The 288,358-nt window shown below is 30.1% G+C and overlaps 1 protein-coding gene across 1 annotated transcript; it reads left to right on the top strand.

Annotated features, from left to right (window-relative positions):
• The first annotated feature begins 108,693 nt into the window (after positions 1 to 108,693).
• LOC129956814 (nectin-2-like) lies at positions 108,694 to 234,148 on the top strand. The gene is made up of 4 exons (XM_056068762.1): positions 108,694 to 108,697; positions 150,110 to 150,448; positions 210,168 to 210,278; positions 233,931 to 234,148. Exons 1-4 carry the CDS (start codon positions 108,694 to 108,696, stop codon positions 234,146 to 234,148), a joined length of 672 nt encoding a protein of 223 aa, XP_055924737.1.
• The last annotated feature ends 54,210 nt before the right edge of the window (positions 234,149 to 288,358 follow it).

Genomic DNA, 288,358 nt, shown 5'->3' with positions numbered 1-288,358 from the left:
GCCAGGATTCGCTGCCTTACCCAAGGTCCACCATTGAATGCCGGAAGAGGGGTAAGGATGAAAGAGTAGTGAGGAGGGCGAGAAAATTTCGGGGTGATCACTAACAGTATGTTAGCGAATGAAACATTGTATTTAAAAATGTAGTGTGAAATTATATTATTTCGCAGCTTATTATTTTAAAACCAACTGCAGGCTGTATGTATTAACTCTTACAAAAAGTGAAAGAACTGTTTAAAGAAATTGCAAAATAGTAATAATAATAATTATTATAATTTTATAAATATATACTATAAAAATTCTTTAAGTTTTCACTCCTGCATAGCAGCGCACCTCTCAATTGCCTCATTTTTCTTGGTACAGAATTTTCAGCACGTTGTATGATATAAAAAGCATTTCTACGAGTATCCGTGCGAATCTCTCGATTCAGCAAGGGTGGTTCCTACACAACTTCAGTCATCTCTTCTTCTCTTTGTCTTTAATAAGAAAAAGGGAGAAAGGAAAAGAAAGGTAAGAGATGATGCAATAAAAAATCATTAAAAATCACATTGAATTTAACTCTGTCTTTCCCACTGAGAATCGAAATGCATTCTGCCTTTTACAGGACTGGGAGATTCAAACAGTCATGAATACTATTGATAAATAAATAACAAGGAACCATTTCAGATATAAGCATTGTTTAATCGAAATATATCCAAACGTTTTTCTGTATCTAGACTGGATTTTTAAAAAAAATGACACACCCATATGATTGCGGGATCTAGATAAGAAAGTTAGTGAAATCTTATAATTACAGAACAGTAGTAAATCTATTCATGAATCATTAATTTAAACAACTTCGGTTGAAATTTTGACACATCTACAGCAGCAGAATGATTAAAAAAAAACTCAAAAGACAACTAAATCAATTTTAAGATAAAAAATTACATTTAATAACAAATGTTTTTAAAAATACATTCTTTTTATTGTACTAAAAAATAAATTTATTCAGTTTATTTTCTATTATCAAAATACCATTATAATTATTTCCTATTATTTAAAATACAATTTATTATTACAAATATTAAGATATTTTTACAGTCATTCAGCTTAAATTCCTTACAAGCTGAAGCAAAGCGTAACACAAAATTTTGAATTTTCAAAGATGAAACAAAGCAATTTAAATCAGAGTATGCAAAAAATTACTTACCAAAATTGAAAGATCCAAAGAAAAAGAAACAAAAAAGAAAAGAAAGAGTAGCAGGATTAAAAATCTTCGAGGAAAATAGTTTTTAATTTAAATAAAATTAAACGTTCAGTGTTATAGTTATTATAAATTAGGGCTTGTTTAAAAAAGGCATTTTTACCTTCAAAATTTGAAAAACTCTGACCTCTCTGAATGGCCAATTTTGTATCGTTAGTAGCTGCTGTAGAAAGGTGTCTTTGTAATATTTCATCACGTTCCAAAGAAAATACATTTCTTATTATTACCGTTTAGATTTCATATCAGAGTTTAAATTTTCGTATTTGCACTGTCCCTTTTCATGCTTGTTTAGTGTTTTACCAAGACATTTTAGTGTTATGAAATTATTTATAAGGTGTTAAAATGTCAGAAGATGTACCGCCGTTTCTTCGTCAAATTTTGCTACCACGGATGTTTAAGAAATTGCAGGTATATTCTCTAATATTTCCTTTCAAATTAAAAAAAAAAACTCTGCATTACTGATGAAATCAATGCAAACTTCTTCTTTGGTCTTTCTAAAGTTTTATCCATTTATTTAAATCATGATTATATTTTAGAGTTTCTCCTCATAGTCCCTTCGATGAATGTTTCAAAATGGGATCAGTTGACTTATGGTTTGGCTGAACATGGTCAACATCATGGTTTTTGAGCCAGAAAAATAATCAACCGAACAAAAAAAACAAATCTATTGTCTTTCATATTTTATTGCAAAAATTTGCTTTGGAAAAGACCTTTCAATAATTCTGAAGACGAATAACCTTATTCATCTCAGAACTAGAAAAAAAAATGATTTCCCGGGGTTTTTGTTTTGTACCGTCTTTATTGTACATATTATGAATAGCCAAAAACCTGAAGACAATGACTTCATTTTAATTAGACAGGTTGCATAGAAAATAAGCTAAACTCAAATGACTATGATACAGAAATACGCAATAATGATATACATACATGTTTCATTGATATGGAATTTTATATTTGACCCGAAATAGTCATGTAACATAAATTTATATCATTACTTTATTGTTTGCTCCATACGGTTATCTCATCTGACTGTGTTTTTAGAAAACGATATTAACCTACTTCTATTTAAGTTTGTAGTGTGTGCGAGTCTGTCGGACATCCATTATATCAGCAGTGATCAATCAACCAATAGCGTTGATTTGATGCATAAAATTATAACTGCAGTACATTTTATTACAAATTTATCACTTGACTACCATTTGAAGATGACAAGGTCATTCCTGACGAAGAGCACTCTTAGTTCAGTAAACGGAATGAATCAAAAACTCTTATGGTAATATGACTTTAAACAAATGACACACCGACAGGAGCCACGCCTCCCAAATGGGAGCAGAATCATTTTTCTCAATTTCAAAGTATGCGTCAAATAGATAAATAATGGATGTATCGCTGGTTTCTAAAATGTATTGCCATCATTAAATAGATCCATTATTTTTTTCAACCTCTATTAAGTGTAACTCTGTTTTTACCTCATTTCGTTTTCGTAATTCAGACATGAATAATTGATTCACACATATCTTGCCGGAACACAATAATATAATCAAAAGTAGGGGGAAAGCTAATTGATGAAAGGTTTCACAATTTATGACATCTGCTTGCACACACACAAGTCCGGCCCCGAAGTAATTGAACACTAATTACCTTTCCATCGGAACCCGGTTCGATCAGAATCCGGTAATAAAGTTTATTCATTGTTGGTAATTAATGCCCGGGCGATGAGTCACCGAACAGGTGATTGATTTCGGATAGCCCCATCTCTGGATGACCAATTATCAGAGTTTTATTTATGTAGCTGAGGATAATTAGTGATTCGGAACAATCGTGTGCGCTGGCGAGAGCCCTTATTTGTTAAACAGAATCGATAGAGAATGTATTGTGAAGGGATGCGTTACTTAATATTATTGACAGGTGAATATCATGTATCAAAGCGAAATGGTAAGCTTCTTCGGTTTGTGGAAGGTCGTTTCTCATGAAACGGAATGCACGCGATGTATCAATTCAATTGGTTAGAATTGATGTGGGCAGTTCTTCTTTCTTTTTTGAAGGATTGTATTTAGTTTTGGATTCATAAGGTGGACGGCGTGAGCTATAGTTAATAAAAAATTCTAGGATGTCAACAAAAACCAACGAATACTGATGAAAGTAATTTCTAATTAATGATCATTTCAATTAATTTCAAGACATTTACATCAATAGAATCAAGAAAAATATGATGATTCAGGCTTCAACCTTAAACTTTCGCGTGGCCTTTCCAAAAGAATATTTGTGATCTTTCAAAAGTAAACTTCAATTAAAAAAGACCCTCAGTCATCTGGGCAATACATTATAATTTTTATTTTGTAAAAATAATACATATTAAAGTTGACTATCTGATCAAAAAAGTATTGTCTTCCTGAAACATTATAAAGAACCATGACGCAGAAACAGCTTAAAAACTCCATTGAGACAGCTAAAAAACCCTTTCCCCTTTCTTCATCATTAGATTATTTAAAACATTTTTTAAATCTGTATTAATATTTTTAGCGCATGAGATGGATTTTCTTGCACTATTTCATTGTCGGAAGTCTGTTTCGTTTTATGTTTGATTGTTATACCTTTAAAAAATTTGAAGGAAAAAGTAATTAGTGGATTTTTTTTCGATGAGTGTTAGAAAAAATAATAATTAAGGATTATAAATAATAAATTGTGAATATTTCTGCGAATCATAATTAATATAAAACATTTCTTGAATTATTCATTGAATCAATTCCGCTAACAATCACTTATATATGTGAGAAATTAGCATAAATTAAAGTTTTTTTCAAACAAAGCAAAAATTCCGAGAGGATTTAAAGTTCTAAGAAAAAAAATCCAATTTTAATCTGATGCATTCATTTTAGATGACCTGAAGATCTAAAGAATATCTGATTGAGGATAGTTTTTCCTTAAAACATTTATATTCTTTATAGAATATTGAATTTTTTAATAAAATGTAAAAAAAATCATTTAGATTACATGGTATAAAGTGAGAAAAAAGCTATCTGCACATAGTTTGATATCTACAAGCTGGATTTGATTTATTAAAAGACAATCTGTCACATTTGGCTTTTTGCACGAATCTCTGACTTCAGACTAAACTAGTTACTTACCATATCAGTTATGATCCGTTGTGATATCAGTTATGATTGTAATACAAACTAATAAGACTAAGAGGTAGTTTAAACGTAGTAAAAATAAGCAGAAAATATAAATTCAGTAATCAAAATAACTGACTATTGCACAAATATTAAATCAACCAACGTATGATATATAACTAAAATAATAATTGAACTGAATTTCAAGAAGTTTTATGATTTAAAATCATTTCAAACCATATATGGTAAAAGAAGGTATTTGTGATAAAAAGTAATTTTTAATCGGCATAAATTTACTTTCAATTTTACTTCAATTCAATATTTCAGATTAAATTTCCCATACGTCTTGTTCATTATATTTATTCATTTAAATGATTCATAGAAATTATGAGATTCATATTTGAGTGGGCATTTTAAAAAATTACTCAATCTTAAATTTTGCAACAAATGTACTTTGTTATGCGATGAGTGTATAACATATCTTGGTATTTCTTATTACGAATAACTCAAAAACCAAACATCCCATTTATAAAGAAATTCAATTCTCAATATATATATAACCTTATAAAAGAAAAGAAGGTAAATTAAGAATCTTTTGTTAACTGAACGCTTGAATGCTGATCTCTGAGATCCAATTATAAGATAATTCTCAAAGAATAAGAACCTCCCACTACGCCCGCAAATTTGCGCAGGTAACACCCGATTAGACTTAGCGCGAATGCATCAGCAAAAATGAACACGAAAAGTAATGCGACATACTTTCGAATCAGAGTCCACTAAGCCTAATTACATTAGCTCATCCGGACCAAAACCATTGAAATCCAAAACCAGAACTCCGCTTCTGTTTCATTCTCGAACGACAAAACAATTAATATCCTCATCGACATATCCTTCGCCGCTTCCTGTTTCATTACGACGACTGTTTACCGAGTTAACTCGTGTCTTCGAAGCAATTTTCTGTTTGAATAATGCTGGATTCACTGAGTTTTGCCGTTGCATTATCTTTTCGACTTAATGATAATGCAAGGCAAAGCTTTGCTTGAAGAAACAGTTATGATTCTCCCACTTTATTGATTATTCAGAAGTAATTATGTCTCCACATGTAGGAGACAAAATATCGAATCGAATTACACGTGGGTTTCGATTGGTTCTTGTTTATTTAAAGGTTCAGCTGCCGCTTTTCCGAAATCTTATTGCAGCTGCAACGTAATTGGAGTGGAGTTGTAGTTAGAAATAACATTAATAAGAGACGAAGTACACTTTAAAAAGAATTCGAATAAATGCATTTTCATGGTTGAATAAATAAATCCGACTTCTTTACGAATGAATATAATAGAATTGAGCATCGTGCACCAGAATATATTTCATTGGTAATTTACATTGTTTATTTTTAAGAGTTTCTATATTTAAAGTATCCATTTTTTTTCATTAAAATAATTTTTATTTGTATGATATGTTATCAAAATCATTCATCCATTTTTTTTAAATATTGGTTTTTGCTCTCATTGTTCCACAGAAGATTATCTTTTTTCGATTGATCGGATTTTTAGTTTAAGAATTGCTTTTTAAATTTTTAATGCTTTTAGGATCAAAACATGACATCTCAGTATATTGCCCATCTTCTTTGAGATTTATTTTCAGACCAGTATTATGGAAAAGACTGGGCAAAGATGAAAGTGTGTGTCAGGAGGAAAGCTCTGATACCTTTATCGGTTGAATTAACACTTCAAATGCGCATACATTTCTATTGACGAAACTGCAAGAAATTTGCATCATGTATTCATACATCATGTATTCATGCTTATATTAATTATTCAATATGCTTGAAATGGAATTGAAATTAAATATTTTAGGACATTATATTATTATGCCTTTTTTTATTTTTATTTATTTATTTATATCGAATTTGCAATTTATCGGTGATTATTTTTTGCAGCACTTCTATTTTCTGAGCTAATAAGTCGCTGTTGTTTCTAATAGATGCATTATTAATTTTTTTCATTAATTACTGCTAATCTATAATTTTTCTTTTTTGTAATTCTCGATATTACTTATCATACCAAAATTATTTTTTCATTTTTCCTAACGGGTTGTGTTGATGTTGTCTCAGTAGATTTGATTTATGTTAGGACTGTTGTAACTTCTGTATTGTTAAATTCTTAAATTCATTTTTAATCTACCTCTAAGTTCCTAAATTTTTTCTTAAAATTGGAGAGCAGGAATAATTGGCTTGAAAGGCAGACAAAAAAAAAAGAAAGAAAGAACACTGATATTAGCTTCTACTTATCATAAAATGAAAAGCACTTTTCTGTTTCGAATTAAAATTTTCATTTGAAGATGATTCCTGAGATTTTATCTATGTCGCAATGTAGAATTGTGCCATTTGTCCAGATAAGAATTAATATCTGGTTTTTGTGAAAAAAATACATATTTTGAAATTATTCCTTTAAATCAGATGGTCTGAAAAGATATCGGTATTTAAAAATGATAGAGCCCGAACCGGGGATTTCCGTTTTTCATTTTCTGACTACAAACAGATTACTCGCAGTTTTTGTACATTTCCTTTATTTCCACCGATACAATATTCTGATCAATTCAAAGTTTTATTTCAATATCGAAATTATGATTTATATGCTAAACGAATAAAAAATAAATTATAAAAATAATTTATTGATTTCTAAATGTTCAAAAGAATTTAAAGAAATTAGTTGGTCGATTGGAGGTTTAATTTAATGATTGAATAAAATGAAGTGAAATAAAAAAAGAATTTTTATTACTTTACAAAATGGAAGAAAGTTGTTTTCCTTTATTATTTCCTTATTTTAAAAGTAAAATAATAGAATCGTGCAGTTAATTTTTTTTTCTAAAATGGGATACTTGGTAATGTATTTCTGGAATCACAGTTTCATATAATGAATCTGTAAACTTACATTAAATTCCGAAAATATTAAAATATTGCATTGTCACCAAAAATACAAAAATGTACAAAATTTTTAAGTCATTTATATCAAGTACGTCGATGAAATTTCGATTGTAAATTCCATCTTAACAAATATGAAAATTTTCAAATAAACCAGTATAAATTTAGCTTTTTTTAATGCAATAATAATTTTATTTTATATAATGTCTTAATGAATAAGTTATTAATTTCTTTAAATTTGAGTCTAGCAACTAAACTGCTTTGCAGAAAAAAAAATAAGAATTACAATGTCACAGTCTTGCTCCTTTTGCATTCGATTATTTTCAAGAACAGATAATGTCAAAATATATCAGAACAAAGAAAGAAACATGAATCAGAAAGAATTGCAAAGTTTGATTCTGCTAGAAGAGAAGAAATGTTACGAACGTAAAAAGAAATGAACACCGAGAATTCTAGAAGCATTTGTATTCTAAAAATATTCCGTGAGATTCAGAATGGCGTAATATTCCAAACCTGCGCCGTATGCATTCGCACCATTAAGAAAATTGCTCCTCGAAACAGAAGGAAAAATCTACCTTTAGAATAAATAATTCAGAACAGCACCCCTTCTGCTGTTCCTGCGCATGCTCCAACCCCCACACGTCGAAGTAAAAGAAGCAAAAATTCATTAAGCCTTGAGACTGGAGAATCGTATTAAAGTTTCCGTCGAACGAACGTCATTTTGCTTTAACAGGTCCATGGCATGGAACAAAAGGGTTGATGGTGGGGTGTTGGTATTGTAACAGTCACGGGTACAGTTTTCATAGCTCAAGGCTAGACAAATCCGATATCAAGGCTGAAGTATCTGATTGCAGCTTTCCCTCCCCGTTTGATAAACAGACACTCATCAAGAAAGTCGAATTTTAGGTATTGCCAATTGTTTGCGCTGAATTTGAAAGGTTCGTCGCGTAAAGTATATCTTTGGTTATTGCGAGTTGAATGCTTTCTCCAAATTTGCCTGCCTTCTGGGCGGATTTTCGGTGCTGCTGTTTTGCCAGAGAATAGATAAAAGTGAAATGTGGGATATGATTTTCGGTCGAAAATAATACCCTGCGGATTTGGAAAATATGTTCGTTCTGCCAGTTCTTTGTTTGCTCTTTGGTATCATGACTTTCTTCTGTTCTTTTATATTTTGTAAAGGTTTATTTCTGTCTTTTTTTAACTAAAAATTATATTTCTTTAAATCATTATCTATGTACAAAACTTTTACAGATTTTTTATTTATTGTTAACATTTGGTTTTTAGCTCTGATTTCATAGAATTTTTTGATAGAAAAATGATTTTTCGATATGGATACTATGCTTTGTCCAGTATTAAGGTATATTAACGTTTGGTTTGATTTGGTTTGGTTATATTACCGTCCCGTTTGAAGCAACACTAGTTCTATTTTGGGACAGACCTCGTCATTTTGAACCACGTTCAGATGACGAGGACGACACCTCAGCTGGCACCCCCCTCTCCACACCACACCACACCAGCGGGAGGACGTTTGGTCATGACGGATTTAACGTGCAACAGACCTCCTTACACGACGGTTCTACGGTGGAATCGGGTCACGAACCTGAAACCCTCCGGTTCCGAAGCCGAGACCAGGCCACCGCGGCCCTTCAGGTATATTAACGTGTATAAGAATCCGTGAAAGAAAGAAGTTAAAAAAAGGCATAGGCAAAAATATGTGGGAAAGATGGAAACTGGTAAAGTGAAAATTAAATGCAAGTGTTTAGTCATAAAATATAAAACAATTGTTGTGTCCTAAAGTTAAAACTATTGTTTCATGTTTTTATAACTTTACTTTGTTAAAAGAATAGATCTAGATTGTGGAATATCACATTGCTCATAAAAATTGGAGAATACTACAAAATTAAAATGAAGCTATAAAAAGGAAACTTTTCACATATTTAGTAATTAAATTATCAAGCAAATCGAAGAAAGTTGTTGATTTTGAAAATATTCAGTTAACCTAACTAAGCAGCCAGTGATTACGGATGAACTAGCGCATACCAAGGCGGGAAAGAGTTCCACATTCATTGTTGCCAGGTGAATTCTATTTCGAAATTGTCCAACCTGACTGATAACAATGGAGCATGAAGAGAATAAAATCTGACTATTCTGATAGGATTATCTGACAAATTGTTCCAGGACAATTTCAAGCTCTAAAAGAACTGGAGGCATTAAACGGTTTCTCTGATACCTCGCATTGCATAACCAAAGATACTTGAAGATTTTTTTGTTTAATTGAAATCAAAATAAATAAAATGAAATAAAATTTTTATTTTATCTCTTCTTATGCATGCCTTCATTTTGAATACCTATTTTTTATTAGTAGGGTAGATTCAGCACTTTAACATGAAATTAGTTGCTGCATATTATTTAATAAAAATGAAGAATATTATTCATCCTATCTTTATCCGAGAGCCTTGGATAAAGGCATACCAGTAATATGCAGGAGAATTAGCAATGCGTTAGAGGAGATTTTCACATAATCGGTATGAGGGGAAGTATCAAACACAGGCCTTTCCACGCCTGTGTTTGAATAGGCGACAAAGTCTCTCTTATGCATGCTGTTCATTTCATTCAGTGTTCAAACATGGTTTCAGAAAATTTGCATTTGAATTCGCATAGCACTTGCTCGTATAACTCTGGATTCCATTATTTCTTAATTATTAATGGGAAGGAATTTAAGATATTTCTAATTCAGAAATGGATCATTTGGCATACATTTAATGTGTTGTGTTTAGTTTGGATACTATAAAGAGCGCGGTACAGATTTGAATTCTGGACAAGAGACCGTTGAGTCTAGGACTACCAAATTTCGGACTTCATTATTTATTGGATTAGTTGGTTATGAAAGAAGATTTTCAAAATTCAAATAAACTTTTGTTTAGCTCTAATTGCATTTAAATTCAAAAAATTCAGTTTACACAATACTTTAAGAACATATTATTTTACAAAAAAAGTATTTTCATACCACTTTATCCTTTAGTTTTAGATGAAATTTAAAAATCATTTTAATAAATTTCTCAATATTAATTTTAAATTCAAATTTGTAAAAATATTACTTTCATTTTAGAATTTTATACAACGAAATAGCAAGATTGTGAATATTTTCTAGCTCATAATTGCAAACAAAATCAAATTTCAGAATGTTCGGTTTGTTTTCCATCAACGAATGCTTTTCTTATTTCGAAACATAGAATTTATTGCGAATTTTAGAAAACGAGGTACGTGTATTAATGAATAGTAAAGATAATGAAAATATTTATCTTTTGTAAGTATTTTTTCTGCTTAAAAAGACAGAAAAGGATGTGACATTTTTAGTGTAATTTTCATTTTTATATATTGTAATTCTTTGAATTTAATTATTATTCTCTTAATAAATTGTTTCAATATTTCTTTGATATCAGAAAAGTTAAATTCCCTCAAAATCTATTTGCTGAAATGTTTAATATTTCTTTATGTATACATTGTATATATATTAAAGTAAGAAAATAGCAGATTACATTAGCAAAACATCGAACACCAATCTATCTGAAACCTCCTCTTAATTTCATATTCTCAGTTTTCATCTTTACATTATATTTCTTTAAACTTCGAAGCCTAAACTTTCAAGAAAAAAAAAATGAGGGGGGGGGGGCTCAAAAGCATGCGGAAAATGGAAAATTATCTGTAACGAAAAATCCCTACTTAGATCCACTATTGTCAACTTAAAAAGATGAAAATGTCCACACTGTCTTCGTAAACTTTCCTTTATATTCTAAAATTGAAAAATATTTTATCTTATATAATATTTACTTTAATATTGCTTTTCTTTTTCTGTTTATTGAAGTACAAAAATTCAAATTCTATCGAATTTCGGGACGGGGATTTTTGACAATTCCAAACGTTTCTAAATGTATACTTAGTATACTGAAAGTAAGAAAACTGTCGTCCAGTACTCACGAAACAATTCAAAGCCTTCTCATTTCACAGCTCTTTTACAGTTTCATTCCCTGATCTGAAAGGTGCGAGCTGTCAAAAGTCGTATTCACACCCGGAGAGAAGGTGAAAACTATCCGCGACGACAAATCCCTTGTTAGATAAACTTCCCTCTCCATGTAATCTCTTCTGTTTTTCTTTCATCTCACTGATCTTGTTGGAGAAAGAAAACTAACAGCATTCCCGCTGTCAGCTCTAAATGCCTCAAGGCTTTTCCGTGACTTTTGGAAGGGAGAAGGACAATTGTCCTGACTTCGTTCCGCCTTTGATGGCAATTTTCCCTCGTATCCTGGCGCCTTTGGTCTCGGTAAACACAAACAAGGCGAAAAGAATTTGTTTTATCAACTTCAGCCTGGATTCTTGGTAAAATCCAGGGGATATTGCGAAAAATGGGCTGTTTAAAGAATTTCTGTGCATTTTAAGAGAAAGGTTTTCATTTTGTTTCCTCTCTTCAGGAAATATGATACTGTTTTTGCTTTATTTAAACACACTATTTAAAAAAAGTACTGTGAACGTCAAAAACATTCGCCCATTACAAGGCAATTTTATTTTTCTTTATTTCTAAAAGGGGATTTTTTTTTAGAATTGCTTATATTTTTTCCCTATATACATGTTTATAAACATAACTAAAAAAAGCAACAAAAGAAATTAATTTCTTGTATCAGTTTTAAGAGAAACTGCACATCTTTATCAAAGCTAGCATGATCTATGCCAAAGAGAACGCTTTCAGAGAGCATGTAAATTATGATAACACATAACCGTTACAAGCTAGATAATTGTAATTCAACTCGTAATGTAATTTTGTATCATTATTTTAGGCATGTATCCAATTTCACAACATTTCAATCAACGACAAAAGTACTTAACTCACTACTTCTAAAGAATCACCTAAAGAGACCTCCCTCGAACTCTCTAATATGGTTTCTAATGAAGGTCAATTTGTGTTTTTGATGATTTTTTCCCAACCGAGTGAAAGAAAAAATTGACACATAATTGCAGTCCTAAAATCACATACCAAATTTGATATATTCAAATCATTGCATTTTTGGGTTTTCGTTTTTCCGATCGTACAGACCAACAGACGATCCATCCCATGTTGGATTTGGCCCAAAACCTGATAGGCTTCTCCATTACAGACGTTAAATCAGATATTCCAAATTCTATTTATCTATCTCTCTTCTGTTTGCAGTCATTAGTGTTCAAGTTGGTTAATTTATATGATCAGCTGGACAGACATACTTCTTCTGATCGAATTTTGCACATTTGATAGAAATCTGAAAATTTTGTGGCAAGACAGTGCACTTAATTGCATCCGTCTAGCTCAAAACTTTTTTTTAATTATCTTGTTTACAGACTGACAACCGGACATAATTTTATAAATGTATTTTTCGAACTCCAGGAGGTCTGAAACGAAGAAATTTGAATTTTTTAATGATTTCAATGTTTTCTCTATAACTCTTATTCGAGAAAGTAAAAGTTAAGGTAAAGTAAAGTAAAATTAAAAATGTCTTTGCTCTTTTAATAGGGTATTTATTTGATTTTTAAATGTTGTAATACTAGTTTGAGTCGAAATGCCACCACATTGCATATAAATTTCACAAAAAAAGTTAAGGTATTTAGCCTGTCATATTATGCAAAAACAGACTCGAAAGCACTCCTGATTAATGACAGCAATGAGTGCAAAAGCATTCCTGATTAATGACAAGTGAGTGTCTTAATTACGTTTAACATGCTTTAAACATTGAAGTATACGGTGAAAGTTTTCCGTGAGAACTTAAAGGGGTTCCAGCTCGCAGAGGAGCCCATCTATCCTCTGCCCGTTTGTACCCTTAAGCCCGACTTGGTGGCAAATAAGAAAGACACTGCACTCGTCCTCGATGCCCAAATAGTAGGAGAAGGGGCGGAGCTGGACTCCGCCCACACCGCCAAATGTTTAAAATATAATATCAAGCCACTGGAACAGGCGGTGAAAGTGCAGACAGGCGCCCAAAAAGTTATATTCTCCAGCATAACGCTAAACTGGAGGGTCACCTAAGTCGGCACAACATCTTTTGCGATTGGGTGTCATTACTAAGAGAGACCTATCCCTCCTCGGCACATGCGCCATTATCGGCTCTATGGCGTGTCACCGACGGTTCGGATTTATGAACACCCACACAAGTGGGGGGAGGTGGAGCAGGACGGGTGTTGGTTGACTGACTGAATCTTTTAACATATGTGGTGCTGCCTAGCCCCTATTATTTATTATTTTTACTAACATCTTTTTGGTTCTCCTTATTATTATCTAGGCACAATTTTCCTTTTTCCCATCTCTGACTCTATCAGGAAAAAAATAATAATAATAAAATTCACCCATCTATATCAAATTTTGAGCCTTAAAGAAGCCTCGTTGGTAATAGTGATAGGATTTCGGCTTCGGGTCGGATGACTCCAAATTCGAAGAACTATTCCACAAAAGATACATCGTGTATGTGAAATCCATTCATGTTAAATCTAACGTATTGGCCAAATGCCCTCACGCTGGTGTGGTGAGAAGTTTGGAGGCACAGATACCAGTTCAGGTGTAGTCTCAGGTTTCAGCATTATGAGGTTCGTCCCAAATTCTCCTTGATGTTGTTTCAAAAAGTGTCGTTATTATTATTTTTTTATTTGCAGATCAGCCAAAAGGGGGGATTTTTCCTAAACAAGTTCTTGATTTCGTTCATCATACTACTAAATTTTCCAAAAAAAAAAAAAGTTAATTTTTATTTATCAATATATAGGGGTACATGCATTGTTCTTCTTCTTAAATAAAAACATCAGATAGATTTCTATTTATTCATTTGATTGTCTGTATGTTTTTTTAGGTTTATTGAAAATTAAGAATAAATATTGCGAACAGTGTTTCTCAGTACGAAATGGAATTCAAATAAATAACACCAAAATAATAAATAAGTTATGATGCAACATTATAGCTGTCATTATAAAGAAAGATGTCTAATTAAGAATACATTTTTGAAAAGCAACTTTGCCGAAAATACGTAAGAACAGTTATAATGCATGATTATTATAAACATCTGTAACGAACAAACAGGTATAAATAAACGTTTTCAAAGGAATTTCGATTGATTTATGAATTTTGATTCATTTTTCGTATTTTTGAACTTTAATACAAACTGTGTAAAATGAGTTAAATGTAGTTTTTGTTCATACAGATTTGTTGTTTACAGTTTGGAACCATTAGAATGAAAATAATTTAACAAAGCGATTTAATTATTTATATAAATTTACATATAAAAAGTAAATTTATAAACGAAAATAACAACATTTACGAATAAAACTATTCAAAAGGTTTAGTATTTTAAAATTATTATATTTTTTCGAAATAAAATAGTTCAATAATAAAATAGAAAAATAAAATAAAAATCAACAACTAATTATTAAATAACTGGTAGAAACATATTAAGTTGTGTATTTAATATTATTCAGCTTCAGTCACCAGTTCAGAAATATTAATGACAGAAGAAAATGATAAGTTTAACACAATCAAAATATTTAATTTTTATCATGAATGAAAATATTTTTAAAAGGAAATTAGAAATTACACTCGGTAGTTTAAAGAAGTACTTTTGAGTGAAAGATTCAGAATACTGAAATATAATTTAAAACGATTTATAAACGGAGTAGCACTGAAACATTTTGAAATTTTTAATTTGAATTCACTACTGTTAATTTGTATTTTTAATTTTTCTTCATCTCATTATTATAAATATCGAATTCCAGTTTGAATTAGCTTGTTCTTCTGATATCGAGTTCGTTCGTTTAATATGTAGTTATTTGTATTCGTTTTTTAATTCTTAAATTTAAAATTAAAGCTTAGGAAGTTAATTTCAAATGTTTCTAATGAATTTTACTTCTTGTTTCGATTCACTAATGAAATTCTCTTTCTTTTCTTTCAGGTAAGAATTGATGAATATAAATCTTGCTTTGCCGGAGGCGTTATTGGTATGATATTATCTATGAAATTTTTAACTCAATTTGTACACACCATTATTACATTCATGGAATAATTTCCTGAAACCAATAAAAATATGCATACATATATAAATTTATTCAATTTTCTCAATATGTATGATCTTAATCTTTTATTTAACTATCCCTAACTTTATATGAGTATTTTCAGTTCAAACCATTGGGTCCAAAGTTTTCAGAAGAAAATATAAAGAAAGTATTTCTTGAGTTAAGGCAAATTGATGTAATCTTGAAAGTTCTTGTAAATTAATTTCTTTGAAAATAATTTTTGAATATATAGGAACTGCTTTAATTTTTAATCAAATAATTTACCTATTTCTCAATGTGGTTGATATCAGACATCCAATTAGTATTTTTTCCCTTTGAAGAACAAGATACATTTTGAATCATCCATACCATTTTAGCGTTCTGTACTATTGATAGTATTCTCTGTTATCATTTTAGAGTTCATAATTATCCAGCTGTATTTTTATCTTGCTTCATACATTCGAATTCCATCATTAAAATTCCAGTGAGAATAGAGGCAATTCGTATTGAACTTTAAAATAACTATTCACTGTGAAATTTAAACAAAGCACGCATTTTCAAAATATAGAGTTTTCAAGGTGTAATGTGGAAAAAGAATAATTTAAAATTCAATTTATAGATACAACATTCTGACATTTGTTCCAAATCGGTACATATCTAAACATTTCTCTCTTTATTTTTCTGCTTAACTTCTTATGTCCATGGCTATAAATGGTCTCCGAAATAGCATTTATTTTGAATATAAAACTTTAAAAGTAATAGTTTAAATACTAGTATTATAATAATATTTTTGAACTTGAATACTTTTAACACTATTGTACATATTTTTATTAATAAAGCAAACTTTCTCCTTTCCAGATGCGCGAATTGCAACTTATGAGAAATATTTAATTTATTTTTAATCATTCCTTTCTTTAAAATTAGCAAAGGATTGAAAATGTAACTGTGTATATCGAAATCCTGCATATTTATGAACCTATTAGCAGTTAACTGTAACCGAATCAAATGCAGACATTTAGAATTACCTTAATGGCTACAAATCTGATCTCGCTGCCCTAAGTAATAAACGCTGTAAGCTCTCGAAACCAGCGATTCAATCTCGTTCCAAACTAAAGCCAATCTCTGTCAGCAATTTAACTGAAGCCAATGCCTCCACTCTTCAATCTTGAGCGTTCAAGTCTTTGCTTCGCAAACTGAACGGCCCTTTCCACCCAGAGCGCGAGAACATTCTAGAATTAACCCGAATAAACGCTCCAGCGACCTGAATAATGTACATCATTAATCAAATGTAAAACATGGGGGGCCCAAACAATGCCAGCAGTTGTAAACTAGCGTCTTGCGATGCCAGAATTCTCCGAACTTTGCTGCAGATTTATGTCACAAATTTGAGTTCGATACCGATCGACCCGCCTGTGCTTGGTTTCGAGATTATCGGTCACGTGGCGCGGGCGATGCGGGTTTGATTGGGATGACCGAGGTTTGCATGATATCTTTGATCGGAGAACGGATGGTGATTGGTGGGGATTTGCCGGATTTAAATGTAATAGCTGGGTTTGGTGGTAAGCAGAGATAAGATGATTGGTATCAAGGTAGGATTTTGTTGCATTTCTATCTTCATTTTACATCCATTGTTAAGACGGAGAAATTTACGTGACTCATGAATAAATATAATAACCGAGAAAAATATCCACTATATTCATCTAAATAAAAATTTTCTTTTGCATAAAAGCTATAATTTTTCTCAAAATAATACGAAAAGAATATTATTTTTTCAATCAATTATATATAAAATATTTGCTGCAGAGTATATTTAATACATTAGAAAAGAAATTGTATTGAGCAATTAAACTTTAATATCGATACTTCATCTGTATCGATAATTAGCAAGGACCTTAGTGAACACTATATATATATATAAAGGTGCTCTTCTACTCTCATTTATATAAAGATTCTAAAGGAAGTATGCATTTTTATCACTTTTATGTAGGAGTAAATATAAAGCTAAATCCTCCCCAAACTTCAGGAATTTGTGGAAAAAAGAGAGCGATGTTATTGAATGTAATTCAAAATGAATGTTTTTAGTATTTCTTAAAAAAGTATGTTGTATAAGTATATAGAAATTATAAATCGGTAAAACCCTGATTAAACAGCGTTCTAGCAAGAGGTGTTTCAAGTAAAATTGTTCAAGAGCAAAACGTTGGAGACAGCATGTGGGGCGGGGGGGAGGGGGGAGCGAGAGACAAGCGTCATTTACTACTCTAAGTAATAACGAATGATTTGCATTTGTGCTAGAAATTAGAGATCTTTAAGATCCAGAATAATAGTGGCTTCAAACACACCTGTCCAAAACTAAGAACGATAGAAGGGGGGGGGTAAAAGATGCATGTCACATTCACAACTAAAATCGATTGGAAAGAATACGAACGTGGAAATGTTTTGTTCTCAGCGAAATCCAATAATAGATGCAACTCTTGACTTTCCTTCACCCCAGGCAAAGAATTTTTTCGAAATGATTTTTCTCTTTTACTTTCTCAAACACGAAGTATGCAAATGAAAAGTGCTCTAAGCGTGAAAAAACTTGAGTTCAAATTTTAATAAATCTCCGTGTTTCAGACTTCTCATAGGAGAAAAAGCCCAATTTTGGATTTATGTCTGTTCGTCGATCTGTCGACAGGATATATTGGAAAGGTTTTGAATTAGACACTTCAAATTTGGCATGCGGTTTTTGTGCCAAACGTTTCAACGTTAATCGTACAAATTTTGAAGGATTGAAATTTATATGTTACCAGTTTCTGAGTCTCCTTCAAACTGAGTTCAAGTGTACATGATATCTATGAAACTTAGAGTTAGAATAATAACATTTATTATACAGTTTTCACATATAAATAAAATTTAGAGACAATTCTATAAAAAGTTTGTTTTTCCTTCACTCTGTTGCATTCATATTAATACAATAACTCAAAGACAAGATTATATAATTGAAATTTGCCATGCGATCTTTTTATTAGATTTGCAGTTTAGTACCAAATTTTAGCTTCGGTCGTCCAGTAAAAAGAATTCCAAAATACATTCTTGCTTTTCTTTACTTTACTAGAAGCACAAAATGTGAATATGCGAGATTCCGGAAATAAGAATTTCCCGTATCTTGCATATGAGACTAAGCGTGTCAATCTCACGACCTTAAGTGAGAGAGTTTCGATAGGATTTCTTCAACTTATTTTCAGGTGTTGTAAAATTGCACTTGAGTTTATGATATAGAAACTTAAAACAAAAGAAATTTTTATAGCGATTTTTTTTTAATTTATCGCATTTATTCTAGTAAAAGATATCTTTTCTATGATATGCCTTTTTTTTGAGTTTCAGAAAAAAATGGATTGTTTTACAGTAAAGCATGTGTCCACCATAAAAAAAAAAGAATTTTATCACACAAAATAAAATTATTTCTCAGTAAAACTAGTATGTTCATATAATCAAGCTACTTCTAAATGTATGAAAATCATATTCAAAATTGCTTGATTACAAGTGAACTTATTGAATGATTCGTGTCTCAAAATAAGAACTTGATTTGTTTTTAAATGTATTGTAACCTTTATTTAATATTTTTTTTTAATCAAACGATTTGTCACTTTTTTGTGAGAATGGAAATACAGAAATTTGAATCAGTTTTTCACTCACTATAAATGTCACTTGGTAGACTCATTTAATAAAAAAAAAAATTCCGCGCCAATCGTGATATCTCGAAATTTCTTTCGAAAAAATAGTTACATGATATCATGAAAGTAATGCTGCTAAAATAAAATAGAAAGGTATATTTTTTTAATTATTTTTATACGAATTATTTTAATTGTATATAAATGTATAGCGTGCATATATCAGTTTTTATTAAATTTGTTATTTTTAAAGTGAAATGTGCTTAAATTTTGACACTTTTTTAGGTTTATAATTCAATTTTTAAATAGATTGATATGCTTTGTAAGTAGTTAAACTATATGAAAATTTAATTAGAAGAAATATTTGGGCAATTCAAAATGTAGCATATAATTAGAAAATAAATTTAGCCAGTATTGTTAGTAAAAATCCGCTTTGAATTATTTTGTGAAAATTTTTAAGGGTTTACCCTTACCCCTTCCCTTTCAAGGGTTTACCCTTACCAGTTACCGCTTCCTTCATTTATAGTGCTGCCCATTTCGAAACACTTCATTTTCAATGTCTCTTTATGGTGAGATATTACCTGCATATTATGTAATGCAAAAAAATTTGTAAAACAAAGGAAATAAATTAATATTCTAAGAAATTGTTTTGCTATAGAGCGAAAAAATTTACTTTAAAACAGATGGACGAAGAATAAAATGATATTCTGAGAATTTTGTTGTATAAAAGTTGTTACGTACAGAATACGATAGATGGTGCCAGATGAAGACAAATGAATCAACGAGAAAACAGTATAATGTTAAAGTGTCTCAAAGAAGTGATAGGAAATTTTTCTTTTAAACTCTGCCTTGCTCACTTCTAAAAGCCCCAGAACGTACCAGAAGAATTAACTTACTTTCATCCCTTTTTACAGTTCTTTTAGATCTAGCCATTAGAAATTCGATACCATTCTGAACAAATCTACTGTCTAATCACCTTGAAGATGGTTTTACTCATTTAGCTAATTGAATAATTCTTCTTTTATTAGCTGATCTTATCTCAATGGGGGAAGAAAAAAAACATTGAACTCAATGCGTGATCGAATATCTTAAAAATACCTTATCTTGCATTCATTCGAAAAATCAAAGAATCATTTTGAAAAATTAAGAAAATTTTCTGGCAATATTTTCGCTTTAAAAAATATTTTGTTTATATTTTATCTAAAGAAAAATAAAAATTAATATACAATTAGGATGTTTAGTAATTTTTTTTTGTTAATCTAAAGCATGTGAAAGACTAGGATTATTTGGGATGCAGAGTTATGAAATTTCAACTAATTAACAGCGCTCCTAGTTACATTTTACCCGAAGATAAATTTACATAATGCCAATAACCATATATGGAATATGAGTTGCGTTGTTCAATATTGTAACCATATATCCGTAAAACATTTTAACCACATATTACGATGCAATTACAAGTACTGCAACGTTGACTTATGATCTGTAATTAAAGGATATTGAATTTAATTTGAATATTTTAATGAGGGGGCGCCGCTGTGCTTGAGGTTTATTTAACCTGTCATAATGTGGGTGGAGTGCATTAGCATTCGAATTAATAAAGCAACTCGTGCAGACAGAAAGCTGAGAACATTCTAATCAATATCTGCTCTATAATATATCAGCGTGAATGAACTGTTTCTGAAATGATTGGAACTCATTCTTAACTCCTTCCATGCTTAGAGGAGATTTTTTTCCATGCATGGCAAAAGAACGATTAAAATTACATGCATTTATGGATTTTCCTTCATTTAGAATAGAATCAATGGATTTTCACATTTATCAATTTTTAATATTCTGTTAGTTATATTGACTTTTACAAAGGTTTTATTTTTAAAGATTTTTTTTTTGTATTATACCGCCTTATTCACTTGTCCGAATGAAGAACATGATATGCATTTGCTGCATTAATTTTATTACAGAAAAGTAATCTTGTATTATTTTTCACAAAATTCTTTTTTCAAAAGATATACTCTAAAAAGTTTCTCATTTTATGATAAATTTCGTTCACTGCCTTATTCAGATGTTTTCTCATAAAAGTGATAAAAGTGAGATTTACTTTCTTAAAGTTTTCAGGATTTCAAAAATTTAGAAAGAAAAATGATTAAAATTCATACCAAAATGTCTGGAGTCTGGATTTTCATATCTTTTCTTTTTTCTATTACTTTATTACTAAAAAATATTTTTATTAAATTTCCTTCAGTATTCTTTTATTCTTTCTTCTTTTGTACGGAGAAGAATTTCTCCAAAAAAAAAGATACTTGTCATCCAAAATGGAACTCATCCTGTCGCAAAAGTTTTATGTCACTAAAATAAAACAGTGCCATTGTCGCCGCGTACCTCATCTACGTGATCAACTCATCTGGGAAACATATTTGACATTTTATCTTTCAGAATGCGAGTGAGAAAAGATTTCGTAAAATTCGTCAGATATCAAAATCTTGAAAATTGTTAGCTATTCCTCGAAGCCAATGCGTTGAGAGCTTTATAGCAGAAGAACGTTCTTCTAAAATGGGAATTCTTTCGTTTCATTCCGATGAGAAATTTCTCATGTAGATATTTCTTTGCATGTACAGAGAAAAATAAATTAACAAAGAAATCACGATGTTTGTTATCGTTATTAGCCTACTGAACACAGCATCAGAGGATACTAAAAATGCATTTTCAAATTTTAGATGTGAAAGGTTTTTTATTTATTTATTATTATTATTATTTTGATAATAATTAATCAAATAATACAATAGCTCAACCTATAAGAGTTCGGAATTACAGGATTCATTAATTCATGGATATTTCTAATATTTTTTTTCCTTCTGAATATATTACAGAAGAAAACCTCAGAAATAAAAACTCGCAATAGAACGGAAATAAGATATATATTTTTTAAATGGTTGAAAGCAATGATGAAACCTCTATGTAGTAAAAGATGCCAATCTTTTTAGGCAACTGCATTTTGATCCAATATTTTTATGTCTAATTTTTTTAAATTAATTTTCTAAAATATAATTTAATAGATGCAAACAGTTTTGAAATAAAGAAATATATCAATACTCCGTTGATACGCAAAAATTAGATTTTCAACAATTCTACACACACACACACGTGTATATATACATTTGACAAAATGTTTATTTGTACACTTCAATTTTGGAATATTATAGCAAAATAAAATAAGGTAATTAAGTTAAAATTGCAGAAATATATTCTAGTGAGGTAAAATAATAATAAAATATCAACAAAAAAACAATCACATAAACTTTAGTTGATTAATGAATAAAACTTTATAAAAACTATACAAAGAGAGTATTTGTACACTTACTTAGTGACAAATTTTAATCATAATTATAATTATTTTATAGAAATTTAATACTTTGTATGCATTACATTGGCTTTTACAATTGCTTCAAGACGTCTTGGCATTGATTCTATTAACTTTTTGGTGGTTCCTTGATCTATTTCTTCCCAAGCTTCCATGAGTGCTTCTTTCAAACTATTTTTACTTGCAATATTTTTTTCGGACTTGAGCATCCAATAGCATCCTCAAATTTTCAATTTCATTTATATCCGGGGATTGTGGTGGAGTTTCAAGGCGTCTTGGCGCATTATAACGCAACCATGTTTTAGTAACTATCGCAATGTGTTTTGGATCGTTATCTTGTTGGAATAAGAAAGTGTCACCGATACCCAATTTTCTTGCACTGTCTAATAAGTTATGCCGCAACACATCAATGCAACCTAAAGCTATCATTTTTGTGTCAATAAAGTGTAATTTTCCAACATCGCCATGAGCTACACAGCCCCAAACCATCACATTTCCACCACCATGTTTCAGGGTCTGAAGTACATTTTTACTATCAAGGGCTGTTTTATTTTTTCGCCAGATTTTTCGGATACTAGGGGGTGAAAAAATTTCAAACTTACTCTCATCTGAAAAAATACCTTTTTCCAGAAGTTCATCGGTTTGTCTTTGTATTTCATTGCAAATTCTAGACGCTTCTTTCTCTTTACTTCAGAGATCATTGGGTTTTTTTCTCGGAGTTCTGCCTTTTAAACCAGCACTATGTAACACATTTCTTATTGTTTGAGCGGTCACTCTAATGTTAGTAGATGCGAGAAGGTCATCGGCAATTTTCTGAGCAGAAATTTGTGGTTTTCTAATAGCTGCTTTAACAATAATTCGTTTATTTCTTGAAGTTTATTTACTCGAGCCGCCTGGCCTGCGTTCATTTTCAACGCGTCCAGTATTTTTATATTTTCTTACGATGTAACCAATAGTTGTAAAGGGTAACTTAACCATTTTTTGAATTTCTCGATAAGATTTTCCACTTTTATTAAGGCTAACAATATGAGTGCTCATGTCTAAAAAGACTTCTTTTGATTTCGTGGTCATTTCTCAACTTTTCTCTGCGAGTGATCTTCACTGTTAAAAAAGATAACCTTCAATGTTTAAAAAATACAAACTATCCAAAAAATTAACTATAATGGGAAAAATTACATGAAATGATAGTAATACTTACCGGAAATATAGGTGTACAAATATACTTTTTGCAAGAAATTTTCCAAGTTTGTAAGATTTAGATTTTATTTTCAATTATTTCAAAAAAAAAATTCGTTTACTTGGAAATAAACAAAAAACTCACGCTCACACTTCGCAATGAATTTAATAGCTGCTTATATGTTTCTAAAACTTAAAAAAAAAGTGGTGTACAAATAATCATTTGGCCTACTGTATATATATATAACCAATCTTAAGTAAGAAAAAGTTTGAAAACGAAACTAAAATGAAAACGAAACATAACAGTTTCGAAATCGCAACTAAAATTTATAACCTGTTTAAACTAAAACCAAAAAAGAACTTCATAGTATTTAGAGAGCGCAATTGCAGTTACTTCTAAAACACAGATGAATTGATACAAAAGTATTAGAATCAAGTTAATAGGAAAAACAAAAATCAAATAAAAATTAAACCAAAAAAATTATAAAAAATATAAAAGAAGAATCCGGCCTGAAGACTTTTTCAAGGGTCACCCTCAGGCAGGGATTTAATGAAAGGGATTTTTTCTGTGAGGAAATACATACATTGTCTAATAATGATTCCTCGTGACCCGAAAATCCCCTGAAATTATGCTCAAGGGATATACCATTTTAACAGAAAGGAAATACAAAACAACAAATTAGAAGATATTAACCACAACAAAGTAAAAATACAATAACAAAAATAACAAAAACAAAAAATAGCACTAAAATTAAAAATTAAAAAAGGCCAGTACATACCATCAACAGTCAAGGAAACTTTAAACTATCGATTGTGATTTCCTGTTTTAAAAAACGAACGGTAAATTATGTAAACAGATGTAGGCTCCCAGCGCCATCTATTGAGTGATCCAATATGCAAGGAAAGTTCTATTTTTATTTAAGCCAAAGGATTAATCCCAAACCATACCTTGTTTAATTAAAAAATTGACATTACAGTAATTTCTAGGAAATTCATTTTTAATTAAAATTTTAAGGAGGTTGTTTGATGCTTCAATATAAGAATTTTTATTATTGGAAACCCTTTTTATCCTGTTAACTTGTGAGAAAATTAGATTTTTAAAAATTTTAGAGTTTAGATTGGAATGGTAGTTACATAGTTTTGTTATTTTAAAGTTGAAGTCATCCCTTTTATCGTATATACCAACTATTGTTTTATCATTTGCAATTTCGATTTTTAAATCCAGAAAGGTAGCCTCAAGTTAATTTTTATTTGTATCTATTAGAATAAATCTTTTGGATAGCAATTAGTAATAATATTAGTATTGTCGAAGTTAATCAAAAGTAGGTCATCAATATATCTCCACCCGTTTATTAAATTATATTTAATTATTTTTTTCTCATAGTAATGCAAGAAAATATTAGCTAAAGCACTTGAGAAAGCTGTTCCCATTGGAATGCCCTTGACTTGTTTATAAAAATTAATACCATTAAACACGTAATTTTCAGTAACATTAAAATTACATAACTGAAGCCAGTTATTTTTAGGAATGATATTTTCATTTAAATATTCGTCATATATAAAAGTGTAGACCTTCATTAATTTTTCATGAGGTAGATTAGTGTATAAATTTTCGAAATCAAAAGTATTAAGTTTATTAATGTTGTTATCTTTAAGAAAATCCAATACTTCTTTGTTACTGGAAATAATAAAGTTGTCTTCAATTTTATTTTGTCCAATATAATTTTTAAGTATTTAAAGAAATGTTTACCCGTATAGTAATTATAACTGCCAGTGCTACAGGTTACGAATCTGAATTTTAATGGATTTTTATGAAATTTAACTGTTGGGAATAAATAAGGATAGTTAAGAGAGCAAGTCTTAGTTTTTGTTTTTTTGCGAAAGCTAGCATTCTTTTATCTAATTCCTTTTTCCCGGTGTTCTTTAACATATAAGTTGCATTAGAGTTATATTCATTAATTAAAAGTTCTTTATAATAATATTTACAAATTAAACAGAAATTATTTGCTGATTTATCTATTACCGTAATAATAAATTTTTCTTTTAAATTTTGTATTTCGTTTTTTAAGGTTTTACTAAAATAAATCCCACGTTCTTTAGATCTGTCAAAATCAGTATTCATTTTTAGTTTAATTTCCTTTAAAATTCTCACTTTCCATTCCCCGAAACCTTCCTCAGGCCAATGGTATTTTCTAGATAATTTGGCAATAAAAACATCCAAATCATTACCAATAGAAATCAAAATTTTGTTATGTTCTATTTTTTCTCTTAATCTAAATTTTGTTCCTCTTCCCATCAAATCTCTTAAAGAGTTGGATTCAATAATTTTTAAATTACCTGTAATAATATGACCTTTATCAATATCTATAAAATCTTTATATTTTTCTTTGTTACAGTAACAATCTGTTTTATTTATTTTATCTAAATTTTTGCTATAGTAATTATAATTACAATTTTTTTTTCTTTAAAGTTGAAGTGTAACTAAACGCTATTGATACAGTAGTTTTATCTGCAAGAGGAAAAAATATATTATTATTATGTATAATTTGGGGTAATTTTAGATATTCGAAGTAAATATCCAAGAATTTAATCACACAGTATTCTTTGTAAACATTATTCTTATTATTAAAAAGTAAATCGTTTTTTCCAATGTTAAGTTTACATTTAATAAGATCTAGAATAATACATTTAGTGTACGAATTTTTAAACTCTAATTCCCCGAATTTATTATTTAAAAACCATTTCATTTTATTATTTCTAAGACCAAAAATGTATTTCCTAATCACAATCGATAGTTTAAAGTTTCCTTGACTGTTGATGGTATGGACTGGCCTTTTCGTTTTTAATTTTTAATTTTAGTGCTATTTTTTGTTTTTGTCATTTTTGTTATTGTATTTTTACTTTGTTGTGGTTAATTTCTTCTAATTTGTTGTTTTGTATTTCCTTTCTGTTAAAATGATATATCTCTTGAGCATAATTTCAGGGGATTTTCGGGTCACGAGGAATCATTATTAGACAATGTCTGTATTTCCTCACAGAAAAAATCCCTTTCTTTGAATCCCTGCCTGAGGGTGACCCTTGAAAAAGTCTTCAGGCCGGATTCTTTTTTTATATATTTTTATATTTTTTATAATTTTTTTTGGTTTAATTTTTATTTGATTTTTGTTTTTCCTATTAACTTGATTCTAATACTTTTGTATATATATATATACTTAACATCCGTCTGTAAGTCCGTAAATTCAACGGGTTCGTGTAGTCGATGCATTGAGACACACAGTCAACAGACCTCGGTGACAAGCGGCGATTTTATTGACACGAAGTCACTGATACGCAGACAAATTCACAGCCGGAGACGCACACAAGCAACAGTACGTAATAGCAGTACACAGTACAACAACGATAAGCTTGTCGAAGCACTCAAGGAGAGAGAGCTCGTTCATCTATTAACAAGAGTTGAATACAAAACACTGCCTTCAGCTTGAGACGGCCGATCTTTTATACCCTGGAGGCGACCGGGAGAATTTTCTCGACCAATCAGGCGTATCTCACTTCCTGTTGGATGGGTATTTAAAATTCTCGAAGCTTCCATCATTTATCTATTTTGTCGTCAAAGTTGTCAAATTCACCGCCAAATGGCCGCCAAGTTTGTTGCCAAGTTGTAGGAATACTGGCTAGGCACAAAAGAAGCATCCAATACAAATGATTGTAAATCGGTCTTTCCGGTGGTAGAACTAACCATTCTGGGAAGCAGCATAACAAGTTTGTAGCAATATATATATATTCTGATAGCAGATGGAAGTTCGACGATAGAGCACTTTGCATTTTTAAATTCTCTTTAATCTCTTTAATCCATCCCGGAAAGGTATAATTATTTATAAGCAGGAGCGACGAGCACACACGCACAACACAGAGCGAAAAGAAAGAATGAGAGGGAAGCTGAACATTTTATCCCTGATCTTATATAACATGAGATTTCTGACACGTGTAGATCATGATTGGCATTTCTCACACGTGGCGACCTTGATAAGAGAAACAGAAGGACCCTTTAGAAGAATCAGCGATCTCTGTACCCCTTCACTCGTCACGGGACAACCGCTGACGCAATCATTTTCTCAAAGCTTCAATTGAATCAATTAGAATTTAAAATATCATTACTATTTTCCATCCACCGCAAGATGTGGAAGTGCACCGGGACCCTTTGACACATAACCATACCTTACAGTGCTGACCAAGTAAGAGGCTAAATTCAAAAGTATATTGAAAGTGACACCTACGTTTCCCTTACTTTCACATTATGCAAACATTAAAACAGAAATCCCATTCATCATTTTATATTAGAAACATAAAAATAATTATATTTGTGAAAATAGTATATAAGCTTAAATAATCATCAATAATAACAACAAAATATCAAAAATTAAATAATATGGTGCACACATGTATCCTGGCTATTATTCTGTAGTTCACTTCATTTGGTAAATAATATAAACAGGCTTGCTTATATTATTCTTAAATTCTAGAAAGTCTGACTCAACAAAATTATTAAATTAGAATTAAGTTATTAAATTATTAAATATAATATCAATATTGTTATGATTTCACCCAAATGAAATATCAATATTATTATGATTTCATATAAAGTATTTGAACTTAAAATAATAAACATAAGACTAAAAGCTTCATATGAATCATTTGAAATAAAAATAATAAATGCAAGATCTCATAAATATCGGATGCAAAACTTAGAAATAATTGTAAAATTAAAAGGTTTCATAGAAAACACTTGTAAATGAATATAACAAACACAAGATTCAAAATACTCTTATGATGAATCTTTCGGAAATTAAATATATAATACAAAAAAATATATATATTCGTATTTGTAAACATGTATTTATCACAGTGATAATAGAGGGTATCTTAATGGCTGTCAGAGGTATAATAATTTCCGCTGAGCCATTTACTACATTATTCTAACTATCACGTGCTATTATGTAGTGTATAAAAACCTTGGTCTGTAACCTAAACCTTTTTTCGTTCACAAGGTATGTATGCATTTGTTCGTGGACACACGGGCATTTATGGAAATGAGCGGGCAGATTGGCTTGCTAAAGCTGCCACTAAGCGCAAAATCGACATTGACGTTAATATTCCTAAATCATTTTACAAGAAGATTACGAGAGAAAAAATGGTGGAGTCTTGGAATCAAGAATACCTCCTTTCAAATAAAGGGAGCTTAACAAAGAAATTTTTTCCATCCATTAATAAGAGACTGTCATGCCATCATTTTTATACTAATTACAAAATAACCCAATTTCTAACTGGTCATGGTAACTTTAAAAGTTACTTGTACAAATTTAATTTGTTTCCGTCATCTTCCTGCGATTGTGATATTGGTGGGGAGGAAAATGTTGAACATGTGCTCCTTCTATGTTCCAAGTTTGTCAAAGAAAGACAGATCCTAAGACTGGCTCTCAAGCACATGAATTTAAATTGGCCTACAGAGTTTCACCAACTTATTTCCACTAGAAGTGCTTTTGAAAATTTCTGTAAATTTATTGTTGACATATGTAATCCTTCATAACTGTTAAATTTTCTTATTTTTCTTTTTGTAATGTGTTACATACTTACTTCTGTAAGCCCCGTGTGATACTTTGTGGTGCACGGGGGATTCATAAATGTTCAATAAAAAAAAAGGTATGTATGCATATTAAAACAAAAGCAATCAGACACAATAAATACCGGAGTATAGTTTAATTACAATGAGAGGTGTAGCAAATGTCCTCTGAAGTACTCACTACTATTCTCTGGTATCATGTATCATTACTTTTATTTATTCATTCTTTAATTTTAAAACCTTGGAGTTAGATAAATTTAATGAAATTGGAAAAATTATTTTTGGTGGATTTAATAGCAAATAAATAAATTCATATTCAACACACTTTAATTTTATGCATAAATTTTAAATAATAGATTTGAAAAAAATTCAAAAACTCAATATTTTAAATTAAAACTCATAATATTTTAAATAATAATAAAAAAAAAAAGATTTGCAATTGTATTCAAAATAAAATTAAAAATACAAAATATAAATCTTGACTTTCACCAGTTGAGCCAGGATGATTTTTTTAAAACATTAATCACTTTTTCAATTAAACACAAAAAGCCAATTTTGTACACTGGAGACAATTTGAGAATAAAGCAGGTGACGGAAAGTGATCATCATTATTTTATGCTAATCACGTTATACACAAATTACATCATCTTCGAAATTGGATGGATCAATTTGGCACAGGAGAGGTACAGGAATTTTCTTGAAAATATGGAGCACAAACACAAGGGCAGAGTAGGAACGTCCGATGATGTCTCAGGTTACTGAAGGCATAGCGATGAACAGCAGGGTGATTCAGCAGGATCTGGACCGGACCCTGAAATATGGACGGCTTAGGATATCCCATCGGATGGCATGAAACAACTTAACCGGAGAAGAAAGGCGACGAAGGAGTTCCACCACTGAAACAGCACAGCTGGACGAAAAGCATCAGCGCCGAAAGGAGCTGTTCTATGATTCATTTTCCTTGCCTCTCCCTCAGATTTAATTTAAATGTTTATGGTTAATTTAACAATTTTGTACAGGAAACTATCCTGCCGGCTAATTACAATGTAAGCATGATTTTTTGAAAGCAGGTGGAAGTTTGACGATAGAGAAAACACTTTGCATTTTTAAATTCTTTTTAATCTCTTTAATCCATCCCGGGAAGGTATAATTATTTACATGCAGGAGCGACGAGCACACACACGTAACACAGAGCGAAAAGAAAGAATGAAGGGGAAGCTCAACATTTTATCCCTGATCTTGTATAACATGAGATTTCTGACACGTGTCGATTATGATTCGAATTTCTCACACGTGGCGACTTTGAAAAGAGAAACAGAGGGATCCATTAGAAGAAACTGTTTACCTCAGCGATTCTCTGTATCCCTTCACTCTGCACGTGGCAACCGCTGACGCAATCATTTTTACAAAGCTTCAATTGAATTAATTAGAGTTGAAATTAGTGTTTTATATTATATATATATATATATATATATAATTTAAAAAAAAACATTTAGCAACATTTTTATTGGCTTTGAAATAATAATCAAATTTATCTAATTAGAATAAAAAAATCTGCCCTTAAATAGAAATATAGAAATTTGAGTAGAGAGTTACCGAAATGTCTTGAAGAAAAAACGAATTGCGGTGTTCAAATTTAAACGAAACCATGTAATATAAAGCTTTAGAGATCAAATTAAAAACACATTCACGAAGACAATGAGAAACCGTATCAAAGCAGCGTGAACGAGGGAATTAATTTTTAATTAATTGTCTCAAAGAATTCATTAAAATCTTACTCATACTTCAGAATTTGTGAATAAAATTTGAAGTAATGAAATAACAAATTTTAATAATTTAAGGAGATTAAATACCAGTATTTTTTTTAAATAAATTTTATGGTTCAAATGATATTTTTATTTTAAATAAAAATAAAAACTTTTCATATGGTTATAGAATATTGCGATTTTTAAAAACCGTACAAAATTAGATTTGGTATAAAAATGTTAGATGTAATTTTAGAAATACTAGGCATATTTTTGTCTCGAGAAATGCCAAGCATATGGGTACTTAATATAGAAAAGAAATGAATGATATCTTACCCAGTCCATGAATCAGAGACTCATAATAATGATGCGTCTTTTGTTAATAGAAGAGCTTAGCATTTAGTGCACTTTAGAACACTTAGAAACTTTTCAATCAAATGTATGACTTTGTATTACATTGTAGTATTCTGCGTTCCTATATAACTTTTAGTGGAAGCGTTATTACACTATCGTTTCGCTTAGAAAAAAAAATATCTCCGTAAGTAGGAAGTAATTTGTCACTAAGCTTCGAGTTTAAATAATTCTGGTTGGCGGTCAAAGTAATAATTCTTTTGTCCGATTCCAATTCCTTTGATTTTAGCAACCCTGAAACTATTATGGTATTTGTAAGCAATCTGTTAATGAATATTGATAAATAATTTTATTGATTCATGAAATCAGAATAAAAAAATATTAAAAGAATCTCTTCCTATTAATTATTTTGTGAATTATTCAAAAAAAGTTAAACAAACTCCTTATATTATAATTGGTCTAGTTCCAGGAAAAAAAAAATGTTTAATCATTTTTTTTTTGAGATGTTACTTTCGCTTGAATTTGTCTTATGTGTAGTTTAAAAGCATTAAATTTTTGCTGGATAATTTGTATGTTAAGTTTGAAATATTGTGTATTTTTCTTTTCCGAATACTTAATCTTGAATATCATCCTTAACTGCATCATTCTGATAATTTCTTTTAAAAAATGAAAAAGTCTGCTAAATATTTGATAGACTGATGACTCTAGAAATGATTCTTTATCACCTGAAGTTCTGACAACCGCTAATACTATAATAAGAGCCGGCGTCCTGGCATAGGGGTAGCGCGTCTTCCCCGTGATCTGGACGTCCCGGGTTCGAGTCCCGGTTTGGGCATGGTTGTTCTTCTGTTGCTCTATCTGTGAGATGTGTGAATGTGCCCTCCTGTAAAAAGGGGTTGTGCAAGCGAATGAGTGATGCGTGAGTAGCAAAGTCGTACTCTTGGCCCTAGTTGGCGCTGCTATAAAAAATAAGAGACGTCCCCCTCAGGCTTAAATCGCTGTCTTCGTAACAGCAGGCTTGTCAGTGGCAGGTGCCATAAGAAACAAACAAACAAACTATAATAAGAAATTTTATCCCGTAACTGGAAATGGGAGTCAAAACGTGTTGTTCATTAGCTCTGATTATCACGTGATATTTTGCCCTTGAATACAATCATCTCTTCAATACCTTCAAATTAATTTTTTTCCGCAGTATGTTGCCAAGTACAAAGACGTGGGTATAACAGAGTTATTCTTTTTCAAAGTTTTTGTTGTTATTTATTGCGTCATCAACTCCATGTCTGTGAGCTTGCTTTTAATTTGAATAACGCAAAAAAGAATAAAAATCTTTGTTCATCTTAGTTTGCTAAATGCTAACAGTTATTAACATTAAGTAAATTCCGTAATATCTAACCGAAGTAAATACTCGTTAAAAGATTGTTTAGGTTTTTGTCATAACATATTTCTAACCTTATAACATTTAATATTTTGAATATTGATATTTTTAATATTTTTGATAACTGCACGATTTCCGGATTATACTGTGTTTCTAAAATAAATTCCAAAGCCGTTTACAAAAGTCTAAAAAGAAAATTAACGATGGAATCATTTTGACCCTATGTCTCCGATCGCGAGAGGAAATCCATGTTTTTAGTTACGGATTAAGACATATCAGATGAAATAACTCTTTAGATGTCTATATATTTACTCCTTTCAAACATTTTACAGATAATAAAATGTCTTATATATTGAAAGTTTCATTAAATTTTCAATATAAAAATAAAACATTTAAGTTTGAATTTCAATAATTCTCTGTCAATGCTGACAAAATGATTCGAAGAATTTTTGACGAATTAATCTCAGCTATATTTTTCATGCCAATCCCATTTACATCCATTAACACCTGAGGAAATGTACTACTCTTTAGAAGTTTAATTAAAGGCTCCGCATAAAAAACTATTATAAAAAGAAAACATTTACGTTTAAATTTCAGTATCAATGCAGACAAAATTATTCGAAGAATTTTTGACGAATTTATCTCAGCTGTATTTTTTATGCCAATCCTATATAGATCCATTGGCAACTATAACATTTCTCCCATTAATATTGTTGGGATAATCCTTTCAATCTTTCCATATTTCTAGTATTTTTTTTTTCAAAAAAATGAAAAGAAGTGCTTTTCAGAAACGGATTTCTCTATAGAAAGAATAAACTAATCCATACCCTGGAGCTTTCTCTCTATGTGCACACGAATAAAGCACTTGTCGACCGCGCGTCTCCCGTCTGCGAGATCCGTTCAGCCGTGAAATCCTTTTGACACTTTATCTCCTACGAGACTCGAAAGATTTTCCGATATTTTTAATATATCAAAGTAAGTATATGCTTCGAGGATTTTATGAAAGAGCGTTTTGCTGAAAGTTGATCGCTTCTTTCTAGCGAATATTACTACATATAACATTTTAGAATAATGCTAAGCAGTGAATAGTGTTTCCAACTTTTTGCTTGATGCCTAATTTTATCTGAATGTTAAGGAAAGGTACAGTTAATTGCTAAACAGCTTCGACTGATGAGTGCTATAAGCTTAAATATTTATTTACTTCATGTACTTTTTTCAAGCGAAATCCTTAGAAACAAGCTTCAGTTACAAAGTGCATTGCAAAATGAACGTCAAGCACATATAAATAAAGAATAAAATCTGTGAGAAAGTGAACCATAAAAACACTGAGAAACGTATTAGATGTTTCAAAATGCGAATGAAATTAATTAGAAATATGAAAAAATATTACAAATTTCAAAACTGCAAACTCAAAACTTTAGAAACATTAAAAATTTATAAAGACCAGGAATGTTTTATAAACTTTTTCAGAGAATAGTATTTGAATGAATGCATCCAATTTATTCATTTTTAAATACGTTAAAAACAGATCAGGTACTTAAAAAATTTTAAAAACACGATAGAATGTATTAAAAATATGGACTTCTTCTGGTAACTTGTCTGTGATTACAGTAGACTCCTGCAGCACTAAGTTTTTTTTTTTTTTTTGCTTCCAAGCAAAGAGAAAATGCTTCCAAAGCAAGAAGCAAACACAAACGACTGATTTCTTCAAAAAGGTATAGTTTTACAATTATGCTTTTGTAATTACATAATGCATTATAGTATTAAAACAGTACATATCTATTCATTTTTCTGTGTATCCTTGACGCCTCTCGTAAGTACAAAGCACTTTTCTGTTTTCATTAACAAAATGAATTTTAGGTTAGTTTTGAGTGATATACTAAATTAGTAAGCATTAGTTAAACATTTCCTGTTTAATTTACGTTTTATTGTACATAAAACGATTTTTCAAATTTGGAATGACTGTTTTCTCTTTTGCTATACCCGTTTTTAGCTTTTTTCGGATTATCCGCGATTTTTGTTATCCGAGGCGGCCGCGCCACCCAATTCCGCGGATAATCAGGAGTGTACTGCATTTTATAAAATTTATATAGAGATAATTTATTTTTTAAAATATATTTGATAAAAGCACTTGTGAGACAGTTGCTACCTCGCTGGCCATTCTCTTAGATCATTATATAATATTAAAGTTCTTCATCAAAAGAGTTTTTATAGCCACCAAAAACATTATTTTACATTCTTAAAAATCTACATTTGAAAAAAAAAATTCTTCTGTAATAATGTTTAAAACTTTTAAACAAAAATATTATTCAGTCTTCAATAAGGAACGAATAGTTTAAAGATCGTGAAATTGTATCTTTAGAAAAAGAAGTTTCATCGTGAATTACGTGGTAGAAATAATAATAAACACATTTTTTAGTTTGAGATTTTTTTTTATCAATATAAGTGAATTGGATATAAAACAGAATAATCATTTGGAAGAAAAAATAATATTTATTACCATACTTTTAAAAAAAGTAATTATAAAAGGATAACGTAACGGCAATCTATTATTTTCAGATAAGCAAGCTGAGAATTTGCTGAAATTTCATATACGAAACAATTCTTCACTGGAAGATTTAAGCGTATACAATATTTTGTAATTTTTTATTATTGAAAAAAGGGTGGATCCTAGCATAGCCCACCTCTTGGCGTCTTTTTGAATTCTCGCCAAAAGTGTGGCGATAACGTCACCAATGTGGCAACCTAGACGGATTTTTTTTTATTTATTTTTATTTTATTTTTTATTATATTTATTTTATTTATTTATTTATTATTATTATATATTTATTTATTTATTTATTTATTATTATTATTATTATTATTATATATTTATTTATTTATTTATTTATTATTATTATATATTTATTATATTTATTTTATTTATTTATTTATTTTTTATTATTATTATATATTTATTATATTTATTTATTATTATTCATTATTATTATTATTTACTATTGTTTATTTATTATATTTTTTTTAAATTTTAATTATTATTATTTCTGGCCTTCAAGTATCGTTTTTTAATTGAAAAATAATAATAATAACAAATATTCAATTAGTAGTCAACTTGATGAGATTTCAAATAAGTCGCCAAGAGGTGGGCCCATATAGAATTTTACCGAAAAAAATAATTACACATTTTTTAGAGTTACTTTCAAAGATGTTTTTCGAAAAAGGAAGTAATACTTAGAATTATATTCGCGGAAATTATTTTGAATGCTACTTTTCATTCCAACTGTTTCCCAACTCTTTTCGTCCCAAACATTTTATTGCCTGCGTTAAAACGTCCGACAAAAAAAGGACCAAACATCTCAACGTTATTTTCTATTAAAATTCCTTATTATATTACATTAAAAAATCTTGCATCAATATATTTAGATGCATAATATATATTTTCTTATTTTTCTTCTTCTTTTATTCAATTTTCGGAAAAGAAAGGTATCGAAATGGATACTAACTATATCTTACTTCAAAATGAAATGCAATTATTTCTTGCTTCCTCAAGGGATGTGAATTGGTTATTTTTAGACATTTTATCTCTATGGAAAGAAAAGATATCTCAAGACTTTTAAATTATCTCAACAAGCAGCTGATGTGAGAATTTTATAATAGAAGAAACTTCTGATAGAATCTGATGTCTTGCTCAAAGGGAGGATTTTTCAAACAGCTTTTGCCACTGCATAAAGGTTTTTTACTTCAGTAGCAAGTGATTTGATTTGATTGCTGTGATAAGGCTTAGTTAGCCCAAGAAAGATTTAGATTGATCACTGCAGAAAGTCTTTTTGCCAAAGGGGTAGTCAGTTCCGGTATTAAAATTAAGAATGTTCAAGAGAAAAATTATTTGATTGATTGCTGCGTTCATTAAAATATGAATTATGGTAATATTTGTATCCTAAAAGTAAAAAAAAGGGTAATTAAAACCTTAGGTATCGTATTAAAGAATTAGAATAGTAAATAAGAATTATTTGATTAAAAAAATAAATTATTAGATTATTTATTAATACCCTAAATAATTGTGTTATGAATTGATATTCACCTCTTTTTCTTTTAATTTTCTTTTACATATACATCAAATAAAAACAATTAATACTATCATATTTATTATTTAAAATTATAAAATAGAATTTTTTTGCAGTTTATGTTTTGCCTTATGTTGTAGTAGCAGCTTATTCTGAATTACTTATTTATTTAGAATCAAATCCTAATCATTTAAAAGAACTCAAATACAGATGAGGTTTCCTTAAATTCTTTGAACATATAAATTTTTTAGAAATTTTTTATTTTCTTTAAAAAGTGAAACTCAAACTTGTGTAAATTGTACCTAAATGCCAAAATTAAGAATAAAGTCTTTAATATTTCACTTGGAATATCTGCTATATATATATATATATATATATATATATATATTAATGTTCATGGATTTTTTATTTATAAAGATTTATAAGATTTTTCAATTTAAACAAAAATCTTGCATTTGCTCTGAAAGATTCAACATATTCATTGATAGAAAGTTCAATTAAAAGATAATTTTTAAAAAGGAATAAGATCATTAACTATCAAAATATAATTCATATATTTAAATCACAAATATGTGAATATTTTAAATGGTATCCTTTCTATATTATAATTTTGATTTAATGATAAAGTAAAACTAGAAATTAAAGTTAACTTAATCGACATTGATTATGCATGTAAGATTTTTTTTTTATTTATTGAGTTGATTACATTTGATTTTCAATGAATTGCAAATATAAGTCCTAAACTTATCTACCCTAAAAAAGCATATTTAATTTAACATCTTGTGTAGACCATAACAGAAAGTAAGCATTTGCATGAATGATTACACTTGAAACGATTATAGAAGATGCCGAAATTTAATTTCTTTCTATCAACAGGACCAACTGCAAATATCTTCTGCGGAATTTATATGAATTAATTAGATAATAATCTAAAAAAAATCATATAAAGACCTCTGAAATTCTGAATTTTATACATTTAATTCAGTATTCTAGATGGTATTGTATGATTTATAAAGTGTGCCTCCTCTTTGCACTATCCGCGATGTGCATATCTGTCTGTTTTTAAAATAATTTTATCAGTTGTAAATATTTGTAGCTATACGTTTCTAAGCATTTTTTTCCCAAACATTTTTGGAAATATAAACTCTCTCGCCTACTCGGCTTGAGGCACACGGAAGAATCTGTATGATTGGAACGGTGTGACAGCAATGGCAGGATCTATGGTTGAGTCCTGAGGGCCATCATCAGTCACGGCATAATCCCTCCCGTAGCAGGCAGGTTCTGCCATTAGTAGAAAATAGCCAATAACTTTTTAAAACTAACTAATAGAGCCTTTCACACTCTTAAAACGTAATTCCTATCTTTAGACTACATTAACCACCAAGTCACCATTCTTATATGTAGTATTTCTCTTACCACCATTACGGCGAGAACCGACCTTGATCATTCTTAAATATGAAACTATTTAAAATAAAGATATTTATGTAAAAAATTAAGTCTTTAAATTTAACTTTCATAATTCTCACAACTTAGTAGATGTACATAAATTCTTGTGAAATTCTCTAAAATAAATATTAATCAACACCAAGTATAGTGTTTTTCTTTCAAAAATAAATCCAGTTTCTTTCCTAAACTAATAACGTAACTTGTCTGAAAAGAAATGCTTCAATTATGTGGAAAAATTTCAAAAAAAGACACTGCAGAATATTCATTATTTATAAATACTCATAAATCTAAAATTGTTCTTACTTTTACTTATTTAACCTCTTAGCCTTTATTTCATAAAGATAAACATAATGGATGCTCATTTATACTCTTTAAGACAAATAATGAAACAATGTAAGAAAATTCATTAACTAATATACTTTTTGCGCCTCCCTGATCTTATTTTTTTTGTAACGGATCGTTAATAATAGTAACTGAAATCATAGAGATAAGAAAATTAATAGAATCATTTTGTGCTCATCTAATATTTCATAATTTTATGTTTTTATTTTAAAATGCTATCCATTGCATTACTTTAAGTATGTATGCATATCCTTCGCACATCATAATTTTTATTTCTATAGAAATAAAGCAGAAATTGCGTCAAGTAATCAGGCATTATATGCAGATTTTCTATAATTTTAATAAAAATAAGGAATTAAAATAAAAAATAAAAACTTTTATTTTTCTTTCTATTTAAAACCAAACAATAAATTCATCACAATTCACAGACGGCGGGGTCTTCGGTTTTCTTCAAAATTTTAAACTCACATTAAGAAGCGTATATACGGAAATTGCGAATGCAAATAGCATCGGCTTCTGCATAAAGAACACCCAGAGGCCAGTACGCTGACTTATTTATATTCACTTGCGAGACCTGAGACAGTAATAAAAAAACTAATTCTGCTTAAAAAATAATCTTTGTCATGAAATGACTCCAATGAAAGTTGAAGCGCATACGCTATCTAATTTAAAATAAAATATATTCAAGAATTTAGAATATTTTAAATGAATAATTATTTTTCATAAAAGTGACTTTTACTGTTATTTTTTTTATAATCTGTTTATATTTTTGCAAATGATTGAACAAGATGACAGGCATCCTTTTCCTCTTTGGAGGGAATTTATTTTCCCTATGACCGAAATAGAGAATCTCCAAATAGGCGGAATCATAATAAAGAGTGCTTTGCTGAAAATAAAATATATATTATATGGTGGTTCAGAAGATATTAAATGGATCAAATAATCATCCATTTTGGAATCGTAAAGTAACTCTCAATCTTAATGGTTATAGTAAGCATTGTTATTTCAAAATATCGAACCCCTTTTTCATTAAACACGCATGCTTACACAGATACACACTTGGGGAATTTTTCCTATCGTTCCGTGTGGAAATGGATGCACGTCAAATGTATTTTTCATATCATATGGTCGATGATAAAACTTTTATGGAGCATTTTATTTTTAGGTAACATGGTTATATCTCTAAATAAATCATTTATTTAAACCTCTATCCAATCACAATTTAATCGTCTTAAAAAGGCAATGATTGATCCTCGCCTCAAATTATTATTTATCCTATCAACAAGCATATATTTTTCGCATTTTTACAAACTTTATAAAAGATTAAATCTTTTTTTTAAATAAAATGTTTGTTTTGGTGATAATTAAAGTTGCATTAGTGTCTTACTACTGACGATTCGAAAATAATCGGCTTAAAAGAGCATACATATTTAATATTTTAAATCTTTTAGAATCGTGAAATCTTTTTTTAAGGTACAGCGGAAATTTCACTAGATAAAAATGTATCACCTTTCAAAGCCTCAAAAACAGATTTTTATCATTAATCTTCTCCCTGGGCAAAAATATTTAATTTTCAAATTAAATGAAATGATAAACGCATTTATTATTTTCATTGTTCGGAACAAATAATTGAATTGACTGAAATAGCAAAGGATTGGTAAAAATGCTGTACTCTTTAATTAAAAAAATCTTATAGAATTTTAATTGAAAAAGGATTGGTTTCGAGAAATTTTTATGTAAGCACATTTTTTTCAATAATAAAATGATACACTAATCAAATTTTCACCATTCTAAAACAGTTTCAGCAGTTTATTTAATTTTGATTCTTTAACAATCCTTTTATACTGTTGACAGCTTTTGCTAGAATATTCTCATTTTTTCGTTTAAAATATATTTCAAAAAATATTAGGAAATATCGTTGCCAAAATATTTAGTATATGTTTCGAAATATTTATAATAAGTTTAACGTTGTACTATGTTCCAGAGCACAATTAATTTCATATAAATATCGTTTTCATTATTCTGTACATCCCCAAGTTTTCTTCAATAAAGCATATTTTATCTTACATCATATCTCTCCCGTAATTGAAGCATCTTTCATCCTGAAATGTCAAAAAAAGTTATTCTAAATTATGACCACAGTATATCAGATTTTTGAAAAATATTGCAATACTTTTGCGAAACTTTTCTCTGGAAAAATCTGATATAAGAGGAACTAACGTTATGAAAAAGAATAAATCATTAACTTCAGATAATATTGGAATATGGATGAATAATGTTTTAGACTTTGAATTCCTATGTTTATACTTTAAACATATTTGTACACTTCCGCACCGACCTTGAATGAAGTTTGTAAGTAGTCTTTAATGACATACGGTTGGAGATGAATTTCTGAAGACAGTGTATTATCACATCTAGATTAATTTAAAAACAAATTATTGAAGATATTAATTTTCTTTCAGTAGATGATCTTGTGAAAGTCCATTATAAACTAGAGCATTTGCCATAATTGCTTCGACCCAAATATGTTCTGAGATATTAATTAGGTCAAGAAATCAAGGTAAAATGGAAAGAATTACCAAATATGAACTTCTGATGGAAATTTTCCTATAGACCATTGTTAAGAAATAGTTCACTATTGCTGTCTCATGAAATGTGTTTGGCAAGTGCCATAAGAAACAACAACAACAATGAAATGAGGTTCAATCAAGAATTCACAGCTATGAATTTGAAACCGGTAGAGAAAAACCAACCGAGAAAAAAAAAACTGAACCGGTTTCAAATTCAACAGTATGAATTTGAAACGGGTTGGATAATTTTTTGTGGTTGTGTTATGCACAATGCAAGAAAAAATTTCATATAAAATGAAATCTCCATAGGATAGAATTAAAAAAATTATAAAAAGACATAATGTAACAATTAAAACCATTAAAAATGTTAAAATGCGAATTAAAATTAAACCTTTCAATACAAAGAGTAAGAAAATTCAAACAAATTTAAAATGCTGCATTAAAACAGCAAATTACCGTATCTGAATAATTCAACTTATCAAAATCTTTAATTCCAATGCTTTATGATTTTTTTAAATTCTTTAATCTAGATCTTAATTTTTTAACGATTACATTTTTTATTCCTATTCTTGGAAAATTATATTTTTCTGGAATAAATATAGTAAGTGTAATGATAAAACGTTACAAAGTCATTTGGGATTTCTGCTGCATAAAATTTGTTTAAAATCACTAGTAATAAAATATATAAGAATGTTAAAGCTTTATAAAATCATGTACTATTGTTATTACTTAAAGTTAATGAAGGCAAAAATAATGATATGCAGATAGAGAAGCAATATATATACTAAAATATAAAACAGGGAGTGAAAATCATATGAGTGAGTGAATGCCAACTTTAGAATAACTTTAACACTCGCAAAAACTAGCAAAATTATACTGGATTTTGGAAGATTAACGGGATATTCACAATTTTTTCATTTTAAACAAACTATTTTTCTTACTTTGTGACTTGTTTTTTGATGAATCTCCAATTATCATGAAGATGGGGCAAAAACAGAGTTGTATAAGAAACATGCATATGCGTATACACATAAAAATATAATATTTTATATAGGGATTTGTATTAATTCACTTCATATACAGCATTTCTTATTCTTTCTTACAAAATTATAAGGTTTTAAAGTAAAAAAAACATGGAAAGTATTATTATTGAAATGAATTTAAATATTGTTTTACTTTAAAATGAAATCTCTAATTTATTTTTCTTTTTTACATACTGTGTTTTAATACATTTTAAAATACAGTGAGCCAAAAGTATATTTCATTCTTTCCATTTTCAAGCATAGAATTTTTTTGGATTCTTCTTCACGTAAAACATCAATTTTTACAAGAAACATTACTTCATTTTTTAAAACTCTAAAAAATGCGTTTATTAATTTACTTTTTTACATTGGAATACGTAAAAAAATTGGATCTAAAATTCTGTTTTAGAATTTATATTCGTATGTAAGCATAGAGAGCTGTAAAATAAAAAAAATGGCTTCAGTTATTCGATTATATGCGATATCAATCCACGCAGCTTCAAAACAAAAGTCATTTCTCTTTCCAATACTGCTTCATTTATCGTTTGGCAAAGTACTGAAGTTGCGCCATTTTGTAAAGAACGAAGATCGTTTGTTTCCCCAGTTTTTGAAATATTCTTGGCATATTTTTAAAACTGCCTTCCAAATATGCCTGTATGTTCGTGTCAGAATCTTGTTATTAATCAGAAAAGCGAAATTTATAAAAATGCCTTTTCTGCCTCAAAATGTATTGTTTGAAGTTGTAGCAAAATTTATTATGTTCTGTTTCTAATAAAAAATCCAGAGTAAAATGAAAGGGTTATGCTTCCGAATAAAATCATCCATCACATTATTTGACGCTGCTTAAAGGTTTTTTTTTTTTTTTTTTACAAATAAAACTTTTGCGAGATTGTAAATATAAAGAAATTTAGAAATAAATTTGTTATGTGTTTCTTATGGGTTGTTTCTAAAGCAGTTTCGTTTTCAGGCGATATTTTTTCCCTTCTTTTGATTGCTTTGCTAAAATTATTAGTGATTCATTGTCGGAATGTAATGCCTTAAAAAATATTATTTTTACATGAAAAAATTTTGTATGCTTTATTTCTTTTAGAATAATGCATGAAATGTGTGCCTCGATCAGATGGAATAAAGAAAAAAAAATCGTAATTTTTAAGTGAAAGGTTTCAGTTATAACTCCAAATGACATTGAATTTAACTTAATTTTATGTGACAATACATTGCAGAAACTGAAATTGAACAAATCGCATCGAATTTCATTCATCTTTCGAAAGACAGTTCATGAAATATATATAATTTAATATATTCCAGTAATGCCAAATTCATTTCTAGTACTTCCACATTTAAGATTTTTGTATGCTCCTATAATTACTTTATTATAATATTCTGTGACATCTTTTGCACTAGATAAGAATACTTTATTAAAAATGTCTTATTGATTGATTTTAGTTAAATCAATAATAAAATTTTAATACTACTTTTCAATATTTCTTGTTTATATTTCCAAATTACATATCAATTATTTTATTTCATGGTGTAAAATAAAGAAATTCCATGGACCAAGAACATTTTGGAATAAGAACTTGAATAATGATTTTCCAATAATTAATTTTCAATTATTATTAAAATCAGCCATTTGGAGTGAGCGTATTTATTTTCCAAAAAAGCGTACATTCTTAAAATAATTTTTAAATGGTGCGTTTGAGTATTATGTTACCAATTATATAAATATGGACAATCACGCATGAGATTTTATGGTAGAATTTTGCGAATAAGAAATAAAATCAGTTATTTGTTAAAAGTTCTATAAACGTAAATTTAAATATCAATACAATTTGATTCTAAATTCAGGCATTTCATTGAAATAAGGAAAATATATTAAAATAATGAATATTATTAAATGAAAGCTTGATAATAAAATTAAAATTCCTATACCTATCCCATCAGCAATAATTTTTTTACGAAGGTCAATAGAACAGATCGAGCAACAAAGCTCATTAAAATTTTTATAATTCTCAAAACTTACGTTTCTGAAATGTGAAAGTAGAAACTATCGAGGTGCTACTTATTATTTCCCTATTCCGTCCCTTTGTGGCGCACTACTTTCGCTGACTTCTACACCGTTGTAATTTCAGCTTCTCTACATTGTAGATTCGTCTTTCGATAAATTATTACTTTACAGAAATTGGTGATAATTTTTTAAAATAGTTTTTGACTCCCTCCTTACTGAAATGAGTGGGATCGTCTGTACTTGTCTTTTGGGTTTTCTTAAGGATAATGTTAAAACCTGTTTATAAAAAAAAACGCCAATCAATCCTTACCAAATATTTATGTATATTTATTGAAATAAATGCTTATTTGTTTTCAACAAAATTGTATACCATATTTCGGAGTTTAAATGCGTGGATTTCATAAAATAATCGACCTAGAATCAAATCATGCTCCGCGCGTTCTTGTTCGTGATAAAATGAGAAAATAGATTTTCGCCCAAAATAATTTTCCAAAAGATTAAGTTTAAGTCATTTGTCTCGCAAAAAGTGAATTCAGGAATTTCAAAACTACTCCTTACTTCAAATTTTTTGACCTCCCTTCAAAATACCTTCAAACGTATTTCTGGTCCTGTATAATTTCGAGGCATCTATAAAAGTAACAAACTACACTGCATGAGAGGTTTTACATACGAGATATGAAAAATTCGATAAATAATGATACAAATTAATCAATCATGTGTTCAAAATAATTGTCTTATAACAAAAATGTGTTCAATATTTAGTCTAATATTTCAAATTTTAAATTATTTACGGCGTTAACATTTGATTTTAGAAATTTTGTTTCATAAGATGCAAATGCTTTAAGAATTCAAGTTCAAAGATAAATTTTTCAAATTTCCTCGGTGATTAAACAGCTCTTGTTCTCAAAAATGAAATAAGTTGTTTTTGATAAAAAAAAATAACGTGTTTTTTTTTTTTTAAATTTGATATTACAGAAGAAGTATACACCAGTTGCCTGTAACGTGGAATTATCATACACATAATTTATTTATTTTGTGGATCTCGCTTCATTTATAAATTGATAAATTGTCCTTGAAAATAATATATTGTAATGAAAAACATCGAGTCTTTCAATAGTTGCAGATAGGAATTTTTATTATTACTTTACCCTTTAAAGGGCCATTTTTTTCTAGTCATATGATGTTAAAATATTTTTAGGCTTGAAAATAGATTAAGAAAAGAGATTCATTTAGCTCATTAGATAAATTTAATTTGATTCATTAATTAATTTGGTTAACTAATAATTAAGTAACAAATCAAGACGCGTCATTTTATGTGAGATAAAGAACTGAAGCATCTAAGTTTCTGTCTTTCTAAAGCAATTTGTCAGAACTTACGCCAACCTACATAATTTCATACAAATATTGATAAATTTGGTGGGAAACATACTTCCCACGGCCCTAGAAAGGGGTAAAATAACAGGTTTTATTTAAGAACTAGTGACCCAAAACTCTAACGAAAGCGTAGATTTCTTTCAATTCCGAGAATTTACTTACAGTGATGAGAAACAAGGAGAGATTTAGTTTAATATGTATACCCTCCCAAATGATTAAACGCTGTACCTTTTTCTTTCAATAACCAGAAAACAACTGTGACAGAAATTACCCACTGTATGGCCTTTTCACCAAGATGAAAATGTCTTTTGCTGTAATTAAGTTTTTCAAAAAATTTTAAGGCTGCTTGGGATGGTTCATTTTAATTACCCAGCACAAAATCTGTTTAAAAAAAAATACTTAAAAGTGTTGTGATGTAGGGAGTTCAGTGTCTTGATTTTGAGACTGGATGGTTTTAGGTTCAAATCATCACTTTGTTAGAATTCTACCATTCTTAACTGTAACCTGGAGAATGAAGCAAACATCATCCAGGTATTAAATACCATCCAGATAATTACATTAAAATTTTATTAACAATCATCAGTTATATTAACATCATGTTTTAAAACAACATAAGGGCTATACTGAGTGGATATTGCAAGTTTGAACTGTGGTCAAATAACGACATTTGACTTAGTGGCTTCATTTCTAAATGTCCTCACCTCACCTCACCTCACCAGCGGATAACGGATGAAGGGACTCCTCTGAAATTGGTGTGTACTAGTCTCTTTAAATAATGGGTCTACGATATAACCTGATTTCGAACCAGTTGCACCGGTATTTTGGTTTCACAACTGAAGACCTCCACTCCTGAAAGTGAGGTCTTACCACCAGGTCATCGCAGTACATTATGTCAAGAAAATAATTTTTAAAAAAATACAATGTTAAAGAGAATAATATAATTCTAATTTGCATTTTCAGAGATGACTAAAAGCAAAATCAAAATCCCTCATTTAAAAACATGAAACAAATCTGATTCAATAAATGTGCGCAGCAATTCCATAATTATTGCTTAAATAAAATGCTACAACTTCAGACACTTTTAGCATTGTTAGGTGAAATGCGTAAATTTCTTCGTACAGCAACATTTTTTTTCTAAATCTTGTGATTTAGTTCGACGCGTTTAATCATTCCTGGCACGAAGCATAAAAGAAAACTTCTGTACATTCTGTTACCAACCACATGCTTTCTTTGCGTTCGTGCTATTAGTAAATAAATAACAAAAAAGAGGAAATCAACCTTCCTAAAAAAGCTTTCAAACCAAAAGGAAATATTTTCTGAAGCGTGATCCAATAATGGTTGTGGATAAAATCGCTGATGGTCTTCGCCCACCCCCAAATGCATATGTTCGGCGCGCACAAGTTGAACCTTCTTCCGATTCGTCGACCAAACACACAAACACGAGGCGACGCAACATTATTTGTGCGTCGAGGGGAGTAATGTTGCAGAAAATATGACGATCATACTGTAACCGTACCCACTGATCGTTGCAACTAAAAGACGTCGTAAAAGTGATCGGCGTCTTTGATTCGAACCAATGAATATTGTGACTCGGCGTCGAGTTTTTCTAGCCATTTTCATTTTTTATTTGAGAGATATGTTTACATGCAGAGGGGATTTCATGAATCTTTATACAGTGCTGTTTGGACAAGTTATGTTTCTGTTGCATTAAAATCACTTTTTGAGAAAGTGGATAGAACGTAATGGATGTAACTTGGTTGCATTTTTATGAGGATGTATTTTATGGTAAGGGGAAGTGAAAAGATTTATTTTAAGAAAAATAAATAAATAACTTCAAAATGTTGGCTACAAATGCAATTCAATAAACTTCGCCTGTGGACGATATATTTTGCTCAAAAAGAGCGTAGAATGGGTCATGTTTAATCGTTTTGAAAATAATTTTATGATTTTCAATTTTTTAAAATATTTAATTAGTTCATGTAGAGTTTAAACGATTACTTTCTTTTTGATTTTATTTTTTAATATTGTCATTTTTGGTGGTAGACTTGATAAATCTAATCATTAAATCAAAATAGGCTACAAGTTATAGAGCTTTAAACTGCATATGAGACGGGTGGATTAAAATAATTTATTTGTTAATCGGCTTTACATATTTCATCCTTTCCGGCTCTCGCCACGCAAAAGTGAATAAATCACAAAAAACGCAATTACAAACGCACATGACGAATTTAAGGTAAAACGATGTCAGACTTAACGTTCTTCACATGCAGGGGGGAATTTCGATGAGTTCGTATTTTAAGGGAAGTTCCTGAAACCGAGAGCTTAAAATTTGAACAACACGATTAACTCATATATGGAAATTATGCTCTCCAACTTGTGATGCTGTTATATTAATAAATATATTTTATTTAATCGAATAATAATTGTTAGAAGATAACCATTATTTTTAAGTTCGCATTTTCTGTGAGCATGTAATGCCAGAAGAGTGAATACAGCTCGAACCTTAGACATTAAAGGCGGGAACCTAATATTTCTTATTTGTTTTGAAAATATATAATACGAATATATAAAAAATGTTTTAGCATATTAAACTTGATGTACCTGAAAAAATATTAAGTATTTGAAATCAAAAATGAATTGAACTCTTCTTTGTAATTTTAACTACTAACTCCTGTTTATTACTTGTCCTGAAGTTCAAGATAGTATAAGTAAGCATAATTTTCCAAACAGAGTCGTGGCCAAAGACACAGATGAAAACTTTGAATTATTAAGTTCGCTTTTTCTGCATCCCGAAAGGCACGAAATAGTATGTAGAAGCAGAAGTGACGAGCACAACACAGTACGACACAAAACGAAATGAGGAAAATCTGATGAAAACTTTTTCCCTGGGAATATATGCTGTGAGATTTTAATAGGGATTTCCTACACGTGTAAATCACAGGTAAGAGAATCGTAGGATCTTTTAGAGAAATTTGTTTAGAACAGTTATTTTTTTTCTCACTCGGAGTATGGGAACTTTTCGGCTTTTAGCCTATTCAGCAATTTTAGAACTCATATTGAATTAATTAAATAGAAAAAGTGAAATGGGCTAAGGAAATAAGAGAATATTTTAGAATGAAGTTTATATGGGCTAAATTAAAATGAAAGTTAGGAAATTAATTAAGTTTAAATTTAAGTTTAAATATCATTACACACACACACACTATATATATATATATATATATATATATATATATATATATATATATATATATATATATATATATATATATATATATATATATATATATATATATATATATATATATACTGAACATACCATATTGAGTGTAGTTTCGCGCTTGACATTGTTGTCATGCTCCTTTGCATTCTGCCATATGAGCGATATTATCTAAATTTAACTAGGTTCTTCAATTTTGAAGAATATTATAGGGAATAATACATATGGGCATAATATTTTTTAAAAAGGCAAAACAATTTTATAAGGTAACAAGCAGAAATGCTTTCTTAATCTATTAGAATAAACTAAAAAAGGGAAAAGCAGTATATTCATAAGAATATAACATATTAATGTGAGGATATCCCCTTTCATTTTATTATGACTTTAATATGTGCCAGCCTTTCTACTTCCTCAAAAAAGAATCCTGCAGACGAGTAAATACGAGACTGCATAAATATTTTATGCCCGTGTGTCAGAAGGAAATGAAGAGCTCGTTTCTCAAGGAAAAAGGAAGGAGAGTGACATTACCTTGGAATTGCTCTGCATCAACCTGGGAGTAATGCGCGCTGCAAGCGGAGGCCTGGTTGCTCGTAATGTAAGTGCCATCCAATTTTATCTGCAACCTCGGGAGATGAGGTTTTGGGGTCTTTTTACTCATGGCAGTGGACATTAGCATGTTGTTGCCGATTCAGAGTTTTAGTTGTTGATTCATGAACCTCTCACTTTAAGGGTCGAGCACAAAATGAAAGAGATGTCAAGCTGTTTTATGGCCCTGAGTAGTCTCTATTGTTTTCCTAGCGTGCGCTTTAAGGATAGGTGGGTAATTTCTAATTATATATCACAATATTATGAAAGAAGACGCTTGGTGACTGATATCGTGAACTAAATGACATGTGGAGTTAAAATTTGATTTCTAACACACTTTTATGGCTTTTATTTATTTATTGCATTTAACTCATGCCAATCTTTTCAGTAGGCTTTGCCATTGCTGTCAAATGAATAAAAAAAAATGTACGCACTGTAAAATTCATTCCACTCGTTTCTTATTTAAGAAATCTATTTTATAATGTTATATTTTTTTTTTGTATTTTTTAAAAATTATTTTTCTTAATTAGCTTTTATATTACTTCGAATTTTTGATTATCTTCTTTTATTGACTTCTTTATTCTTATAAGTCTTTCTAATAAATTATTGATCAATTCTTTTTTCTTCATTTCATACCAAATTAATAATTAAACAGGCAAAGTAATTCCTGCTCTAAATCGCAGTTTAACATGACAATTTGGATAAAATTGAACTTCCTGTCAATTAAAATATTAATTTGATTGCCTAAATCTATAAATACTTTATTGTCTTTTATTTTTATTTACTTTCTCTTCTTTTCACTTGTCATTGCATTTAATTTTGTAAATAACTTTTGTTTTCCTCTGACAATTTGTTCGTTTTACTTATCTATTTTTTAATTGTTTTTGCCATTTGCATTTGTATGCTTTTTTACTATCACAATCCTTGCTACTAATATGAATCTGTCATATCTGATAATATAGCACTCAATATCGGTATTATATTGCTTCAAATGGACTCACTACTGACCAACCTTCAGCAGAATCCTGATTTGTCTTCCGCTTCATGCTTCCACTTAAATAACTTTAAAGATACATTTGAAGGTAATGGAGTGATGTTATGCAATTGTATTATAACTCGTAGAAAATTAACTCTTTGCACTCGAATGGTGCCTCTCGATCCCCATTCAAGACGTTGCACCATTTTGATATATATATATAATATAACTTTATTATTAAATACGTCTACAGAGTGATAAGAAGATGTAGATAGATTTTTTTCGGTTAAATTCAAAAAATAAATATGCACATTTGTTTTTCAGAGTAATAAATTAGTCCCTACATTATGCAAATAATTATGCATCGAATTACTTTTACGAGTTCAAAGGGTTAATTGTCAGTTTTAAAATACAATCGCTGCGGTGAACACCATATCAATATGAATTGAATCTATTATTGTACATAAAATTAATTCTGCATATTTAAAAATAAATAAAATCAAAATATTTGATGATATTCCACGTAAATGCACCTTAGGTAATTATACTCGTCATATATATTAAATGATGAAAACTGTTGCGTAAAATGTGGAAAGTTACTGTAAATTGACATCGCATCACCATAATAGCAATGTTAACCTGCCGAAACAGAATGGTAAATTCAGCTTAAATAAATAACATTTTGGACATTTCAGATGAATGCTCTAATTCTAACAAATCATATTAGGGGATGAAAATTTCGAACTTTAAATGCACAAAAAATGCATTTCTGGAGCAAAAAAATCAAACAATGATATCAAATTAATTATAATTAGCACTATTGTGAATCAAGCAAAGATAATTTAAAGACTGAGTAACTATTTCATTTTCCTCTTTAATCATAGAAGGTTTTATACTATTTCTCCAAAACTATTTTCCTTTTTTAAAGCAAAGAAAAAGGCATTCTGTCAGGCAGACAAACGAAGTTCACCGAAGTTACGTTATTACCATCCGATACTATGAAAATTTACAAAGTGTGTAGAAGGCGCTAAAATGATATTAAAAGGCGTTTATGGATTGAATTACAGTTGGACAATGAGGTTTTATTGAGCATCGTTGAACATTTTTTATCATTTCTATGGTCTCTTCAGACTCCGAAGGTAAGATCAGGTGAGTGGGAAGTGGGTGAGAGATCTTTTTTGTCTCGGGATCGGGGTACGTCGACAGTCATATATGATCGTACGTCATCGTGGAATATGAACTTCGAACCTTGTAATTCCTATATAGGTCTCACTCACATTATCTGCTTCACAAGACAATTCAAAATTATAATGTACATAGGTCCATTCAATGTGTTTCCTTCCAGTAAAACATCCTTATAAATTATATCTGCAAAAAAAGGAAGGAAAAAAAAAGAGAAATGAGCATTTTCTTTATGAGAGATTTTTTGCTTCAGACTTTTGTCAATATCGATGAAATACATTCCATCATTCCATGGTTTTCCTTTTTTATTATGAATCGTATTTGACTCATTAATTCTCATCTGTGATAACTATAAAATGAAAGAACTCTAATGTCAATGTATCCCTCACAATGAATTATTTACGCTTTTCACTCAAATGCGGAATCACTGGATGCGTGAAAAGCTTACTTTTAGCTAATTTTTGAGTCAAAAGTGCAAATGACGCACCAACAATGATTCCAGTTCCCTCAGCTATCATTAAATTTCTCTTTCGGCGATATTGAACTGATGAGTCGTGACATTTTTGAGTGTGATAATAATCGTTCATAATAACGGGTCTTCAATTACTTAGGAAGTCTCCCATGCTGTAAGGCCTTTATGAAACCGTCCATACCACTCGTGCACACGTTTCAAAAATGCGAAACTCACATACAGTTAAATATATTTAATGACAAACTGTTTCTCACTTTCTGATTAGAAAAACATAGCATACTAAAATGTCGCACCAAGGAATTTTTTACAAACTATGTTGCATTGCACTCTGCTGCACTTCCAGCTATACTTAAAAAAACGAAATATCAGAATAAAAATTACAACTCCATGCGTTGTGTGCACATTTAACTGCGTACATCCACTTTCACGAAAGCGCAAGATCATTTATCGAACTTTTTGAACGGAGCTTCCATATAGAAGTCAATTTTCTTCCTCAAAATATAAAGTTAGCATAACAAAATACAATGAAGGTCTCAATCCACAGGTACACTAAGAGTCATAAAAAGATAATCGAAACGAAAACTACCTCACATTGCCCAAATAATTTCTACCATCTACTCTGGATTATGCACTTAATATATTCCTCTCTTCATAAAAACCCTTCTCGAGTAAATGCGAGCCCGCATAAATGTTTTATGCCCTAGCGTTAGAAGGAAATGAAGAACCCGTTTCCCAAGGTAAAAATGAGGGAAAGAGACATTATCTTTGAATTACTCTGCTGCAACGTGGGAGTAATGTGAGCAGCAAAAGAAACCTTATTTATCGCAATGCAAGTGGCATCTAATTGTATTTATATCTCCCGACGATGAGGATTTTGGATTTCTTTGTTCAATTCAATACAAATGCCGTAAGTCGTTCCCTTTATTTGTTGTTGGATGTTTTATAGCTTGGCTTTCAGGATTTTTAATTTGATATTGATATCTCAAACTGTCGAATCATCAATCACTAAAAAGTACAAGAATGCAGTCGTGATTAAAGTAGAATCGTTCGTATTAGGTAGATTCTTTCTTGGAAGATCCTAAACAGTGATTCCCATCATAGTATTCACAGAACACTTTTATACAGTTTCTCTAAATTATGGCTTTTAGAATTTAATGTCATTCTTCTTTCAAAAGATTACTTAGACAGTGCGCATTTTAATCGTGGTCGAAATGACTATTATCTAAACTGTTAAAGATAAGCATATAGTTTCGATATTAAAGAAATATATTTTTTTTTCTGCCAATAGACTACTAAAAACATAATAGTACATACATTTTCTTACTATACCTTGCCTTATAAGCTATATTTAGTAAAATATTCTTGATGCATGATATTTTAAACAAAAACAAGTTATAATTATAAGCGATGAAAACATACCAGCCTAGAAAGCTCAGAATATAATTAATTTATTTCATTAAAAGGCTGCCTCGACGAAACTCAGTCCGTTGATTCGATTAGTTTCCTTCAGGCATCCGTTGAAATGGTCTAAAATAATTTAAAACCGCTCTTTAAAAGCTTCATGAATCATTCAGGTTTGTTCCAGAAAAAGTGGTACTATTTTTATTTAAAATGCTAATATTCCAAAACTATTTTACTACACTTAAATAATAAGATCAGAAGACCATTTAAAAATTTAAATACCGTATATATTTATGTAATATATTTATTAACTAATGAGCCATAAAATATAATTATATATATTGTTACGAAATTTTCGGGTTCGTTTGGATAGAGGGAGTTATATGGTGTGGAGAACGCTCAATCAGCAGGCGGCAGTAGAAAATAAAACAACGACGTTTATTTACACGAAGACACACAGGACAGCACAAAGGCGACAACTATATACTGCACAAAAGACGATTATCTTCAGCCGAGACGTGCAGCAACAACCAGACTCTACTACAGACAGTAGCGCACAGCTTAGTTCAGCACTAGCTTCACTCCATCGCTGCTCCGCTTATCTCTGAAAGGCCAGTTCTTTACGTCGATTCCGACTACTCTCCTAGCAGCTGCGGCCGCCTCCTTTTATAGGTCTCAGGCGGCGGGGCTAGAAGTCTCTCAAACAATCAGGAACGTTCGAGGCGTATCTCGGTTCCTACTGGAGGGAACGGGAAAATTCTCGATGTTTCAGGTATAATCTATTTTGGCGCCAAAGTCGCCAAGTTTGTCGCCAAACTCTGGGACCTCCGACGCGTCACACGGACTCCGTCCAATACAGATGGCTGTAAAACATTCTTTCCGATGGTGGAACCAAGTATGCTGGGAAGCAGCATTACATATTCGTAACAATATCATTGAATATGTTTTGTAAATCGAAGTATATGGCTCTCTTAGACGGCTTGGAAACTGTCGATTAAGCCGTAATTAGACTGAACACTCTACATATATAAATAAGTCCTTTTTTTTCGTATTTACTTTTTATAAAAAATATTTCGAGTAGTATTTAAGAGATCTGAGCAGACAAAGAAGAAGTTGTAGAAAATCTAAAGATCCCGGATAAGTTTATAGATGGGTAGCGGGTTGGAATTCTTAATTCTATATATTCTTTTCATCATTAAAAATAAATAAAAATCACTCAAAAGGAGCAAATAATTGTATTATTGTAGCAACTGTATCGTTGTAATGAGCAGCTTTAAGAGTTTTTGATAATCTTCGCTCTCTTGATTTCGCAGGAATTCTATTACATTATATGAAATGGTTTTATTTTAATTCCATTGGGGTAATAGCAAATGAAACAGTATTGATCATTAGAACATAGGTAGATCATTGTTAAAGTTGAATATTAATTGAAGAAATATAAAAACTCAGGGCCATGAAGTAGTTTTTTTTATAACGATATTTGTAAATTCTATTTTCATATTTAATAGATAACATCCAAAATGTAATGCTTGATTAATATAATTATGACATTATGAACATGGAAGTCACTGTTACTGCATAATATCATAACGCGCTAACTCAGTGAGTGTTATTTATCTCTGAATTGGATTTCAGGAGCAGGTTTTCAATTAAAAAGGCTTTTCAAGAGACTAAAACTAGAGATGAATTTTCCTTTTGAAATATACAGAAAAACTTCGCAAGGATGCACACACATTATGGAAGTATATTTTGTGACCCACTTTAGTAGTTATGCACCAAAAATTTAAGTTTCTGTTGTTGTTAGGGAAACACAGCAGATACAATAAAGCACTTATCTGAGGAACAGCTCCAACTCAGATGCCATAGAGCGATCACGACACTAACTCTAAATCTCCACCATATTTACCTTATTTTTTCAAAACAAAGAGGAGTTCTGCTATGTTTCCAGACTCGAGATCTTTCTTTTTAGGTAAGTGACAGCTATATATTCATCCATTCAGCTCCAGATGAACATTTGGAATCATGATTTTTGAAATGCAGACACTTGGATCTACTTAAGGATTTGTGGTCTGTGAAAAAAAAAAGTTTTATTGTACTTAACATCAAATTTGTAAATCAGACTAGTGATTGAACTGATACCATATTTAATTATAATTATTAGGAGTAATTTTCAACAGAAAAATTCTCAAATTCATACCACTATTGTGATTCAACGTGGTTTACAGAGTATTGAGGCATTCATTGCCTTGACCTGCGAAACCTCCAGATTTTTCCAGCATCGATGACTCATGGAATGCTATTGACATTTTGATTGATCAGATGCAAAAGATATGGAAATAACATCACATAAATAACGCATACAGAATCTATATTCCACAACTCATATTGTTACGAACCTGTGATGCTGATTCCCAGCATAGTTGGTTCCATAAGGGGTCCCAGAACTTGGTGACAAACTTGGCGACCATTTGGCGACTTTGGAGCCAAAATAGATTATACCCGAAACATCGAGAATTTTCTCGATCCGTCCAGTAGGAACCGAGTTAAGCCTCGAACGTTCCTGATTGGTTCAGAGGCTTCTAGCCCCGCCTCCTGATGCCTATAAAAGGAAGCAGTCCTGTCGCTGCCGAGTAGTGGTGAACCATTGGAGTCGAAGAGTAGTCGGAAGCGAAAGAGTAGTCGTCGTGATGAACCAGATCGGAGTCGTAGTCGGAATCGACGGTAAAGAACTGGCCTTCCAGAAATAAGCGGAGCAGCGACGGAGTGAAGCTAGTGCTGAACTAAGCTGTGTGCTACTGTCTGCAGTAGAATCTGTTGTATGCTGCTGTTTTGTATGCTGCACGTCTCGGCTGAAGATAATCGTCTTCTGTGCTGTATATAGTTGTCGTCCTTGTGCTGTCCTGTGTGTCTTCGTGTAAATAAACGTCGTTGTTTTATTTTCTACTGCCGCCTGCTGATTGAGCGTTCTTCACATCATATAACTTCCACTATCCAAACGAACCCCGGAAATTTCGTAACAATATGTTTGAATATTTTACTTTCGAAATGAAGGCAACTAAATCGGTTATTTATCGGTTATTCATATTTGAAACTCTCTCCTTGCATGTACTTTAACTTGTAACCTTGAAACTTAAATATTTTAGTAAGACAATTGCATTGCCTAAATTATATTCTGCTAAGGTAATTTCCTATTAGCGCTTTCCTTTTCCATTAATAGACCAAATTATATGGATTAAAATGAATGAATCGTCACATAGGTCTCATTTACTCCCAATAGTAGGTTACTCAGGCATTTAGCATTGCATATGATCTTTAAAAAGTATTGGATATTAAACAGTTCCGTTTTAAGTAAATGAATCTTAAACAAGATATATAGAAAGTAACTCAAAATCTATTTCAATAATTTTCTCTGTGATTTTCTACTTGACATGAGAATTTGAAATTTTAGTCGATATTTTATTTTTTCTGGTCTTTGAAGTACTCATTTGAAACTTGTATTAAAATTTTTCGCTCAAAGCAATTTTTATTATAATAATTTTAAAATAGTTTTCAAAGAAAACGGTATCTTTCTAATACGAGAAAGTTCGTTTTTACATATATATTTTGTATTTCTAATTATATCTGATCAACGGCCATGCTTTATTGAAAGATTTCAAGAATCTATTCTACTATTCCTGAAAGGTGACTTAATTAAGATTTTGAATTAATTGGATCTACAATAGAAATATAAAAGCCAAACTCGGTTGAGTGCCAAAAAATACCTCAGATGGTAACTCCACAGATAAGCCAAATATCGATAAACGGCCACTGAAGAGAACAAACCACATAACCCGACACAACACGTTTTTATCACTTTCTTTTGATTACGCACTTAATATGACCCCTTTTCCAAAAAATAACATTCCACTAGCGAATACGAGACCGCATAAATATTTTATATACAAGTGCCAGAAGAAAATGAAAAGCTCGTTTCTCAAAGGGGAAAAAAGTAGTGTGACATCGCATCTGAATTCCTCGGCGTAACCTGGAAATAATGCGTGCAATAAAAGAAGACGCGTAATGCAAGTGGCATCCAATTTCATCTGTAATCTCTGGAGATGAGGTTTTTTGGGAGCCTGTCCATTTATAGGACAGGATATTAGCATGTCATTCCCGCTACCGATCTGGTTTTTGGAGATGGCTTTGGCATGTAATTTATAAATATCTAGATTTTAAGGTCATGAACCAGAGAAACCTATGATATTAAATAATATAAAACAGTTTATTATTCATTACTTATCTATATTTGAAGGCTAAAGAATTATTAACTATTTATTCGTCATACTATCGTGGAATAAGCTGTATTTCAAGTAGTACGTAATTGAAAATTATATGTTAGTACTATGATCTCAATATTCAAGCATTAAGTTCATTTTGGGTAACAATGTCCAAGAAGGAAGAAATCATAAATAATTTCTAGCATCATTCAATTATACCTAAGACAATAAGGCATTAAAAGGATAAACATAACTATTCGGTGCATTTGCAGTAAATACAAATTACAGTAACATAATCGTAAAATAGAATAAATAATTAAAAGTGATTCCGCAAAAAGTGAGATTAACTTTTAAATAATTTAGTTACCTTGCCATTTTTGAAATAGCTGCTGTATTACTGCTACTTGAATGCCAAAAATATTCGAATAAATTTATGCATACATTCATATCTTGCATGTATCCACTTCTCATCATACATTCTTTTAGAAATATTTACCTGTATCCTTAAAGAAAAAAAATCATTCTAAAAGATTCTGAAAATATTTTTGCATTTCCATAATTTCATCATTTTGCATAAAAATGCATTTTAGCAAACATTTCACAATTACTGTGATTAAAATTAAAGGCTTAAACTTTCGTTTTACATTGAAAACATAATTCATGTGAAACATTTTGAAAAGTGTACAGTTGAAAGATGAAAAAAAATTCACGACACAAATGATAAACTTTTCAAACATATTTCAGTAGTTGTCGACAAAATTAAACCAATGAAGCAAAAACCGTAGAACAGGGCACAACCTGATGTCATAGTTTTCTTTTGATTATGTACATAATACATCAGTCTTTCAAAAAACATTTTTGTGAGTAAAGAGCCATAGATTTTTGAGATTCGAATGCTGAAAGGAAGTAAAATCATTGCTTCTCAAGAAAAAACAGAGCATGACAACATCTTTGAATTACTTGGCAACAACCTGGTAATAAGGAATGCAATTATGAGAAATCTGCTTAATCACAATTTAAGTACCATCATTTTTATTTGCAAGCGTCAAACTTGAAGTTTCTGTGTTTCGTCGTTCATGATAATGGTTGTTAGAATTTCGCTTCTCACTTGGATCAGGTACTTGGCGATGAAATTGGCGGTTACTAATAACTCAAATTCTCTGCAACTTTTAAAGATTGTTTTTAAAATGAAAATATTATTTCTATATCTATGCTAATTTTATTAGAGGGTGCATTTATCATTTGATGATATCTTATTAATGAGGGTAGCAGTTACGTTTTAAATTAAAAGAAATGTATTTAAATTCATATATTTTGGTCAAAAAATATTTTTTATTTGACTATAATTATTTGTCATAAAATATACCAGATACACAAAGCATTTCAGTTCAGCAATTCAAACATGAAAAAGAAAATGACATATAAAAAGTGTTTTATCATTTTGTCAACAAAGTCATATAATTATTGCCAGACATCAAAAGAAATGAAGACTGAAAAGTAAAATCATATCGAAAATCAAGTTTACTCAAGTAAAATTATAAAATTGTGCATCTATGCTTGGATTTTCATGGTAAAGACGAATAATTATACACAAAAATAGTTTTTTTCTTTTTCTTAAATCGTCTGTTTATCACGTTTCTTTATGGTGATTAGCGCTTTACTGGAAAGCAAATTTTGAAAATGATGCGAACGAAATAAATGCAGACTTTTAAAAAGACAATAGAGAATCGTCTACAGACACCTACTTAGAATCGCCTACTTAGTAATGCCTAAAACGATGTAAAATTAAACCAGATGAGCTGGAAGGTTTTTGTTATATTATTGATTCATGTCTCAGTTAAAACTATATTCCATACCCTCTAGCATATTACCAAATTCTTATTCGCAAGTGACCCTAACGCAACGTCTACCGAGGCCAAATATTGCGCTCATGGGAAATCAGGCCTACTTCAAGAACATCACATGATCCCTCTGGAACTATGGCAAATGGTCGTCTTTTCCGGACAACTATTTGCCCTTGTCCCATCCCCCCGAGGGGGCACCTCGTAATGAGGATGAGATGCTTCCGGCATGGTGGTTGGATCTCGCCACCCTGGAGGGTACACTAATAGGTGGGGGATCTGGCTCCTCCCATCGATGACGGGACGTACTTCCTTCGGGGAGGGTTGTACCGTGGCCGGTGACGGCCCTTAGGACTCAACCACAGTTCCTGCCAATGTTGCTTTTGCGGCGGTCCGGTCATTCAGTTTTTGGTTTAAATACGTGTGCCTTCGGGCGGGTCGGAGAGTTATATGGTTGATTTGCCCTTGTCCCATTGCGGTCGCATGATTTTCCTGAAGCAGGCGTGACCTTCTATTGCGTGCAATAATTGGCCTCGTGTGTGAACGCCGCTGAAAAGCAAAAGGAGTGTGGATTTAGAGAAAGTCGGGAAAGGGGCGGGAGGCAAGCAAAAAGATTTGCCATATCAGATAAATACGTCAAATATTACGTGAAAACACATTTATCATTCACCTGACTTTTGCCTTCCATTTCCTCAGTAATCTGAATTTGCATCGATTTTGGTGATTCATAATATCATAAAACATTATAAATATTGTTTCTGAATATACACACTAACAATTCTCAAAGAATTTAGCCATATACACAATGGACATATTATGTGTCCAACTTTTTTTATAATGTTAATTCGATGGAGTTATATAGTCTTTATTTGATTGCAGTTTATAGTTATGCATAGATTCGTCGAATAGGAAAACACGATTTCAATAAATCAGTCAATCATATGATTCTGTTGTTATACCATAATAATCTGTTTTATTCTCAAAATATATATGCAGTCTTGAAATATATTCGTAAATCTAAATTAAGCACGTGTTTTAATTCAATGTATTGAACACATTTTAATAATGTACGATATTTACTTATTGTTAAATCCTATTAAGTACTATTTAGAATAACTTAAAACAATCGGGATTAGTTTTAATTTTTATAGATTTAAATAAGCATCCATAAATTGAAGTAAATTCAAAGAATTTGGCAGAAAAAACAACAAAAAAATGGGTGTCATTATTTTTAATGAGGAAACTTGCAAATGCTTACAACTTTTCATCATATCCCTTAAAGTCTCTTATGCTACAAAAACAACAAATTTATTCACTTGGATGACCCAAACGGAAGAATAACTTTATTTCTGAAACAACATACATCATAACATATATTTATTGGTTCAATAAAATACAATAAAAGTAAATTTTTATATGTAGTAAAATAAATTCTTTATTAATGATACTTTCCGTTATGCTTCTATTTAATTACAGATCTTTATTCAGTTGAATTAAAAAAACACACACACAATAAAATATACATCGCATGCAATTATTTTCAGCAGTTTTAATTATTTTACATATGAAAAAAATTAATAGCTGAAAAAATAATTATACATTCCTTTTAAAATAAATTCCTTTTAATTGCTATGTCGATAATTGGTGATAAAAAGTAACTTTTCGACTACAATACATTTTTACAAAGCGATTTAGAAAAAATAAACATTTTTTTAAGGAATATGCCAGGAATTCTAAGGAAACTGTTTATAGCAAGAAATGTGAGGCAAAAAAAAAAAAAAAAAAAATGTATAATTATCAGTAAAATCACGACAACGAATTATGAATTCAACAAAACCTGGATATTTGCCTCCTTTTTTATTCTTTCTAGTACAGAATACGTTCTTATAAAAACAAAAAACATTTTTCGAAAAAAAATTAAATATATATATTTTTTTTTTATCTAAGTGAACAAAGAAATATTGCAAAAATGCTGAAAAAAACCCATCCTTCTTGGGTTTTTTTATGTGGGCAAAGATTCGTTAAAAATAATTCTGCCTTCCACACTGCCAAATTTTCTAAAATGATATTTTTTTTAAAAAAATTTAAGCTGACGATCCTGTTTTGATTAATTTGCTATGAAACATATTTTTGAAGAATTTCAGTTTCAAAAATTAATAGTTTCACCCTTTTTCAGAATTCTAAAATTGTAAAAGAAAGTATACAGAAGACTTTTTCTTTTTCGTTCCTAAACTTTGGTTCATAATCTGTTGTTTCTTACTTTTTATGAAAGAAATGTAATAAATTAAACAAAGAGCATTCTTTATCCATAAGATATATCAAATACTTAGTAGAGATACCAAATTAATGATTAATCGCTCTATTTCAGAACACATGGATGTAAAATTTGTATGTCTATCTAAATTTTATATACAGGATCTATAATCTATAAATATAGATAATCTATCTATCTATATTTTTTAATCTATAAATCGATCATTTTCATATACAGGATATCTCTAAATTCTTCCAACTAATGATATTCCATAGAAAGATACGCAATCTTTGTGTAAGAAATTTTCATTTCCATAAATAAGACTGTGTCTTCAATCAATTCCAATGTCCAATGGTGTTTCATTTAATTCCCATGAAGTTTCAAATTTTCTAATTTTCATTTTCATGAAAATAAGAAGCTTGATTAGTGTGGTACCAATTAATATTTCAAACTCTTTTCCTGACTACAGTAATCATATTAGATGATATTTCAATAGAGATTTTTAATTGTTTCCAATTATAATGCACAGCTAAAAATTCAGACATTCATGATTTCTAACCGTAACTGCATATTGATGTTCTAACACAATTAAATCTTATTCCGAAATAAATATTCTACAACAGAATGCGAATTTAGAAATGTCAACAACTTATTATGATTATCTATGTCTTATTTTAACATAAATTTGAGGAACATTTTTATATGATCATGTTTAAGTTAAAAGGAGTCAGTAATACCTATAACGACAATATCAATTTGTAGAAATACATGTGCTTCTTCTCTACAAATTTATTAAAAGTGCACGTATAAAGTTTTTTACTATATATTAATTGAACTTTTATCTCTTTTTTATGAAGTAAAATATCAAGTAAAATTAAACATAAATTAGGCTTGTTCATTTTTGTTAATTAAATGCTACTATAAATTCTTTTAATAAATATCATTTTCTGAAATTAAATTTCCTCTATTTTTGAAATATGGCTAAAAATATTTTTCGGTATTTTCAAATATATTCATGGAATATGCGATAATATTTCTTTAGAATATAAAGAATGGCTATTGAGAAAATAATTCACTGTCTAACAGCTGTAAAATACGTGGATTCGAACGTTAATTTTGATATATCTTGAATGAAAGGATATAAACGATATCAAAGAAGAGCCTTGCACAATCTAAAGTAAGACGTTGCGTATAGAGAAGTTGTTACATTTATTAAATAGAAGCTCCTTTATTTACTTGCATTTCTTAAATACTAAAGACCAGTTTGCTTGCTGAGTTTTAAACTTTTAAAAAATTAACATGAAAAACATTTTTTTTTTAAATTTATTTGATACAACTCAAAAATATGAATTTAATTGAATCAATCTGCAATAAATTACTGTGGGCACAAATTAAAAATATATATTCGCTGAAATAAAAGTGGAAGTGGAAGTTCTGTTGCCAAGTTAAAGTCCTAAAAACCAATTTTTTTAATCTTTATTTTAACATTAGTAAAACACGCGATTAAATAATTTGATGGATTTCGAAATTCGTAATATTAAAAACATCAGAAAAAAAATTTGAAGAATTTATTAAAAGTAAAGAAAACATTGTATAGAATTGAAATCAATATCAATAAAGAAGTAATTTTTTGAGTTGCAACTAAATGCCATGGAACCTTTTTCTGAAATAATAGTTTCGGTAGATATGATCATCTATTTCTAAAGATCAATAACCGTCTAGTGACTGTTAAGCCTATTTTTACTTTCGATTGAACTTTGTTCAACTCCTATTTCTTGATTTCTTTCACTTCTGACTGAATGAAATATTTGAAAATGTGAGCAGCATTCTTAATATCATTTTATTTCAATAGTTAATAAGTTGTTAAGCACATTAACTGTGAGCATGATGAATTAAGTATAGCTGTAAAAAATCTAAATAAAACAGTCTGAAACGTTCATATATCGAAGCGTTTATATTTGACTGTTGCCATTACGTAATCCGTAATAAGAACGATTTTTGTACCACGCAAGCTAGCATTTTATATATATTGATGATACACCTCTTGGTGATTATATTTTATTTCTTATATTTCCATCGTGGAATCGGCGTAATATGGCCACTATGATCTCTGGATCTATAACATTCTAAAACTAATTCGAATGAAAATTAATATTTCAAAATGTGTTCAAATTCTTTTCTCTATTCTTAAATGGGCATTTTAGTTTTGTGTAGATTTGTTGACTACTACTACAAACACTTATTTTTCTTGAAACATTTTTAAAAATATCTCCTTTAGCTGTTTTCTTGACTTTCAATCAGCTGCCCCCTTCCAGCTCTTGCTCGAACTCCATATCTCTTCCTAAAACTTTATTTTGTGTACAGCCCTATTGATTAATGAAAGTGCTGGCAGATGTTGCCACCTGTAATATTATATTTTTTTCCCAACATCCCTGCGCTGGTTACTGCTGCCATCGGCATGGGTAAAAAAAGCGGACTGCATTAGCATGATGTCATGCTTATGGCCAATCAATTCCCGCTACTTAATTAAAAGACCGCTTCTTTTTTGGCCAATCGATGATAGCCATTACTTCACCGTCGTTGCCAAATCGATTCCGATACCCTGATTTTATCGATTAGCATTCAAGTATCGTAATCTGTCTTCATAAACTGGCTACTGTTGAAACTGATATGAAATTACTTTCCCGAAATATTGAACAAATGATTGCTTGAGATAACAGATGATGGGTGAGATATGAAATAAGCGGAATCTGCCAATTGTTTCTACGGATTCTAACTGAGAGATGCTTAACCATTTGATGACTGAAAATTCTCTGCCATCTAATTATATATCTCCCATTCTACGTTTGAAATGTTTTGTTATTTTACACCAGAAATGTGTCGATAAGGTAATTAAGGTGATTAAGTTTCCAGTGTTGTTCCTGCCTTTAATAATGGCAGTTACGAATAATTAAATATTTAAGAATATCTAACTCAAGCAATATAACAGGATTACTCACTTTTTTTGGATAATGTGCCGTCATTTTGACACAGTGAGATATCGATAAAGCGATTGAAATTTTCAACATAGTTTCTGTATTTAACAATAATGACAACGATACAATTTTAATTATCCAGTATTAATTCCTATAATTTTGAAATCCATAGAGGGTGCCCGAAAACGGAGGAAAATATGAAATTTCTTTTTATTGTTTCATCACAAAAATATATTTTTATGTTCAGCTAAAATAACGTTATGAAATCATTTTCCTATAAAATGGATATTTAAGGATCTAGATTTAAAAAAAAAAAAATGCAATTTCATGATTTTTCTCAAACCGATGTTCTAATTATACTGAAATATCTTTGAAAAATCCTCTGAAATATACTGAAATATCTTAATTTTGAAGGAATCAAATAAAAATGATAAAGCATGTTTCTATTAAACATAATAATAATAATAATAATAAAAGAAATCTTGGCATTCCTTTTATGTTTCAAGATCTTTTATTAGTTAAAAGCCGATTTTTTTTGATAATATTTCTAAGTGTTGACTTTTGATAGGAATTACAAAATCATACCCAGTTTTGATTCAAGTAAATTTATGTGGAATAATAACGAAAAGATAGTAAAAAAATCATCTGGAACGTTTCATAATTTTAAAAAATATATATCTTTTAATTTTTAAAAAACAATATATTTAGTTTTAAAAAGTATTTTAAAGATATTGGAGTATTTTATATTTTATTACATGTGCATAAATAATTTCATAAACTTCAGTGAATATTTCTGAAAAGCGTTTGAGTTCAAAGTAGCCTTAAGACAAAAGTGATGGATGAAAATAAAAAATTATGTTCGAAGATTTAAATGATAATTATTTTCCTTAAAAAAAAACAAAAAAATGTCATTAATATTTTCTATCTTAAAAATGCTTAAAAAATTATTTGATTTACATGCAATTTGTCTAAATATTATTTTTTTATCGATTTTTTTCTCATCTATCTGATTTTAGAAATAGTCTTTAAAAAATGTTTAAACATAATTATGTGGATTTTAATTTTTTTTTTTTTCAGATTCTATCATCCTTTTCTTTTCCAAATTAGAATGAAAATTTTTAAAATTTTCGCCTCACTTTTAATAAAGAATTATTTTTAAACAAGTATTTTCAAAATATTTCAGATTTAAACTAAATGATTGAGCTATTTTTAAGTATAAAAGTTTTTATTTTTTCTAGAATTAATACTTTTTGACGTGAACACACCATTATTTCTCTGCCAAACAAATGAGATTTCAGCGTATGCCCAAAATAATTTTAATCCCTTATTTCTAAATAAATAAAAAAAACACTATTGCATGTACAGTAAAATGACATTAAATGGCATGTAGTTATTTTTCTCCGTATGCCATGTTGTCTTTCAAGAAAAAGGAATAGTAATCTTTTTTTTTTCGTCATCCTTTAATTTTTTTATGTTTTATGCCAACTTTATTCCTAATATTTATTTATTCTATTTTGTATTTTATAAGATTACCATTCTATTAAATAACATAAATTGCTATGATATATACAGGGTGCTTGCTATATACAGAGCGGTTTTATAAAATCGTAGGCCAATATAACTTCAGAAATTAATTGATCACAATGCCTTTTGCGAGTGTTCTAGACATTCCTCAAACAAAATACACATTTGAATGGATTGCCTCGAAATTGCTTCATGAAAACGATTTAACCTTCCATCTGCGTATCCCACAATTTCCGCGGGTTGGCAGTCAGTCGGTTTTCTGTTGCATCCTGCGTTTTTCTCAGTTTAGAATGTTTAATTTCTACGATTACAGATTTTTACTATATTATTATCGTGTGGCATATATATCTGTTCACTTTCTTTGAAAAAATTTGAATTTATTTGCAAACATTGCAACTAAATAGTGATTTCAAGGAATTACGCAGTCATACGCTATATTATAAAAAAATTACATTGCTGGTTGCTTTTCTATACCTAGTGCACGGTCATTTGATGAAATTTTTACTGTCACATCATTTTAAATTTCGTGGATAATGAACTTAGTAAGATATGCAAGGCAATGGAAGATTAAAATCACCATAATTGTGCATCATCATTATAGAGTGTGTTGTTGTTCAATAAGTTAATGAAATCTTTTATAGTTGCCATTGCACTTTTTGCATATTGTGTCTAATGTCACTAGATTACCTTGATATTTTGATTATACCTATTATCTGAATACTTTATATAACACTATATTCTATTAAATTTCATAATCATAATTTTATTAATTAAAAAAATGTGATTATATATTAGATATATTATGAATTAATACAATTATTTTATTTACTAATTAATAAATATTATAAAACTTAGTATAATTTATATTCATTTTATTTTAATTTTATAAACAAGCAAATTAAAGTCTAATGCCCTTATGCATGAATCGAGTTTGTTAGATTCAAACATTGTTTTGGAGAATTTTGACGTTTGATGTATGAGTAAAATGAATACATTTTATGTTAACATACATGATCATTTGAATTTAGTAATTCAGAAACCAACTGAATATAATTTCTGCATTGACAGAATTGCAATAATTATATGACAAAAGAAAGTAGTTTGCAAAAGAGATGCTCACCTTTCTTAACGGCCATTCTGATTTCTTTCCCAGCCAAAGTTTAACTGCCTGACAAGTATTATAAACATTTCAGCCCCACTTCCAATTACTCCAGCAAACCAGCTCGCCCTGGCGACTGTGTACTTAATTATATATTAATCGAGTGCGCGTCTCATAACCAGTCAAACAAGCAAGTAATTACCCCCTGCCTTGGGTCAACAGTGCTAGGGCGGAGAATCAGCTATCGCCCACTTTTCAAGAATTTAGATTCGAGTCGCCGCAGGAGCTGCGCCACTGCAAGAATTATAGATGAAGGACTCGATTCAGCTCATTTTAAAATTGGAAATGTTGCTCAATTATCCAACGGATCGTCACACTTTAATCCTCTAGTAGTTGAGATCAGTTATTATTGAAATGGGGTTGGCCATATTTCCAGTGCTACGTATAAATGAATCTTTTGCATGGTTAATGCTTTATAAATGGGCTTAGAAGGTCAGTTCAAACACTTAAATGAATACGAGAAAGGCTTCCCACGAATGTCATGGTTATACTTCTTGGAAAAGAAAGCTTCAAGGTTTGTTTTTAATATATATACAAATTTTGCAGACTTATACCTCTAATTATTAATTTAACAGAACAAAACTGTTACTATTGCTCAAGTCAAGATCTTATTTTCCTTTCAACCACTATCTAGATGGCAAGATACACATTTTTTGGGCAATCTTTAAACTATCCAGATAATTTAGACCAGTTAGGATGAAGTTTAGCTTCTTTTACTTATATTAACATCAGGTTTCAAGCAACACTAGCTCTTTTTTGAAAGGGGCCTCGTAATTTTGAACAGTGGTCAGATAACAAAGACGACGCGTCAGCTGAAACTCCCTAGCCAAACTTCCACACCACACCAGCTAGAGGACGTTTGGCCCCGTCGGATTTAGAGTCCACCAGACCCTCTTACACGATAGTTCTTCGGTGGAATCGGGTCACGAACTTGAAGCTCTCCGGGTCCGAGGCTGAGACCCTACCACCAGGCTACCACGGCCCTCTAGTTAGGATGAAAGTAATGAAATAATTCCTCATACTTTAAAGGATAGACTTGTTCAACTCGTAGAAAAATAAATATTTTATTGGAACATGTCCATATTTAAGCAGTTATATTGGCATTAATCTAAATAATCTCCAATATATTAAATTCTTTTTTTTACTATTGTCTCTGTTCTATTTGAATTTAAGCATGAACTCATTTCACTGGTCTATAAACTATCGCATTGATCAGGCCATGGAACTAATTAATGAACCACCTCAGGATAACCCGAACTTCCAAACACAACTTTTTATAAGACCTTCTGAATAACAGTCTCTAATACACTGCAGATTGTACGTGAAATTCTTTTCGTATAAGCGGTTCTGTCTCTTCGAAACTCATATAGAGGAATTTACCAGACGAGATTTTGAGTTATTAAATAGTATGTGTTTCACAGATTCAATTTCTCACAGTTTTATTTGGCTAAAAAATATTTCCTGAAAAATTTAAAAGCTTACAATATTAATACTATGTTAATAACTGTAGAATAAATAACTGTCGATATTACTACAAAGAATTACTGTAGCAATAACGACTGGATTCTAAACGAGATTGACTGTTTTAATTTTAATTAATTGCCTTAAATAATATTGTTAATCATATAGTAAAATACCACCGCGGTTTTCCAAATTCTAATGAAATTATTCTCTTACGGTAAAAAATTTCATTTATTGCTCAGTGAGAGAGTTCGAATGTAGCATTTTATTATACTTACTTTAAATGTAAGTATTAAATCTCATTAATAGAAGAATGGACAGTTAAAATTGTAGCATTTTGCATCACATGATCCATTTATTATGTATTTGAAATAAAATATTTTTTGGATGGTTCTCAAATGCAATTCCTTCAATTAATTAGTTTTTTAAAAAATAATACTATTGCAAAGCATAAATTAAGGTTTATAAAATTTTTCCTGATTTTTTTAATTAGGGAAGAGCACCTGTTTCTTTTTTCAATAGGGAAACTATACTTTTAACATTTTATTTTTACATATCGTGCGCTCTTTTAGCTTTTAAGATTTCAGTATTCGTATGGTTTAAAACTTTTAACCTTGACAACCTTTACTTTTTTTTTCTAATGGATAATTTGTAGAATGTGCTATCCTTCTTAACCAACTGTTTTTTCATCGTTCTCCTTGGCTGATTGATTTTAATTTTTTTACTGTTGTTCTTATTGTTGTTATTTATAGCACTTTACAGCCCGCTGACGACTGTCAGCGATTTAAGCCGAGCGCGCAGTATCTTCTGAGAGCAAAGGCCCCTGAGTACCCGAGGGCAGAATTCTGACGTATAGCTTATATGAAGATGACACACACATTCTCTTGTACAATCCCTTTTTACAGGGGAGATTTTTCACACATTTCATAGATAGAACACAGGATAGAGAACAACCATGGCCGAACCAGGACTCGAACCCGGGACGTCCCGTTCATGGAGAAGACGCACTACCCTAGGCCAGGTCGCCGGCTTAATTATTTACTACTGAAAAATTTTAAGCCAGAGTCCGAACTTCTTTCTTTTCCAATATAAAATTCACTTATCTCACTTCAATTATATTACTGGTTTTTTTGTAAACTTTTTTTTAAATATTCGTTCTGAAATTTAATTGAATTTCTCTTTCCAAGTCTTCGTAAAAGTCGTCAAATATTGAACTGATCTTATAAATTTAATTTGTCCGGCACTTTCACTAAAATTTCATATTCGCCATCAGAATGCAGTTTCAGTTGCTTCTTTATAACTTCTAGAGCATGTCCTCTCCTGTCAGTTTTCTGTGGTTATAACTTGAAAGGGGGAAAATAATTAACATTATGAGTCTCGGATCCACAGTAATCAACAGTGCACGATTTGTGTGTGGCCATGAAACAATGGAGACATGTTAGCAGCTATGACAGTTGATAGGGGTCATTTTTGCAGGTTATATTCAAGTTAACAAACAATACGTAGGCACTTTCCATATTAAATATAACAGTGTAATATAGTAAAATAAATCATTTCCCCTACAATTTGGAAAGTAAACAAGAAGTTTTTATTTTTCAAATTATACTGCAGAAACTGGCATATCGACGCATTCTAGAATATTTCTGGAAATGTTTGTAAAGAATAATTAAAAATATTCCATTTTACATTCAAAAAATTGTTTTACAATTGCACTAATAAATAAGATATATAATAATATGATGAATATGATAAATAACAGAATTTTTTTATCTAAAAACTAGCTGTACTGCTTAGATAATTCAGCTGTATATTAAAGTATGGAAACATATACCGATATAAAACCGAATATTCCAATGTATATTATAATCTGCTTCACACTTATAAACTTTTTCCAAAATATTTACATTATTCCTGAATCAGCAAACTATGAAAAATATAAAACATAAATTTAAAAGTATAATTATTTTCTTTTCAATTTTAATCTCGTTATAAAAATAAAGATTTCAAATATTCTGAGGTAAATAAACTTTGTAAAAATTGCTTCTTATTTTATTAAATTTTTTCCTCGTTTATTTGGTTCAAAAATAGAAAAAGTCATACTAAATATATTAAATCCCCCATTTTTACAATTCATTAAATGTATACAAAATATTTATAGTAAAAATAGCAAATTTAGTCCTTTAAAATGCGATGAATCATAAATGTGCTATTTCACTACTTCGCATGCAAAAGACTCTTTTGATTTAAGCACTGTTATCTGCTTATAGTAAATTAATATGATAAACTCTCGGAAATGAATTATCCAAGATTGAGATAGAACTGAACAATTTATATGCTAATCGGGGGACATATTTTCCCTCGAGGCGCGCATAGCGTGATAAATTTATCAATTTAAAACACATGTTCCTGGCATGTCGGTTACAAATTTTTGGAAATTTTAAACGTAAACAAAACACTTCTCTGCCGATTGTATGAAGAGAAGATGAAGCTGGGTTTCCTGATTATATGGGAAATAAAAGAGCGGTTGACAGCTTGATATATGGCGAGAACATTCACATTTTAAATGCATCAACTTATGTTATTCCGTTAATTGCCCTACATATAATTCCGTGTTAGATGAAAATCTGCTTAAAATCGAAAATTTACAAAATACTTCATGAACATATGTACATTAGTCAGTTATATCAAAGTTCCATTTTAAAGCAACTTAAGACGGACCTCGTAATTTTGAACTGCACACAGATGTCGAGGACGAACCTGAGCTTTCGCTCCCTCTCCAAATTTTGACGCCAAATAACTGGAATGGACATTTGGTCTTAATGAATTTAATGTACATCAGACCCGCTTACATGATGTTTTTTTCGATGGAATCAGGTCTCAAACATAGAATTCACCGTTCTGAAGCTGAGACTTTACTATCAGGCCACCGCGGCCAAATAAGCATGTGGTTCGTATTATATATGACACAAATACCTCACTTTTAAACACACACAAAATATATTGCAGTTTTTAACCATTTCTAGAGGAGGAACTATTAGGCAATTCGTATTTCTAGTTTGTCAAAATATTGATGATCATTTTTTGATGATGATTCATTGATTTTTCCAATGAAATTTTGAAGATTATATATTTTTGGTTTTCACCCCTCACCGGTTTTAAATAAAAATGCAAAATGGTAATTTGAAAGATTCAGATAACAAAAAACAAATTTTGTTGAGATTACATATAGATCTTAAAATGGTACTCCGTAATAATTATAATACAAATATTATGACTGCATACTTTTTGGGGGCTTTAATACGATACGTAAATACCTCTAAAGAATCATTCGATATAATTAGTAAATATCATAAAATTGAAATTTGATAGTTATCCAAGAACATAAATGAGAAATTAATTCTGATTTTATGAGTTGATAATGACATTAACATCCTTTATGCAGCCAAGTTTTCTCTTTCTATTCACTTCTGTATTTCAGCATTCGGCTAAAAATGTGCGTCTCGCCACTTAAATGCACGGACAAAGCGATTATGGACAAAAGCGAGATAAATATGCCGTCTAATAATACGATTCTTAACCATTCCAAACTATCATCGACTCACTTACATCAAATTTACGAGAAGAACATATCAATCCAGTTCTAAGTATTTGATTCACATAATGCTTTACATCTCCGAATATTCATTTCTTATATATAAAAAAAAAAATCGGCTGCTATTTAAAAGAAACAATATTTTTTATTAACTCTTAGAATCACTAGTATCATATAATTGACATTCACAACTTTTTTCAAAATGGAATCATTTAAGGAATTCCACTCATTAATGTTGCTCATTTATTCTCTTCGAAGGAAGTCTTTTCTGAAACTTTCGCTTCGCTTTAAATATTTTTCTAACTAAAAATAAATATATGATTTTTTTTCAAAACATATTCATCATTCACACATTTTACTTGGAGTGATTTGATTATTTTTTTTTATTAATGTCCCATTTTAAAGCACCACTAAGACTATTTTTGGGGCGGACTTCGTAATCTTGAACCACGGTCAGATGACGAGGAGGACACATGAACAGGCAGCCCCTCCGAAAACTTCCATATCACACTACACCAGGATACCAATTTGGCTCCTACGAATTTAACGTCCACCACATCCACTTACATGACGGTTGTCCGATGGAATCGGGTCTCGAACCGGAAATCCACCGGTTCCGAAGCCGATACCTTACGACCAGCCCACCAGACCATTATAAAAGATATGGCCACTAATATATCCACATGGAATTACTCTCATTTTGAATAGAGTTTTGTAAAAAGTAAAAAAGATCATACTATCTGTAATGACATAATATTTGTTTCTACGTGACAGAAGTCTCTTTGAGGCAGCGTGTGAAAAAAGATCCATTTAAATAACATAAATCTATTGCTTATTTAAGTTCTTGTGTTCTAATCGGAACTATTTAACTGTCATAATGCTTTCTACATAACCCTCCGTTGCTTAGAAACTCAAAATACAGGAATATTACGCGTTAGGAAGGCCATAAAATTGATAATAAAAATGAATAACTTTGATCTAAACTATTTAATTCATAACCTCTTTCAAAATATTCAAAAACCTTTTCTACGCAAGAAAATGATCATTTTATCATAATAGTTTTGCACAAATTGTTTTCCCGCTTCATCACTATTTTTTAGAATAATTTTATATTCATTGAATAATTTCATTTGTGTAAATATTCAGGCTACAAAAATAAATGTTACATTTTTTAAGGATCTTATAATTCTCAAAATTTTATACAATTTACTAGACTGTGAAAAATCTGAAAGACATTTTAAAAACCCACTAATAATTAAAAAGTAAGTTGGTGCCCCAAATATTCAAAAGCATTATGAAAATGTCTTTTTTTCGGAATATAAAAAAAAATTCAAAATAATATTAATTAAAAGGGAAACGTGATAGTTAATTTTCATTTTTTTGAAGTAGAATAGTTTATTTTTCATTAATTCACATTCTTTGTTAGAAATATTCCATTTAAAATATGAAGTTCTCAAAAATCTGAAAAAAAAAAATAATAAAATGACAAATTGGATATTGTTATGCTACTGAAAATTCATAAAAATGTAATACAAAGGGATTCATTGTTTCAAAGAATTCACACGTGCATGTTTCTTTGTATAAGAAGATTTAATCAACTGTAATCTTTTGCAATCTTCATCACTTATATTGCGATAGTTAATTTTAGAAAAATGCAAGATACTTAAATGCTATGTGGTTGTAATAAATAAATGGGAGAATTCTCCCTTTAATTTCTTTAACACCTATATAATGTGATGAATCCTTATGAAACGTATTAGATAAAGAGATTCAAGTTTAAATTTGCATGTTACAAAAATCAGAAATAGCTTTGTGTATTTCTTTTGGTTCATAAAATCCTCATCTAGATACAGTTTCATAAATTTAATACTAAGAAGCAAAATGCTTATTCAGAAATGTGTCATTTATATTTCTGGTTGTAATTCTGTCTTTTTACTTTCACTTCACAAAACAGACAGACCAATGAGATGGATTTGGCTTACACATTATTCTGCAGAATAAATTATGTTCCAAATGACATTCACCTCTGTCGTATTTTTAAGAAATGTATTCAGAAGCATCCAAATGGTTTAAGTCATCTCGCTGATGAGATAAATAAAAAAAAAGTGTGAAATAAATCTGCAACAATAGACAACTACCATTACTATTAGCCATATAATTACAAAAATTATACATATATATATATATATAAACATACTTTAGTAATTGCGTGGCTGAATAGAAGAAACCTTTAAAATTTTAAAACTTCGATTTAAACGGAATTCATAATTTACGTACAAAGAATAAGTGGTAAAAAATAGGACAGTCTACATCGCGACACCAAAGCAGAAGACATCAAAAAATTTTCCCTTCAAAGTTTTTAATATGAGGTTTTGATAGGAATGTGCAGATTTAGGCAAATGAAATTTTGGTACCTTTAAATGAATATTGTAAGAATTCTTTTAATTATTTGAAGGGATTTTTATCCCTTGACTCAAAGGAAATACTGAGACCATCAGCTTTTTAGAGCGCGTGTAGAATTAATTAGATAAAAAGTGGGAACTAGATCAGGAAAAAAGTTATCATTTCAGAATGAATTTAGAAGTTAATATTAGCTAAATTAAAATGAAAATTTGGAAATTATATATATAGTATAATTTTGTAGTATATATAATTTAATATAATATATATACGTGGCGGAAATGCAGAAACTTTTTGAATGAACTTCTATTTATTTTACCATAGGATACATCCATTTTACACAGGAACAAAAGGGCACATTCGCACCAGAAGTAGAGTGACATAATTCTCCATTTACAGATTTTAACATGCGATTCCACCATGATTTATTATTTTTATTCGTTTCTATTTATTACGTTTATATCTTACTTATCTTCGAAGCAATAGTACATCTGAATAGGCGCCAAGATTTGTATCCTTTCACTCGTGGCGTGAAGGAAAAAAGAAAAAGGAATTTTTAGAGCGTGTGTTAGCAATAATCAACTAAATGAGTGGGATTTGGATCAGAAAATAAGAGAAAAGTTTAGAATGAAATTAGCATGGGTGAATTTAAGATGAAAATAGAAAATTAATTAGGATTTAAATTAAATAAAGAGATATCATTACATATATATAGCAATCAAGGTGATTGCTATATATATATACGAAAGGTCAAGATCCATCGAAAAATTCTCGAAATGGGTCCCTAGGTTCGTGCCCATACGAATCAGAATAAAATATGCCCATATGAATTAGTATAAAAATTAAAGTGTATTCCTCTTTACACTATTGCATCAGATTTTAAATGTCAAATCATCATTTCATATAAAGAGTACTATCTTTCTAATTCTCTAAAAAAAAGATCTTGGTAGAAATGAAGGGTATTTGAAGAGGAGGAGAATTTAACTTTCCATTCATTTGACAGAACTTGCGACACACTTTTCAATTTCCCCCTTTTCTCTTTGCTAATTCCAAAAAAAAAGTGAGAAAATAAAGAAAAAAATTAATTAAGTGTGATGACTTTTTCCAGAGAAAATTACCTGGAACGCAGCGGAGGGTCCATTTTTTTTGCGTGTCCCTCAAATGCGAATAAAAATAAAGTAGTATATTAAGAAGAAAGAAAAACACGTTTTAGTGGGAACTTTGACGCGTGCTGCACTCCCGTTGGGGCACGGAAAATTATCATCAGTGAAAAATGGGTGTAACTGCTTAAACCAGAAATAACTCCAACCGCAAAAAAAGGAAATAAAAAGGAATTGAAACTCACCACAGAAACGTACCAAAGAAGATACTTTTTCCACTTCTTTTTTTGAGCTGTTTTTGCAACATAGTATAAAGGTTAGCGTGCAAATGTATAATAGGGGTAGTGTGGTAAGACGCAGCCATTTCCCGGTAGTTCATGTCCGACGACTGCCGCTGTGAAAAAGTGGAATTTACCTTTTCGTTTTTTGCACCGAATAAATTGGCATATTTTGTGGAAAATTAGTTTTTGTGTAAAGAACGTAGATGGGTATGCATTATAAAGGACTATAAATTTTAAAGAGTCCGATGTGGTCATGACAATTTTGAGATAATGAGGAAATTAGATCTCGAGTTTTGTGACAAAGGGTACGAGGAACTATATTTTAGCTTATCATTATAGAGTGTTGGATGAATAATGAATGCATATGGGTAACTTTCTAGAAAATCTAAATCTGTTTCCGGGAAAATTCTTCTCATTTTATAAGAAGTCTCCTTTTATTTCATTAAAAAGTCATTCGTTCTATATTTAAGAAAGGGAAATCAATATTTTATGAATAAAATAGTTATGTTTAGGATATTTTCTGGAACGCATTAAAGGGCTCGTGAGGTTAATTATTTTTATCTATTCCTCGAATATCTTAATTATGGAAACAAATAGAACAGTCATTTGCCTATGATTGAATTTAGTACTGTGCTTGAATTTTATTTACTCAGAATAAACACTAATACAGTATTAAACACTATACACAAGTACTGAAGTATCAATGTTCGACATGAGGCTACATTGTCTTAAATGATCTTAGTAATAATACTCTCCTATGTTCAATGTTTCCTATTTTTAAAAATAAAAATAATAAAATATGTAAATGAAAAATATTATAAGAAATAACCAAAAAATATTTCGACATTTTTTTCAAAAATGAGTTGGGAGCAGTGTCAAAATAATAAAACGTGTAAATGAAAAATAATATTAGAAATAAGCGGAACAATGGGTGATTCTTTTTCAAAAATGAGCCAGAAGCATTGCCAAAATAATAAAATATGTAAATAAAAATAATATTGGAAATAAGCGAATGTTTGGAAATTCTTTTTTTCAAAAATGTGCCGAAAGCAATACCAAAATAATAAAATATGTAAAAAATTATATCACAAAAAAATGGAACATTTGGCGATTCTTTTTCAAAAATGAGCTGGAAGCAGTGCCAAAAACCAATCGAGTCACTCGTATAATGAGAAGAATTTGACAATCATGAGAAACAATAAGTAATGACAGGCAATGAGCAATTGCTGGCATTTAACGAACAGCTGGCTAAGCTTAATTTATTAGAAATAGAACAGCTGACTAAGCTTTATTAGAAATAGTCGTGGTATAAATTCTTACGCAAAATGAACGTTTGCATTCAAAATAGAGAAAACTTGACCTCAAACCATTGCTATACATTTCAGGAAAAGTAAAACTCGCCAACTCATCAGCTATATATTCATGGCACCCCTACAAAGATTGGTAGAGATGAGTATGCGAATCACTGCTGTAAGAACCAATACCCCAGCTGTAGATCCATCAAACAACCTTCTGCTATTATGATAAATCTAATCTCGTTCGTAAAACTGCAATCTTGTTTGGGAGCAAAAATTTTTAATAAAAGAAACAATCTGCCAGTAAGATGCGAAATAAAAAGATATAAACATTCTATTAAGTAATTCTGTGTGAGAAAAATGTCACACAATCATCATAAGAGCTTCTTCGAATTTGCTGAAGATATCTAAAGAGATTTCAGTGAAATTTAAAACATCGGAATGACACAGTTTTGTGTGATGTAATGCATACCTTTTACAAATAAAGCAACATGTTTTAACGAATTCTTGCTAAATCATCCTAATTTATCTTTAGTGAGATAAATACTTTTTATTTGCCCTTTTATTAGAAATATTGGTGGCAATTTATCACATCCGGTTATTTTAAACAGGTGCGAATTATTTGCTGCTCATTTTACTAATCGTGTATATTACATTTTTGTTCTCAAAAAAAATAATACTATCACACGAAATAATAGCCTATTGCTGCTGTATAATTGCGTATTGGATGGATGGGGCTGATGGATGATACATGAATTTTACATGAATCCGCATGTGAGATTAGCTTTAATTATCTGGAGAGAAGTGATTTCGTACCAATTTTGTTCAAATTTAACATGATGGATATATGTCTTATCTAATAATTCTAATAAGTTAAAATGAAAAAAAAAATATTTCATACTATTAATCGTATGCATGCCTTTAATCAGACAATCAATAAAGCGTTGATAAAGAAAGCGCAAATGTAACTACTTTGATTGATTTGAGTCGATTTAGTCTCGAATTGGAAAAGCCAAACTGGAAAAAAATAAATTTTTCCGCAGAATTCTGTTACATATTCATTTTAATACAACATTGTATTATGAATACTTTACTTAAATATGGAATATTATATATTCTCTGTAGGCTTATTGGTTTAAAATCCGCCCTTTAAATGTTAATAGTATTTTTGGAATTTAGATTTCATTTTCATAATAAAGGAAGCGTCTTCTACGTGCTTTTAAAATCTTTATTCAGTTTTACTGTTGGAATTCGAATTTATTTTAATGCCATTATCTCTCCCCATCCCCACCCCTAAACAAAATAAATTATTTACTTGTATTTATTTTCTGTTAATAGTAAAAGAAAGTCTAATGTAAATAAATTTATACTAAAGAGTATTACCGATAAATGAGTTGGAACAGGAGACAAATGAACTTGTCAAATTAAAAACAATTCAAATTGCTTAAAATGGATTTTTATAGTTGATTTTTTACACATTTTTTGATGTATTACAGTTAAGAAACTCTATAAACTAGCGTGTCTGCGTTATTCACACACTGAATTAATATCTTCACAACTCATTTATCAATAATACGATTTATTGAATTAAATTATTATATATAGTGGTGCCATATGGAGACTCCAGAAAATAAGAATTTTAAGTCTTTGTAATATATATATATATATATATATATATATATATATATATATATATATATATATATATATATATATATATATATATATATATATATATAATACAATAAAAACTACGATGTTAAAAGTAGAAAATAAATGAAATGGGAAAATTACTACATTTTGGCATATAAATATAAAAGTATTTAAATTTTTATAGCTATAAATATTCTTCAAGAGACTGAAATATTTGTCATATTGATTTTTGTTCTCTTGATTCATTACGACTATTTTTTAGAATAGAAACTAAGGTAACATCATTTGTATGTCCAGATGTCATGTTTTTATGTACCTACCTCCTATCTGCTATATAATTTTCCAAACAATAAGTGCATCTTCTTAATTTTAATTAAAAATGAATTCCACAAAGCAATCAGTAATGATGCAGAAACGATTAAACTGCTTGTTGTCGTGGATAAATCTCACTAAATAGTATTTCTTGTAAACTAGATAAGTACCCTTATGTTCTACTCTTAATATAACTTCTTGCCAAAACATAATTTTAAATTAACTTAACTATTAATTAAATATAATAAGATAATTTGCTGGAAACTTAGGGTCTGTGTTGGCTTGGTGGTAAGGTTTCGGCTACAGAACCGGAAGGTTTCAGGTTTGAAACCCGATTCCACCTAAGAACCATCGTGTAAGCAGGTCTTATGAGCTCTAAATCCATCGAAGTCAAATGCCCTTTTGCTGGAGCGGTGTGGAAGTTTGGAGAGGGGTTCCAGCTCAGATATCATCCTCGTCCTCTTACTGCGGTTCAAAATTACGATTCCGTCCCAAAATAGCACTTATGTTGCTTTAAAACGGGACGTTGGTATACTAAACTAAGCTGAAAACATCCGAAAAATACCTTAATGGGATTACTTATTTTGAACTTTGCAACCTTCTGTTTAAATAAAAATTGCTTCATTTTTTCTGGAATAATAATTTTTAAACGAAATATCAAGTTAAACGAAAGCATAGCAAATACTTTTTATTGATTATAATTTAAATTAAAAGCACATACATTAAAAATACATTTTGTTAATGTATTATTTTTTATTTTAGTTCTACAAGTTTTAATCCTATGATCTATTTTTTTTTTTTTCAATTTGTTACAAAATGACGCTAGTAGAAAATAAAAATATGATATAATTAATTATTATCTGAAAATATTAAAAGTAGTATTATTAAAAGTAATAATCTCTTTAATTTCAGCAAATGGGCGAACGATTTCATCCTTACAAGGGTGAAATAATTCTTGCTGTAGAAAACAATAAATGTGAAGAGACAAATAAGTTAGCGAAATGAGTCACAATAAATTACATTAATTCGATGCCAAAGGCTTTTATTTACTTTACCCACAAAACAACATGTGATTACTTATTAAATAGATATTCAACAACATATGAGCGTATCATTTATTATTAATAAATTCCAATGTTATTAATATAACCAGCTCTTTACTATCGCATCTAATGATGCTTTTCCGTGAGTATATGAGACAGACTTAATACAGAAATGACCCAGCTTCATTAACCAATATTCTAGCTAACATATTACGAGGCAGGTGTCAATGTTTCCTAAAATTTCACCTAATTTTCTTCTCTCCGGTGCACGAGGCATTATTGGCTCCAGTCTTGACCCGCTCTGTCGCCAGGTCAGAGCAATAATTGCGCCAAGTCACGCATGCATTCGCTAATTGTGGAAGTCAGCCAATTTCACACTCCTATTGACTGCGAAGGCTGATTGAAAGAGGGGGCTGTATGCGTTGCCATTCACCATTTTAATGCGCCCCAGCATTGATGAATGATGGGGGGCGCTTGGCGAAATTTCGTTATTGCAAATGGCTAACATTTATACACTAAATCACGTTGGCTGTCAAGTTGTGAAGGTTGCCTTTTAATGGCGCATGAATTATACAGGATTTTTGCTGAGGTTCGTTAATTCGAATGGAGCGTTCGTGTGTTAAGGAAGGTGAGAATGCGATATTGATGGTGGCATTTAATTTATTCAGTGAGGATTTGGTTTTCATTTGAATCTGGGTTAATGTGGACTTTAGAGTGATAAAATATACCGTTGTTCAACTATATGTTAATTAGTTTTCAAGGCAGAGAGGCAATGTGGCTTGTTGGAGGGTCAATGCTTTAGAACTCGCAGTATGGCTCGTAAAGATCGATGCAGACTCATTAAGGTTGCAAATGCCATAGACTAGCAACATTTAATTTATAAAATTAAATACTCGATGGGTCCATTTCATCAGTATGTTATAAAATTTGATGTCATTTCTATTCAATCGTCTTATATTGGAATCAATTCATGGAACGCAACATTGATACAAAACAAATCTAATTGCACCAGCCTTTGTGATATGACTGAATATAGTCAGATCCTATGCTGTGACGTTACAGCCAATTTCATTTTGTAGGAAATAAAACTGATTCCATCATTTAATCGGTACAATTCATTTTACATGCGTCGTGTAAATATAAAATAACTCTAAAATATCCTTGAGATCCAGAATTCGCCCTCAGAAACCTGTAGGACATGATCTGAAAGGTTTCCAATAGGAAGTGGACTCTGAAAACTACAACTTGTGAGCAAAATGACAGGGCAAATTAGCTTCTAACAACACGATAAGCAATATTTCCCATCAATCTTGAATCTGATGGTTCTTAGTGGCTTTTCCATGAGGATATTTTATTAAAAAATAAAATAAATCAGAATTCCTTGATGTTTTGTCTTTTAAATAACCCCATGAGCTCCTAGGAAAAAAAATATATCTAGTTAGATTTAAGGCGTGTCAAGACAAAGCCACATCAATTTTATCATACTATTTTCTTTTTGAATATTACATCATACCGCGTCTTATTCCATGTTAGTGTTCATTAGATGTAATTTCACAACAGCACTTGGATGCATGAATAGATATGTTTATGAGATTTTAGCTTCCATTCAGAATAATCATCTTGAATGACATTTCGATTCCATACTTTGTTTTGCATCTTTATGAATGAGGAATGTAACACAAAACAAATTGAATACAATGAATTATTATCTATGATAAATAACTATCTTTAAAATTTAATCTCCCGACTTTTTCAATGCAAGAATACACAGTTAGCCCTAATAACAAAATTGTAATTTATGTTCATGTATTTCATGTTACGATATATAATAGCACCAATGCAATGCATTAATATCATGGAAAAATAATAATGACATCACAGAAAAATCGAAAAATTATCCAACATAGGGTCTTTTTTTAAACAATTGCAGTTAGTCATCCCGCTGCCATAGACCTAAGCCGTATAAACAGAGATTATTGTGACTGGCTGTTATGCTTATTAACTATCCAAATTTTTGCATAAGAAAACAACTGCCCACAGAAATTCGAAGAATCTTCAAACTGTTCGGAATTGGCTAGAAATCTTTTCTACAAATTCTTTAATATTATTTTAATTTTTAGGATATTGTAATATTGTATTAAAATCATCACTATCCATAATGAGTCTTCCTCTCATTATATTGAGCCTATTTCCCCACATATACATATGTTGTCTTGCATCTCCTTCTGAATCTGTAGAAGTATTCAGGAAATCTTCCATGTCCTGATATATTTTGATCTCAGGCGAAATATTATTTTATTCATCAGGAGAAAGATTATTTTTGCAATTTATGATTTCGGTATGAGTTCGTATGTTATGCGACATTTGCACGGCATTATCCATCTACCCTGTCACTGCAACTTACAGTATCTTAGAGGTTAACCACTGAATTTTTTTTTCATGTTCTAGTGCTTCGGACTCTATAAAAATAATAATAAACCAAAAATAAATAAACACTATAATAATAATAATTCAATATTAATGGATTCACGAAATGAAACATCAAGTGCGGAATTTTCATATTTGATACATAATTTCTCTGCTAGGTTATTTTTAACAAACATTTTTTTTCATAATTGCAAATCAAAGGCTATACATATTATGACTTCCTCTTTTACAACAGAATTTTTTATTTTTGTATAAAGTATGAGCATAATAACTCCTGCAATTATATATATATATATATATATATCATGTTTTATATAAATTGTGTTCATAATTACCAATATAATTAGTCTATATATTAGATATTTCAAATGTTTAAGTTATAATAATTGTTTTATTATTGAGATGATATTAACTAGAGTCTTCGATATAAAGTAACCAAAAGTTTTCCAAATAACTTTGAAGTCTAATAGTGCACATTTCTATAATTTCTTAATGAAATGCATTATCTCAGAAATAAATAAAATAATTTTTACTTTAAGTCTTCAATAATTTCATTCTAAGTCTTCGAAAGGTCTCATTTGATATAATATCCATGTCTCTCATCGTTATAATTAAAATTTTCTGTTCAAAATGATGGCTATCCAAATATAAATATGCTTTCAATATTTCAAAACTTTCAAGATAATTCGCGCATCTGTTCGAATCGGAATTGAAACAATTCCCCTATGTCTTTTAACTAAATTTGTGCTAAAGCACTTCACAGCGACAGATGTTACCTGATTATTTCCCCCATGTGGATATTATTTCATTAAGAAGTTATCCTCCAAATGGTGTAAGCGGCTGTCTCCCGCCTGATATCCTTTATAGTAGCTTTTAACGTAATAATGGTGATTCGTGTTATTGCTTGCCAGAAAATGAGTTTAAATTACTAATATCTCAATCACAAAATTGAAACTGTCAAAAGTACCAATAAGCAACGTGGCGGCGCTGTAATAACTTAATCTAAAATTCTTCTCTTTGTGTTACACCAAGTTTCAATTTAATTCCAGTGATAATTCCCTTCTAAATCATTCATTCCAAATTACTATCATTTCTGACTTTTTCTCTTATTCCTTTTTCCAGTTTTTTAGCCTTCCTCATTAAAACATATGGATATCGTTTGGTTTTAGAATTTTTACTCCGAATGATGGCAATTACGTGTTTTCGAATACATTACGAGTCAATTTGGCTGACGTTTTCCATTAAAAATGTAATGACAGATTCTCGAAACTGGCAACGGAAACGAAGCGGCCATTTTGGAAATGCGTGACGGAAATATGAAATTTTACAGAGGAATTACACTGAATTTATATTAAAGAGAGCGGTTATTTTAAGTGTAAATTACGTCGTGAACATTTCGATATGGCGCCGAGGAATTAATTTGCATTCCATAATCATTTATTCTGTTTAATGCTGTTAATCTCTTAAAAGTCCACTTCCGCTATGGAATTTTGAAATAAATTGGTTTTCTAGAACGAAATCGGATTTTGAATATATATCTGTTTTTAAATGATTCATCGTTTCTGTTGGTTAGAATAGTAAAATGTATCGTTTTTTCCTCAGTAATTATCACAGATAATCTTCTAAACACTTTCTTTTCCAAAAGCTGTTTGGAATCATTTTATTATTTGAAACATTATTTCGTGTTTAAAACTAAATAATATATTTACTAGGGTTTTCCTTTGACTCATCAAAAATGTATCATTTTTTTTCATAGTATTTTTATTTTATGACAGGATTTTTATTTTTTAAATGCTATATCCAAAATTAATTTTGAATACATTGTAGCACACTTCTTCAATGTTACAGTATGGATTATAATACACATCAAAAATTCATAGATATTCATAACATAAAATACATAAACTCTCATTGATAGTACGATAGAATGTGAATTACACCCCATAGATATAATTGAATGTGAATTAATTATTAACTCGAAGTCTTTTTATAAAAAAAGATAGAGAAATAGGAATTTTTAAAGCTTTGTAATAAAATATTTGACTTTCTGAATCAACCGATCTTTAAATTATGCATAATATTTAATTAATTTTATTTAATTGTTTATTTTTTTATCTACCTAAATGAATTGCAATAATTGAAAATAAATTATAACATACGTTCCCTGTTGAACTTATTTAGAAATTTAAGAATATTTTATATGTCAACATCCTCCATGAATTACAGAGATAGTAAACTTAATTGATAATGTTAAAATATATTTTTAAATGTTTAAATATAAAACATATTACAGAAAGAATTTTATTTTGGAAAAATTTCTGGTTCTGATATATGTTTGTATCGTTGAGAAACTTATAAGAATTCTAAGAAAAAAATATTTAATGTCAACAAAAATATAAGTCATTTCTAAACTCTATTGTGCCAAGAATTATAAAGTCAATCTCTAAATAACCGTTGTAAACGATGTTCCAAAATTAACACACAATTTGAATTTACCACGCATTTTCTAATAGGATTGCTAAAATTTGACAATCCTATTAGAAAAACCGTTAGACAGCTGATTGTTTTGGGTTTTTAAAAATGAAGCGTCACACGATAGAAAAAAGTGTTAACGCAAGGTTTGAAGTAATTAAAAAACCCAGTTTTCGCCTTTAAATTGTTATATTTTTGTTGAATCGTAAATTACACAGGATAGGGTTATGTATGGAATAATACATAGTGCAAATGACCTCCATGATTTTGATGGCACATGCGCACTCTTTTGTCAAAATTTTCCATGATCATTTTGCATTAATATGATTGAATTTCGTTGATGCGGCGTCGGATTTCCTCCTTCAATGCACGCGTGTTGTGGACTTCGTGGCATAGGCGTTCGACTTCAAATAACCCCATAAAAAGAAATCCAATATTGTTCAATCATACAATCTAGGGGGGGGGGATTCTCAAATTTTCGAACTGTTGCCGCCAGAATGTCGTTATTTTAAAATATTGTTCATCAACGAAAACGCGTTGCTTGATCGTGTAACATTTCATTTTTGCTAACCCTAAACTATTAGTTGTTAAAGAGTTTTCTTAATAGAGTTACCAACACTTTACTGTCCGAATGGGGCTGAATACAAATCTTGCATTCGTTTTGGAACACACTTTATAAGCTTAAAATGGAATATCAAGCTAGCAAATCTAAATTTATATCTTTTCTAAGCGTTTAAAACGTATAAAAGCATACCAAAGAAAGAATATCTTAACAAATAGGAATCTCAATTTGTTATTATTAATTCCATATGGATATTCATAACATCTATATATGGCATCAATAGTCACTTGTCCACCTACTACCCACTATATTTGAGAGAAATCTAAAAAAATATTTTTTCGTTATACATTCTATATAAATAAATCCAGTCCAGCATCCACTTTCCTTTTCACGATCTCACTATTATATTTATATGAAATTTCATGGCTTCATGGCTGAAATTTCATCAAGCTAGCAAATCTAAATTTATATCTATTCTAAGCGTTTAAAACGTATAAAAGCATACCAAAGAAAGAATATCTTAACAAATAGGAATCTCAATTTGTTATTATTAATTCCATATGGATATTCATAACATCTATATATGGCATCAATAGTCACTTGTCCACCTACTACCCACTATATTTGAGAGAAATCTAAAAAAATATTTTTTCGTTATACATTCTATATAAATAAATCCAGTCCAGCATCCACTTTCCTTTTCACGATCTCACTATTATATTTATATGAAATTTCATGGCTCCTGTCCGTGGTCTGTCCCTCCAATTCTTTCTTCTTTTAGATTAAAATCACAAAAACATTCTCTAGGGAATAGAAATTACGATAGATTCATCTACCTGTAGCCATTTTCTCCATTTTGTGTATTTCATTTTTAAGACATCGGTAACAAGATCTATACTTCGGAGCTCAGTATTGCAGGTTCGAAACCCGATTTCAACGAAGAACCGCCGTGTAAATGGATTCGGTGTACGTTAAATCCGTGATGCCGAATTCTCTCCTGCCGGTGGGAAGCGAAAATTTGGAGGTGATTCCAGCCCAAGTGTCGTCCTTGCCATCTGATTACAGTTCAAAAATATGTTGTCCATCCCATACTATCCCTGATTTTACTTTATAACAAATCATTAATGCATTAACTAAACCATGTCTTGATACATCATCAATGATCGTTTTTCTCCCTAGAAACCTCAAAATAAAAGTTTGGGACAACGTCCAAGTTCTACTAATGGATTGATTTCGCGAAAGTCATCATTTCATGTATATAGTTGATGGGTTAGAATGTTTTGTCTTTATTGTGGAAGTAATTTAAATAATATTTATATTTGGTATAATGAGAAATATTTTATTCCAAAATTATTAACATTAATTAATGTTAACATTTATTGGAAAACAGCATATAATCTGAAGGTGGTTATTTTTTTAAGGAAGCTGAAAAAATAGTTGACCTTCAGTTAATATTTTTATTATGTTTACAATAGATGCAACTTAAAAAAACATCACTCGCTTTATTTATCAGTTTTTCTACGTTAGAAATTATCGTAATTCTAAAATCAAATTAAGATTTAAATTAAAAATACCTTCCAAGGTAATCTGATATTATTAAAGATTCAGCTATGAAAAATAAATGAGTTCCATTAATTTTATTTTGATAGATTTTTATCTTTCATATCTGTTTGGGACCTGAAGAATAGCAGGAGAAAACCTTATTTTAATTAGCTTTGCAGGTTCAAATTACCGATTTAATTGTTTTTCACTGAAGATCGCCATTTAAAATGGATTATTACGCTGTTTTAAGAAGATAATGATTATTAATGATTTTTTGTTCGTTCAAGCAATTATTAATGCATTATAAATGATATGATAAAAAAAGGGTGAGATTTCTAACTAAGCTGTTTAAAATATGTTTCTTCTATAAATAAAGAAGAAATAATTTTTTGAATATTTTAATTTTTTTAAAGCAGAAAACATTTATTCAAATAATTTCAAATTGAAAATAATATCAGTGAAGCAAATGTTCAAGTATACGCTAAAAAAAATCAGTATTAATGTCATTTATAAAGCACATTTTCTTGGATTTGAGGATATTTTCTCAAATTTGCTTAGATAAAAATTAATTAATTTTTTGTTTTCTTGTTATTCTTGCTTTCTGCTATAAAAATGGGACATTTTAAAAGGTGCTGATTTAGAAACTGTTCAGAAAATGTTTCATAATTCAGAAGATTTACAATACAATATAGGCTGACTCTTGACTGTCTGTAGGAAAATGTTTTGTTATCCAAAATTCATAATTTACTGCTCCAAGATGATTCTGCTTCTTTTGGTTAGTTTTATGATTTTGAAATATTCGCTGTTGAAATATTTCGGTGTATTTTTTTTTCACAGACATTGCAATTGTAATTTTTTTTTATCAAGTGATAACACGATGTTGTTTTGGTTTGGGGTTTCTGAATCGTCGAAATGCGATTTATCACTTTTGAGGCATCCATTTTTCGCTTTTATGATTAATAGAAAATTACAATTACTTATCGCCATCTAAAAATTACATTTTGGCGCAAATGTCCGCCATGTACCTGATTCTCCTGTCTGGCCAATAAAGGGCAGGATCGTAAGAGGTTATCTCCCGTTGAAGCACAGAGAAGAAAATGGGAATGAAAGTGAAATAGAGAGGGGAGCTATCGAAAGTTCCGTAAAAGATGTCGTATGCCAATTAGCAAAATTGGTAATTTTACTTTTATGGACAAGTTGAAATGCGTGTCATAATTGTTGGAAACATTTATTCAATGAACTTGCGTTTTCCATACCGATATAACAAATAATTAGTTGGAAATACCCTAAAAATACTTTTATATGCGAACTATATTGATTGTTTTTAAAATTACTGTAAATATCGATAAGCACAATCATAGACATTCAACCAACTTTACTTTCTTAATAGAAGTCTGTGGTCTCCTTCAATTTTTTAGTATTTTAACAGAATACTGAATATTTTTTGTTCATTATATAGTAAAAAACTAATTACAGATTCTAATAATCTTCCTTTACACAAAGTGTATCTAAATTCTTTGTGAACTTATGATGTTACTAATAAGACCACACGAGTGATTGCGTTTCGCATTCAAATATTTGCAAATATACAGAAAAATAATTTAATAGCATCATATTTATTTCCGTAAATATAATTCAAAATAATATAACGTATGAGTTCCAAATTTGATACCTATTTAATATTAAAATGACTGGTCAATTAGAATTCCACCCATCTGCTATTTGCGTATGGGGAGACAGTTTCATATGGAGAGAGAGCTAGAAAGAGGCGAGCAGATGGATTCTCTTCTCCAAAAATTTGAATCCGCGAAAGGTTGGTGAAAATGACAAATTCTGAAGTTCAAATCTTATTTCTAGATGACTGTAACGCTTTCTCTATGTACATATCGTGTATTAGAAAATGCAAAATCTCTTTTTCATTCACACAATATAAAATTCTGTTTCTAAAAAACTTCACACATTTTTAGATGTTTTAAATGAGTTGTTCAAGCATTAGCATTCCGGAAAAAAATAAGACCAAGAAATATAACAAAGTCAATTGTTTCCTATTTTATTTTTCCTCCTAACACAGTATTAAGGGGGATTGTATTTAAATACTAATAAATTATTTAATGCTTTTAATAAAGGCTCTTAATATAGAATTTCTTGGTAGATCTTATGAGGACTATATCTTCACACTCAACAGATTTGCATTCGTTTTCTTTTTCGAATGTTGAATTAGAACAAGTATACCATTCATAAATTAGTTAGAAACGTGAAAATCTGATAAAATATATTCGAATATATTCGCGAGCACTCGCAGCCATTTTCGAACACGAGAACTCGCACCGGGTATCTCATACCCTAATTCATTTCTGCTATTTAAATATTAATTAATACTGTTTATAAGCAAACCTTAGGTAATTAAATATTACAAAACAATGCATTTAAGAATTTAAGTGAATTTAATAATAATTATTTACATGTTTAGAGACAATTTTTACAAATTACATACTGATGCTCTACACAGAGACTCCTTTCACATTTTTGGCACATAAACCTTGATTTTCTGTCTTTATTACATGGACAAAATGCACATCGTTTATAGTTTCCTTTGAGCTTTTTTGCAGGCGGCTCACTATTAGTAAATCCCAATTCCTTAGAAGTGCTTGGATTTGTTATTATTCCTTGAGGCTTACGGTTTCTGTGTTGTTCTGAAAGAGCGAGTCCCAGTGTTTTCAAAAAGAAACGTCTGTTTCTGAACTGTGTGGGAGGATTTTTCGTGGACATCAAGAAAATCCTAGAATTAATACCGGCCACATTCAAAATTGAAAACAGAATAACCATTGGCCAGCGATTTGATACTCTTGCAGTAGTGTATGCTGCAGCCATTTCATCGACAACATCCACAGCACCTTTCGTAAGATTATAAAACGTGATTATATCTGGTTTCTTCAATTCCATGGTAGTTTCGTCTATTTTATCATCAGTGTGCATTGTGGACAACATAACTACATTCTTGTTCTTTTTTGCAGAATACGAAACAATTGTAGTTTCTTTTTGAAACCCAAAGACTGAGGAGTACAACTCCTTTCTAACCAAAAATTCAGGCGGTATTTCTCTTTTATTTTGTCTAAGTGTTCCAACAATTGTAATTTTGCTTTTCAAAAGTTCTTGTGCTAGCTCATATCCCGTATACCAGTTATCAGTTGTCACGTTACGTCCAGAATTGAAAAGCGGTTTCATCAACTGCATCACAATGGCTTTCGAACTACAGTCTATTTTGAAGGGTCCTTCAGGTTGCTTACCAGCATAGATCTCCATATTCCAGGTATAAAAAACTCTAGAATCTACCAATGCAAATATCTTGATGCCGTACTTAGCAGGTTTTTTGGGCATACACTGCCTGAATCCACACCTCCCCCGAAAAGGTTCAAGTTTTTCATCAATAGTGACAAATTCTCCAACAGAATACGCATTTTTACAATTTGTTACAAATGTTTCAAAAAAATTCCTGATGGGAGCCAATTTATCTATCTCTCTTCTACTTTGACGATCATTGATATTGTCAAAGCGTAAACATCTCATCAAAAAGAGGAATCGATTGCGACTCATGGTTTTAGGAAATAAGTAGAATCCCGGTTCCATCAGTGGCATATAAATCTTTCAAATTAGTGTGCGATGATTTGTGAGTTCCACATAAGTATAGTAGTCCAAGAAATGCTTTTATTTCTATTTCATCTGTCTTCTTTGCATCTCGCTCTCGAGTAAAACGTTCTTGAATGGACTCGATATAAATGTTTGTGCACTGCACCATCATATTTAGCATATTGCTATCGAAGAGAATACTCCATGCATCTACGGGAGAAGCGACATTTCTTGAATAAGGTGTATTACCTGGAAGCTTGCTAATTATATTCCTTGAAGGCTTCCTAACATTTTGCCGATATTTTGTCTTTTCCCATTTTGTTACTTTATCTTTACCTATATAACAATCTGTTGTTGACAGTGAACATTCATCTTCTATTTCTGCCTCAATTTCAGTAGAAGAATCGTGATCGCTGCAGTATTCTTTATCCTCAGAGGCAACACTATCGTCAGATAACGGTTCATCGTCACTAGAAACAGTTTCTATAAGGTGTCGTAAATATTCCCTTTCTTCCTCGTAATTCATATAGCGCGTCATACTGCACTAAACTAAGAAACGGAAATGGAAACGTTTGACGAACGCGAGGACTCGCAAGGGTATGACATGCCCCCAACCCCTCTATCTCAAAATCTATTTTTAGAACAGAACTGGTTTTTCCCCTACTGAAAGAATGTGGCCTTGGATACAGCTACATGAAATTCTGGCCTAATCCGAAAAACAGGAAGTAATAAAAACGTTGAATGAAAATGGATCGGGCATGTCATACCCGGTGCGAGTGCTCGCGGGTTAAGTCCCTGTAAAGTCAAATATTATTTATGTTCATAAGTAAAAACGTATTTTAAATTCTGAAGTCTGAAAATTGCACAATTTTAGGATTAGTATATTGAATGCATGGGTATTCTTTTAAATGCATGAGCTGTTTTCAACTGTTTATTAATTACTTGTTCTAACTCCTTTTAATAAATATCATAATATCACAGTAGATAGCATACAATCACATATTAAATAATATGCACGATTACATTTGATTTGAGATTATGTTGGAATTGAATACATTCCATTTAAATAATATGCCAAATTCTAACTAATGTCATCATCTAACTAATCAGTCATTTCAGGATCGATTTCGATATTTCTTTTATTCCAAATTTAAAAATACTCACCAGTAGAAATCTAGGTTTCCCAGCTGAAAAGTGCTCCCACAGACTAATGGCTCAGAATCGCTTATCATTCTAATAATTAACAAACAGCCCGGTAATCACTTTCCGAACTCCACACTGTCATCCAGAAATAATTCAAACCAGCTTCAACGAATGTGTAACCCATGCTCCACTGGAGGCTGAACAGACAATTAAATTTTCATAAGGGCCAGAATTTCGATGGGCCGCTCTTTTACAATATATAAATTTATAATTAAATCAGAATGCAAGCCCGCCATAATTAACCCAGCTGGAATATTTAATGACGAAAGTCATGAGAAATGGACACAGAGATTAGCGCTTCCCTCGAACGAAGGTTAGATATTAATACTTTCGTATGCGATTCCCTCTGCAACATGGGCTTATAATTAATGGTAATCATTCTGGGATGAATTCTTATGTTTCTGAATTAAATGGAGCTGTCGTTTCTGACAAGTTTGAAAGCTCTTTAAAAAAATCAATGTTTATGTGAATAATAACGTTAGAATTCAAGAAATAAACATGAAATAAACTTAATAAAAATTAAACTGAAATCGGCAAATTTCAGATAATCATATGAGAACACTATTGTTTTTAAGTGATTCTTGGTCTTAATTGATTTAAGTCCTTAACCAGTTTAATCCAGTTTGAAACAATCACCTTAATATCAGATTACGCATGCGTCAATATTTAGAAAAACGATGGTTTTTTTTTTTTTTTTCATCTAAAAATTGGTAGAGCTCCAAAATGTTTTTTTTAAGTCAGAATTTTTTTTTTTTTTTTTTTTTTTTTTTTGTCAAAAATTTGGTTTAAACTAGTTTGAAATAATCACGTCACTGTTGTATTACTCAATCGTTAATTTTTAGAAAAGAAATGGGTTTTATCATCTCAAAATCTTTCGAGCACAAAAAGTTTTTTTTCCCTACTAGAAAAATTGAAAATGAAAGTTTAAAAAAAAACTGAATTATTATTATTATTATAATTTATATATATATAATGATTATTACTATTGTTGTTATTATCATTATAATGTATACCTTTCGATAACTCTCCTCGTTGTTCCGTATTGATTCCCGTTTTCTTCTACGTGCTTCTTTGATTGATAACTTTTTATTTCCCTGCCCTTTTATTAATCAGACAAGAGAATCGGGTGCATGGCGCACACTAGCGCTAAGTTATTAACGATAAGTCGCCAAATGTAGCAACCTTCTTTATCATTTTCTAATAACTCTAAAAGCGAAAAATTAATCCCTCAAAAGCGATAAATCCCCAGTTTTCTGCCCGTGCATTTTGCGGCTTCAAAACCCTCAAACCAAAACAAAATCATGTTCTCACATGATATTAATAAATGCATAAAAAATAATAATTTATTAACTGCATATTTATACTTTGATGTACTATTAAATGCACCGTTCCACGATGGTTAGATGAGGAGAAGATATTTTGAACATGACTAGTCATACAGAAATCGCCATGCCTCACCAGTGATCGAAAATTGACTCTCGAAGCGAAATTATTTTTTGAACATGGAATCTACTAGGGAACTATACAGAACTGTTCATTGTGGCATCAAGTCGAAAATTTAAAAACTGTATAAAATGTAATGAGTCATAGAACAAATGATAAAAATTTTAAGTACATCGAACCGAATGCAATAAGAAAACTAAATTGTTATTGTATACTTTTGAGAACAAGGAGGAAGCAAATGACGCAAAACTTTTACAACATTGAACCATAAGGAAAAGCGGTAGAGCAGACACTGAAATATAAACAATTAAATCGATGCTATACTGCTGCGATCAAAAAACTCGAAAACTTAAAAAATATTTTAGACCGGTTCCCCTGAAAGACGTAAAGTGTATAATCAGTATATTTTTTTCTAGTTCATACATATTCAAGATATGCACACATTTATGAATCAAACGATTCAAATTTATTCTTCTCAAGAGCTGAAAAATCATTCATGTTTCTTTAGAATAAGCCTTCAGGATCGTTACGTTGTTAAATTATATGCTCAAACAAAGTTTCCATCATTTCATAGGCAAATGATTTCGTCAATCCGAAACGACTTTTCTTAAGTCGAACATTTATTTTAAAAATAGAAACAATTAAGATATAAGAAGGGCAATAATGAAGACTTCATTGGAGAAGGAAAGAGGGTGCTCTATTCTTATTCATTTATTTATTATTACTTACACCTTTGAATAAAAGATGGCGGAACTTCATTTTTAGAGGGCAGTTGCTTCAAAGAAAAAATCAAAGAAGTTAAACACATTCTTACAACAAATAATCAGTAACAAAATTAATTCCCGGACTCTTTAATTATGGTAGTATATTAATTATGAGATTTAAATTGTATAAAAGTAAAAAAGATACCAACTGTTACCACTATATTATATGAATATCCAATTCAGTTTATTTTCACTCGCAAATGCAATCTTCACTTCTTAAAAAATAAAATAATCTCTTTACTATGGAAAAAACAAATTTTGTCATGCAAAAAGAAAATATTGAGAACTGGTGGATCTGCATGTAAATGGTACAGCATTGTGAAACTACTTGGAGCTATCCTGGCGGCAAAATGCAGAATGTAAAGATCTTATCGCAAAACTATTCAGGATATGGGAAAGATGTTACTGGAAAGTAGTTTAGGGTCATCAAGTTGGAAGAAAATATCCAGGTTGGGAGAAACAAATGATTTGAGTACTTTGCTCTTCAACGGAATCGGCACAGCGTGGAACAGAACTCGTCTTGCATTTAAAGTAACTAAACTTTTTGTCTAGTGATTATTCTTCAAATTTGGTAATCCAGACCGGTTATAAATCATAAACGTTTTAGTGTTTATTTGTTCAACTTACTCGATTTTGGCTTGGTTGGAGAGAAAATGAATCTTGTCTTTAAAGATGATGGTAAAATTTAAAATTAAATTTGATGACAGTGAATTAATTCCCATTGGCATTTTTCCTACATTTTCGATCATTTTGAGGCGATATATTTAAGTATTTTACTGTACCACAGATCGGAAAGCTGTCCCATACCCCCATATCCGCATCCCTTCTGGTCATTGAAAGGATTGATGGGAATGTTATGGAAATTTTATTAAATATCAGAATAGTCACAGAAGAAAAAACAAAAATAACTATACAGAATTTGCAAATATGTAAGAAATGATAATAATATGAAACCATTTACAACTATTTTCTACTTTGAAATAGTATAGAAAAATTATCAGAAGTAGTAATATGCAGAAAGATTATGTATTAAAGAAGCACATGGGTTATGTGATTTTTTCACTTGTTATCATAACATAGTAGATGAGATGCAGCTAAAAAAAATCTAATGTAAATAATTTGATTAATGGTGATAAAGAAAATCTTTATTTGAAAAATATTTAGGATTGAAGAAACTGTGGTGCTTTTTCTTTCTTTTTCTCTTTTTAGTCCTTGTGTGTATGACACTTAGAGGTACAAAAGGTGATCGCACTTTTTATACACTCTTACTCTACAACATTTAGATACTTCTTTTAGGATTGCAAATATATTTGTTCTCAAATGAATTGTGTTCATAATTTAATTATTTTCCCTTAGTTTATTTAGAAACAAGATTTTAATACAAATTGATATTTACGTAACTGGAAAAATAGGAAAAATTCTTTTTCATAACAGAAAACACTTTGCAAATTTTATGTTCAAAACATATGATTCTTTACCGCATACTTAAAACAAAAAATTAACTAAAACTTGAAGTTGAGCCATTTGGGATTTAGCGTAGAAAGAAAAAAAGATATAGTTCCAAAGAAAAAGAAATAACAATAAAAGACGTAGGATTAATTCGTCAATTTAGAGAATTTCTTCAGTATCCCATCATTCCTAATATGCTTCATACATATATTTCGAAGAGTACAAGAAAACATCCACAGAATTGTCGTTTGGATCCGATGAACCGAAAACGATTTTCGGTCGGAAGAACTGGAATTATTCATTTCCAGTTGCTCCGTAAAAAAAAAGACGAGAAAATACGCTTTAGTGGATACAAATAATAGGTTTCCATTAAGTCTGAAGAACAGATGGCGAAGAAGAAAGTTTTGACGCCCATATACACCCGAACTATACGAACTTGAAAATTACAAAAAAAAGGGGGGGGGAGAGTATCGTTTGATTTCGGAAGAAGCAACAGCTAATCTTTAGAGCAAATATGGTTCATAATATCGCTAATTACTTGAGTGAAATTTGGCGGCAAATATTAAATGCATATATCTACTAACACCCAATCACACATTGCCTTGTCTCCTCCTCCTATTACTCCAAGCACAGCATTCCTAGAACGTAACCCCCCCCCCGGAACGGCTGTGAGTGGGCGGCTATATATATTATATATTATAAATACAGTAATTAAACAATTATTATATAAATATAACAATTGTTACTAAATAACCTCTTTAAACGCCAAATCTTGTATTTTTTTCCGTGACGAGTATACTCGTCAAAAACAGAAAACGTCGTTATGTATAGGGTGTTCATTAATTATTGTCGGGGTTTCCGTACCTCATAACTTTCGAATAAAAAATATTACGCAAAAACCGATTACATATTCGTAAATTACAACTCAAAGAATTTTATTAATGATATTAAAATGTAAAGCTTGCACAATTTGCACTTTGTAGGCATTCAGTTGAAGGCGGTTATGGAGAACGTTCCATATCGTCGTATGTGCTCGGTCTTCCCGCACATATTTTCCCGCTCCCTTTCGGTGTAGAACGCTACCAGTTTCCTGAAATTGTGTTAGCCAGCGTCTGATAGAATTATCCGAAGGAGGATCTTTCTTGTACGTGGTCCTGAAGCGACGTTGAGTAGTTATGACTGATTTAGTTTCGAAAAACCACAATACACACATTGCTTTTCTTGCACGGTCGCCATTTTTATTTATGACGTCATAATTACCCAAACTGCAAATGCACTAAAATCGCATTGTTGCCACGTAAAATTCTTTGAGTTGTAATTTACGAATAAGTAATCGGTTTTTGTGTAATATTTCTTATTTGAAAGTTATGAGGTACGGAAACCCCGACAATAATTAATGAACACCCTATATATTAACTGTTTAAAAGACAAAGAAGACAATTCACCGGGTTTCAATTGGGGTTTTACATGCAATTTATTAATCCTTTGAACTCGGAAAAGTAATTCAATGTATAATTATTCACTAAAAGCAAAGATTTGTTTATTGCTCTGAAAAATAAATATACATAACAGTTTTAGGTCAATTTCTTTCAAAAATTAATCTACATCTTTTTAACCTTCTTTAGACGTTTTTAACAATCAAAACTGAAAAATAAATAAATAAATAAAACGTCAAAATGATGCACCATCTTAAATAGTAAGTGAAATACATCATCCTGAGTGGAAAAGGTTAAATGCAGAAAAGAAGGAAAGAGGGAATCTGTAAGTGTATACAAATCCAAAATTCCACATCAGATTTGATATGTTTTCTAGAATAACTTGACACGTAACTTGGAAAATCAAATTTTAAAATATTAAATTAAAATAAGGAAACTATAGATATGTAACTAAAAAAAAAGGAAATGTGAACTACAACAAAATGCATGATAAATTTTAGAATTGAAAACAGGATGACGTTTTAATGATCTACATTATGTTAACTTTCTTTCCTTCATATATTGATTTTATTGTGATGAGTGCTAAGAAATGCATCTAAAACCCAAATTCGATTTTCAAGTTCCTATTGCTAAATGCCATGGGTCAAATGATGCACTCAATAAAAATTCTAAATTCACACAAAGATGGATATTTCGTAGTTATTGTTTGTGGCCAAGAAGAAGGTTCACAATTTTTTGGGGGTGAGGAGGACAACCCTTTACTACAGAGCATACGATAAATTTTTGGGGCGGCCACTTCCAATGATTTTCGCAAAACTTACCTTTATCTATCACTTAAGTTAACTATCCGTTTTCAAGATTCACCATACTTATGAGTATATTTCTATCATTTACTAAAAATCGCAAACAAAATATTTGAAATGATTATATTCTAGCTTCAATACTGCATAGAAAGAGCGGTTGTAACTATGATCACATCAATTAACTGTCGTTGCTATTTCATATTTGTACTTTATTGAATATTTATTTTCAGCAACCTACGAAAAAGACTAATCATTTCAGTGGAAATGGGGGGATGGAGAAGAAATAGGCAAGTGGTTCTGCTGGTGTAGTAAATTTCATTCAACATGAATGATAACATGCATGAAAGTATGAAAAAAGGATCCCAGGGCAATAATCTATTATTTTTAGTTATTCTTTTTCTACCACAAATAGAACGAAAAAGTGGAAATGTAATTTTCATCTCAAATCGAAGCTATTAACCAAACCAACACCTAATTAAGAATGGATTGGAACTAACCAAAAATAAACCAACCCCCTATCATGCACCTCGTTCTCCATTTCTTCATTTTCGTCTGCATAATCAGGCAATTAGCGAGAAACACGGAGCGTGCGATGGTCCGTCCGTCGAGATGGTACCATTTGCATGGGAGACGAAACCCGAAAAATGATTACACTCATGTTCCGGCATGTCCTACAATTCGTATTTCATTCTAATGATGATGAACTATTCAAATATGAACAGTCATTATCGAGTCGGTCGCCGAGTCATTTACATATTTCTGGAATCCTTCTTTCGGGAAGCTCCTTACCTAAGAGACGATCGGGAGTTGTCGTTATGCATCGTTAGAAGTCGGAATTTATTTCCCGAGGTTCTGGAGGCTAATTTGGTTATTTGGTAGTTCTAATTTAAATTACACATTATGCCTTCATTAAAGATTGAGGTTTTAACGTTTCTTTAAGTATCCGATGCCTTATTACTATTGCATAATTATGGGTTGGTTTCGAAAGCAGAATTTCATATCGCTCAGAGTAAATTTAATGTATGGAAGTTTTTACTGCTTGTAAGGTATTCAAGATTTGTAGTTTATGATCTTAATTTGTCGGAAATGTTTCGGAAAATGTTGATCGTTTAGTTCATTTGAAATAATATCTAAGAGATTTAAATACATGTTGCCCAAAAATTATCTTCGTGCACTGAATGTAATTGCATAAAAATTAATCATGTATAATCTTCTCTCTTCAGCCAAATATTACTTTCCTATCCGCCAATTTTTTTCTTATACAAATTAGAAATATGTTTTTTTTTTTCGTAACAATCAATGTATGACGAATTTATTTATTTTAAGTGCTTAAAAACATACAAATTACAATTTATTGCTTTTGTATTGCATATAAATCATACTAATTAATTAAACCAGTGATAATTTGTGGCTTGTGGCAGCATGTCTAAATCATATATTCTGAATGGAGTTGACCCTTTACTTGCGTACTTGATTAACTTATTATCTTACATAGTTTTTTTTTTTTACTTTCTCGTATACGTAGTATATATAAAGTATAGTGATCATCAAAAAATTCGAACTGGAGATTTTGACGAATCATGAGTTCGAAAACACATTTTTGGAAAATATCTGCCAGCCTGTGACAAACATAACTCCCCACAACACCCCACTTTTGCTAACAGTGTTTATTTGGTCCTAGTTATAAAAATCACTCTGTGAAGTTTATAGTTCTTAGAATTCTCCGATTTGTTCCCGATTATATTCTTTTCAACCGTCATTTAACGTATCGTCACTGTTATGTAAGCATGTTGCCCCGCCTCTCACTTGTAACGCCCTCTATCGGTATATGTAAAAAACTATCAGTCCTTGTAACATCATCGACGAAGCAGCACGCCGAAAGGCAAAGCTCAAAGGAACTCCCGAAAGCGGAGAAACAATAAAATCTTTACAAAACTAAAAATGGTCCGTCATCATTGATGAACTTCTCCAGTCCGTATGTTATGCCCCTATCGTCGTTATAACCTTTAACCATTACGATTTTAACCTTTTCACGCTAACCATAACTCTCGTTGATTAATTCTTTTATGGATTCCAGTCACTGTTTTCTATGACATCTAGAAGCCCCTTCTTAACATGTAACACAGCAATAGAGCATATTTTTAGTTTATTACAAAAGAAATTTTTGTTCTAATGAGTTATTTCTGATATTCAAATATCTTCATTTATGTGCATGACTAAAAATATAATTAAATCACGATATTAGCAATCACATTACTAATCACAGAGTGAAATTATTTTACTTTCAAATCATATTTTTTCAGTAAATTTTATAATAAAAATACAAAAAAAGACCTCAAAAAAGAGCATTTATGGAATCCAATATTTTAATTCAATTTTTAACCTAAGAGTTTTAAGTAAAAAAGTATTTGACTCTTAATAAGGTTAAAATGATTGGTAAATGGAAAATACACAATTGAAATTTCAAAGCGAACTAATGTATAAATGGAAGTTGAAACTTTATAATATATTAGACAAAAATATAAATAAATTCAATAAAAGATGAGAGTATCAAATATCTAACCACTGGAGGTTTCAAAATACTTTCTTTCTTTATTTTTTTTCGCTTGAAATTTATTTTTCAGTCATATGAACACAACAGCGGCATTTCTTTTTGCCTGAAGAAATCTCTAACTTTTCATCACCGCGATAAAATAAACTCTATGATAAAATAGTTCACTTTCCAAGTATAAATAAAAATCCATTTTCCTTAAACGTTTCTGCCGGAGTTTAAAATGATTTTCAGAATTTCTCATATAAATCTCATATGAAATATGAATAACAGTCTCTAGCAAAATCCATATACCACATCGGTACCGTAAAAACCACCTTGCATTTCAAACCGAAAGCTATTTCATTCCATTTCAAATCCATAAAAAAGAAGCAATAATTTTTCACTTCCCTAACCGAAATGGGGAAAAAAGAATAATGCAATTGAAGTGGAATGAAATGAACATCGATAAAATCAACATTCGGTTGAAAACAATCAGAGATTCTTCTATGCATTATGCATTGGAATCATTTATTTTTACCTTCGGATTTATCCCTCCCCGATTTCTGTAGGGTCGTCGTAAAACGCTTATAAATTTCCCCGAGTAATCTTTGATGCAACGCGACTCAGTGAGCCGCTTCGAAGCTTTCGTTATTTAGTTTCAATTCATTGCTTCAAACAGCATTGAATCGCTTTCTGTGTCATTCGAAATCGGAGCAAATAAGATGGGGTCCGATTATTTTATTTCCTCTATCACTGTACATATATTTTTTTTTGTTCTATTTCCGCTGATCTTTTTACCCGGGTTTTCGGGTCAAGACATTTCGTGGGTAAACAAACCTGGTTTCACTTTTGTGCTTCGGATGGGACATATGCGCTTTACCCGTTGGGAAGTATTTTCACAAACACAGCTGAGACTGGAACTAGAGCGGAAATAGAAAATGTAATATCTTTAGTCAATTTTCGGGTTCATGTTTAAAGGGAAAGAATAACAACAGCCAACTGAGCACGAAAATAGAATTTAGTTTCGTAATCTGCTAGCTAACTTTTCGATGAAAAATAAAAAGGTGAAAGAAAAAGAATAAAATAATAATGATGAAGCCTATTTCAAACATGAGCTTCAATTGTTCAACACAGACATCCTCTCGACCACCACACACATGTATATATATTATTAAATATTAGAAGATGAAAAAAATTAGACTGTTATAGAAATGCTATGAGATAATTAGAAATTAAACCGTATTTAGAATACAGTTTTAGCATTTAAGGAAATTTTAGAAACTATTCTATTTCATTTTGTTACAGAATTATATTCGGCATCCATACATTTGATTTTTGTATGTCCACGCACACACATATACATGTATATTATTAAATATATGAAGGTAAAAGAAAAATAGAGAGAGAAATGTTGTAAGATCATTAAAATTTAAATCGTATTTAGAATACATTTTTACCTTTTAATGAAATTTTTGAAACTATTCCTAATGATACTCATAGCGATTCATTTTGTTACAGAATTATTTTCGGCATTCATCCTTTTGATTTTTGAATGCCCACACACACACATGCACAGGGTGGTTATAACTAAAATACAAGTGATTGAAGGACTGTAAAAAAAAACTACTGGGAATATGTTGAAGAAATTTGGTATATGTTATATTTACAACATGGGGAAAGGAATTACACAATAAAAAATTAATTCATTTTTTGATGGCGCTGATTTGATTTTTTAAGATGGCACTGTAGAATATTAAAACGTTGTTTTTGCTCTTTTCTATGTCAACACTAATACCAATTCAATTTGAAAATCATTATGATGATAAAAGTCATGTATCCTTATGCTATAGCCATGACTTTGTCAAAGGTAGAACGTGCTCTATTAGTAAAATATTATTACCAATGAATAGCAATTATAGTGCTGCTTTGAAAGAATATCGCCGTCTTAAGGATTTGAGAAAAAGATTGATATTTGTGAATGGCTTAAAGAAAATGATTAATAAAATTTGAAGCTACAGGTGAACTCGGAGTGCTCCTTGGAACTAGAGGAAGAAGATCTGTGAATCAGGAAGTAGTGGAAGAGATTAGGGAAGTTGGTTTGGTTATATTAACGACCCGTTTGAAGCAACACTAGGGCTATTTTGGGACGGACCTCGCAATTTTGAACCGCGGTCAGATGACGAGGACGACACCTGAGCTGGCACCCCCTCTCCACACCACACCACACCAGTGGGAGGACGTTTGGTCATGACGGATTTAACGTGCAACAGACCCCCTTACACGACGATTTTTCGGTGGAATCAGGTCTTGAACCTGAAACCCTCCGGTTCCAAAGCCGAGACCTTACCACCAGGCCACCGCGGCTTCAAGAGGTTAGGGAAGCAATTGATTCAGGGTTAGTGGATCTGCGACCTGTAAGTTCTAGAAGTGTAGCAAGGACTTTATCAAAACCATGGGCGATTGTACGCTAAGTCTTGCACTACATTTTAAGATGCTATCCGTATAAAATTAAAATTTTGCAGCACTTGCAATCAGGGATCCACAACAAAGAATTGATTTTTCCAACTTCATTCATGCCAAAATTGATGAAGTGGATTTTACTTTATCCGGACAGTTCAACACCCATACATCCAACACCATGTAGGATATGAGGTTCATCCAAATCCGCATACTGTTTTTGAAAACCCTTTCATTCAACGTTTGTTACAGTTTGGTGTGGTATAACTACTAACTTTATTATTGGGCCATTTTTTTTTCGAAAATCTTATACCAGCAGGACTAGTTCGCTGCACCTAGGTCACACTCACCTAGTTACACTCAAATTTTAGAAAATAATGTGATTCCTGCTTTGTAAGAAAGAAACTGCCTCGATTCAATAATATTCATGTAAGATGGAGAACCACCTCACATTGCTCATGGTGTTACATAACTGCTTCACTGAACTTTTAGTAAGGATTATATAGTTATCAGATGTTTCCAAAATGCGTGGCTACCTCGGTCACTTGATTTAAATCCTTGTGATTTCTGGCTGGGGGGATATTTAAAAAATATCGTCTACAAGGACAAACCTAACTCAGCTGTTGCTTTAAAAAGCAGTATTACTAGACGTGTCTTAGAAATTCAGCAGGAAACTTTAGGTGCTACTGTGGATCACGCTTCCTTGCGTTTTCAGCATTTGTTAGAACTTGAAGGATCCCATATTGAACAAATGTTGTAATACATTACGCATTTCATATTTTAACAAAGAAAGATGTAATAAGTACAATGTATAAAATATTGTCATTAAAAAGCGCCACCTATAACAAAAAGATGAACTAATTTTTATTGTGAAATTCATTTCCCCATGTTGTAAATATAACATTTATCAAATTTCTTCAACATACTCCAAGTAGTTTTTTTTACAGTCCTTTAAACACTTGCACTTTAATTATAACCACCTTGTATGTTATTAAATATCTGAAGATCAAATAATTAGGCTATTAGAGAAATGTTATGAGATAATTATAATTTACATCGTCTTTAGAATAAATTTTACTTTTTAATGAAATTTTTGAAACTATTCCTAACGATGCTTATTGCGATTTCATTTTGTTACAGATCGGCATCTCTACTTTTAATTTTTGATTGACCCCTCATGTTTTCTACACATTTAGTTAAAAACTTTTACTTTAACTCTTTTTTTATTGTGTTACAGTATTTTCTAAAAAGATTTTCAATCCTTAATATATTTATAATTTTCATAAATATTACATCATTTTTGATTCCATTTTTTCGTCATATTTACAAAAAGAATATGTATCTTGTATGGAAACTAATCTAAAAAAAACAGTTAATTGACTGTTATTTTCAGAAAATATTGAAAAATTATACTACTATTGAGAATTTCATAATGAAGTTTCAGAATTCCAGAGAATCATTAACTAAATAAAAATTCGAATACAATATTTTAATTTTATGAACATAGAAAAATTAATTACATTTGTACAGATTTAATCAAAATGAAAGTATTTTTTTGTTTATAGTCCCTCAAATACAGGTTATTTCCTTTATTAAACAATATATATTGGAAAATTATGCCATATAAAAAATAGAAAAGTTGAAATCTCGTAAATAAATACATTTAAACATATAAATAACAGGCGTTTCTGCGATAAAAAGGTACATTTTTACTATATTTCTGAAAATAAGTCTTTTTATTCAAACTTCAGAATTCAAATTTAACACATAAATAATATTCCATTCGATGCATTTGTATGACAATTGTATGTATATTTGTATGTATATTGCCTGTGAATACTGTAACACAATAAATGTTACAGTATTTACAGACAATATACATTGGTTAAATGTGCTTCTGTAGAATACCAATAAACGCTTTTTTTAATAATAGAAAAGAATATAATATGGAAATTTTATTTATGAAGGCCTTTTTATTCTACAAGCATCGATTTAAAATATCTTAAACATTCTAACATTTTCTATAATTTCACTAAATGCAATGCATACAAATTACATGTAAATCAGAGACTATCGAAACCAGGTGAAAATTGTTACTTCTTTCCCGTTTATTTTTTTAAAAGATCAAATTGTTTCCTTGTATGTTCCCTTTCAATCGTTGTTTTTCTTCTTTTCGTTTATATTCGCTTATATATATATATATATATATATATATATATATATATATACATATATATATATATATATATATATATATATATATATATATATATATATATATATATATATATATATATATATATATATATATATATATATATATATATAATGGCACTTAAAGACAGCCAAAATCATCGAATCATCGGATTTTAATTGGAAGCAAGAAAGTTTTTTTTCGCAAAATAAATATTTATTTGATGTAAAAATTAGTACAAAAAATGAGCTGATACCATTAGTACGAAAATGAGTCGACTGATGCATAAATTATGAACCATTTTAATAATACCATAGAAAAAATCCTTCTTTCTTAAGGCATTATTTCTTAAGGCACTGCAATAGTCTTTAAGTTCGTAATCACAATGCATAGAAAATCTTTCAGGTACATTCAAAACTAAGAAATTTGTATAAAATTAAAAATGTGTTAGTAATTGTCACTTTAAAATTAGTATAATATGTGGGTAAGGGTTCAATAATTACAGTAAACTTATTTTCATGTTAATGTGCTTAAAATATTTTTATTAGTCCATGTAATTTATTTTTAATAGCAATTTTCGAATTAATTCGTGCAGTTTGAAGACCGAAAAATTAATGATGTTTTTATAATCAGTACATTTATAGAATATATTACTGTTATTTAATTATGATTAAAAATTAGTAATTGAAAATATAAAAATCAAAGATATTTTTTTCTCGAAATTTATATTAGAATTTCAATTAATTAAAAAAACAAATTTTAATAAATTTTTGCAATCATTTTGAACTAATCATAAATGAAACTAATTCTACATCATGGAAAAATTCAAAATGTGAATGATACTTAGATTTGGAGAACAATTTTGATTTAATATACCCTACAATTAATTTTTTAAAATTATTTTCATTTCGAATCTTTAGCAGTACACTTCATTGGTGCTATTGAATTTCAAACATTTCCACAGTTTTTACTGATATTTAATTAAATGGATTTCTTCTAATAGTGAAAATGAAAGAAAGATTTCATCCGCTTTTTTGTATTTCTTAGCAATGTCTTAATAAATATTTTTTGATTTTTTTTTCATCAGAGTTTTTTAAATCCAATTACAAAGTCCTATTAGCTCATGATCTCATAAATCAACCTATTAGTCGAGAGCTCATAAATCAACATTTAACTAATAAGTATTTCTCCGGCGTGTTTTAAGTTAATTAAATTCTTAATATTCATCAATATTTTTGTCGGTTTTGTTCTCCTAACATGCCATTAGATGCTATCATATTATCAGTAAAAGATGCCACCTTCATTTAATGGTTATCAAATGCGGAGAATGAACTTTCCACTTCGGAAAAGACAAAGTGGAATTAGATGCTAGAGGAAGCTGGCAATTAGTGTTTCATGCCATTGTAATTTTACGCTTGTAGAATGAATAAGTACTGATCAACTAAAATCAAAGATTTAAATGTCAATTGACTGTTTAAAAATATTGCCGCACAAATCAGAATAATTAACACTCTCCGTGACTCAATTGGCAGAGTGTATCATTTCTGATTGTTTGGTCCAGGGTTCAAATTCCAACCACGATATTTTATCGAAAGTCTGGAATTCTTTTATTTAAGTTGTTATCTATTATTTATCTATGATCTTGAAGCTTCTAGATCTTTCTTAAATACTCAAATTGGATTGTTTTCGAACATTCTATATACGAATAAAAGCTCAGATATACAGTGGCTCCCAAAATTGAGTATACACTATACTCTTTCACCTTTAATTTTATTCTTTTTGGTATTAACATTTCTATTTATTGCTAATATTTATAAAAACGACAAAACATACATTAACAAAAGTATTAGGCTAAAAAGCAAAACAGAGGAATCAATAATATTTTTATTACAGTAATTTTTATGTCAAAATTGCGAATTCCAAAGTCACAAAATTGAGTATACACCTTATAAAATATGCGACTTGACTACCATTATTTATTTTCAAATGAATAAGCAAAATAGTTTTGTTACTTTAATTGGCAGTCATTGATTTCCAAGTGAAAACAAACGTTTTGGTTATCATAATGAGCTCCAGAAATGAAACAAATGTTGAAATTCAGAAACTTGTTATCAGATTGTCTGAAGATGGTACATATCTATGAGAAATTGCAAGGGAAATTCAATGCAGTCACAATGCATTCAAAAAATTATCCAAAAGTATAAAATGTATGGACAAATTGTTAATAAACTTGGAAGAGGAAGAAGAGAAATCCTCAGTGCCACGACCAAGAGAAGAGTTATTCGAGAGGTAACAAACAATCCTAAGGTGAGTGCTACAAAAATTGCTACATCTACTTCAAGAACAATTGGAAAGTGTGTTTCTGCAGAAACAATTCGAAGAGTAATCCAAAAAGCAAATTATAATGGTCGCGTAGCCAGAACAAAACCATTCATTTCCAAAGTAAATCGAGAGAAAAGAATTTCATTTGCTAAAAGTCATATTTCAAAGCCCTGTGACTTCTGGAATTAAGTAATATTCAGTGACGAAAGTCAATTCAATGTTTTTGGTAGTGATGGTCGATATTATGTTTGGAGAAAGCCCAATTCTGAACTTCTTCCTAAAAACACCAATCCTTCTGTCAAGCATGGAGGTAGTTCACTTCTTGTATGGGGCTGTATGTCTGCAAAAGGAGTGGGAAGTTTAGTTTTTATTGATGGAATGATGGGCAAAATTAAATATTTGGATATGTTGAAGAACAATTTAGAACAAAGTGCCCAGAATTTGGGTTTAGGGTCAAGTTTTCTGTTTCAACAAAATAATGACCCAAAACATACAGCTAAAATAGTTAAGTTATGGTTGCTGTATAGTTATAAAATGCAACTGCACACCCCTCCTCAATCTCCAGATCTCAATGTGATTGAAAATATGTGGGCGCAATTAGGAAAATCAGTTCAAAAACACGATATTATGGGCAAGGAATACTTAAAAAGAGTATTAGAAGGAAAATGGTCGAAAATATCCGGCCAAACAACTCAAACTCTTGTCAACTCAATGCCACACCGTTTACAGGCTGTTCTAAATGCAAAAGGATATGCAACAAAATATTAATTTATTTTTTTCTCTTTTTGTTGACAGATTTTGCTAGATGAATACTCAATTTTGTGACTTTGGAATTTGCAACTTTGACATAAAAATTACTGTAATAAAAATATTATTGATTCCTCCGTTTTGTTTTTTAGCCTAATACTTTTGCAAATGTATATTTTGTCGTTCTTATAAATATTAGCCATAAATTGGAATGTTAAGTTCAAAAAGAATAAAATTAAAGAAGAAAGAGTATAGTGTATACTCAATTTTGGGAGCCACTGTATGTATAAAAGCTCATAAATCAGTGATGGGTAAGTTCTCAGTCTCGTGCTGTTGTGAGTTGCTTCGTTCTAATAAATTTAATTGTTTCTTTAAACCAACAGTGTAGTTCTTTACATCTTCGTGACAATATCTTGCCGAGGTAACTATGAATATGATAATATGTATAAGATAGTTAATTGGATTCAAGTCAATCTATATCACAGGCAAATTGTGTTACCACTAAATGCTGGTGATTGATCTATTAATTAAATGTATCGGTGCCATAAATTCAAAGAATAATTATAAAAGAGCATCAGAGTTAATTGAATATTCCCAATTTCGTATTGGTACACTTATTTGTGATATCCTAGTTTAGAGAAAACATTTCATCATCAGGAAGACAAATGGCAATTCTCAAAAAACAGGAAAGTATTACAACCTTTATAATTTGTAAAAATTATTGTACATAAAATATAAAGTAAATTTTAAGGTCCTGAAACACACATTTTTTTTATTAAAACGTCATACTCAAAACCCACATTTCGTAAATTATACATAATTAATTAAAAATTACCAATTATATTTAAAGTTATGTGCTAAAATACTGTAAGCCCTATAACGCCAATGTTCTTCTTTCTAATCTGTATAAGTGAAACGTTTTACACCAGACCAAACCGGAACGGTGGAAATCAGACGTTTATTTTATTCTCCATCTTCCTTCCATTATGCTTTCTTCAAATTCGCAGCTACTCCAAAAGTTGTAAATAAAAAGAAATGAAAAACAATGGAATAAATTGTGCTATTGCTGCCAAAAAGCAAAACAAATTCTCGACAAAATGTGAATAAGAATTAATGTCTGACACTCAAAGGTGGAAAACTTAACAAAGTTCAAAAACCGTGACGAAAACCAAGAACGAAAAATTTAATTCCATAAAGATTTTTTTTTCATGTATTCTTCTTTCAACTGCTCTCGTTGCATTTTGAAGAAAACACTCGGCAAACAAAGAAATTGAAATGAAAAGATATGAAACCGAACAAAAATCCATTAAAAAGGAATGGAATGAGGAATTCTGGGAGATTTCATTGTGGAGTTCGAAATGATTGTTACGACTGCCGTTGAAAATTAAAGCATTCTTTTGACTAGAGAACTTCATTAGAGCAGGAAATCCCATACCAAAGAAGTAAGAATCCGTAGTATGAAATTTTCCCTTCCTTTCTCCTCTTCTTTCTTTTTTCTCCCTTTCTTTGCTTCTTTATCCCTTTTTGAGGCTCTTAATGAGGGCCGATAAATAGCATCCACGATGACACGGAATAAAAGAGGGGAAAGATACAAAAGGTATTGTTGGGGGAGAAAAGGGGGGATCTTGCTTATAATAAGGAACAAAGATACTTGAGGGGAGGGATGCAGGTATATGCTAAGTTATTCAACTATTAGTTGGAAAGATATGGCCAAGAAAGAGTTTCATCGGAGTCCTTAATGAAATTCGTTGAGCATTTTGAGTGCTTTCATTTGTGGATTTTTTATAAAATAAATTCATTATAAAACAGTAAATATTAAACTTTATTTCTATTTTTCATCAATTTTATTTTTATTTTATTATTACGATGTACTTTTATAATAACTATAACTGTCACTTACGTTGCCTTATGGAATCAATGCATCCTCGTGTAATATGCGTCGAATCAGCAGTTCTTTACGCATTTAGTTTTGTCTTGCGATTGCACTGTCTGCCACTCACGCCCTAATTTATGCAAATTTCGAGAGGGACATCTATCAAAATATTTAATCAAAATGTCTGTTTGTTAATCAAACCTTTCATTGTCATATGGCTGACACACAATTCCCTATGCTTGATAGGATGATTTATGCTCTCAAAAACTGATTTTTTTATAATTTTATGCCTTTAAAATAGGAACAATTCACCGATTTCTGAAATGTAAAAGTTCGAAAAATGCAAAAATCATAAATTAACTTATCAAAATATTATCAATAGAAATCTCAATGATAAAAAAAAGATACTGCTTTTTGCATTTTTCTCAAAATTTCTTTCTTTTGAATTTCGGTATGCATATTTAAAACTCTTTTAAATTAATTAAAATAAAATTTTATACTATATGCTTACAATAACTATTCATTACTTAAAACAATTATTCTATTGATCATGTATTTTCGTATTGTCAAGTGAAAGAACTTTTCTATAGAAAGTTTGCTTTTATGTATTTTTGGATGAAATTACTTTCATCGTAATTATTGAACATATGTTTACATATTAGGCTAATTTTAATATGATACGTGCTGAATCCTCTTTTAAGCATTCGATTTAGTGTTATTGATTTCAACAGGATTATGGCTTCAGGAGACATTTTCGAGTTGCTATCAAATCAAACGCATTAAGAAACAAATACCCTTATGGTGTTTTCTAATGAAAATGAAATCATACCTTTCTACAGGGTGCGCAAAAAAACTCGGACAAAGTTATTACATCATAGAATAGAAATGAACTAATTTCTTTTTAATTTGTGTTCCTTTCTTTATATCTACCACTTCAATTATAAGATATTTTATAATGTCAGGTGGAAGATCCGCTATCTTAGTTTTGTTTAAACAAGGAAAACGATGGTGCGAAATCGTTCGTTTGCTTAATGTGTTCTCGGCAACAAGAGTCTGAATGCAAATTTTCAATAGCCGTTTCCGCCTCTGCAATACTGCAAAAGGCGGCCACTCTGAAATAATTAAATTTATTTATTAGTGAATGTCTACCCTTATTATTATTTGTTATATTTTGTTAATTTATTTATTTTTAATAAATTAATATTACAAATTGTTTGACCCGGTTTTTCTGCCGCACCTTGTATATAAATTGAATTTCCTATTTTTTTCCTGTGAGAAAAATATATTCTATTCACAATTGAAATATTCGGATTTTAGCTGTTGGGAGAGCCCGTTCCCTTAACATGTTCTATGAAGTTTGAAACTACTGATTTTGTAATTTAATTGTCCACATTAAATGACCGAAATTATTTTCATAAACACATAAATAAGTGATTATTATTTTCAATAATATCTACTATTTTTTCCCTTTCTCGCCTGATAAATAAGATAACATTTTTATGAGCTCCAAGTTTTTAGCTTCCTGAATCTGAAGGAAAATTCTTTTTGGAAATGTATGTCTATCCATTCATTTGTCTATGAGCGTATAGCATGTATAAGAAGGAGATACTAGACAAATGAAATTCGATATACACCTTTAACACTCAAATTACAAATATACGTAAAAATTCGAATAAAATCATTCCATAAAAATTGTACCTGCTCATTGATATACATATGCGCACGATGATAAGCTTCATGAATGACATAGTGAATATGAGTTTTTTTTTTCCTTAGAAATAAAGAAATCTTATAGATCTCAACATTTCAGTTCACTGTCCACCGGCCGGGGCCTTCAGCTGCATTCGAGGAAAACTTTTGACTTGAGGTGAATGAAATTCCGTGGAGTGCAGAAAAACATGTGCAATGTGGCAAGCAGAAATTATTTTATAGAAATATGACTAAAATGAAAATAAGAAGTTAAAATAGAAAAATGTAAAAGTAAAATACGAGCATGAAAATATTTACAATGAATGAAAAATTGAATGACAAATATTAGGAAGAATTGATAAAAATTGATTTATCGGGTCTTTGGAGACTTACGAAAGTAAAACTTAGGCTATCATCGAAACCTAAGGTAAGGTTGAAAGTCGAGTTTATGTTCATCAATCTACTTCATGTGCGCGTAAGTACAGCATTTCACAGCAATAGTTACTTCATGTCTTATCGCTTATGGCAAAGTAAACCGCATTATATTCTAAAGGAATTCAGGCTCTTTCAGGAAAAATATTTCTAGATGACTTAATATTTCACACATGTTTTTACTACAGATTTCCTTTAAAACTTTTCAATCTAAGTACCATTTGATGCTAAATTATTTAACACATTATCTGAAACCGAAGATCTTGGGGAAAAACTTATGGAATGTTTTCTAATTTTGCTAATAAAGGAAACATGACCTTTTTTATTCATTTCATAGAAGAAATCCTGTCACATAGTGTCATAAACGAGATAAACTATGCAAATAGAATAAGAGCTTGGCTTATATTTATGTCAAGAAAATAAATTCATTTTTTTTCAGAAACAGTATCTGTTCTAGCCCATATGAAGAGGAAAAAATTATTATGTTTAACATTTTATATTTTTATATATTAAAATTGGTTCATAGTCATTCTATAAATTTATTAAATAGCGATCAAAGTCTGATAGCTTAATTTGCTTTGAATTCTATACCAATCATTTCTTAGTAAATAATTAACTTGAATTTTCAAGGAATTCATAGAAGTACAAAATTAAAATCGCCAGAAACATTTTTATCATCTGAATTGAAAAGCCTAAGCATGCAGTATACAATCTAATCAATAAATCGACATTTATGGCAACATTTTATCTTTGTCATAAATGTCGAAAACCTCGGATAAATCGAGCAGCATTCATTTTCTCTCTGAATGTTGCGATAAACAAATGTTGCAGGAGCGCTCGATCGCCGAAGACAGAAAATGCGGGCCACCGGAGAATTCAGTTATGTGATTTACTGAATCAGTTATTGGCTCCGGTCACGGGATCAGTTCTTTATTTTATCCGCTCGAAGGTTGTAGATGATAGAGTTGGAAATTCTCTGAGAGCGAAATAAATCATTCATTATTAATAGCTTTGAGTTTTCATAAAATGGATCATCTGAGGTATTCATACTAATGTACGGCGACAGCTCATTTGTAGGGGTCATAAATTTAAGAGATGGCAGCAATTACGTTTAAAACCTTTAGCGCATTTTGATTCAGGAAAATCAATAACATGATTAAAATTTAATCTATAACCTATAGTTAATTTTAAAAGATCTCTTTAAAGTATGGAATTTTGAAATGATGGTATTTCCTCGATGATCCGCTGTTTACTGTGGTCTAAATCTTGTTAGAAAATTTAAGCAAATAAAAATGAGCTTTATCTTTAAAAAAATAATTGACCAATATCTGATATACAGTTAAACGAGTAAAAACGTTTTTAATATTGATCTTAAGACGTTTGTTACAATTATATGTTAGAAACTTTACTATAAACATAAGTTATACAAAAGCATTTCGCATTATATGTATGCCAATTTTAGGTCCATTTCCAGATTATCTGTGGTTGCCGTGGCACCCAGTTCTACGGATTGGGAATTTGCTATATTATTAGAATCATATGAAGAAAAGAAAAAAAATCTACTCCTATCTTCAAGTCATTGGAAGGATATATATCTGGTTTCTTTTTTTAATTTCAAGTGAATGTATACATTTCTTGTCATTCACATAAGAATTAGTTTTTGCTTCTGATCTTGCTTCATTTGAGTTACATGGCCAAGACCACGAATCAAATTATCATGATGAAATGGAAATGGGATGCCTTTTATAATTAATAACAACCTTGGAGGTCATATGATGAACTTTGATTCAATTTCATTATATAAAAGTAAATTTTCGGTATTGAAGTTTTTATGGGAAACGGGTCCACGTTTACGTTTCTCTTGGAAAAGTCATACAACTTCCAACTCAATCACAACGAATAATTTGCTATCAAAGCATACATGGTCATTTTTTTAAGCAATAAATATTCAGTCATAAAAGTTGATGTTGAAAGTAAATCAAAATATATATCTGCTGGTAAATTAGAAGACAAGAAGAATAGTTTGAAAAGGGGAGTAAATGAATGAAGATTTAGAGATATCTGTGAACTAATGAGGAATAGCGAGGTGCACCTGCGCACAGTCATTGAAAGAAACATTATTCCATCGATACAAGTTTTATATTGCTTTGAGAAAGAATTAAAAAAAAATGCTGACACAGACGAAAAATGAAATAACATTGACATTTCATTCCTTAAAAAATAAATTTATTTAACATTCTAAGTGGCTCGTTCCATTTAGGACAATTATGATTTTATCATTCTATATATAGCTGTTGCGAATAGTTTTGTTGACTTTTTTTTATTAAATAAAATAATTATTTCTCTAAATTAATGAAATAATTAGAAATTCATTTTCTGATTTCTTTGAATTGAATATAGGATTTGGTGATAATTTGTTAGAATGTTATGGGAATACAAATATGTTCTTTATTTGAAAGCAAATAAATTTTTGCAATATATATATATTATTAATTTAATTTAACCATTTTGTAGGGCATTTATTGGGGAAGGTTTTATTATATTGAAGGCATGTTAAAATAAAAAAAGGAGTTTTATAATTGTGATTTTAATTATTTTCCTGCTGCGATTCCCGCATGCGTAAAGCAGCAGTATCTGTGCTTTGCACTTAACAGTGCATGTGCAAAAACCTTAAATTGCGCAAGTGTAAATAGTAAGAGCTGTAGTATGCATATGTGATACATTTCTTTGTTTATGTCTGATTTTAAACAGCGATTCAAAACTCATTATGTCCAATAAAAGGAAATCCAACCTTGGCCGGAGCACATTAAATGCCAAAACGTTTCGTTTGTTGCGCGATAATAAAAATGTAGAGGAAAAAGTTCGGTAACGAATATCAGAGAAAGAATGTCCACACGTAGGGAAGGAGATTCTTCTTTTGACCGAAGTAACAGTCTGTCTTTAAATCGCATCGCAACTGAATTACAGAGACAGAATGAATCTCATGAAAAAATTTTAAAACAGCTTTTTTATTGTATATTTTCAGTGAATTGCTTTGTCTATGAGCACATAGTATTTTTATCTTTTTAGAAGTTAAAATATTTCTGAATGTGTGTTATAAAAAATTGTTTTGTATTCAAAATATATTTTTATGCTTCATGTTACGTGACATGCCCATGTCATTATCGGGTGGAGGCTAGACTTAAGTTTAAAGCAAATTTTTCCTCTTGGATATTATGTCACTAGCAACACTGTGCGAGTATTGCTAGTATATATATTATATATATATATATATATATATATATATATATATATATATATATATATATATATATATATATATATATATATCAAGTTAATAGGAAAATCAAATTAAACCAATAAATAAAGAATCCGGCCTTGGCAATTCCCTCAGGCAGGGATTAAAAAAAAGGGATTTTTTTTCTGTGAGGGTATGCAGACTAGACAGTCTAATAATGATTCCTCGTGACCCGAAAATCCCTTGAAATTAGGCCCAAGAGATATACCATTTTAACAGAAAGGAAAATACAAAACAATATATTAGACGAATATATATATATATATATATATATATATATATATATATATATATATATATATATATATATATATATATATATATATATATATATATATATATATATATATATATATATATATATATATATATATATATATATATATATATAGTTTTTAACAAATGGGTGCCCTACAAAACAAGTTTTAATTATTTCTTTTGGAGAATTATTACTGTTGGCAGCAGATAATTATAGATTTTCCCTGAATGTGACTATATTTAATAGCATAATATATTTGATAATCCATTTATTACGGAAAAGTATTGCTATAACGGAATTTAGTGTCTTGTCTAGTGATGACATTCAAAATTTCAAAGTATAAGTTAAGAGCGAATGATATTTGACCATCCCCTTCTTGTAAACTCATCGAAGCAAGAGAAGAGCACCAAGACCGAAATCCGAAAAGTCACGTTTGGTCAGAAGGGCTTATGCTTGAAGTATTTGTATCGTACTTCCAAATATGTCTATATATGGTAGTTACATTAGCGAAAAACATTCAATTATAACTAAAACAAGAAGATTTCAGATTTGAAGTCCCGCCACTTCTTTAAAACTTTCTTTTTAATATTTGTGTACAAGAATTGTTCAAATTCATTCTAGTGTGTTAATGATTTATTTGTTAAGAGTATATTCATTGAAGGATACAAGTACAATAGTAATTAAATACGGATAACGCACTTTTTCTGTTTATTGAAAGCAAGCATAATGAAATTACTGAATGCATGCACTAAGGATTAATAAATACTGATCAAAGTATACTTACTTTAATTAGATCTAATTTACTTCGAGAAAATGAGAAAATATTTAAAATTTAATTATCTTGTTAAGTTTAATTAGGCTGATGACAGATCGAATAATGAAATAATATAATCGCAATAGAAGTCTGAACTCTATCCATTCAACTGGAATTATATTGCTTGCAAACAGTATTTAAATGGATCGACTTAATGGACAGGGCATTACATTTAGCTGATCACATATGAAGAAAAATTCTAATCATCTTATCAAATGTCTTTTAATATATAAATAAAAAGTTTTTGCCAAATATATAAATCTTAGACCTTTCCGAATAATAAGAAAACATCTTTGAAATTCTGTTTATGTATCTGTGAGAACAATGACTCGAATGTGAAAGACGTTATTTGAATGGAATTTCGTATGCTGCTTTTATTCGGAAATTATAGAATAGAATAGAATTTTGTGTGAAAATGTCTCAAGAAAATATGTCCATTGCTTCATATTATTCAAGCACCCCATAACCGAAAAATGCGAAATACTACGTGCATGAAATGCAGCATATAGTTTTATTCTCAAAAAATATTTTACATATTTCAGCGCTTGGATCAGATTTGCTCATATGCTAATAGTCAGCCTCTCCGTGCTTTAAAATGAACTAAAAATGTTAGAAATTGGACGAGAGAAATTCTTCGTTCTTAACCTCTTCAATTCATCTAGACATAAACCTGTTTTATCTGGCGTAAATCCAGAATGCATTCTTTATTTTGTTTATCATGCTACGGAAGTAATTCAATTGTACAAATTTACCAGAGAATAGAAAGGAAAAAAACTTCCTTTACAGATAAAATTGTCCGTATTGCATAAACTTAACAAGCATTTAAATTGGATGATAGTTATGTTATTGCAATGAATTGAAAGAGGAAACCAATCCTATCCTTAGTTCACATAATTCTGTATTTTTCAAATGAAATCTTCAAATAAAAGGGATTTTGAAATTTCATTGGCACACAAACTAAGGTTACATCTTAAAAATGTTTTTATTATTATTATTTTTTTGCTTGTTTTGTCGTTGCCTATCCTAATTATATGTCCTATCTTATGATTAGAACTTTTTGAAATTTATGTATGTGCGTGTATCCGAGCTTGCGTGAGTGTGTGTGTGTGCGTGTGTGCGCGTGTGTGTGTTAACATAATTTTTAACGTGCTCGTAGAGAAGACACTTTTGGATTTTTAATCTACATTTATTCCATATCGGGAGGTATATTATGTACAAGAAGCTATAACGAAATTAAAGTCCGTTCATATCGAAGTACAAGAGCAAAAGAGCGAAAGAGACCTCCATTTTTCCCTCATTATGAAATTTTGATAGGGATTTCTTTGACATGTGTAGACTTAGAAAAGGAAAATGTAGCTATCTTTAAAAGAATTTGTTAAGCAGTAAGGAATTTTATCCCTTCACTCGGATCCTATAAAATGATGAATTTACAGTTTTCTAGAGCGCGGGTAGCATTAATGAAATAAAAATTGTGGAATTGGATCGTGAAATAAGAGAGCATTTTAGAATGAAGTAAATTTGGGCTAAAATAAGATTAAAATTAGGAAATAAATTAGGATTTAAATTAAATAAAAAAAATATCATTATATATATATATATATATATATATATATATATATATATATATATATATATATATATATATATATATATATATATTGCATGCTTAAAAAGGAAATAAGACAGTGCCAGCTCTGAAAGCTATGATTTCAGATCAATCATCCAAAAAAAGGCTTTTGTGAAAAAAATAAAGGGTAAACGTATGTTATTCCTGCCAATACAGTGTTTGACAAACAAAAGTGGGTCTTTTTCAATACAAGATCGTCAATAATCTCTGTCAATAGCACCATGTCACATCTTGAGTAGAGGAGCATTATTTCTATGACAGCGTCCTATTTCCATTGATACATCCATCCAACGCCAAGACAGGCCTCTGATGACAGGAATTGCCATAACGAACCATCAGCACACGAAACACCAACCCTTCAAGAAAATCACCGTAAATACCAGGCCCTTCCTTTTCTCCCTGTCACTTTTGAGCAGACACACAGCCAACAAAACACCCCCACCATCGGCATACATTGTGTCCAAAACTTCTGTAATACATCACTTGGCGGTTTCGGGATTTTTTTTTTCTCTTGGCAATTTTTTTCCTTCTCCTTCTTTGGCAGCTTTGGTTATTGACCGAGGGTACCTTATGGCAAAGTAAAAGGGATGGTAAATCTGTTTCGGCAACCGATAGAAACATCAATCATAAGAGTAATCCTTCAGAAGAGGACGTAATCTGACCAATCCTTTGAGGATGATCTTTCGCCAAGAACTCTCCGGGCAAAAGATAGGCATGATCTGGGGCGCAGATTGTGTTAGCTTTATTTTAATTGAATTAACAGGACATTAAGTTCAAGAAAAAAAAACTGTCATATCTAATAGATGGGTAAGGTTTAAATAAGTACATAGACCCAAAAAATATTTTTAGTATTATATATGATCAGTCATCAGTTATAATCAATCGTTAAATGTTTTAATTATATTTAATTTGGTTTGTTTCATTCAAAATTAATTGTATCGCCCAAATGTAAACTGGAAGTTAAAATAATTCTTCACCATGCTATTAATCTATAGATAACAGGCTAAAGGAGTTTTCAAATACCTTGCTAAAACGGGGGTTTCGATAGAAAAATCAAAATAGTGAATCTTTTTCTTTTCAAGGTATTGGATATTAAGATGAGATTTGTTTTTCTTTTAGAATATATGTGAAATCTTACATTTATTCTTTAGCGTTTCACAATAATTCGAGGAAGTAAGAGAGTAATATTATCCGCTCAATGATTGTACATCCTACAAATAAGTTCCGCAATTAGAAGAGCAATCAGAATAGATTAGGAGATGGATTTTTAAGTCTATGGGAAATTCTGCTTTCTGATTTGCTTTCTACTTTTGTGACCTTTATATCTATTGCACATATTATAAATGTATAAATAAATCAATCTGCATTTTATCTTTATTCTGAATTGCCTTAACTAACTTGTGAATAACTGACCATACTGTTAGCATTGTCAGTTTCCTCTTCTGAACTAATGTTAATTTGTCTCTTTGTTCTTTCATAGTCCAATTAAAAAAGATGAAATTTCTGTAATTTTTATTTTCTTTTTTAATTTGAAATTCTTTTGCTATGGGAAGGCAGGTTGGAGTCAATTTAATAATATGCATTGTTATCATATCAGTTTAATAACAATTAGCATGCATTCACTTGAATAATTATTTTAAATTTTAATAATGCATAGGGCTTTTTCAAAATGGACACTATAAACGATTCAAGCTAAAATTTTGGATGTCTATATTCCATTAACATCATAACGTTATCTGCTTTGCTTTTGCTTATATATATGATAATAAAGAAAATAGAAAACACGCATTTTCTTATGATATATTTAAATTGTTATTTTTATATAGCATAGTTTTAACTATCTTGCATTGCTAACTTTTTCATTTTTATTTTTTCTTCATTATTTCCAATACGAAATTCGACTTTTTTTTCTATATCTGGCACTTACCTCACACATTAGGATTTGCTTGAAATGGAAAAAAAATAGATATTGTTGATTCTTGCATCATATACAGTTTCAATAAATTATGTGAAAATTATCAAATAGAAAAATAAAGCTCAAATTCGTAATTAATAATTTATGGAATATATATATATATATATATATATATATATATATATATATATATATATATATATATGTGTGTGTGTGTGTGTGTAAATAATGTAAAAAAATTACAGAATACTGATACTAATCAATTTATTTATGGCCCTTTCAACGAGAATTAATCTCATATATTCCTTCAAAATCACATTAAATGCTACAATGCATTGGAAAAGAATACCAGTCAAATCATTTTTCTAACTATTCAATGAAAATAAATCTAAAGAAGATTGATACTAATCACTTTATTTATAACCATTCCATCGAGGTTAAATCTCACTTATGCCTTCAAGATCATATTAAATGCTTTATTACATCATATGACTGTAAACAAGAACCAGTCCAATCATTTTTCTAATTATTCGGTGGTGGATATAAATCTACAGAAGATTGCTACTAATCAATTTATTTACAATCATTTCATTGAGATTAAATCTTCCATATACCTTCAAAGTCTTATTAAATGCTAAATTATATCATATGATTGTAAACGAGAACCAGTCCAATCATTTATCTAACTATTTAGCGGAAAAAATAATTATTGCTTATTAATGAATTAACAGTGAAAAAAGTTTAAATTTTTAGTATCAAGGTGAATTTTAGTCACATTTTAAAAGATATTTTTTAGGGCATCGAACGATTCGATTTGCATACTGACTATTACAACGTATTTGTTGCAATTACAAAGTACAACTTATTTGTTGCAATTACAGTAGGCAACGATTATTGTCATCTGAAAAGACTCAAACGCTAATGAAACACTTATATTTACAAGAATTCATTTCTTTTTCGATACTTTTTTTTTCACTCTTGACATCAAAAATCTATATTTCAGAAAATTTAGAATAAAAAAAAGCGATTTCGATTTTTTTTTAATGTTTGTTTACATTAAACGTAAAGGTAAAATGAAAGAATGAATCAATGGATCTCGGGAAAGAAAAAAAACAAGCTATTCTTTTTCAGATGACCCAGAACTAAAATCTCTTCAACAAATCTGGAAAAATCTTTTCTTTTTCTCTCTTTCTCTGTCCCTTGAGACATTCTTCTGTTCACTTCACAAGCGAAGAAACTAGAACGACCTTCACTTAGCGGGTGAACGAACAGACAAAAAAAAAAACAGAAAATGAAAAACGGCGAGATCACCTCTCGATATCTCTGTTAGAATTATAGTTTTTGAAATGGATTTTTCAGACAAAAATTATTTTTGTCCTTTTTCTCTTACCATCAAAAAGAATATCTCGAAGTAAAAAAAAAAAAAAAAAAAAAAAAAAAAAGGAAAATGCCTTGTTCGATATTGGATTTTTTTATTTTATTTTTCACTTCCATTTTTTTTTTCTTTATCTTGCTTAATTTTCTTTTTTCGTCATTTCTCCCTCGAAGGGGTGCCACAAGGGGTATTCGATAAGTACCCGATAAAAAAAGTATTCACTAAATCACGTAATCAACCTACATGACGTGTAATAAACGACCTACTTATCGTATGAAATGGAGCATGAGGCTTCACTTGAAGTGTGCATGTGCAGTTTTAGGAATTAAATATGTTGTATCTTATAGTTTTTTAATTAGCTAGAGGTATTAGCCAATTAACACTCAATTAATGATAATTAATGCTATATCTTGAGATAAAAATACATGTGACATACGATATCTTACCTTTTGAGATGTACTTCCATTCTTCTATTTTAAAGCAAGAATTTTAAAAGTTATCCATAGTTTTCTTATGAATCCTGAGGAAATAAATTTAGTATAGAAAATTACGTTCTAGAAAAACGTCATTTATATGAAACGAGATAAAAAAAAACAACTTATTTGCTTAAAATATAACATAATGTGACTATAAAGTTTTTTTATTATTATTTTATAATTAAGTTCTTTTCTTATTGAAACAATAGCATCATCTTAATTTTAAAAAGTTACCAAATGGTGGTGGGCTATTTTAAGCTAATAAATAGTATTTTTACTGAGAAAATATATCTTAATTTGAATGTATTTTCGGTTGAATTACTGATTAAATTATTAGTTTTAATAAATTTTGGTATTCTTCTCAATGAAAGGTTCTTCTGATGAAACGAGATGCTCGATGGAGCTTTCGAGCATTTTTGATGTAAAACTGTCTATTTGAAATGATTGAAGTGAATGGATACGATTAAATACTAACATTTGAAGCTGTATACTTGAAGTTTAAATATAATTCATAAAACAAATATTGTTAATGATTATGGGGCACTCCCTTTTTTTTTATAAACAATTTCAGCATTTGTTATTTTTCTAAAAAAATATCTATAACATTTATTTCATGCAGTCCTTATAATTATACACAAAGCAGAAAATGTGATCCTATATTTAATGTGAATCATTAATGGAAAAAAATTCATACTATATTTAATGTGAATCATTAATTTGAATTGCATTTGATGCATTTGTCTAAGTTTTTGGGATAGAGTGTGTTATCCAATTTAACTATACTATATTATTCAGTTCTATTTGTTCTCTATTAATCTTTTAAAGGGCCATTTTTTCTGTATTAATACATTATACATTGTATATTAAAAAGATTTTAGAATTGATATAGACATGCATTTAATCTATTGGATAAATATAATTGATTCAATAATTAATTTCGTTAATTAATAACTAAATAATAAATCAAGACACATCATTTTGTGTGAGATGAGAAACTGAAACATCTAAGTTTCTATTTTATCAAAAAATTTGTGAGAATGTATACCAACCAATATATTTCCATACAAAGATTGATGAGTTTTAAGGGAAAAATACTTCCCATGTCCCTAGAAAGGGTTAAACGTGAATTCTCAACATAAACTCATTCAGATACAAAGGCGTGTCTGACATGCTTAAATTAGTGATGTTTTAGTATTTAAATCTGTAATTAAGTGAAAATAATTAAAAGTTTAAAAATCACTTGAAAGTCTTTCAAAATAGCAGCTTTCTTCTCTGCTATTACATGAAATGAAATACCAATAAATGCCCCGAATAAGAATTGCATTTAATTTCTGGTTAAGTAAATTCATATGATGAAGAGATAAATCCATTCCAAAAATGTATTTTATTGAAATGTATTTATTTTTTTCTATAGAAGAAAAATATTGCAAAAAAAAAATCATATATAATAAGCAGAAATTAATATGCGCGCACGAGCATCGTTTAAAATTATAATATTTTTAAAGTAAAAAAATATAAAATGAAATTATTTTACTAAAAATCAGCAGCTCTGATGGGGTTTCGAAACCATGGTAATTCCTGTTTTTGCGTCATAGATAATCTTTTTACCCTTTTATCATCAGGGCCTTATCTAGATTATGAATTAAACTATTCCAAGATGCAGAAATGAATAGCTAGAAGCATTTTTTCAAAATGAGTTTAAGGAATCTTTCAGATGATATCAACTTTTAACAATATCAACAGTGACTAAGAAAGCCATTTTATATTAATTCATAAGCCCATTTAAATTCTGAATTGGGAAGTTCACATATTCTCTGAATGAAGAAAAAAAGCTTTTGAAATATTTTGTTTGCATGGAACTTTAATATTTGGGTATTGTAGTAATCAGAAATACAAATATTAAAGTTTTCATCTATATTTATGTCATCACGTAGGGGGCCGCGGTGACCTGGTGGTGAGGTCCCGAAACCGGAGGGTTTCAGGATCGAGACCCGATTCCACCGAAGAACCGTCGTGTAAACAAACCTGGTGCATGTTAAATCTGTTAGAGCCCAACGTCCTCTCACTGGTTTGATAAAGAAGTATGGAGAGGGAGTGTCAGTTCAAGTATCGCCCTCGACCACAGCTCAAAATTACGAGGTCTCTCCCAAAATAGTTCTAGTGTTGCTTTAAAACGGGAAGTTAATGTAACTAAACTAAACCATCATGCAGGCATTTCTACCTGAAATATAACTTAAGGCAAATATTTTTTGTTTCTTTTCATAGTAGCCTAGTATTTGGATAGTATGAATTTACTTATCTAATAGGGATTGGTAAAAGACTCATTATTTTCATTCTTTTATTCAATGCAATAAAAATATTCTTCGGATAAAATATAATTTTTATATGACATATGAAGAATTTAACAATAATTACAATCACTAGGATATAAAAAAATCAGATCAATCCTTGTTTTCAAAGGCCATTTTCTCTTTATAGGAAAATAATCCTCAATAAAAAGACGATTTTCTGCTATTTCTCAAACAAGCTTCCAACCGCACATATTTCCATAAAAAATAAACTTAAAAAATATCTAATATTTTATGATTGTGGTGACCTCCCTTTCCAATGTTATCAGCCCCAGAAAGCAAAGCAACAATGAAATTATCCTTCTTTTTATTAGACAACTTTCTACCGCTTTCAGAGGCAACTTTTATAGCACTTTTAAATGCATTGCAGGGCTCGTAAAACCTGTTATGGTAAGTGTAAAATACCCCTAAAAACCGCCTCGCGATTTGCTGCGCTCTCAACCTTGTAAATAACATTTTCAGAGGAAAGGCCTCTTTCCTATAGAAAAAAAACTCGGGTGTTAAACTACAAGATCGTAAAATTGTAACAAGATGGCGTATTTCGTACCTGCTCACTTTCAAAGTTAATATTCGTCATTTTTAGTTATCATCAGCCATGTGGTGATGTCTAACTCTTATCAACATCGCAGGAAATATAAGAATTCCGAAATTCAAAAAGAAACTAAGTTTTCTTTTACAAAAGTTAGTATTCGGAAGTAGATTTGGTAAAGTAAACGTTGCTGGAGTTACTGATAAAGTTTAATTTTCGTCACTTCATTCAACAAGCGGTAATGTTCTCAAGAATTTCTCCTCTATTTGTAAATATTAGTTATATTAATGTCCCATTTTAAAGTAACATAAATGCTGTTTTGTGATAGACTTGGTAATTCTGAACTCCATTCAGATAACGAGGACGATACCTGAACTGCCACTTCCCTCACCTGAGTTCGGCGCCTCACCAGCGGGAGGACGTTTGGCCTATGACGTTAGTTATAGCCTCCATGAGATCAGCATACAAAACGGATCTTTAGCGGAATTGGATTTCGAGCCGGGAACTATACGGCTCCGAGCTCGTAGGCCAATGCGGCATTGTTGCACATGTAAAATACAACAGTTTTGATATCAAGCCTCGTCGTATAATAAATAGATTCAAAAATAAATTTTAAAACTTTTTTTTTGCATTTTGGCAAGTTTTCTATACAATTTCGTTAGATTATGAAACAAATTTAGACGCATTTTGAAAGAGATAACATTAAATAGCGTTGAGCAAAGCTTTAAGAAAATATCTAATTCATTGTACGCTTATTATAGTAATTTATAAGATGAAAACAATATGTATATTTGCAAAAGTTATATCCATATTTGCTTTGAGTTAATGCATTCTATTGCACCTGAGAGAATTGAAAATGATTTCCCTTTGGAAAATTAATCCAAAATTTAATACAAATCTACCATTTTAGTGTGAAAAGGACATGCGTAATTTAATTCCTCTAGAAATTTATATTTTTGAATTATCGTGCTCATCGATATGCAGCAATAATTTTAGTTCAGTTAATTTAAGTTCCCTTTAAAGCAACAGCGCTAGAGCTATTTTGGGACGGAACTCGTATTTTGAGCCGCTGTTAGATGATGAGGACGATACCTAAGCCTGCACACCCTCTCTCCGCATACATCAAATCAGTGGGAGAACGTTTGGTCCGGACATTTAACGTGCAGAAGTCCCGCTTACACGGCGGTTTTTCGGTGTAATAGCGTCTCGAACCTGATATCCTCAGTTTCCGAAGCCGAGATCTTACCACCAGGCCACCGCGGCCTGTAATAATTTCAGATATAGTTTTTGTGTGTTTGTTTCATGGCGTTCTTCAGCATTGCCGATCTCGAGATCTCTTTTATTAAAGAATTATAATAGTTTATTTTTCTCCATTTACTTGATTGAACACTGTTAAAGATCACTGTCAAATCTAATTGAAATCATTATGTTATGTGTCTGCTCAATCATTCTGTGGCTGATAGAGCTTCAGTCTATTAAATAAGCTGTTATGTAATTTTTATTATATAAAATGTTGATTTCTTGGGTCTGTTGTTACATTCAGAACCTTCCAAATACTACTAAAGACACTAGAATCTTATTTAAGGCTGCTTATCCCCTCATAAAAGTGTGATTGTAGTTTTCTAAAATTGAGAACTTGAGTTGTCATTCGTTGCCATTTTTGATAGATTTCAATCTATATTATAATACAATTTGAAAGGAATCGTTTTTTAGCATTCATAATTCTTTTAATATGCTGCAAAATCAAGTTTTATATTTATATATCAAGTTTTAGATAAAATCAAGTTTTATATTTATATATCAAGTTTTATATAAAATCAAGTTTTATATTTATATATCAAGTTTTATATAAAATCAAGTTTTATATTTATATATCAAGTTTTATATAAAATCAAGTTTTATATTTAACGCCTTTCATTTTAATAAATGTTAAATTCCCTATTTGAGCAAATCTTTCATTATAAAATAGATTTGTGAATGGAATTTATGTTGTTTAAAAGGGGGAACATATTTACTTAATTTATCATTTTAGATTTATTTATAGATTTATATTCTAAAGATAATTTAATTTATTTAAAGTGTTTTCATTTTATCTTTTGAGATAGTGTCCAAAGTTATTTCCTAATCTTGGTCAAAAAATGTAAATATGAATTAATGAAAGATTTCTGCTTTTAAAGGAGAATTTATAAATCATTTATCTGATGAATTCAAATTTTTTCAAGAAATTCAAACGAAAATATAGTTTTAGATCACTATCAATTGTAAAAATATTCAACGTGTGTCAGTAAGAAATATTTTAACTCACAAAGTTTCTGTTAAAGGATTCTTTTGAAAAAAATAATAAAAATATGGTTGTCTCTTTCAGAAAATCTGAGATTTTCAATGAAATTGTATCTATTGAAGAGTTATTTTTTAAAAAATATTGTTAGATTAAATAGAGATCCGGAATTTATCAAGCGATTTGATATTTGCAGATCTGATAACTAAAGATACTCGGATTTTCTCATATCTGTAGTTTAATTTTGACTGTATAGAAACTTTCGTTATTCATTCAAACATTCATACAAACTTAATTCAATCTAGAATGCTTTCCAAAAATATTGTTTTATGTCAAACCATTTAAAACCACTCATTATATAATAGAAATTCAAAAGACTAAGCATATATGTCAGTTGGAAATGTGTAAAGAAATTCACCTATTAGAATTCAAACTGTCTCAAAAAATGACTCATTGAGGGGAATAAAATATCGATCTTACTTTTATCAAAAGGAAATGCATTGATTTTTCCTGAGAAGAAATCCAAAGAATTGTAAGAGGTAGAAATAAAGGAATCATGACATAAATTACATAACTGAAAGGATGTAATTTCTTGAATATGAATTGGAAATGAAATTATTTAATAACCCTCACCTAAATGCATAATTTCTAATGGGTGTGGAGTATTTAATGATTTTTGAACCACATCCTTTTCAAAGTTTTCGGAACTTATTTTATCTTCTAATATTCGGTTTCCATACGCTGAAAAGAAAATTTATTTTCGATTTATAGCTTCAGAATGTATAATAATCCAGAACTCATCTGGATAATGTTTTTCGCTGTCGTAGTTACCAAAACAGTTGGTTTAAAATGAAATTATGTATATTATTTAGTTTACATTTTCCCGAATAGTTTTTTTATTGTGCTTTGCTTGTATTATATTAAATTTTTTATTTGCATTTGACCTAATTATATATATAAATATATATCTTCGGAGATCCATTCATATTAAGATCTCAAGAATTCCATGAGCTCATAGATGAATCTACGAAGAAGTATCAATAAGCAACGCACATAATCTTGAATACAATAATAAAAACTTCAGTGCATGACAGTATAAAAAAGGAATTAAAGTATTATTAATTTACTACTTTTCGACTTAAGAGTAATTTATTTTCAGGCATTTTAGCAGTTTTGAATCAGTTTAAAAATCCTGATTACCTAGAACATCAAAGATCGTATGAGGCCATCGTTAAAGTCAACACTTCTGACAGCCGATAAACCTCTTTATGGGTCCAAATAGACAAATATTTCAGGGTGCTAAATCCGGGCTGTATGGTGGGTGCTCCAAATTTTCTCAACGGAATTCTTGAAATTTTGTTCGAAAGGGGTTTTATTGTTGTTCGATAGAAAATATGTTTGTATATTTTTTTTTATTTTAATTTTAGCCGGATAATTTATGTAATATAGTTTCGGTATCTTTTCACTTTCATTTTCTAATATTTGGAATAATACATAATATTGCTACATTTATTTTATTTAGATCATCAAAAAAGTGAGTAATTCTATAAAAGAAAACCCAGAGTTAACGCAACAATATCTTAATAATCTTAACTTTGAAGCTCCATATTTATTATGCATGTATTAAATTTACCATTTATGTGTTCATCTCTAATGCTCAAAGCTGTTTCATTCCTTTGCAACTTCCATTCCTTAATTATTAAATATGTAAGAATTATTTGAATAAGGAATGAATTATTATTCGAGAAAAATCGAACTTTATTGATATTGAAATCCTTCGCCCATCTAACCATATCGATCAGTTTTCATAATTTCATTTTTCGGTTGATCATGTTCTTAAGTAACGCCACATGATCATAACTAGCATTCTTTTAATTAGAAAGAGATGCTTTAATTTTAAACTTGTATAATATTTGAGAGCGTTGCTAACATGGTCTATACGAGCTACTTGGCTTTCGCGCAGTTGGAAGGCCGTTGTTGCAAAACAACTTTTACAGATTTCTTTAGTCACAGGCAAATAACGACGCTACAATTCGCACCATAAGCAAATTGTGCAGATTTCGCTAAGTATCCTGTTTTTCATTTTGGTACTAAAATTGACGGTCCGCATACAAAGTTCTCAAATATTTCGGGACATTTTAAGTTATTTTTCGATAATTTCGTCTTATCAATACTTTAGCAAGTTTTTTTTTTTTTTCAGTTATTTTTCTTTGGCTACAAATATTCATCTCGAAAAAATAAATGTAGAATAATAAGTATATATATATTTTTTTCTTGATTGCAATTTATACCATTTTATTTATTAACAAAACTTTCGAACCCAATGTGGTTTATTCATGGTAATTTCCAACCACATAACATGAATTTTCTTATGAAAAATTATGTTCATTTTATTTTATTGAACTTTGATTATTTTGTACTACTGAGAATTGAAAATTTTATATTTATAATAAATACATGTTTATAATAATATGTTTATATTTTTCTGCTTATAATCATTTAATGTCTTTAATAAATACTTTATTGCTTTTGCATTCAGTTACAGAACATAAATAATTCAACGACAATTATAACATTAAAAACAATAATATTGATGTAATATTCATAAATTGTATATCAAAATGTGAGATGCTAAAAATGCTGAAATCGTGATTTAGTCAAAGTTTCGCATTGTGCGCGACTTGAATCAAACTAACTGGTATATTGTGGAATTTTGATTACTTGGTTGGAGTCTCAAGTCGTCCTTGTCATCTGATCATGCTTAAATTAATGAAGTTCAAATCCAAAATAACTCTCATATTAAACATGCAGTTAATACAGAGCTAAATAAAATTCTGCGAAGATGCAATTGTTTCAAAATGTTCAACCAAATATCAATTCACTAATTAATGAATCAACTAAATCGTAATTATCTAATTAATTGCCAGCTAAATCTTAATTTTCTAATTAAGGGTCAACTAAATCGTAATTTGTAATTTTAAATAATTAAAATCGTCCGATTTCATGATTTTTGTCCGAGTAAGTGCTCTTAATTTAGACTATTGTTTTCAAAAAAGTTTCCCTTAGTTGTTTAGTTGCAATTAACAAAATTTGAAGTCATAAACTCATTTTCGACAGAAATTTTCCTCTTAAAAAAAGAAAGCTGAAAATACAATAATCCGTTTTCAGAATGCTAAAATTTTTTGATGATCCGAGTATGACGAACGGTACGTACAAGAAAATAAATCGGAAAATATTCGGAAACCAAATATTAATTATGTTGTATATTACAGTCTGCAAATTTAAGAATATGAAAATATGCAATTTTTATAATGGAATTATTGAATGGCATAGGCTCCGTTGATATTCGCTCAAAGGTCTTTCAGATACACAAGTCCATTCAAACTAATATATTTTTCTAAAAATACATTCCGCAGAAAAATATTCTGTTTATCATAACAATCTAGGGTGTATCTCTCTGATATGCGAATAGAAACATCTGGAATTCAAATACGTATCGGACATTGTCAGGCAGGTAACTTTGTTCCCTGTTACACTCCATTTCATTCACCCAATATCATTCAGATGTTGGCAGATAAAGCAAAAAAGATGATCATTCAGTGTATGACAAATTGCTTCCAACTTTCCGCAAGTTTCGCCAACTTTTATTTTCCCATCAAATACATTCTTCCCCACCAATACCTTTTCTGTAACCTCGCCCAGCGTGGAGCGTCCCTCGCCAAATAACCAAAAACGGTGTCTTCCAATCAATAACCTTCCCAACCGTGACGGCACCTGTGGACACACAAACATCAACATAAAGAACGTGAAAAAAAAATTGGGGGAGATATCTAAAGATATTTTTATCGCCGCTTCTGCCACTTTTTCATCTCTGTAAGAGATAAAAATCTGAAACTCTCTGAAAGAAGTGTGATCTGTTGGCGACTAATAGCAGTTCCTTACCACCTGCGTCGCCAAGAAAACACCATTATGGCAACACTGAATGAATGCTCTCGATGTAAAGAAGAGATACAAAAGAAGGAATAAAAAAAATCGCCAAGCCTTTACTTTATACATAATTCAAGTTCTGTCTCCCCCCTCCCCCTTCACATCGCTGTATTAAAAGTCTGAATGGCGGCCATTTTGCCGCTCGCTTTGGATAATTTAGCCTCTCTAAGTGTGTTTGGGATTTATTTTCGGAACAAAACGCTGGCCCGTGGATCATGAATGGTGGGAGTTAATGGAAACAAATGAGACTGAATGAAGATTTGTGCCACTCAGGATGGAACGGTGAAGAGTTTAAGCGCCATTCGTGGAGAATGAAGATCCGTTTGAACGGTGCTTTAATCTTTGTCCCCGTTGAAAGTGTTTAGAACATAATTTTTCGCCAATGAAATAGATTTAGGGCGCTTTTCGAGGTCATGGACCGATTTTTAAAAAAACTAAACAAGCTTACAAAAGTTTTAAATATACGTAAGCACATCAAAGAGATTTCTGAAAAGCTATCGAGAATTCAAAGAACTTTCGAGACTCTTGTTTTCAGTGGAAAGATATTGGACATATTGCAGATTAAAACGGACATGGAAAAAAAAGCGATGGGAAAATATCAGACTATTTTATGTGTTAAATAAAGACGCTTTATTAAAATGAAATAATACTTTTAAAGATTTAAGATATGCATCAAATAGAAATACGACGTCTGAAAACTGCTTTTAGAGGTAAGAAATATATTACACAAAAGACTGAGAAATTTATAATAAAAAAGTAGACGAATATATTCTTAACAATTTATGAATATTTTTGTATAAATAAATTTATTGATATGTTAAATTAAATTTATCTTATCTTGAAACGAATGATGTCATCGAAAGCCAATTTGCAAGTTGTGTGACAAAGATGTTACTATAGCTTTTAATCAAAGGAGGAAAAGAAATGTTATTTTCCGCAACAAGAGATTTTACCAGGAAAGTACCACCGATAGGAGGGTGAAAAATTGCCAACTCAGTTGCTGGTTCTAGCTTCTACGGTGTTATTCACAAATGGTACGGATTTGAATTACCTAGGCTTTGATTACTGTTTGCACTATGTACGGAGCGCGTGCGAAACTAGTTCCCTTAAAGAAGTTTATTGCAAGATATTAGTTTTGGGATGATTCAGTCTTTCTTATTACAACAAGTGCTTTCATAGTGATTCGGCAATTCCTTTGTGATTAACTAATTAAAAGTCGCCTTCGACAAAAATGAGAGAAATCACCAGATAAGTAAGCAAGCTTAGCTAGAAAATACAAAAGTGGTAATGTGACCATCGAATATGACGGATCATATCTCCTTTCTATTATAGCACAAAATAATTTTGTATTATATTGAAATTTATTTAAAAATTATATTTCCTTTGATATTTATTTTTATAGTACAATTCTTCTCAAATAGTAATAAAACTTTAAAATATTTAGAAGTATATTTTATAGTATTTTTTTCATGTTATAAATTTCAAATAGATGTAATTGTTGCTGAAAATATTTTATTTTCAGTTTTCCCTATGTTATTTATAACCCAAATACGGAGAATTAGCTTAACTTTTTCATTATTTCCTTTAAAGTATGAATTTATTTCTATTTTCGTTTCGTGGAAATTACAGTTTATATTAGATTCAAATATAAGCGACAATTATTTTATGCTTTATCTATTATTAAATACAATTGAACTTTTTTGTAATATAATTGGTTGAATAAAACTATATTATTGCTCTCTTTGATAAAATGTTCAACACTCTTATTATAGCACTCTTTATATTTATTGAATCAGAAACCCAAAAGATTCTAAGAAATTGCAAAAAATATGAACCATATTCGGTATTGCATAAAATTTCCAATGCTGAATGATATCATGTATTTATCATGAATAAGTTTCCACCTAGCAACTGAAGGCACATTTATTCGAAGTTTGATCAAATTTGAAATGATACTAAACATATAAGTTATTTAATGTACATGCACAGTACATTGAATAGAAAGGATATAAGGTTCCTAAAATAGTACGAGTTACATATGTGCTATAGCCTAAGGCTTGAAAATATTTTGCTAGGAGAGCTATTTTGACAAATGTATGCATAAACTATTTTTATTTTAACATCTTTCATGAAATAGTCAAAAGAATACGCTACACCTAAAGAAAATGACTGATGTTTAAAATAGAATCACTTGTATTCAAAATGTGTATATAGATTCTAATTCCAATCTGATTCTGTATCTAATTCACTGAAATTCACATTCTCTCAAAGAACATTTAAGTCTACAAATTAAACCAGCGGTAGTGATTTCCCCAAAACTTTCTCGCGTATTCTCAAATAAAGGTGTTAAAGAAGGCTTTGCATGGTATAGTTAGGGAATAGTACAGTTAGGGAATATTAATCTTTGGTGATTAATATTCCCTAACTATTGTACGCTGATACCATGCAAATTTAGAATTTTTAGTGAATTTACCATTTTGCCGAATTTTTCGTGTGAGAGTTTTTTATAGTGGTTAATCCCTGGCTTGCAGGTAAAAGTTTCCGAAAATCGAAATTGTTTCTTAAACACTTTTATTTTGACACAAAATTACAAATTTAGACACAAAATGGCCTACCAAATTGGTATATTTATATCTTTGCGTTTGCGTTATTGCGTTTACATGTTTCTGAACGTATAGACCGACAAACGATCAAATATTTGTTGAATTTAGTTCAAAATTTGATTAATGTCTACATCACAGAGTTTAAATTTGTGTTCTGAATTTTATTAATCTAGCTGTCTTCCGTTTATAGCAGTCTTGTTAACATATACTAGAACAGCAGGATAGACAGACTTCCACTGAATAGAATTTTATCAAAATTTAACTGATATCCGTAAAATTGGTAAAAAGACCGTATACCAAATTTCATCAAGCACAAATCATTTTTGACTTATCTATTCACAGATAGACAGACATTTTCCAACCTCAGGGAGGTCTAAATTATAGAGGTTGGTCAAAATCTCAAATTCAAATTTTTTGACCATCCAAGGTTTTTCGCTGGACTTTATATACGTGAAAGTAAAAAGTATGTTATGTTCAGCTTTCTCGGCTTTGCTAAGTACCATCAGATCACGCGATGTATTCCATTTCTAAATGAAACAAAAAGAACTGATCTTGAAAGGCTTCCTTATTTCGGATTATTTTTAACATCTTAGGGTAACTTTACAGTTTTTATGGAATGAAATGACATTAAAAGATATCAATTTTCAAAAATGTTTGTGCCAAGTCCTCGTCATGAAGCCTTATGAAGATAATCTTTACAGCTATGTATTGATTAGAAAAGTTCTCATTGTAGCTGCTTTCTTGTCATTAAAAAAACAATAAATATAGTTTCTGACTATAATATATATTTTTAATTTTTTTTTAACTATTCATTTTTAAAAATATATTTTTATTTGTCAGCTAAAAATTTTTTATTCATCAATGAATGAAAATTCTCACATGAATTGAAAGAAAATTGTTGTTAACTCTTTTATTAATAACAACAAAAAACGACTAAATTACTCAACGAAAATTCAACCTAGCAATTTCACGCAATTGCATATAGTCCCGGTAAAAGCAGTACACTATTAACAAATGAATATTGCACACAGGTTTTGAAACAAACAATAGCATTATTTAAATTAAATTTAAAATGTCTATAGCTTTATATGGGAAAAATATTATTATGGTATACTCAACAGATGTAATTTTAAAATAAATCATGCATTTAAAAAAAAAAAGAATTCTCAACACAATAGCATTATTTTAGAAAAAACAATCCGAAAATTATTTTAAAAAAAAGAAAAGAAAATCGCATATATACATGTTCTTAATGCTATAAAAAGGGGAGGGGGGGGAGAAAATAGTGGGAAACTATTGAAATTATTTTTAAATATGTTAATACTTCGAAGCAGGAAAAGAATTTATGCAGTCGGAAAATTATAGGGAATATCTAAATTCTGATAATCTAATTTCAGTGTAAAGACTTTATAAAGGAAATTAACTATTTTCATAAAAGAAATCAAAATGATTATTTTAAAGTGAAATAAAAAATGAAAATTTGTTGACTTTCTTAAACCCTGTATAGAATTGCCCATCTGGCTGTTGGGTATTATTATAATTTATCTATTATTAGAGTTATAATAATATTTTGTACATTATTCACTAGTATTATAAAAATGTGCACATAATTTCATTTAATAAAATTAAAACCAATAGAGATATTGATATTACCAAATCTGATATTTCCAAAATCTTTTAACCATCTGGGATTAAAAAACACATATTTCAATATTAAAAATGGATCTAAATGTTTATAACATTACCTGAAATAAATGTTTATGTTATTTTATAAAGAGAAATGAATAGTAGTGAAAAGATTTACCTAGAAACTATTCTATCCGATATTTGTTTTAAAGGATGATTTGATAAAAATAATCAAAATCGATTCTTATACGTTTTTGGAAGAATCTACTTTCATCAAAAAGAAACTGCTACATTTGTTTTCTTCTCTAAATTTTTATCTATATTCAGACAGAATATTTTTATTTTTATATAATACTCTTTTTCTTATTCCTTTTAATTGCAATATACCCATTATTGTTGCTAAGAAAAGACGACTTACGATGATTTTTTTCAAGCAATCAAATACAAAAAAAAAAAAATAGTGTACATATGAAATATTTTTAGAATTCGCAGTGCTGCAAATGGCACTTTAAAATGTCTGCCTAGTAACAGCGAACAGTTCTCGAACAATCGAACCTAAGTTTGTGAACTGCTGCCAACAAGAAATTTTCTTTTCGCACTCCGGAATAGTTCATTGTACCATCTGCCATGTTATTTACATGTAAACAACTTTTGAAAAAGAACGTGGGGAAAATTTTACTGCGGCAGTTGGGGAAAAATTGGTTCCAGGTGCGTCCAAAAATATAAAGCAAGAATACATGAATACATGTATATTTTAGTTTCTGTAAAAATATATCAACAAAAAACTCGAACAAGGAGGGAAAAAATATTCCTTCCCTATCTTCTGTCAACGAAGTAACAAATCGTGCGATTTCGAACACTTGTTTCTTAAGCCTTTTAATCTTTCCGCCATTGAGAGCAAAACATGGCGCGGAGATAATATTGGAGAAAAAATTGAATCCTTCCTCTCAAGTTAATTTAAAATTTTAATTAAGGACTCTAAATCCGTTACAACATTAACGTGTTTCTTTTTTCCTTTTGCGTAAAAGTTCTTTTTTTTTATTCTTATTAATGATGTACCGTCTTCTCCAAGCTGCTGGAACATTTTGATGGAAATGAATCCTGTTGCCACTCGAGGTTTGCTTTTTATTTTCTTTTAAACGAGTGGAGTAGGGTTTTTTTTGTTTGGATCAAAAGGGCTTAAATATTTGCCAAGTTAAGTTTTGAAGAAGATCCGTGATTTAACAGCGAAAGAATCAACAAAAATTTGGACTTTGAACTTTTTGTTTAATTGAATATTTGACTGTTTGGAAGTTAAATGTGTTTGATTAGTTTCTAAAAACGAGAGTAATTTATTCTTGATAATATAACAACTGCAAGAATACTGGACTTTCTTCAAAGCATTATTTGATTGTCTTATCAGATTTTTCATTAAATGCAATTTTCTGGAGCAAAATTCGTTGGGAAATATATTTATTTCTCCTGAACTGAATGTTCAAGTTAGGTAACTTTATCAGGTTTTTGAATGATTAAACTTATTTTAAAAATTTGTGTGTGCTTTCTTTTTATATATATTTCAAATGTGCTTTTGGTACTAATTATATCATATGGTAATGCAAAGAAACGCATCATTTTCAGATTGCCGATGCAATTGTCTATAAGTATAAAGATTTAAAAAATTTCTAAACATTCAGATATATATTACGGAATTAAATCATATTAATCCTTATTAATAAAATCTTAAGGCTTTTATTCAATATTATAAAATTTAGTAAAACAAATAGTATTCTTAAATATTAAAAAGTAACAATGTATAATCTCTATGACATTTTAGCTTATAATAAGAATGCATAAAAATTATCTACATATACAATTAATAAGGATTACCAATGCAGTTCACTATATCATTATCAGATTACCAATGCAATTGATGCTAAGGATACAGATCATAAATTTTATCAAGGTTTCAAACATATATTAAGGAATTAAATTATATTCAAAAAAATTTAAGGATTTTGTCCAATATTATAAAATTTAATAATATTATTTTAGTAAGGTTAAATATTATTTAATAAATAACAGTGTATAATTTCTATGAAAATAACATAAAATAATATATAAATAACAATGTATTATTTATGTTTATATTATGAAAGTATAAAATTATCAACTCATATGAAATATATAAGAAAATCCAAAACAACCAGCCCCTAAACCTATGCCGATCTCATCGGTTTATATATGAAACTTCGTGATCCCTTAATGCGTCATTAAAGTTCACCTATTCCTTTTTCTCACTGTTTCTATTAACGAGAAACATTGCAACATAAAACTTTGATCGAACCCCCACACAGAACAACTGCACCTATTTCATCTATTTTAAAATATGTATTTCTAATAAATATTTATATATTATTATGAAAGTTCAAGATGTTTAGCTACGTTATGAATGGTCGTGACCTCCTTGCTTCTGATTTCTAACTGGTTATCAAAATCGCTAATAAATTCTAATTTTAATAAATTTTTTATTGAAAATATATCAATAATATTCTTATGTGTGTTACAAATGTCTATAACTAAGCAATTAGGATTTTAGTTTCCCGCAACGAACTAATCCGAAAGTCATAATCATCTATTAGACAGTTTCATTTAATACTTTTTTCTAAAATAACTAGGATAATTAATAAAAAGCGGAGTCAACAGCAGGCATTTCTACTTCTGGCCAAAAAGTTGACCTTCAATCTCACCTTCCAATCCAATAATCAGAAAGAGAAAAAGTGGTTCTTTTTTCTCTGCTAGAATAAATGATTTTAAATGTTTTCTAACATGTACCATGCACTTACAATCTGTAATAAAATACTATATCAGGCAATAAATGTTGATGAGACTTATCTGATGGCTATACGAGATTAGTAAATAAAGTGACAAAACACGAAACATATCGTTTGAACTGCAAATTCTGTGGAATTCTCATTTCAGGAAAATATAGATGAATATATGATACATCTCAGTATGAATTTAAGATGAATTGAGATACTCATCATTGTTCTTAGTATTTTTTTCAGTGCATTTTTAAAATGAGTGATATCGATTTAAAATAACGATGTGCAATTGTATTATACTTAAATGGAGAAAGTTTTAAGGTGGGAACGTAGTTTTTAGCTGGTTTAAAGACATTTTCAAAAGGAAAACAATCTGATATCCCGCTCACTGTTTCTACGCAGGGAGCGCCTATTTCGCCACCCATGAGGGTGCACGCAATGCTGGGGGGTCTGGCTCCCCCCCCATCGATGACGGGACGTACTTCCTTAGGGAAGGATTGTACCGTGGCCGGTGATGGCCTTCGGGACTCAACCACAGTTCCCATCAGTGTTGCTGTAGCGGTGGTCCGGGCATTCATTATTTATTATCTGTGTGCCTTCGGGCGGTTCGGAGAGTCAGTGATATTTCTATCCCACTCACTGCCATTTACGAGATATCTCGTAGGAAATTGCTTCAAAATTACGCGTCTGTAACTCTCTCTGCCAGTGAAAGGGATATAGACTAAACTCGCTACGAAAAGGTTCCAATAGAAATAATTTTTTTTAAAAAAAATTATATTTTCCAGTAGTCCGGAAACTTGTACATTCTGATAGTCATTAACCTCTTGACCTACGAATTTAATAATTAACTTCCTAAATGGGTGACATTTATTATTCGAGACATTTATTGTTATTTTGATTCCTATAGTAATGCTAAGGCTTTTGGGGTGTTGAAGCGTTTTTAAGTGATTTTTGCATTTTAAATTACTTAATGCTTTCATTTCAAAGCAGATTTTAAAATAAAAATTGAGTAATTCGATGCCATAATCATTGCATTATCATTGTATTCTGAAAGGTTAGTAGATCAATGAAAAGTTAAATTTGATTCAAACCATCTTTTACTAACAAACAGGTGGCTATTAATATTTCCAAGTCCTTTGGTCGGAAAAAAGGACAACGGGGGGGGGGGAGGGCGGTCTGACTCCTAGTGGACGGTGAAAACCTCCTTGTAGTTCCTCAGCTCACTTGTTTCTCCCTAAATATGGTCAAGTGACATTATTTTTATTCCCATGACTGAAACTCCACTACAAAGGATGCCGTTTTGGGTCACAAGAAAGTACTAAAACGACCATACCGACGTTCTGAGCGAAACCTTCGTTATAAGTGACTTCTAAGGGCAATTACAGAAAGAAGCATTTTCAATTTAATGACGAATCATAAAAATTAGTCTCATTGATTTAGATTCACTTCTTATATCTCTCTTATTGAAAAAAAAATGTGAGTTTATTATAAAGGCGGTTAAAATAAATCTGGAAGTATGCAGACACCGCAATCTAGTTTATCACTTTTTTTTTGTTGCAAACTAAGTAATTAATAAAGAAGAAATATTAGAGTTAAAAATTTATAGAGTTTAAAACGGCAAAATTATTTTTTTATTAAACAACAACCATATCTTTAATCAAATCCATGGGACCTCAGAAAATGAATATTTCCAATCTGTATTTTTTTTTTAATTTTATCTATTTAACAATTTTTCTGTAAACATAGTATTTATTTCCAAATTTATGAAATATTCCTTTAAAAAATCTTGACAACGAAAATAATGTTGTGCATAGCCATTATAAAGACATTTTTCGCAAAGGCTTATTGTTAACATAGCCGAATTAAATAATAATCAAAGCTGTGCAAAGCTATTTTATAAAAAAAATCACAGAAACTTTAATTTTTTATAGTAACCATTAATATCATAAGGTAAAAAATCACGTACCAAATATGAAGCTTTCAATAAAATAACCCTCATAATGTATAAAAATAAGAAAAACACTTGATTATAAGGAAAATAATACGAGGGTAGGTCAAAAAGTAAAGAGACTTCTGCAACTTCTCTTTCCAGGGTTTGGAAACACTGCTAGTATTCAGTTCTGTACAAATGGTCACTCTTATTCTTGCGTTAGTTTTTGGAGTGTAGCAGACCATTAAATCTGACAGCTCCGTTGTCGATCTGAACCAATGAAGAAATGAGGGCAGTGATTCTCTTTTTGTTTTGAGTAGGTGTTAAAGCTGCAGAAATTATTCGTCGAATACTAGTGCAGTATGGTGGCAGCTTTTAATTATAGAGCAAGATCTACGAATGGGTAAAACACTTGAAACAGAGAACTACTTTATGTGATGACGAAAGATCGGGCAGACGATCGTCTTCAACCACTGAGAGTAATGTGAAAGTCCTCGAGGGTATGGTGATGGAAAATCGAAGTAGATGAAATCGCGGAAGGTGTCATCCTGCAGCAAGATAACGCTCGACCACATTCTGTCTAACGGACGACCGAAACAATAAAGGAGTTGGAATTCGAAGGGATGGGAGCCCGCCATACAGATTTCATATGTTTGGCCACTGAAGAAACCACTAATGAGAAGAAAATTTGTAACCGATGAAGAAGTCATTGATGCGGTGCAAAATTGATTATAAATAAAACCGAAAAACTTGAATTTCCAACGGAATAAAAAACTTGTGAAACGTTGGGAAAAGTGCGTTGAAGTCCAGGGAAAATATATAGAAAAATATATTTTCCGTGGACTTCACATACTGTTTCAGTTTTCTATCATTCGAATAAATGCGCCTTTTCTCAAATATCCTTTTACTTTTTGACTCTCCCTAGTATATGAATAGCATCATTAATGTGAATAATAAACATGCAGTTCAGGTAACGACAATATGATGCAATTGACTCAATAATTTAATAGTAATAAAAATGGTCTTTCATATTTTTCTAAACATTACAATAAATGTTCATCCATATTTGGAGTATACTTATTGCAATCATTTCCATTTAAAGTTATATTAATCTGCTACAGTGAATATGGAATTAGCAAGGGAGACATTCTCACAAATCAGCGCTGAAAACCATTTAGGATTAATGGACAGTCGAGTCCGTTGATGATTACAATGGATCAACAATACCGTCATTACATCTGGTTCCAGAGATCGAAATCAGAGCTTTAATTATATTGTACTATCCCTTAAAGCACTGTCAGAGGAGCTTAACTTTAATGAAAATATACTTAAATACTGTAATTATTGTGATAAATTCTGTGGAATTAAAAAACAAAAAAAATCTCTATATTGTTTTGCACAATATAAGTAGAAAAGCAAATCTTGAAGAAGCAGCAACTCATTCATTTACAAACAATGTATGAAGAATAATTTGTAAAATGCTGCTACTATTCTGTTTTAAGGAAGACTAGTGGATAAATACGATATAAACCAGAAATGTATTCAATGATGAAAAATGATGAATGGTCTTAAAAAATGATTTTCTACTTAAATTCAACAATCATTCATATCTGATGAGAAATTACTTATCATCATATGTGTACCAAATAAATTATTATACTCTTAAATAATTGCAACATTTAATAATATCGATTCATATATTTTACAAAGTTCTTTATAATTCATAAAGGACAATAAAGAAAAACAATTGATTTCAATAAAATAAGTTCAAGACCGCCTACTTTTATTTTCAGGTGATAATATTTACATTCTGAAAACCAATACGTTCATTTAAACCTGTGTGTTGCAAAAATCGTCCAAACAATTCTAGATAACAGATGGATGCTCTTACATGTACAAAATGTAGCATGTTATTGCTTACGGGGTCATTGGCGCTCCTAAGTTTTGGTAAATTACTGTTACATCTTTCAATACAAATTCGTTGATGTTATTTTCTCAGTAATTTTAAACTATATTTTTTTAATTTTATTTTTAGTATTTAATTTTAACTTATCCGGTAATATCAATTTTTAGGGTTTTTTTCAAATGTTTATGACTTTAAGCTATAATTGCATTAAAAATCGGCACAATATGTCAGATTCTTCCTGTCATTGGGAGGTCGAGGTTTCGCAAAAAAAATAAATAAATAAGCAAATAAATAAAATAAAATTGCATGGGTGTCTGTTAGCTATCGAAAGTCAAAAACATTCCTTCCCCTTGAGACTTTTATTTGAAAGGAAACATGAAACAGGAAAGAAATCAAAATTATTTTTTTAAAAAAGCCATTTAATAAATAATTGTGTAAGCAAATAACATATTGATTTGGGAATATTGCTAAATAGCATTTTTACATAATGCATAGTAGGCTCGAAATACTTTGCGTGATTCTAAGGTGATACGAAAAGTTTAATAAATCAAGCAATTTTAACAAAACATTATGCTCCGGCAAACGCACAGAGTAGTCTCTACAGGAGTGACGCACTATTTTACACTGCATGAAGTGGAAGCACACACACACAAAAAAAAGGCTCGATAAAGGGCACAAGGCACAAAAATTCGCAACAGCTTAATAACCCTGCTGACTGAATAAAAACAGTTAGGCGTTTATAGAGATTAGAACAACATCTAACCTTCCTACTTTTGAGTACTTCAATATAGCGTTAAAAAAACTTGACGTTCTAAACTGGGCACGTTTCATGTACAATAATTGCACCAGGCGCTTTCATTTCGTTCTTTCATTAAATCGTGCTTTTTGAATCGGTTCTTATCATTTGAATCATTTCTTTAATTGAATCTGCTGACAAAGGATTAAAATGAATGAAATGTCCCTATAATGATTTCTTTTGGTTTTTCGACTGCATGTTATTTTTATAGAAATGAGTAAGTTTATAAATCTGAGCCCAATCATTGAATTCGTCATACAATTTAAGAATCGCTTGACCAGTGCAGTTGTGGTGGGACAGGCACCGCACTTCATTATGCTACGGAATGCATCCTTACAATCTCCTGGCATATGAAAAAACCATCACCAAGCCATGAACAGGAATGGCTGAAAAGAGTCGCCAGCATCTTCCTTTCCAGGCAAAAAATCCACAGTATAATCAAATTTATAAGTGAAAATAGAGACCTATTCTTGCCTCCATAGCTCTCAACATCAAGTCTCATACCAAAAAAAAGACTAAGGAAAAAAACAAGCACCGCAGTCTCCTGTCACACATTTCAATCAATCAGAGATTGTCTTCATTTCCATTTCTCAAATTATTTTCCATCTGATTTTTTTTAACTGCATCCTGATCTACTATATCATAAAAAATAAGTGAACACAGATTATATGTATATTTTTAAACATTTTATCTCTCAGCACTATATTTCTAAGTTTATTACTACAAATTGTATTTTCAAGTTGAAAAATTATGTAAACGGTCTCATCATGATATAATTTCTTATATAATTGTAAATTCTGTATATAGTTATTTTTGTTTCGTTTTCCTACTGTAAATATTTTGTTAATTACATAAAATTTCCGTAACATGCCCACCAAACGTTTCAGTGACCAGAATGGTCACGGATACGGGGGCATGAGACGGCGTTCTGTTCTGTACCACAAAAAAGATGAATTTTATTCAAAGTTTAAGATTTGGTGTTGTATTAATAAAACAAACAAAATAAGCAGACAACAAATCCATAAAAATCCTCTTGTTAATGAGCCATCATGGTCATGAATAAATCGAAAGTTATATTTGCAACAAAGTTTCAGATTATAATTTGTTTTAGGAGAATATGCTTTAATGAGACATGTTTCCTTTTCTTTGCACTTTTATTGATAAATAATATTATGTTAATAACATTTTTACGCAATCATCCATAAAACACAATTCAAGAACATTTTATTCAAACAGTGATTTCATTTTTAAGTTTAGATTTTTCTCTTCTCCTAAATTGACCAATGTGAATTTTTAGTTTATGATTTCCAAAATTCTGTGATTAACAAATGCAGAATAAGAACATCTCTTTACCAGCCTACAATCTAGAAACCGCTTTTATGTTTTGTTATTTTTTTTCCAAAAAGTGTATTTGAAATCATCGTTTCTATCTATTATGTATTAGGAAACTTCTTAAATATGTTTTGAAACTTTGAAGGAGCCGCTGAAGGGGAATGTTGTGTGAGCGCCGCAAACACCGCGCCTCTAATTTGATAATAAAACAATTCATCGCGCATTTTCCAGCCAGATATCAAATCAGTGCTCGCATCAACCCGATCTTTATCAGAATGCAAAGCGACGGACTAATCAAATTCAGCAATCAGTGAGCACATGACCTCGGTTGATCCAAAAACAAACGCCAAAGGATGTGCGCCGCATATTTATTTCGGCGCTATGCAATTACTTGCGCGAAGTGATTTCGTTTGAAAATGAGTTATAACTATCTTGGCTAGATCACGAAATAAATCTAACTAAAATGTTCTTTTTAGAAAGCGCTTTGCATTTTGAGAAAACTAATATTTAAAATAAGTTTGTGGTAATTTCAAAGTAATTTTGAATATCAAGAACTAGCGATCTGGAACCAGACACTATTTTCTTTAGTTATGGATGTAAATTGAGTCAATAGATACAAATAAAATTTTAAAAAAATAGGAATATTGTTTTTTAAAATTTAAATCCAAACATGTATTTTTATTCTCATTTTATGAATTAAAATTTCACAGGTTGAATATCTGTATTTAAAGCAAGCCAAAATTCTAACAATTAAAAATCTAAATCATGTACATAAATAAGTAACTGAAATGCATAACAAATACAACTTAATAATATATTGATTACGGCGATTTTTATGGTATAATAAATAAATTCTAACAACAGATATCTAAGATGAGAAGAAACGTCAGATACGTGTTAACGAATTAAAAACAGATAAACATAAAATTTTTGTATAATATTATGACTATGATGATATGAAATAAACTTTTATGAGTGGCTTTGATTTCTTAAACTATTTTGGCTATGGAAAACCTGCTGTGAATATTTATTGTAGTGAAAAATGCGTTGGATTTAGAAGACATTAAGCATTGAATATATTTTATTTTTAGTTGTATTTCTTTGGTTTGGTAGAAAACAGAAAAAAAAAATTGATTTAACCTTTAAATGCTCTAAATTTCAAATTTGATACTACACTTACATTTGGTTTGTTTTGTACGCTTTCAATCGGAAAGATAATTCGATGCATAATTATTCGCTTAATACATGGACCTGTTTATTACATCGAAAAATAAATACATGCAGCAGCTTTAAGTTTAGCATCCCTGAAAAATGAATCTGCATTATTTTTACATTCTTTAGGTATTTTTAACAATTAAAATTAAATAAATAAAATGTCAAAATGATGCAAAGTCTTGAATGGTTGCTGAGAGATGACTTTCGATTGCAAAGGGTAAATATTTGGCGGTATGTATGTTACCATTGCATAATGTTCTTTTGAACAAAGGTTAAAAATGAATGTCAGCTGCCAAATTTGTTCAAATATTATATCATTTTGTTTTCCCACCTTATTGAACGAGTAACATATTTTTTTTAAAAAAATAGTTTAAGGGAATAAATCTTCGACGCATTTCATTTTTCCGAAAAATACTTTTGAGGTGGGTGAATATCTTATTTTTATTATTATATAATTATTTTTAGCAAGGGCCTGTTTTCTTCAAGAAAATCTCTCCATTTTTGTGATAATCAATTTTGATACTTTAGGCTAAAATGTACTAAAATATGCATTGAAATTGTTTTTCCTTTATATGGTTACTGCAATGAACACATTGATACATTTTTTAAAAAATTTAATTTGGAAAATAAGGTTCTAAGGGTATGGACAGTGTCAAAATAGAAAATGATTTAGAATAAACACATTACTGTATTCTATATTAAGCAATGTTTCGGGCAAAAAAAGCCAAGACATGTTTTTATATATTCTTCCCCATTATTTTTTTTCGCGCAATATTATCAAATATATGACTTGTCACTGTTTATTGCTAAACAAAAGCTTAATGTCAGAATATGTACTATTGTCATTTTAACAATATAAACCATCTTAAAATATGGGCCATTGTTTTAGAATAAATTTCTTGACCTCTTTTATAGAACCGAGAATTTAAGAAATATATTCATACGTTAACGTCAAAAGTTGTTTATTTCGAAGAGAAAGACAAAAAAAAGGCTACAATCTTAGCTACGAGAAGAAGAAAAAAAAATCGGCATAAAGACCATTAAACTTCGTGCAGGCTGCATTAAAATGTGAACGCAGGGCGAAACTTGTGTTTTTAGTTAATGCGCAAAAGTTTAAGGATGAAAAAAAGTAAAAGAACTTCGCATAGTTTCTGGCCTGCTTTCTGTCAAAAGTCTGGAAGAAAAAAAAAAATGTAAGAAGAAGGATTGCTATGCGAAAGACATAGGAACATAAATAAAAGCTCAAGCTTAGAATAAATTGTTATTTTTTTCTGTAAAAGTATTTGCGTTAAAAGCAGGCCTTATTTACGAGGGAATGTTAAAATATGAAGGATTTAAAATTTTGCTTTTATGGAGTTTATTTGTTTGTTTAAAAATTTGATAAGCAAATAGTAGGAACAACGGCTTTAGATCCTTAAACTTGCATTTTTTTCTACATCTGCGAAAAATAAGTGTCATTCGTTTGAAACAAAATAAAAAATAATATTTTTCTAGTATTAATAAGAAGTGTGATAACTATGTTAAATTTTAAAAGAAATCAAACTGACGGAATTAAGAGCAAAGGTTGCAGTTTCATTGCTTTTATTTCTACGTGCACTACTTTTTTTTTTACTCTTTTCTTTTACTTCGCATGCTTCATATTCTTAAAAAGACAGAACATTTTCCAATGATCAATTCCCAACGGCAACAGGATATTTTCACATTTCATTTTTTTAATTATGAGATGATGTAATAATTATGCAAAAATAATTTACCACTTGTGGCAGTATTTGGAAAATAATTTAGGAATTATTAATTTTTTAAATTTTAACATATTTACAATTCTGCAATATTTAATTAGTAAAAAATGGAACATAATAAAAATTAAATAATTTAATGCATTTTTAATAATGTCATAAAATGCAAAAAATTACTAATACCAACTAGAATAATTTAATATTCTAGTAGGGTATTAAATAAATAGATCATATATGAATTCAAATAATTATTTTTATAGAAATAAAAAAAAAATGTTATAAAATAATTTTTAGCCAGGTGAAACTTCCTATATAATTGTTAAGAATGTGGATGCTAATTTGAAGAAAACAGCCCTATTTAAGATAATAGTTTGCAAACGGCTTGGTAATTTCATAGCAACGAGGCCCGTTTCGCTGCTAATACTTAGATGCTTATAAAACTCAAATTTTTCCCGGATGATAAAAGGGTGGCATTATCATCAATAGTGATTTTTATTCAGTAAATATATTGAAAGTTAGAAAATATTGAATTTAAATTTTCTAAAAACGCATTTATCAGCATATTAGTAATGTAAAATATTTTTCAATTAAAATTCTGGAGGTAAAAACTAAAATTCCGTAAGAAGCAAAAAATGACAGGACAAGGCTTCGAAGCATGACTATTATAAGAAACACAAGATCCCAAAATATTTATTATGTAATAATTAAAATATATTATAAACGAGATTATTTACTTAAATACTTACTTACTTATCTATTTACTTAAAGCTTTTCTATCTCCGCCTCACACATTTGAGACATTTGCTTTGACCTTTGATTTTTTCATTAAAAAAAAAGACTTTTTTTCTTTTTAATGCACTGAAAAAAAGCAAAGTGTTCCTTTTATTTTTATGTATAAAAAAAGGATAAATATATCAAATTTGCTTTATTAAAAACAATAGAAATGATTATTAAAACGCTAAAGGATAAAAACGCTTATTAAAACGTTTTAATATTTTAGTTAGAATTATCATCTACATAGTGATATATCATTGTATATAGTTTACGAGCTTTATATTAATTCGTGCTAATTACTATCCTTATGTTTTATATTATAATTATTAATTTATTGACTGCTTGATTTCTTTATTTAAAAAACCTAAAAGGATTTTTAAGTCACTAAATTAGATTTTTTATAATTACTTTTTAATTTCGTTTTTGACTACATTTTGCTGTAAAGAGTATATATATATATATATATATACCAGGTTTTCGAGTTTTTAATTAGCTGGGAAATATTTAAATTTCTTCACAGTAGAATATGCAAAGATATCTCTAATTTTATACCAAACCAAAGTCACGTTAGAAAATTATATCAAAATATAAACAACCAGTTTCTTGTCATCTCGACAACTAATTACATACAATACGTATCGTTTCTTTAGGTAAAATGGCGCGTATTGTGTTGAGATTCGAAGGAATATTTTAGTTTATTTCCTTTAAACGAATCTGTCCATCGTTTGACAGCGATACACAGTTTTGACATCTTGAATACATTGGAAATTTCATTTATGTTTCTTGTAGATTTTATTTCTTGGGAAGGGTCATCATACTCACAAGCACTCAGCCAAATCGTTTAACGAATTGAAAAGGTATAGATAGGTAAATATTTTATCCCTTTAGTTTATTGCATTTTTTTCTAGGTGTGGCTATTAATACTTTTTAATTTCTTTGTTTGATGGACCTTAAAGCAAAGGTTGGTTCACAGTTTTAACTGAAATGTTAGTTTGTTAGCAGGAGAGTACCTGCCAAAACGCCCTTTGACGCGCAGCTTTTGGATTAGCGTAATATTGCTTTTGTGTGGCAAGTATGTCTAGTTTCAAAAAATAAAAATAGAATGTGCATCACTTATTGTTTTTCTTGCTTAATCAAAAGAAAAATGCGAATGCAAGTCGTTGTATCTTTATACAAACTTAGGATGACAATTTCCCAAAACACAAGACATGGGTGTATACTTTATTTTATAAGATTTAAAAATTATTTAACATCTTTGTATTTGGTAAGGTGTATCAAGAGCTTTTAAAATCAGATGAAACAATAAATGCCGTCCTCTGCATTCAACAACTCATCCCTTTGAACCATGTATTAACAGAACAGCTTATAGATTTGTCTTCAAGGCAAGACAAAATGATTTTGCATCAAGACAATGTTTCCTTACAGCGAAAGACATCAGATACAGCGTTTTGCACATTTGTTGGGATTCTGACACCACCCTCATAGTATTTCATTTTTACAGACTACCTATGGCTTTGATCAATAACTTACAGACTTTTCCAGAAACACTTCAATTACGAAGATATCAAAAACTGGCTTGCTGACTGGATCACCTCAAAGTAGAAAAAAAAAAAATTTTAAAGAGGGCATTCGCTATTTGAAGGACAAATGGGCAAATTGTGTAACTAGAGATGGTATATACGTTAAATAAAATATTTGTCACTTCTATTTCAAGGTTTTCTTTAAGAAATATTAAACAACATGTCCGGTGCCATCCTGTTAATATACAGACAGATAGATGTCATTCCCTCCTCCCCTCGAAAAAAAAATATTGATTAAAATATGCAAAATTTTTAACTGAAAATGTTTTGATTATCGCAGTATTTTTCTTCAATACTTAATATGAAAAATTAAAAGAAAATAATTACTAAATTTGTGAACAATGTTTTTATTTTAATAGCGTAATATGTTATGTCTATCACTTTTTTGATAATTTGTCTATAAGTTTAGATGAAGCATTTGAAAAGTATATGAATGAAAAGAAGCAACTAAACATTTATAGATTTAACTTTATACATTCAAGCATAAAATTTCAAAATGATCATATTATTCTTTTTTTTTTCAGAAACGGTGACAAGCGTGCTAGGTATCACAGGTAGCAAAGTGGCCCTACCATGCAACATCACACCACCTGTTCAAGACGACGCGGTGGCTCTCATCCTCTGGTACAAAGACGATATCACGAAGCCTATCTACAGCGTGGATGCACGGAAGACTAGCATTGACCAGGCGAGGCACGTCACAGGTCACGCCGTGTCCAGTCGGGTGAGCCTCAGTCTGGACGACACCCCTTCCATGCTGTACCTCGAGAATCTCACCGAAGAGGACGAAGGGGAGTACAGGTGTAGAGTGGACTTCAGGAGAGCCAGAAGTCGAAACGGAATTGTTTTCTTGCAGTTAGTCGGTGAGTGACCTTTCAAACGCTATACGAGTTAACTTTTCCTTACATTTTATGCCAATTCTATCTACCACATAACAGCAATAAGTTTAATGAGCACTTTAGTGCTATAACGAATTTAAAATGATCGCAAGAGTTACTTTTGTCTATGGGTAGCGCGTCTTCCCCGTGATCTGGGCGTCCCGGGTTCGAGTCCCGGTTTGGGCATGGTTGTTCTATCTGTGAGATGTGTGAATGTGCCCTCCTGTAAAAAGGGGTTGTGCAAGCGAATGAGTGATGCGTGAGTGGCAAAGTCGTACTCTTGGCCCTAGTTGGCGCTGCTATAAAAAATAAGAGACGTTCCCCCTCAGGCTTAAATCGCTGTCTTCGTAACAGCGGGCTTGTCAGTGGTAAGTGCCATAAGAAACAAACAAACAAACTTTTGTCTATGACCTAAGAACTTCAATATGAAAACGAATGCTCTAGGCTATTGCAGAATGATATATTTCACCTTTTGACTTGGATACAATGATGCCACTATGTTAGTACACTAAGATATGAAAGGTGTTTGCCAATGATTTTGGAATCTTTTCTTTGTGTTATTTATCTTAGAGACCAATGTATTTTATGTTTACCAAAAATGAGTTCCATGGGGGGCACCTCGTAAGTGAGGATGTGAGGATGAGAAGCTACCGACATGGTAACTGGTTTATATACGCCACCCTTGTGGATATAAGAAAGAGTGGCGATGGCTACCTCCTATCGATGACAAAACATATTTCCTTTGGATGGATTGTACCGAGACAGGTGATGGTGCTTAGGACTCAACTACAATTTCCGCCAGTATTACTGTCTCGTTGGTCCGATCATTCAAGTTTTCCCGTGTGCCTTCAGGCGGGTCCGAGTAGTCAGTCTATGATACCAAAAATAAACTTATACGTATCACTATTAAGAGCTGTGCCAACGAATGGCATGATCTATCACCAGCCACTGAGATACCATCCAATGGGCATTTATTCAATGATATTTGATAATTTAAATATTACTTTTCATTTAAGGTCTTTGCACGACGATTATTTGATAATATACACGCTACTTCTCATTTAAGTTTTCTGTGTGTTATTTGAATGTATAAAATCCATGTATTCCATTTATTCCACTCTAAAGGAGGAGCTCGAATATAATTATTCTAAAAAAAATTAGCTAAATCTAGCATGGTATTTAAAAAAATGTTCTTTTTTAGATAATTCAATAAAATTTGATTCGACAAATAAGGAAAAAAAAAAGGTTTCAAAGCATTGTTAACATTTAACTTATTGCATTGTCATAAAATGTAATAAATTAAATGCTAATTTTCACTATTTTTAAACATCGAATGTTCATTCACAAATATTATCAATAAAAGTTTATAAAGGTCGAAATAAAGCAGGCAGGACAGAATACAAAATGATGAGAATTATTCGCTGGAGTTAATTAACATATTTTCAAGATAATAAATTAATTTTAATAACTTTCCCGAAATGTCCCCAAAAGAAAATTTAGCATTTTATCAATTAACTCATCACTTAACTTTTAAATTCACTTTGTTATTAAAATTTCATCAAGAAAGAATGTTTCGTATAAAATTACTAGAGTTGTCTCTACTGTATGTAGTCGAGGATCATTGATGTTTAATGCTGCGTTTTATTTTATTGCTCCAGAATTTCCATTAGTAATAAAGTTACTGTGAATTTAATTTTTAAAACTCCCCGAAGGAAATTTAGCCACTTAACTTTCGTAATGAAACAAGTTTCGGAAGACAAGCTCATTTATATGAATAGAATATAATTTTAAAGCGAGTCTTTTGTTTTCATCAAAAGTGTTCTATGTTTATTTTCTTTATTGAATGTTACAGTGTCTCTTTATTATTTGTACAAGTTTAAAAAAAATGCATTTCATAATATAATTTTTGAATGTTTCAGATCTAATGAGTTGTTAAGGAACATTCAAATTATTGCGTATATTTATAGAAAGAGATTTCAAGATACTTAGATAAACTTCAATAATTAAGCTGATAAATAGAAATAAACAGGATTGGAAACGAAAATTTTGCATTGAAAGAAGTCTGTTTGCATGTAAATTAAATATAAGAAAAGAATACGCCCGATGAAGTGCACAATACAAGATTTGTGGAATACAAAGTTACAATTTCTCAAATATCAACATGTTTTCACATTACAGCATGCGGTATTTTGGAACCCTTGCTTTACATTTTTCAAAGACTTGCAGTTAATATTGCCCCCCCCCCTGCTTTCTATTTTTTTTTTTGGATATACTACTTACTGTAAATACTGTTCTTGATTATATAGCTGCTTTGTTCCTATCTTTTAAATTTGCATTTCATTAATTCTTTTCACTCGTATTTTAATTAATTTATTGTTTTCGGTCTGTTAGTTACTTTCTTAGAGCCTTTAACCTTTCAATTTGTAAAGCAAATGTTTTAAATATTAATCTTAAAAATGTGGTTTATCAAACAAATATATTTGTTTGTTTAAGTAAAAAAAATAAGCGTTAAGTTATTATGTTAAGACAAATCAGTTTATAAAGGCAGTCTGATTTCTTGTAAACTTAAAATACTAAAACATTTTTCTTGATTTCATTGTTGGAGTTAAATCCGAAAGTATTCTTTTCATCCAAGATTTTTAATTTTATTATTACAATAATAATGTTAAAAACAGTTTTTTAAAACACTCCTATCTTAATACATTAAAATTTAGAGTTTGCTATGTAATTTTTTTTATCTTAATCTCCTTAATTATTTATAAAATATATTATTCAGTATTGAAATTTATTCTCGAATCAAAAGTTTCGAATACATTTTTATCTGGATGAGAAGAGGTATTTTTTAACTAGCAGTAAGGAAGTTCTATATTTAAAAATAAAATTCTGGACTTTTATTTAGCTAAATTGTTTGTTTTACCCTTGATTTGTTATTCTGCTGTAAAGAATTTTACAAAATTACGATTTTCGTCTTAACAATGTGTATAAAACTGGTTTTGTAGAAGCTCTGTTATCTGGAAAACCACATCTATGTATGGATGGCGTAGATATAGCATCTGCAACACGATGAATGCCTTACTTTCTCACATAACTTTGCTCATCAGTTAGCAAATATAGTAACCCTTTAATTTCCTGATGAATTTATAAGTTCCTTTTTTTAAGTTTGCCATTGAACTGATTTTAAAAAACAATCTATGATAATAACAGATTATTATATCTTTTTTCAAATAATTAACATAAAATGAAGCACCGAATCTTTATGAGATATGTATTTAATTGGTCATGTATTTTTTTTTCTTACATGTGCATTTGTTAGACACTAAGTCAGCCACTTTCAAGAAATATTGTTTATTTCTTTCACCACTGTTTTTGTCGATGTTACAGAAACTTAATGCTATTTAACATAGTATATATTGAGTTAAAAGAGGCTAAAAAATCTCAGTTGTGGAACATCTTTGAAGCAACTAAACTTCCTAAACTTACGCGACTACAATTTTAATCTAATATATATTTAGGGAAATTATTTTTCTTGCGATATTTTTTCTGGTAGTATTTAATGACTCATCGAAAGAAAAATAAATATTTAACTTATTTTGTAAAAAAAAAAAAAAAAAAAATTAATTTGAAGGCTTGAATGATAAAATTTACAAGAATTTCAGCTTTTTCTTCCAAAAAAGAAATTCCGAAATAATAACGATAAGGATAATAAAGCCATTAATCATCCATTAAATGCATGCTAATATTATAGGAATCAGAAAATATATTCGGTGATTTAACTGTGATATTTTAAATCTTTGAAAATCGCATATTTTAAGATTCTTTAAGTTAAATATATCTGAATCAACACAGCATACAAATCTAACCTCTGAATCCTCAGTTCTTTCAGGCAAAATAAAAAAAAATAAAAAATAAAAATAAATAAACCCTACCATTCAAATCTAAATATCCAATCAAATTTATGAAACGAATGATTAATTACGAAAGAGAAACAATTGCATTAACTTCCTCTCTAAATTATCGCTAGTTAGTTTCACTGAATAAAAATAAAAATCGCGAGGAATATTTAAACTTGTGTTGCACAATTAATAAATGTTTTTGCCTAGAAGAGAAAAATATCCTTCATGAAATAAAAAGGCAAACTTGATAAATAAAAAAAAAATCGCTCATTTTGTCGAAGATACCTTGGCATGTTGAGCTGCACATAGTTGTCAATAGCAGAAAGATTAATTAAGGCAAATAACGCCTATGAACTGAAAAGATGTGCAAAAAAATCGTCTGAAGTCGCTAATGCTTTATAATTAGCTGTTGCCACTACGTTTCACAATTCATTAAATATCCTCTCTCCTTCAAGCTGTGTTCCCTAATTATAATTAGATTTTTCGAAGAAATTTGCCTTCAGATCTGTGTGTTCTGCGAAGAGTAAGAAAACGGATATTCTTAATTTTAATATTAATTGAGTTCGCTGCTCCTTTCAAAAGTCAACATTTACTTCATAAGTCAGAAGATATTAAAAACATGTTGTCCAATTTTTAGAGCTTAAAACGGAAATGTTAAACAGCATGAAAAAAATTGCAATATATATATAAAGATAAAAATATTTTATTTTACCTAAATATTTAATACTTGTGCAGCGTTGTTTTAAAAATCGTCATAAAATGTTATTCCATTTTTTAGAAATGCTAAATTATATATATATATATATATATATATATATATATATATATATATATATATATATATATATATATATATATATATATATATATATATATATATATATATATATATATATATATAGATAGATAGATAGATAGATAAATGTTAAGAGGTATAATGATTATTTATTAACATTACAGAACACTCCCGAGTATCCGGATTAATGTGATGGAAGGGTACGCCTTGTAATAAAAAAAGCCGGATTGGCGAGAGTTAATGAAATCGTTTCTTAGTCCGCCAATACCAGAAGGCAAAGCTTTTATACCAAAGCAGGCTTTTATATTATGCCTTTTCTCACTTCTTATTGGATACTAATCCTTCCATTTATTTCCAACGTAGAATGGGAATGGTTTTTCTTACTTTTGTGCAACACGCCACTTTTCAATTTCAGCCCGATTTTTTACCAGTCCTCCACTCTACTTTTACCAACTCCTAACACCGAAGCTATATTTTTTCCTGTTACAACAGAGTCTAGTCGCTGTACAGAGCGTCATTTTTCCTCCGTGATCACTAATACTGTTTTTCGTTTATCCCCTAAATCGAAATCTTCACTGCGACGCACTTAAAAAAATACTAAGAACACCCCAAGAACAATTTACGAATACTATACGCACTGTGTAGGGATTTCAATACCAGTATACCGGTATGCAATACCGGTTAAGATATTTAAACGTTCCCCTATAAAGAATGCCATATTGCTAAAATATATACTAAGTGAAAATAAAACACAATATATTTTAATATTCGATTCTAAAACACGTTAGAACAGTTTACTCCTAATGATGGAACGAATTTTGAAACTGAGAAATCCAATCCAACCAATAATCGACGTAAACCTGTAAATTAATTTTTCAGATAGTGGATTCGACTTAATATCCAGAATTGCATCAGCTCTACTTCCAAAAAAACGGACTATTGAGGCATTATGTCGGAGAGATTCTAGCTTATTAACAGCTAATGCAACAATAAATTTCATGTTGCAGTCATGAAAGAACAGCACACATCACTATCTGAAGAATTGTATATTACATTGAAAAATCGCACAGAAGAAAGGCATACCGAAATAGAAAATGTCTTTTAATATTTAAATAATTTTAATGATTTTAAAAATGAAAATGAAAAAGAAGAAAAGAAAATAACCATTTCAAATTTGATTAAGTTTAGAGTAAATTGTCTTAAAATTTTTTGCCCAAAAACCTATTAAAATTCAGAAGAATTCGGTTCAGTTATCGAAGATTATGATGACACTAATGTCGATAGTGAAAAGGAATTGTCTCTTGAACAAAAATTAGAATTAGTCATAAATAAAAAACTTCAACGAGGGATTTAGAGGTAAATACTTGGAAAAAATATATCGCTCATTGCTAACGGTACCACCAACTAGCGTAGACTCCGAAAGAGAGTTTTCTACAGATGGTAATTTTTGCACAAAATTACTTTTCAGGCTTAATGAGAAATACAATTGATGCATTATGTTTTTTAAGATCACATTTCAAAAATTAGCAATAGTACCACAGACTGAATAGTGATATTTGCACTTTGTTTGTGATTTAAATGTTATGTTCCTTTACTTTTTTGTGATTCTTTATATACTGTTTTGTGATTCTTTATATTCTTTATATACTGTTATAAGTTACAAATTATTTTTTGCGATATTTACACTCTCTAATAAAACTGGCAAATAAAACAAAGAAACACCTGTGTTTCTTTTTTTTTCTAAAATTTCTAATACCGATATTAAAACCGGTATCCCGGTATTAAGATCTAAAAAATACCGAATACCGGTATTGAACTTTTGGTCCGATATTGTAATCCCTAGTACTGTGCTGTTATAATCAGGAACAGCTGCAACCATTGAGGTGTGTTACACTCTGACGAAACAATGAACAACGAATGGAACGCTTCTCTTTTCCTGTCAAAAGTCGTAATTTGCACACGACACCTAGGAGGATCGTAGCAAAAGCCCGTTTTCAATGCCTTGGCAATGTTGCTAATGCAACACTTTACCTTTCTCATTTACTTATGTTAAAAGAAAACGAGACCGGATAGTCGCGAGCCGGTGACTCGGGAGTGTACAGTATTATAATATTATTTATTACCTTAGATGGAATGAAATTTCAGAGTTGTTAAATGCAATTCATTTCGCAGCAAATGCTTAACTAATAAAAGTGTTTTGTTGTAACAAAAGAAATTTTATAAAGGACACCGACTTTCCGCTGCTATGCAAAAGTGCATTCCATTCCTATCTCAAGCGGAAGGGAACATTTGAAATTCTCCAAACTTTTTATTGAAGTTCAATATAATATAAAAAGAATAATGCAAAACCTGCATGAATTGAATTTTGAAAAGTGATATGAAACCTTAAATATATTTAAATTTTAAGTCCTAACATTTAATGATTTATAGATATTACCGGTAGCTTCGGGCAAAAAGCTTGATCGACCAGATTATCGACTTTTTGAGCTGTTAAATATTATTCAGGTATGCATACTATTCCTCTTGATTTCACTGGTTATTTAATAAGACCGAAAAATATAAACATAATTGAATAAATCAAAATGAGTTATAACACATGCAAATTAAAAAGTATATACATAACGCAATAAAATTTAAGGTGGAAATTCTACTTCGGAATTAAGCTCAAAATAGAGTCTTTTTAATGCTTATTTTAACAACGTCCAAAGCATGCTATTGAATGTTTTAATGAGTGAGTTTGAATTTCCTAAAATAAAAAATTCTTAAAACTTTTCTATTGCATTAAAAATAACTAATTTAAGATAACGAAAACATTAAACAGAAGTGAAGTCGATAGTATTAAAAAGGTAATTTTTCAATTTCATTGTAATATAAAAACTATTTTCGAGCTCTAATACTTTTTTCGTCAATTCCCATACTTCAGTCATAAAGATGACCCATCTTAAAATGGTCAAATCTATTTTCGGGACCGGTTGAATTTTGATTGACGCCTGTTTCTTGATTTCTTTTAGATCACCTTTCCTCTGAGTGAACAGAGATTTTAAGTGAGTCTTATTCAGAGAGTTTTTGGTATATCTATTCAATTTCATAAATTAGGGAAGAGTTGAATTAAGTGCAGGTTTAAAACATTTAATGAAGTAGTCTGAAACATACGTATAGTTATTTGTTTGAATTTGACTGTGACCATTCGTCAATACACAGGGTGTCTCAAAAACCTTGACCACGGCTTTTATTCCTTAAATATTGATCATAGAAAATACTGTAAATTACAAAGTTTTGCCCAAAAGGAGTGCGAAATGTTATGAAATCGATTAAAACTTTAAAAAATACAAAATTTAAATTTTTATACGGACCCCGTACAAAAGAATTACCAGGGAGTAAAATGTGCCCTATCCTCTAATAAGGTCATGTACGAAATTTCAGAATTCTATCATGAAAACTCTCAAAAATATGTTAATACAAAGTTGGTGAAGGACCAATCACAAATTAAAATGCGAATGTTTACAGCTTCTATGCAGATGAAGCGACGCAGGAATGCATCATAAGGAAATAAAATATGCTTCATATCTTTACTTTTAAATCCACATTTTAAAATTTATGCTTCCTGAAAATACTTTAAAATTTTATATCATGATTTACAGAATATAACTCAAAAATAGCATAGTCAATGAACATACAAATAAACTTATGCAATATTTCCTTTAAGTTATTATTTCAACAAATTTGAAATACTTTTGAATCAATAAATAGCAAAATTATTATTTATTTATTCAATCATTACTTTCTTTATTTATTTGTGTATGACCCCTAAAACACGAGCATCCGATTTGATTTGTCCTCTTTGCGAATCCATCTTCAGGCATCGAAAAATGGTTTAAGTCAGCATTTATGTAATTTCATATATTAAAGACTTTTTGTGATAAATTACTGAAATTTTGTACATAAAATTATTAGAGGATGGGGCACGTTTTACTCCCTGGTAATTTTTTTTTGTACGGGGTCGGTATAAAAGTTTAAATTTTGAATTTTTTGAAGCTGAATCCCCTGAAAATTTTAATCAATTTCTTAACATTTTACACCTTTTTTTATGCAACTTTGTTATGTACAGTATATGTCTATGATCAATATTTAAGGGATAAATGCCGCAGTAAAGGTTTTAATTTAACCTGTATAATATGACTGATTTCTGTAACACGAAAGTTAGCGTTTTGCATATATTTATAATATATTTGATGTCACTTTTTATTAAAAATCAAAAAATGATTGAATATGATAAAGATTGTCATTAAACTATATAAATAAAGCATACTCAGAATTTTATATCCAATAAAAATATGATGGATGTTTCTTCAAGTTTTGCGCACAATTACTATGAAGCGCATAAAAGATTTTACTAAAGTCTTTATAACCTACTGAAAATAAATTACAAAATTTTTATAATTTCTTATAATTTATTGAAAAAAATTAACATAACTATTTATATTAGCCTAATTTAAAGTAAATTAAGAAAATTAACGTTTTTTACTGGTGTTTTAAGATATCGTTTGGGAATATTCATAATTTTCCCAGAAAATGTGAGAAATTAACCCTTTATTTAACAATTACCATTTTTCAATTTTATTTTTGCGCTAATAGTTAATTTTCCTTGCAGAATAATCCCAGGAAATCCAAGGAAAACAATTCTAATTAATCAAAAATATCTTAATTAATTTATTACTAATAAAATATTTTTAATTTCTACTTTTAGCTTATATTAAATATTTGTTATCTCGGTTACAATCTCCGTGTTCTTTCGAATACGATCAGAAAAAAATAGATATTACGAAGATATCAGCCAGATTTAAATGCTACTTTTAAGTACCATCAGTAAATAAAGGGTCAAAATTCTATGTTGAAACACATTTCTTCTTTTTTATTAAAAATTAAATTTCTAATGATTCAATAATTTTGATAATATTTTGTATAAAAATGTTTACATTAAAATATTTATAAATTATATATAGTATTATTAAATGTATTGACTATTGATATTAAATACATATTTACTATCTTGTGTATGACGATCATACTTAGTAACTTTCGGCAACTTATTTACATGTGATATCTTTTGTCTTTGCTATAAATATTATTTTTATATCAGAACACTAAACTTTTTCTCAAAAGTATTGATGCATAAGAAACACTTTAAAGAACACTATGCGATATTTAAATAGTCAACATTTCATTTGCAAAAAACATGAAAATCATCTCAAACCAGAAAACTATAGGTATTGCAACTAGTATTCAGTATTGCGTTTAAAGGATCCATTGCAGAATTTTTTAAAGATAATTTTTAAATGCCTGAAGATATCTTTAATTCCTTATAGTTATGCCATACATGCTTAAAATAATAAATAGATTTTTTAAATGAGATTTATTGATGTAATATATGCAGATATTGTTTTACGATTTTAACATCCTATGAATATGAAAAAAAGAAAATGATGGTTGGATCCTAATTGCCACTTATTGCAATTTGTATTGACTTCTTACTTTTGGTAACCAATCGATAAATATTTATACATTTCCAAAACTTTTACACGCCCATTCCTAGGAACATTTTACGGTTTTCTGAACTGAAAAATTTGCAAACGAGATCCACTGAGATTTTTAACAAATTAAGCTGTATATGTATCATCTCATAATAAAACTATATTCATTTCATTAAACTTTCCAGATATTTTATAAAAATGTCCCGTGTTGCCAAGTAACAGGTGCCTTTATAACAGGTTAACCGCTCATTAAAGCACTTACTCTCCGAATCGGAAGGCAGAAGGAACATTAAGGATCATTATGGCTCGTAAAAAGAGACAATTTCCTCCCAAATAATTAGCCTGAATGCAGCACCGTCTAACAGACGACCCACAAACTGGAATGTTCGTATTTTACACCTCTGACACCTCCCGGAGACGTCCTGGAACGTCCTCTCAACGTCACTGCGAACTCCTCTCAATGTCCCTTTGTGTTAAGCCGCCTATAACTCAGAGCAGAGAACCCTATTAAGGTTGACGTATATGCTTGGTATCGGGGCGTAGCATAAATCACTTTTATATACCGAAAGGACGTCCTTATCGTCTGCAGAATATCACGACACCTCCCCCCCCCCTTCGCACTATATCGAGGAGGTGCACCACAAAAGCGAAGGGTGTTATCGAACACTCGAATGCACCTTTTGGAACGAAAACTAGATAAGCATGTCTCCAATCAGGTAAAGGGGATGTCTGTGCACCTTACTTTGTTACTTGTGTAGCGTATTGTCTTCTGCGTGGGGAGGAGAGGATGCATACCCTTCTTATTATCGTTTTGGGAGGAGGGAGACGCAGATGATATTGAGCTCTTTGATATTGATGATGATTGACTGCGCTTAAAATCATCGATTGTTGCGAGGAAGGGGAGACTTCGAATGAAGCTTTCACTCTTTACTTTGAAACTAAAAGTAAAGGAAAAATGTAATCAGATATAAGAGGGGGAGGGGGTGAAAGGAGGAAGCAAAGGAGCGTTCGATTTTTCGGTGATGGGCTCAGAAAAAGATGGAAATTACACTTCATTCAGTGGGGATGACTCTGACGATATATTTATGGAGTCAGTATAATTTTTAGAGTGCTTCCTTTGATTGCAGTGGAACTGAATAGGAGAAAAAGTTTATTTCATCGCGCTGACTTCGTAATTTTTAAATGAAAACTTCGCTCCCTTCCTGATAAGCGTATTGATGCGTTGGAATAAATGAGTTCTCTTTCGGAAAGGAATCAATTGAGTGTAAAAGAAGTAAAACTGAAGTGTGCTACTTAAGACTTCTGGTTATTCTATTAGTTTTAGTTTTAGTTTTAATAATACCTCGAGTAACTTACACAACTTCTTTACTTACCTGGAGTCACAAACATAGCTTTGGTAGAAAGAAGAAATGTTATGAAATCTTATCTATCGAAAAACATTCATCTACTAAATGCATATTTAATTAATATGCCTCACAATTTTACAAGAAAAACGCTTGATGTAAGCTTTTAAGCCTTTATATTATATAATGAAATATATATTTGCTTATAAGTAATTGTAAATGTTCACTTGATGAAAACAATAGCTCACTTCTAAATAGAAGAAAGACAAAGTACAAAATAAATAATCTGTATTCATCTAATAATCTAATTATCACTATTTATCAAAATCATTTTATTGAATTCATCTAAAACCATTTGAAATCATTTATAAAATTTTGCTTATATGCATATTTCTACATCTATTTCGCTGATACTGATAGTATTTTTAAATATAATTTAGTTATTATGTTTCGTCTATTCCATTTCTCCGATCAAATTACTTACCTACACATGAGATAATGCGCATCTCATGTATTATAATCTCATAATACATGAGATAATTAGACAAGAAAGGGAAGAAGAATTAATTCTGGAAAATGAAAAATTTTTAATTTAATATCTCAGTTGCTACGCTGTCTCATGAGAATATGAGATGGAATAACTTCTTCTGGGTTTAATGTATGCATTTATTATAATTTTTTGTTTGATTTAAGACAATATTCTGGCTGGTGGAAATGTCTTTGTTTCCGGACAAGAGATTCATAAATTCCAGAAACATATTCCGTCGCACATTTAAATGTAAAAGTGTCCAATGAGGTTTAATTTTACAGTAAATCTAATTATTTGTATGCAAATGATGTCAAAATTTGGTTACAGGCTTCAATAAATATGGCTTTGTTTCCACCATAAAACGTGATTTTAACTTTAGAAATCACTCATTACAGTGAAAATAAAGCTGCAATTTGTTTGTTTTCTTTTCGGAATACATCAGTAATGTTTCAAATTCCTTGAATGAATGTATATTTTCCCATACATGGAAAGTGCAATAATCCAATCATCCGTTCCCGATATGACCTTACAGAGGAAGAAAGCTGCAAGCACTAAATATAGATGCGGCCGAATTTTCTCTTTTTCCAACCCTCTCCAACTACTTTTCCCCATCGAACAGTAGATAGAAAAATACGAAGAAAGTAAGACTGGCAAGCGAAGGAAAAAAAACCAGGCAAAAAAAAATCTATTGGCGTAAAAAAAAGCCAATGAAACTGTAGCAAACTGCAATAGAAAGAACGTCTGGAACTGTTCCGTGGAAAGTATCAGAACCACTTTTTTTCCTGCTGCTCCGTTCAAAGATTGGTCCAGAGTTAAGGTAAAGTTTTCTTCCAAGTTATGGTTTATATCGCGTATGAAAGCCCAGTGACCCGATGGGCTTCAGGAGCGTGTTTGTGAAGGCTTCAGGGAAAAAATGAAGCTAAAAATTAGTTTTATTGAAGAAGGAGGCAGACAAATATAGCAGCCAGTTACTTTGAAGGTCAGTTAAGGTTCCGAGTGCCATTTCACTTCATCAATTTCAATCCGAATCAGTGACGTGGGTGGATGCGTTTGATTCATATTGTGGAACTGTTTTCGGAAATTATGAATTATGTCAATAAATACAATATAACTTATGATTATAGCTATTTTTTTTGTTTCAGTCAACCAAAAAAAGGTGAGATTAGTGGGTAAATAATCGTATAAGCGAATGACAGTTTTGGAAAAAATGTAGAAAAAGCCATTATTTTTTTTTCAGCTATACAAATTCCTTTAGAGTTTGAGTAGACTTAATGAAATAAAAATAAGAATTTATATTCTTCTTTGTTATAGTGGTTTTGTTTAACTGATATGAAAGTGCATATGATTCTATTCTCAAAGTGTATTTCCATTGTCGCTTCGACTGTATAAAAGTGGAAAATGAAATTACATTCCTTTATGCCGCAGTCACATGAAAAGCATTAACTCCTCAAACACACTTAATATTCACCTAACATTTATTAAGCCATCTAATATTCAAATTTGTGCTGTTTTAAGGTGACTTGTGAAACAATAGATTCTGTAATTAAATTGGCATGGCTTAATTGGAACGAATCAAGTGATTTGAATTAACTCTGAAAAGCAATAAAAAAAAATCTTTTTTTCTTACATCTTTATCTTAAGATAACATTAGAGAATTTTTTACTCTTGTATAAACCATCCTTTATCATGATCGCATATCTTTTATATTGCCATTTCTCTCAATGATTTGAAGCCTCATTTTCTGTTACATAAATCGATATTGGTTATGAATTCAGATAATAAGTGCATCGATGTTGTTCAGCATTATTAAAACTTAATTATATAATATTTTAATGCATCCCTGAAAACTTTTTTCTAAAATCTAAATTTCGAAATTTTTATTTATATAGCTTAATAAATAGAATTTTTAAAAAAATACAAAGAGTCATTGAAGGCTTCATTTATCAAATTTTAGTTTCATTATAAAGAATAATTTTTAGTGAAGTTTTTAGCGAAATCAACTATAAATTATTTATTTCAAATCTTTAAAACCATATATATCTCTCACTTCCAATTCCGTGAAGTTTCTATCCTGTATGATATAGATATATGTGATCTTTGTCAAACCCTTTTCCCTAGGAATTTTACAGAGTGATACAAATGGTCTCAGACAGAAAGGTGAGAACATAATCAGACAAATCGCTTTTTTTGCAGAAGAATGAGGTCTCAAACGTAATATATATTTGAAAGAAGAGAAAGGTTAGAAAATGCGTTATCGGAAGTACAGCACTCAACGTCTACGTGAATGATTGCCGAAATGTAATTCTGAGAATACATCTTTTAAATTAAGATAAATTTCCCAGACGAGTTATGTTGGCAGATGGCATGGACTGAGAAAATAATATCTCCCAATTCCAGTGCAAACCCTTTATGTTGAATTATTTTGGTAAAGCACATTTTTTCTGATTCACAAATTTTCGAATTAGTATAATTTTTTGTGCATCGTAAGTTGAGAATTCAATTTTGACCTAGAATGAGATATCGAAGTCTCAAACCCAATTTCTAAATTTTGCTTCATTGTTCCTCAAACGCTGGAAGTTCGTATTTGCGAATTTCGTGCTTATGACCAACTATTCGAATGCAAAAAGGAACTCGTCCGCATTTGCCAGATTTTTCTTTAAGGCTCTTTTTTTAGGGGACAGTGGAATAGATGGAAAAGGATGAAATTTTATTTTTATTGTTTTATTACCAAAATATATGTTTATATTCAACAAAAATAGTGTTATAAAATATATTATTCAATAAAATAAATATTTGAAGGGTCCTAAAGGAGAAAAAGTGCATCTTAATTATTTTTTCTCAAAATGATATTGTAATTAGATTGAAATATTATAACGAAACTTGTTCTAACTTGGTGCGAGCCGAATGGCTCAGTGAGAGAATGCTGTGAACTGAAAAGACAATTCGCAAGTTCGGACTGCAGGCAAGTTGCTTAGAAATTGTTTTGTTATTGATTACGTTCTCTTATTTCTCGTTTGTTCTAGAATGCTCATATAATTTCCGTATCTTTCTAAATCTGGAAGATTCGAGTCATCTCGTCTTGTAGATAAAATCAGATGTAAGATTTAGTTCCTTGAATAAATTCTCAAGATCAGATAAACGAGTATTATCTTTGGCTTAAGTCAACATACGGTTTATCTACACGACAATATCTTTGAAATGTTCCCGGTGTCTTAATGTTTGAAGAAATTTGATAGAATGGATAATAAATATTTGTTAAAAATTAATAGAAAACAAGGATTGCATTTTATATTTCGAATTTTTTTAGATATTAAAAGTCAATTTTCGTTCAGAAAAACATAAAATTCCTATGAAATATCGATACGTGTGCATAAAAGTATTTCTAAAACATTAGGATTTAATTGGAATTACAAAATCATACTTAATTTTGCTCCAAATAAATTATTTATATAGTGTATTAAAGAAAAAAAATAAAGGAAAAAATTAAAAATAAATTCTGGAATATTTTTAATTTTTTAAAAAATTGTACAGTTTTTTTTTTTTTTTTTTTTTTTTTTAAATTTTTTTTTTTTTTTCGTTTCAAAAAGTTTTAAAAGAAATTGACATATTTATATTTAAATATATTTGGTTAAAAATTTCATACCTCTAAATGAATAATTTGCATAAGTGCCAATTAGGGTCCACTGTCGCCTGAAAACATTTTGGCGCAAACTTTAAGCAAAGAGAATATTTTGAATTCAAAAAGGAATGCAAAAGTGAATGAAAAATAATATGAATTACAAAAGTTGAAGGAATGTCATGAAAACGAAAAAGAATTATGCGTTTTAAACGAATAATTTTAACGAATTTAACAAGACGAAATGGAAAATACAAAATATAAAATAAACATTGTGGCATAAACAAAAATATAGAAAATAAAAATCCGAATTCTATAAAAGTTATTGCAAGTGTATCTACAAACTACTGAATAGCTTATTATTTTATGCACAAATGACGAATCCGATCTAATAATACTAAACTAACATGCATAAATTCCATTGGGTCTACAGTTTCCATCAAAAGACATTCGCATTTTCGAATCGAAAACATCCTGGGCTCGAATAGAATAGTTTGAATGAAGGGTATATTTCAAACGAAAAAAAGAAAAAATCCCCATTCCCTCTCTTATTCAGCGGAAATATTTCGACTGAAGAAAAATCGAAAAATGCCTTTTGAATTTCATTGGACCTCTGAAATAGTTTCCTCTTCTTACATCTGAAAAGAGTTCTTGATACAGAAGAAGAATTTTCTTGTCATTCGAAACGAATATCAGATATCAGCGACGCTAGGGGTGGGGGGGAGGTGAAAAGGAAATGCAAACAGTAGGAGTGTCTGCCTTCCACTTTCTTGTGTACTTTCTACAATATGACGTGTTTTGTGTTTAGATTCGTTGTACAATAAAGAAAGATGAACATATATTTTTGACTTCTTCCTTTCGACCGAAAGAATCATACATGTGAGGTATATCTATAATTTTGTTAACAAATCGTAAAGACAAAATATTAAAATTCATTTATCTAATTTAATTCCATTTTCAAGCTATCGTATTCGAATACTAATCTATAGAGATAATATAAAAGTTCATTCATTTGAGGAACTTCATTCTAAATTTATATATTTCCAAAATTTATATTTACTTAGTTCACTGTGTTTTTAAGAAATCATTTTCTTATATTTGTGGATGGATGAACTGATAGATTTTGTCCCAAATTTGCGAGATCTCAATATTAAACTTTCTTTATTTAGCTTAATTCATTTTTGGTCTTGCTGAATTTCCAGACAAACCAGAAAAGAGTTTTAAGAATTTCACAATGTCTGAAATGATCAGATTCTTCAAGTTGGAAATACTTCACCTTAGCTTGAAAAACCTTATTTTGTATACTTCGGATTTCAAAAAGTAAAACGAAATATCAAGGTCTTAAAATATCGATTTAAGTATAAAATCCGTGTTAAAACACTTGCAATTTCTAAAAAAAGATATTAATATTAATTGTTAAAGCAACTTAGTTTTTAGGCTAAATGAAATCTCAAACATCTTCTTAAATCGGGAAATTTGACAAAGAAACGGGCACATGTATATCTTTTCTTTCAACCGCCCAATGAGGTTTTTTTCACCATTATTTAGCACTCATGTAATGATGTAAAAGGGGATGGTAGAGAAACTACTTAAATAATGAGTGAAGGCAGCAAAGATTAGGGTGATGAACAATTTTGATCTTTTAATATTACAACTTATGTACTAAACCGTACACAGGGAAAAAATATACAATATAATATAATAAAAATATACAAAAATATACCTACATAGCCAGTAAATAATTATTTAAAAATTAAATATTTCGTAATTTGTCTGGTATGTGAGGATTACTTAAACGAAAACTCTCAACTATTCTAGAGATGGAGAAAATGTTCTATTAATATGATACATCGAAATTAAGACGGAGCGAACTATTGACTAGTATGCGCAGCTAAACATTGACTCTAAGTCGAAATATAAACATGGACAAAAAACTAAACATATAAATTATCTGAAAAAATGAACAGACTTTTATTCTTTACAATAAATTGGAACTGAGTGATTAGATGCTATTGAATTCATGTCATTTTGCATTACAATGAAAATGAATTCTGAAGCAAATATACACCTCGAATGTGTTAACAATAATATGCAACTAGATTGTGTAATTTTCATAAAACTTCCCAGAAGGGTACATTATTGAATTCATTTACCTATTACAGCGAGCTTCTTTATAACATTGAGTTTAGACAGTAATTTAAAACAGTGCCAAATAATTCACATCAATATCTACGAGTTTAGATGTCTTATGTTCAGTTTGGACCATCGGCAAAACATCACTAAGCAAAACAAGCGGTAAGAAGGACTTAAAGATAACCAAAAACACTCTAAAATAGGAGAATCCGTAATTTGATTTTGCCGAGGAGAAAAACATTCTAGTCTCAAAATTCGCCTTATTAACTAATATAGAAATTTAACCTTTTAACTGTTTTGCCCATATGCCATACGTGTATCGATTTATCGAATTTTGATAGTTGTAAGCAAAAAATAAATTATTCATAACAATTATAATTCAATTTTAAAATTACTTGGAATACATAGATAAGTGAAATTTTCAATGGGTTTCCATTTGAATCAAAATAAGAAAATATTCCCAAAATAGAAGGTGTTATTATCTTATTATCTTACTAGATAGTAAAGAAAATAAAACAGTTAAGGGGTAAAGGAAAGAATTAGCACATTTGGCAACTTATCGTCTTAAAAAGTTACAACTTGGCGCCATTAGCCGATATGAACCCAATTCTTCTATATGGTCAGAAATACTTCAAAGAAAGCTCAATTGCAAATATGATTCGCTTTTAACTATAAACCACTGATTCTGAATTCGTAAAGATTAAAAATAAGTGGCAGTAGTTGAGAAGAAATGTATATTCCTACCTTTGAGGAAATATTAGAAAACTACATAAAATAACTGCATCGCATGTCATTTATTAATTATTTGTAAAAATGTGTAAAACGCCTATGCGATTCTTATTATACAATGAATGTAAATGTAAACAACCGCATACATATAAATCAATGAAAACAGATTTAGAACCAAACAATAAAGAGAAAAAAAAAGGCGATGAAAGGAAGGAAAAGAAACGGATTCGCCACCCAAATAATTACCAAATGCAAAATGCCAGTTAAATGGATAGTAACGTGACAGATATAAACAATTGTCGAAATTGAGTGCGGACATTGAATTTTTAGTGTGATAAGAAAAACTTTAGAGAGGAATTCTAGTATAGGTAAACATTTAATTAAAGAAAATATAGATTGAAAGCTATTCTGATAAAACCATTCAAAATTCCGTAACTTAGTTTCAAATATCTTCTGTTTAACTTTCCCAACTATTTTTAGCCCACATGTATATAGATGCCATAAAATAGTTTTCTTTGTTTGGAGGCAGGTAAAGCCAATCAACGGAATGACATTACATTTCATGTACATGCCATAAAAAGCATAGTGTCCAATTCTGCAAAAAAAAAAAAAAAGTTTTTGATTGGAGATAAATGTTGTTTCATAATTATTGAAAAATTCGAGACAAGTAAATGATGCTAATTTTCTTCGCATATACGTACAGCAATGGCACTCATTTCCTTTATAGAGTCGAAGTGACGTTGCTACAAGTTAGCAATAAGAGTAAAATTCTTGATTTATTTATTTGAATTTGATATGCGTGCATTACATTTAAATCTGTTACATTCATCTAAGGGAATAGTTTTTAATAGCAAAGATAGAGAGCCTCATATACTGGTTGATATAAATTATAAAAAGATCTGCACATTTGAAAATGTGGCACATTCTCCAGGGATCCCTAATATTCAAAAATTAAAAGTTTTTTTTTTTTTTTTTTTTATTCTGAATTTCAAATTTTTAATTTCAATCATTCGTTTTTCTGTGTATAATTTTATTACTTAAGCATTGACAAAATTTTGCATAATTTATTTTTCGAGCTTTCATTGTTATTATAAAAGCCTTTTCGTTGCAACAATTCTAAAGTCTCTTCTATAGGAGAGTTATGTATACTTTTAGTTTAAACTCAGAATTCACCTCCCCGCGTCTTCCACAGCCTATATGAGAAACTTGGCTTTATTCCACTCATTTATTTTGGTGATATATAACTTCTAAAAATATATATATATTTCATGGTCAACCTGAATTATCTCCTAATGTCAAGTAGTGGCAGTTATTGGCCCACATATTCTATAAGAAGTTTCTAAACCATCCTCAATTAAGAAGAATGGTAACGAATCTCTGCCATTTTATAAGCAGATATACTAAATATTCCCTTCTATTTCAAATATATTTCCTTAATTTATATAATCTGAATCTCAGTTTAAATTTTTTTAAAATTATTTCCATTTACCAAAGAAACCATTATGAGTAATAAAAGAAAATAAGAGCCATATATTATTATTTTCCAAAATAAGTTATATCAAAAATTATTAAATCCATTAAGAGAATTCTTAGGCAACTTCTAAAAAGTGGATAATAAATTCAAATTTTACAAATCCATGAGTATGGAATTCTGAAAACAGTGGAATTTTATTTCTGGCGTAACTGAAATAAACTTGTCTCAGGAATTCTTTAAGACCGTGCAGTCTTCATCAAATTTTAAAATGACCATTTTTTTCCTGCCTCCGTAATGAAATTATACGGCGCTAAAGGAAAACATTTTATGTGAATTTTGATTATAAACAGACATTTTGGGACTTTAACTTAATTTCGGTTTCCGTTTTAGAGCACCAAATGTGTTTTTAACTAATGGTTCTCCAGATCTCGAAAATTCCGTTACATTTATTTCCTGAAATGGTCTGCGGAGTCTCAGAATAAGTTATTTTGGAAAACTAAATAATGTGAGTAGTTAAGATACCTATGTTAAAATCCATATAATGAAATAATTTCTCCAGTTAAAGTTGATTTTAATAAAATGTGCAAGTTGTTACACATTTACTGTTTCAAGACTTTTTAACATATAATTTTCTTAATTGATTTTTACCAGTTGTGTATTGCATTTTTTATAAGATTAAAATTATTTATTTCTATAATATTTTATCTGTTTTGAAATACAAGTGATGCAGAAATTCCATAAACTTTGAAAACCAATCATTCGATAAGCAAAGTCTGACTGCAAATCAATATACTGAAAGTCGGGAATGAAGGATGCCAGGAAATAAAATTTAAAAATTTGTCGAAAGGCGAAAAATTATTAAATGACAGTTATAATTTTAAAGGCTTATTTTAAAAAAATCTTTGAAGTGTAGTAGAGTAAGATTCTTACCTTTGGTAACGGATCGGAATAGTTTCTGTAACAACGAGTGATGCAGAAATTGCATAAACTTTGAAAACCAATCATTCGATAAGCAAAGTCTGACTGCAAATCAATATACTGAAAGTCGGGAATAAAGGATGCCAGGAAATAAAATTTAAAAATTTGTCGAAGGGCGAAAAATTATCAAATGACAGTTATAATTTTAAATGCTTATTTTAAAAAAATCTTTGAAGTGTAGTAGAGTAAGATTCTTACCTTTGGTAACGGATCGGAATAGTTTCTGTAACAACGAGTGATGCAGAAATTCAATAAACTTTGAAAACCAATCATTCGATAAGCAAAGTCTGACTGCAAATCAATATACTGAAAGTCGGGAATAAAGGATGCCAGGAAATAAAATTTAAAAATTTGTCGAAGGGCGAAAAATTATCAAATGACAGTTATAATTTTAAATGCTTATTTTAAAAAAATCTTTGAAGTGTAGTAGAGTAAGATTCTTACCTTTGGTAACGGATCGGAATAGTTTCTGTAACAACGAGTGATGCAGAAATTCCATAAACTTTGAAAACCAATCATTCGATAAGCAAAGTCTGACTGCAAATCAATATACTGAAAGTCGGGAATGAAGGATGCCAGGAAATAAAATTTAAAAATTTGTCGAAAGGCGAAAAATTATCAAATGACAGTTATAATTTTAAAGGCTTATTTTTAAAAAAATCTTTGAAGTGTAGTAGAGTAAGATTCTTACCTTTGGTAACGGATCGGAATAGTTTCTGTAACAACGAGTGATGCAGAAATTCCATAAACTTTGAAAACCAATCATTCGATAAGCAAAGTCTGACTGCAAATCAATATACTGAAAGTCGGGAATGAAGGATGCCAGGAAATAAAATTTAAAAATTTGTCGAAGGGCGAAAAATTATCAAATGACAGTTATAATTTTAAATGCTTATTTTAAAAAAAATCTTTGAAGTGTAGTAGAGTAAGATTCTTACCTTTGGTAACGGATTGGAATAGTTGCTGTAACAACTATTATTGTGTTTCACTTTCCCTAAGATACCATATATTTTGATATTTCTAATCACTTAGTAGATTTTCTAAATCACTTAGATATTTAAATCATATTACTTTTTAGCCATATATGAGTCTATGTTTGTTTCTAAAATGAGAAAATAATTACCTAAATATTCACTGGCTGTCGAGAACGACTTAAGATCTTAAAGAATGAAAATAGGACAAATATTTTTTTATATTTCAGTTTTACATTTTCCGTTCAAAAAACATTTCTTCACTTTTTAACCATATAAATATAACTCATTGTAAACGCCAAAGTGTCTCGATTGTTAATGGCTTTCTTTAATTTCTAAATTCTTGAAAAACAATAGACATGGTTTGATTTCGTTGCTGTTTTGCTAGATATTATATATTCGAAATGTTAAATCGGTCATAACTAATTCTCTGATTAATTGCTTTGAGACGTTTCATTATAAATTACTCCTTTATGAGAATAATGTGCAATTGCTTCCTTGTTCCGTGTATGCAATGGCCCATGGTGCACATTATACCAAATAGGACCATTATCCACACCCCGATAAGTAGTACTTCTGAGTTTGTGTTTTAAATCATGTCTTCTCTCAAATCTTATCAAACAAAAATATATATATATCCGTTCCCATATTTATGTGGAAATTATATAAACGCTTAGGGTTATTCAAGACATTTTTATAGAATTATGAAGATTCTTTTCTCACCCTTGTATTCCTAGCTGCTGTGACTATAACATTTTACTCATATATGAATAAAATAATTCATGTAATTGTTTTGTTCTAATAATTTTCTATAATGATATTATTTAAAAGATTATATAAAATTCCAATTTTCGTTTTTATGTATTTTCGTGTATTCAAACATCCTTTTACAAGAATCTATATTTTTTAAGTGACACAAGATTGAAAATTCTCACCTTGAAAATCCTGAAAATAAAACCAAAAATAAGAAATCATTTTATGATGTTGTTATCAAATTTTAGTTATATTAACGTCTCGTTTTCTAAAACTATACTGAGGGTATTTGGGGATGGACCTCGTACTTTTGAACAGCGGTCAGATGACGAGAACGACACCTGAGCTGTCACCTCCTCTCCAAACTTCTCCACACCAGCGATTGGCCCAAATGGACTTAAAGCGCACTAGATCCGCTTGCACGATCGTTCTTCGACGGAATCTAATCTTGAACCTAAATCCCTCTGGTTCCGAAACCGCGTCCCCGATATTGTTATCAAAGATATTGAGTTAATTTTAAGACAGTCCTACCTCAAAATAGTCGTTTTTAAGCCAATTTTAAGCTTTTGTTTGGCTAGTTGCTGTATATTTCCATTCCTCTAAAAGCTTTTCCATTTTTTTCTTATACTACCTCTTCTCATTTGTACCCCCAATGAAATTCAGTCATAAACATTTCCCCAAATACCTCCTTCAAGACAATTTATCACCCCTCCGGCAGGGTCTCGAACGATTTGGAATGACAACTCGTAAAAGTCTGCGAGCAATTAATACTACTTAAATATCTACAGGGCATCGTCCTAATGCGATTTAACTCGGAGGAGGAATTACCCGTCTCCATTCCGAACGGAGATTCACGGACGACGGCTCTTGCTTTATTCACAGTAACGAGCGTGTTGTCTGGTAAAAGCGCGCTCCACAATAGAGTTAATCTTGGTGGATGGCAACGTGCACTAAGTTAATTCAATTGAAGTGAAGTAACGGGATTACTCGGCTGCCAAGTCTTTCTTGGGAAGGCAGCAAAAGGGATTAGAAAACGAAGGGTGGTTATTGGGGCTGGCGGCTCTTTGAAAACGAACCACTAATTAATATGACTCTTAAAAACAAATACCACTCACAAGTGACTCTCTTTTTTTTGTCTAAGGAACCCATTTTTCTGTTGTTTAGACAATGAGCTTGCAATTACAAGTAAAGCTGAAATAGTTTCGAACTTTTGACATTAGATATAAATGCGCTTTTGACATTAGAACATAACTTTTGACTTTAGATCATTTCGTACTTTTGAATTTAGTTGAAATCATTTTTCACCTTTGACATTAGATCATTTCGCCCTTTTGGATTTAGTTGAAATCATTCTTACTTTTAACATTAGGGCATATTATTATTGCATTTTATAAATATATCCACAAGTAGTGTATACTGTTTAGGGATTGCAATATAGTTACCAGGGAATCAGAATGAGGTATGTGTATACACAAGCTGCAGAAGGATTTAAATTCCTCATATCAAAATGAGGAAGCATATTAGTGTTTTTGTCGACATTAATAAAAGGGACCGAGACTTAAGGCAAACTTGAAGGCAAAAAGTGGTTCCAGTTTAGTGCTAGAAGACTTTTTATATTGTGGATAGAAAGAGAAGTTGATGGCCTAGGTGCTAAAAATAGGAAAAAAATTACAAAAGAATGTCAGGTTTTTGAGATAAAAATGATGTATTAATGAATTAAAGGCTTAAAAATGTTATTAAAATACCAATGCATAATTTCCAGGAAATCAGTTAAATAGTCGCTGGTAAAAATCACACCAAAGATCGGAAATGATTGTGATGGCAGCAAAGAAGATGGCAAGAAGTTAAAATGAATAGAAAATAAAATTAAGGCAAGTAGTTGCTATTTTAATATGATTACAATGGTTGTCAACTAGTTGTTTAATTAACTTTTCATTTCAAAAATCATTTTATTTCAAGTATCTCTGAATACTTAAACGCAAGAATTTTTCTTTCAAATATAAGAAAAATGTCCCCATTCCCTGTCAAAAATCGCAATGATAATAAATGATCTTCAGGGATTTATATACAAAAGAGGACCCAGTTTAGACGTTTGATATTAAACAAATGTATACTCGGATATCCTTTGAATGTTTTTGGAAAACCTCCCTGCCCACCCAAACCAATTCGGATGAGCATCTCTTACTAACAAAGCTCGCACCACGGGTATTTAAATAATCCCAGTTACCGTGTGTGTGTGTGAGGGGGGGGGTGAATTAGGTACCATATCTTCACATTTCAGAAGGTTACCATAGCTTCGGTGAACAGGCGTCTGGGGCTGTTCCATATTGATAGAGTTAAATATCTTTAAAAAAGGTTTTTCATAAGTGCCTATCTTTTTGTTATGCAAGACTTTTCTTATTGGGGTTAGAAGAAAAGGCTAATGAGATGGATTATCTTTATGTATATTTAAGAAGATTTAAATTTCAAGCATCGAATATAGTTTACAGATGAGTATACTGCTTATAACTGTTATTCAAAGACCGTCACTTGGTTACGAAAAGAATAGCACGAGATATGCTTGTAAACATCTTGTTAAAAAACCGGAAATGTCTGTAAGGCACTAAAGATGATTAAAAATGAACTAGAGTTTTGGCTCTTTTAAAATGAAACGTTATTAATGAAAATACCTTAAAAATAAGGCGGATCATAAGCAATTCTGTTCTTCTGCTGGGTGGACTCCATTTGCCTGTAGTTACGCAGTGAACATGATGAAAAGACTTATCACGTAAGAGTTTTCTTATTAATAGTTGGTGGAAAAAGTTTAAAATGGCAAATTATTTTTAACAGATGTATCAGCTGCTTATAAACGCCACTTTAAAAACATTGGTTATACCATGGAAATAACCCATAATGTTCTAACAAAAGAAGGAAAACAGCAGTAATGCCATAAACAAAAGTAAAACGGGAATACTTTTTTTTTGTTCAAGAGTATACCATTGATCTTTGATAGCTGAGAGACAAAGATTCAACTTAAAGATTTAGATTCACTCAGCCAAATATCGTTCATACATGTGTCCTCTAGTTAAATTTTATTTTCAAATGCCGAAGAATTTATTTGTTGGTGTGAACGTTTCACTTTATTACGCATCCGTAGCTGGCTTCCGATCATCATTTAAAATTGCGATGACTTTATATAGTTGTCATTAAAACATCATGCTCAATATACAAGGGACAATAGCGATACATCTTGCTTAACATAACCTAGTTTGATTTTACCAAGAAATCCTTTTTGAACTATTTGAAGGATCAAGATCATTATGTTGATACCGTTTTCAAAATAATGATCTTGATCATTCAAATACAAATGCAAGAATACGCACTTACAAATATAAGCATCCGTGTTTTTCAGCTATGGAAAAAACGTATTCAAGGTATTACATTGAATACGTTTCATAAAACAAATTATCTTTTTTCAAACATTCAGCTGTCTTTTTTCAAAGCTGGTGCAACTTAATACTAAAAAGAAGAAAAATAAATATTTTTTTTGCTATAAGATTTACTTTCTTCAGATTCATTTTAAAGAATGAAATTTAGAAATATAATTGGAATGAGAAAACGTTTTAAAAATAACATTTGGTTAAATATTTTCTATAGTAATAATTATTAGCATACGCATCGTAATCAAAATCAACAATAATTATATTTCGTCCTCCATATCATCAGAGTTCTAAAACATTTTAAGTCTTTATGCATAGTTGCAATATTTTAGATTAAAACCAAGTAATTTAAGGAGGGAAAACGATTTTAATATTTAATATCCGTTCAAGGATGGGATCTATTTGTTGTCATGATATTATATAAACGCTTATTTCAATGTCTGACCCTCTTTAGAAATGATAAACCTGCTATTTGTCTGTTGGTCAATACAAGGGAAGGGATTATGTATTCTGTTAGGAATGGGATCTTACGAAATTGAAACCGAAAGCAGTATAATAATAACATAATCAGTACAAATTCTTCCCTATTAAAAAGCATTACGACTCCAGTTCATAGTATGTATCTAAAATGTATCAACTGATATGATTCTTACCTATTCCAGTCCATCACCATTTTTGTGGGGTTTATATTCGTTATTGATGAGGAATTAAAACAATTTATAAAGATATAAACATCGGATATCGACCCTAAATCTCATATTATAATGAACTGTAAATTTAATTTATTTATATTAAGGTACCATTTTAAAGCAATACTAGGGCTATTTTGGGACGGATCTCGTCATTTTGAACTGTAGTCAGATGACGAGGACGACACCTGAGCTTCATACCCAGCTCTCCAAGCTTCCACGCCACACCAGCTGGATGATGTTTGGACGAGACGCATTTAACGTGCACCAGACCTGATTACATGACGGTTCTTCAGCGGAATCGGGTCTCAAACCTGAAACTATCCGGTTCCGAAGTCGAAACCTTACCACCAGGACACCTCGGCCCACAATGACCTGTAAAGAAAAAAACGGTTATTTTCTTTGTTTTTTTTTTTTTGTTTTTTTTTCCTTAAATTGAGATTCCCTTGTTTATAATATAATTGTTAACTATTCAATTGTCAGTTGTGTGACGATTTCTATTGTGTGTTAACTCTTACATGAAATAGTGCACTCTTGTTTCTCTTTTATTCATGAATATGTGTGCAAAGAGAGACAAGTGCATTTCTTTGACAAAGACAGGTAAACATAATGGTCATACAGTACATTTCTTTCTATATATGTATATAAATAAAATATTCTATATGAACCAGACGTGCTAAACAATCATTATCCTCGTTTCTATTTCCATATAAATGCGTTTCGTAAGCACATAATAAAAACGGAAACCTTCATCACATTGCTAGTTAAACACATACCAGAAACTAATCAACATCAAAAATTATTAGCAACACACAGGAAACCAGGGTGTGGCAGCTCTCTGCAAAGGTTTCCCCAAAAATGGCCAAATAAATTATCAAAGAATTCAACGCCCTCTTTAACTTCGAACCCAAAAACACACATTTAACCCCCTCTCTCCATCCGGTACCTCCTACTGAAATTCTGTAACCTCCTTGCCCTTAAATAAACAATACAAAAAAGAATCTACCTTAAAAATGACAGGGGAAATAAATTAAATCCCCCACCCCAAAGTCTAACGGCATTAAAATCTCCGGATTTCACGCTCTGTCACTGGCCAGCGAGCGTCAACCGCGCGCCAAAAATAAACAGTATTTACAGTCGCCTCGGGCTGTAAAATTCGACTGATGAAGGAGGAGAACAGCACAACTCAATCTGCATAAGTCGGGTGGGCTCAGAACCCTAAATGAAACATTATATTTTATTACTGCTTCGCGTGAGGCCGTTTTGGGGTGGAATTAACGACTAGAGGATTATTTAGGTTTACAAGTCCGAGTAGATTTATTGTAGTGGGATGAAATTATCGGGGTGTGTTACTGTCTCCAGGGACGTGAGAGTTGAGGTGTTTTCAATTGCCTTGTCAGCGGGAATAAAATGAAATGTTTCTTTTGAGGTAATTTTGACATAGGAAGGCATTTGTTTGTTGTCCAGTATGGGATGAAGGTTTAGTTGTTCTGAAATTAAATTTGTTTTAAGTATTCTCCATTTAGCTGATGGCTTGCTGGTGGTATCATTTATAATGAATGCTTTTATGTTTGCCTTTAATTGAAATGATATTTTAGGGAATGCAGTTTTGTTTAATATTCTTATTTCCAAAACTTTATTTGCATTTGGTATAGATCTTAAAAAGTGTTTCTTCTCCCGCACATCCGTATTTGAAAATATCGTACTTATTCTGAAAGTCTTACTGCAAATATTAATATTATAATTACTTTTTTAATTTTTAACAAATCAATTTGTTCTGTTCTAATATTGGGTTACATACATTATAAATTCTATAAAAATACTTCGAATAAGAAATTTAATTTATCTTTCAGCTGCAATGTAAATATTCAATCACATTCATAGCTTATAAATTCTGAAAAAAATTCTTTAAAATTTAACAGAAGTTTCAGATTCATAATTTAAACAATTTAATAATATTTTGGTGCTTTTTAGAATAGAAGATATAAAATTTAAAGGATAAATTTCTATTATTATTTCTGAAACATCACAATATTGTAAAATGTGCTTTGCTCAATATTTAACAATATTGTTATTATCAGTGAAGGCTGAAAGTCGTATAAAAATTAGTATATAAAATTAAACTATAGTTAATTATCAAGAATTATCGAAATTTTCAAAGAAATTAATTATAAAATAAAGAAGGAAATGGCTGCACAAAATATTAAGTTTGTCTCAATACTTTATTTTATACTAGCCGCCTTTGGCAACCAGCCGGTTCACCAATCTAAATGTTCGTTAAAATTTTAATAATTAAATATTTTATTCAATTCCTATATTAATAACTTCTTCATCAAAATATTTTAAAACTTCAAATTTTGATAGTCATATAATTCACTCATAATATTATTAAGGCCTTCAGTCATAATGTAATATGTATCTCTCTAAGTTTCTGTTAGCTCCCGTAGAATTTATGCTTAAAATTAAAGTGGAAAGGATGAATCTGCAATTAATATAATAATATTTTTTACTGAAACAAAGCATTTTTTTATAATACGATTGCTGAAAACAGAGTCACTGAGCGTTTAAACTTTATGGGCACTAAAGAATATATATCTTAATTTATGTAATTTCTCAAGAATTTGTCAACAAAATTTTCTCAGATTCATCATGAGCAGATCGATTCATTAACAATGTTTAATTTTTAATGCATCAAACACTAAGAAAATAAACAGAATCGTTAAAAATAATCGGTCGAAAACAGGTTAAAATAAACTACTTAAAAAACGATATACTTAACTCTCCAAGCGGCAAACCCGGAAAAAGACGGAATCTTTTCTCCCTTCAAAACGGCGGACCCGTCTATAGACGGAAATAAAAACTCCCTTAAAACTGTCACTGCCCGTATTTTTACGGGTTCCAGTTTTTCCCTACCCCCAATCTCAAGCTGTGAGATAATGAGAAGGGAATGTGAGATAAGGAAAAGAGAAACGTTAACAGTGGACGATATGATTGATGTCTTCCTGCTAGCTCCCTTTTAAGCATTTTAAAATCTCGCTTACGTTCTGAGGTTTTGATAATAATTACGTATCCAAAATGAAATTTAAATAACGAGAATAAAATTGAACGTATGGAAATATATACCTAGAATGAATACATACATAAACGTATTATTATTAATAATTTGATCCATAAGATTTTAAAGCTTTCTTGCATAGGAAAATAGTTAATCTAAAAAATAAATAAAAAAATATATAATTAAAATTTGATAAGTTTCTTTTTTATAGCGTGCTTTCATTTAAGGATTTCAGAATTGACAGTGCTTATGCAACTTATTTTTGAAAATAAGACACTAAACTTATTTACAGAATTTACTTAACGAACGAAACTTTTTATGAATTATTTTTTTAGTATTCATTAATAAGTGTATTTAAAAACGGGGAGATATATAGAACCAATATATTAAAGTGAGATTTTCCGGAAAGATTAGCATTCGTTACATTAAATCCTTATTTTTATAACGTAATAAACTATATATGAAAATTGAATATTAGTTTCATTTTTTAAACCTTATAGAATTTCACACTCCTTGACGAATTCGAACAAAAATGTAAGCATTGTAGAGATATAAGTTTCATTGTTTTTATATTTTTTCTCTGGTTTTTAATAATATTTTCAAAGTTAATATAAGCGCAGTTTTTATAGGTTCTATTTTTTGTATCGAAATATTAATCTTATTTCACTGTACAATCTTATATATACATCGCACGATTCTGTTAATGTGAAACTGGTTTATATTGACATTTTTACTTTTAATGATGAGTAATTTAATCCACGAATTTTAATCCGCTTGAAAGTGAGTGAATGTGTAAGTTAAATGTGAGAATTAATAATTTTAAAGTTGTTGCCGTTATTTTAACTCCTTCATCTAATTTTATCTCATATGTTAGCATTTAAAAAATTTTTAATGCGTACAACTTTCATTTAGACTATTTTCTTCTCCTGTTTGGTCAGTTCGAGTTCACTGGATGGTTTCTTGGGTTGGTTTCAACAAAACAGGTTTTGCATTAATTGTTTATTCACTCCCGTTTTAAATTAAGGAATTACTGTCAAGGAGCTGACAGAAAATTAAAAAAAAATCTGCAATACAGAATGGTACAATGAGTCTGCAATAGTATGAATTATATGACTATCAAAATTTGAAATTTCAAGATGTTTTGCTGAAGAAAACATTTAATTAAAAATTTTATATTGCCTAGTAACCTCGACGTAACACATGTGCTGATCACCGAAAGCAATAAATAATGTAAAAATAATAAGTAAAAAAGATCAATGCAATTGTATTTGCAAAGCTTTTAAATTCAGATTTTTCTTTTTAATGATTCGTTTACCCCACGGTTTGTCGTTATCCGATTGCAAAATAGTAAGAGCTTTGATTCTAACCCGAAAAACTTAAAACTGAGATTTTTCAAAAAGTGTAATTTATTTTAAAACAGTACTTAATATTCTGTAGCTCCATTTTTGATTTGAAGGTATTCAAAAAATTCCAGTTGCAAATGGTTAATTATGAGTCTAAATAATCTGTATTATTTGAGTCATTTTTCCAGGCCAAATTTGTATCATGAATATTACAAAGAAATATTTTGACAATTATTTTTATTTGTTACAGTCATAAGGCGCATCGACCAGTTATTTCAGCATTACTGAATAACTGACCAATTAGCTTTGCCAATTAAATATTGTAAAGTATATTTAATTATAAAATTTTAATCATGCAGATAAATATTGAAAATCGATATATTTGAAAGTGAAACATTGCATGAAATTCCCTAATTACACAATTATTTTTTTGAATACTGAAGAAACAAAGTTATAACGTAGTGTTCTTATCGCAATTAATGTTTTAAACACGCATTTTAAAATATTAAAATAAATTGGATCTGCGCTGAAAGGGTCTTTTGTAAAAATTAAATCACTTGCAGGTAATGTCGAGAAATAATTTCACACTACTACGGAATAAAATACTTTGCGAAACATATTGCAATGAAAAAAATATTAGACGAGGACTTTCAGTTTATAAAAACTAGACTAGTATCAAAATAAACATAATAACTTATTCCTAACATAAATTTTATGTATTGTTTTATAAAATAATCGAAAAACCTCTAAAAAAACCAATCACATTTTCGCATTTTCAATCGATGTTATTGTCAATCTCTTCCTAAGAACTGAAAGAAAAATGCTCTTAGAAATCGAAAGACTACGATAAGAAACACCTGCTACTCACAGCATGAAATTTGCTAATCACTTCCCACCTGCAGCGCTGAACTGACCACAAAAGGGGAAAGCAATTCCTTTGACCAAACCGCGACATTTTTAAGGTTGAACCTGTTATTCCGGCGTGCCGCTTTCGATAAGGATAGCAATCTGAAAGCCGCCGCCAGGAGGGTTAAAACTATAAGCATATATAAAAAAAATATATAACTAATATAAATACAATTTAATTACAAAAGCACACAACTAACCTAAAAATAATTTAAATCAAGTCCGAATCCGTAAAACGCCGTTGTCAACAATCAAAACACAATATGCATGCGTGAATTTTCAACGCCAGTTATGGTAACGCAAATGCATGAATTTTTCTACGCCAGTTGGGGTAACGCTATTCAGATTAGAAATTTTTAATTTCCTTTATTCTGTTTTATTTTAATTCAAAAATACTTCAGAATGAATCTCAAAGATCAATAAATTAATAATGTTTAATTTTAAATGCATCAAACATCAAGAAAATAAACAGAATCGTTTGAAATAATCGTCCGAAAAATGTTAACCCTAACCTCTTTAGTGTGGAAAAAAAACAACTGAAACCTTACTCATTTGGCGGTAGGGAAAATGAAAAGATTTTTTTGGCGGGAAAGTTAGTTTTTAATTAATAATTAAAATTCTAATTAAAAATTCAAAAAAAGGGACCCCAGGTGCACATTTCTGACCTCCAAGGTATACACGTACCAAATTTGGTAGCTGTAGGTCAAACGGTCTAGCCTGTGGAGGGCCAACACACATACACACATTGAGCTTTATATAAGTATAGATGAGATTTTATTTCAAAGAATTCATTGGACTGATTTTTATTGAATTCTAAATATTGCACAACATTATAGAAATAATTTTTCAAATTCTATATTCCGCAACGCTCAATACTATTGAGAAAACTATTTCTTGTATTCTATATTTAATAACATCATTCAATATTATGATGATAGTATTGTAAATGTGTCGTGTAAAGGCATGGATGCCATATCATGAGATTTTTTGTTAGCCTCTTAAATGCAATTGTTGGTGCTAACGTTTCCAATTAAAGAGAAATGTGCCTCATCTGTTCAAACTATTCACAACGGTCATCTATTATTATGATCATATCTTATGAGGAAATAATTTGAGAAGTCCACACACAGTTGCTTATCTCCAGGTTTCAACATATGAACGCTGAAACCGATAAGGAGACATCTGCAGAACAAAGCGCAGAAGCCTGAGTGGTTTTCAGTAAATCCAATAAACTTCTTACGGTGTGCAATGGATTGTAGAAGTTGTACGATGCACTTCCGCAAAAACTTCAACTGGAACAGTTGATCACCCGGATCGAAGTCGATCGCAAGTGCATCCAGTTTTCTTACCAAATCACATACACTTCTTAAGGAACATAGGCCTGGTCTTAGTTTGTGATTTCTACGAAAAATTCGCACTTTTTCGGCAACATTTCCCCAGTTCAGATAAAGCCATTTTATCAATTCATCTCGTTGTTCGTTTCATTGTAAGTGTCATCTTGTTGGCACATTCGAATACCTGAATGAAAAAACAATGTTTTGCACTTGGTATTAATGATTGATGTTTCTACATTCAATCCTTTTGAATTATGTAAGTGTGTTACATCAGCTCCTCTTTGTGTTGTCAATGATCCTTAACAATTCTCGCCTTTGCAATTATATTACACCGGCAATTTTCGCCATATGCGTATGATTCCAATGACAGTTGTGGATTTTCAATACGCGGATCAATCTGCGTAAGGAAAAATTGGATGTTATGATTCGAAAATTTCGAAATTCTTTCACTGTAACCGTAACCGTGATATCTGCGTTGTTTAGAATCATAAAAATCTCGAATGCATACCTTCAAACAGTCATTTCTGAAATTTTGGTTCAATTGGTGCAACAGATAGACCACTAGAGGTATTTGAGACACCGTGTATTTATTGGTTTTTATTTTAAAAGTTTAAATGCGATAAAAATTAAAATTTGATTTAAATAATTTCTTATTTTTAAAACAGTACCCTGATTTGACTAACCGACTAAAATATATTATTAAATATTAAAAAATTAAATATTATTATTACACATATATTATTATTATTAAATATTATTATTACACATATATTATTATCATTAAATATTATTATTACACATTATTAAAAAGTAGTAAATGCTAAAGGAGCTGAGACGCAAAGAATTCAAATTTTAAATTATTATAGATACCACAAAACTAAAAATAATTGCACTATGAGGGATATAATTTCATTCTTTTTTATATTTAGACTCTTCAAAAATAATTTCGGTTATGCCATGTTAATGTAGAATATGCCTTAATACCATTAATATTGAGTACTATTAATTTTTTTTAAATTCATTATTGTGTAGAATTTCAAATTTCTATAAAGTGAATAATTTTTTCTGTTACTTCTCTACCGTAATCCTTCTTTTAAATTTAAATATCACAATATTTTATATTTATATAATTCCCTTTTTTACATATTATTTCCCTTTTCTATGTCTATATTTTTTTTAATATCTGTGATATCCCATGTCACAAGACTTTATGACATCGTCTCTAAAAGTATTTTCACTGTTAAAAGGATACCAACATAAAACACTCTAGACAGAAACAAAACCATTCCAAGGCGGCCTCAAAATTACCTTTCTTTTAGATTCTCTCTCCCTTACAAAAAATCTCAGTACTCCCATTTCGGAAAAAGCTGTGGCGTTTTTATGACCGAAGAGCAACAATAACAGCAACAAAAAAAAAGAACCCGAAACGGTAACAACAACAACACAAAACGGGCCTCAAAACTTCCAACTCCTTTTCACTTGTCAGTTACTCCAGAGAAGTGAATGTCTTATCACAAAAACTGGAGCCAGAACACAACATTTGCCGTTTTTCCTTTTCTCTTTATTTTTTTTTTATTATTTACTTATTTTACGCACCCCTGCCTTTGTCTTGGCTAGGAGTCCCCGTCCGTATTACATAAACAGCAGACGACTTATTTTTATGCAATATTCCAGAGAATTCGTTGCCATCCACGTTCCTTATTGATGCTGTTTTAAAAAGCCAATACAACGCCATCTAGCGGACAACAGGAACGTCCTCTTAACTTTCAAATTTCTGAGTATCGGGGAGAACACTGTTTCAAAACATTTAAATCGCTCCTTTGCGGATGTTTGAGGGGGAGCTTCAATTCCGTCCTCCACGGTTGCAGCTAGAGATATTTTCGGACCGGTATAATTTAACATCGGAAAGGAATATCCAATTTTATGAGTTGTTTCGGACTCTTCTCAGGGTATAAAGAGGCTTGTATTTCGGAAAAGGATGTTGTTTCGGTGAAAATATCCTTGTAAGGATAACTGCCTTTAAAGTGTTTATAGAATAGCATTAATAATACATCATCTTAGTTACACTGGGGAAAAGTTGAATCTCAACCAAAACAGTGGGGGTTTTTTTTCTGTTAAAGAAAATGAATTATTTTCTGAAAAATCTCACATTTTTGATGAAAATTTAGTAATTATTAATAGAAAAGAAATAATTAAATAAAGAAATATAATTTATGAAAGAAAATATCTTTCAATTTCTAATGTTAATAATTCACTTAAGCGAAAAAAGTATGAGAAATGAGATATCTGACCAGAAGCAAGATGTGCATTTTATTACAAAAGTACAATCATATATTCATTCCAAAATCACGGACAAACGAAATAGAACAAAATGCTCTTAAAATGAAGCATTTTACTAAGAAACAATAAATTGTTTTCTCTGTTTTCAAATCTTTGAGAATTAAAATCAGTAGATGGGGGCTGAATTTTGAGCTTTCTTCTGCAGTAGTATATTAAGCTATGATATCTGAATATCGCAATTAAAATTATTTTCCTTGTGTTGTTGCTTCCCCCCCCCCTCCAATTCAAAGCAATCGGGAAACCAGAGATCGGGGAAATAGAGTTGCTGTAGCTTCTGAGGGCAAACACCCTTGAGCAGAACTCTGACTTCTAACTCATATGAAAATGACACTCACACACTCGCTTGCACAACCTCTTTTTACAACCACTTTCACACACCTCACAGATAGAGGTTTCGAACCCAGAAAACACGGATCACGGGGAAGACGAGCAGCCCCTAAGGTAGGACACCGGCATTTTCCTTATTATTTGTAGAATCTGCTGTGATCTGTTTTTACACGTGATGAGAATTTAGGTAAATAACCATTTTCAATTAAAAAAAAAAATAGATTTCTGTCACTATTTGGAAAATGTGGAGCATAAAGAAAGGAGAAATATCAGAAAGTAAAACATCATCTTATTATACTATTTGCTCAATATGCACCAATTTAAAGCCGATTGTATGATCAAAAAGCTTAATAAAACGTTCAATATTATCGTTTTCTATTCGGTATAGAAAACGTTAAGAAAGATTCGGTTTTCTTAATTTTCAGCTGGCAGAATCAGGATCTACACGGATTTTGACTCGTTGAAAGAATAGGACAGGAAATATAATAATTTATTGAAATTTTTCATTAGTTTCAAAAATGAGAGTAAGAGGCTCTGTTCTGCTTGGTGATAGGTTTGCATTGTTAAGCAGAGGAAAGGACGTTGTAACGTTTTTTAAAGAGAATAGCTATCTCTCAAGTGTTTGCTTTTCAGAGCTAAGAATGATTTGTGGCTAAAGGTAATCAGTCCATTGAAGAAGAGAAGTAAAGAATTTTTACAGTAAATCACTTTTTAAGAACGTGAACACTGAAATGAAAATGGATAACAAATATTATCAGTAAATAATCTACATCATACAGACACATAATCAGAAATTTGAAGACTTTTGGTTTAGTTTAGTTATATGGAAGTCCTGTTTTAAACAAACACTAGGGCTATTTTGGGACGGACATCGTAATTTTGAACCACGGTCAGATGTCGAGGACGACACTTGAGCTGTAAACCCCCTCTCCAAACTTCCACACCAGTGAGAGGATTTTGGCCTCGATGGATTTAACTTGTCCGAGACCCGCTTACACGGCGGTTCTTCGGCGGAATCGGATCTCGAACCTGAAAGCCTCCGGTTAAGAGTTCGAGAGCCTTACCACCAGGGGCCCGGAAAGCTTTGTTGGATTACAATTGCAGCTTCAGCATCATTTTGAAGATAAAATATCAGTTGAATAAATCAGAAATTAATTTTCAATTACTAGAAGTACCCGCACAATAAGAGCTCCTTTAAGCCAGAAACTTCAAAATCATGCATACAGTTAGCTATTTCTCAAGCGTATAACACAGTGAATAAAAACGCATGATTGCAAACGTGTGATCTGAATATTTTATGTTACCAACTCACACCATGTTGGCGCTTGAACCAGAAAATATCAAACTAACATATCAATTTTAATTGGGGTGATTTTGTAGAAAACTTTATTTTAGAATTGTTTCTCTATTTTTTAGGTATTGTAGGTTTTAAGAAAATATTTGGAGTTTAATTGTATTTAAAATGTCAAACATACACGCTGTCTTTAGGAATCGTTTGATGTATCACTCAAGTCATGATGGTTCCATGGCAATTTCTCCTCCGTAGCTGGAAGTTTGAAAATTTGAATTAATAATTACATAGAATAGCCATCATGTATAAGAGCTGGATGTTAAATACGTCAAGAGACAAGCGATCTGAGTACAGTCTGCCTCGTTATCTGACCACGGTTTAAGATGTTGCTAGTGGTATTTCAAAAATTAATTCTTAATCACTTTTAAATGAGTAGATACATCTGAAAATATATATTACATGTAACATTTCATCATTTTAAGCTGTTATTTAATTTAATAAATCAAATTGTGCAGTTTAAACTACTTAAATCTGTAAAATGAGTCAATTATAGTTGCTTTATGAACAAAGCCAAAGGAAAGCTTTCCCTTACTTTTAAATATCTAGCATTGTTAGAAACTATTACTTTAACTTCAAATGTTAGTGAATGCTATTTCCAAATACATTCATTTCAACTCATTCAATTTTAAAATATTCAAGTACAAGGTGGATGAAGACAGAATAATAGAGCGAAACATAGTTAGACTATTAGTTAAAACAAGGATTCGTTTTCTAAATTTAGACAGAGATAATTACGTCAAGCTCTATTATGAATGTTATTCTTCTGAATTGGTGGTATAATAACAGAAATGCTAAATCTGTACAATGAAGTTTAAATATGCTGTATTTTACTATTTTAAGGAAATATGGTTTGCAATTAATTATGTCATGCAGTCAAAATATAGACATAATTTTCCATGAAACACTTTACAGACAGTTTAAATATTTTTTACTGTTTAAACATTTATATTAATTTTAAATATCAAAATATATTGTTGCATATGTATATATATATTTCAGAAATAAACAACGCTTTAGATCAGCCAAATAATGAGAACGGATAAAAAAAATTAGCATTCAAATTTATTTTTATCAAGAGGATTTATGGAATATTAAAATAAACTAGCTGCCTTTTACGATCAGCTTGCTCGCCCAGATTATTAGATTTTTAGGGTCTAAAATATTGATATAAAAGGCATTTTTAAAAATTTCTCATTATTTCATACTGCTGAAAAAATGGATTTAATTGTATCAGTACATTTACAAATTATTGCGGTTGCACATTAAAACGTACCAATACTTGGAAATAAAATCGGACTATTTCGGAATTAAAGTCGAAAACAAGCAATTTAAAAAAAAAAAATCTTCATTCAAAAATTAACAAAAGAATAATTTCTTTATTTTGTATTTTGATAGGAGGAAGAAATTAATTTCATTTTCATTTTAGAAAAAAAAGCATTTTTCATATTGAGTATACCAAATTAAGTTTTAAAAATTAATTTAAAAAAATAAAAACTGTTCGAAAATGAATTCGATATTATTAAAAAGGCAATTTTTTAAATTTAAGAGAATACGAGATCCATTTTTGTGAGATAACAGTTTTAGAAACATTTAGTTATATTAACATCCCGTTTTTTAATGCAAAAACTAGGGTTATTTGGGGACGGACCTCGCAATTTTAACCACCGTCAGATGTCGAGGACAGCTGCTTAGCTGGTCTCCTCTCTCCAGACTTCCACACCACACCAATGGGAGGAGTTTGGCCAGGGCAGTTCACGTGCACTAGACCAGCTTACACGTGTGTTCTTCAAAAGAATCGGATCTCTAACTTGAAACCCTCCGGTTCCGAAAGTTTTAGAAAACATGGTCTCCAATTTCCATAATTTTAAGTCGTAGTGACTATCCATGTGAAAACGGTTAATTTTAATATAAACGGTAAATTTTCTATTTTACGCCTTTTTTTATTTTTTTATTTTACATATTTCTTCCTCTGACTGAATAGACTATTTGGAGAGCCTTTTTCAGATCATTTTAAATAATATAACTGTTCCATTCATTGGCGAAGCGTTGAAATTTACTTTTAATTTTTGCCACTCAACAGTATTTAATAAGAGCGACTTCTTTGCTGTGTATGCTAGCGTTATATATATATATATATATATATATATATATATATATATATATATATATATATATATATATATATATATATATATATATATATATATATATATATATGGTCTTAATAGTCCTTAAGAAAGGATGGATTATTTAGTTTATAGTTATATTAATTTCCCGTTATAAAGCATCACTAGGACTATTCTGGGATGAGCCTCGCAATTTTTAATCGCGGTCAGATGACGAGGACAACATTTGAGCTGGCACCAGCACGTATTGTTATAGATGGTTTTGATAACTAGCAGACGTGTGGACTCGTAAATCAGTATATAAGCTGTGCTTTCCTGGCAATAAAAATCAACACGTGTGCAGCAATTGCAAATTTCCTGATCTGATCTTACAGCTAGTCCGTTACCTCCCAATTACCTATGACAGTGAATTAATGCTCAAGTTAAAAATACTCAAATACCCTTTTAGAATCATTTTTCCATGCTTTAGGAGGGAAAAAAAGACTTAATGTGAAATTAACCATAAATATGTCGTGTTATGAGAAACCAGGACACGTAGATGAATTTTTCATGGGACGTCAAACGAATCAACTCTCTTACAGTATCGTCATTCTATTATAAGCAGAGGGGAACATCGCGTAACGAAAATAATTCGTTCCTGAATCTCACTCGTAATACAAAAGGTTTTTTACGCCTAACAATTTTTTCTAATAGAAATTCATATAAAAAAAGGATAATGCATTTCATTTCAAAAAGAATACTCGGACAAATTTACCATAATTTTTTTCATCATTTATAAAGAATCCTTTATTGTCACAAGAAAATTATCAAAAGAAATTTGTTTTTGCCTAATCTGACTAAAATTTGGCGATAATGAGGCACAGTCTTATCGTTAAATGAATTTGCAACGCATATAGCTACTGCCATATCAGAGTTATGCATTTCAACATGCGATGCAATAATTTCCCATGTTTTCAGCATCTCCTTTGTTTAACTTGAAGTTTGTTGCTTTGTTGCATCTACTGCTTCTTCCTTTTTTGGCCAAATCTCATCCGTGACTTTTTGCTGCCACAAAGAATGCAACTCCACGAGCTCTCCCTTTAGTTATGGCTATGCTCTTTTACCAACTCACCGATATACCCCTTTAGCCTTCCAATCTTGGCCAGAGATAAAGTCTTGTCGATTAAGGCTCCACAAGCACCTACTCAAGTCCCTCGGAATCTCTTTCGGCAACTCAGTTCCACCAAAACTTATTCCATGTAAATATAAGTGATCTCTTCAAACAAGGAACTCAGTACAGATTGATACCCGCCATTTCAGCATGTGACGTCATGAAGTCTCCTTGCCACTAGTTCTACGAAACATCGCTTGTTAGCGAGTCACTTTTAATATTTTGTTTTGTTAGTTATAAGGGTATTTCGTTATGTTAGATGTTTACTAAGCAAAGTTTGACTGTTCTCAGTTTGGAGTTTTTTTCAATATTATTATTGCAGTTACTTCACATTATTGTTAATGATGGATTTCTACCATAGTTATATTATAGAGCAAATATTTTTTTTTAATTTCATTTTCGGTAGTTCTAAATTTTTATAATGCTTCAATTTCTAAATTTTCTAATTGTTACTGGAAATTTTATAATCCATAGTATTGTCATTTCTACATGGATTTTTAATGCAAATTCCATTTATTATTATTTTTAATTGTATTTTCGGATTTCAATTCTGAAATTTGTTTTCATATATTCACATGCTAATTATTTATAGAACTGAAAATAAATTCCTTTCTTTGAAAAATACAAAAAAAGTAAAGGAAATGCAATTTAAAGGAAATTAAATTTACTACTTTTGAGCTTCAATGCAAATTCTTGTTTTCTGTTCTTATCCACCGAATGCCTCACAGAGCAAGAAACACAAGTTACTAAGGAGAAAAAGGAGAATAAAAAAAAAAAAGAATCCCTTAACGCTATCTCTTTTTGTCTTTTAAAATTCTTCTCACGTAAAAACAGTCTTGTTTTACTTTTACTTTATTTACTCTTCCCGAAGTAAAAGTTGATCAAGTACTTACAGCGTACGGCATTCCACAGGAAGGACCAGAAGAAAAAAAAAATAACAGTAAAAACAGAAGAAAGGGAGTAAAAAACGCGCGAAAAAGAGCCTTTTCCTGTTGTTCTTCTTTAGCTGTTCCTCGAACGATTTTTGCAAATTCCCACAGAGCCTTTAGGTAAGAACGAAAACGCATTTTACTTTAATTTTATAGAAGAAAATGGTGTTTTTTGTTAAGAATTTAGGTCAGTTTTCCTTGCGTTAGAAACCTGTTTTCTTTTAATCAAGTTTGCTTCAGAGCCCCTTTGGAGCAGCCATGTTTTCATTCCGTGTTTACATCGCCCGGGGAGCTTTAAGTCGAGGGAAACGCATTTTATTTCGCTCTATTTCACAGCCCGTGTTGGCAACATCGAACTTCGATTTGCGTATTTGTCTTCCAGAATTCCATTTCAATATCGATCCTCAGCTAATATCCAATATTTGTTCTGGATTGGAAGATGAAATGGAGGTTTGATACGCAGTGTTTTTGAAATCGTTTCGATACATTTATTCCAGTACTTTGAATCGTCTCGATTCTATAATAATTCTATTTCTTTAAATAGCTCGGGATATTAGGTTTGTTGATGTATCTTCAATAACATTTATGGAAATGAATAAATTCGTTTTATTTAAATTCATCACTGATCTTTTCTGATACATTGTTGCCATTCTTGAAGATCGCTGCCAATAAATGATACTGAAAGAATAACTCAAGATTAAAAACTCTGCAAAGTCCTTTTGTATTTTACTGTTATACCACTTTTTGAAATGACCATTAAAAGTGCTGCATAATTAAAGAAACGCTCTGGTACATACATATATATATATTTTTCTATTTTCTACCATTTTTGTTCAGTAATAATTCTATTTTTGAAATATTTCTTCAGTTGATGTCTTTTCAGAGACTTTTTGAAAAGAATAAATTGCTTTTTATTTTAATATATATTTGATATTCTTTTTATTTGAATATATATTTGATATGCGTTGAATAATTTTTTGAGTTTTTTACGAATAATGCCAAATTTATGTTTGATCAATAATTCACAGATGAAGTGTCATTTTTTTCTAATTCCTGTTTCCAATAGATACACAGTGTAATTTCGACTTTATCTTCAACATATGAGTTGTTCTTTTTATCGTTATAATACAATTTAAACCGGGCGTTTGGAATGTTTCTAATGCATAAATTGGAATTCGGAAACATTTAGGATATATGATTCGGATGCATTTATTGTAGCATATTTATTTTGATATGAGAGTGTTCTAAATGGTTCATGTTATTTCTTTCGCTTATTTCTTTTTTAGAATTTTCGGAAAGAATAAGTGTCGTTTTAAATAAATAATACGACTCGCTTGAATAATTCATTGCTGCCATCTTCTAAAAATACTTGCATAATTTATTTTTCAAAATCTTGCACTCAGACAAGCTAATATTATTTACATTTTAATTCTTCTCCATACTTTGTAAAATTACAAGATATTCAGCATTTAATAAATGATTTTATATATTTATCTTTATATTTTAAGCTTTCATTTTGTATAGGATTGATATATTATAAAATAATTGGAATAATTCTAGCTTTTAAAAAACTGACACTTTGATATTCTTTGAAAAAATTTCTGAAACAGAATATGCTCTTTTTTTTTAAGAAAAAAATTCAAAAACATTGGTGAATTCCTTTGATATATTCTTAACATGATCTCAAAGCACTCCTAGAATGCAGAAATTAAAATATTTAGGAACTGAAACACAGCAATTTTTCTTTTTGCATTTTCTATGGTGTAATATATTTATTGCTAATAAATGAACACATATTGTTTGCCAACAGATTCTAAAACCCACCTCGCTTTTGCGTATGCTTTAGAATGGGTTTAATTCGGCAAAGTAGGTGTGCGAGGAGAGATGAAATTAGGAGATATTCATATTTAACAATACATTAAATTACAGAAATGTGCACGTCCTCCCACGTGTCACCCCTAAGTGTGACAAAATCGTCGAAAAGTGGTAGCCTCAGAATAATGAAGCGAACAGTATTAGTAGCATAGTTCTATTCAAAGCATTTAAATTTATGACATTCACGAAATGTGCAAGCATGTATAAAAGATGGAATTGCATTAGGTTTAATTTCTAAATATTAACAAAGATTTTTCCGTTGGGAGGGGGGACTATTTCATTTCATGCCTGCATGTTTTCGACAAAATGATTCTTTGTGAATACACGAGTATGCTAGAGAATCTAAAAAATGAAGAAAACTTGATTCGGGAATTCTTTCCTTCTAACAGTTTATTACTTCTAAATAAGTGTTTTTGATCGAGTTTAATGTAGATTTCATATAAATTTAGAAATTATGCTTTAAAAGAACAATTTAAATTTATAAAAGTGTATTCTTCTCCATATTTGTAATTCCGTTTAAAGCAACATAATATATGAAAATATATACAAATGGAGAATGTCAGTGTAAATACTAAGAAATAAATGAAAATATATATCAATTTCACAATTAACTGATTTTAAAAAATGTGAATAATTTTAGCAATTAAAGCTATTAAAAATGCGCAAAAAATTTTAAAAGCATTACTCTCTTGCATTATTACTTTCTATACAACTCCATTATCTTTTAAACTATGTAAAAACAATACATTTAACACTCAACCTATATTATGTATGTTTTACAACAATGAGTCAATATACATATTAATGATTTGAATTCCTCGGAGATTACGTAATGGAAAGTGTTGTCTTTCGGAAATTTATTGAAGTGTTTTAGCGATGCCATTTAAGAACTAAGGAGGTTCTCAAAGGGAATATTAATAGGAAGATAATCATATAATTATAGTGAGTGTTAGTTTTGCTTGCTAAAGGCTAAGTGGGTGGACATGAATTCTCTTCTTTCTACAATGAATTTAGGTGAGCTCCAACTTAAATTAGGTTTAAAAGTTATGCAATATTTTTATCAATCGCACAAACCGAAGCGTTATCAAATCCCCACGCAAAAGTAAATTTTCTTACTTTTGATAGTTTTAGAATTAAAAATTGATAAAAATTGATTGAAATTTAAAAATTGATAAAAATGGATTGAAATTTAAAAATTGATAAAAATGGATTGAAATTTAAAAATTGATAAAAATGGATTGAAATTTAAAAATTGATAAAAATTGATTGAAATTTAAAAATTGATAAAAATTGATTGAAATTTAAAATTGATAGCTACTTTCAGGTACATTTTCGATTTGATATCTAATTACACGCTGCAATCAGTCAGCTGGAGAAGTTTCGTCAAAAGGTACTTAAATATGGGCTAGTTTCACGTTCATCAAGAAGAAACCTACTTCACCATTTTAAAACAGAAAAAAACTGCATTTCCTCTTTATAAAGATCACTCATTTCCCGACTTATTACATATTTAAAGTCAAGTATAAGGTATAATAAAACTATAAGAACTTATCCTAAAATACTTTTTCCCGCTGTTGTGTTGTGTAAGTTTCGAGGGAGGGGGGCAGGTCAGATGCTGTCCTCATCATCTGACAGCGGTTCAAAATGACGAGATCCATCTCAAAATAACCATAGTGGTGCTTTAAAACGGGACGTTAATATAACTAAACCAAACCAAATCAAAACCTAAAACACTTTTCTTTACTGATATTTTTAAACAGATTATTGCTGCGGAAAAATCCGCAAGAATTGAAAGAAGCTCGATCAGCTGGATAATGTAAAATGACAATCATGTTAATAAAATACAGATAAAGTGTACACAAGTTGACACTTGAGGAAATGAGCAAAAATTACTCAATCCGCAAACCATTATTCACAGCAGCTCGGAGTGCAATTGGAAAACTCACTCCCGGATTAAAACATCCAAGGAAAGAATTCTCTTCTCTTATAGGCTGTACACCCTTTAATAATCTCTTAAAAAGGATTGGGAATTCTATAAATTTCAAATATCGTCTTCTGATACATGCATATTGGGATAATACTTGTATTTTCAAAAACCTTCCATTTTTGTCAAGGCATCCAATAGTTTGGAGTCCACTTGGCATTCTTTAAAAACATTTGTTAGTAAAACGTTGCTCCTTACTATGAGACTAATGCGCAAGTAACAAAATGACAGATTCAAAATAACATTCTTCAAATATAAGCCATCCAACTGAGAATAATATGCGACTGAATTAATCTTGTTTTCAAGAAAAATTCGCTTAAAATGTTCAGTTTGCTGAGTGGAAAATATATGAATTAAATTAAAAATTGTTTATTAATTTCAAAAAAATTAATTAATCAAAAATGTCACTGTTGTTATTTAGAATGAACATTTTTCAAATTTGCATGAAGGTATTTGAGATAAAAAAAAAGGACAAATCTGAGTATGGAATATATTGAGGATCGTAAAAAAAAAAAAAAAAAAAAAAAAAAAGAATGCATGCGATTGTTGATAAATTTTCGATAGCGTGTGCTATTATCTGGCTGTGAGGCCATGCCATTATTTGTAGCAGAGAATTCATTCAAAAATTTCTTTGTGTAAGGAATGCAAGTTTGCTGTGAAAACGACTTTAATGGTTGGTTTTTTCACGAAAATTATGCAACTGATTATCATCATTTATTTTAATTTAGAAATAAATTTTACTACTTTATGTGTGTGTGTATATATAATATGTGTGTGTGTGTGTGTCATGACATTTTAAACTCTAAATTCAGTTCCAATTAATTCCCAAAGACTTATCGCAATTCAGCCCATGTTAATTTCAATGTAAAATATTCTCTTATTTCCTGATCGCATTCCACTTGTTCTATTTAATTCATTCAAGAGAAGCTTTGCAAAATGCTTAGGTCGGCAATCCACATGCTCCGCGGAAAGGGATAGAAAAATATCCAGTAAGTACATTCTTTTAAAAAAATACCTGTGCTTACCTTACTTGTGATTGACATGCGTTAGAAATCCCTATCAGAATCTTAATAATATATTAACACTGTAAAAAAATATTTGCAATATATCATGTTATATAAAACGAGAGATAGTTTATTTCTCTCTTTTCCGGCTTCTTCTTGCCTAATCTGTTGCTGTGAGCTGAAGTGCTTTGTCCGCGCCTTCTTGTAAATAAATTATGCCTTCCCGGGATGGATTAAAGCGAATTTAAAAATGCAAAGTCTCTTCACTGCCTTCGAAACTACCTTCTGATTAAAAAATTATATGCTTTCATATATATATATAGAGAGAGAGAGTGAGATAAATTTGTAAAATAAGATTTAAAAAAAAATGCAAGATAATTAAGGTTTTTATTTTTAAATAAATGCAGTTAGCAAGAAAGCTTACATACAAAATAAACATTGAGTAAAATATTTATGCTGTATGGAAAAGTGTATAGATGTGAATTTGCTATTTAAAGTTGCGAATAAATTGTTTCCAGTATTTCGTTTCACATAGTTGATATACTGATGCATATATATTTGCTGATGAGAAATATTGGAAAGTCTAAAAATTAAATAAACCAGAGAAAAAGCACTAAATATATTTGATATGACAATATATTGTTGTTCACGTTTGCCGTGAATTTATTATTCTGACATGCATGGCTGTTCTTCGTTTGCCGTAGATTTCTATTAATATGGTAGTCTAATGTCATTTTTGCATCAATGAAACTGAGCAAACAAAGAACAGCTAAGATTACACAACTGTTGCCAAACCATAAAACCTTCTTCTTTTGTTGAAAGCCACGTGGAAGTGTTTGACAATACATTTCTAAGTCATTAGCGAGCTTTTCACTGAATGAAAAATTTGAGATAAAAATACTCATGTAACGAATATAAAATAATTTTTTTTACAAAATAGTTTACGCTCGATCAAATGTTACTATTTAGATACAAATAGGAAATGTTGCAACAATTTAAAACAAAAAAATCCATCTAATAAAGTATACTACTGTTGTTTTATCAAAAAAAGAAACGTAGGGTTGAAACAAAATAAGTTTAGGTGTTTGAAGCATTTGTCGCTAAAACTAATGTACGGATTAGAAGCATATTTTATACACATACTGTGAAAGGCTTGCAAAAATAAATTCCACGAAAAAAACTAAAAGCTTTTACTAGAAGTTACCGATACTTTAATTTTTATACGAGGAATAATTGCGGGCTGAAAATGGCGAACGTGTGCCAAGATACTTTAACGTTGATTAATTAAAGAATATTTCTGAAAATTCTAAACTGTGTGTCATTTATCTCAGATATTAATGACATTTATGCATTCTTTTTAATCATTTGGTTATTAATGAAATTTTATATAATCAATTTCCATAATTATTGACACAATTTTGTTTCGACAGACGCAAAAATCTTTCCTATCTTTATTGACTTTCGTTGCTGAATCTTTTTGTTGACTCCACCTCCCTATACCTTAAAAACTCTTTACCTAAAATGATGCTGATTAGTTTTACTGCTGCTGCGCTCAAAAAAATTATTTTCTGATTCATATGTATAAAATAAAGCTGATTTTCCTTCTGTTTTAATATTTAGAAGCGTTCGTATTAACATATATTTTTGAAATAATCATCGATAGGTAGATATTCAGAGATTTATAATACGTAGTATATCAAAGCTGACACATGAAAAACCCCACAAACAATGTTTCAAAAGGTGAATTATAAAGAGTTTCACAGTATTAATTACTTTTTTAATTTATAATTTCAATTAAAAAATTGTCTAACATAATAAAGAATTCCATATGTTGAATGAAATTAATTGAAATCTTAGTTGAAAATAGTTCAAAGTACATATTATAACAAAAAAGAACAGCTTATGATTAATTGACTTCCTTTTCCATTTTATATAACGAACTTTATTAAAATGGAATCGATCAAATTGTAACGGCTTTTATTTCACAAAATGTGATTATTCAATTCATTTACTCGTTTTTCTGGATTCCTAATTCTGCAATGGACTTATATAGATGTTCTTCTTTAATAAATTTTAAATAAAAGTATTATCTAATATACGTTTAGCTTAAAAGTTTAATTTTTTTTCATCGGACTCTGTTAAATTTCTATATATTCTTATTTTCTATTAATCCTATAATACGAACTCAATATCAACTAAACTCTGAGTAAGGCGGCCAGTCTTATTTTAAATTTTATTTATGTTTATTATGTTTAAATTATAACTATGTTTTATTATTTTAAATTATAACTATGTTTTTAAATTATAACAAAGTTTAAAAACGAGAATCATTTAATATTATTAGCATTATTTATGTTAATTAAGCTTTTAAAAATGTCTTTCTGAATTTTGCCCATCACTTTCAAATGTAAAATTTTGTCGAACTACATTCTTTTAAAAAATAGCATAATTGAAGAAATTCTGTCACTTTCTGTTTTTGTTTCTTTTCTATAAATTCATTGTGAGTTTTATCACAATAAAACAAAAGGTAAATAATAAAAAGATACAGCTTCATTATTTCGATGAACAAATTTTATTTATTTCTGTTTAGAATAATTCGAATGCAAATAAAAAACTTCCCCCAGAAAATTGAAAACATTTTTAAATGTTGCCAAAATTGTTTGAAATCGTAGCCTAGAAACACAATGAGATAGGGCAAAATAAATATTTAAACAAACAAAAACTCTTGCAGTTTAAAAGAATGATAGCAACTAGCTACGACAATCCCGATGCTTACAGTTACGTTTCGCAAATTCGTTATGATTCATGCAGCAGCTGAAAAATTATTAAACAAAATATTATTGGATTCAAGGGCACATACATTTCATCAATACAATAATTACATTATAAAAGGATGAAACTTTGTATAGATGATGCATCTGGATATAAACGATAGCTCTCGATATCATAATAAGATTAATTATTTTGGTAGGCAAATAAATGCACATTTCATCAATCATGTGAAAAATTATGGAGCTAATTGATCTCGTTACACTAATATACAATTTTCTTTTCGTTTCTTATCTCAAAATAGAAAATTTCATTTTTGATAAAGCTGCGAAATAGCAAATCGGTTATCTAACAGTACAAACAATATCACCTTCAGATACCTCATTAATAAATTTCTGAATTTTATTCCTAAAATTAAATTTTAAATATCAAAAAGAAGATTATACATACATATATATATATATATATACAATACTGTGCAAATTAATTGGGACAAGCAGATTTTTTTAGAAAATTGTTCCTTTCTCGGGGATTTTCTGCCTCAAACCATTTTCAACTGCATTTTCTTAGAACGTGTGACTGCCCTTGACTAGTCTATACCGGTTTGACCACGTGATCATGACAGGTCGAAAATTTTTCCCTTCAGTTGCTGTAAAAAGTGGTCACTTGTGTGCATTGTCTCCTTCTGACGTGTATTAAAAAAATGGATATCACTCCCTGGAAAAGGACTAGAATTGTTACCCTTAGTCAGCATACTTCTATGGCTGTGAGGGATATTGCTGCAGTAATTGATGTTGTTTCTAGGATTATTAATCAGCAAAAGAATTTTGGGGCAGTGTCTCCAAAATGAAAGAGTAAATGTGGACGCAAATGCAAGACCACACTTCGAACAGACAAATTTCTTGTAGGAAATAGTACAATGCATCTTTACAAAACAAGTAGAGATCTTCAGAGAGAATTATTAGCTTCTGGTGTGAGCGTGGATACATCGACAATTCGACGAAGGCTTAGAGAAGCTGAGAGATTTGCAAGAAAACCAATAGGAAAACAGTTATTAACACCTGCAATGAAGAAAAAACATTTAAATTGGGATAGGAAATATCAATCCTGGACTGTACAAGATTGGAAGAAGGTTGTATTCAGAGACAAAACGCATTTTCTGGTGCAAGGGTTTCGACCAAGATATGTCAGGCGAAGTGGTGGAGAACCCATCAGGAAACAACATCTTATTCAAACAGTTAAGCACCCTCAGAAACAGATGTTTTGCGGTTATTTTACTTCTGAAGGACCTGACATCTTAGTACCAGTTGAAGGGTTGATGAACTATAAACAATATATTTCTATAACCGAAAGTAAAATTGTGCCTATGATGCAAACTTTCGTTGATAGTGTTGGTATCTTTCGACAAGATTTTGCTCCATGCCATCCTTCTAAGCTAACAACGAATTTTTTTCCAAAACAGAAAATAATGGTTTTGGATTGGTCTGGTAATTCTCCTGATGTAAATCCCATCAAAAATTTGTAGAGCATTGTAAAGAGACATCTGAGTCAACTGCTCAACAAAGAAAACAATGATTAAGAATGCTATAAAAGTTTGGTTTCGTGATGATGAGATAAAAAATTTATGTTCTAATTTAGTGGAATCCATTCGAAACCGTGTACAGTATCTCATTCAAGCTAGAGGAGGACATATTTTGCATTAGATTGCTATACTGTGCATTATAATTTAACCTATTCTAATTAAACAGCATTTGTGAAGAATTTTGTATTTGTCCCAATTAATTTGCACAGTACTGTACATTTAGGCGATGAAAACCGGAAAAGAAATATATATATATATATATATTTCCGGTCTTCATCGCCTAAATGACAACTTTTTTTTACTTAGTAGCTGCCTGCTTTCAGTCGTATTGTTTCTGATGCATCTGAAATGCCATAATAAAATTGTAATGGTCTCTTGAAGTCTGCGAATAAAGCGCTTTGTGCACGAAAGCCAGATTTCAACAAGAGAGTTGATACATTGTCGAATATACTTTCATTATCAATAAATTACCTCTATAGAATTTGGAATATGAAACAAACATCGATAAAATACATGGATCATTTGTAGATGAGAATTTTTATTGAATGAATTTGTAGATGCCATTCGATCATTTCATACTTTGGAAAACTTTTAAAATAAAATTTTATTATAAAATGTATGCTTAGAGAGTATTTTAGAAGTTGTGGGAACAATTTATATTTTCCGCAGTAAAATTTAAATTTAGCAAAATATAAGAAATCTATGATATTTAAATCCAACTGATTTTTTTTTATTCATGGTTAAAATCTTTTATTTCCTGAAATTTGTGATTTTAACCTCTGATGTTGAAGAACAATATTCCGGTTTGTTCAAATGGCACGATATTTTATCATTTTGTAAGTAATGTTTACCAGGCCTATTGGCACACTTAAATTCCTCCGTAAACATTTTTAATCCGATTATTCCTCATCAAATATATTCCTTTTATATTAGTTCAATATTTTTTCATTTTGATTCATAATTTTTTCTCTTTTCTTTACAAATTTGCTATACTAAGGAATTCGAAATTTTTTCAATGAATTGCAAATGTAAAACAATAAAATCATTGTGTAAACAAATAAAAAATATTAATATACACACTGATTTAACACAATAGCGTTATTAATTATTTTAACACCATTCGATGTTACTCTTTGGGACATTAAGGTATAAAGAAGAACAGAAAGGTTGTTATTATGTTTAAGAATTATAGAAAATCAATAGCAATGCCTTAAGAGGAAGAGACATTGTTTATAATATTTGATCATTATCCCTTTTTCACGAAACATTTATCCTCGACAATATGAATGTGACTATTATCGAATCTCGCTAAAAATTTCATGAAAACAATTTATAATTTTACCAAGCTGCTTCTTAATATTTTTAAGGGGTGCAAAAATCAATGAATAAAAATCCTTCAAATATTCCTCTTTGAAAATGAAATAACGTCTCTTCCAAATTTCAGTTTTTTTTTGTTTTTTTTTCTTTTTTCATAAAATTAATTATAGCCGGGAGATATTTTGAAAGGAAATTATCATAGTTTGAGGCGATTTCTTTTTAATATAATGTTCTTCGTTTTACAATTTGGGATCAGGCATTTATCATAAATGTATTCGAAATATTTAAACTATACCCTGAACTTTAAATATGTGTGTGTATTTATATAAAGAAAGTCTCATCCATAATATATATATATATATATATATATATATATATATATATTGGAGTTGAAGTGGTATCGAATTTTAATTTTATTTTTTATTTTTTCCCACAAAATTAAACTACTATAGACGATTATAAATACAAAAAAGTTAGTACCTTTTTACCTTTTACAGCTTATATTCCTTTTCTGTTTTTTTAAATGAATTATAATAAAACCAAGAATCTTTATAAAAAACCTATAATGATAGATATGGAAAGATTCTCTCACCAAAATACGGATGTTTTATGCTTTAATTGAATTTTTCTCGAATACGAATAACTTCAAATATTAAAATTCAAACTTTAATTTCAGAAACAGAAAAACAAGGGAATAGACCAATTAGCAGAATTTACGGACATTTTTATAAAACATTTTTAAACGCATGTTCAAAAGTTTGATTTTTTTTTCTTTATTAGGTATGATAATATTTATAGCGACCAATCAATTACAATGTAGAAAAGGTCCGGAAAAAGACAAAGACGCATAAAGTAAGATATTGTACTATGGAAAAATATCTTTAAAGTTTGGGCACTGCTTATCTCACAGATGAGGAAACTAGGACAACTGACTCACTAAACAAAACTTATTTAGAATCAAGTCAGGGGCCATTCACGTGGTATCACTACTCTTAACTCTATCAAAAGGGATAAACCCCAAATGTCCCTTAGCGAAGTTATGAAGACAGCCCTTGTCGTCCTAATATCAGTAGCAAATTCATCTACCTTTCGTTAAGTGTAATTGAATACCCGTAGTACTTCCTTTCTTCGTTAGAGACGCTCGCCCAATTGCATTTGGAGAGCGGGGAGGGGGTCTAAGAAGACTCAAAAGATGCCGAGCATACATTTGTTTAATAGCTATCAGCTAAGCGAAAACTTTTTTGTGTGTGTAGAAATCCTGTAGAACAGATAAAAATAAGAGAATCTGGTATTTGAAACAAAAATAATATTAGGAATGATAGGGTTAAGTCAATGTATCGGTTTGTCAATTCTTATTAGTATTAATAGAATGGCAGTCAATTTTAATAAACTAAAAGTGAAATCAGTGGAAGATGACTTAAAAAGTACAAAATATTTTTTCCAAAGTTTATTACATTATTAAATTGTTTCTCATCGGCTTGGATAAAATTCATTTTATTTTCCAAAGCAGGGCCACATGCGCAGATGATAAGCTTATCTTCTCTGCTTAGTATTCGATTCAAGCATTCCTATTGTTCGTTTAAAGAAAACATATTATCTCGACTTGAACAAAAACATATGTGTTTTTAAGGCACTCTACTATTTTTAGATAAAACAACGTTTGCCGGTATTTTTTTCCTTCTTCGTGTAACTGTAATCGTAACAATTCAGAGCACTTCCTGCTTACTTGGAAGAAAACCATCAAGACCATCCCTGTATTTATTGCGAAAAAAAGAACGCACATAAATAAAAAACGATAAAAGAACAACAGGATAAAAATCTAAATCCTCTTCTCTTAAGTGAAAATAGAAAATCCCCCATCTTTCGGAAAAGCACTTCCCCAAAAGGAAATAGACACAATAACAGCTCCCATTCATGTTAACTAGAACATTAAGCAAACAAATATTTGGGGAACTTTCCACTGGAGTACAAATCAAATCAGATCCTCGAGAACTTGGGGCGCGCAGCAATTTGAAGCTAAGGCATTACCCCTTATCTGAATAGATACCATGTTATTTGTCAAGAGATTACAGGATAGGATTGGCAGCACAACTGGGAGGATTCACATAATGTTTTACACGCAACGAATTTCGATAGCAGCGCCCCCGGTGGCGGAGACTTATTGTTTACGGGATTAGGTCCTCTTGTCAAGTGCCCGCTCTACTTTTGATGATGTGTTATCTATTTTGGCATTATCCGGGCCAGGCATTCGGGGAGGTTTACAAACAATCTTTTCTTCCCCGATAAAGGATTGTGTGTGGAAGCAGCTTTCGGAGGGGGGGAGGGGCTTTGCATATTCGCTAGCCTTTTGTGAATGGAGATAAATGGATTCAAAAATTGCCCCCACTTTTTTCTTTTTTATAATGCTGTGCTTTAGTTAAGTCTTTTCGTCATCCGGTGAAATACTGCTGGAAGATTTTATTATTTCTCGAACGCCCTTTTGTGTCGGCATTATGGATGGCTTGTTAGATAAAACAAATTGCAGGTTACGCAAATGTTCTTTTCAGTTACCGTAGATAATATAATGAAAGGTGAAGCAATAAAAAACAATTTAAAATTCCACTTTACACTTTGTAATTTATAATATGAATGATATTTTCCACCGTGAAAGGTAGATAGATATTTATTATTGGAAAATGAGCAGATAATCAATGAATTGGCCATCAAGTTTTAAAATTCAAGTTCATTTAGGGTTAAGAAGATAGGCTTAAGAATCATTGATGTATGCCTTAAAACAGAATACATTTTATAAATCTATTACATTTTGAGAAAGAATCCCATGATATCACCTTAATAATAAAACAAACATTAGTTAAAACGAAGTTAAACATCATTATTAAACTAAATATCAAGGTTTAAAGGCATTACAACAACAGTTGATATAAATGCGATAATCAAAAGGATTTTAACTCACTTGTAAATGAAATGAAGAAAACAGAAATCATTGTAATGGTGAAAAAAATAAATCTAACACCAATATTTGGATAAAACTCCACATTTCACGAAATTGAACACAAGTTTATGGCAGAAACGTTATATTTGGCATTTAAACTAAAATGTTATATTTTTGTAAATAATGGAATTGTATATTTCCTCATACATTCAAATTACCAATTGTGTTTATATATATAATGATATTTTAATTCTAATTTCAATTTAATTAATTTCCAAGATTTTATCTTAATTTAGCCCATAGTACATTCTAAAAATATTATCTTATTTTGTGATCCAATTCCACTTTCGGTTTAATTAATTCCTTTGTAAAAATAATGAGCCATCAATACTATGTATCGAGTGAAAGTTATATTTTCATTGACCTTCTCAAGGTCAACACATGTATTGAATTGGCGCGTGGCCGGAAATCCCATCGTATTTAAGACTAGTGATCATCTTATATAAGACTTATATATACTTATATAACCCCATCTTATATAAGACTAGTGAAGACTAGTTCGTTCCTTTTTTTTTACTTCTGCTGTTGTGTCGCACTGCGTCTGCTTGTAAATAAATTCATTTCCCGATAGAGATATTAAAGAGAGAATAAAAAGAGAATTAAAAATACAAAGTCTCTTCACTGTTTGTCCAACCTGCAATCTGCTTCAAACAAAATAATGTTACACACACACACACACACACACACACACACACACACACACACACACACACACACACACACACACACACACACACACACACACACACACACACACACACACACACACACACACACACACACACACACATATATATATATAATATTTAGAATCAGCTATTTGCCATTAGAGTAGCTGCAGTGGAATGATGACAAATAAAAAGTCTCCAAAGATCGGGTCCGACGAATGAAAGGTTTAAATAAAACGCAATTTATTAAGAGGGGGAAAAAAAGGAAATATTTGCAGTTATTATGAACAACTTGTTAATACATTTACCGTCATTATAGGTCCTGAGACAACATTTAACCTCTGTCACCCTAAGAGAACAGAACAGGAAATAAGAATATGACTCCCAAAACCTTGAAAAAAAATATTACAGACATAGTGACACGTATTTATACCATGTCTAAATTTTTATAATTACATATTAGCTACGGTTATCGGGTTGACTAAATGTCAGATGCGATCCTGATTAAATAGCTATATGTTTATAGACAAGTGAAGTGATTTATCCAAACTAATGACGCACAATAGCAGGTTCAAAGAGCTTTGCCTCATTTTAGAATAAAGTAGGGGAGACAAAAGAATTTGGAATTTAAAATTTTGAAATAACCTTAATGCCGAGATTTCCTAACAGATTGCATTTTTGTTCTTAAAATCCTTCAAATAAAATTCTACTTGTCCCAGCATGCATATCAAGATAGTTTAAAGCTACAATATGAAATCTGTCAAAGGGTTTCCAATCCATCATTCGTACTGTCTAAGGTATATGCACTTGATATTTCAAACAACGCAACTAACTATTGCTCGTTTCAGTATACTGAGACAACCACTTTCCACTTCTCGAAGATTCTATATCACTAAGGGGTGATACGCGGAAGGATGGGCGCATTTCTGGAATTCTTTGTCCTTCTTTGTCCTTCATTCCCATCCTATTTGATATCTTTTCGCTCATTTTTTTTTCATGAACTTGAGAATAGTGAACTTGAGACTCGTGCCGTTTCTCACCATTTTATTTTATTTTATTTTAATTTAGTCTGCGAATAATGCGAGTTTACTTTATTGTTAAATGTAAACATCTCTTCCTTTCATTTTTTCTCTCACGCGCTTTGATGAATTAAATCCATCCTAACGCATGCGCAAAAGCGCGGATAGTTTTAGAATCCATTGGCAAACAATAGATAAAGGAATTTTAGATCTAGGAGTCAACATTTTGAATCTCCGTCAAATTTTCGCACTAATAGGCCAAAGAAAAGGAATAAAAAAGGCATCATAAATTTATTTCTCTTTATTTAATAGAAACGCTCCACGTTTTGAATACATTTGAGAAATCAATGAAAAATCATTTCCTCTAGTTAGTTATCATAATATCATTTTTATTAAAGATATATTAAATGTTTTATAACTCTTTGAAAAACTAATGACTATCAAAATGATAACATATTTTATTAAAATCAAAAACTTAATGTTTATTTTTTTTTCTTTATGGAAATTATTTTAAAATAATAATTAAAAAAACATTTAAATGTTAAGAGCCCTGATATTATGTACACAGTTCTAAATACTACAATGATAATAAATTTCAAATTTGTCATCGGAGTGAATCATAAAAATTAAACTGACATTTTATTTAATTTCAATCAAAAATAATTCATTCTTTGGAAATATTTAATGGCATGAATGGAAATAGGAAATGGAAAACAATAGAATCCTGCTTTGTAGATAGAAACTATGTTTCTATTTTTCAGTGAAGGTACTGAATCTTTATTTTCTAGTCATATATTCGTTCTAAATTATTCAAATATTTTTTGACATACGCTATTTTTGCAGATTTGAATGAAGAATTTAGTCTTTTTTTCTTGTTTTTTTCTTAGTACAGATACATTCTATTTTAAATAAAATTCTACATTCTGAAAGGATATTTTTTGACGAAAATATGCTTTTGAAAGAACAACCGAATTGTTTCTTTAATGCACTACGAAATGGAGTAATTTATTAAAATATATATTTTGATAATACTTTATAAATGTATATTTGATGCATAAATATAAATTAAGTGATTCACAATCATACGGAAATACTATAATATTCGTCTAAAATTATTGCTTTTGATTTGTGTTGCCATTTTTTTTTTCAAATACTTTTGTGCATTTAATATCTCATATGTGAATGCTCTAAAAATTAATTCTAAAATATAGACGATTAATGCCTTTGCTTTTTGAGTAACATACTTCACTTAAATGATTGCATCAGTGCTTGTATTGGCGCTTCTTAAAAGCTTCAATGAAAGGAATTCGTGATTTTAGAATATAAATGAATATCTTCGAAAAACAGATGAAAGCATTCGTTCTGTATGCTACCACATATCATCAAAACATTGGCATTTATCTTGTATTAGTGCAATCGTCTTCGCTGTTACGCTAAATTTGTTGCAATAGCAATTTTGCCTTCGTGAGATTGTAGATATACTGCAGAATAATTAAATCTGAAATTTAAGTTTCCATTCGCAGCTAATAATTGTCGAAATGCCCATTTAATATTCCAATTACTCTGCATTGGGACTGATCATTGTTAAATAAGAGATTATGCAAATTAATAAACTTCAATTGTGCATTTCGGCTAGTATAACTATATGACTACTCATGGCGAATAAAGGAAAACTACTGAAATTCTAAAAGGAACAATTCTTTTTTACTCAATTATTTGAAAAATAAAGAAATTCACATATTTATTTCTTCGATTCAATTCCTCGTAAAAAAATTGCTTAAAAGTTTCTCTGTGTATTATCAAAAGGTTAAAGTCTTTGAAACCAATTCTTTTCCCGTAGAAGTCTCTGACACTAAATTTGTATACCTTTTAGCATTGCTTTTAGCCAATTGACTGTTTTTGACGAGTGTACTCGTCATAGAAAAAGTAGAATATTTTGCATTACGATGAATTTATTCATCAAGTGTAATAAGTAATGTATAGTAATTAGATTAGTTTAGAAAGATTAATAGGAGTAATAATAATTTAGATACGCATTTTCAGAAAAGTTCGAAACAGTCAATGGTTAAGAGCATGAAATAATGGAAACAGATGAGTGCTCATTAAAGTTTATAATTTTAAAGGTCATGTATTATCTATAAATTGATTGATGAGGTTTACGATACTTAAGATGTAAGCATAGTGTAAGGCTGACTTAGATATACGAAAATTGCGTTTATTTGTGACTTGAGAAGACAATAAACGTCATTATAAAATGGCGTTTCACAATTTTTATTCTTCACAAATTTAATTATACTTAAAATAAAATCTCTGTTAAATATTAATTCATGTGTAAAATTTTTTCTTTTGTGTTTGTGGAAAATACATTCACTCAAAATATATTTTTGTGCCACATTAAAATGTCAATGATTTTCATATTAATATGTTTATAAAATATATTATATATATTCCAATAAATATTATTCTATTTATAAAATTTCTGAGAAGTGAATATATAAAATTTTATACATACATTACTAATACATTTATTATTCACATGAGTATTTTTTTTGAATGTATAAAAGAATGTAAAGAATGTAACCGACATTTTCCCCCGTTGGCAGTTGAAATGCTCCTTTAATGGGTTAGAGCGCATGGTTGATGATTAAATAAATAATTAATAGTAATATATTGGTCATTCATGCATGGTGTTATTATTGTATAAAATATTAATATATTTAAAAAATTTCTGAGACGCTCAGGTAAGAATATCGAAAATAATCGTCCGTTTCTTTTCCAGTGCCTCCTAAAAAGCCGATCATCACGGATCAAAACGGAGAGATATTGGAGAGCCTGATTGGCCCTTACAACGAAGGGGACAATCTGCATCTCATATGTGAAGCGGAAGAAGGTGAGTTGAAAAGAAATTTTAAGCTAAAGAAAGTTTTTTAATCAGTTTTTTTTCCATTCATCATTGTGAAATTTTAAGCATATTTTATGCCAGCTATTTTCAACCTTTTTGGTTGTGTGGAGAAACTCTGAATGAAAAATATTGTGGGACTCCATTTGTTAACAGTGCAAGTAAAAAAAAAAAAAAATATCAACATGTAATACACACACATACATGTACAGAATATTTAAACCAGCTGGAGTTGGTTTCCTAAACTTTCTCGCATACTCTGTATTAAATTTGCCATACCAGAGAAAGCCTTACATGACACTGGCGTACAATAGTTACGAAATAATAACTTTTGGCGTAAATTTATGTCTTTATGGAATCTCTCATGTCATCCTTGGCAATTTATTTGACGATTAATCTCTGGCGTGAGATGAATAGTATCCAAAAATCAAATTTCTTTTTTAGACACATTTTTTCTCTACTGATTAAAATAAATAATTTAACACAAAAATCCAGTTCCAATGACAAAATTCCGTACAAATTTGATGTATTTAAGCCATTGCATTTATGAATTATCGCATTTGCTTGTTTCTGAAAGTACAGATCTGACATACAGTCAACCCCGTGTTAAATTTGGCTCAAACGTTGACGCATGTCAACATTAGAGATATCAAATCTGTGTACCGAATTTTTTCTATCTAGCTATCTTTGTTTTATAACTATCGTGTTAACATAAATTCGAAACGCCGGGCAGACGGGCTTCCTTTAAACATGAAATAAACGTCAAAATTTGATAGAAATTTGTAGATTAGATGTAAAGATTGCTAACCAAATTTCAATCGTCTAGCTCAAACCATTTTTTGAGTTTTGAGGTTGCGAGACAAACGGACACTCGCCAAAATGAGTATTTCGAACTCAGGGAGTTTTTAAACGTTGAGATTCGTCAATTTCTAATTTTTTTACTATTACTATGTTTTCGTTATACAATGTATATCAGAAAGTAAAAAAAGAAAAAAAGTGTTTATTTCCATAAATATTCTACGCATTTTCAATACAAAGTTTCATTCAATATGATAAGCAATTGCATGAATGCATTTTGAATTCGTGATGGTTGATAATAAAAGGTAATGCAAAGTATAATATAATAAACGAATAATCTATAAAGTATTATTATTCTACGGTACTTTTCCGTTAGCTGAACACAAATCTCGCCAATTATGAACCAAACACTAGCCAAGTCGAAAGAAATTTGGTGGAATTCTATATTATTTGGCGATTTTCCGCTTGCGCCCGGCAAACGGAAAAGTACTATTATGCGTTCTTAATATTACAAAAACACGATGAAGTACGTCATTCTGAACAGGCTCTAATAGGTATGAGCAGGATCGCATAAATTACGATGACCCTCTAGAGATATTATATTCGATCCGCAAAAATAACTTTAAGAACATAAAGCTAATTATATTTTGCTTCAGGTAATATCAAAATGAATGCAAGTTTAATAACTGAAAATTCAAGAATTAATTCGAAATCTAAAATTTTATATATAATGATTCTATTAGTTATAATTAATAAATTAATTTTGGGACACTGACATTTGAGACAAAACTTTTCCACTCTTCTGAAAATCGATCGCGTTATGAAGTTTTGATGTTCATTATTTTTAGACCCAATAACTGCCACCTCGAGAGAGCAGAGTAAGCTGATTGGCTGACTTTCTTTCAGGAGCAGTGGAAAAATTTACAAGTCTAAAATACCGATATTCACATTTTCATCAATCAGAATTAGTTTTAAATATACAAAAGGGTAAAATTTTTATTTAAATTTTAACTATGACCTGAATACATTTTTTAAAGTTATGTTTATTGAATGAAGTTAAACAACAATAATTTTTACCCTGTTTTAAACATTTTTTTCAACTCAATATACGTGCCTATCTTTTATGGTTTAAATTTCTACGATTGAATTACATTTGTATCAAATTCTCTGTATAAATTTAGAGTGAATATAAGAACGATTAGCAAGAAAATATTTCAGTTCTTATGAATTTAATGTGTAGTATATTTCATCATCAGAGGTAACAAGATTCTAACAAATATATGCATCATAATTTTATCCATGGAACATATATAGTTGGTTTATCTTAACATGATCTAGTTATATAGTCTGTTTATCTTAACATATCCTTGGAGCCACGGCCGCCTGATGGTAAGCCTTCGGAATCGGAAGGCTTCAGGGTCGTGACCCAATACCACTGAAGAATCGTCGTTTAAGCGGGCTTAGTGCATGCCAAATCCGTCGAGGCGAAACGTCCTCCCACTGGTGTGGTATGGAGTTAGGAGAAGGAGTGCCAGCTCAGGTGCCATTCTCATCATTTGGCCGTGGTTCAAAAATGACAAGGTCCGTCCCAAAATAGCGCTAGTGTTGCTTTAATACGGGACATTAATATATCTAAACTTAACATAACTATTTATATAAATCTCAAAACTGTAAATATTTACATCCTTAATAATTTTTGTTACTTAATACATCGATTACAATACTGCCTTGAATGAAAGCCAAAAATCTTTCGGCACAGAATAAAAAATATATATATATATATTTATCAGATGAATATTGATTTTCAGTTTCGTGATGAATGAGTTCCCTTCAGACTCATAAATTCTCACAGGCACTTTGCTCGAGTTTCCACCAATCATTTTTATGTTTATTTTTTTATGTGATTGCCTGCCATCATCTTAAACTAATTTGCGGTTTTTTCTTCAAACAGACAACCTATACCTAGCGTATAATCCCAAGACGCTCTTCGGGTTGAAGTTGGGTGGTGGAATATAACTGAAGTTATTATAACCCTCTGTAGAGTAACAAAAACAGAAATATTTGGTTATTGTCATAGTGGAGCTAAGGGTTAATCGTAAACGAAAGTATATGCTTATAGCAATCAGGATTTCGATTTTTGATAAATAAGTGTGATAACTTTATACGCTGATAGAAGTATAGAAACAATCAGAAGTTGGTTTCGTGTTAAAAAATAAATGTAGTTATTTACTTATACTTTGCATAAAATTTTAATTTTGTATATCGAGGAGTACTTTTACGTCACCGCTGTCCTGTCATTATTTTAACTATTCATTTACTTTTCACTAAATGCATTGGGGGGGGGGGGAGGTCGATTTATTGCTGGATTCGGATTGTTGAGCGAGAACGATTACAATAACTTGCCTTGCTTGATCTTACTGCTACTCCCATCAAAATATTATTAAATTTCAAAATCTGATGGACATGAAATCATACTTTTCTAGAAATTCTATTTAAGTTCTGTTCATTGGGCTGTCATTTTCACAATTCTCCTTACATGGCGTCTCACTCAAAATTTGAACTTTAATACCAAACAGTAAATGATTTAATTTCAAATTACCAATGCTGCGACACCATTGAATTATTTCTTATTCACGAATGTGTCGCACCTGTGACATCACAGTTCTTACGTAAGAGATCATTTGAAGGAATGTGATGCGGCGTTCTCTGATGGGTCTGTCATCACATCACTATATGATGTTTCATCAGAATTTTACTGCAGCATGATCGGATGGTAAAAACAATGCTGCGTAGTTGCATTGTGTTAATAAAGTGATTGTTACTTGTAAGAAATGAGCATATTTTATTCCAATATTCAGAGCATAAGAAATTTGCTGAGTCAGTAAGTTACAATTGAAACAACCAAATTATTTTCTTGTTGAATCAAAATATTGTTATAATATTTCCAAGGATGAGAAATTAAGCTACTTAACATTCTACTATTTTTCATAACCACTAAATATTTTCATAATGTTTGTAAAATGTTAGAAAAATATCGTTCACTAAGTCAATTAAAAATGTATTGCATTATAATAAACCAGCTGGGTAACCTCCCTAAAAGTATCTCGCATATTCTCTAATAAAGGAGCTATCCTCATCCCTTGAAAAAAAATTGGGGACCTTGGATAAGGCAGAAAATGTCCTGCATGACATTGAAATACAATAGTTACTAAATATTAAGATTTGGTTTAAATTTAGCATTCTTACTGAATCTATCTTGGGATCCTTGGCGACTTTTTTTGGCTCTAAATCCTTGGCATGAGGTTAATAGTGCCCAAAACTCGAATTTGTGTTTCAAACGCGTTTATTTCGGATTGACATTAAAATTTGACAAGGATCTATAATTGCTCTCAAAAAATCACATACAAAATATGATATATTTAAGTCGTTTTGTTTTAAACTATATTTTCGATATTTCTAAAGCTTTTAGAATTTTAAGATTATGTCACACTCATTCTTTTATGCTATAATACTGTTACGAATCTGTGAGGCGGCTTCCCAGCATAGTAGGTTCCATAGGAGATTCCGGAGCTTGGCGACAAACTTGGCGACCATTTGGCGACGAATTTGGCGAGTTTGGCGCCAAATACCCGAAACATCGTGAATTTTCCCGTTCTGTCCAGTAGGAACGGAGTTACGCCTCGAACGTTCCTGATTGGCTGAGAGGCTCCTAGCCCAAACTCCTGAGACCTATAAAAGGAAGCACCCGCAGCTGCCGAGCGAGCGGTGAATTGAGGAGAAGTTGGAAGCGACAGAGCAGAGCAGGGTAGAGTGAACCAGTGTCGTAGTGGTGAGTCGAGCGGTGAATTGAGAAGAAGTTGGAAGCGGCAGAGCAAAGTAGTGGTGAACCGTCGGTGAATTGGGTCGTGAACCAGATCGAAGAGAGTAGTCGGGATCGACGGGGAAGAACGAGTCTTCCAGAGATAAGCGGAGCAGCGACGGAGTGAAGCTAGTGCTGAACTAAGCTGTGTGCTACTGTCTGCGGTAGATTCTTGTTGTATGCTGCACGTCTCGGCTGAAGATAATCGTCTTCTGTGCTGTCCTGTGCGTCTTCGTGTAAATAAACGTCGTTATTTTATTTTCTACTGCCGCCTGGTGATTGAGCGTTCTTCATACCATATAACTTCCACTATCCAAACGAACCATGGGAAAATTTAGTAACAATATGTTCCGAATTTCTCAAGAAAATGCACCCACCTTTCGCTTCCTTAAAATTCTAATAAAAAAGTTTAAGATGTCATTTGCACCTCCCAAAATATGTTTGTGTCAAACAAATATAGATCTCCAGGCCTAGCCCCTGCTCTCACACATGCGCACATTCTTCTTTATAATCAGTTGCGATTCTAATTCAATTTATATTAGACTGTTATTGCTATGTGTTAATGTCTAGCATGTATTCTTAAAAATAAAAGACATGCTACTTTGGAATATGAAGTATTTATTTTCTATCGTCAAATTCAACTTTCTATTTATTATGCTTAGAGTTTCAATTTTCCGATACATCTAACGCAATTGATTTATTCATTTAAACCAGTAAAAAAATACTTCAATGTTGCAGAAGTTTCTTTTTGTAAAATTGTGAATTGAAATGTAGATTTTTTTAGAAAAAAATTATTTAACTTATAAAACCGACTCAAAACTCTCTTGTTCTTCATCACGCATTATATAATCAGATATTTTCAAACTAATGAATTATGCACAATTTGTGATATAATTTGTCTAAAAATATCTGCAAGTTTCTTGCGTTACAATTCTATTTTCTACTCATTGATTTGTAAATTTCCATTATTTTTGTCTTTGTTTCAAATTCACCAGATGCTCATATTTTTATTCAATGAAACTATACAAATCGTAGTAAGTCAATTAATTGTAAATTTGTATAGCTTTTTACAACTTCAAAAAAAAAAAAAACATTTCGTTTACAGACCATTTGGCTACTTTTTTTTTTTTTTTTTTTTTTTTTACATTTTCTTGGTTAAATAAAATTCCAAATGAAAAATTGGGGGGGGAGGGAAATGTTACGAATCTGCAATGTTGCTTCTCAGCACAGTTACTTCCATCATAGGAAAGTTAGTTTTGCGATCAGCTCTATTGGACGCTGATCCGATGCCAGATAAATGATCCCAGGGCTCGGTGATAACCTTGAGCATTTGGCGACAAAAGGGATGATACTGGAGCCGTCACGAATTCTGGCGACAGTACAAATAGGAGACGAATCATGTTGACTATTTCAGAACATTCTATGGTGTTCCGGAGGCTATAAAAGATTACGACTGTCCAAGCCGGAATCAGTCGTAATGTTAGTGTGTGCTGAGTCAGCGACACATTATTTGTATCATTCCAGCGAAGAGTGAGTGGAACTCAAGCGATTAGTGGGTTGAGAATTGGGCCGTGAGCTGAGTCTTGGAGACAAGTATTGAAACAGCATCGAGTCGTGTGTTGAGTAGCCAGTCATGTAAGTAGTGAGTCGTTAGTTGGGTACAGCTAAAGCGAGGATACAATGGAGAACAGCAGACGTCTGGAGATATCTTAGGAAATAGCTATTTGGATTCTCCCTCCCTGATGAGTTCTGCCTAGCCGCTTTGTGCGCTGTTGTAATTGCTTATTACCAATTACTATTTGCTGGCCGCTGTCTGTTGTAAACGTTACTGTTTATTGTTTGTGTACTTTTCGGCTGTGTTTAATCGCATTGTCGTATGGTGTGTATTCTCGCCTTCGTGCTAACAAACGGTGTTATTTGTTATCGAGGCCTGTTGACTAAGTCACCATACACCCACTATAGCGAACCCATTGACTTTACGGATTTAGTGGAAATATTTCTGTAACAATATAATTAAAAACTTTAGAATATATGTTTGGAATATTAATTACGTGGGAGTCCATTTCATTCTATTAATATATTTCCCGTTAGATTATCTATTGTGAGAAATCGAGAGTAGTTCATTGAACATGTGCATCATAATACAATGAATTTTCTTTGTTGCACTTTAACATTTACGTATATTCTAAATTTATATTTAAATTAAAACGAGAAAAAATTTTCACAATTCTAATACTTTCATATAATCCATATATTATCTCAATTTTCTTCTTATAATAATACCTCGGATTTCTAACCGAATCTATGCGTACGTTTTATTAGCAAATATAAAATTATACTATATAATACATATATTGCTTAACTATACAATATACATAACTATACTAACTATACATAAAAGGTTTAAAATGAATGGAAGAACTATCTTCAACGAATTAATTTCAGTTCATTATGTATTTATTACATAAATAAAGCAAAATATCATTAATGGGTTGGTCAATTTTATACTTAAGCAGATAAGATTGATTTTTTTTTACATGAATAACGTTTACATGAATAACATGAATGACATGAATAAACTCAATTTTGTGCTGCAATATTTTTGGAAGTTATAGCGAAAAAACGCCAAACGTTTGCTTAATTTTTAATTAAGTAAAATTCTAATTAAAAATTCAAAAAAGAGGTCTGAGGTGCACATTCCTAACCTCCAGGGTATACATGTACCAAATTTTGTAACTGTAGGTCAAACAGTCTGGCCTGTAAAGAGCCAACACATTGATCTTTATTATAAATATAGATAAAGACTAAAGAACAAGAAATAATTAAAATAAAAACAATTCTTTTACGAATTTTTAAAAAAAAAAATCGAAATTCTAATATGCAAACAAAAAAAAAGTCTTGTGAAAAATTTATTTGTTGTAATTTGACTTACCAATAAAACAGTTTTTGTTTCAACAACGAAAAAAATAGACAAAAAAAAAAAAAAACAACGTAACAGTTCCTTGCCAGAAAGACCGCATTTTAATTGATTGCTTTTTCGAGTCATGATTAAACGTTCTTCAATCAATTTATACGTTTCCATTGGTAGCAATACTTTTGTCATTGCCACTGTGTGAGGAGTTCGGAAAAGATTTCCAAAAAGCGAACGTGAATTTTGGTCTTTAAATGAAACATTCTCTTCATTCATAATGAAACAAGATAGCCATTTCAAATTACAAACGATATTTACAAAATTACACTGGTGGAAAAAAAAATTCCCAACACCAAGAAAGATTTGTGTTAGGTAAACACAATTTGGTAGGCGTGTTTTTACATCTGAAAGATGACATCGATTCAAATTTCACGCTTCGCGCATCAATATGGCGCTAGTAGTCTCACTCAGAATTTGCATATCGGTTTGCTTTAAATCTTGATTCACAAGAATGTCTTTAAGAAGATGAAGAAGCCATTATCAACAGCTCTCCGAATCTGAACGAGGTCGTGTAATAGGGCTATGAGAATGTGGATTTTCTTCTCGTGATGTTGTAGAAAGTCTTGGCCGAAATGTATCCATTGTGAATGATTGTTGAAAGCAGTGGTCAAAGGATAGTATTACCTCAAGAAGACCGGATTCCGGGTGGTTACGTGGCACTACTGAGAGGGAACACCGCCGTATTTGGTGTACGGCTGTGGCGCATCGTACTGCGTCTGCGGCAAAAATTCGAGCTGCAGTTGATACCATAGTGACACAACGAACTGTTAGAAATCGGTTACTTCAAGGACAGCTCCGCGCCAGGCGCCCTGTATCGTGCATTCTACTGACTCCAAACCATTGCCGTTTCAACGCCAGTGGTGTCAAGCTAGAGGTCATTGCAGAACGGTGCGGAGATCTGCTGTGTTTTCTGAATAAAGCAGGTTCTGCCTTGGTGCCAGTGATGGCCGTGTGTTGGTCAGAAGGGGGCCAAGGGAACGCCTGCAACCAAACTGTCTGTGGCCTATACACACTGGACCTACACCTGGAGTCATGACCTGTATAGCAATATTCTATGACATCAGCAGCACTCTTGGGGTTATCCCAAAGCCACTGACTGCAAATTTGTATGTCATTCTGGTAATTCAACCTGTAGTGCTGCCATTCATGAACAGCATTCAAGGGGGAGTTTTCCAACAGCATAAAGCTCGCTCTCATACCGCTGTTGTAACGCAACGTGCTCTACAGAATGTCGGCATCGACAGCTTTTCACATTTTAAATGCCTTTTCTTGAGCTTAAATTAACATGCGACCTCTGAAATTTACTAAATTAAATATGTTAACTAAACTAACTAACTCACTTTCATTACTCTACAATAATTTTTTCTTGGTGGATTTTTTTTTCCATCAGTGTATTTCTTCTTCGGCAGCAACACGCCGGGCAGCAGCTAGTTTTTAATGAAAATTGCCAAAGTGATAGATTGGATGGTAACTTTTTGAAATCAGTTCATCTTTCTTTAATATAAATGGCTTTTTTTATAAATGTAAAACGGGGCTATATGAAGTATTTATTTCAGATTGAAGAAGCTTTTCCAATTCAATATGAAAAGATGAATGTCTTGATTGTTCTAACAATCCCAGATGTCTATGTTCCATTTAACTTTATGAACTTTAAATCTATTAAATCCATTTTCTATATGAGCGAATAATTCACAATTAAGATTTAAGACATTTGATTTCAATTTGAGATAAAATCTGAAATATTGTCCACATTCAATATATGTTCATTTTTAGAAGCGACGTAGATATTCCATGATGTGAAGTTACTTCTATTCACTTTGATGGAAATATGCGTATATACTAAAATGTAATTGATTCTTAAAGCGTGAATATGGAGAAAGATATCCTCTGTGGAGATATATATCCTCTATTCAGGAAAGGCTTAGAATTCAAATAAATTTTTCAAAATAATACATCTTTACAGTTTTTTTTTTAATAATAACTATCGAACAGAATTCAAATTGTAATATAATGCTGTCAAAATAAACTGGATTCATTTACTCACTATTATGCTTAATCTTAGTTATACAGTAACTGTTTTTATCGTACTTATGTCACATCTATCATTACCACTAAACACCGAAACCGTCCATTAGTGCTTTTGCTGACTGAAATGTGTTCTGATTGACGTAATCTTTCTGCAATTACATTCATTACCGTCTCATCAATTACCTTTCGACATGCTGAATTATCCGTCGAATAATATTTCTTTCCTTTTATATACCTTTCCCAATAATTATACATTTCGCCGAAACAATCAAACAAAAACAAATTATGACGAGAAAAAAATGAAAATCTTCCCTTTAAGAATGTATATGGAAGGCTTTTATCATTCTTCCAAATCTTTGTGATTACCTTTTCCTCAGAGAATTCGAAAAAGTAAAAAAAAAAAAAAAAAAAAAATGAGTATTTTATTGGTCGAACGGTGCTCCACGTCATCGCGATAACGGTCGCTCTCCATTTTGATAAATGACGTCATTGGGTCACGTGATTCGGGTCTTTTATTGACTAATGCCTTAAGTAGTTTTTGGGGATCGGGAAAAGGATGGGAGGGGGTTAGGGGGTAGAACAACTCCGATTTCTCCTCCTCTGATTTTTTAAGAGAAAAAAAGCATTACCTGAGAATAGATTGGAAAGGCAGAAATGCACTTATATCAGAATAAATGTGGAGTGGCAATCAGCAAATGCGTTTAATTTGAAACTTTAAAAAAAAAAGAGAGATTTTCTTTAAAATATTCCATATTTGCTGAAATTTCTAGGCACTTAAATTTTGAAAGCATATATAGAATAATTCACTTCCATTTAAGGGAAACATTAGAATATTGTTTAAAATTTTCCAAAATTTCTGTTCATTCTGATGTCGATTTCTTTAAGTGAAAAAATATTTTCAGAATAATTTTAGAATTTCTTAATTATTGAATTGAGGTTTTTGAATCTGCATTTTCTTAAACTTAAATTTATTTGCCGTAATTCAAATGCAGAACATTTCTAAATCTACTGAAGTGATTAACTAATCAGCTATTTTGAAAACTGGTGACAATAAAATACATTTTTTTTCGTACAACATCATATTATATATATATATATATATATATATATATATATATATATATATATATATATATATATATATATATATATATATATATATATATATATATATAATCCCAGAATAGGTATTTAAGTTTGAAAAAAAACGATTTAAACTTTCTTTAGTATATTTTAGAATAAGATATTTTTAATAGTAGGGGCAAATAAAAGAAAATGAAAAATTTAGCCCTGTTAAAGGAATTGAAATGTCAAAAAATTAAAGCTACAAGTTAAATAATCTGACCTCTTTCTTTATTTGTTTCATAATAAAAATTTATATTATTTCTTAGCAATATATATTTTGTAACTTTAGTTCTCTCGGTAAGCAAGTGAACTGTTTCTAAAACATAAAAGAGTCGAACAGGGTTTCAATCGATTCGACCTATTCTTCAACCTTTTCAATAAAATTTTCCTTCTTATCAAAGAGAATGATATATTTATCACATGTTCATTTAACACTGAAGCGAATCATTTACTCTTTCACAGACTGAAACGCGTTCCGATGGACATCATCTGCCTGCAATCACATTCATTACTGTTCCATCAATTACTTTTGGACATGCAGAGGTCTCCCGAAAAATTTATGCTCTTTCCTTTTATGCGCTTTTTTCTAATAATGATACATTTCACTGAAACAATCACACAAAAACAAACGAAGACAGGAGGAAAAAAAGTTCATCCATTTAAGAATATATTTCGAAGGCTTTTATCATTCTTCCAAATCATTGTGATTACCTTTTCCTCAGAGAATTCAAAAAAATAAAAAAAGAGTATTTTATTGGTCGAACGGTGCTCTACGTCATCGCGATAACGGTCGCTCTCCATTTTGATAAATGACGTCATTGGGTCACGTGATTCGGGTCTTTTATTGACTAATGCTTTAAGTAGTTTTTGGGCGAGGAGAAGGGTTCGGGGGGTTAGAACAACTCCGATTTTTCCTCTCCTGATGTTCGAAAAAAATTACCTGAGAATGGGCTTGAAAGGAATAGATGCACTTCTATCATGATAAATGCTGAATTGCATTCGGTGAAAGTCTTTGAAGTTGAAACTTTTAGAAAGAAGGGAGTATTTTTAAGTCCTTCAAGTACTTTTCGCTTTTAAGTGTGTAACATATTTGCCTCTTAGAGTTATTTTTAGGGAGACCCATTTTGATTTATACGGGCAATTATAAGCAGTAGGGCCTTTCAACAATATTATTTGTTATTTAAAATTTTCAAACTTTGTAAATCATTATGAATTTCAAATTTTCAAAGCTTTTCCTTTCAATTTCTTTGTATTCTTTCATCGTCCAGTGTCTCAAATAAAGATTGTTGTTACAATCTACAATAAATTTTTATTCTTCTATTTGATGCAGGTGAAATATGTTTTGCTAATATAATTTGTCTACTTTTAACAATTGAAAGAAGACGAACGTAAATAATCAAGAATTCTATATTTTAAAAGCATCCAGATAGGCAAGAGGAGAGCAACTTCTCTTTATAATGAAGAACTTCTTCTGGAAAGCAAACATTAACCGAGATTCAAACCTGAGTCCCCTACGAATAAGCCATCTAACCAACTAAATACATTTTGTATGAAATTAATTAATTAAAATATTTGTCCTATTGCTTTTGCCATAACAACACATTTAAATAGACTATTTAGCACTTACGTATGTTATGTATTCATAGTTGTGACATTTTGTACGCACATACAAAAGAACGAAGCTATATCAAAGATCCACATTTTTTTTAAAGTAAAATGATTCAAAAGTCACATATTTTTAAATTATATTGAATAAAGGGTTTAATTAGAATCTTTCTGAATATATTATTTCTAATTTTATTATGAAATAAACTTTTGGAGAATATTTTTATACATGCATATGATATTTTCATTAGAATTTTGAGTTAAAATTGGTTTTAAACTATATAAAAAAAACTGAACCTAAAATAGTGACAAACTTATATTCTATTGTAATACAGAAATCGTTATTAAAAAAAATTAAGTTTATTTTTTTTCAACAATAAATTCTTGGTTCATTTTAAATGTATTAAAAATGAGGCAAAACATTGTTTGAAAAAGTATCATTTGAAATTTCTTCTCAGCCTGAAAGTACATATTATCATGTAAGAACATGATGTTGTTTGGTTAGAAGGTTTTTAAGTTCGAAATCGCTTAGGCAATGAATAAAACATAAATGGCAATTTTCATCATCATCTTTTAATCGCATATATTTTTTTTTTTACTTGCTTTTACCAGTACAGCATTATTATTACGTATGCTTCTTTGAAAACAGGTGCGTTTTTAAAAGGCTGACCTGCTTTTACCAGTATTGCTTTTTTTTTGACAGCAGATGCGTTTTTAAAAGGTTGACGTAGAAGTATGACATTATAGCTATTGTTATTTCATCTCAAAATCAGCCGAGCTCCAAAACTTTGTTTGCCAGCTAGAAAAACTAAAAATGAAAGTTTAAAAACATTATCATTATGTATAAATGTAGAGAGATAGAGACCGATAGAGAAGTCTCGTGATTGTTTCAAATCGGTTTAAACTGGTTAAGGACTTCAATTAATTAAGAAAAATAATGACTTAAAAATAATAAAGTTCTCACATGATAACTTGAAATTTGCGGTCGTAGATTTCATTTTATTTTTTTAATACTATTTTAATCCCTTTTAACCTACATTTTTGAAGAGTATTTGTTCGAAGTCTATTTTTGTTGAGTTTTTATTATTATTATTAAAATCTGCTATCACCGTAAATGGAAGAAAATGACTGAATATTAAAAATTCACATTTTTTTTTTTATTTATTTCAGGCAACAGAATGTATTGAATTACAAACATTGTTAATGAAAAGAGAACTTTAATGAAAAATGAAAGACTATTTTCAAGCATCGAATTTATATACGAAAAATGAAGAGATAAATAATTTAACATATATCGCTTTAAAAAAATATTTTGATATAATAATAGATAAACCTACTTTATCATATACTAGTGTTTTGAATACCCTCTATTTTTAACTCGTCTTAAGATATATTACAAAAGGCAAGTCAATATAATTAAAAATAACTTTATTATCATTTAGCCGTCTTTGTTGACCAGGTTGTTTGACGGAAATACTGATTATGTTTCATTTCAATTAAATCGTCTTTGCACGAAATGAGATTCATCATTGCCTTATGCAATTCCAAAGTGAACAATAATTGTGATAGAAGAACATTTACGCAGTATTGGAGAACCCATTTGCATGTTATTCTACACGAATGGCAACTTTGCTTTCTTATTTCGAATTTACCGACTATGGCGCCCAGATTGTTTGACCGGAATAGTGATTCTTTAAAAAAAATATCTTGTGTATGATTTGATACTCATGGTCCCCTGAAATAATTATTTAAATTCAAAAATCTATTCTCATTTAACTCGCGTTTAGTAACCTTTGAAAAGTGTCATAAGCGTCTATTATATTTTTAGAGTATCATGTAATATTTTATTTTAAAAGATATAAAAATCAAATGAGAAACATTGATTTTCTAATTTTAAAAACTCAAAATTAAAATTTAAACGCAATCGTTTCGATAATTTTTTTAAAAAAATAATTTCATTTTTTTTTTGGCAAAATTAGTTTATTATTTAAAGAAATGTATGGTTATCAGAGAAGGACTAAATATTGTTTTCTTTCCCTAAAGACACTGCACATTTTTCTAATTATTATTAATAATAGTTCATTCGATTTTGACTTGATTTATTATATTTGAATGCATATTTTATTGCATTTTTAAATTTATAATCATGTAATAAAAAAATATTTCGTTTATTCTTTGCTTATTAGGTTCTTCAAATACGTGTTTTTTTTTTGTTTTTTTTTTTTTTTTTTTTTTTTTTTCATAATTACATCTACAAGAAATTCAAACATTTTTTATTATTTCTTCAAATTTTTCAATCACACGTTTTTGCCAGTTTTAGAAATATGAAAAAAAAAAAAAATTAACATTAAAGCCCTATTCCCCCTTACCATTCTATTAAACTGATCATGGTCTTTTTGTGTGTGTGTATGTGTTTGCATATCTCTATCAAGGAGATTCAGTTAAGAAGACTATAAAGTCACATAAAAGAACCATTCATTTTTCATAAATTTCTCAATAACTGCCTATTCATAACTTTAGCCATTTTATCTATGAAATATAGAGCCTTCAAAACTGTAAAATTCATTGTCTACCAACGGTATTTACTTTCAACGCAGAATATGCCATCCCACATAACTTCGTGAACGAGAATTGATTCCTACAATTTATCAATATTTGACCCAGAAACCTCTAACGGAAACCTCTTCCTACAAGAGGCACTTCTTCAAATCTTTTGTCGCGTCACACATCGTAAATCAAACGCTAACGCACTCTCTTGTATATATCCGTGTATCATATCCATAAATCAACCTATTCGCACCTGCATTTTCTTCCGAGTACAGTAGGTGTGTATTTTCCCCTATCGACGAACCTTTCTGCTCTTTCCTTTCTTTTTCTGCAGCCAACTCCAACAAAAATGGCTCCAAATAGAAAAAAAAAAAAAAAGACGAAAAGCTTACTGTCGAGAAAGGGACTGTTAAAAAAATGGGAAGATCTTACCATCTGACAATTTTAGGAGTAGTTTAGATGGGATACTATAGTTCCATCATTTTCGGGTCTTTTGGAAAGAAAGGAGGAAAATGTTCTTTTTATATTTTTTTTCGCGCCAAAGATCTATTTTGCGAAAGTTCCGCGACAATGCGATGGAAAATGCGTCTGTTTCGCTTTCCGTTCGACTGTCGCATGGATTTCTTTGTGCAGCGTTTTGAGTAATGAATTCTTTCCTCCACAATTCGTGCTATTCTGAAACGAAATTTTTGTCACGTTTAAAGGTTAGGAGATTATTTTCTTTTCTGGGAGCGTTTCCCCCGATATTATCAGTCGGGATTTAGTGACGTGTTTCCGTCGAGAGCTTTTATGGACAGCATAAGAATGCTTCTACTTATGCAAATGTTTGGTGCTGTTTCGTCATACTTTTGGATACTTTTTAAAATTAATTTTTGTAAACAATGCGCTTCAGTCTTTTTTTAAGATCTTTTTCTAGTTAAAGTACTGTTCTGAGAGATAGCTTCTTTAAACGTTATTGTTCGCCCGCTTTTCTCCCTCCCGCCTGATCACGTAACTCAATGTAATCACGTAACGTGATGTGTGGATGTATATGTTTCTCTATTCTGTGTTATGTTGTAATAAAAGTGTGTGTCTCGCATGGCATGGTTATTTTGAGGAGTAATAATTTAGAGATAATTAACAAAATCAGTGTGTTGTGAGGAGTAAACAATATGGTCCGTCGATGCGTTGTGTGAGGAATGAATGAAATATTCTACAAAATTCGAATGTTTGATGCAATCATATTGATTACTCATGATTTAACTATAAATTTTATTTATATGTTTTAATGTATTTATTTTTTAAGCTTAATAATTCTTTTTTATTCCTGTATAATATAAATGAGTGTTAAAAAGAAGAGTTAAAAAGAGAACATTTAAATAAGGACACAGATATTACTGAACATTTGAAAGTACATGAAAACTCACTGTTAGATTTTTTTTTTACATTGTTAATAAAATATTTTAAATTTTGACATATTTAGAATGAGAGGTTTTGTAACTCTAAGCAATCCACATCATGAGAACATTCTTTCAATAATGAGTTAATTTAGTTTCACATTTCAACATATTAAAAACTTAGTTTCGCATTTACATTTAACTCCATCGAAATGCTAATGGCTTATTTTAATTATTATTTTTATTTTAAGGCGACGCATTACTTTTTTTCAAAAATTTTTAGGACACAATAATATTAAAAGTAATGATTTTTTTGCGGATTTTATTATTAAATTGATTCCGATAGAAAAAGTCAGTTCAGAAGACACCATTATTTTTGAAATGATTTGTTATTGTTGAAAGTTTTTAAAATTCTTATGAAATATTAATTTTTAATATTTTAATTATTTCAAATGATTTTTAATTGTTGATTTATTGGTAACAAAACATGGTGAGAAACTGAAGATCTGACTTTCTGCAAAATTTCTCATCCATTTTAAATCGCAATAGTTTGATTTGACTTTGTTGGAGGACTTTATACATCACTGATTTTATTTTCAATGTCCACAATATTGTTTGATGTAATAGGGATAAGATATCTTAAATTTTGTCCATTATACCTGAATTTGAATCATTTGTATTTTAAAGGTTCATATTTGTGTCTGCAGAAGTCTGGTTTACAGAATTATTGGTTTCACTGTGTGCCGAAACTTCAGGACATATTGTCATTTAGTAATTTGAGAACGTTTCGGTCATGGTATTTTCATAACAGAAGAATGAATACGAAACAACAAAACAATAAAATATAAAACTTCTAATTAATAAAAAAGACTGCTTAAAGCTAATAATTTGTAATGAAATGCTTAAATCTTCAAAAGTTGAATTTTAATTAGATAGACATAAAAACAAACAACGAACACCGAACATTTGCAGAACGACTTGATTAATGAATGATGGTAGCCATTTCACCTAAAAATTAATTAAAAATATTTTTAAATATAAATCAAGTAAATTTAAGGATAGGAAATTGTTTCAAAAATGAAAACTGAAGTAGCTGTGTTCCTTCAGTCTGAAATTGACAGCATCTAGAAAAGTTGAAATATCTTTTTAAACTGTATGAATATAAAATTTAAAATTTCGAATTATCAGAAGCAATAATAAATGCAATATTTTTATTGACATTTTTGTCATTTTTAGGCTTTTGTGTATCCTTTGTAAAAATATCTACGTTTATTTATTTATTTTTTGGAATTTATATCATACAAAATTAATTAAAATAATAAAGTTATTGGAAAATTAAAGATAATAATTAACTAATGATTTCCTTACATGCAATTAGAAGAAATAAATTGTTATAAAATTATAAAGAAACAATTAATTAAAGAATATAAATAAAAATTATTATTTCACAGATGCTGTCAAGTGGAATATAACATTATCACTTGAAAGATAATCAGTTTTCCAATATATTATAAAACACTCGAAATTAGATTTTAATTAATAATTTTAACCAATAATTATGTACATATACTGTAATACCAATATTTCCTAATTAAAAAAATGTATTTTAAAAATTTTATTGGTTTATTGTTAGAAAATATTTTTAGTTGTTTGTCCGCGGTCATTTTTTAATTCAGTGATTCTAGGTAGCTGCCTAATTTGCCTAGTCTGAATTTCCCCACTCATTGTAAATGATAATCTAAAAAGAAAATCTTACTCTTAAAACTGATTTCTCATTATAACTAGTTTTGTTTTAATATTTTCCGGTGTCAAAATTTGGCGTTTTTTCTTTAAGTATTTTAAACATGCCTCTTTTTTCTTTTTTTTTTAACTAGAATGGCACCGATTCATTTAATCGTGACTCTCTGGTTCATAAAATCCATTGCCTAACATTCCCTTTTACTCTAAACCTAAAACACTCCGACCTACAGATATTAGATACAGAACAGATTCCATCAATCCATCAATAATTGACCCAGAACCATCTAAAGGATTTTTTTTTCCTATGAAAAGCACCTTCTCAAATCTTTCGCTACATCATATCATAAATCAAGCTCTAACGCACTCTCTTGAATATATCTATGTATCATATTCATAAATCAAACCATTTGCACCTGCAAGCAAAGTAGGTGTACTTTTTTCGAAACGCCGTCATTTTCTGCTTTATATTGGTAGCCGATTCCAACAAAAATGGCGCCAAATAGAACTAAAAGACGAAAAGCTTACTTTCGAGAACGGCGCTGTTGAAAAAAAAATGGGAAGATTCTGCCATCTGACCATTTAAGGAGAACTTCAGATAAGATACTACAGCTCCATCATTTTTAGGTCTTTAAAAATAAAATGTAAAGCGAAAATGTTGTTCTCTATTTTTTCGTGCCAAAGAGCTATTTTTTGAATGGACTCCGCCAATGTTGTGGAAAATGCGACTGATTCACTTTTTTTCTGATCGTCGCATGAATCGCGTTGTGTAGCGTTGAAAGTAATGAATTTTTTTGCACTCTTTTTTTTTTGTTAGCATTTTCACAATGGTTTATAAGAAAATTTTTGTCACGTTTAAGAGCTTGAAGTATATTTTCATTTTCTAAGTTACGTTAGTGGAAAATGTTTTTTCTTTGTGATGTCTGTCAGGATTGAGTGATATGTTTTGTAAAGAACATTTACGAACAGCATAATAATGTTGGTATTTATGTAATTCTTTCTCGTTTTTGCCTGATTTAGTCTCCTTTTCAGACACCTTTTTAAATTACTTTTTAAAAATAACTTGAATCATTTATCATTTCCATTGTGGAACATATCTAGATAAAGCGCTATTCAGTTTGATTGAAAGCTACATGTTCTGTAAAGCGTAAGTGTCGTATTGTTACTAAATTTGAGAAACAGATGGTAGTATCTGTTCACATAGGGTGCAAATTTCATTTTCTAAAAATTTGATTTCTGTTATTTGTTAAAATTATATTTTATTTTTTAAAAAATCTTACTTAAAATTAATTTATCATAAGTTTAAACTAGATTCTAACTAGCCCTAGTAAAAAAGATTATTCACGTAATTACGGAAATGGAAATCAGTGGATACGTAAGATGCTTATTGCTTCTCTCGAGGGTGCAGTCATGGTCGGGAAATTGTGGGAGCCAAACCGCCGACGACTGGACATACCTTCTTTGGGAATGGGGATATTTATGGTTGACTTGGTGAAAGTTATTTTATAACTTAACACATTAATAGCATTATTATTGGCAGTAGACCGATCGATTATTATTACCAGAGTCTACAAGCACAGGAACAGGGTAAGATTATTTTATCATGGGATTCATGATCAATTGATACACGAAGGAGAGCCTTCTGAAATATTTGTATGAAAATTTATCGTATAAGTAAGTATAAGAATTTATCCTAAAAGTACCATATAAGAATTTATCGTATAATATCATAGTCATTGATATTGATAATGCCAACTATTTAACGGATCCTGCGCCGACGAAGTGCCGAATGACCTGTGGTTAGTGTCTCAGCATGGGCCATGTTATAGCGATCGTATTGCACAGAACACAATGTCAAGCATGCGAAAATCTGTATGCTGTAGGTCACAATAGATTTTCTTTCTGATTATTTTATTTCGAAAATCTTTGAACTACTATATTAAAACTTCCTGAAACTATAAGAAAATATTACAAACTTAGGCTTATGCAATACTTCAATTCTAAGAAAACCATTAAAAACAATTTGCATAATCTGCATTCGAAAGCAACTTTTCTGAATTTTCAGAAGAAAACATTCAGAATTTTCAGTGTGAATTTTTTTTGTAATAATTTTAATTTATTTCGCCCAGTTACAGAAATAGCAATTTTAATTTATGGATTATGGAAATTTCAAATAGTTTAATTTTTATTTAAGATTATATAGATTCATTTCATTCAGGGGATTTAATAAAAATGTGTGATAAAGTGAGATATGGCTGTTTCGAAATTTTTTAATTTGAATTTGTCTGTAATTTAAATTTTTATTTGGTGCACTGATTTCTTATGAATGAAAGTTTCAATAACATCAAAATAAAGTGAGTTAAGCAATAGTTTTAGAAAATTTCTGTTTGTGTGTGTCTCTCTAAGCTTAAAAGTCTTTAAGCTCGACATATGAAATTTAGTATATGATTTTCATCACAAATATATAGATTTCAATCAAACTTTCAGAAAAATCAATTCAGATTGTCTGGCTGCTTAAACATACGTTAAAACGGTAACTACACAATGAAGAAACTAGATAAATAAGATACAGTACAAAAATTTAACATCTATAGTGTAGACTCCAATCAAATTTTGAATCAAATCCAGCAGGGGGTTGAACAGCTGTCGGTCTGTACTTTCAAAAGCATATAAACTAGATACACAAAAACGTAACAACTTTATATTATATGAATTTTACAATACGATTTTAGGACTGCAATTCTAGTTGTTTGTCAAATTTTAGTCTCAATCGGTTGGGAAAGAACGTGTTTAAGGCACAAATTCATGTTTATTAGAGAGAATGAGAGAAAGAGAAAGTTGTGCGAGACAACTCCCGCTTGTTTAATAGTATTGTTACGAAATTTCCGGGGTTCGTTTGGATAGTGGGAGTTATATGGTGTGGAGAACACTCAATCAGCAGGCGGCAGTAGAAAATGAAACAACGACGTTTATTTACACGAAGACACACAGGACAGCACAGAGACGACAACTATATACAGCACACAATTATCTTCAGCCGAGACGTGCAGACAACAGCACACAACAGACTCTAATGCAGACCGTAGCGCACAACTTAATTCAGCACTCACTTGACTCCGTCGCTGCTCCGCTAATCTCTGGAAGGCCAGTTCTTCCTGTCGATTCCGACTACTCTGCCCTAGCAGCTGCGGCCGCTTCCTTTTATAGGTCTCAGGAGACGGGGCTAGACGCCTCTCAACCAATCAGGAACGTTCGAAGCGTATGTCGGTTCCTACTAGACGGGTCGGGAAAATTCTCGATGTTTTGGGTATAACCTATTTTGGCGCCAAAGTCGCCAAATTCGTCGCCAAGTTTGCCACCAAGCTCCGGAACCTCCGACGCGCCACCGGACTCCGTCCAGTACCGATGTCTGTAAAACTTTCTTTCCGATGGTGGAACCAACTATGCTGGGAAGCAGCATCACAGATTCGTAACAGTATATTTGTTATAATCAGTGTCTGTAATTTTCACTAAAACTGTCAGTTATTAAAAATTCCTTACTTAACTTTTTTAGTAAGGTTATAACTGCTATTGAAGTGTGAATAAACAATTTTCGCTTTACTATGTTTTATTGGTATGCATTTTTTTCGCTTTGTTTATCATGTTGTTTTGTATGTTTAGAGAAAGAATATTATCATGTTAAAAACAAAAATTCAAGAAACTGTTCTTAGTATTCATATTTTTTTAATAATATTTTATTCTAAATCTTCAACTGAATAATATTATAAGTTTACGTTTTTTAATTTCATAGCTGTATTCAAAGATTTTATTTAATCAGTTAAGTAATATTATAGATAATTACATATATTTAACCAATAAGGAAATAAATCATTTCGCGGTAAACGAAAACTTTCATCGCTCTATTTATTATGTTGCCGAATACGTCATGGATTATTTCGAACTTCATGTTGTCGACTACATTATGGATTATTTTTGCACCCTATGCAGACCTCATTCTGATTAGCAATTCATTAACTAAAGATTAACGTGGGTATTAATCCAAAAGTAAGAGAACAAATAATCATAATTTGATTATACAAAATATTCTATGATGTGCATATATTAACAAATTAATGCTGTATTATTAGAAAATTTGGTCTGTAATAATTTATTATATTTAATGGAATATAAAGAGAAATGCAAAAATAACACATACAATTTTCTTCCTAAAAATCAAATTACAAGCATTAATACGAAAACCGCTCTTTTTTGGCTAGTTTATAATTCAGTAATGCTCAAATTAAATACTGAATTTTTATCATAGAATTTTAACTCACTATACTAATATACGACGACAAACCGCATATTTAAGAAAATTAGTGACAAAATTATATTTTAAGACTTTTCATTTACTTTTGTTAAAAATGTACCCTAATTTCAAAAGGTAAAACAAAGAAATATATGGGGTTAATTTTTGCCAGAGATTACGGTTTATACAAGGGGATTCAAAATTTAGAAAGATTAGAACTTATTAAAATAATTTGTTCGACATTAATTTAGTTGTCTTGAAAGCGAATAGATTTTAATTGTTATTCTTAAATATAATGCAAGTCATGATTAGGATATAGACGAATAGGATTAATGGCATTATCAGACAGAAATCAGATTTTTGCACAATACGTTTGTAGAATATAGAAGACATTTCCCTAACGAAGTACTTCTGTACTGTTCTTCAACATCATACCCTGTGCTCCTGTTTCCAAAAAATAGAACATTCTATGCTTGAAAAATCAAGAAGCACTTTTCTTGCCCGATCATCCATTTATTCACATCGAGCCACTCCTTAATTTTATACAATTTCCGATAAGCAATTAATTTACTTCATAAACTATTAATTTCACAAGAAACTAGCTGGGTTTCCGCGTGATCGTTAAAATAAATTTTTTCTGCCTTTCCTCTCGAGCTACTGATCGCTCACCTCCTCTTGAACGTCTACTTTTTTTGGCTGACCAGCAAACAAGAAATATTTTTTGCATAACTTTCAAGACAAAGGGAATGTGTTGCCATCTGTGGTTAGGAAGGGGAACTAATCCCGACAATGTTCTTGATTTATTAGTTTTGGAGTTTGACGTGCAAGTACCGCATTCAATATATTCTGTGCCAAGCGGATGCATAATGAAATGTAAAATTAATCCTGTTGGGTATGAAAGCATATCATGAAAGCCTAATATTACAAGAAGAAAATGCGAAACCTTTTATGGATACCAAAATTAAACTGAAGTGGTATGTTTAAAATGCATCACGCGATCGTGAATGATAAAAACTTTTTTTTTTAAATTTATTTCATAAACTAAATAAAACTATATAAAGAACATATTCATGATTTGTCAGTAGATCAAGGTAAGCAAAAGTAATACCATGGGGTTTAAAACAAAGAGTCCCCTTTTTATGTATTCCATCATGTGTACATCTATAAAAAATTCTATTGACAGTAGGAATTACCTGTGACAAATGCATTTTCAGAATAAGCATAAAAAAGATAGATGAGAGTCAATGGATTTCTACATTCATTCGTCTGTAAATCCATGTGTACTGAGAATTTCCATTTTCTTTCGCAGGCAAGCCCCTCCCGTCTGTGACATGGTGGCGCGAGTCGGTGCTGTTGGACGACACGTACACCGTGACGCCCCACGGGGTGGTGCGAAACGAGCTGGAAATCCTGTCCCTGAAGCGCCACGATCTGATGGCAGTCTTCACGTGCCAGGCCTCCAACAATAACTTCTCCCAGCCTGCCGTGGCAGCGGTGACAGTCGACATGAACTGTAAGTACCGCTGAATATTCCATGAGGCTTCAAATAAAAGCGCCCATAAATTCCCGAGGGAGTGTGATTTCTTGGAAGAAACGGTGGTAAAGGCTTTCCGTAGATTGAACGACTTTGGATTTTTTATGGAAAAAATGTCTTGGGTTTTGTAAATTTTATGCTTTTATAATTGAATTTGGGATGCGGTGATTAATTATTTATTGGACATTTCGTAATTACAAATGACTTAAAATCATGCCAAATTATACTTACTTGAAGCGGGCAGTCAAATTTAAGTACTACAGCATATTCCATGAAATACCCAACATATGCTTTCAAAACCTTTATAGGGAATAGGTGATTGGATGAAAATAATTTTGGTTCCAATTCGTATTTTCTTTAATTCGTGATTTTTTATTTTATCTAGAGTTTGTGTATTTTTTCTTTTATAATATAATCTAAATTCAGAGATTAATTATTTATAAGGTATTTCTTAATAACATTTAATATAAAATCGTCCCCTCTTTTTTTTATATGAAGAGGGCAGTCAACGTGAACTATAAGTACCACAGAATATTCCATAAAATTCGAAAGAAATATTACCAAACCCTCTTTATGGAATACGTGATTCGATGAAAAGAGTTGTGGAATCAATTTGTCTTTTCTTCGATTTTTGGATTTTCATTAAAATATGCTAGCTTTTCGTGTTTTTGCTTAAATATTAAGTATAAAGCTGAAGCCATTTTTAAATTACACTTAATATTTAACCTTTTGGTTTTTAACAGTGCATCAGTCGAAAGGAATTGTGAGTAAAGGGAAATATTCAGTAAAGCTTTACATTTCAAAAATATAAATCCTTCAAATTTCCAAAAGAATGTGTGATTTGGCGGAAGGAATAATGGTACGTTTCTGCAGAAGTTTAAATGAATGATTGGAGATTTTCTGAAAAAATATGTTAAGGTTTCATTTTTTGCTTGTTACAGTTAGTAATAAGAATCCATTATGATGTTTCCATGGTTCTTAAAAACATCTAAAACAAAATCTTATGATTTCATTCATATAAAATTCGAACACTGGATGTGAACAGCGAGTACCGCTGAATAATTCTTGAAGTTTCAAATAAAAGTTCACTCTTAATTGTCGTGAGAGTAAAAGATCCGGTGAAATATATGTTAAGTATCTAGATTAGCTTGAATGATTGTCAATTAACATGAACATCATACATTAAGGTACTTGTATTTTATCCTACTAAATTTGAGATATAATTATTTTTTTTGTATTGCTCGGTCATTTTATTATATCCAGATTATATTTGTACACTATTAGTCGTACATTAGTTCAATATACTGACTGAAAAATTTACGCGAAGTTAAGATAATCCTTAAGTCTTTTGGGATTTATCATATGTGTGCATGTTGTGGTGAAAAGTTGATGCACGATTATAAAAATTTGTTTCGCTATTTCATTGGAAAATAGATGTCAATTCAGAAATAGCAGAATCTACAGTTTAATGGCGAAAATATTATTTCCTAGTATGAATGCTAAACATTCTTAAATTTTTTGTCTTTGTCTGTGGATATTATGAATTTGTACATTACATTTTTGAAATTAATAATTTGAATTCAAATATATATACTTTGAATACATTGGGTACTTGCAAGTAATATTGGTACTGACTGATAATGGAAGTAAATTTTAGAAAAGTGAGTAATACTCACCAATGTAAGTAATACCGGTAGCAAGTATTACTGACAATGGTAAATATTATCACTCTGAGTAGTACTGGTATTGCCTATCGAGCAGAAGAGAACTGGGACGTTTCGACAGATTTCAGTAATTAAATTCGTTCAGAATTCAGTAAATAAGGGGGAAGTTTTGCTAGCAAACATTAATATGTGATAGAAAATTTAGGACATATAAAATGAAGGATTTATTTTAATTATTAAGCAGTACAAAAATATTTGTGTTTTATGACAAATCGAATAGGTGCTGTGATGCACCATTTTCAAATCCATAATCACAAATCAGTATGCTCAAACATATTTATGAGTACGATATACGAGCATAGCTAAATAATTATGGTACACTTATTTTTCTTTAGATATGCTTAGAATAAAACTTTCAGAAAGTTAATTAATCTCGTGGTACTTATGATAATATAACATGTTAAATGATAAATAGAGACTAAAGATTAATACTATAAGGATGCGCAGAAAAAAAATCGTTTAACAGATGCAAAGAATGTGCTTTCTGAAAACCAAAATTTGAATATATATATATACATATATATATATATACTAGCCGCCTTTGGTGACCAGCCGGTTCGCCAATCTTAATGTTCGTTAAAATTTTAATAATTAAATATTTTATGCAATTCCTACTTTAATAGCTTCTTCATCAAAATATTTTAAAACTTCAAATTTTGATAGTCATATTATTCTCTCATAATATTATAAACGCCTTCAGTCATAACGTAATATGTATCTCTCTAATTTTCTGTTAGTCCCCGTTGAATTTATACTATAAATTAAAGTGGAAAGGATTAATATGCAATTAATATAATAATATTTTTTACTGAAACAAAGTATTTTTTTGTAATATGATTACTGAAAACAGTCACTGAGCGTTTAAACTTTATGGGCAGTAAAGAATATCTTTCCAAATTTATGTAATATTTCAAGAATTTGTCAACAAAATATTCTCAGATTCATTATGACCAGAACGATTAATTACCAATGTTTAATTTTAAATGCATCAAACACTAAGAAAATAAAACGAATCGTTTAAAATAATCGGTTGAAAACAGGTTAAAAAAAACAACTAAAAAAACGATGTACTTAAAACTATAAGCGTATACAAAAAATATATAACTAACATAAATACAATTTAATTACAAAAACATGCAACTAACCTAAAAATAATTTAAATCATCAGTTATAATGGTTGCCATGTCAACAATCAGAACACAATGCGCATGCGTGAATTTTCAACGCGTTACGGTAACGCAAATGCGTGAGTTTTTCTACGCCAGTTGGGGTAACGCTATGCAGATTAGAAATTTTTAATTTGCTTTATTCTGTTTTATTTTAATTCAAAAGTACTTAAGAATGAATCTGAAAGATCGATTAATTAACAATATTTAATTTTAAATGCATCAAACATTAAGAAAATAAAAAGAATCGTTTCAAATAATCAGCCGAAAAATCTTAAGCCTAGGCTCATGACTGTTGGGGGAAAAAACTGTAGCCGTACTCATTTGGCGGTGGGGAAATGAAGATTTTTTTGGCGGGAAACTTAGTTTTTAATTAATAATTAAAATTCTAATTAAAAATTCAAAAAAAGGGCTATCCTATCTTTTAAGTTAGATCAAACTGCACACGGTGTGCAAATTTGATTAAAATCGGTTAAGTAGTTTAGGAGTCCATCGCGGACAAACAACGTGACACGTAATTTATATATATTAAGATATATATATATATATATTGAGAAAAAGTAGAAAAAAATCTTTGGAACTACTCTTATATTCACTGTTAAAGGATAATTTATAAATTTTAGACTTTTTAAGCGTATACAAAATATATATTTCTGTAATTAGTGAAAAAACCGTATTTTATCTGACTAAAATTTTTTTAAACTCAATTTTTGAAGGAAAGAAACGTTTCCAGTTCCCTAAAGCGATATGGTTTCTATTTAAGAAAAAAAAATATTTCGAAGGATCGATATTTTATTAAGAAAAAGTGATCGCACTTTTTTTATTTGAAGCCTATACATTCTAGACATTATATTTTTCGGTTATATATTTTATATAACAAACTAAACACTGAAGGGAACTGTGTCTAAAAATTGCAGTCTTAAAATCTTGAAACCATATCCTAAATTATGATTTCATTATTGACCATGCATTTAACTAAGTTAACACACTAGAATGCTATCAATTTTTATATTGATACAAAATGTCACGAGGACCACAGCACTTAATTTTCAGTATAATTTAGTATAAAATATACTGACTGCATATTCATGCATTTCATCAAAATTGATGTTGTAAGCGAACATATTAACATATAAATACTCAAGGACGACCAATTTGTATTGTACTTGAAATAGGTAAACATTCGGTAATTTTATTTCCATTACTGCTTTGGGGTGGGGAGCGGTGGCCTGGAAATAAGGTCTCGGCTTCGGAACCGGAGGATTTCAAGCTCGAGACCCGATTCCGCCGAAGAAGGGCCAGTCTGATGGAGCCAAATGACCTCCCGCTAGTGCGATGCGGAAGCTTGTTGACGATTGGAGCAAATCTGACTGTGGCTCAAAATTACGAGGTCCGTCCCAAATTAGCCCTAGTGTTGCTTTAAAACGGGACGATAATATAATTAAACTAAACTTCCATTATTGCTTTTATTTTAATGAAATAAATTATAAGAACAATTTATGAACGAAATCAACATTTTCAGTATTTTATCATTTATAACAATCAAAATTTATCCAGCAAGTTTAAGCATTTCAAAACAAATTATTCAAAGAGTCATAACGATAATAAAAATTATATTAATTTTGTACATGACCCGCATGGAGGCTAAGACTGCGGCACATTGTCTTTCTCCAGTAATTGATTCTGAGAAATTATGCACTCCCCCTCCATTAACTAACAGATACTATTTGCCATCCTTTAGAGCATCGCATTTACGTGGCTGTTAGCTTATTCAAAACCGGGCCGTCGGAAACGGATCGGATTAAATCATTGAGGTGTGGGAAGAGCGAGAAATTGGAAACAGTTGCTGGACAACAGATTTATTATCCCCTCTTTGCAAATAGGTGCGTTTCACTTGTTTGAACTGACTTGTCTGGTTTTGCCTACAGTGCGTTATGGTTTGGCTTGCCTCTGCCTCTCTTACATCATTCTGTCATCATGTTGCTTCGATATTATAGTCATTGATGAATCAGGGATTTAATACATCTAAATGCCTGGAGGCAACTGTTAGAATTCCAACAGAATCCTCATAATATATCAATGTTGGCTATATGATTAATTTATATATCTCACTATCTCGCTATAAAGAGGCATGAAAGGTATTACAGATGCAAATCACATTTTTGCCTGATGTCAGATGACGAAATGGACATTTGATGAGGCATCTCACTCGATTCCCATATTGATATAAAAGTGAAATTGCATCTCACTCGATTCCCATATTTGGCTGCATTCATCCAAATCCAAGCCAAAAGAGATATTCATGAATTTTTTCGGTCTCTCACGAGAATGTCGATTCCGGAACCAGAAAGCAGCGGATTCGAGGTCTATTTATACGAAGCAGCCATATTTCCGATTGCCTGGAAATTTATTATTATCAAATCTGATGTCGTTGTAATTTGATTTCGGCTCAAGTGAAATAATATCCATCTTCAATAATAATAATATTCTTTAATAATAGCATTAAACTGCTCAAATCCCTTATAGAACTCAATCAGTAAAATAGAACACTTCTCGAGACCAACATAATACAACTTCCATTTAACCCCAGAAAAAAAATAGAAACAATATCTTTTTTTCTACAATAAGGGAGACCAAAATTTTACATATGAGACGACTATTGCAAGCCAATAAAAGCCTAAAATAAATTACATTTGTTTTACATAATTTATTTAACATGTAATAAATACTTAATAAATTAGTTTTGTTTTATTTTGATTTTTTATTCTTCTGTCTAGGAATTTTCTAGATCCCATTTACTTAATTTAAATCCTTCACTGGAGCACTTCAGACATGGGGATGAAGAACTTCCAGAATGGTGACTGACATTTCGCTGCCCTGCTGGGTATAAAAATGGTGCGGGGTCAGCTAGCCTCTAACGATGATGAGACATATCCTCTTCGAGAGGAGGATAATAGAATACAACCTTACTTTCCACAAATCTGTCGCGGCGGTCCATCATTCAGATTTTTCAGTTTTCCTTAGTGGCGGGTTGGAGTTATTCGTATCAATTTTTACCCCCCCCCCCATCATAGTCTTTCTAGATCAGCATCATCCGCACTTCAAAGAAAAATTTTGACGGAGTTTAATATTGCGAATAATTTGCATAAATGTCAATAAAATCTCAAAATTAAACTAAAACATCACTTTCGGACAGTGAAAGTAAATTATTAGAAGAGCAAAACTGAAATGGAATGGGCTTCATTTCTTTACTTGATATTCGCTTACTAGCTGGCTCAAACCAGAGGAGTTTTGCTTTGTACTCAGATTATTTCAACTTTAAAAGTCACAAAAGACAGGAAAATTTATAATTATTCTTTTAGCATTTGGGTATTATTTTAAAACAGAATATCGGCACAAAAAATAAATAGATTATTATAGTGCTTTTAAAGTATTCTATTTTTTTGAATAGCTTATTAAAGTATTAATTTTCAATCTTAACCGATTGGGAAAAGATAAATAAAAGCTGTCTGTTAAGTATATGTACACGTATAAAAGCAAAGCTTAGAGGCCTTAACAAAGAATTTTCGAGAGAGACAGTTAATTTAACTTAATCATTAAAATATGGTTTCCCCAATAATATGCTTCATTATATTAAATAATATAAAACAATGAAATCGATGTTTTTAATGGTAATATGAATTTGGCATTCTTTTGGAATAAGTGGTATTTAATTGTTAAAAATGATATTTATTTAATTATTCATTTCATTTGGATATTCTTGAGATGCAGTAGATATATTATAAAAGCGTGGATCGCCTGTATTTAATCAATGCACTCAGTTGCATAAACAGCTTTTAAACAAATTATGAATTTTATAATTATTTTTAAAGATATTGCAACAATATTAAGCATTTCATAACCGTTATTAATTATTTAATGAATAAATTCCGCATTCATTACGACCAACTTAAAAATGCGTAAGAAAATATTCCATAACTTTGTAGGCGATGTCCCAAGTCACGAAATCTACTGATTTAGATCGCACCATTTCGACCAGCTTCATAATTTTAATGACGCCTAATCACATAAATTTCTATTAGCATGATTAAAACCTTTTTAAACTCATTCCAGAAACTGGTTCCCTCGTCAGGTCACTTCGAATAAAATTCTCCGACTTCGAGTCACTTGGCGATAAATGGTCTTGTCATCTTTTCGGTAAAACTTCAAAACATTCCTCAGTAAATAGATTCGGCTGTCGCGTAATAAACCTTACGTATATTCGTCGCCCTTTTTCCAAATTAATGGCTGTACTATTTCATTCGGCCGATGGCAAAGCGGAATTACAGAGAGCACGTGCCAAAAATCCACTGCACACGAATCGTTGATTCGACTAATTAATATATTAGCGTACCCACGCGCCAAACATCACGGGTGCTTGGCGCTATATGGCGCGCTTTGAAAACAAAAGAATTCGAATTTATAACTGTTATTACAGGTGCGCCAATCCTCGTCTTCTAATTGGATGAAAACGTCCGCGTGGCTGAAACTCGAGGGAGTGAAGTATCCGTTACGTCATTACTAATTTATGTACACGTCCGTGGACGGTATGTAATTCCGCTGGGGAAGGCACGTGTGCGAGTCGGAAAAGATGAAAAGTTCTAAAATGATTTGGGAATTTGAATTCTGTCTCTCTTTAAATTATATGCGTTACTCCAAAAGATTTTCGCAGGGAAATGAGATAAATTTTCGAACTTTTATTGCCACCGATGTCACTGTAACTGTTCGATTATTTAGATAAGTAAAAAATTAATGTGCAAACAATTCTACAGATTTCCTGTATTTATAGAATGGAATTGTTCATTCAGAAACTTATGCTAAAGAAGCTATGGGTTATTAATAACAATGTGGAAAGTACAAGAAACATAAGAATGACTCAGAAACGAGACTTAAGATGAAAGATGTAAATGCTTTCACTACATTTATATCAATATGTTTTCAAGAAGTTATGGTGCCAATGACTATGACTTTACCCTCGCGTATATAATTGTGCAAAAACATAACTATATAGAGTCGATTGGTTATTGGGAACGAATTTGTCTGACTTGATCAGTTTTTTTAATTCGAAATTATTGTATAAAGTGGAACCGTGCATAGTGACTGAAAGTGTAATTTAGATGAGTGCATAAGCTAGCTCTTTATAACTCATTATACACGGCCTTTTAAAAATTAATTTATTGATTAAAAGTTATCTCAGTTATAGAAATGTTCCTAACTATCCCGGTATTTTCTCGATTACTCTAGGTATTGGGGGTAACAGGAAGTACTTATTTTGTTCTCGAAACATAGTAACAAACTAATCTGATGTTTGGAATTATAAGAAACTTTTTTATTGTATTACTTGTTTAAACGTATTCCGCTAGGAGTATACATATATTGTACAATACTGTATGATATAGAATAATGTTCGCAATATTGTACAATACTGTATGATATAGAATAAGGTTCGCAATATTGTACAATACTGTATGATATAGAATAATGTTCGCAATATTGTACAATACTGTATGATATAGAATAAGGTTCGCAATATTGTACAATACTGTATGATATAGAATAATGTTCGCAATATTGTACAATACTGTATAATATAGAATAATGTTCGCAATATTGTATAATATTGTTCAACATTGAATAACATTATATAATATCATACAAATATTATATAATATCATAATTGCCTAATATTGGGCAACAGATTGTGTTACCTGGGTCTTCAAATACTCCCTAAATCCTGATGTCTACTGTTTTTCAATAAAAATATATTTTCTTTCATGAAATATTGCATTTAATCTGTTATAATTAATAACTTGAATTTAAAGTAATTTATAATTATTATATTCCAACTTTTCCAAATTTTATAAAAACAGAAATAACTTAACATTATATGACACAAGAAGGAATTATCTAAAGCTTAGAAACCCACTTTAAATTGAGACAGAGAGTTCAATTTAAAAGCAAAAAAATATAGTAATCAATTCAAATAAAATGTGCAATCTTTTATTTAACTCATTTTTCTCTTATATTCATGCTACATTAAAAAATTCTTCTTAAACGATAAGAACTAGTTAAATAATCTTTATTTGACTCTTGGAAATCGCAAAGCACCATTTATCATCAAAACAAATTTTGATTTATTCAAGTTCTTACTAACATTTGGTCAGTGGTGCTCTTTTTACAACATATTTAATTGTCCATTGAAAAGTCCATCAATCCCACTGGCTTACGAATAATGGATCTTCGTTCTAGCATCCGCAGTATAATCAATATCATCAACATAATCGATATCTTCAACATAATCTAGTATCGATTAACATAATCTATTGAAAAATAAACCTTGGATAATTCGAAACTAATTACTGCATTTTGTATTCCTTATTGAAATGAACTAAAGGAATCATCTTTTCATTTATTTTTTTTCTTTTTCGATGTCAGTGCTCTTATCTTTTTTCATATTTAATATCAAACAAATCAAATTAATTTTCTTCTATATTTGATATCAAATTAAATGGTAATTAATTGCTAGCTTTCATTCCTAAAGAAATATGTATTTAACTATCAAGATAGATTATGTTTTGAAAATATCAGCTGTTAATTTGACATAAAGTAATTAACGTTTTTGATGATACAAGATGTTACTGATGTTTTATATTTATTATCACTTTCTATTCTATCATACAGCAAACAATTCCAAATGCACGAAAAATGTAGGTTTTCATTACTATAAAAATGTGCTCCTAATTACCCTATGATGAATATTCTCAGATATAATTGATAACACTTTCTTTGTTCCTCAGGAGAGTGTTACATTTTTCCCTTAATCGGTATATCTTGCAAATAAGATAGTATAAATTAAAAGCTCACCTTGCAAATAACCAATCTATATAATGTATAATGGTTAAAAAAAAGTAAAAAAAAGTATAAATAATGTATAAAAAAGTGGAATGATTCCTATAATGCATTTTTTCTTCACTTCTTTGAAGTTTACTTTCAGTAATCTTGTTTTTTATTGATATTTTATTTAATATTTAAACATATTAATTTAGTCTTGGGCATTCGCAATCATTCAATGATTCAAAATCAAAAATTATCAATGAAAATTGATGAAAACTTTTATCAAGTATCATGATCTATGTTTTCCTAATGTATAGAATATATCATATGATGATATAAGATCTTTGAAACTTTAAGCTTCATCATGGCTAATAAGCTTCATTTGACCAAATCCTAAGAATAGTTTTAAGTTCGCCGAAACGATTTTATGCCACTTGGGACAAAATAATAAAAATGGAATGCAGGATTAGATATACCTACATACTTATTGCAAAAACAATTATCTAATATTATAATGGATGCTTCAGGAAAATATTTTGAATTTTAACCATAAAAATTTACAAATTGCTCACGTCGGACAGTCCGGGAGAAAATTGTCTTATTTGGAAAGCTAGTGAAGGATATGACAGCCAAAACAACCAATGCAAATTGTCAGATTTTAGCAACTGTGGTTTTCGAATAATGTGATCAAAGGAATTTTTAAATATTTTTCCCTATTTTTCTTGCACTGCACGGATCAGGTCAATCTTATTATTGGTCAGGATCTCGTCTGTAAAACATCAAATGTATTTTTTTTTCTAAAGTGTCTTTAAACCTGGCTCGTTATGTGATACTATTAATATTCATCCACTTTTGGAATTTCCTTTAAGAGGACACGATGTCATACTTTACCCTATCGCTGGCCCAAAACCGCCCTTGTGCCAAAAATCAATCATGCATGAGCAAAATTTGACGGTAACAGCAGTAAATGCTAAAGCGGCATAGAAGAATGGTAGCAGGGCACTGTGCAGCGATTGTGCTTTCTATTGCAAGTGAATGCAGAAAATTGCGGAAATTGACAATGATGCTACAAGTACAGTATCAGTCACCTGTCCTAAATATTTCGTGAGTCGCAGTCTCTATAAACTTCATATGACCACTCATCTGCTCATATGAGGCAGATGAAACCTTTTAAAATCTAAATATTTCGTGAATCACAGTCACTGCATATTCCATGTTACATCAGATGACGACTCATCTGCTCAGTTGATGCAGATGAGACCTTTGAAGACTAGGCTACGATGATCACTTGCAAAAAGTACAAAATATATCAACATACACAACAATCATAGCGTACTCTTATATCTGTAGTAAATATTTTAAAACACTTTTCTAGGATATCCGAGACAATACGGTGGTATGAAGTTATTTTACCTTTTTTTGTCTATTTGTTGTTAGTAAATTCCATAAAACAGAGCAAAAGCAGTAATGCAACGATGCGTTATGAGTTAATTTACATAATGTCACTCCTATGCAGATGTTTGATATTTGATGCATCAACTAAAGAGTCATCATTAATCATCATCGTCTTAAATAGAATACGCATCTTAAGTATCAAAAATTACTTTCATTCAAGCAACCGGAATTATTTATTGGTTGTATTTTTAATCTTGATACTTCACTCTTTCTACTTAGTTAGGACTCAAAATGTCTCAAGAACAGAAAATTGAATTGGCGGTGATATTTAACAGAAAAAAAAGTATCTTTCAAAGTGAAAAAATCTTTTAAATGCTTCGGATTGATCAAAGCACATCTGAAAACTAACAAATGCACCTTATATAGGTTTCAGAGAGACTTTAGAAGATTTATAATCAAATAATTTCACGTTAGTTTCAATTTTCAAAATTATAAGACTAAACAAAATAGCAGTAAGAATATGCAAATAATTATTTTAATTAGTATTCATTAACACATCATAATGATTATCTAATTAGCAAATACAATCGAGATTTTGGGGTTTTTTTAATGAAATAAAAATTTCTAATATACTATGTATAACACTAGCAATTCTTAAATGTACAATCCTGCATGCAAATAATTAAAAGTAAATTTTTTTGCTTACTTATAATTTAATGAGTTCTTAATACATCGGAAAATTTAGAAGTAATACTAATATTTATTCAATAAAATGTTTAGTAATTCCATTTAATCCTTAAAAGTAAAACTTGTATTTCAAAAGTGTTATCTTTTTCAATCTATATCTCTAAATTCGTCACCTTAAATTAATTAAATTTTATTCCGCTCATTCTTCCAATATTTGTATTCATTTTCATTGCAGCAAGTGGCGTATATAAACATTACCAAACAGTTCTAACTTCTTTTCGCCAAATTCGAGATGCATTTATCTGGTATAATTCAACGTTTTGCTGGTTATGTAATTTAAAATTTACATTGATTCTGTACCTCATTTACAGAAATCGATTGCATTATTTCAAAATCCAGTTCCAAAGATTTTAATTGCTTCAATATTTCGCTATTAACTACTTTAAAAGGAGTGTTAATTCTACATCGGCAAATTTACACGATTGAATGTATTTATGAGAATTCGAGCATTCATTTAATTCATATGCAAATATTAGTTTTCTTGCTTTCGGCAACTTTCAAATCACGTATCAGTTATTTCTAGGTACTTAAAAGAATGTGCAATCAGGGATAGTTTAAAATGAATTGTCTTAATTATTTTATAACTGAATTAATATATTAATTTGTCATATGCTTTATTATTTAATTAAATTCTCAGTAGACTCTCAATTATCTGGCAGTGCGTCATTATTACCTCACTAATATAATTATCAGCTACAACTTAAACTTTATTTCAAGTTTTTAATTTATTCTATTCAAGATTCATTTATCTTTTCTGACAAAGAAAAAAGAGTTCCGTGATTTTGTTGGGTTATTTTTATATAATTAATGTATATACAAAGGAAAATCTATGGTAAATGCAAGTAGTTTTGAACTCGATAGTAAAAAAATGTAATGGATGACAATATGAAATGGAAATGAAAGTATTGCCGATTTACTATTTCCTTCATAATTGCAGTTCATGTTCAGGCATTTGTCTCATACCTAGATAAATTTAAAAAGTCCATGTCTCATCGAACCCATCGAAAAGAGCAAGTTTCGCATAATCCCTTTGAGATCATCATCAGATTCAAGCTTCTGAGAGCCAGAAAACTCTTCATGGCTCAAGCAGATAAAAATCTGAGCGTTTCAAATCTGGGTTGATTAATGGGCACTCCAAATTTTCCCAACCGAATCTTGCGAATGATGCGAGAAAAGATTGTTCTCGAAAGACAACCCGGATTTGGAACCCTCAGATTTTTATCTGCTTGAACTCATGAAAAGGTTCTTCGGCTTTCAGAGGCTTGAACCTGATGATGATCGCAAATGGGCTGTGTGAAAGCCGCTCTTTTCACGGGATTTGATGAGACATGGGTTTTTCAAATAGATCCAGGTGTGAGACAAATATCCTGAACATGAACGATAATTATGTCGGAAATAGTAAATCGGCAATACGTTCATTTCCGTTTCAGATTGTCGTACCTCATATTTTTACTTCTCGTATACGTAGTATAGAGAAAGTATAGTAGTCATAAAAAAATTCGAACTCGAGATTTTGATGAATATCTACTTCAAACCCCTGAATTTGAAAAACACATTTTTTGGAAAATGTCCGTCTGTCTATCTGTGGTAAAGACAGCTCAAAAACTGTTTGGTCTAGACGGATGAAATTCGGTATACTGTATTCATACCAAATTTGTAGATTTCTATCCCATTTTGGGCAATACCCGCTCAGAAGAAGTCTGTCTCTCCGGTTATTCGAATATAAGTCAACACGATAATTACAAAACGAAGAGTGCTAGATAAATAAATTTCGGTACAGTTTTAAAAATTTTAGTGTGGCATTTGTCAAATTTTGAGCTAAATCCATTAAAGGGTTGACCGTTTGTCGGTCTGTAATATCAGAAACACGTAAACGTCATAACTGGAAGACGCATTAACTTAAATATATCAAATTTGTTTTGGAATTTTGTGACTACAAGTGTAATAATGTGAAAAGATTTGTTTCAATTGGTTGTAGAAAACACGTTTAAAACACAAATTCGATTTTCAGTCACTATTCGCTGCATCCAGGGATTCATCGCCCAATAGCTAAGAATTCGTTTCAGTAAAAATGTTATATTCAAGCCAAAGGTTACTCTTTCGTAGCTATCTATGCCGGTGCCATGCAAAGTGTCTTCTGGGATGATACCTTTGTTAGAGAGTATGCGAGAACGTTTTGGAGAGATCGCCCCAGCTGCTTTAGTATTGTGTTCAAAGTTATGTGCGTTACTTATTGATTTCCCTTCATAAATAAGTGTTAAAAGTTGAAAGCATTTTTCGCCACATAACATCTGTATTGAAGTGAAACTAAGCAGCAATATATTCAATCATAATACATAACTTCAAACAAGTCAAAATGGTGAGCAGTTCTGAAAATGAGACAAGTCATTCAGACGTTTATTTCTAAGTGAAAACTAATGCACAAAAGATGGGTCATTAAATATGAAGGAGCGATGTCAGAGAGTAAATGTGTTTTGGGATATTTATGATTCAAACTAAAAATGAACGCCTCCTCCTCCCCCCCTTCTTCTCGTTTTTGCCTTTTCTTAAAAAAGAAGGAAGCTAATGAAGCGTAGAGAGTAAAATTCTAAAAAAATCTCTTGTTCCTTGACCTGCAGAGCTTAAGATAAGAGGTTTAAGAATCATTAGACTCTGCTGAAACACGGAGGAAATAAAATTTTCTTCCTGAGTTTTCACTGTAAACCAGACAGACAGATTTCTACATTTTTCTTTCTTCGAAAAGCGAAGAGAAGAAAGAAAACAGTAATCTTTTAGTAATATTTCGTTTTTAAAATAGAATGTGTATCTTCTTAAAGTTACATTATACTTTAATGATAAAATGTAACTCAAGAATAAATGAATTCATTTCTTTTTGTCTTTAATTTGTTATATCTCTCAACACTTGAATGCAAAGGGGAGAAAATGAGGAAATATTCACTTTCGCAACGGACTGCTTAATAATTATGGAAATGTTTATCACAAGCAAAATTTAAAATGCATTTTTAAATTGCACCTATCTAATTGCTACAAATTGAAATTTTAAAATATCAAAATTAATCTTTTTCTTACTTTATTTCTTTGTTTTTTTATTATTATTTTAGAATTGCAAAATAAGAGTATTTTAATAATAAAAGAACATGCTCAGAAAAAAATTCGATAGCAATAAATCTTATCATTTTAAACTAAGATGTCAACTTATTTCAATGAAATATAATTCACAAAAATGAACGATGTACATAATTTATGCTTATTGAGTATTCTTTTGCAAGTTTTTTTCTGTGAATTAATAAGATAATAATAAAAAAAAATTAGTAGGAATTCTGCCTAGTGTGCAATTTAGCATAAATATCATATTTAAGAATAAATATTTATTTTACAAAAACTTTCCTTTGAAATTATTTAACAATTCCAAAAATTTTATGCAATACACTTAATTTCACTTTAATCGGCATATTTTTCACTCATTTTATGATTAATATAATAGTTACTTTCAAATTCTTCTAAAATTGACATTTATCTTATATACTTTACTCCTATTTCCACTATGTATCATAAAATTTTAAAAATTATCCACTGTTCCACTAATATTAAATCTTTCATTTGATTGCTTAATTTCATTCATACGATTCATTTTATTTGTTCAAATATTCATTTTAAGATAGATATTTTAAAAAAAACTTACTTTCAATTCAAATTCTATTTTTTTAAAGTTTCATTAGCAAGATAATTACGCTTTAAGGAATTTGCTACTTATTTTGAAATTTTATACTTTTTAATTACTTGACTTTAATTTCATATTCTTTTTCATTCAGGAAATTACAACTGTTTTACCCTACAAAAAAATGGATTTAAAGAATCTTTTTGAATACAAGCCTACTTCAGGAAAAAAATATTTCGAAGTACATAATTGTCACAGCTTTTATTTATTTAAACATTCTTACATTTATACACAAATTCGAATTACGGTTTTGCAGGATATAAAATAAGTATCAATAAAACAATTAATTTAGTAAACAATTAGTCTTAAAAACATTAAAAATAATTATAAATTAAAAAGATGAAAACGTTAAATCATAAAAAACTATAAACAGAGAATTATAAAAAAAAATTAAAAAAAAATTTTTAAATATATTAAGAATTAATTTTAAAAACCTAAAGTATGCATTAAAAATTTCAAGTCTTAAAACATTTATGCAATTAGTTTTAAATTAATATATAGTGAAAATGTCAAAATAATTAAATTCAGCGAACTCATTTCCATATGAGGGCTTTTTTGTAAGAATTCTGGTCGCATTTCTGGGGAAAATATCAAATAGAAAAAGAGGCATTTCTGAAAATTCTCATCATCTTGTTTGAACATTTTTCTGAGGCAGATTTCAAAACCGAATGACATGGTAATTTAGTCAGGCACGGGGGGAAGGGAAAAAAAAATCGATTTTCTTGTTTGAAATGATGAACGAACTTATAAATAGAGAGTGTCAAGGGAAATTTGCGAAAAGTGTGCGGGGACTGTTTAGCATTCAGGAGTCGCGAGTCCCCGGAATCAGGCGAACGCACGGGAAAATCAATTTTTATATTCGTGATTTTTCATCATTTTAACGTCCTCTTGAAAATTTGGCTTGGCAAGCGTTCAAATTTTAGAGACTGCCAGATTCGCTGTGTTGAACTTTCTCTTCAAAAGAAAAAATGTCGTGATTCGAAGCTTAATATTTGGATCATGACCGCCGGTTTTGGAGAACTTAGCAAAGTTTTCCAGTTAATAAAATATTTCACAGTCGAAATGGTTTTTTCCGAGAGAGTGCTGACTCTTTTGAAAGGCGGTTTTTTTTTTCTTTTCGTTTAAGACGAATAGTAATCACCTGTTTTACTGTATATTTGAATTTTGAGAATATGTTGCTGTATTACTGTATATTTAGACGATTTCGTTTATCTGAATCTTGTCAAAATCTTTTTCTCTGTAGAGGGTAACGTGAAATCGCATTTCCATAAGTCCCCTGATTGCATAAAAATAAGTGAGTTAAAAAGTTATATTGAATAAAATATGAAACATTAATATAGTTAGCATGTTCATATTAATTATTGTTAAGTAAAGATAAATCATTGTACGGTTATTCTACTCACAGCCAATTATGAGTCACAAGCTCTAAAATAGTTAAAAAACAGAGATAGAAATAAATGCTCGTTCAAATTTGAAAAATTCATAAAGCTAACCTAATTTATGCAAATAATTAATAGCAACTAATAGAGATGGGGTAACTGTGGATGTTTTAATTATGTTTCGATTTTTTCCTCTATTTCTCAGGACGAAAAGACGAAACTCTATCCTCAGCACCGAAGTATTAAAATCACTCATTCATTTGCTCTTAAGTTCTTTAGCATTCCATTTCAGCAATGATACCATTAAAATTTTTCTCCTGTAGTAATCTCTAGCAATTAATTCGTGATTTTATAATTACTTTAGAGATTTAACGACAGCTAGAAATAGAGCGGGTCACTAAATTTTTAAATGTTTTCAAAATAGGAGGGTATTTTAACAAATTAGGAAATTTCAAATGTACTTCGCTTTTTCAAAAAGAAAAGCCGTTGGTACTTTCATATGCTTCAAAATTATTTAGTCTTCCAATATATATATATATATATATATATATATATATATATATATATATATATATATATATATATATATATATATATATATATATATATATATATATATATATATATATATATATATATATATATATATATATATATATATATATATATATATATATATATATATATATATATATATTTACACAAGTGACTTTAAAACATTTGATGCAAATTAAATATCATTTAGACACTTTAATTAAAAAGTCTAATGTATTTATTCCAATGATTAAAAATATTCTTCCTTAATTTCCGTAGTATATTGATAACATTGTTACTCGTTCAATCTCCGCAGCTTACATGACTTTTTCATTCTAATTTGTTCATTCCCACATCCCTAAACAACTGCTTCCAAGAAGTTTGAATTGTAAAAAGAAGAAAGTGTCTTCTTATTTGTAGATAAGTAACACTGAAAGATAAAATAATGTTATTTGTGTAGAATGTTGTGATTTGTACGAAAAAATAAAATAAGATTATTGTAAAAATGTACTGAAAACATAGTTAACGCCGAATAAATGAGTGGAAAATTCTCACTTCTCTATAGATAATCCTAAATATTTTTTTAACTGACTCCCTTGCATAACATTTGGTGTTCGATTTTGGTATCGTAATTGCTAGACTTTAAGCAACAGTAAAAAAAAATTAAAATTTTTAGTAAATTATCAAAAAAATAATCAAATTTCATAATTTATTTCAAGGAACGGAAACTCAAATAATATTGTTTAATTTTTTGATACTTGAAGCTTTCTAAATTCTTGCTTTCTTGCTGAAACGTTTTAAATTCTTGAAGCTTTTTTTTTCTTTTTTAAATACTTGAAAACTTTCAAATATTTTATTTTTACATAATGGACATCTTATCCATTTATTTGATAAAAGTAGAAAGAAATGTGTTCATAATTCTCTAATTCCTTCAAAATTCAATTTTATTTGTAAAATAAAAACTACAGGAAGCAAAAAAAAGGAAAGATGTATAATTCGTTGGCACTCTATTAGAGCAACGAGTAGTAAGTCGTAGTAAATCAGATTTGTCCCCCTGAAACTTTCTTACATAGTATTTCGATAAATGTATTTTAAACCATTTGTCAATGGTGAACAATAGTAAGGAAAGAATCAACAAACGTTCAATCTTTGGCAATTTGTTGGCTACTAACTGAGGGGATGTGATTAATAAACATATACTAGAAGGCCGGTTATGTATTTTCGACTTCATTATTATGACCCATTGAAACCAAAATCTAACATAGAACAAAGACTGCAATCACAAGAATACGTTACAAATTTCTTTATTTAAGCCATTTCGGCTTTGATCTATTGCGTTTACATACATTTGAAAGAACCGACCCATAAGTGGTCAATAGTTAACAGATTTTATTTAACATTTGATAAAATTGTGTCCTTCAGATGCTAAAATTGTTTCGAATTTCATTTATATAAGTTTCTACGTTTTGTAATTATCGCGTTTACATGTATACACAAAAACAGAGGAATAGATGGCCAACCCCCTGACGGTATTGATTACAAATTTGATACAAATCTACTTTTTAGATATTCAATAGAAATTCAAATTTTATCCACTTAGCCAATTAAATTAATATAATTGTTTTAACATATTCGGATAACTGGGCGATATATGAATAGATATCGTTTATATTTTGATATAAATCTACACATTCAGTGCACAAATCATACACCTGATTTTGTCTAAAGAAAAGCCTTTTTCACTTGTCTTTTTCGTAGACAGAAAGGCGTTATTTCATTCAACATGTGAAGTCTTCCCAAAACGTTTTCGCACACTCTCTAATGAAGGTGAATTTGAGTTTTAGATGTGTTTTTCTAAACCGACTGAAACCAAAATGTGACATAGAACTGCAACTGCAGTCCCAAAATCACATACCAAATTTGATATACTTAAACCGCTGTTTTTTTAGTTAGATTTTTGCATGTTTATGAAAGTACAGACTGACATAAATTAACTCTTGTTGGATTCGGCCCAACATTTGTTTAGTTTCTACACTATAAATGTTAAATCTGAGTATAGAACTTTATCCATCTAGCTCTCTTCTTTTAGTAATTATCATTTTAATTTATATTCGAACAGGCGGACGTACATACTTCCTCTGAATAAAATGTGTTCACAACTTGATAGAATCTAGAAATTTAGTGTAAAGTCTATGTACGTCATTTCATTTGCCTACTTTAAAGCGTTTTGGAGTTCACTTTGTCTCAAATAGAGACTGATGGAGGGACGGACATACATTTTCGAACTCAAGGAAGTCTAAATGTAGAAGATTCGTCAAAATCTTGATTTCGAATTTTTAGACTATTACAATATTTTCTCTTTACTTAATACACGAAAAAAAATGTTCAATTTCAGGTAGGTCTGAAACGTGCAAATTCGCCAAATCTCAAATTTGAATTTTTTTAACTATTATAATTACTCTACATATATTTTATATACAAGAAAGTTTTTAAAAATTGAATAGTTGTTTATTTATAATCTACCAGAATTTGTATTAAGAAACAATTTTCTTTTTACTTTTTCAACTTTGAACGAGATTTTTTAAAATAATTACATATTAAATAACTGAAGAAGGACAGAAGAGTATAACATCCCCAGCCTTCCTCAGTTGGCAATTCTTACAGACTTTTATTTCATTGAAATGACTCAAGAAAATGGATATTGCTAATAACAGTCGCATTTATCCTTAAAACTCCCCGAATTCAAAGTCATATTTATACTTGTTAACAACAATTTATGACTGTAAAAAATGAGATGAAACGCTGCATATTTAGATTCATTATACCAAACTGATAAATTATTAAAATGATTTATATGCCAAATGAATAACTTTAGATTAAATATGTTAAATTAAAAGTTTTAGATTAAATATACAAAATGAACAATTTTAGATTACATATATTAAATTAACAATTTTAGATTAAGTATGTTAAATTAAAAGTTTTAGATTAAATATACAAAATGAACAATTTTAGATTACATATATTAAATTAACAATTTTAGATTAAATATGTTAAATTAACAATTTTAAATTAAATATGTTAAATTAACAATTTTAGATTAAATGTTAAATTAACAATCTTAGATAAAATATACCAAATTAAATTTTTTAGATTAAATATGTTAAATTAACAACTTTAGATGAAATATACCAAGTTAACAATTTTAGATAAAATATGCCAAGTTAACAATTTTAGATGAAATATGCCAAATTAACAATTTTTGAGGAAATATGCCAAATTAATAACTTTAGATGAAATATGCCAAATTAATAACTTTAGATGAAATATGCCAGGTTAACAACTTTATATTAAATATGCCAGGTTAACAACTTTAGATTAAATATGCCAGATTAACAACTTTAGATTAAATATGCCAGATTAACAACTTTAGATTAAATATGCCAGATTAACAACTTTATATTAAATATGCCAGATTAACAACTTTTGATTAAATATGCCAAATTAACAACTTTAGATTGAATATGTCAAATTAACTGATTCTGATTAAATATGCCAAATTAACTGTTTTAGATTAAATATGCCAAATTAACAATTCTAGACATAGTATGCCTGGTTAAAAAGGATTTTTAGTTAGGAGAAATTTCACGCTCTCCAATGAAAATAAAGCACTTATGATATGTGGAAGATTAGAATTTTCAATTCTATATAAATATAAATTTACTATAAAACGATGATTTTGTAATAATTTGTTCGTTGCGGCAGCTTGTTTTTAAAATCTTGTTCTTTTCAAAAAATAATCTTTAAATTAAGGTGCGAAATTACAGCGGTATTTTCAGCTCTTAAACATCTCTACTGCTGGAAGATAATGTACACCTTGTGCCACATTAAATAATGGCATGGTCATTTCAGGATGATTGTGGCAATTGTTTGGAATCAGTAGTGCCTCATCCGAAATGAGAAAGGCAAGGAACTTCGGAACCATAATCAGCTTTGGACTGAACGAAATCTGTAATCACATCATTAAATAGCGAAGTACCGACCTTAAGAACACTTGCAGCTATAATAAGCAGTTCTTCTCAACTGCGTTAGGGTAATGTGCTTCTCATGAGCGTCTATAGAAAGGCATATCATGTAGACCATTTCCCTGGGTACAGCCAATGGGGAGTCGGATCACGTCCGCTCTCGACTAATCAGATTTTGGTACCGCTTCTGGCCAATCAATGGATACGTACGATCCGAGAGGTTTAATGTGCTTGTATTGATCAAGCGTGCGATTTTTATTATTTGTTGCACTTTCTTTTCTCTTTTACGCTTTCTTTTCTTTTCTTTTTTTTTCTATATTTGCGTGATATTTTATTTCACTTTGCTCACTTTCTCTTCTCTTAATAAATTCCAATCACGACAGAATGTTCTGAAAGTAATTCATTTTTTCCCCTTTAAATTGGCCCGTTTTCAGCATATGTCGCCGGAAGGTTAAGTCAAAATTAATTCGTTTTTCATTGCATCGATTGGATAAAATATAATTTTTTATGTATGATTTTTCATAATATTATTCTCTTTTGATACTATCGAAGAAGTTGGTGAAGTTCTAATAAGTTGTGTTTTGTAGCGAAAAAGAATTCTTCCTCTAACTTTTTTTATTAATACATAAGTAATAGTTAAATTATGAAATCCATTATTTTATAGAATATATCAGGTATCTCACGCAGCAAATTATCAAATATGTTGACGTGTAAAGCTCACTTGGATTTTATAATTCAAATAATTAATTATTCGATGAATTAGAATCTTTTAAAATTTTAATTTGTTGACATAATCAATACCCTTATTAGTTTATCTACTTTATAGCCATATAAAGAGTACATTTTCAATAGAATTTCAAATTTCAAAAATCTGTAAAATCAGTCACATTCATGCAATTTATAGAGTGTCAGCAAAAAAAAAAAGTATTTATTTTAGAAATAATGTTTTTTTTTTTTTAAATTCTATGCTCTGTTTTAGTCATTACTGCTAAAGCAAAGGATTTAATTACGTCTTTGTTATAAATAAGATTCCATATGCAGTAAAATTGTGTATATGGCCTTTTTAACTAGCACTTTATTTCAAACTTTAAAAGAATGAATCGGTTTCTGCATGAAATAACAAGATCTTCTTTGACGGTCATCTAGGTATTATTATTTCAGATATATTAGTAATGTGTCAGTGATTCAGGGACTAATAACTAGAATTTTTTAAAGAATGATTTTCTAGCTGTTGGAAAATGTCAAATAATTCATTTAACATTAAAATTTTACGTTACATGCGTGTATGGTAGTAGTACACTTCTTAACTTTCCATCTGATCTGGTACCGATGTTGTAACATTAAGAAGTAGTTATTTTTGTTCCCATGCTGCTCTAATGTGTTAGAATTTTAACACCTCTCTCTATATAGTCAATCTATCATATGCTATCTGGGCGATTAACAGTTTTATGTGCTAGAGCCTATCTTGTCCAATTTATATGATTCTGAGAAAGAGGTTAATGTTTTTTTTTTCCACATCTGGCTGTCCACTCATTATTCAGAAACTGATGTGAATTTATCTAAGAAATTGCTCGTCGCATTCGCATTGTTAGTAGAAATCTATCGTTTTTCCTCCAAAGCGAAACACCATTGTGGAACAGTTTCTTTTTAAAAAATTTAAACGAGAGCACCTGTCCCACCTATTACACTAGATCTACATTATGTTTTTATCTTAAATGTCACTGAGATTATCCAGGTCACATTTTCAAGAGTTTTTTTTTCTATATTTAGATTCATAATATCGTAAACATAGGCGAGCTATTCATAAGTTAAAGATCGAGGTCAATCTTCTAAGGTCAATAACCCTTATCTTACAAGATTACTTTGTCCTCAGAGAAAAAAAATATTGCATATATGATAATAAATCTTCACCCTAGTACAAACTTTATATCTTGAATGCATGGACTAAAGCTTGAGTTTCGGAATGGTGATATTTTATTCTCGATTAACGAACTCGTCCTCTTTTTTTACGTCGTCATTACATCAGAACAACGTCATCATGTTCAGTTGACTACCCCACCAGCATTATCCAGTGATCATCAAAATCGATTTCCAATCACAAATAAAATTTTCACAGATCATTAGGTTCTTTTTTTTTATCGTATGCTTCTCTCTAAAACGACCCTTTTTGTCTGTGCTGTTGAATATTATCTGCAATCGAGTCCTACTTTTTTTCAGATAGATGAATTTCTATCAAATATATTGGTAAGTGATGTGATAACATTTGATTTTAGTATGCATAAGTTATTTACGATTATTAAACCCATTCCTTCATTCAGTGGAGCGTATTCTTGTTTCATTTATCTTTAGTACTCATTTTAGAGTCTTGTATAAATTAGAAATGAAAGTTAATAATATTAAGCTAATACTTTACGCAAAGTTCTTTCTTCAAATGTATAAAACTTCCCTTTTATGAAAACAACAATACTCTATAATATGAAAATATCAAGATTTTGATATTTATTATTAACCATTGTGTTATTATTTAAACATAGAAAGAATTACGTTCCCATTTTTTTCTGTCTCTTATTATAAAGGCTAAAAATCGATATGTTTTAATTTGAGCAACAAAAATTATTAAAATATTATTTTAGTTAATAATGTTTAATATTTTTCAAATGTGAGTCAATTATGGAATAGAGAAATAGAGTTAAGGAAAGGTTAATTGAAGATATTTGCAAGTTAACTCTGCTAAGATCAATGATTACTATTGCTTTAGAAGTGGTCATCTAAACTGACTTGTACTTACACAGAAAATCTATTTCTACATTTTGGTGTACTAATGATTTATTATTATTATTAATATCTTAATACTTTAGTAGTAAGTAAGTAATTTTAGTCACAAGAATACTTACTAGATATTTTCTGAGCGAAATGATAACTATTTTCATTTGGTTTTCGACTTTTTATCTATAAACAAATAAACGTCTTTAACTAAAATTATATGGCGAAAACGATTAAAAAATAAATTACCAGTTGTTAACAAATGTTGATTGCAATTGTTAATTAACTAATGATCCATCGCAATACGGTACTTTAATATCTTAAAATCATAATTATTAGTTAATCAATTAATTGAAATTATTTTTTTATATAAGTGGCATCATATGTTAGTGTATTTAAGTATACCATTAATTTAAATATTTTCTGATAATTAAAATGCACTGTAAATTAAGAATTTGAAAATTAATCAACATTAGTTCCATATTTTGATAAACAAGCATGCTGTTTAAAAGTATTTCGTTGAATTTATTTATTTTGTAATATATCTCATGATTGCATTTATTTTGAAAATAAGAAAGAAATCTTTTTCAATAGCATATTAAGATCAATTATTTAAAAAATACAAAGTATTTGCTACCATTAAGATGATAAATTGTAAAAATACATTCTCTGTTCTCAAAGTTTGTATTTTTAACAGGGTATTCACTATTTTTTTTTTTCCTTTTACTATTTAAATAAAATATTTTCTTTCTCCATGAGTAAAATGATTTTTTTCACATTATATTCCTTCACTCATTCTTGAAGCGATTAAAGCGCTTATGGTGTTTTTTTAACCAAAAAAAAAAAAATCGAATTTTTATACAGAAAAGCGATATATTTTTCTTGTTGGATATTTTCAATCTTCTTCAAGAAGAAAAAAGCGTAACAAGCAGAGATATTGCAGAAAGAAAAAAAGAACACAAAGAATTACATGCAACAGATAAATACCATTTGAAACTGAAAAAGAAACTTGCGGAATTGAAACTCTGCAAAAACAACAAGATTTCGGTAGAAATTCTGAATGAGTTAATTAGTTTTCTTTTCAATAAAACTTTGCTAGTTATTAGAAAACATGGATCGTAATCCGGCTCGAGTACTTTCGAGAGTTTTTTTAAGATTCTTAATTATCATTTTTAATGTGAATTATAATTATAATCGTCAAAATCAATAAACAGCACTGTAAAAATGGTTAAAAAAATTCTTTAAAAAGTTTTTAAGCATGTAATTTTTTCTACGATACTTTGCGAGCTTCCCTTTTTTATCATCTGAGAAATTATTTTAAAAAGGGATTCACAAAATTTATGGTAAAATAACATATTTCGTATTTACCCAGTAGGTTCAATTCAAATAATTAATTTGTTGAATTAACGAGTTTTCATAACATCAAAAATTGACACCAAAAAAAGAAAAGAGAACTTAGCATCTTTATCAAGTTTAGAAAAATAGACAATATGTCAAATCATATTTAATTAGGTTTAGCTCGAATCCTTAGATTCCTCTCCGCCTCCCTCTGGCTGCGTTTGTCAGATTTTTTTATTCATATTTTTATTTACTTGCCTTGTAGCTTACATTTCACTTCACCCTTGCTCCGAACCGAACTCCGAAAAACCGCATAATAAAACCGGAGCACCCAATTTTCACTTTTAGGGCGAACCCTTTTTCAAATCACAGGAAGTTCATAACTTTATCGCAAATATCTCCGCCAAGTTTATAAATAATTCCACAAGAACATTTTCCTTTGTTTTTATTATGGCATAGAGAGCATTTTTCTGAATGGACTTTTTGGCTGCTCTCCTTTATTATTTGAGTTATCTTTTGTAGCCTTCCTATTTCTCCACTTGTCTCAAAAAATTCAATTTAATCACTTTACTATTGTAGATCAAACCCCTCTCTCGATTTTTTTTTGGAGAAAATATTTACATACGAATCGCATACTGCTTACATATAAATATTTCTTAATCTTACCTACATATGTACCGGTCATTTAAATAAAAAAAAATCCTGAATGCACTTAGTTTAACATATTATTCGAATTGATTAACGCAATTATTGTTGCTATTCGATGTGAGCCGAATGCATTCGTATTCGGACAATGTCATATAGCGCCACTCACAAAATTTTGAGTACCAATAAATTATTAAACTATGGCAACAATGCAGCCACAAATATTTAGGAGAAGGCGCTGAATGACATTGCCAGCATAAGAGCAGAGAGAAAAAAGCACTAATAGTTATAAAAAAAATGTGTGTAAAATCCAGGAAACACACCTATATAGATAAACATAAAAAACAAAACTTTGTCTAAATATAAAATTTGATCCAAATCGGTAAAGCCGTTTCCAAAATACAAGAAATATATATATATATATATATATATATATATATATATAAGAATTTCTTGTTTAAAGTTATAAGATATAGATATGCTATTCTCCAGCTATATGAGGCGCATTTTGTATGTAAAGAGCTTCAAAGGACTACTAAGATAAGAATGTGTATGTTGTAGTAATTATTAAAGTTTTTAATTGAAAATTTGATCAATTAAAAACTAAGCTGAAATTCAGACTTTTTCTTTGATTATTTCCAAAAATATTACTCCAGAAAAATAAACATTACACCATTTAAGAAATTTAAATAATTTTTTTTATTCCAGTTTAAATAATCATGAATACTTCTTTTTTGATTTTCTGTAAAATAAAAAATAAAAAAAATTATCTTGCCTAATTTCTTACTATAGGTTTTATTATTGCTATGAAATTCAAATCGATTGCATGTTTCATAAAATATTAAGTCTTTTCTTTTAGTACTGAAAGCTAGATAAAGAAATGAAGTTACAATATCTCAAAATTCAGTAGACAGATGAACTATACATTTACGCTTTTAATAGCACTATGGCATGGAACTAGTCTCTATTAAAAAGTTTCATTCACGCAAATAAGGAAATATATATAAAACAAGTAAAAAATCAAGCGATGAAATCCGATATTTTGGCGGAATCATGGACATGAAAATTAATCTAAACAATTTAAATTGGAGTTAAATACGTAGCCAATATCCCAGCTGGTCCCGAAAAGACATTAGCAATCCATATGGATTATATCAATCATTTTTAAAATTAAAATATTAATTAATATAATTATATTAATATTGCCATATTAATTTAATTATATTAATATTTAAATATTACCAAGTTTAAAATTAAAATATTAATTGTACAAATCCGACAAATCCGATGGAATGAAAATCCGACTCCATAGCAAAAAGGTCTTTTGGTATAGCAATTACACTGCGAAAAAATATCATGAATTTTTTTAAGGTATCCGAACACGTTAAAAACGTCTATTTTCGCTAAAAGTGACATTTTTTAAAAATTCTTTTATTGGTAAATCAGTTCTTGAGCTATCCAAAACAGGTTTATTTTTGTCTCTACGTTAATTAGAAGTCAAGATATTAATATTTTCATAATGATCGGTATACCGGAAGTGGACATTTAAAAAACCGAAAATATTGATTTAAAGTTCCAAAGACATGTTAAAAATTTAGTTTTAAATACGGAAAATTTTTTGCACGGCAAAATGCAAATTGCAAATGAGAGTTTCTACGGCGTTTTGTGGAAATTTGTACATAAAGATGTCTTTGTTGAGCTCCAAACCTTCAGATTAGGGGCATTTATGATTGTAATACGTTTTAACGAAGTTTTTATAAGATTACTGAATATCCTTAAGTTTATTGGAGTGTATCCTGGTGCAAATGCAGTTAGAGCATTTGCTGAGCTCGATTAAGACAGAATAAATGAATCTAGGTGGCATTCACTGCAAAAGCAAAAGTTGCTAGAAAAGAATATAAGATGATTAAAAAACTAAATTTATTAAACGCTGAGGAGGAAGAAGGTATAACTTATAAATGTGGAGAATTTTAAGTATGTACAAACATAATTAATTATTAGAACATGCTACTGTGTACTTTAAATGCATTTTTCTCAAAATTGATTTTTACTTATTTTTTGCTTACTTCAAATCAAATAACTCAAAATATAATTTTCATATTACTATGAAATCCGGTGGAATTTGTCTTTATACTATTTTCTAGGTAATGAACTAAAAAAATTCAGACTGAGTTAATAGGTTTTAATTTACCGCCTATTGTGTGAATAATAACGTCATAAATTTACTAAAAATTTTATGATAAATTTTTTGACTTGTAAAATTTTTATTTATTATTATAACCATACGCTTGTAGTTTATTTCTTAGAGAAACTATTTAGTTTATTTCCGAATAAGTTTTATTCGGATGAGAGAAATAGTTTTTGGTGTAGCCAATTTGAAATTTCTTTAGAATTTGCTCAAATTTAAGGCATTAAATGGCAATTTTCAAAAAAGTATTAATGTTTATTTCAAATATTGACAACTTATTACTAATTTTGAATAATCCTAAATCAAGAAATATGATTAAAGTATGTCTACACCATTTTTTTCTAAAAAAGTGATCTGAACATGTTCGGATACCTTAATTGAAATTCTTTCTTCACTCGTTTTATGACAAAGTTTCGAATAAAATTATAATAAAGTAACCAAACCATAAAAATATGATTTACTTTGTAAGTGTCATTCACAGAAAATTACTATCTGATATTCGTTGTACAATTACATCAATGTAACTTTACAGCAAATGTTTTCAAACATAGCATGAACAGCAGCAATGTCGTAACTCGGATAGGAAAGCATTTCCTCCACATTAGTTTTGCACGAGTTTGAGTTAACATCTCATTCAATTAATCAGCTGCAGAATACAAATCCAGTCAATAACACTTACTTGTAGCAGCGACTATTCCACGCAGGTGCGCTCTTTAGAAAACACACACACTGTGCATTTGTGTGTTTTATTTCTTCCAATCCGAATCTCAACAACATCCCTTTTCGAATTTATCCGAGCGATTTCATTGTTTACACTCGAACAGCAACAGCTGCACGTTTAAATGTGTATAATTACCTGAATGGAATCGGGTGGAGTTGTGTTGCAGGAGTGCTGCTGCCGTGATATTAAAGGCTTCCACGAAAACTTCCAGTTGATAATCATTGGCCTTTAAGCTGTTAAGAGAACGGCAAACTATTCGAACGAGGTCCAGATAAATTCTTGGGAGAAAGGAATTAATTAGATTGAGGGGGCACAGAATGATGCCGACATACGGGTCACATTCAAGGCGGTGTCTTTTAAGATCTGCTCATACATAATTGAAGGTATTTGTTTCGGTATTTAAATAGAATTCTTCTTTTGAGTTTACATTCGACTAAAAGATGCAAAAGGATCCACGGATGCTATATACAGCGTTGTCACGATTAAACTTCCCCAATTCAAAGGGGGGTTCAAGGCGTTGTAATGGTTATAACGTCATTAAACTTGCATGATAAACTCTCTAGAGCATCTCTTTTTGGAAAAAAATGGTTCGAAAATTCTCCAATAGGTGGCACTAGAATCCAATAAACTTTTCTAATTAAGGGAGCGTGCAAGATGTTGTATAAGTTATAATGCCATGACATTCGGATCACAAACTCTCTATGCCATTCTCTTATATATATATATATATATATATATATATATATATATATATATATATATATATATATATATATATATATATATATAATGTATAACAGATATGAATTATTAAACTTCACTTTATTCCATCCCAGAAGGCATAATTTATGCACAAGCAAGACTCGAAGAGGTATTTCAGTCAACAGCACGACACAAGAGCGGACAAGACAAATATTTTTCCCTATGATTATATACTGTGAGATTCTAATAGGAATTTCTTTTTATGTGTTTATTTAGGGAAGGGGAATATGGGTATCTTTTAAAAGAATTAGCTTAGCCTGATTTAAGCATTTCTACAGAGCTTCTGTGGCATCAGTTAAATAAAAAAGGTGGAATTGGATCAGGAAAAAAGAGAATATTTTAGAATTAAGTTAATATGAGATAGTTAAGATAAAAATTAGGAAATTAATAAGTATTTAATTTAGATTTACAGATATCATTACACACACACATTTATAGATATATGTACACACACATACGTATGAGGCATAAGAATCCCTCTTATTGCACATTGTCGTATGGCAATTGTCAAAAGTAAACAAATTACTATAGAAACTATTCAGAATATATACATTCTTATAACTGCACTTAATCCAACGGTTTACTAATTAAAAAAACTGAAACACATTATTATAAATGCTGAGGATAAAACTCAGCAGAAAGTAAAATATAAAAAGAGTCATCATCACATTCTGTTCATAGCATGTGAAACATTCGAAAGATTTTGTAGCTACAAATAGAGATGGGGAATTTAAAACGTCTTAAATATTTCTTGGGTTGTAATCAAGTTTTCCTTTGTTTCATCTGATTGTTCTAGATTCCAAATTTCATTCCATATAGAATCAGTTATAATACAATCTTAAAAAAAAAGGGAAGAAAGAAAATAATTTTCTCGTAGACAAACATCATCTCTTTAGCTGAGTCATTTTATTATGTTAAATTCTTTAGCATTAAGCAAACAATGATACTAATTTATATCCTAACTTTTGTTTGCTTTATTCCCACGAGCTCTTATCTGAACTTACGGTGGGAAGTTCGAAACCGCATATGCAAAGTCCCCGACGTACCCGAAATCTTACCAAGTAAGATGAGATGGAAACATGAACTTCTAATCATAAACATTGTAGCATAATCATGTTTCAATCTTTATTCGTCTGAGTTGAAAGAATTCGGACATTGTATTTTCAGTGTCACTTTTTTTTCTTTTTTCACTGAGCAATTTACAGACAGATTGCTAATTCATAACTGTTTTCATAATATTAAAAATGAATATATATATATATATATATATATATATATATATATATATATATATATATATATATATATATATGTGTGTGTGTGTGTTTAGTTTCAGAATTAATGTAAGAAGTGTTTTCGAAATTATTAGTATCGTTAAACAAATATGAAAAATTAATTAAATAATAAAATGTATTTGGTTTCCATTATAAAAGTAAGAATTATGTTTACAAATCAAGCCCAAAATAAAATTTTGAGAAATTCATTACACTAGAATATATAATTACAATTATATTCAATTCAGTAATTTGATATAAATTAAATTCGAATTATTGAAAAAAAACTAATATTTTGAATTCAAAAATGGTGTAAAACTGCTTTTTGCGGATTAATATGCTCTAAAATTGTTGAGGCAAGATATTTAAGTTTTGATAATTTTTAATTAATTAAAAATTAATACGTTTGTAACCTTTACATGATGAACATCTGCTACGTAAATAGTTCTAGCATGTTGAAATGGATAGGTCTAGGTTCGACGATCTGCTCTGTAGAGCAATATCTGTGCATTGCGCATCAGGTTGTGCTTTAGTCGATTATTGCACCAAACAATTTCTAGGAAGTATATCAATCTGAAAACAATAGTATGCTAAAATTTTAATCATGACCACATGTCCATACAGTCTAACGTCGCCAAAGGCTGCGATAGTTCTGAAGATTTAATTAAAAAAATATGTAAATTCATGAAATAATTCAACATTGTACGAGCATGCGCATAAAATAAATCAGAGGGAGTGGTCTCTTGCACCTTCTCGCATACTCTCGCATAAAGGTGAATTTCTCTATTTCTGTTTTATTCCCAACCGATTGAAACCGGAATTTGACACAGAACTGCAGTCAGAAAATCACGCGTCAAATGCGAGTCATTGCGTTTGGTCATTGAACATTACATTTAAGTCATCAACGTTACGACGTAAAGTCATTGCGCTTTAGAGTCATCGCGTTTACTTGCTCCTGAAAGTCCAGACGTACAGCCCGCAGTTGGATTCGGTTCCAAATGTGATGGGTGTCCACGCTATAGATTAAAATTTTGTGTACCAAATTTCATCTCTACGTCTTATCATTCTGTAGCTCTCGCATCAACTTGCATTTGAACAATCAGACAGACAGACTTCCGTTGAACGGATTTTGTTCAGAATTATACAGAAAGCTACACATTTGGTATAAAGACCATATACTAAATGACATCTATGTAGTTCAAAGCGATTTTTAATCATCTTTATCCCAGAGCAGTCGGACAAACAGACTTCATCCTGAAGAGATTGTATTCAAAAGTGGATAGAAATTTATAAATTTAGTTTAAAGACTATATATCAAATCTCACCTGTCTGGCATAAAGCATGTTTGAGTTATCTTTGTCACGACAAACAGACGGATGGACGGACTGACATTTTCCAAAAACTTGCTCTTCAGACAACGAGAGGTGTGAAATATAGAAATTCACCTCGTTCGAATTATTTGTTGATTACAATACTTTTTCTATATTTCATATACGAGAAAGTAAACGGAACACCACATGTATGTTGTTTGAGTGGGCATCAACCATTGTTCCGACATCGCACACAAGTTGTCCGAGAGGCCATTAAAGTGTTAAAATTAAATTCATATAGGAAATTTCGTTTCTGAAATATATTTAATTCAGCACATTGGTTTTCTTTCAGTCAATCCTGAAAGCTTACAGAAATAAACTCCAGGAGATATTTTAAACTTTGTTCTTTTAGGTGATGACTTGCGTTCTGTCCCAACTATCTGCTTGAGTCAGCTCTGGCCAGTTAATCTCTTTCGAGCGGATTACATCCCAGTAGTGGCAACAGTAAAGTTCTAAAGGGGCGGAGTGTCGCGTTGTTTAGGACTATTTCGACAGAAACAACTGAAAAAGCATTATATTTTGACGAAATATTTAAACGGTGGGGTAGAGAGGTACTATGTTTTTTACTCCATGTTGGAAGGATTCTTTTAATAAAAATGATGCGAGTTGGAATGTTTCTATCTTGAAAATATCGATGGATTTTTTACATTTTTTTGAGAAGCTGTGTACTGTTGTACTGTGGATTGCGATCTACATTTGAAAGAAAATAATAATAATTGCACATTTTTCTATTCTTTTTTCAACTTTATTTTGCTTCATACTGTTCCTACCTTTTAGGTGAAATCGATATATATTTTGATATATATCTATATTCTTTTTATATGTCTACGGATTTATTACATGCAAAATATGTCCAAGATCCTAAAATATAATCCCAAGAGATAAATTTCATTATTGCTGTGTTAGAATTGCAAAAGCGTTACAAATTATAGGGAACTAGCTTGTTCATCCAAGTCAAGTTATAGTAATTAGCCTTTTTTTTTCTCTCCACTCTCTTGTTTTCTCTAACTGAATGGAATATCAGTCCTGTCTAGAATATTTCTATTAAGATTTTGCTGTTCCGATAATTAGTGAAAAAATGAATTAAATTAAGTTGTAAAAAATATTCAATGGAGCAATTTGAAACGTTATAATGATTTGTTTACATTTCACTGTTGTCTTTCAATAAAGAGTAATAGGAGCAATTTCTGCGCAAAGTACGTTTGCCTTTTATATATATATATATATATAACGTTTACTTTTGAAGGATTCAAAGAGACGCATTTGTTCTCTTTATTCCTAACAGAACCTGACAAATGTATTTGCATGATAATATTTCAAAACAAACATTAAGTACCTCAACCATTTCCCAATTATAAAAGAAAAAAAGAAATTCGGCTTTTTTTCTGATATTTTTAATTATTTATAAATATTTTTTTTTCTCAAAATGCGGAATTTAAAGGGAAAATAATTTTAAAATATAGCTACGAAATACTACAAATAACAGATCTTAAATTTCTAAAATATTCGATAATTTAAAATGATGCCAGTGTGTGCTCTTCCAAACTTTATATCTATGCTGAAGGCTGTGGTAAATTCATATCTCGTCACACATACACAAGTTATAAATTGGTCTACAATCAGAAAATAATTCAGCAAAAGTTTCAAATATTTTTCTAGAGGCTTCGTCCCAAAATAGCAAGATTATGGTATTATATTTTTTCATTCTTTTACACGATATTTTTTTATCGCAAGAATGTAAATTTCTTTTTATACAAGTATCTATCTTTTAACACCTTATAATGTAAATCATTTAACTTAGAGCTACCAAATTTCATTCATACAAACCTTTGAAATTATAAATTTGAGCCGAACATTTTGAAATGTAATTAGAAATTTAATCAATAAAACACTAAGCAAAGTTTTAACCAGGGATGGGCATTAAGTCGATCGCGATCGATCGGTGAGCCATTGAGATATTTTAGGGAACCACCTTTACTAATACCTAAGACGTGCATACTCTTTAACTCTAGAGAAAACGAAGTTTTTCTCTTTCAAGATTAACTGGCATGATTAAAATTTAAACTGAGATGACTTTAAAAGCACATTGTTCGCAACCGAAGAATAACTTTGGAATTTAGTGGACGTATCCTAATTTTTAAAAAAAGTTGCATATCATTTAACTTCGTTCTTTGGTTTGACCTACCTGTGTGAATCTGCATTTGGAAAGATGAATATAATTAGGACAACATAACGTTCCCGTCTTCCAGACGACCACTTAGAATCCAGTGCAAGAGTAGCAGTTTAGTAATTATATATCGAGATATTCAAGATGAGCGGACAGTATGCAGACTACTAAAACTAGGAGAACTAATTTTGGATGAAAATGTCTTACTTTTTAATATATTTTGAATTGTTTGATACTAAATGCATCATTTGTTATTATTATGTTTCTATCTATTATTATTATGTTTGTACTTACGTAGGTAAGTACATATTCCGTATTTATTATAAAGTTATAATAAATATTGGAGACCTACACCCCTGGGTGTACCGCAACACCTTGAAAAAGAATTAGAAGCAGCCCGTACCCTGAAACGGTCTGCCCACCCTGGACGTCTGCTATTCATTAATTTTCAAAAAAGTTATCGGTTAATCGAAACTCGTACATATACAGTAGACTCCCGATTATCCGCGCTGCCACACTTTTTTTTTTTTTTTGCTTCCAAGCAAAGAGAAAATGCTTCCAAAGCAAGAAGCAAACACAAATGACTGATTTCTTCGAAAAGGTGTAGTTTTACAATTATGCTTTTGTAATTACATAATATATTATAGTATTAAAACAATACATATGTATTAATTTTTCTGTGTATCCTTGACGCCTCTCGTAAGTACAAAGCACTTTTCTGTTTTCATTAACAAAATGCATTTTAGGTTAGTTTTGAGTGATATACTAAAATAGTAAGCGTTAGTTAAACATTTCCTGCTGTTTATTTTACATTTTATTGTACATAAAACGAGTTTTAAGAATTGGAATGACTGTTTTCTCTTTTGCTATACCCGTTTTTAGCGTTTTTCGGATTATCCGCGATTTTTGTTATCCGCGGCGGCCGCGCCACCCAATTCCGCGGATAATCGGGAGTGTACTGTATTTCATATAAAATACGGCACACCATTTTAATGATAGAATCGACTGAGCATTTTATATACAAAAAAAGGGAATAAGGAACACCACAAAAAATAATGTAAATTTCTAGAATGCAAATAGAATCCATTAGGAAGGTTCTAAATAAACTGTAAAGAAACGGAAACGAGACGATGTAATCGTTATCTCAAATTGATATTTAAGCCCCCCTTTACTGAAAGAAATACAATCATCAAGTTATGCATAAGAGATTTATTGAAATAAAACTCAAACACTATTCCTGATCAACAAGCTGATCTACAAAGGCGGCTAGTTATCTACATCTTATCACTTATTTACCCTGATGAAACCTGAAAAATTCTGTTACACAAATAATGTTTATGCATTACATCGTCTAATGTGTATTCATTAAAAATATATTTTCCAAATCTTATTGTTAAGAGTTAATAAAAAAGGAGAAATTCTTCATTGAAACTTAAAATAATTTATTTAGTGTATTGATTACACTAAGAGCTGAAAATTCTTCATTAAACAGAGAAAAACACATTTCTTCCAGAAATAATTATGAGAACATTTTTTTCTAATCTTTGGCATTTCTTTTTAACTAAAACATTTATAATTATTATCCGTGATAAGAAGAAGTATCAAGAAGTTAAAAAAGTCGTGAAAAATTCTGAAGAGGATTAAGATACATATTAATTAAAGACGCAGATTTTTATACAAAAATAATGAATTAAAATAATTCAATCGTAATTTTAATAAAACTCTCTAAGTTACTGCAGCTACTTAATGATTTTTTGTCCTTTAAATTTCTATTTGTACTTTTTTTTGTTTACATCTAATTATTTCTATCTTTTCCATTATCACCAATATTTTCTTCACACATTTCTTTAAAAAATTATATATCATAAAATTTCAATGTAAAAAAGGCGTATAATTTTTATGTAAAAATTAGATTTTAGATGCATATAAAATAGGATTTTCCATAAAAATTTGGCATTTAATCGCCTTAAAACTAAGCAAAAGAAACGAGAAAAGCGGGGGCGGTATACTTCGATCTTTTTATCACGTGAAAAAAATGGTTTCATTTGAAATAACTGTAAAATAAAAAAAATGACGCTTCTATGAATATTCTATTAAATATGACAATATTTTGGACAAAAAAGCTTTACCTTCGACACTTTTATGAATTATTAATTTAGAAAAAGACTACAGTCAATTAACATTTCATTAAATATATTGCAGTTGCAGACATCGCGTCGGAATTCAACCTTCATTGACTTAGCTTATAATTTTATTATCTTCTAAAAAATTGTTTTTAATGGGAATGAATGGTGTTGAAAATAATTTGATGATATATCAGCAATTAGTCGGAAATTAATAACGAATAATCCTTACTTCTATTAATGCGGCTTTTCAACATTTGATATTTTTAATTTTTAACACAGAATTGAAGTTCCAGTTAATCGAATTTCTTATTAAAATGCGATTAAATGTTCTGAAACTAGCAATTGTTATATAAAATTATTTTTGAAATTAAATGCTTTTATTAAACGTATTATAAAGAAATTTTTATAATTTATTTATGATATTTGCTTTTATTAAATAAATTGCTGTCAAACAATTTTTGAAATAATTTATTCCAAAATTTGTGATATTTGTTGATATATTATTCGAGCTAGTTCGAATGGAACAATCTCAAAAGGCTGCTGTCATTGACTTAACATTTCTTTTTTAAAATAGGCAATTACTTAATAGGAATTACTTAACATTCTTTCTTTAACATAGGCAATTACTTGATAGAAATTACTTAACATTCTTTTTTTAACATAGACAATTACTTGATCAAAATTATTTAACATTCTTTTTTAACATAGACAATTACTTAATAGGAATTACTTAACATTCTTTTTTTAACATAGACAATTACTTAATAGGAATTACTTAACATTCTTTTTTTTTAACATAGGCAATTACTTAATAGAATTTACTTAACATTCTTTTTTTTGACATAGGCAATTACTTAATTGAAATTACTTAACATTCTTTTTTTAATATAAGTAAGTGTATTAAAAAGTCATTTTTTTAAATATTCTTAATGTTTGAGCCAGTTTTATTTACAGAAATGTTTCGATTTTATTTCAAATTTAATTGTTTGGAAAATTACGCATTATTTTATGATCGCATTTAATACTATCTTAAATGCAAATTTATAAAATTCTAATGTTTAATAGACTTTTCTTACGAAAAAATCTCCTAAATAAAAATTTGATGCATATTTAAAGTTTAGTATAATAATTTATCAATATATTCTGCAGTTCCTGAAATGGAGAATAAGTAATTTATTTACGCTATCTCTATAACAGCTTTAATGTTTCACAGTGAAAAAAAAATCATATCATTTATCAGCCACCATCCCAATATTTAAAGAGTAAATATAAACACATCATTTTTTTTTATTTCAGGAACTACATAATATATTTCTTAAGCTATTTTCAACATTTTAAGCAAATCATTTGATAAACATTTAAATAAAAGAATTTTTCTTATACCTCTATTTAGCCCCATCCCCCAAACGCACTTTTTTAATTTTGAAAGATCTTTTATCATGTAACAGTCATAATTTAGTTTCATAAATGTTCTTTAAATCATTTTTCAATTTCTTTCAATCATCATGCAAGAATTAAAAGATATAACTATTTTTAGCGTTTTTTAAACCAATCATACAAATATAATTACATACCTTAATAATTTGAACATTCATGACAATTCACGATGAAAATTTATGGCTAAAAGCAATATTGTAGGAGAACAATAACCATGCTACTTATTCTTTAAACTGAAACACAGTTGCAAAGTGTATATTATTTCGTTGATATCATTTTGAAATAAAATCTGTGGGAGTTAATCCTTTCATTTTGCTTCTTTCGCTTCATTTCTCAAATATAAACAACAGCATAAAATGAGAATTTAAACATAATTTGGTAGTGATTTTTCTAGAAATGTATTAGTATCTTCTGAAACTCTAATTCCATGCATTTATTGAGCGATGGAATCCAAAATTGTCTTGCAGGCATGTAAGAAATGCAATGCTATCATTCCTACCCAATTAAGTAAAATGGAATTATTCAGTATTAGAAGCATCTACTGTTGTAACGTCATTATCTATTAGCTAAAGGAAGGAACAGAATCTTTAAATAGTGCACAAATCTTCAGCTTCCCACACCAAATGTGAACTCCAATTTAAACCCCTTAATGAAACGGGAGAAAATGATTTCCTCCCAAACATACAGAGAGCAACTTTTCCATCATTAGCCTAATTTAGTTTTAATCAAAATACGAATGAAATTCCTATCGCAACCTTGCTCCCTGCCTACTCTCCAAACCCTTAACTAAACTCATTTTCGGAAAACTGGATTCCGAACAGTTAGAACCTCCCCCAACTTTGGCGAAACCTTCTAAGTAGAAATTTTGAACAGTATACTTTTCGAGAACAACTTGATTTTCGTTCAAGTTATCAACTTCGGTCAGCTCTCGTCGGTTAATCTGCTTTGAAACCGAGTAGTGGTAAGATATAGAATTCAACAGCAGCGGAGTTGTTGCGGATTACTTCGATGGAAATAACTAGGGCAGGAAAGTGGAGTATTTGGTGGAATTTTTAGAAATGGAGAAAGAAGGTACGGTCGTTTGCTTGCAATTCGAATGTCCTTTTACATCGAAAAGTTCAAGGGCCAGTTATGGAATTTTCAAGAATTTTACCTATCAGCACACGCAAAGGGCCTTTTTGAACCCTTTTGTTTAGAAATTCTAGAAATTTAAAAAAGTTTATACTTGTTACTTTCTATATCTTCAGTGAGGAGCTAAAAGAAGAACAACCGAAATCAATGAAACAATATATCTTATTTCTTATAACAAGGTTGGGTAAAATAGAACCACGGTGGGCTAACATTTCAGATTTTTTTAATGCTATGAGAATGTCAGTTTGCAGTTAGTTTCAGTTAGCAATGTCAGTTAGCAGTTAGTATCAGTTAGCAATGCCATTTATGAGAATGTCAGTTAGAAATATCATGAGAATGTCAGTTAACAATGTCATGAAAATATCAGTTAGCAGTTAGTTTCAGTTAGCAGTGTCAGTTATGAGAATGTCAGTTAGCAATGTCATGAGAATGTCAGTTAACAATGTCATGAAAATGTCAGTTAGCAGTTAGTTGCAGTTAGCAATATCATGATAATGTCAGTTAGCAATATCATGATAATGTCAGCAATATCGTGATAATGTCAGTTAGCAATGTCATGAAAATGTCAGTTAGTAGGTAGTTTCAGTTAGCAATGTCAGTTAGTAGTTTCAGTTAGCAATGTCAGTTAGTAGGTAGTTTCAGTTAGCAATGTCAGGTAGCAATGCCAGTTATGAAAATGTCAGTTAGCAATAAGTTTCAGTTAGCAATGTCAGCTATGAGAATGTTACAGATTCAGAAATCTCGCAAGTTTTCCTACTTATATATAGAATGATGCTAGCTCAGATTCGATATGTATTCATGAAACCTCGGAAAGTACTCAGATATGATACAGAACTGAAAAAACGCATCCCTTGTGTCAATCCAAGAAGATTTCATACACTCTTATCTAGGCTAAGCTCTGGCCATATAAATAGATATTTCTTCATCAGAGGCCAAAAGATGTATACCGCTGCTCGGCCGACGCATCTCACCCCTCACAACATTGATTGTATTGACACCTGTGTGAGGCATTTGGTGAATGAGGGGGAGTCAGTTTACAATCTTATTGTGCGAAGCAATCTCTTGGACTTGGTTTGAAGTGGTTACAATACAAGGGGGTTAAGCAACAATAATAACAACAACAACAAAACGTAGATTCTGAATATCCCAGAAAATATGATCGAATCGTTTCTTGTTTGTAAAAACTGTAACAAATAATTATATAAAATGCATTTTTATATCATATGAATAAATTATCTTGAAACTTATGTTAATAAATCAATACAATCTGAGTGAGAAATAATAAAAGTATTTTTTGAGTATGTATATAAAAATGAATGACGAAAAAAATAAATTTTCAAAGCGATATGTTTAAGCTTTTTATTTCTAAAAAATATCAAATGTAAACTGTATGAAAAATGTAGATTTTCTTATTTTCCCAATAATTTTATGCAGGAGAGCACTACTTATATTATAAATAATAAGTTTTATATGAATGGAATGGGGAAAATGGAAATAAATACAGAAAAGTTATAGAAAAAAAGAGGTTAAGTTCAATTTTGGTTTTTCATATTAAAAATAGCATTTGTATCTTAAATAAGAGCATTTTTCTGTGGAAAAGCATTTATATATTCTGACCAAATTTTATTTTTTTTTACAAATAGCTAGTAAGATAGTGAGTAAGTGTCGGAAACTTTGGGGTTAAAATAACAGTGCGCTTATACTAATATTCAATAAATGGGTGAGTGTGCTAAAGATTAAAGTCGTAAAACATACTAGAATGACTGTGCAAAATTGCATCCATTTTTTAAAATCTAAATATAAACTTAGATGCTTGAATTCTTAATCGACAATACTTGAATTGAAATAGTTTTTTATGCATATGTGAAGGCTATGTATATACGTTTATATTTTACTTTGTAATTACATTTTCATGGACATTAAATATTTAGTAAATATTTTGAGAATAATTAGAAATAAATAAATTGCATTTAGAAAAATTAATTTAATGTCCTATTAAGGAAAATGAAATAATATAATATGCAATGATGTTTATAAGAAAATATTTTAATTTTTTAAACTTTTAAAAATAGTAATGATAAAAGAAGAAAGATTTCTTATATTTTTATTTTTCCTGTTTCAAATTAAATAAACTTTAAAATTATAAAAAGAACACTTCATTTATTTCCTAAATGCAATTTTTCCCAAAAATTACAAGATAAAGATCAAATGCTTTTCTTAATAAATTAAATGATAAATTTGATCGTAGCTGAACAAGATTAACAATAAATTTGCGTATTTGCAGCTATATACAAAAAAATAAATTTTATTGCTCATAGTCGAGCAATATTATCTCAGAAAATTCACCATGAAATTCCTTGGCGAATATTTCTATTCATTTTAACTATATGCTCAACACAGCGTAGTTTTATTTTTATATCTTAGGATTTTGTTTCAACGGTTAACATTAATTTTTCAATTACCTAATTCAAAAGAAAAGTAAAACTTGATTTTCAATATCTTTTACAATCCGTTTATTCATTTGTTATTTACTCATAACAAATTAAGTTTTTCCCACTGTTCATTAAAGAAAGTTAAAATTAAAAAAAAATGTATAAATGAAAACTGATAAAAATCTCTGAATCTTTTTTATTTCAAATGTAAAAAGACCATGTAAATATAAAGAAAGATCGCCATTTCGACAAAAGAGATTGAGCCATTATTTTTTTCATGTTTATTATACCACTTATGTGTTTTAACAATTATAATTATTATTAACAATAAAAATGTTAGTTAAGAAGTTAAAAAGTATGCAGATACTTGAATCGTATTAATTAAAGGTCAACAGAATTCTGTGAAAAAGAAGTCTAATTAGCTCCTTTAATACTTTAAAAGCTACATTTATGTGGTTTTTTTCAGTTTAAATTAATTTATTTTATCCCTATTTTTTAATCTTTTTGGTTTTAATGGAATTTATCTTTTTTTCCTAATCTCATTATTTGTTCTTGTTTTATTAATTAATTAATGTTTCCTTCTTTCTAAAATTTTCATTAAAGGTTTGAATATGTTTTTATTTATTTACTTTTTATATAAAGATCACTTCAATAACTAATAAAAATGTGCATTACTTTGATTATATCGTCTTCTATGAAAAAAAAAAAGAAGTCTTAACTACATGAATGACTTCAGTAACTATTAAAAGACACAATATTAGAATAAATGTTATTTGACCTCGTACAAAGGAGAGATATAAGATCATCCAGTAAAATGCGAAAGGATATAAAAAAAAATACTTTTACTAAATACAAAAATGCTTTTTAAGAAAGATGTTTGAGGTAGACATTTATAACTGTTTAATCTTTTTAATAATTAAAAATATTTCACATTTACTGAAACCTTTTGCTTGCATAAAAAAATAGACAAAAAAATTTGAATTTCGCTACTGTCTTCTTAAATTTTATCTGAATTTTGCGATCACATGTAATATTAATCATTGTTAAATAAATAAATAAAAAAAAATCCATCTAAAATTCGAAAATGTTTAAGGAGTTCAAATTTTGATTTTAAATTGCATCTAACCCCATGAACAGTCTCCAAAATTAAAAACTGTCAGTAAATTAGTACAATTGACCTCACCAGAGAGTAACTTTTTATTAAATGTCATTTAATTTTAACGAACAATAGAAATTAATGTTTCAACTTCCTTCGACTTTGAAACTTCAAATAAATGCTTCCCATACATCTCATTCTCACACAGTTCTTACTGATAAAGCTTTGCACAGTCTTTTAAAACTTTACCAAATCCAAGTAGAGATTTTGAGTTCTGCACTTTTGGATGAGGATTTGTTTTCCATCAGAGTTATCAGCTTCGGCCAAAAAACCAAAAAAACTATGAATTTTTTTTATTGTTTTATTATCAACTCTAAGCTTATATTCTAATAAAATAGCATTATATAATGTATTATTCAATAAAAAGTTATTTATAGAACTTAGATTAATAAATAAATTTTTTAAAGGCTTTTATCTCAAGGTGATGTTCTAAATGGACTGAAATATTATTCAAATGTTCCATGTAATTTTACGTAATTAGATTGAAATTACATAAAATTAGTAAGGAAAATTCCGGTTAAATATTAAAAGAAACCCGTGTGTGTATATTTTTATGTTTCGAGTTCTTTTACTTAGTTAAATATCAATTTTCATTCAGCAAACAAAAGGTTTTTAAAAACTTAAATGTATGTGCTAAAATATTTCTAAAAAAATGACTTTTAACGGGAATTACAAAATTGTACATAGTTTTGTTCCAAATGAATTTTTATAGGATAATTTTTAAGTGTTTTTTCAAATAAATTTTTATTAAAAATTTTTCACTTGGAGTATTTTTAAATTATATACATTTTTTTTAACTTTTAAAAATAATGTATTGTACTTTAACGATTGTTTTAAAGATATATTTTATATTTTAATATATAAGTATAAAAAATCCATTACTCTAAGTGAATATTTCGCAAAAATGCCTAATAAAGATTAGCGTAAAGTTAGAGAATTTCAAGTCTTGACACATTCTAGAAATATGCTCAGTGCGCATGTGATAAGGTAAGTTGTAGAATCCGAATTTCTTACTCGGTAATATTCTCTCTTTTTCATTTTTTTTATGCTGACTCTTCCATAGAAATCGTGCCCTGCAATTTTTCACATGAAGTTAAAAATAAATTATTTAAAAGAATTCAAAGCACGAGGGAAAAAAATCTGCCTTATCATATGATGCAATCCTTTTGCAGAATGTAAAATTTTTGTTAGTCGCTATCATAAGAAATGACAACCATAGGAAAGTATGTTAATTTAATGCATTTTTAGATAATACCAATCATTCTATGGAATATTGTTTTGGTGGTGAAATGTACATCGCATTTATTTTTGAAATATACATCGCATCACGCTTTCCGTAAAACTCACCTTCTGAATTATTTTGCCGATCCACTTGCGCTTATGATAATATTTATTTAAGTGATTAAAAGTTGCAAACTCATCTTTTTAAGCTTTATGTTTTAAAGTCATTAAATGTTTTTTTTTTATATTTATATATAATATTTGCGCTTATGATAATATTTATTTAAGTGATTAAAAGTTGCAAACGCATCTTTTTAAGCTTTGTGTTTTAAAGTCATTAAATGTTTTTTTTTTATATTTATATATAATATTTGCGCTTATGCTGATACTTATTTAAGTGATTAAAAGTTGCAAACGCATCTTTTAAAGCTTTATGTTTTAAAGTCATTAAATGTTTTTTTTTATATTTATATATAATATTTCTAAAATTATTTCTTCAATCTTTAACGTTGAGAATCTCCACCTTTTGAAATTCTACTGAAGATTATATGAAATTGATAATATAACGATTTAGAAAATATTTTTTAATTAATTCTTTTTGTGACATTATTAAAGAATCGAGGATCTAGCTATTTATAATGTGCTGATGTTTAACGATATAGGATTGATCATTTTATTTTATTGTAGCTAATCTTAAATGATCGATATTCATATTTTATTTTTTTTTCCTCATATAATAACTCATTGCATGTCAACTAAATATTGGCTGCAATGCCAGTTACTAATTTGGAGATCAAACCTAAATGATTAGCACTTTGTTTTACAATGATTTATTTTCCACGCATTTTTATATCAGTTTCTCATCCATTGAAAAAAAGTCAAAACTTTCTTAAGTTTATCATTGTAATAAAAAATTCATAAATGGTAAATTACAACAATCTGTTAATTACTTCCTTTGCACAAAACGATGTGGATCTCTCGAAGAACCATAAAAAACATTTTTTTTTCAAGAAACAGAAGCAGATTTCTTTTTCCATTTTTATAATGCTAGTTATTGAAAGGCATTTATAATTATGATTCATAATGACAACGATAATCACTAAGTTGAAAAAGCAGGGAAAATTTTAAGTCGGATTAAGATATGTAATAATTAACAGCTAACAGATTTCTGAGCAAAAGAAATCTAATTAACATATTCAGAATTTTAGCCGAACAATCGTTGCCTTTATGGAGTTTTCTTCTTTGTATTTTTAAATTCTAATGGAATACAGCCATTGGACAATTATTTGTTAATCTTTTTTCTTCTAGATAGAATCTTCGCTCAACTCTTTTTTTAATTATTATATCTAGAAAGATTATTTAACATTTCCAACACGAAACACGTTTTGCTTTCGCATTTTTAGTTTATAAAAATCGGATTTTTTTTTCTTACAAATAATGACCGTAAGCATTTTAATCTCTTCCATAATGAGTAAAAGATAAGATGTCGGTGTGAGGATCTTTTTTTATTAAGCCATACGAAAAAAAAAGATATTATTTTAAAAGTCCAAGAAAAAGGTCTACACCATTGCGAGCTCATTTTGCCCAATAAAAAAAAAAATTGCAAAAATTAGAGAATGTTACGAAACATACGAAATACTTGCGATGTCGAAAAACAGTCAGGACTTTAAAAAAATTTTTCATTGTATTTTATTTTTTACAATTTTTCAAAAATTTTGTAAAATCAGATGTTTTTTTAAATGTTTTAAAAACGTTACTGAAAAAAAAAATTTCAAAAATAATGCTATTGGCAAATTGCCATTTAAAAATATTTTCCGACGTTATCATGCTGACAGTTCAAATATTCCAAATTTATATTTTATCCATTTAATAAAAACTAGTGCAAATCGCGCTACAAATTTGACAGCTGTAATAAGTATTTTAATTTAAAAATGATCCTTTAATCTGTCATCTAATAAACATCTGATACATGCAATTTTGATGAAAATTATGTTTTTTTTTTTTTTTTTTTTTTTTTTTTTTTTTTTTTTTTGCAAATTTGCATTATTTCCTAACTACCAAAATGGATTCAATTCTTCTTCAATACTTAGTCCATTCATTTCATAAAGCTTTGCTTCCGAGTTAACAAAAATAACAGAAACAGAACTGTTATGATTGGAATTATAACTTTAAACGAGCAAATCTTTTATATATATAAATTTATTTCGCGTACTCCTAAACAGTTCTAATGATTTGGATCAAATTTTATATTTAGATATGCTTTATCTATATAGGTATGTTTCCTGAAAAAAAAGTGATTTTTCAAAAAATATATGTATATAATTAAATATTGACATGTAGCTAGCTATACATGACATACATAAGCGCATCAGAGACGGAGTAGTGCTTAGAGTTTCGGATTTCCAAGCATTTTCCTCCGTTTCGACCCCGCATAAGCAGTTCAGTTAAATTTCGCTTATAGCATTAAACGAGCCATAGGATATGATTTTATTTACGATTCTATAAAATAAAAACAACTGCTGAGTGAATCTCGGTCTCCCAAGTACTTTAACTATAGAAAAAATATATACCATATGCACCGTAGTTCCAGTGAAAAACCCTGTATCTAAAAGCGCACAATCATTGGAAACATAACACTTGGAAAGAAAAAGCATCTTTTATTGATTTTTTATAAAACAACAGCATGGATAATAGCTGTAGCGTCGCTAAATATATAAATTTTCCCCCACCCTTTACTTAAACCTTTGACTGTATGTTTTATACATAAATTGTTAAGAAAATAATGCATGTTATAAATTGTTAAAGGTGAGTGTTAATTGTTAAAGGCAGGTGAGATATGCAATGCGTCATAAAATGACTTTCACTGTTTGAAGGCACTTGTGGTTTGAAATAATCAATTAATATAGTAAACTGAATTTCATATACACATTGCACAAGACATGGAAAAATGAATTCAACAAAAAGTCGGCCTAAAGGGATATGTTAATGAGAACAGAGTCAACATAGACACAAAAAACGCAGTGAAAATGAATTATTGAAAGTTAGCAAAATAATTATGCAATTTTTATTATTGAATGCGATAAAAATTTCATGTGCAGAAGCGAATGGCATAACAATATGTTATTAATCAATATTACGATTTCCTGATCTAAACTTTCCACTTTCAATGCGCTAATGTTCAAGGTGTAAATATCCTATGTACAAGGTGTGGCATCGATGACTTTCCCCTGCCGTGTTTTCACAGTCCGCCTGTGAAATTCGGATCAACTCCTTTATTCGTTTTATCTTCAGATGTTACTAGAGAAGAAATGTTGTTTCGTGATTTTAAAACTGACGCACTTCAAATGTCATATCACTAGCATTCACATTCTAAGAGGAAAAAGAAGAAATTTCTCTGAATCTGAAAGCTTACCTAGAATCTCTTTCTCCAGCGGCGCTGTTTGTAAAGAATAATTATGAAACAACATTCTTAAAGAACTGAAAGCATTTACATCTTCAAAGAAATTCATATTTCAATTTGATTCCTGGTTTACACTCGGAAAATTATAAGATGGCCATTAGGCAGCAAATGCGTAGAAAGGGGCTGATTTATGTTTGCCTCAGTTTCATAAGAACATTCATTCATTCAATTCAATTCAGGCATTCCATGTTTCATTATAAATTGCCGTCTTGGTGTCCCTGCAGTTTTCCTTTCCACTGCGCACCGTATTAAAACGAGGGATATTTACACAAAGAAAAATGGTAAAATAAAAAAAAATGGTCAACATACCTTAATTTGAAAAACTATAAAAAAAGGGGGGGGGGAAAAACCTCGCATCACAAAGAACAAAAAATGTCGGAATGAATCTACGATAAATAATCCGTTTCTTCACGCCAAAAAAAAAAAAAAAAACCCGCCAAATTGTACAAATGCATGCGCAGTAAGAAAAAAGTACAATACAGTGGCATACTGTAGTCCCATTGGGACAAGTACTTACCATTTACCGAACAGCATTTTTCAGCTTTTCAACGCATGTGCTGCCTCCTGGTTGTCTTATAACATGCCAAGTGTAAATGCGACATTAGTGTATTAAAATAAGAGGAATTCACTACTGACAGAAATGTGTCATTTGTATACGTCTGAAAAGTCGGAAATTAATAATAAATCTAACAAGAATTTCCTATGAGAAAAATTTTCTATTTATTACAATCGTATGAAACTTTATATAACAATGCTTACAAATATTATGCATCTGTTAAACCTATTTTTAATATCATATGTTATACTTTATAAATTTTCAAGTTACAGAAATTTAATTTTTTTTTTTGTTGAAACTTCTATTATTGGCATATTTAAATGAAAATAAGTACACTGCAATTTTTAAAGCTTTGTTCATATGTTATATGCTGATTTCTTAATTATTTTACTCAAATTTTTGCTCATTTCGAAGCGACTGTACTCAAACATTTACTAATTTTGAAATGGTTTTTCTAAGTGTACTGACCTGTTGTTATGAACTTCATTGCATCACAATAATTCGCTTTGCCATTGAAAAACGAATATGTAAGGAAATAAATATTTTCCTGGTGTTATACAATTAAAGCAAATCATTCTTTCCTTATCTATTCTAAATTATGTATTCTAAATTTTCTATCAAATGTAAAATGTAATGGCTAAAAACTCCACTTTATTTAGAACAGAAATTTCTACAATTTTAGCTGTCGTGAAAGGCTCAATTTTCTTAAACAATGCGCGTGAGCTTTATATTCAAATACTGGATTCGTGATTCGAGTTAAATATGATAATGAATCAATTGCAATCTCAGATAAGTAATGAATCATATTTTTTTTTAACTAAACCTCTGCGCAAACTTCTCCACCTTCTGTAGAGAAAAATTTCGAAAATTCTAACATTCCATACTTCTATGCTCTTAACTAAATACATTTCTAGAAATCCAATTCCACAGGGTCAGAAGCTTCTCGAACTTCACCAAAATTCGCTCTAGTAGAGATTTTGAGGACTACTTTCATACGAGGGCTTGATTTTCGTCCTAGCTATCAACTTCGGTCAACTGCGATCGGTTAATCTGTTTTGAACGGATTACATACCGGTAGTGGTAAAAGCAAAGTTCGACCGAAGCGAAGTAAAGGAGAGTCGAGATGTTTCAGTCTGTTTGGACCGATACAACTAAGTGGACGAAAATTCTTGCGCGACTTTCAAGAAGTAAGACTCGGCTTTATACTGTTTACTTCGAATTGGAATGTCCCACGTTATGCTCGAAATATTTCAAGAGAAGGAAAGGGGAAATTGTGAATAATTTTAAACTGTGAAACATTGTGAAATATCTTTCCAAATTTAGTCCATTAATATTTCTGTTTTGTACCTTTGTCTTACATTGTCGAAGTTAAGTTTTTTCTAATCATAATAATCTTTGTAGTGGTTTAAATTCAAATTCTTTTGATGCACTTATCATTCTTTTAATTTAACTTAGGCACATTTTGTGTTATAGCGTTATAATTTTAACCCATTTCTTTATTCATAGTTCATTTAAAAATAAAATGCAAATGCATTTTCCGAAGCTAAATCATCAAAAATATGATAAATAAAATCAAAAATGAAAATTTAACAAAAATTTCCAGTTGTTTTATTTATATCACTTGTAATCAGACTTTTCCAGCTTACGGGCAACGTCTAATTTTTTCCGTCCATCCAGTAGCGTAAGTGTTTTGAGTTAAAAAAAATGGTTCTACAGTACTTATTATAACTTAATAATAAATACGGGATACTTACCTATATAACTACAAAAAAACAATAATATCCAAATATATTATAATAACAAATAATGCATTCAATATCAAACAACGCAAAATACATTTAAAAAACTAATCATTTTCATTTAAATTATCTATTATCTAAATCATCCATTTTCATCATACTGTCCGCCAATCTTGAATATCTCGATATATAATTGCTAACTGCTAATCTTGCCCTGGCTTTTAAGTGGTCGTCTGGGAGACGGGAATGATATGTTGACTTAATTATATTCATGGTTGAATATGCCGATTCACACATAGGTAGTGCCAAAAAACGATGTTAAACGATATGCAACTTTTAAAAAAATAAGGATACGTCCATTAGATTCCAAAAATGACTCTTATGTTCTGACCAACGTGCTTTTAAAATTACGTCGTTTTGAAGGAGAATAACTAAGTTTTCCTTGAGAGATAAAGAAAATATAATTTTTATTTCCAATGATTTCTTCCACATCAACATTGCCAAATGGGTAACAAATGTTGTTTTTATTTATGGCACTTTACAAGCCCGCTGACGAACTGTCCTCGATTTAAGCTGAGTGTGCAGTGGCTTCTGAGGGCAAAGGCCCTGAGCACCCGAAGACAGAGGTTCTGACATCTAGCTCATACAAAGATGACACATACACACATTCGCTTGCACAACCCTCTTTCACATACCTCACACATAGAACACAGGATAGAGAACAACCATGTTCGAGTCAGGACTCGAACACTGGACGTCCAAATCACGAGGAAGACGCGCTACCCTTAGGCTGGGTCGCCGGCTGGGTAGTACACGATTGTAGCAACCAATTCTAGTCTAATAAAGTGATGAAAATGTCTCTCGAATTCGGAGTGAAGTTTTATTATTTCATCATAATAATTCCATCGAAAGTACATGCGTTGTTTACGCATTCATCGAAGCATTTGATTAAATTAAAGACAGTTGCATTGATTATGAAAAACTCTCCAGTCTAGCTGGCGTCGATATTCCATAAAGTTTCTTTTAATATGCGCGTTGCCACCCGCTATTTATATGAAGGAAAAAAACTGTAAAGTATAATACATAAACACTTTTTTTTTACTTTTACTTTTATGGCACTACTTATCTATTCCACCGGTTATAATCAGAATTAATTATAACAACGATAATTAAGTACTTAAGAAGTTTAAAGCACTTAAGTAGGTTTATGGTAGGTATTAATTAGCAGCTAACAGTATTCTAAACAAAAAAAAAAGACTAATTAATTCCTTCATAAGAGTAACCGAGTTCATGTTGCTTTTACGGAATTTAAAGACTTTGATTCAATATTTTTTTTTACTCATATAGAATATCGCTTATTTATGAAAAAGAATATGGTTTGCAGATTTAATTTTATGTGAATCTTTTTTTTTCCTTCTAAGTGGAATTTTGCAAAATATAAATTCACTTTTTTTGGAATTTGCTCTTTATTAAGATGAATGAAATAAGCGATATTTAAAAATAATTACTTTTATTTTGCCAAGTGGAAACATTAGACATCATTCTTACTCATTTGATTATAAATGAATCGATTATATTGCGGGTATATTTTGAAGTGTGTAAGTAGTATTAAGCGAGTATATTTTATGCAGGGTGTGTCAAAATGTTTACAAATTTGAAATACAAACGTTTACAGAAATAAGATAACATAAATAAGAATACTCACCTGTGAAGAGACTGAATATGTATATTATTTTTATAAGAGAAATAAAAAAAAAATATTTTTAACCGAGCAATAAGTAACTTTGCTTTTTGATGAAAAAGGCATCAAAGGCATGAATACCCCCTTTAATGAGAAAATTTAGGGAAAGCATGATTTGTTATAATGTACAAATTATCATGAATAATTGGTACATGATTTGTTCTTACGTTATTATGTCCATAATTATTTTAAATAAAAAAAATCCTAAATGAAAATTTGTCTTAAAATCCTTTTGTTTATATTTACTTTGTCCAACAATTGATGAAAGACAATTTTTAGTCTACACTAAAATCTCTATCTTTTGATACGAAGTAAGAAAATCAATTTCGACTCGTTTTTCTATTATAATAAAATGCTTACTACTTACAAGTGAATAACAATTATTTTTTTCCTAAATTAGCCTCACCTAGCTTTAACCAAGCTAAGAAAAGAATTTCTCTTCGAATCAAAAAACTGCCTCTTCCTGCAAGTTTCTTTATTGTGGTTGATTCTACATATTTCGGAAAAATATATCCAGAAAAAACAGAACCTTTCCTACTTTACTACAACGTAGCCCTGTAAAACTTTTGAGCTCCAAACTTTCAGATGATGACTTGTTTTTGTCCAAGCTATCAAGTTCGGTCACCTATCGTCACTTAATCTCTTTTGAACGGATTAACTTAGATGCAAACGGAGCAAAACTCCCGGTTGTAGTGAAATGGTAAAGTTCTTCAATGCCGGAGTAATAAAGGGTTGAGTTGTTGCGGGCCATTTCGGTCGTCTGTCGACCGTTTCTGCCGAAACAGCTAGTAGGAGATAGTAGAAGGGGGGGAGGGGGCTTTAGTAGGTAAGAAAGTGAGAAAGAGGAACATTTGCCTTGTTTTGGAATGTTTTGTTTTATGGACGAAATTTTCGGAAATATCGTGAAATGGTCGAGAATTTCGGGAAAAGTGGTACATTCTGGAAAGACAGGCAAAAGCTATTTGCTAACATGAGTAATAGAAAAGTATTTCAGAGAAACTAGTCGGCGTTTTGTTTTGCAATCTTTTCTCATAATCATTTCAAGTAAGAATAGCGTATATCTATTGCCATTCAAATGAATTGAAATGTACGATTTTCGAGACGAGAATATTCATTTTTTTAAAGCTTAGTACTTTTAAATTCTGAGTAAATACGATACTTTAAATAAATGAAAAACCGCAATAGTTTATGTCATTCGATTAATTTTAAATCTGTATAAGAATATGTGAACGAAATGGATTACATCAAGTATATTACCTCTAAGTAAAACATATTTATAATGATACGAAAGAAATGAAAATTATTAAAAAAATTATTCAATATTTTTACTACCCAAAATGATTTGATGCACTTTATAGTTATTTTTAACATAAATACATTTATAATACAGAAAATATTTTCAACCGTACTAACTATTTACAGGTAAATAATCCTTGAACTGCGTTGTATAATATCCTGCTGCTAAGATTCCAGCCAGCTTCATGATATTGCTATCAGAAGACATTCTACAACGTTTTACACACAACTTTTTTTGAAGATTTGACTTTAATTATTGCTAAGAAATCAGGCATTAATATCGAAGGTAAACACTGATTTTTCTGTCTCTAAGCTGTCTTCTCCGTTCCAGCATAACATAGGTAAATTTGGATCATCTTTCCAGAACGTTCCACAGCTACTATTCCCGGTCATTCTTCAGATGCTCTAGAAACTTTTCGAAACCAAAAATGAACAAGTTGTTCGAAAAGTAAAAGTCTTTATATCCAAAAATCGAACCCTTAAAATGTCTTATCGAAATTCCGTCACTTTCCCTCAACATTTGCGGTCCTAAGAGTTCTCAAAAACTCAATATTCCATTGCTTCGCGGCTACAAAACTCTGCTAATAACAAGGTTTAATCCATTCAAATAATAATACACTCATGTCCAAAATTAAGGTCACAGACATAAAATCTGCGAAAAATGAAAAACTATTCACTGATATCCCATGAATGCTACAAAAACATTTGAGAATGAATTGGGATATTCCACCTTCAAGCAAACAGACTACTTCCAGTCTTTTAAAAGAATGACCCTTCCCTTTGATTCAATCGGAAACTATCTGCAGCCTTTTAAGGCTCCGTTATTTTGCTGCTCCGAATTCCCCTTTTGCCCTTGCCAGGATACAACCCTCTCGAAAGAGATTAACCAACGAGATCTGACCCAAACTTTAAAGCTCGGACATGAAATAAATCGTCGTTTAACATTAGGATACTCAAAATTTCTACTTCGTTGAAGTGTGGGCAAGTTTGGAAGGTGGAGGGTACATCCGAGATGTGCGGCATCGTGTTTTTAATTATGAGTATTATTAGACGTATGGGGAAGGAATGAAATCAAGATCGAGAAAAGACATCTATATTAGAAATTTCCTTCGCAATGTT

This window comes from Argiope bruennichi, chromosome 11 (assembly GCF_947563725.1).
Source record: "Argiope bruennichi chromosome 11, qqArgBrue1.1, whole genome shotgun sequence".
NCBI classification, from domain to species: Eukaryota; Metazoa; Arthropoda; class Arachnida; order Araneae; family Araneidae; genus Argiope; species Argiope bruennichi.
This window is presented reverse-complemented; position numbering and strand designations above follow the sequence as displayed.

Excerpts from the sequence above, each read along its gene's own strand:
- LOC129956814 (XM_056068762.1), top strand. Across the intron at positions 150,449-210,167 it reads TGTTTTCTTGCAGTTAGTCG|TGCCTCCTAAAAAGCCGATC; the intron begins GTGAGTGACCTT and ends TTTCTTTTCCAG. Across the intron at positions 210,279-233,930 it reads CATATGTGAAGCGGAAGAAG|GCAAGCCCCTCCCGTCTGTG; the intron begins GTGAGTTGAAAA and ends TTTCTTTCGCAG.